This window comes from Eulemur rufifrons, chromosome 1, assembly GCF_041146395.1.
Source record: "Eulemur rufifrons isolate Redbay chromosome 1, OSU_ERuf_1, whole genome shotgun sequence".
Classification (NCBI taxonomy): domain Eukaryota; kingdom Metazoa; phylum Chordata; class Mammalia; order Primates; family Lemuridae; genus Eulemur; species Eulemur rufifrons.
Window position 1 is genome coordinate 590,856 of NC_090983.1, and position 237,982 is coordinate 828,837.

A 237,982-nucleotide genomic window follows, 5' to 3' on the forward strand; every position below is an offset into this window, starting at 1 on the left:
GCGCCTCCCACTCCTCCGTGCTGTGGGAAGCTCAGGCAGCCTGTGGAGAGGAACTGAGGCCCCTGGATGTGCCCCCAGCCTTCAGCCAGGTCGGAGTGACAGTCCCATGAGTGAGCTACCTTGACAGTGGATCCTCCAGCCCCCAGATGAGCTGCCCCAGCTGACACCAGGTGGAAGAGTGAGCCGTCCCCATCAAGATCTGTCCAAACTGCAGATTCATGAGCAAAATAATTTATTGTTATTTTTGGCCACTGAGCTTTGGAGTCATTTGTTATGCAGCAATAGATCACTGGTATTTTTGCCTGTGAACTTTCTGTTTTCCCAGGCACTGCAAATCTGAAAATGTATTCACTGTATCCTTCCACTCGGTACCCATTCTGTGTTGCTTTCCCTCCAGACTTTGCATGTATTTCTCCACTCTCTTCTGGCACCCGGTGCTGCTGCAGAGAAGTGACATCCTCTCGTGCTCAGTCCCTGGAGGAGAGTTTTGTATTTTCCTCTTGGGAAGCCGTTAGGGTCTTCCACTGATCTCTGCTCTCCTGGTATATCGTAACCATGTGTCCTGCTCTGGGTCCTTCGCTTTTCACTCTGTAGGGAGCTCGGGGCACCCTTTTACCCAGAGACCAAGATTCTTCAATTCTGGGAAATACAGGTTTCTTTAGTGCTTTCTGCCCCTCTGGAATTCTCATTAGTTTGATACTGGACTTGAACTAAGCTTTTTTATCTTTTCTTGCTTATTTCTTGAGTTCCTTAACTTTATCTTCCAACTAAACTTTTCTTAAAACAAGTGGTTTTCATCTTCCCTGGTTCTGCGGGTTGACCGGGCTCTCATGGCTGCAGTGACGCAGCAGCTGGGCCGGAGCCACCCAACGCCCCGCTGGCCTCTGCTGCCGCCCGCGCCTGGTGCTGGGGAGGCTTGTGCGTCTTCACGGTCTCTCTCTGAGGCTGGCCTCTGCAAAAGTGAGCATTCCAAAGCATTTAACTTAAAATAATTTTAATCTATCATAATTTTATCTCCTGAAAGCTTTTTCTTGGGCTGTTTCTTGAATCATCTTTACTGCTTTACGAGTGGAGGCTATTAAGTCCCTCTGAACCTTCTAAGACAGTGCTGGATGCTCTTTGTTTCTATTTCCTGTGTCTTCTCAGGTCATCTTTTAAATTGTTGTTCCCGTTGGAAGTCTTCCCAAATACCTCACGATCCTTAGCAGTCTATTTAAATCTAAGAAAGAGGTGACGGGAAGCTAATATGGAGTTTGCATTCAAGAGTGGGACTTGTCAAATGCTTTGGGCTTTGCTGTAGGAAACCTGGGTAGGGAGCTCATTGTTAGGCCAGCCTAATCTGACCCTACAGAGGGGTCTTTTTCTGGAACATTCAGTACTCCAAGGTGACTCTCCCATGACTTATGCTGGGGGACCCTGGCTGCTGTGGCATCCATGTGTGTTGGGGGGATGTAGGGATGGGAGACTCTGTCTCCTTGGTGTCACCAGCGCCCGCCCAGGCCCTTCACCTTTCCGGGGCTCTGTACCCAACAGAGGGGGCTCAAGGCTAAGGCTTCCTCCCCATGCTTCATTGTCACCAAGCTTTGCCTCAGGACATCGATGGCACTCGCTCACCTGCTGCGAGTCTACCCCTTCCTCACCCCCTCCCTACAAGTTGCCAGGAGGGAGAGGGGAACAAGCCCCGGTGCCCAATCTATCGTTTTAGACCAGAATGGAACCCAGTTCTAATCCAGATGGTGCCATGTTGTCCCCTTTCTGGGCTTCATTTCCTCTTCTGCCAAACAGGCAGGTGGCTTCGGTGAGCTACGGTGCCCCAGGCTCGGCTGACTCATTCCTGACCCAGGCTGATGCGGAGTCCAACCCGGCCTCTCTCGACTGCAGAGAGCCTCACCTTTGCACATGTGACTCACCTGGGTCCTCCGTGGCATAGTGCAAACTGGGTGCAGGAGGCCTGGCTTTGCCATTTTCTAATGACTGTGGCCTTTGGCATGTCCCTCCACCTCTCCGAACCTGTTTCCCCACCAGTAAAATGCAGCTGATTACCCCACCTGCCTTGGAGGGCTTTTGCAGTCGCTAAGTGACTGGATGTGAGGGTGACCTGCCCAGGGCAGCCCAAAGTCAGGGCTTGATCATGAGAACGCCTGTTCCCAGCCAAGGTCGGCCTGTGCCAATAATAAAAACAGCAACTTTCTGAGTGCCTTCCAGGGGACAGGCTCTGCACATACTTCGTCCTTTTCGCAACCCACAAGGAAAGTACTATTATCTCTATATTCCCAAGGAAGAAACTGAGGAACCAGAGAAAAACTAAAATTTTGTGGAAATTAAAAACAGAATTGAGGCCAGACACAAAGGCTTATGCCTATCATCCTAGCACTTTGGGAGGCTGAGATGGGAGGATCGCTTGAGGCTAGGAGTTCATGACCAGCCTGACTGAGACCCCATCTCTACAAAAAATAGAAAAATTAGCTGCATGTCATGGTGAGTCCCTGTGGTCCCAGCTACTTGGGAGGCTGAGACAGGAGGATCACTTGAGCTCAGGAGTTTGAGGTTGTGGTGAGCTATGATCAATGATGCCACGGCATCCCAGCCCTGGATGACAGAGTGAGACCCTGTCTCAAACAAACAAAACAAAACAAAAACATCCCCCCCAAACCAAAAGCAAAGCAGAATTGAAAAAAATTTTATATAAAAGTTGAAAGATAAAACTGAAGAATAATAGAAGTATAGAACCAACAAGGATACGGAAAATATGAGAAACAGGATGGGAAGCCTGGAAGGTCAGCGCAGGAAAGGATGTGAAGTTCAAGTCAAGACAGCAGCTGGGAGCAAAGCAATTGGTGTCGAACAGATAAAGGCTGCAGAATTCTTCCAGGTACTTTTAAAACGTATATAGATTCCTGATCACATGAAGACCAGAGATGCAGTAATTATTTATTAATATTTACGTACACTAAGTGCCTGTATTACGTTCATGCATTCACATGTTCAGGCAGCAAACATTACTGAGTGGCTGCCACGTGCCTGCACCGTCCAGGGCACAGCCCTGCCTGCAGGAAGCGCGCTTTCTCCTGGGGAAACAGACACACAAAACCAAGTCATGCGGAGTGTCAGGGGCGATGAGATGGGGACACGGGGTGCGAGGGGCCGTCCTGGTGCACGGCCCGGGAAGCCTAGCTACTTGGAGGAGGACTCAGGGCAGTGCACGAGAAAATACCCACCAGCGAGCAGAAAGGCCAGAGTCCTCTCGAGGGGCAGGCAGCGGGGAAGTCGTGCTGGGCCATCAGGGACACTGAGGGCCTTAGGGTGCACACAGAGTGGAGGAGGGACAGCCGTCCTCCCCGGACAGGCGGGGTGCCCGCGGGGACACACCGTGTCCCTCCCTGACCTCCCTGCGGCCAGTGACACGAGCGTCAGTGACGGGAGCGTCCCTCCACCGTGAGCCCGGGAGGTCTCATTATTACCCCCTAACGGAGAAGGAAACCGAGGCAGGAGAGGCCAACGGGCCGTGCCGGCGGCGTCTCCAAGGCCTGACGGCCCGTACGTGTGACCGGGGCGGGCCCAGTGCGGACAGGGGGTCGCGGCGTGGCCAGAGTGGGGACACCTCGCACCCGAGAGGACAAGGCGGGGAGGACGTTGCCGGGTGGGGCAGCGAGTCGCGGGCCGAGGCCGCCCCGCCGCGCCGGGCAGACGCAGGAGACGCCGTCCCAGCTTCGGTGGGAACCGGGCTCGGCGTCCCAGCGAGCCCCGCGATGCGCATGTGCACCATGACTCCGCCCGCCTGCCGCGCGGCCTGCCGGGACTTGTAGTCCAGCGCCGGCGGCGTCCGGCGCGGGGTGGGGCGGGACTCGGTGTCCCAGAGAGCCGTGCGCCGGGCCACGGAGCCACGCCCGCCGTCGCCGCCGCCGCCGCTGCTCCGTGGGCTGAGAGGCCCGGGCGTCTCCGGGCGAACGGAGGCTGCGGGTGGGAGCCTTCGCGGGCGCTGCGGAGCGGGCCGGGGGAGGCCGGGATGGAGCCCCGCGGAGGTGGGCGCGCTGCCGGGCGGGCCGCGCCGGGGCGGTTGGGGCGGGCCCGGGAGGAAGCGGGCCCGAGGGGCCCGGGCGGCGGGCGCAGGCGGGGGGCGGCGGGCGCGGGGGTCGCCCGGGGCCTCCCGCCCCCAGCCCGCCGCCTCGGAGCTCGGCCCCCGGTGGCCGAACGGGCGGCGAGCGGGCCTGCCGTCCCTCACAGTGGACTGACGCGAGCGGGCCGGTTCCGAGCCTCCCGCGGGACCTCGGCGCCTCCCGGGCTGCGGACGGATGGTGCGAGGGCGGCGCGGCCATGGCTCACCTCCGGGGATTCGCCACCCAGGTGAGGCTCGGCGTCCGCCCGCGCGTGCGCGCCCCGAGCCGGCCCGACCCGGAGCCAGGGCGGCGCGGGAAGGTCCGTTTCGCTCCCGGCCGTCGCGGCGCAGGGCCGCGCTCCCGCGGGAAGGGGCGTGGGGCGAGGGAGGGAGCAGCGGGGCAGGGTGAGGGGCTCGTGCTCGTGGCGTTTCGTGTGGCAGAAGCTCACGGGCCTCTGAAAACCGCTAGGTGGCTTTCTTTGTGCGGGGTCAGAGAAGGGACACCTTACTGGGGGCAGGGTCGGCGGGGCGGGGCCCCTCGCGGGCATCCTGCGGGAACCTGGATCTGGCATCGAAGGGACCGGGAGGTCGGGTGCACGGAGGCCCGGGCCGGGCTGGGCAGGTGCAGAGGCCGGAGAGGGACCCCGGAGAAGCGGGGAAATCAGAGAGAATGTGTGTGTTTGCTTTGCGCGAGGGGAGGTGGAGAAGGCTGCTCTGCGGGACCTGTTTAAGCCCGGCTAGGAGCTGCACCTGGAAGATTCGAGTTATTAACGTCTGTGCTCTTCGGTTAACTGGGTCTTGTAACGGCCAACATAGAGCCACCTTGAAGTTCTGGCCTTGTGTGGTAACCGGCCAGCTCGGAGGGGCCCACTACCGCGAACCCTGTCGGTGTTTCCCGGTACCCAACTGGCCGCCAGCCTCGGGGCTGAGCCGGTGGCTTTTGTGTTTCAGAGCTGACGTGATCCGAAGGTGGCCCAGCAAGCACCATGGCCGCTAGGTTTTCCTGCATCCTGACCATGGGTTTCGCTCTCCTCGGTGCCTTGGCTGGGGTCAGGCCTTGGGCCAGCTGCTGCCAGGTGTTGAACTCACCTCTGGGGACGAGTAGCCCTCCCTGCTCACGGCTGTGGCCTGAGTTTTGAGCGCTGGGAGTGCCGAGGGCAGGAAGCGCCCTTCGCGCGGGGGCAGGAACTGCAGTCAGGGCTCCTTGGGGGAAGCCAGGCCAGCCTGGAAACCCGGAACAGCAGAGCAGCTGCTGGGCAGGGCATCCTGGACCGGCTGCGGTCGCCGATGGGAACCGGGGCCTGCTGGCCGACGCTGAATCAAGCTAACAGATTTTTTTTTATTTGTTTTTAACATTTTGTGTCTGGTGAATTATATGACTAAGGTCCTGGGAGGAAAACTTGCCTCCAGCTTGTAAGAACTGCAGGAATAGCTCCTGTGAGTCACAGGATGAGAAATTAGAGCCGTGAGCTGCCCTGTCACTGTGTTGATGGTTCTTGGCCTGGTCAGACCCAGGGGAGGGAACGCAGGGACACTGGAAGGGACCCGGAAGGTAAGGTGTGCCCTCTTCCTTTCAGGGGCCCCTCTGTCCAGCCTGCACCGTGAGAGACTCGACTGTGGACAGTATCAGGAAACCTAGTAGGGCTGTGTTCACTGCTGAGACGGTTGCCGCGGTGACCTGTGGCCCCGCGGGGCAGTCCCTTTGTGGGATAATGGGGTACAGCCCTGCAGCCTGTGCTCGGGCCGGAGACTCCCCCCACCGGTTGCGGGTGCTGCGGCAGCGTGTGGCTCTCAGCTGCTCCCTGTGGGCTGGAGGCCGGGGGCGGCCTGGCCGTGTGCACTGGGTGCCCCCTGTTGCGTGGGGTGACACTGACGGCAGACGCGTTGGCGTGTGGAGGCCCCAGACCTGGCAGCCCAGGGGCAGCTTTGGAGAACAGGGGTCTTGAGGGTCAGAGGCAGTCAAGTGGCATGATCAGACTACCCTGCCGTCCGAAGGAGGAGCCTGAGGCCCCCCAGCCTAGAAAGCCACTTACGTTAACTTCACCAAGGTGGGGGTGGGGGTGGGGTTGTCCTTGCGAGGTCATTGCAGGGTCAGGATGGCAGCAGGAAGGGTTCCTGTCATACCGTTTCTGCTCAGGCTGACCCAAGGTGGTGGGCACCCGAAGAGCATGGGATTTGGGGTCCCACCCTCCCTGCCGAGCCCCGGCTCTGGCTTAGGGGTCTGCGGGGTTCTCTTGCTGTGAGGCAGTGGAAGTCGGAGTGCCTGCCCGGGGGTTTCCCTTGGGCTGCCGTGGGGGACCCGGCCTGGCTCCGGGGCCTGCGTGGAGAGCCGTGGGTGGGAGGACATGTCATCAATGTCATCAGCAGAGGCTTGAGGCTGGGAAGGGGACCCCTGAGAGTCCGAGGGACAGAGGTGCTGGGTGATGCTGCCGGGCCGTGGCCCCGCCTCCCCCAGGTCCTCTCTGAGGTACCCTAGGAGGCAGAGGACTTTGTCCTCAGAGTGACAGGAAGACATATGTTCAGGGCACCAGGCCTGGAGTCACCAAGATGGCCCCTTGGAGGTGTCTCCCGGGGCTGTACTGGGGTGGGGTTGGGGCTGGGGCTGGGGCCAGACGGGTGGAGTGCCATCGCAGGGTGCCAGGTAAGTGCTGGCGGGCTGAGCCCACGGCAGGGGGATTGGGTACGACTGCTGGGCCTGATGGGGGAGGGGCAGGCAGAAGGAGGCTGCTGCTGAGCCCTCGCCCTGGACGGGGCAGGGGACGGCGATTCCCCCCCCCCCCAGCTGGTCCCCCACTGGGAGGTGGAGAAGGTGCCCCAGCCAGGGCAGGAGGTGATGTTTTAACGCAGTCCCCTTGCCGGTCTCGGCCTGTGGGCTGGTGCGCTGGTGACGAGCGTGCGCGTCGCGGGCTGGCTTTCCCTTCAGCCGGGGCTGGCTCTGATGTGTCTGTGCCGCCGGTCCCCAGCCTGCAGACAGCGGAGCGGCTGTGACTCTCGTTAGGACGCGGAGTCCGCAGGAGTGGGGAGGCTGGGCAGCTGCAGCTCACCTTGGCTAGCGAGGCCTGAGGGACCCCAGGCAGTGGCCGTCCTCTCTGTCTGGCCAAGTCCCTCTACCTTGGCCTTGGGGGGCCCTAAGCACCCCTGCTGTCTCCTCCACAAGCTTTAGGGCTGGGCCCCCAGTTCAGGTGAGGGAGTGAGGAAGGTCACTTTTGGCTGAACTGGCTGATGTGTCCTTAAGCGGCCGAACCTCGGCTCAGCCCGGGTGTGTGTGGCTGCGGCAGCCGACCTGCCCTGGCTGCTGCGCGGGGCCGCGCCCCAGGCCTTGCCAGGCCAGCCTGCGTGGAAGGATTGCGTGGCCTCCGTTGAGATGCTGCCCTTGTGCCCGGGCCCTTCCCCTGCCAGGGCAGGCTCTTCTCCAGAGCTCCTGTCACCTCGAGGCCTGGCGCTCGGAAGGCGGTTGGGCAGCTGCCCGTGAGCCGTCCTCCCTCCTGGTCAGAAACCCTGGAAAGCAGCTAATTGGCAGTTTCAGACGGAAGCGTAGCCTCTGGCTGGGACGGCGTCCAGTTGGCCCCAGCCTCTGTGCTGGCCACGTTATGTTGGCATCAGGACGCTGTCATGGGGCAGCCCCTTGTCGGGAAGCACTTCCTGGTGGAGGTGAGACCCAGCAGGGCTTGGGAACTGCCCGTGTCTGGACGAGACGCGAGGCTCCTGCCCCGGCCCTCGCACAGGCCCTGCTCAGGGTGGGCCTAGCATGTGCTGGCTCCCTCCGCCCTCTTGTCACCCTGGGCCTGTGCGGGCCACCCCTGGCACTTCTGAGAACATGATTGGTCGTTGCTTGGTGTGGGGAGCATGGTGGTCTTGGGGGCAGGGGATGCCCAGGGGGCCTCTGTCTTGATGAGCTCTGGGGTTGCCCGAAGCCTGGGACCATCTCAGCCCCCGGTACCGAGGCAGCCGTGCCGAGGGGGCGGGTGTCGCCCAGAGTCAAGAGTGTGGGTCGAGGCCTGAGGACACACCTCCTGCCGCTGGGGCCACTGTGCCATGGACGTGGCACCTTCCACAGCAGTGGCTCAGCCGCCTGCAGGCCTGGTTTGTTTAAAACAGGCCCCGTGCGGCAGCTTTCTGCGTCCGAGAAGCGCCAGTCTCAACTCAGTGCTGATGGGAGGGTGCGGCCGTCAGGAGAACCGATTTGGGGGTGAGGGGCCCTTCTGAGGGCTGTGGCTTTCAGGAGTGCAGGAAAACTTGGTTAGCAGATGCTGGGTTTTGTTTTGTAGTAGAGTTTATTAGAGCAGTTTCAGGTGTATGGCGAAATAAGTTCGTAAACACGCCCCCCCCCGGGGGGCATTAGCCCTTTATTAATGTCTTGCATTGGGGGGTGCATCGTTAACAGCTGACGAGACCGTGTCAACACTTTGTCATTCCCCAAGGCGCGACCTGCTGTGTCAGCCAGAACCCTGGTGCTTTGGCCCGTGTGGGGGCGTCTCCCTTGCACGGAGCGTTCAGTGTAGGTATTCAGAGCAAACAGGGACACAGAAACCAGAAGGGGTCGAGGTGCCCTCCCCGGCCCCCCCTCGCTTGTGGGTCCCCCGTCCCAGCAGGGCGGCCTGTGCCGTCGGGCCCCAGAGCTGACCGGCGCCGCCTGCCTCTGCCCCGCCGGCCCGCAGCACCCGCGAGTGGACCCTGAGGAGCTCTTCACCAAGCTCGACCGCATCGGCAAGGGCTCCTTCGGGGAGGTGTACAAGGGCATCGACAACCACACAAAGGAGGTGGTGGCCATCAAGATCATTGACCTGGAGGAGGCCGAGGATGAGATCGAGGACATCCAGCAGGAGATCACCGTGCTCAGCCAGTGCGACAGCCCCTACATCACCCGCTACTTTGGCTCCTACCTGAAGGTGCTGGGGGAGGTGGGGGCTGCCCGCCCTGCGCCAGGCCCGCTCCTCCGTCTCCAGGGGCAGCGATGGGCCTGCGGACCCCCGGCGGGGCAGGGTGGCAGGGAGGGACAGGGAGCCACGGGGTGCGAGGGGTCCCGGTCGGGAAGGGCAGGGAGGTCCTGGCGGTTCCCACGGACTCAGCTTCGAGGTAGAGCAGACCCTGCAGGGGACGGCAGCCCTGGGGCGGGCGGGGCCTGGGCAGGGTCTGTAAGGGTCGCTCGGCCCTGCGCTGGCCAGAGGGACCCGTTGGCCTGCCTGCAATGGCTCCCGTGGCCAGGGCAGTCCCGTGGGATGGCCGCAAGGGCCCTGCTCACAGCACTCGGGGGACCCCTGCAGGTGGAGCCCCAACCCCTGCTGGCCGTGGTCACACAGGGGGCCTGCCCAGGGCCCCGTGGGGCTGGGTCGCCAGCCTGGGCTTTGATGGGGTGTTTACTGGTGAGGTGGACTCGGCCCCCGCTGCGAGCACTGGATCCGTCACCAGGTGCCGACAGCAGGGGTGTGGCGGGAGGGGAGCCGGGCAGGGCTGCCGGAGCCCTTTGCTGTCGGGTCCCTGCCAGGGACAGGCCTGCTGGGCCCATGTGGCCTGAGCCCTGGCTGACTCTGCCCTGCTGGGGAGTTGGGAGGGGCTGGCCCGTGGTCCCCACACGAGGGCACGGCCCCGCGCTCCCTGCTGACGGGATCTCTCTGGTCCCAGAGCACCAAGCTGTGGATCATCATGGAGTATCTGGGTGGCGGCTCCGCGCTGGACCTGGTGAGTTGTGGCCGCAGCAGTGGGCAGCTTGCGGGGGATCGTGTGACATCCCAGGGCTCACCAGCCTCGGGCTCGGGGCTCCCTCAGGCCACCTCTCCTTTGGTGCCCCGCAGCCTGGGTGTCAGTTAGGAATCACCTGCCAAATGCAAGCTGCTCCTCACAGCTCTGCCTGGTGCCGACGGCCGGTCTGTGCCGCCCTGGGGGCGGGCGGGTCTGTGCCCACCGACCTGGCGTCTGCAGCTTAGTTCTGTTCCCAGAGTGGTTACGGCCCCCGGGGCCCCTCCCCTGTTGGAGAGGCAGCGTGCGCCTGGGCTGGGCTGGAGCTGAGCCCCCTCGTCCCACCCTCCCGTCCAGCTTAAACCGGGCCCCCTGGAGGAGACCTACATCGCCACCATCCTGCGGGAGATTCTGAAAGGCCTGGATTATCTGCACTCGGAGCGCAAGATCCACCGGGACATCAAAGGTCCTGCCGAGGGTGGCACGGCCCGTCCTGGTCCCACGGAGCCTGGACCGGCCAGGCCTGTCAGGGCTGAGTGGCTGGTGGGGTCCGAGGTCTGGGGGTGGGAGCGCTGCGGCTCCCCGGAGGCAGTGGAGCTGTCCTGCCCCGGTTCCCAAGATGCTGCTCCTGACGGAATTTGCCCACGGGCCGCGGAACCGACTGTGCACCTAGAGCGGCTCAGACTGAGGTCGCAGTTGCCGGCTCTCACCTGCGGTGCCGGCCGTGGGCTGGGCGGCCCTGCGGGTGGCAGCCGTGGGCTGGGCGACCCTGCGGTGTCGGCTGCGGGCTGGGCGGCCCTGCGGGTGGCAGCCGTGGGCTGGGCAGCCCTGCGGGTGGCAGCCGTGGGCTGGGCGGCCCTGCCGTGTGCACAGGGGCTGGGCAGCCCTGCGGGTGGCGGCCGTGGGCTGGGCGGCCCTGCGGGTGGCGGCCGTGGGCTGGGCGGCCCTGCGGGTGGCGGCCGTGGGCTGGGCGGCCCTGCGGTGTCGGCTGCGGGCTGGGCGGCCCTGCGGGTGGCAGCCGTGGGCTGGGCGACCCTGCCGTGTACACAGGGGCTGGGTGTCGGCCACTGTAGGTGGGGGGTGAGTCTGGCCGAGCAAGGGATTTCGTGGCCCGTGTCGGCCATGCCCTTGGTCAGGGTCACTTCTCAGGAGCCCGTTAGGGAAGTTGCTCTGCGGTTGGGATTCGTGGTGACAAAGGCAGGGAGAGCGTTCCTGGCACTCAGGCCGGGGGAACTCAGGTGGCCCTGGGTTTGAGAGTGGCGAGGAAAGCTGAGGTCCCAAAGATAGCCCTGCTGGTGTCCCCAGGAGGCCAGGTGGACACCACCAGGCCACCTCTCAGGTAGCGGCACCCAGGGCTGCACAGCGTGGGGCCCGCATGGCGCTGAGGGTGATGCCTGCCTGTCCTGTGTCAAGCAGCTGCCAATGTGCTGCTCTCGGAGCAGGGCGACGTGAAGCTGGCAGACTTCGGGGTGGCCGGGCAGCTCACGGACACGCAGATCAAGAGGAACACTTTCGTGGGCACCCCCTTCTGGATGGCGCCTGAGGTCATCAAGCAGTCGGCCTATGACTTCAAGGTGGGTGTGGCGGGCGGGGCGGGTGTGGCGGTGGCTGCGGCTGGCTCAGGTGCTGCTGGGCAGCGACAGTCTCCGCGTCCTGTCCAGGCTGACATCTGGTCCCTGGGGATCACCGCCATCGAGCTGGCCAAGGGTGAGCCTCCGAACTCCGACCTCCACCCCATGCGCGTGCTGTTCCTGATCCCCAAGAACAGCCCGCCCACGCTGGAGGGCCACCACAGCAAGCCCTTCAAGGAGTTCGTGGAGGCCTGCCTCAACAAGGACCCCCGCTTCGTAAGGCCTGGGGGCCGGGGGAGCTTGGGGCGGGCAGCTGGGTCCAGGGGCACGGCCCACCGGCCACCCCAGCCCCCGCAGCCCCCGTTCCAGCCTGTGTCTGCTCTCCTGAGGGCGGGCCGGGCTGTGCCTGGTGACTGGTGTCTGTCCCCTGCCAGCGGCCCACGGCCAAGGAGCTCCTGAAGCACAAGTTCATCACGCGCTACACCAAGAAGACGTCCTTCCTCACCGAGCTCATAGACCGCTACAAGCGCTGGAAGTCCGAGGGCCACGGCGAGGAGTCCAGCTCCGAGGACTCGGACATGTAGGGCCCTGCCCGTCCTCGTGACAGCCCTGGGCGTGACAAGGGTGTGGTCCCCACCCCAGAGGCAGGGGTTTGGGCGCCAGGTGTGACGTCGGGCAGGATCCCCGCGTGCCCCTGGGCTCTGCAGCCTGGCGGAGCCCACCCAGCACTTGGGTCTCGCTCTGGGCCTTGAGGGGCCCCGGAAGGGAATGAGGGTGGGGGGTTCCCAAGGCGCTTGTGACGGCTCGTCCTCCTGCAGTGACGGCGAGGCCGAGGACGGGGAGCAGGGCCCCATCTGGACGTTCCCGCCCACCATCCGGCCGAGTCCCCACAGCAAGCTGCACAAGGGGACGGCCCTGCACGGCTCCCAGAAGGTCTGTCCCTGGCCCAGTCCCAGAGAGGACCGGCCCCGGATCGGCTCGCCCGGGGGGCAGGGTGGGCCGGGCCCTTTGCCTGCAGCCGGTGTTGTCCACCCGGTGTGTGAAGCCCAGCGTGGCGCTGAGCGTGGGCCCGGGGTGGACGTCCGAAACCCCACGTGTACGGGGAGGCTGGGCCTGTTCAGAGCTGACTCTGTGAGGAGAAGGGACCGGGTGGGGGCGGGGGGAGGGGGGAGTCATAGGCCCTCAGGCCTGGCCGCCTGGTGGCTTCGGAGCTGCCCCTGGGCTGTGCCTCATCCTTTCAAGGACACCAGAAAGCGGCCCTCACCCCGCCTTGGCTTCCCCTTCGCAGCCCGTGGAGCCCGTCAAGAGGCAGCCGCGGTCGCAGTGCCTGTCCACGCTGGTCCGGCCCGTCTTCGGAGAGGTGAGGGGTTGGGCCTGGGGCGGGGACATGTGCCTCCCTCCGTGCGTGGCACAGGCCTCCGTCCAGCCGGCTGACTGGTTTAGACTCGGGAGCAGCTTTCTGGGGGAAAGGACCAGACCTTGGGGGGTGGACTGTCCTAGTGCCACCCGTTTATGTTCCCAGACCTGCTGGGGTCCTCTGGTGGCCAGGCTGGCTTTGCACAGGAACTACCCTCCTGTGAGTCTTTCCTGAAAGCGCAGACGCGCTAGATGACACCAATGAGAGAAGGTTTAGTTCTTGATGTTGGGTCAGTGCCAGGGCAGGGCGGCCGTGTGCCTGTGTCAGCGTCACCTGATGGGCATCTCGCGTCATCCCCAGAAAGGCCCTGCAGACAGGAGCCCCGCGCTGGCCCTGGGGCCTGGGCAGGGGTCGGGCCAGGTCTGCCCTCCAGGGGCCTCAGCCCCCTCGGGCCAGGCAGCACCTGCAGCCCAGGAAGGGGGTGCGGAGGCTGCTGGGGAGACGGTGGGGCAGCCCCAGCCCCGCCCCCCAGGCCCAGGCAGGAAGTGGCTGCCTGGGGCCAGATCCTGGGCAGCCCCCTCTGGGTGCGAGGGGACAGGGCGTGCAGGGCACTCGGGCATGTCTGGGTGGACCCTGTTCTGGGCTTCTGTGACCCTCAGCGGGGCGGAAGCCATCGGGTCTCCTGAGCACGGAGGCCCAGAGTGCAGTGGGGCGGGCTCCGTGGTGGCAGGGCCACTGAGGCCTGTGGGCCGGCGGCTGTGCCAGGTTCAGGTCCCAGGCACGGGGCCCCGAAGCCCGCGGCGCGACTCCGACTGGGCGTGCGCCGGCAGAGGCGGCTGTCGGCCCATCAGGCACACGGTCTCCCTGCAGCTCAGAGACAAGTACAAGCAGAGCGGCGGCAGCGTGGGCGCGCTGGAGGAGCTGGAGAACGCCTTCAGCCTGGCGGAGGAGGCCTGCCCCGGCATCTCGGACACGCTGATGGTGCACCTGGTGGAGCGCGTGCAGAGGTGCGGCAGCGCGGGGTCTGGGAGTGCGAGGGAGGTCTGGCCTTGGGGCGTCCTGCAGTCCCTGGCCCGGTCGTGCAGCTGACCTCTGACCTCTGCCTGGTGGCGTCCAGGAGCTGCACCGAGGGTTGGCCGGCGTCCCGCCCCACCCTCCGGGTGCCGGCCCGGGGCCTGCACACACAGACCACCCCCAGCCAGCTCGTGGGGTGGGGCTCTGGCCGCGCTGCTCCTGAGACCGATGTGTCGGGGACACCTGTGGCCCCCCACGGTGCTGCTTGCCACAGCCGCCACCCGGGAGGCCGGGCTGCGGCAGGGCAGAGCAGCGGCGGGCTCTTGCCTCTGCAGGTTCTCACACAGCCGGAACCACCTGACGTCGACCCGCTGAGCCTGCTGGTCAGAGTGGGAACCAGGCCTGTCTGTCCCCAGCTCCGTGACGACTGTGCTGACTCGGAAGGCCTGTGTGCCCTCTCCTGCCTGCAGGACACGCCAGAGCCTGTGGGCCTCACACGCCAGGTCACGGTCCCCTTCCCTGCAGTGTGTGGTCCCACACGCCCGCCCCCACCTCCCCCTGCTGGCCCGTCGGGAGCTGTGCCTGGCAGCGGAGCCCCCAGAGGACCACGCAGCCCCGTGGCCGCTGGCGTGGCCCAGTCTCCTCAGCACCCTTGGGAGCTGGGCCCGGCCCCTCTGTGGACTCACCGGCGCCCAGCCCAGGGGCAGAGCGACTGTGGGGCAGCCCCCAGAGGAGCAGCCTGGTCCTCCTCACCCGCCCGGGACGTGTCCTGCTGGGCCCATGGTGGCCCAAGATGGTCCTAGGTTTGCCTTGTGGTGTCAGATCAGGTACTGTGTCTGCTCCTAAGTATTCGTGTCATCCAGACTGTTGTGTTTCTAAGACAAGTGAGCTTGTTTCCCCGTGTTCTGAGGTTAAGGTGTTAGATTTCGTAGCACACCGAGAGGCCCTGCCACTTTCAATAAAGACCTGAACTGGAGACGTGGAGTGTGGCGCCCGGGCAGGCGTGTCCCTGTGTCCTTGCTCTCCTGGTGGCAGCGCCTGGCCCGAGTCCGCGTCCCAGGGAGGCAGAGAAGAGCACGCAGGCGGTTGGGGTGATGCGGTTTATTTTTAACAAGACACGCGTGAACAGAGGGATCGTACATCTGCTCCCCACCGGGAGGAACGTGGGGGCCTAATAAATACGAGGACCTCACCCCCCAGACTTGCCCAGTGGCGACCGGACCACGCCCATGTGGTCACCCAGACGACGGGCCCTCAGCCCTCCCAGGGACAGAAGAGGGGTGGGTGTGGCTGCCGGCCCCGAGCTTTGTTCCAGGCCTGTCCCCGGCAGGGCCCTGCGCTGGGGCGAGGGCAGGACAGGGCGAGCCTGGGTCGGCGCCCTGCCCGCGGCTTTCGAGCCAGGAGCCCGCGGCGCCACGCGTGGGACCTGCACGTCCTTCCCAGTGCCCTGAGGGCTGTGGGCCGGCACTGGCTCTTGGGAGGGGACACAGCCCCCGATGTCACTGTGAGGCCCACCTGCACTGTCACAGAGCTGACAGGGTGAGGCCGCAGCTGCCTCTGTCCTCCGCTCACACCCCGAGGCTCTGCGGCGAGTCCTCCCTTCCCCCCGATGGCCCCTGCGGGCTGGACAAGTGCTCCCCGCACTCCTGCGCGAGGCTCGGGGGCCTCCCCGGCGAGCTGCTGGCCTTCGCGATCACCTCCACCCACCTGGGGGAGAGCCGGGCGTCAGGAAGCCCCAGGGTGCTGGGCTGGCGCGAGGGCACCGTCTGGCCACCAGCCGTGGGTCGCGCCCAAGACTGGACCCCAGACGAGGGGCGACTGGGCTGGAGCAGGATTCAGCTACAAACCCTGGGAGCACCGGCCGCTCCCAGGACCCGGGAGGTTTGTCTCCAGCTCCAGGAGTGGGAGGAGGAGACACTGCGGCTCCTCGGGGCACCGAGTGCTTGGACCAGGAAAGGGACCAGGGCTGCCACCCAGAATCACCTCTCGAACGTGTACTTGCTCTCGGCCCGGAAGAAGTAGACGTGGGACTTGAACTGGAGCTTGAAGACGTGGTCCTTGTGGATGCCGTCGGCCTCGCGCGGGACGCTCACGCTGTAGCCCAGCAGCGGGAGGCTGGCCAGGGGGTGGTCGTCCTGGAGGGGCAGGGGCTCAGGCCACCCTGACCAGGGCCGGGGAGGGCCCCGCGCTGTCCCCAGGGCCCCCGGCTCTCCCTGCACGTGGCACAGACCCACGGGCCGCGGGTGCCCCCTGCCCTCTCACACGGGTGGCGCCAGGTGAGTTCTTGGGGGGGGGCGGGGCTGGGGTCCCCCCGTACCTGGTGAGTTTTGTAGAAGAACAAACAGAAGTTGGTGAAGACCACCCAGAGCTTCTGCCAGCCGTTGCTGTTCTTGAACTTCCTCAGCAGATACCCTGAAAGCTGGTTCTGTCGAGAGCAGGAGGACGGGGGCGTGAACTGCGCCGGGACGGCCTCGTCCTCCTGGGGCCACAGGAGGGTGGGTTTGCCCCCAGGGGCCCCCAGAGACTTCCCCGGACGGAAGTTTTCTCCGTGGCCACTGTCGACACTTAAAATCTAGAGTAAGGTCTCAGGCACTAAGTAAAACGACACTGAATTTATTTAAAAAGTGTCCTGAGTACAGTAACCTCAGCCTCCCAGCAAGAGACAGTATGTTGAGCCAAGTCTGGAAGGTTCTTTCAAGGGATGGGTGGGGGAGAGGCCCCCCCAGGCCATCCCTGAGCGTGTGGCGCCCGCTCTGGCAGGGTCAGCAGGGGTCAGCCCCCCCCACAGGGTGTGCTCTGGGGTTACCAGGGGGGCTCCTGGCTGCCACCCAGACAGAGGGGGTTCTGGGGGGGGGCGGAGCGGGCCCAGGCTGAGGGGACGGGGTCCTGCGAGCTGGGCCAGGGCAGGAGCCTGGGGCGAAAGGCTGCAGCTGTGGGGAGGTGGTGACAGGGACGTGCCCAGGGGCTTTTCTCAGAACCTTCCACAGGACACCAGACTTAGACGGGGGGGACACGTCTGTCAAAGAGGGTTTGAGTGGACGAGAGGGACTTTCCGAGAGGACTTGTACCGAGTGTCCCCCACACCCGCACCTGTGGGGTTTTGTAGAAAAACAGGTCGGTGACGACCACCCAGAGCCTCTGCCAGCCGTTGTTCTTGAACTTTCTCAGCAGAACTGAGAAGGTTCGAGAACTTCGCTGGGGCCCAGCCCTGCCAGTTGGGACCCATCTCAACCCCTCTGCGCGGCCACCTGTACCTCGACAGCCGCGCTGTGGTCGGCTCTGGACACGCTGGTGTTGCGGTACCAGCACACCTGCATGGTGGTGTTGGCCCGGTGCGGGCCCTGCCCCTCCAGGGAGCCGCGGGTGCCCCGGGCGTCTTCCTCCAACTCCTGCTCCGGAGCAGCCTCGTCGGGGTGTCCTGGGGGCGAGGACGGCACAGTTTAACGGGGCAGCAGCCTGGAGCCGCCCTGCCTGCGGGAGAGGGCAGCACGGGTAGACACCGTACCCCACAGTGCCCAGGCGGCAGCCAGGGCAGCTCGAGGACCCTTCCGCCTGCCCGGGCGTGGCCTGGAACATTCCTCGAGGAAGGGAGCACACGGCAGCTTGGCAGGCTGACCACGACCAAGGAAAACACTCCCAGGAAAGCTTCCTGCGACGCAGTAGGGCTCTCTGGGGGCCCTTGGCCACAACTCACCGGGGGCGTGGGCACACACGGTGCCACCCGGCAGCACGGGGCACATGTCGCCACCGCCCTGGGCTGCTTGGATCGCGGCGTTCAGGTCCAGCATCCACTTCTCCTTCTCCAGCCGGGTGCTGCGGGGGAGGCCGAGGCTCAGGGCGAGGGAAGTGGGGGCTCAGCCGTCCTGATCTCTCAGTCTCTGGCGCTGACCCGCGGGTTCCGGGGTGGGGGTGAGTGGGCAGCGTTTCCTGGTGGGTGCCGAGTGCCCTGTGCCGTCTGACATCGGCAGTGCCCTGCGGGCCGGGCACAGCGTGGTGCTGGCACCGCGGCGGGGCCGCCACCTGGGGAGCTGGTGCGTTTGCTTTGGGGAGAAGGAGGAAGGCTCCGTTTCCTTCTGGGTGGCGCCTGCTCTGCCTCACGGGAGCCCGTACGGCTGCCAGGGCAGCAGCGGCGCCTCCCTGGGCCTGGTGCAGCCGCCTGCCGGGGCTTCCCCACCAGCCCCTCGCGGTTCTCCTTGACGGGAGGGTTTGGAAGTGCTTGTACCCTGGGAGACTGACCGCAGGGACCCTGGCCACTCCCTGCCCCATCCCTGGGAGCCCTGGACAGCGTGGCATCCTTGTCAAGCACGGAACCCCAGGGTGCAGGGAGCAGCTCTTCTGGAACCTTCTCACGGGTCGGCAAGCACCCTCCCCGACAAGGCTGAGGCTGCAGCTTTGGCTGCGTCACTTGGAGCAGAGCTCAGCGTCAAGGGGGGCACCTGCCCGGGGGCTCCGGGGAAGGCCCCCGTGCAACTCAGGACTCGTGACAGCGAAGTCCCCACCCCTGCGCCCTGGCCTGCGTGGGATGGAGACGGGAGGCCCTACCTGGCCGCGACCACAATTGTTTTCTGAGCCGCGTAGATGGTGAAACAGTGTGGAACGGACCACTCGCTCTCGCTCTCCTCCACCTGCGGGCGGGAGACGAGGGTCTCACGGAGCGGGACAGAGCAGGCTGACCCCCCGCTGGAGGCACGAGGTGGGGACCGCCAGTGACGCGGGCGCCCAGCCTGAAGCCCCGTGTCCCAGTCTACGCGGACTCTACGAGGGCGGCTACGGGGGGCAGGCCGCTGTCCCCACGCCACCGCAGCCGCCACCAGGCGCTGAGCTGTGGGCCAAGGGGCACCAACTACTCACCGGGGGGTCCAGCACTATTAGCTGAAAATCAAGCAAAGGAGAAAATGTTGAGCATTTTCATTATTAAAAAGAGAGTTCTAGACAGTTCATCTCTAAACCCGGTTAGAGTCTATAAACCTCACAGTGAAAGAAAACCTATCAGAGACCAATCCTAGCCATGAGTGGTTGATGAAATAGCTTCAGTGTGTTCCCACAGCCACCCCAAAAGCGCACACAGGCAGCTGCCCCACGATCAAGTCGGCTGTTCTAGGGACGCAAGGACGGGTTGGCGTCAGCTGACTGGTAACTTCATCCTGTCAGAATCAGAGAGGAAAGCGATCATTTCCCACATGCTGAAAACACCTTCACTAAAATCCAACACGTATTCCTGACAATACCTATTAGAAACAGAAGGAAATGTTACCGTGATAAAGGTCACCTTTCTCACGCCAAGAGCCACCTCCTTCCCTCTACAGTCAGGAATGAGGGCCAGCTCCGTGTCCCCAGGACCAGCCAGTCACCAATGACCCCACAGAACCCAGAGCTTCCCTGTGCAGGGCCTGTGGGGTCCCGACCGCCGAGCCTCACCCTCAAGATTAAAGGTCTGAATCAGTAATCCCAGTGCTTCGGGAGGCCGAGGCGGGAGGATCACTTGAGGCCAGGAGTTTGAGGTTACAGTGAGCTATGATGACACCACTGCACTCCAGCCTGGGAGACAAAGGGAAAGGTCTGCAGTAACACAAGCAATGGCCGGGCACGTGGCTCACACCTGTCATCCCAGCACTCCGGGAGGCCGGGGCGGGAGGATCGCTTGAAGTCAGGAGTTCGAGACCAGCCTGAGCAAGAGTGAGACCCCGTCTCTACTAAAAATAGAAAAATTAGCTGGGCATGGTGGTGGCACCTATAGTCCCAGCTACTCTGGAGGCTGAGGCAGGAGGATCACTCGAGCCCAGGAGTTTGAGGTTGCTGTGAGCTATGATGACACCACTGCACTCTAGCCAGGGTGACAGAGTGAGACTCTGTCTCAAAACAAAAAAAGCAATGGTTGGTAAAACCTTGAGAAGTTAGTCTTCCCCTGAGTTAATACATAAATGTAATGCAATTTCAATTAAGATCTCGATGATGTTTTGAGAGGAATTTGTCCAATGATGTCAAAATTTACGTGGAAGAATTAAATGCTTGAGAATAGCAAAGAACATTCTCAGGAGGAAGAATAAGGGATGGATGTCTTCACCCCCACGAAGACCACCTCACAGACACCACTAAGGAGAGCGTGGCCTGAGGACGGGACAGAGCCCAGAGGTCTTACGTGACAAAGGCAGCCTTTGAGATCAGTGAGCAAATGAAGGATTCAACCAATAATGGGCACAAGTGACTAATGGGGAGAAAGTGTCACATCTAACCCTATTAACATTTATCAAAACCAATTCCAGGCAGACTAATTAAATGAGGAAAATGAAACCACAAAAAGGTGCCAACAGGCCAGGCGAGGTGGCAGCGCTTGTAACCCAGCACTTGGGAGGCTGAGGTGGCAGGATCACGTGAGCCCAGGGGTCTGAGGCTGCTGTGAGCTGCGATGACGCCACTGCTCTCCACTGAACTCTGTCTCAAAAAAAAAGTGCCAGTGTAAAATTGGCAGGAGGAAGAACTTCGCGAGCCCACACGAAGGACAGAAACCCTCAAGGAAAGGAACGGCAGAGCTGATCCCAGACGGTCCCTGACTCTCAGCTCTACGCTGGGGTGAGGGGACACGTTCAGGGCAACTCTGAGTGCCCGACGGCCACCCTGTCTCACCGCCAGTGCAGCAGTCAACGAATGACACGGGAGGTTCCACACTTCAGTGTACAGCCGGCTTTGTCGGGTGGCCGTGTGGGGTCGGCCTGGCGACGCTGCCGTACGGAAAGCTGAAGTGTATTCAACGCATGTTTGATGTACGTTATTTCCACCTTACAAGGGTTGTTTATCAGGATGTAGCCCTGTCCCAAGTCAGGGAGCATCTGTGACAGCAAATGTCTAACTTCACTCCTCTAACAAGCACTTGCCGGGTGCCCGCTCTGTGCCACAGCCACTCCGCAATGAGGCACACGCGGGCCCGTCGGGGTGGAGCTCGAATGCTGCGGGGTGAAGCCAGGTGGCGGGCGAAGAGAGGGGCCGGCACCGGCTGAGGAAGGTACTTCTGACCTGTCAGGGTTCGCTACTATTTTACATAAAGGCTTCACGGACGTGTACAAGCGGCTCACGTGGAGACCAGAGAGGAAAACGGTGCCAGGAAGTAGGAGCCAGGTCGCCCGACGGCCCGACAGATGCCAAGGGAAGCAGTGGCCGCTCAACTCACCAGCCGGAGACCAGGGCCAGACGGCACCCGGCACCCACACCCCGCAGCTGCGGAGGCCACGTCCACACCCGACACCCCGCAGCTGCGGAGGCCACGTCCACACCCGACACCCCGCAGCTGCGGAGGCCACGTCCACACCCGGCACCCCGCAGCTGCGGAGGCCACGTCCACACCCGACACCCCGCAGCTGCGGAGGCCACGTCCACACCCGGCACCCACACCCCGCAGCTGCGGAGGCCACGTCCACACCCGACACCCCGCAGCTGCGGAGGCCACGTCCACACCCGACACCCCGCAGCTGCGGAGGCCACGTCCACACCCGACACCCCGCAGCTGCGGAGGCCACGTCCACACCCGGCACCCACGCCCCGAAGCTGCGGAGGCCACGTCCACACCCGGCACCCAGCCGTGCCTTCGCGGGAGCACTCAGAGCCGTAAATGCACGCGGGCCCTTTGCTCAAACGCATCTGTGTTTTGGGATCAATCTTCAAGACACGACCGAGGGTGTGCGGATGGACAAGGCCTGCCAGGGCCACTCGCGAGCCTCCACAGCTAGACGCAGCCCCAAGCCCAGTGACGGGCAACGGGTGACTGGGCTCAGCCACCCAGGCCAGCAGGCATCTCTGCTGCGAGGACGGCGCAGGGGACACGAGAAGATGCTCGTGACAAAGTGCTGAGTGAAAACAGTGCGGGTTACAAGAGAGCCTGTGGAAGGTGACTCCCCCCGTGGGGACAAGGACACTCAGCACGTGTGACCCCAGGGACGCGCTGCAGAATGCTCTCGCGGTCCTGCTGGGTGGTGCAACTGTGAACTGTTTTTATTTTACATTTTCAGGTGTTTTTTCTATAATGAAAGTGTGATTTTAAAACAGATGGGGTCTGGTTCCAGGGTCGGCAGATGAGGCCGTTCAGCCTGACCTCCCCAGCCGAGGGCTCGAGGAGCACAGTGAGCGTCACGGACACCCGCGGGCACAGGACAGAGCTGGTGTCAGACCCCAGCCAGGGCCCCCGCGTGGGAGGCCCGGGGGGGCCTGTCCGCCGCAGCAGCTGTCCTGGGCCAGCGGCACGTCCTGTGGCCAGGCCTGGACGTGGCTCCCGGCGTCCCTGTCGGGCCCAGGGGAGGGACGGCGAGAGGCGGACGGGCAGGGAGCTCAGGTCTGGACGGGAGCCGCCCACGACTGAGGACAGTTTCATCGACCACGAAAAGCGGGGACCACAAAGGACAAGGCTGACAAGCGGCACCACATTAAATGAAGCACTTTGCCCCCTCAGAAGACAGAATGAAAGTGTCCCTGGTCCAGCCACTGTCCCACCCCAGGAGCTCAAGGCAAACAGCCTGTGTCCAGCCCCAGAGGACGCTGAGCGTGGGGCTGTTCAAGTGACAGATCCCAGCTAGGTCAAAGGGCAAACCAGAGCCGCACGTGACCCTGTGGGTGGGTGTCACGGACAGGGGGTGGCTGTGGAGGACGCCCCACAGAGGCTCCCTCTGAGCTGGCGGCGCAGGCCTTGTGCTGCCGAGACCTCGGCCGAGCCCCGCGGGTCCCAGCCCGCTGGAGGCAGCCGCGTGGGCGGCGGCAGGAGCGGTGACCGCGCTGGCCTGAGACGGGACAGCCAGGGAGGCCCAGCGGGTGGGGTCCGCCTCTGCCCGAGGGGGGCAGTGCCCGCCCCGCACACGGGTGACGCCACTCACCAGCATTCCCCGGAGCGGCAGGAGGCCCCGGATCCGGAAGTGGCTGGTCCCCGAGACGCCCTTGCTCGTGTACAGCAGCATGTCTGAGAACTGAGAGGCGGCAGCTTTAGCGACCAACTAGCCACGGCGGCACAGGCACCGCCGTCCTGACAGCCTCCAGGTGCCAGCACGTGGCTCTCAGCTCTCTTCAGCTTGCTGGAGATTTCTGGCAAAAAGGGACTTTTACTTCATTCATTTGATCATTTTGACCAGAAATAAGAAGTACCACATGGGCCAGCCCCAGGGCCACCAGGCGAGTCACTGGCTGGAAGGAGGAGGGACTCTGGCTGGAGGGGACTCAGCCTCCTCATCCACAGGGTCCGGGTTGGAACCCACTGGGGCCCGAGGAAGGACCTGGTGGGGAGGACGGGCTGGGGGTCCCCGGCCCCTGGAGCTGGAACCGGGGCTCTGGGCCAGCAGCAGGACCCGTGGCCGCGGGGCTCTTTGCAGAAGCTTCCTGGGGCCACAGCGTGGGGACCTCTCCACGCCTGGCTTCTGCGTGTCCCGCAACACGTGCCCAGGGCAGGGGAGGCAGGGGGCGGCCCTGGCGGGCAGAGTGGCATCCGCACCCTCCGACACGGTGACCCTCCCACACGGTGACCCCTCCCACACGGTGACCCTCCCACACGGTGACCCTCCCACACGGTGACCCCGCCACACAGTGACCCCGCCACACGGTGACCCTCCCACATGGTGACCCTCCCACACCGTGACCCTGCCACACAGTGACCCCGCCACACGGTGACCCTCCCACATGGTGACCCTCCCACACCGTGACCCTGCCACACAGTGACCCCGCCACACGGTGACCCTCCCACACGGTGACCCTCCCACACGGTGACCCTGCCTGGCTCCTGATGGATGCGGCCCCCCTGAGCCAAGGCCGCCAGGTGCCGCCTGCACAGACGGCCACCTGCTCCTCGGGGACGGCAGCTCACGCAGGGGAGAGAACCCACCAGAAAGAACATCCTCTGCTGCAGGCCCTTCTTGGTGAGCTTGTGAAGGCAGCCCTCCCGGATGAACTCCTGGAAGACACAGACGAGGTCCCGTGAGGCGGGGACAGCCCTGCGCAGGGATGGCTGTGTGGCCCCCCGGCGGCCCCCCTGCTTTCAGCAGCGCCCTCGGCCACCACGTCCTGTCCTGGTGGCAACTGACTCAGTCCCCACAGGTGCCTACTGAGCACCCGCCCTGGGCCAGGAGCTCTGGAGCCTGAGCTGACCAAGAGGTAAAGCGAAGGGTGTTCTTGGTGAGGAGAGACTTCTGGAAGGTTCCGCCACAAAGATGCCATCTGAGTTCTGCTGTGAGAAAAACTGGGCAGAGCAGGTCTGAGGAACGGGGGGAGCAGGGGAGGGTCCCCACAATGTTACCGAGCAACCTGAGTGAGCTGCCGCAGGGCATTAAATAAGAAAAAAGAATCCCTAACGTCACACCGGCTTTAGCTTCCGGAGGAGCGAGGGGCGGAGGCTCCGGGAGGAGCTGTCCTCGCCGCGTCCTCTCTGGGAGCGAGGGGGTGCCCTCAGCCTCCTCCTGGCCAGCATTCCCCCTCGCCTTTCCCGCCCGCACCGGGAGCACGCAGCGCCGCACACGTGTGCCCCGCGAGGTCCCCGACATGCTGATGGCATGGGGGGGGCCCGGGAGGCCCAAAGCATCGCTAGCTCGGACTGTTCCGGAGCCCTTTCTACAGAGGCAGCTCGTGTGTCCTGAGGACGCGTGGGCAGCCCAGTGTTCTGTGTAAAGGCACAGAAAGGGACACTGTGCAGGTGACCCTCACGGACAACACGAGGTCACCAGCCCACAGGAGGGTCTCCCCGCGTCTCCCCCGCCCGCTCGGAGAGGCCCGGGCGAGACAGGGACCCAGGGGCTGCAGGGGAAGGCGGGGCAGGTCACAGGGGTGGCTCCACCCCAGCAGCCGGTCCTGCCTGTAGGGTTTCCGCCAGGGCCGTCGCCGTGGAGACCCCAGAACTCCCCGGGCAGCAGTCCCTTCTCCAGAGCCCCCCCAGGGTGCGCCCCAGGCCCGGGGGTGCCCTCTTCCCCGAGCCTCAGCTCCACGGACCCCTCGCCAAGCCCTTGAGTCTGAAGACCCCGGCTGAGCCCCTGGGCCCCAGCCCTGGGGAGGCCCCTGCGGCCCCCACGTGGTCCTCCCGCCACCTGGCCCCTCCCCGGCTGTCTGCCCGCCCGCCGGCACCTGGCAGCCACCCCCAGACCCGGTTATCAGGCCTCTGCTCGGAAAACTGGTGCAGCTTCTGTCTCTGGACTGATACACACGTTCGACTTAGGGAGACAGGAGACCCTCGGTTCTAAAGACTTTGGAGATTTTGTCTAATATCTGCAGTCACAGTGGCCAAATTTGCACGGCACCTACTGCGCGCGGGGCCCTGAGCTGGCAGCTGATCCCGTTGGTCCCCACAGCCCTGCAGCTCAGAGGGTGGGCAGCCTGCAGCCCCCACTGCCCTGTGCGGCCTGTTTCTCTCTCCCGTGACAGCCCCCCCCACCCCGGGGCCATTAGGAGAAATGCCAATGTGTAACCAAGCCCCCGTCTGCAGTTTCCAGCCGGCAGCACTAGCCAAGGAGAAAAAGAGACAGAACGATCTTAGTATCCGTCAAAGCCCAAACTCCATAAGCGCAAACTCCCATAACCCTCCTGTATATCCCAGTCTAATTCATTTTCTGAGCTCATAATTCCATGTTCTCAAAACTTTCTTCTAATAAGGCTAACACAGGAACTCGACTTACACACACTCTAATGCACAAATATTTGTGTTTAGACTGGAAACATATCCATGCAATTTTTTTTTTTGAGACAGAGTTTCACTCTGTTGCCCAGGCTAGAGTGAGTGCCGTGGCGTCAGCCTAGCTCACAGCAACCTCAAACTCCTGAGCTCAAGCGATCCTCCTGTCTCAGCCTCCTGAGTAGCTGGGACTACAGGCATGCACCACCATGCCCGGCTAATTTTTTCTATATATTTTTAGCTGTCCATATAATTTCTTTCTATTTTTAGTAGAGATGGGGTCTCGCTCTTGCTCAGGCTGGTCTCGAACTCCTGAGCTCAAACGATCCGCCCACCTCGGCCTCCCAGAGTGCTAGGATTACAGGCGTGAGCCACCGCGCCCGGCCACAATTTTTAACTTTTATTTATTTTTAGAGACAGGGTCTTGCTCTGTTGCCTGGGCTAGAGTGCAGTGCTGTCACCATAGCTCACTGCAACCCTTGAAATGGGCTCGAGCCATCCTCCCGCCTCGGACTCACAAAGTGCTGGGATTACAGGCGTGAGCCACCACGGCTGGCCTTTCGTGAAATTCTTAAAACGATTTTCAGGGCCGGGCATGGTGGCGCATGCCTGTAGTCCCAGCTACTCGGGAGGCTGAGGCAGGAGGATTGCTTGAGCCCAGGAGTCTGAGGTTGCTGTGAGCTAGGCTGATGCCACGGCACTCACTCTAGCCCGGGCAACAGAGCGAGACTCTGTCTCAAAAAAAAAACAAAAAAACAAAAAACGATTTTCTTACATTGATCGTATTGAGTTCAAAGCAAAAAGCTCTGGTGACAGAGAGTAAGCAGCCCGACAGACACAAAGACCATGGAACGGAGAGTCTAGAAATAAATCCAGACCGTGGTCCACTGATCTCTTACGAGGGTGCCAAGCCAGGGCAACAGACGGTGCTGGACAGCTGGATGGCCACACGCAGAGGAGCGGAGTCGGACCCCTGCCTCATGAAGAGAATTGAAAACACATGTCCACACAAAACCTGTGCATGAATGCTCATAGCAGCACTATTCACAGTAGCCAAAAACTGGAGACTCAAGTGTCCATCGACAGGTGAATGGAGGGACATGTACACACAGGATGGAATATAATTCAGCCACAGAAAGGAATGAAGTACTCAGCCGGGCGCAGTGGTTCACGCCTGTAATCCCAGCACTTTGGGAGCCTGAGGCAGGAGCATTGCTTGAGGCCAGGAGTTCAGGACCAGCCTGGGCAACATAGTGAGACCTCATCTCCACCAAAAAAAAAAAAAGAAAAAGAAAAAGGAATGAAGTAGTGACCTAGGCTGCGACACGCACGAACCTTGAAAACATTGAGTGACAGAAGCCAGTCACAAAAGGCCACATAACGTATAATTCAATTTCCACGAAATGCCCAGAACAGGCAACTCCTCAGAGACAGAAAGGGGATCAGTGGTTGCCAGGGTGAGGGGGGCAGTGGGGAGTGGCTGCTGACGGGCGTGAGGGTTTCAGTTTGTGGTGATGGGAATGTTCTGGATTGTGGCCGCACAGGGGTCAGTGTCCTGCTCCGGCCCCTCTGACGCGGGATCCTGGGAACGGCTACGGGGGCTCTGGTGCTGCGGGGGCGCGGCCAGCGTGCCAGCCGGCGTTGCCGGGATCCCTACGTCTGTGTCTGTCAAATCGATCCATCTTCCTTGGGTAAGAAAAGCCGGTTTAGCGTTGCTGAATGTTGTATTAATTCTGCTGTTTGCTTACAGTTGAATAAAAATAAGAACATGTTCTGAATTAGACAGTGATGGTTGCATAACCTTGTGAATATACTAAAAACTACTAAATAATACACTTTAAAAGGGTGAATTTTGTTGTGTGTGAATCAGATCTCAACATAACTTACTGAGATATATTTTACTGGTTGTATCTCAACACAGACAGACAGAGGGGCTCACAAGCTGCCCCAGAGCGAGGCCACTCACCCGGCCGGGGGCGACGAGACTCTCCACGCCCACCAGGTCCCTCTGCAGCTCCGTCAGCTTCTGGAGGTTCTCCAGCCGGACCAGGCTGCTCTGGAGCGTGGCGGTCACTTCCGTGATGGCCTCCAGGGCGTCTGCGCAGAGAGACCCCTCAGTGCAGGCACTCGGGCAGCAGTGTGGACAGACTCTCCACCCGCCACCTGGTGACAGCAACCGGCCTGGGAAAGGTGGTTTCAGTTCCAGGCTGGTTCTGCCTGGGGGCCTGCAGGGCCACTGCCACGGCCTTTAGCCACCAGGCCCCCTCGGCAAGCCAGGCTCCCGCGGGTGGCGCCGAGACTCTGACTTTGTTCCACCCAAACCGTTGACGAGCCAGTACTCCGGCTTGGTAAAGAGAAAGACGAAGGAAAAGAACTCTACCATCCTGGGCAAGGCAGTATTTGTTCTTTGAGGAAAATGATTTACTGAATGTTAACAGCTAAATGATTTGCACCTTCAAAACGATTGTAATTTTCTCTTCGAATGGAGGAACAGATACTAATCTTATAGTTTGAGCAAAGATGTGAGGTTTATAATCAAGAAGGGAAACTGGCCGGGTGCGGTGGCTCACGCCTGTAATCCTAGCACTCTGGGAGGCCGAGGCGGGTGGATCGCTCAAGGTCAGGAGTTCGAGACCAGCCTGAGCAAGAGCGAGACCCCGTCTCTACTAAAAAAAATAGAAGGAAATTATCTGGCCAACTAAAATATATATAGAAAAAATTAGCTGGGCATGGTGGCACATGCCTGTAGTCCCAGCTACTCGGGAGGCTGAGGCAGAAGGATTGCTTGAGCCCAGGAGTTTGAGGTTGCTGTGAGCTAGGCTGACGCCACGGCACTCACTCTAGCCCGGGCAACAAAGCGAGACTCTGCCTCAAAAAAAAAAAGAAAGAAGGGAAACTTACTAAGACAAACACAAAATCAGACGCTAAGATGGGTCTTCCCAGCCCCGAGCGGGCCGTGGGGGAAGGGCTGCTTGGCCGGACCTGGCGCTGCGCTGCCGGCGACACTGCCCGGAGCGCGGTGGCCGATCTTCCTTGCCGGAACCGCCGGGGGCCTCTCTCTCCCTCCTTTCTGTCGACCCCCCCGCTGCCTGGCCACAGCGATTCGTGGCTCCCGTGGCGACAGCTGGGCGAGGTCCAGCCCTCCCCCGCACTGCCCTGCACTCGGCCTTGCGCTGGGCACGTCTGTCAGCCTGAAGTCCTGTGACAGCTCCAGCTCTATCCCCTTCGGTGGAGGTGACAACACCCCCTTCACAGCTTGCAGAGAACAGTCAGAAAAGAATGAAGCACATGGAGACCGTCATGACAAATGGCAGAATCGCTCTTTCACGGCTCACGTGCATGTGACACGGAAAACATCAGGGAACGCTTCCGTGACGCCTGCGCAGGTCTAGGTGGCTGCCAGCCCCGCCAGCTGCCGCCTGCTCTGTGAGATGCCGGAGCTTCTGCCCTCCCCCCACCCCTGCTCGCCCCTCTCCCAGCCTGGGCCGAGCCGTCCTCCTGGACAGCCGCTGGGCAGCGCTCGCCGCGCCAGGCTCATCCTGGATAGCACCGGCCGCCGACGCCGCGCCCACGCCGTGCAGGGCAGAAGCCTGGACTGCGGCCCGGGCTCCGCATGGCACTGGGGGTGGCACTGGGCACCGTTTAGACCTAATGGCAGCCGAGGTGCCTGTGTGTCCCCTGTGCCTCCTCAGCGTCGGCCACAGAATCCACCGCGGCAGCAGAGCAGGTGGGGGCGTTAACGGACCAACATACATGTAGTACCAGCCGACGCCACGTAGCACCTAGCAAGGCCACGTGCTCTTGGGAAGCCCTCACGGAAATGAAGGACAAATGAAAATTCAAGGCCGCCTTCCCTAAGCCCCAACCTAAAGGCACCCCCTTCTGTCCAGAGAGTCCAGCCCAAGTTCCAGGAAGACCAAGATGGCTGGCGGCACCTGCACACCCAGGGGCGTCTCCCAACAAGGCCCCTGGCGACAGGCGTGCCCGTGCCCGCAGGGGCTCATGGTGGGAAAGGGTCAGCTGGGAAGGCGTGTGAGCCACCGGGCTTCCCGCGCTCTCCAGGGACGGCTCATGTCTGAAGCAGACGCATCGAGGCTGACGGTTATCAGCGCTGCGCTGCGTGAACAGCTTACAAAGCACCGTCACACGCGCAGCTTCACGGAGCTTTTGTTCCAGCCTGTGAGGTGAGTTTTACGGACGAGGAACCTGCCAGGTCACGGGGTGCAGGGGGCCCCCAGGTCTCCCGAGCATGTGGTGCGCAGGGACCCGGCCCGGCCTCCCCGAGCACCGTGGCCCGCCGCCCTCTGCCCTGGCACTGTGCCGACCTCGTAGCACTGTGGGACGCGCCCGACAACGAGAAGCGTTTAAATACACTGTAATTATTTCGTATTTCCCGTAAAATGCTTGCAAGTGTTTTTTAAAATACAATTTTGTCCTCTTCCTTTTTGGCATACATGAAACATTGTTTTCAGAACGAAGAGGAAGAGAATTCAACATCGTATGGCCCATCTGGTTTCTTGCGAATCAGAAAGCACCTTATTGACATCCATTCAAGGTTACGGGAAACCTGCCACAAGGAAATGCTAACTAGTTTTTCATCTGACACTTTTAATGACAATGGTAAATCTACTTGTAAAAATCTGATAGCAATTTCTTGCACAAAATTTCCACTACAAATAGAAGTCATATTTGTAGGTTAAAAACGTCAGAGTTTATTCTTTCGTCCCTTTAACACTAATCAAAACGACAAAGTCCATCTATGTCAGAAATTTCTAACAGGCCACCTTGGCCAACATGTGTAAGTTTCAGAGCCAGAACCCCAGGACAGAAGGACTCACCAGCAACAGGTCACTCTGGAAGTTGCACCTCCTCCCTGGTGCATTTGTGGGAGCCCTGGGGGACCCTGGCAGGAGACTGCCCTGTCACAGCACCCCACTCCCTGCGACTCACGCAGGGCCATCAGAGGTCTTCCCCTGATGCTCAGGTTTGGGATCAAGAGGGACCTGCCCGAGGCGGGTGGAGCAGAACAGGCACAGGCCCGGTGTTGCCGGGACGAGCTCCCGCCAGCAGCTCCCTCCCCCGCTGGAGGGAAGGGCGGCCAGCAGCCACAGCCAACGGTCCCTGGCCCTCAGGGACAGAGCACCCTGCGCTTCCCAGTTAAGGACGCAGCCCGCGGGTTTACTGAGGCCATTCCTGCCTCCCGGCCACAGCAGCCCTCGAGCTGCGAGGGCCTGGCGCCCACACTCACCGCGGCAGTCGGCATAGTCGTGGTGCCCGGGCGCGTGGTGCCGACACAGCCGGCCCAGCAGCAGGCGGTAGTGCACCAGCCGCTGGATGGGCTTCAGCAGGAATGTGTTGAGCGGCAAGTAGCAAACCTTCTGGAGCTCGAACTCTTTGTACACCGCCTCCAGCTTCTTAAAGCGTTTGGTGGCCTTTTCCAGTTCTGTCAGGACCTCGTCGTGTCTTTGGAAGTAGCCGGTGAACTCCTGTTGAGGCACAAAAGGAGAGTGTGCGGGTCAGGAGACACACAGGAGGGCCCGGGGGGAGAGCAGCCTGCTCGCCTGCACAGAGCCCCCACCGTGCACGTCACACGCCACCTGGAAGTCCCAGCGGGGCACACGGGGACCAGCGGCCCAGCCTGTGTGAGCCGGAGCTTGGCTCGCCCACCGCAACGCCACTGCGACCCGAACCCACTGCGGCCAGACGCCAGGCCCGCCGCCGGCTGTCCCCACTCCTCATGCCATGAACGGACCAGGGGCCTCCTCCTCCCCTGACAGGGGAAGGGCTGGGGCTGGGAGGGCCACAGCTCGCGGTGTGGGCCGCAGCGAGCGAGCACCGCGCAGAGCGAACAAAGCCTGCTGGAGCTCTGCCCGCCCTCGGTGCTGGCTCTGGAAGCTTCACTGGAGAGCAGAGCAAGTGGTCACGCTGAGCCAGCTGTCGGGATAAGCACGCCTGACGCTCCTGCAGCACGTGTCCAGTGTGCACACGTACAGACTCTGAGTGCTACACGGGCTGTTAAACTAGCCTGTACCCCCTAGAAGGTTTTATTACTAAATCAATTTACTGTAATGGACATTAAAGATGACCTGTGTGGTATGACAAACTTGAGCAAACAGACTTGTACGTATTTCAATTTTAAATTAGTGCATAGATAGAACTTTCTAATTAACAACTTGGCTCAGAAACCCAAAAAAGCAGCAGGGTAGGAAAGGGGGCTCTGAGCAGAATAGAACTCTTCAAGCGGGGGCTACCCGAAGACAGAACAGAGTAAACTCTAGGTGCCGGGGCAGCCAGAGTCCAGCAGGACTGGGGGACGGGGACAGGAGAGGGACGGAGGAGGCGGCAGCCTAGGAGTGGTCACAGCGGCAAGTGGCTCAGGAGTGGCCACACCGGAGGGCTGCCTCGGGGCGCGTGTGTGCGGCATGAGGGGACGTCCCACGTCTGTTTAACAAGGGGAGACCCCTGAACAGTGCCTGCGCACCTGCTCTGTGGGCGTGGACACCGTGGCAGCTGGTCCCGATGGAGGGACATCTGACTGTCTCCATGGCACTGACCCTGTCTTCCTAGGCACACTCCCTCACAGAGCCGCACCACGCAGAGGAGACCCTGCACAACGAGCCCAGCAGCCCTGTCCTCCCCACACCAGCTATGGGCACTGTCCCCAGGGAACCCTGTACTGGTGGAGACCCTGTCCTAGGAGAACCCTGTTCTGGGGGAGTCTGTCCTGAGGGGGAGTCTGTCCTGGGGGGACCCTGTCCTGGCAGATATCCTATTCTGGGGGACGCTGTCCTGAGGGAGATCCTGGTCTGAGGCAATCTCCATCCTGAGGGGACTTGGTCTGAGGTGATCGCTTGGCCTCAGGGGACCCTGGTCTACCACTGATCACTCTCCTGAGGGGATGCTGGTCTGAGGTGGTTGCTGACCTGAGGGGCCTCTGGTATGAGGTGGTATCTGTCCTGAGGTAACGCCGGTCTGAGGTGATTGTTGGCTTGAGGAGACCTTGTTCCAAGGGGACCCTGATCTGAGGTGATGGCTGTTCTGAGGGACCTTTGTCTGAGGTGACTCTGTTGTGGGGTGATCACTGTCCTGAGGTCATCTGGTCTGAGGGGGTCCCTGGTCTGAGGTGACTGCTGTTCTGAGGTGATCACTGTCTGAAGGGAATGGTGGCCTGAGGGGACCCTGCTCTGAGGGGACCCTGGTCGGAGGAGATCCTTGTCGGAGGTTATCTTGGTCCTGAGGGGATCCGGGTCTGAGGTGACTGCTGTTCTGAGAGGACGCTATTCCGAGGTGATCACGGTTCTGAGGTGACTGCTAGCCTGAGGAGAACACTGGCCTGATGGGAGCCTGTTCTGAGGGGAAGGACGGATGCACTTTCATCCACAGTACTTGTGCTAGGCCTGGAGCCACCAGGCAAACTCGTCCTACCTTTAACTGTCGCATGTTCCTGAGCAGGATGTCCCCAATTCGTTGATGGCCACCTTTGGCATGGGCATTGGAGGGCCCTTCCCTGAAGTAAAGAGGAACAAAGAAGTGCAAACCCCGTGAACGCTTGTGGAAGGTGCCATAATTCAATGCTAGTGTGACTGGCTGCCTGATCAGTCAGACCAATGTCAAGGAGCTGCTCTGAGGTAGAAGGCCCCGAGTCAGGGCCTACACTTGACAGAAGTAATTAGTACACGTCTGGCCATTCTCTAAAAACGATAACGAGCCTACAAAGGGGTCACCCACTATTAACTTGCTCCTTTCATTCTCTTTCCTAGAATAGAATGAATAAAGGTTATTATTGCATTTCTACCTCTTCCCACAGGATTTTAAAATGTAATTCATTCAAACAGTGGTTCTTCTGAATTAGTTTCTGAGGAAAGGAAGTCCTGGGAGCAGTGACGGTGATGAGGGCGGGGGCTGCTCACATCAGGGTCCAAGACTCAGGGGCTATGCTTGTGGGGGTCCCGGGTGAGGGGCCACCAGTGTGTGCTGTGGGGGGCCTAGGACACGGGGGCTGTCAAGGTGGGGTCTCCTGGGTGTGGGGTCAGGACACGGGGGCCGCCCAGTGTGCGGTGGTGTTACCAGAGTGCCAGCCTCTGCTCCACCTCACGCAGGAAGCCTCTGTGGAACTCATAGATGGGATCGATGTTGGAGAAGAGCAGGGTCATCAATGCTGCAGGCATGGCGTCCTCCTTGACCACCGCGCTGCGGAACCACTGTGGGAGGAGCTCGGTGTGACAGGAGGCTTGGCCCTTGCTGGGGACTGAGAAGCTGGTCCCCCGAGAGCTCGTGACCACAGCACACCCAGCAACAACCCTCCAGCCACCACCGACCAAGACGGCTCAAATCAGCACTACAGCCACCCTCCGCTGACCGTCCAATTTCCAAACACAAGAAAACAACTCCAGGTCAGGAGTTTCTAATGGCACATGCCCATCTTTACTGCTTCACAAAAACCTGGACCTCAGTGTTCTGACTTGCCTCAGAATAAATGTTTTAAGGCAGACATATTTAATAAAATATACACATCTAAGTCTCGTGATTACCAAAAGCTATTTCTCAGGATGGAGCCTCCATCTGTGCTTAGATTTAAGATGCACTAAGAAAAAAACCAGAGTAATCAAGGACTTTCATACCACGGTAATGACTTCTAAATCTTTCAGGTATGTTCGCTCTGTAGCCAGAATCTCCTTTGCTATGAAATAGGCCTCGTCTGCGGGCAGGCGCTGAAAGAAGCAGAGACGAGCCGTGAGCAAGGGCCTGTCGGACGGCCCCTCTCTGCCTGGGCAGGGCTGAAGTTCCCAACACTTGCTTTCTTCTGCGCAAGTTAACACCTTTCACGGGGTTTTCATCCCCAGTTCCTGCAGGGATTTATTTCTGAGTAAAATCATAGTCACAATTAAGCCCAGGTGTAGCTCCCTCAAATGTTTTTCTCATTTTATGTTAATTCTTTTGGAGACGAGAATTGCTGTTCAGATAATATATGTAAACAGGGTTGAAGCTTATTTTTGGTTTTGTGATAAAATTATTGCTCAGAGATCACTGCCAGTGGCATAGCTCGTTAGCACAGACCCACGAGTGTGAGTGTGACTGTAACTAACCCTACGCAGGAAGACAGTCGTTAAGATGACCAAACAGTGTGCGTTCTAGATGTGCCAGTACCAGAGACGTCCTCGATGCAGAGGTGGGCCTGACCCCAAGCTCAGCGTTCGGCAGGACTAGGGATGGCCCAGCCCCGGAGCTCCTGTATCTGCCAGGGCTGTCTCTGCCCAGCGTGCTGGTGCCACACAGGCAGGGCGGCGGTGGGGACCCTGTGCACTCGCCCAGCTCCGCGTTCCTGGCACGGCACAGTCCTCACAACGGCCTCGGCAGGTGCTGTGCTGTCCCCGGAGGGGCCTCCCCCGCCCCGGGGCCCCTCCCCGCCCTGAGCCCCTCCAGGAGCTGCCCTCTGCCAAGGCCCAGCTCGACAGCCCCTTCTCCATCCGCTCCCACCTCCCAGCGACCACGTCCCGCTCCAGCCCCGGGCAGCTTGCCTGCCCCACGGCCACACTGGGCACTTCCTCAGGGCAGACGGTCCCTGCATTCACTGTGCAGACGTCAACGGGGCAAGCGCCAGCTCCGAACAGGCACCTGGCACGTGCCCATGCGCAAAGGCCCCTGCTCCCCTCGAGCTGGCATCCTCCCAAGGGGAGACGGGCAAGAAGGGACACAAAAGTAACAAGGAAGTCCCGTATCGCGGCAGAAAAAGGCTGCGGAAAGCACAGAGCAGAGCAGGGGAGGGGGTGGAGGAAGGGGGAAGGGGACAGGCCACGGCCTCACTCAGAGGGGACAGGGTAGCCGGCAGACAGGTCAGAGGTCAAGGGGTGGGAGCAGGGGGGCAGTGGGGGTGGTAGGAGGGGGTGAGACAGGTTCCTGGAGGGGAAGGCAGGCCCGTGGGCCAGAAGGGCCCGTGGGGGTCTGTGTGAGCGCACCGTGACGTGCTGGAGCCCGGCGCTGGCGGCGCGGAGGGGAGCGGGGTGGGATCCTGAACACCGTCTGGGTTGAGCCAACTTCAGTTCCGGTGTGGATGTGACGTGTGAGGGACGGAGGTGGCCACAGCTACAGCCGTTTTTGGCCTAAGCCAAGGGAAAGCCCAGGGGTCATGACCCCGGGCAGGGGGGGCTACGGGGCAGGTCCTGGGGGGAGACGGGCTGGGTCTACACCACGGAAGTCTGAGTGGTCTGAGTGTGCTGCCCAGGCCGGGCGGGGGGCACCAGGCACCCACGGAGGCCGGGCAGGGGGCACTGGGCGGGGGGCCCCGGGCACCCACGGAGGCCGGGCAGGGGGCACCGGGCACCCACGGAGGCTGGGCGGGGGGCCCCGGGCACCCACGGAGGCCGGGCAGGGGGCGCTGGGCGGGGGGCCCCGGGCACCCACGGAGGCCGGGCAGGGGGCACCGGGCACCCACGGAGGCTGGGTGGGGGGCGCCGGGCACCCACGGAGGCCGGGCAGGGGGCACCGGGCACCCACGGAGGCTGGGTGGGGGGCGCCGGGCACCCACGGAGGCCGGGCGGGGGGGAGGGGGCCGGTGCTCGGGGCCCACGTCGCCTTCCCTGTGGCCCGGTTAGCTCAGGACAGGCTGGGGCACCCTGGCAGGGCGGCCTGCCCCTGGTGGATGAAAGGGTGACAGAGGTGCCCTGGGACCCCCGACACAGCCGGCCGCAAGGGAAGCCTGTGAGCAAGATGCTCCGCCCGAACCCTACCCCGGGCACCGAGCCTTCCCCCCACGGAGCAGCTGCGTCACCTTTCCGACCCTCACACTTTCCCCATGTTTCTGTTTGGGCTTCTTGATGTTAAAAATGACTTTTTCAAATCCAAATTCAGTATAATCTTTTAAAAAGTCTTTTCTCCACCTAAGCTTGATATGCCCAGTGAACTCCCCGGGGTCAGACTGGCCCAACAGGCCCATGTTTATGGTCCGGGAGGGCCCACCTCCCCTACACGACTAAGGGACAGGGGTTTAGGACACTAACGCCCCCAAATGGTCAGCCTGGGGCCCTGGGGGAGGGTCCAGTGCAGCTCCCTGACTGCAGCCGCCTTCCCGGGGTCCTCAGAGCCCCCAGCCTCTCCCGCGGTCAAGGCAGACGCACGCCCAGGACAGCAGCACGGGCTCTGCCGGTGGGTGACGGGGGACCAGAGGGGCCGTGTGGTCAGGAGCAGCTGCCGGGGCGGCCACGTGGCCCACCCTGCGCCCCTGTAGCCCACGGAAAACCCTGAAGGAAACTCTTGGGGGACAGAAAGTGCAGGAGCCGCTGTTCTGTCCCCCACGTCTCTGGAGTGGTGTCCAACCTGAACGTCAGGCAAGCCAGGCTGCAGCTCAGGGACACGTGGGTGGCAAGGGACAGTCCTGGATGAGAGGACGCTTCCTGCAAGCTTTGCCGCTGGTCGCACAGGAAGTGCCCGAAGCAGGGGAGCCACTACGGCTCTCAGCCCCACGCGCACACGGAAAGACGCGCCTGCCTTCTTCGGCTTCCCCACCTTTCGGATACTGTCGGTCCCCCTCATCTCTGTGCAAAAGGGGAGTGTCCCCCTGTCTGCGTCAGTGGCAGACGCTGGGGAGGAGGGGACGAGATGGCACCCCTGGGGGCTCAGAGGGTCAGGTAGCTCCTTGCTCCTCCACCCACAGCTGAGCAGCCGGAAGCAAGCCAGAGCCTGACAAGCTCCAGCCCCCGGCGGGACACGGGGAGCCTCCCTGCAGCCTTGCTGGGGTCACTGGCGCCTCCAGGCCAGCCCGCAGCCGGCGAGTCTGCTCCGCAACCCCTTCGTGCCCAGGGAATGGGCTCGCCTTGGGGCAGTGGGGAAAGGCCGTCCTGCCCCTCTGGAGCCCACCCGAGCCGGACGCCAGACCTGCTACGTGCGCCTAGATATGCAGAATTGAGTCACAGTTGTTCCCCAAGGAGAGGTGGCAGGAGACATGGGACCAGAGCCCAGGGTCCCCAGGCACAGGGGCTGGAGCCCAAGGCCTGCCTGAGAGAACCTCCTTCTGCAGTGACCCGGCCACCAACCCCTGGAGAGCACAGCTCTGTGAAGGCCCCAAGGGGCCCCCACCTCAGGGGGCCTTCCCAGGTGGCATCAGATTAACAAGCTCCCCCTCAGGGCCACACACCATCAGCCCCGTCACCCCCTAGAACCACCCAAAGAATCAACTATGTTTTGTGATATAAAAAGTAACAGATGAGAATTTAGTTTTAAAAACAGATCGCCTCCCAGCCACTTGTGTTTTTGTACCAAAGAAACAGTGAGCTAAACAGTTTGCTGTTAGGCTTCCAAAATATATACATAAGAAGATGTCCCTCAGCCACCGTCTCACTGACAAACAGGACTGTCCAAGGGGCCACCAGTGGCCTCTGCAGGCCTGGCGGACAAGGTCGAAGCTGACAAGGACAGAGCGGTGGCCCCGGGACTAGGACCTGCCCTCGCCACGGGCCGCCCAGAGCAGCGAGCCTCGTGTCCGCCTCGCTGCCTTCCGGGTCTGGGGGCTGCTCTCACCCAGGGTGGCGGCCGGGGCCGGGGAAGGCGGCACCCGCCCCACCCCACGCGGACACGAGTTAGCGCAGGGGCGCCATGCCACCTGCCGAGAGATCTGACGCGCTCCAGGGGTGGCTCTGCCACTTGGAAGACACAGTCTTGGACAGAACAGACTTTCTCTGGCCAAGTCAGGATGCGACACAAACAGGAGTGCAGAGGTGCCACAGCAACAGCACCCGAGGTGGCGCCCCTCCCGCGCAGGGCCCACCACCTTCTCCCTCCCGCTGCCGCTCGGGGACCCCCTCGTCTTTCCTCTCTGCGGCCCCTGGGCCCAACACCGTCCACAGCCCTTTCTCTTCCCCAACCTCCAACTCCTGGATCCTGTGCCCATAGTGCCCACTGCAAAGCCACAGCCACGGGAGGACCCCCACGGACCCCCTTCCCCATGACATCACCCAGGATGCAGGTGAAGGCCTCCTTGATGCCACGGTGCCACCGCCACCAGCTGCTCTGCCAACGAGCAGCCTTCTCTGCTCAGTCACTGTCTACCTGAGGACTCTTGGCGTGACCCCACTCCTGTCACCTCTGGCAAGGGATCCGCTGGGGGCACTGCCCCAACTTCCCACCACGAACCCCCAGCTGCCCGCGGCCCACACCCACGCACCCTCCCGCCTTCACCGCCCACGCACGGGCTCCTCCGCTCCCTCCCAATTCTGCCAGGTCGCCCACCCAAGGGCCCCCTTGGCCCCCAGACACGGCAGGGCCCCCAGATCTGCACTCCGACTTACCCCATCGTGGAAGTGGAAGCCTGGCCAAGCAAGGAGGGAAGGAAGGAGGAGGGCAGGGAGGGCGAGGAGGCGGCTGGGCCCTTCCTGTTCCCACCCATCCCTAGGACCCAGCCTGACACGGAAACCCACAGGTGCCAGGAAGTATTTGCGAAAGGAACAAGGAAACTTGTCTTTGCACAGAGGAAGCTGAAGGGCCCCGGAAGGCAACCGGAGGATCTCAGGAAGAGCTTTCGCTTGGGGTGCTGGCCCAGCATCTCCCTTCTGCCCAGGAGGCTCCCGGAGCGGGGGGCACAGGCTCCCCAGGGGGCTCCATCCCAGCCGCGGCCCCTCTGCCTCGGGTCGGGCCCACCTTGGGTTTCGGCTCGTCCTCGCTGTCCATCCTGGCTCCGCCAGCGTCGCTGAGGACAGGGCTCAGGAGGGGGGACGGGCCCTGCTCGGCCGGGCCCAGAGTCACCTGCAGCGCAGGGCGCAGGGGGCTCTTCTGGCTGGAGGGAGAAGGCTGAGGACTATCCACGGAAAGGCCTGGAAATGAACGGGGCGGGGGTGGAGTGAGAAATGAGAACAGCGAGACTCGGGCTGAGAACCGCCACCGCGCAGCTCACCACCTGCCAGGCCCCACAGGAGCTCGGCCCGGCTGCCGGGCACTTTCTGGAAAACGCATGTAGAGCCTCCATCACACACCACTGCAAACATGATGACAATGAACATGGGTTGATGTGTCCAGTTTCAGAGACCAACACAGGTATGGACGCCCCACCCACAACTCGGGGGGTCCTTGTGTTTCTGGGGGCTTCTTTTTGCTTTAGAGAAGATGTAACGGGCACAAAAATAAGCATCACAAAGTCTGCAATGCGAGGGCATTGTCAGGGAGGGGATGTTTTCTGTCGGTGGAGGTTAGAGATACAAGATGTGAAATCAACTGTACCTCATCTGGAAAAGCAATGTCTATTTTAAGGCCAAACTTATCAACATTCCTCAAAAAATGGAATCTCATAAAATTGCTCAATTCATGCTATTGTTTTCTAGTTCCTTGAGTTTTTCATTAGTGAGAATTTTAGTTTTCTAGAGTTATATAACAATAAGTAATAATTTTTTCCTTCTTAAAACAATGTTTGCTTTGAACACACAGGTGCCAAAGCTGCAGCCCAGTTCTAAGGTGGCTAACGAGGAGTATTTCATCGCACGATTTATAATAAAGAAATTTCCTTATCTGTTTTTAAAAAATTTTCAAAGGTTAATTTCTATTGTTTTTCTATGGAAAACCAGTAATTAATAAGTGCCAAATTTTAACCGTATCATTAGAGTTTTATAAGGAAAATTTACTGTTTAAAAACTACTGATGATGGAAATTTACGTTTCCAAGTGTATAGTGTTTTAACACTGAAACTACCATTATTTCTAACCATGATTATTATTAATAAACTGGCTCACCCAATGCTGGAATAGCAGTAACTGGCTTTGAGCCCCTGGTTACGTAAGTGCCACCACCCCGAGGGCTCCTTACTCCACCCACAACTGCTGCTCAGCGAGATTCCCTTACAGAACTGCTGGAGTCTTCAACTGCACTTGCCCACAGTGAGCAGATTATAAAACCCGAACTTGCTTCCTTTAACCGAAAACACGCGAGTGTGAAGGCAGATCGGTGTCGGGTAGCTTCTGGGAGAACAGCCGTGATCCCTGCCCATGGGCTGGGCAGGAGCGACTGTCAACCCTTCAGTGGGACACGGGTGATGGAGGGACCAAGCCCTTTTTTCACATTGACAAATTCCGAGGCCTGGAAAGACCTCGCCTGCGCCAGCCGGGGATCCCACTTCCCGGCGCTCACGACGGCAGAGTGTCCTTCGGAATTTCTCACAAGACACATTTAAAACATGAGAAAACATTCACTGCTGTAGGAAACCTAGGCAACATCACTATGTGCAATTATTAACCGATTTATTAGAACTTGCTTTTTTTATTACACATTTGGTTGAAATATGCTAAGCAACCTTAAAATAATATAAAACTCCTACTTCCCCCTCTCCCACTCCAGGCCAGCGTGGTCCTTGTCACTTTCAAAGGGACCAAAGCAGGGCTAGTCCCTGAAGCATGGATCACGTCCTACACGGAGAGGAGGCACGTTTCCAAATACGCACGATTTAGGGTTTGGGATCCAGAATCCTTTGTCCCCAATAAGCTGGAATTACATGAGACAATTCTACATAATGAAAACCCAGAGAAAAGTCCAGAAGCTACTAATAACTTATCTATTTATTCTTCACAACTAACAGCTAAAACATTTACATTCATTGGTCATGAGGGTAGCAGGCTCACTATTCCACCCTCTGTCTTCCGGGGGTCCCCACGGCACCTCCCCTGACAACGGACAGTCCCACAGCCAGTCACCGGCCCACAGTCCACCGGAAAGTTGCCTCGAAATCTGACTTTACGGCTAAGCAGCGGGTGAAACGCGCATTCGCAACAGGAACTCGGTGACGTGTGCCGAGGTGGCCTTGCCGGGCTGACAGGGCAGCAGCCCAGGGCGCCGCTCCCGACAGACGGCCCTGAACAAACTCACCCGGGAGGGACCCTCCACAGCTGGACAAACCACTTTCGGTCTGTGGAGGTTAAAAGTCGCCACTTGATATCATTATAAATACTATTTCACAAATAATTGTTAACTAAGTTAACCTATTAACTAAACAGATTAAAAAGTGCCACAGACTGCCATTAAACATTTCTCTTTTTCTTTTCTTTTCTTTTTTTAAGACACGGGGTCTTCCCACGGTGCCCAGGCTGGACTTGTGCTCCTGGGCTCAAGCGACCCTGCCCCGCAGCTGGGACTACAGGCGTGTGCCCCGGCGCCTGGCGTCACCACGGCCTGCAGTTAAGCCTGTCGGCTCTAGCAGACCACCCTACCTACACATCACACAAACAGATCCTGCGTGATACAGTAAATACATCTGTGGTGAGATATTTTTTCAAGCAAGTGGCCGTCAATGTGTAAAACTTCTCTTTTTAAATAGCCCAGTCTTTTAAAAAAAAAAGTTTTATAATGAATTTTTCTTTTTTTTTTTTATAGAGACAGTCTCACTCTGTTGGCCACGCTGGTCTTGAACTCCTGGCTTCAAATGATCCTCCCACCTCGGCCTCCCAGAGTGCTGGGATTACAGGTGTGGCCACCACTCAGCCAATGTGTGAAGTTCCTAAACATGAGGGTGTTGCCTCCATACCCTGTTTTGTATGAGTCACTGTCTTTGTACCTAGAAAACATTTTTAGCTGAAGTCACATGTACTCCACAAATGGGGTCTGTGGCCCCCAGGGGTGCTTTCCAGAAGTGACACATGGCAGAATAAAGCCCGTGTAATTTAGACTCTGCTCTTTTGGACTCTGTGATAATGTAAAAGGCACCTGGCCTGGGGCTCCCCTGCCTTAGAAAATCGTTTTGACATTAACAATACGTATCAGAATGCATGACTTAAAAGGCAGATGTCTTAAGAATCTTTTCTTTTAAGAGACGGTGTCTTGCTATGTTGCCCAGGCTGGAGTGCAGTGGTGAGATCACAGCTCACTGCAGCCTTGAACTCCTGAGCTCCAACAATCCTCCCGCCTCAGCCTCCCTGGCAGCTAAGACTACAGATGTGCACCATCATGCCCAGCTAATTTTTTTGTGTAGAAACAGGATCTCACTATGTTGCCCAGGCTGGCCTTGGACTCCCAGCCTCAAGTGATCCTCCTGCCTCAGCCTCTCAAAGTGCTGGGATCACAGCCATGAGCCACTGCGCCCAGCCCTCTTAAGAATTTTTGAAATGCTAAATTACCAAGCTTTAGATGCCACAGAATGTGTTTACCCGTAACTGACGTGGTAAAGAATTAACCTTCAGTACTTGTGAAAACGGATCCCTACAACCAATGTTCTCCACTAAAGAGCCAGAAAGAATCAGGACTGTTCTGAGTTACAAGAGTCACTACTGTAAAATTCATTCAAACACAACACACCTACTATACGCGAACATGATGCCCAACTATCCCGCTATGTTACCAAGAATGACCAATTTCTTTACCTGCAGATAGGAAATTCTTCAATTTCCAAAAGTCAACTATTTGAAGCTGAGAGATACAAGCAGCAGTTATGTTTTACTGAGTTCTGCATTTCTGCTGGGGCGGATCACAAGCTGTCCACTGGGTGTTCACCAACTGGCCTCACCGCACAAACTGCACTTTGGGAAGAAAGACATTCGATACAGTCTCACGGCTGCAAATTACAAGGTTTGATCATCTTCAAAAGATACTTAAAATTTAAAACTTGTTTCAAACTGTTAACAGCGAGCATCTCTGGCCGGTGATTTTCTTTGTGGCATTCTTCATTTCTAAGATTTTCTCAATATTCACCTTGTAACTTGAAATATCATTTAAAAACACAGCATTATACTTGTGTGCTTACCTTCACTTTTCCCTGCAAGACACTGTTTTCATTCATCTAACTAGGTGATGAAATAGACATACCACACTTAGAGGAAAAGGTAAATTTATTTCATGTTTAAATTCTCTTTAAAATAAATGATTCTCGAAAATATTTGCCCAATAGTGGAGGAAAAATCAGCTCCTATTTGGCAAAATGCAAGGTCAGGCTGAAGGTTAATTTGAGAAAAGGAGGTGAAGAAAATAGAAAGTTCGACTTGAACAATGGACTGTGAATCCCAGAAGAAAAGGAAGATGCTGAACCGTCCGAAGGCTCCAGGTAAGTGTGACCTTGACGAGTCAGCAGAGACTATCGCTGGCTTCACTACGGAACTAGGGCATCACCGGTCACTTTCACACAAACTCTGGCTCAAAAACAAAAGCGGGAGGCAGGAAACCGGTTAGTGACGAGGGGTGCAAGTACAGATCATCTCTGTGTGTTGGCGCCATCATGTCTACGGCGGGGGCGTGAGGGTCTGACGCGCGGTGCCCTCTGCTCAGGGCATCTGCAGCCTCAGGGAGGTGGCAGGCAAAGCTCCGGCCAGTGCCTGGCAGGGCGCTCAGGGCAGCGGCCGCGGCTGCCGTCTCGGAGATCGGAGCGACTCCAGCACACACAGTGCTCCCACGCACCCGCTGTGGTTCTCCCCTTTGCTCTGTTCCAAATAAACAAGACCCCTTCTTTGTTAGGGGAAATGGGTGCACTGACCGACACCACGAAGTCGTGCTGTGGCCGTCTGTCCAGATCTGCCGCCTGCCAGGTGTGTGTCCTCCCCGTCCACTGACAGGAGGTCCAGAGCCTGCTTTTGTTCTAACAGAACTGACACGTTTTGTCTAAAGCACCGAGAAGCACATCGCGGCTCGCGAGTCTTCTTCCTGGAGCAATGGAGGCAAGGTCCGAAACAGACTATTCCGATAAACTAAGTAGGTCTATAGGGTGGTGTTCATTAGGGAAGAAATGTGAACGCAACTGGCATATTCTGAAAACATAAAGGCCATCCAGTTTGTGTCATCTAAATTAGTCAACCTATGGATCTAGCAGAGAAATGCTTTTGAGCATAAATCTGGATTTATGCACCTAGGCGCCTCCTACCTCAGTGCTGAGCGGTGGGTGCTGTGCGGTGGTGGCCCTGGGACCAGGAGGGCGTGGCCCAGGGACAGGACCAGTGTGACGTGGAGGGTAAGCAACTCTCTCCTCTAAGTGGGGACGTGACTGAAGGGCCGTGAGTTTGTTCCGACAGGGCCCTTCTGGGACGTGCCGCCACGTGTCACCACACAGAGCACAGGGAGGGGCCGGCTGCCAGGTGCCTCCCGCCTCGGTTCCGGGGACCCCCCTTGACCCACCGGGCGCCAGGTGCCTCCGACCCCAGGGAAGCAGCACCGCCCTCCCGGCGTCGGTGGCTGTGGCTCTGCATCTCTGCATGCTCGGCGCACCCCACGGCCAAGGTGAGGAGCTCGCCCTCAAAGGGCTCAAAGACACCCCAAAGCACGAGTGGGGCTGGCGAGGTGTGGGCAGATCCGCGGGGCGGCAGGAACTCCTACGGGCCACGCGGGAAATCCGGGCTCAGAGCCGGAGAAGAGACCTGCCCAGAATCTGAACTGCCACACTCGGGTCGGGGCTTTACAGGGTGGGTTCCAGCTGACCGGGCAAAGAACAGGCAATGACATTCCTACTGTCACAGTTCAGAAGCCAACAGCACCTGCTGGCGCACAGCGAGCACACGAAGGACGTGAGGTCGCACCTTGGGGGCCTGGGGCAGGGCCCGGGCAGCAGACATCTCCGGCCCCGGCCCCTGCCACAGGCCCTGCCGGGCGAGAGCAGCAGCGCTGAGAGAGTCGAGCCTGAGAAGCAGCAAGGCCCCGGCCCCCGCTGGCCTTCCCAGAGACGCCACCCACAGCTAAAGCAAGATCACCCGTACAAACGTCACCGCGTCTGTTGCTCGGAAGCCTAAGGAGTGAAGGAGACATCAGTGAAGATGTAAAAGTATGTTGCTGTTTTGGAGACTAATTTAATATGCAAAATAATCTTTAACTTATGTTAATCAAAACTATAAGTAAGAATAAGGAAAGAAAGCTGAAAAGCCAATTTAAAAATTCACAGTAAATATTTCCTTATTTTATTGAACAATTAAAAAACTCTAAATTAGTACATATCTGCAAATTTATAAATGGCAATTTCAATGGAAACAAATTTTGTAAGTACCACAAACCAGACAAAGAATGTCTCTTTAAAGAATGAACAAGTCCAAATGCATAAGGAAATTCCAGCTCATTTCTCTTCATTTCCTACGGGAATGCACACGTTTTCACACAGAAGATAGCACCTGCTGAGCTAGGGGACACTCGCCAAGGCTGCTGTGTGGAGAGAGGACAGCAGCATCTGCCTGCATCCGTCACCTGTGACGGCGTCTTTCTTACACGTGGCCCAGAGACAAGCACCAAAGGGAGGCAACGGCAGATACTACTCCACGGTCTTACGAATAAATACACACATTTTCAGCTCTAAGGCTCCAGGCGGACGCTGACGTTTCATCTATGGAGTAACGGTTCTAGGAGGGGATTTCTCTTTTGATGTTCCATGAGCCAGGTGGGGGTAAGTACCTTGAAGACATACGTATTGGTATCAAATGTCACAAAACACGTAACAGCTATGGACACATATGCTATGCATGTCATCACGTGATCATGACCACAGCACATGTGATGTGCTACAATTACTCCTTAGAGCAGTGGAACAGAGAGGACCTTGAATTAAAAATCAGAATATACCTGTACACCAAAGTAATTAAAAAGGACTGGATCACCCCCAGCAAATGACAATAATGGGAATGACTTAACCAACAGGTTTAAAAGTTTTTCATATTAAATTCTTTTTTTTTTGGTGTGTTAGTGCCCATCCCTCTCTCAGTACTGATTTAGAAATACGTGTTAACTGGAACCGGGAATCCTAATCTAATCCTATACTTAGAGAATCCCTTTGTAATATAAAAAAGGCACATATCAATACCTTAATGACTTCAACAATTATAATACATAGCATAACACATTTCTTAGTGTGGTCAATCATATTAACATGTAACTGTATTGCTGTTAGACTTAGAATATCCATATATTGGCTTACATAAACTACCTTGCTTTGGAAACTTAAATATAAAAATAGACTTGATAACTAATAAAAATAAATATTCTGCCCAGGCAGAGTGTGTTATTAGTGGCGGACTTCATGGGCACACAGGCCCCCGGTGGCCTTGACTCTAGGGACTGCTGCAGGACCGTCACCTGTCTGTGTGGACACACCTGGCTGCTGTCACCTGTCTGTGTGGACACACCTGGCTGCTGTCACCTGTCTGTGTGGACACACCTGGCTGTGACTGCACTCCACGGGTGAGCCCTCCCGAGAGTCACCAAAGCAGCTCCTGTCCGAGACCACGGGCTGTCACCTCAGGCTGCAGGAGGAGCCTGGCGCCTGAGCAACTTCAAGGTTCTGGGTGTAACTAAGGAGATCAATAGATTAAGGGAGGAAACTGTCAACATGTTACAGGCACTTTCGCCTACACGCTCTGACCCTGCTGTCCGCAGGTGTGAGATGTGCTGACTGGAGTCCACGCACGGCCTCCAGGCTGCACCCTGCGCCCCGCAGCCGGGGCCTCCCTGGCCAGGCCTCCTGGCTGCGGACCACCCAGCACTCCTGCAAACAAGCCGACTCAGGGTTCGGTGGCTTCAGGCCAGACTGCTCTGGACGCCTTAATGTTTAACCACTACAAACCATTTCATCAAGGTGAAAAAGAACCGTGTCACTGCCTAACAGCTGTTCATGTAGAAAGACATAGTTGGTAGGAGGAAGCGTTGTTCTTTGGCTTCTGCAGACCCGTGCCCTGCACTCTCCGGCTTTCCCTTCCGCTTCTGAGTCCTGCTGGGCAGCCACTGCAACCCGCTGAGAAGGGAGAGGAAGGGGAGCTGTGAGCAGTAACTCAGGAGAAAGCCACAGCTGGTTTTTACTTTTTTTTTTTTTGAGACAGAGTCTTGCTCTGTTGCCCGGGCTACAGTGAGTGCCATGGCGTCAGCCTTGCTCACAGCAACCTCAAATTCCTGACCTCAAGCGATCCTCCCGCCTCGGCCTCCCAGAGTGCTAAAATTACAGGTGTGAGCCACCTTACCTGGCCTTGTTTTTAAATAAACTGTTTCATTACAAAGAAAAAGCTGTAACACTTAGAAGTTATTATGAACACTCTGGAAAAGGAAAGCTGTTCAAAATTTCTCCAGATCATGCCAAAAAGTTAAACCTGAACCTGAAAATCACACCTTCCCTGGCACTGTCCACAGAGCATCTGGCCGCTGGGCCCGTCCTAGAGCTGTGACCACAGGGGCCTGTGGAAATCGGGGCAAGTGAGGGACCGGCACTTGGCGGTGACGCGTGCCTGGTGGCCCGGTCCTGGTCAGGGCGGTGGTGCGGTGGCAGGCCCAGCCTCCAGGGGGGCAGAGGCTTGAGGGGCTGGTGCAGACGGTGTGACACACAGCAGGCCCACCGCCCAGCTTCTGGCCCAAGTCACTGGCATGACAAGGTGTGGTGGGGTGGGGGGGGAGGCTCTTCTAAATGAAACGTGGAGGTCGGATGCAGGAGCAGATCGTGTTCGGATCCTTATTTGAACTAAATGTTTCTAGGCATTTTAAATACAACTAGGGGATTTAAGTATGTTCTCTATACTAGATAATGCCAAGAAATTACTAATTTTGTACAAGAATGTATGTGTGGGTAGCTAAGAAGGTGTCCTTGTTTCTGAGAGACGTGCAGAAATTCTGAGGAAACTCACTGCCATGACTGGGGTCTTCTCGAAAATGTTACGGCAGCAAAATACAGAAGAGAAGAAAAAAGGCACAGATGGAGCAAGAGTGGCAAAGGTCGGTAACACTGAACCTGGGGTGACAGGGGTTCCTTATGCTCCTCTTTCCGCTTTTGTATATTCTGCAAACCTTTTTTTTTTGAGACAGAGTCTGGCTCTGTTGCCCGGGCTAGAGTGAGTGTCGTGGCATCAGCCTCGCTCACAGCAACCTCCAACTCCTGGGCTCAAGCGATCCTCCTGCCTCAGCCTCCCGAGTAGCTGGGACTACAGGCATGCGCCACCATGCCCGGCTAATTTTTCCTATATATATTTTTAGCTGTCCATATAATTTCTTTCTGTTTTTAGTAGAGACGGGGTCTTGCTCTTGCTCAGGCTGGTCTTGAACTCCTGACCTCGAGCGATCCTCCCACCTCGGCCTCCCAGAGTGCTAGGATTACAGGCGTGAGCCACCACACCAGGCCTATTTTGCAAACTTGTTAAATAAAAAGTTATCTTCAGAAGTGAAGTTCCCTTACCAAAAACCAAAACAACAAAACCCATTTTCTAGGAGGCACAGATGGCTAAGAAGAAAGTTTATGCAGAATCTCCGACACGGAGAGTGATGAGACACCTGCCTGGAGGAGGGGATGCCGCACCTTCCCACGGCACCGGACGCACCAGGGAGCGGCTGCCCACCCAGCAGCGGTGTTGACTCGAAGCCACCCAAACCTGACCTGCTGGGCAGACACTAGCAGGGGTTCCCTTAAGGAAAAAAAAGAAGAAAGAAAAAAGGACAACTCTGTTAGCTCACAGCATCAGCAAGCACATTCGTTAGGCAGCGCTGACGATGGGGGGAGGCAGCCGTCACGTCAGGGTCGCCATCTGCTCTTCCACTGCAAGTCACCTCATCTTCTCACAGACACTAGTCAGCCACGGGCAATGCTGCGTCCAAGTGGCCTCGGGAGTACTGAGATGCAGGTCTGACCAAGGGACGGAATAAAGGACAGCTACACACGCTGCGAATGCCGGCTGCGGAGAGCAGTCAAATGAAGAGGCTGGGGTTTAGGTGTAACACAGCTGCAGAGACGGGAAATTCCTCAGTGCGTCTGGCCACAACCCACTGCTGGAATCCAACTAACACTAGCGAGAGGAGAAACACTGACACTCGCCAGACGCCCCTGGCGGCTCTAAAAGCCTCCCGAGCCAGGCGGCCTCTGGGCCACAGTAAATCCCTCCAGAACAAGACTCAGAGGTCTCACACATGATTGGAATCCACAGGACATTTGGAAAGAAAATTAAACTTTAAATATGGTACTGCACTACCAGATGAGAAAAGATAAACAGCAACAACAGCTCAAGACCCAGTGTGTGGGCGTGACAAACCCCACAGTGCTGTCTGGGCTGGCTGAGCCCGGCGCGCGTGCTGTGCTGGGCTGCACGGCAGTGACTGCTGCCTTGCCGTCCCTACACTCCGCGCACGCATGTCGGCCCGACGTTCACGGTGGTTTAGACCAGGGAGCCCCCACACGCTGCCCAGCAGGGCCCCTAACACTCACGCACCGCAGGGCGCACCGGACAGGTGTGCAGGGCCACCTCGGCCCATCTGCTCACATGACCCTTCCCACCGCCTTGGGACAGAATGATGCCCAGGTGGCATCTGCAGGACCAGCTAGTGATTTCATATTACAGACAAGCTGGCATAAAAGAAATGTCATCCCGAAGAAAGGCTGAGTTCCAGCCCCTTATACATCCTGGGGGATTCCTACTGTGCTCATTATCTGAATTACGACTTACTCTGCCAGCCAGAAGATGACGACTCTCCCGCACCGGCTACACCTGGACTCCCAGGCCCGTCTGTGCGTCTGGTTCTACTTCTGCAACCATGTATCTTTTATACCTCCAGTTAAGCTGAACCCGAGAGAACGGTTCAAATGTACATTAAGTGCACTTTACACCAATGCTTCTCCAAGACTATCTAAACACAGCGCTATTTCCTAGGTTTCAAGTCAATAATGAGACGATGCCTTTGGCACTGGGACAGTTCTGGGGACACCCCCTCCCCTCTGCAGTGCAGCCGAAGACCACAGCACCTGCCTCCCCGGGGTCAGGGCTCTGCAGAGGACACTTGAGATTTTGTGCAGTGCAGTGACGAGACACGTCACACAAACCTCCACCCTAATCGGTTGCGGGCAGCACGGCTCATCTTAAAAAGCAGCATTAATAGGTGTAATACACATATTCTATTACAGATCAGCGTGAATCAGAACTGTGTAACATTCAAAATGTATAGCACCGGTTTTTCCTTGAATCAAAGCACATGCCAAAAAAAAAAAAAAAAGGTACAAAGACTAATTTATCAGCCCTCTAGGAGGACTAGCTGGAAATATTCGTCTATTTTAAACTGGATGCATAGCTTTTAACATCATTCCAAGTGAAAATTTCAATTCTTTGACATTCGAAAAAGGATAATAAATCAGGGAATTAAAAACAATTGAATACCTAGCCATGAACTCAAAATCACTTTCTATGTCTAAACCAAAGAATTCTGAGCTCTAAACTATAGAGTGGGTGGGTGGGTGGGTGGGTGACCCTGCAAAGGAACCCAGAGAGATCAAGATGGATTTTTATCTCCCCGCTCTCCTGGAGTTAAGTTCTTTAAATTGTTCTGCAAATCAAAAGGGATTCTCTCTCTAGCTGTGTGTGCAAAAGGGGTGCTGAAGAACAGGCTCACATCTAGGGGGGCCTCGGCCTCAGAGTCCCAGGAATCTGTGTCTGTGCTGCTGGAGTCCTCGGCTGTCGTGGGCGGGTAGCTGAGCTGCTCTAACTGGTCGATGATGTCAGAGAACTGGAAGGCCGAGCTGGACTCGGAGCGGACCGAGCAGGCTGGGAAGTTGACCATGGAGCTGGCCTCAGACTGATTGGCGGAGCTGGACGTGTGCAGAGACAGCCCGCCATGCAGCGGCACGTGATTGAGGGAGCTGTTTTCAGACTGGTTGTTCCTGAGCGAGCTCGTCTCAGAAGGACTCAACAGGCTCTGCATCAGGCTGGCTTGTGCCTTCACCTCGAACAGCTCCGAGGTGTCTGCGGGGTGCACATTGCCATTGAAGTCACTTTCTTCCTCAAATTCAAAATCATCTTCCATGTTCATGTCTACTGCCTCAGTGGAGTACCTGTCTGGGCTGGACGGGGCAGACGCTGGATGCTGGAAGTCACCCGGACCACACAAAGGAGGGGACGCCGTGGGCTGGGCAGGCACCTGCGGCTCCTGCAGCACTAAAGAGCTAAACCGGAATGAAAACGCCTCAGAGCCTCCAGCAAAGAAAGAAATTTCTGCTGGGTCATCATCTATGAACTCCTCAGACACCTGCAGCTGGGCATTTGTCAATGTGAAAACAGGGGGCCCCCCCTGGCACTGCCGGTCACACCGGAACTCCCCACTGGAAGGGAATGAGCCTGTGGTAAAGTCATCCTCACCACTGTCATTTTTACAAGCAGCTCTGCGTGCCTTGCTGGCCCTCCCTGCGTCTAGGTCTAAGGCAGCGAGACTCTGCCCCTGGGGACAGGTGGAACCACAACTGCTCACGACATGACAAAACTCAACACCTGAACCAGGCTGGAGTGCGGGGGGCCCAGGGGACTGGGCTGGCTGCATGTTGGGGCCTCTGGCCGCTGCTCCACTGCTCCTCTCTGCAGCTGGACTCTTGATGCAGGAGACCTGGGGGTCTGCGAGGGAGCTGCTGCTGTCCTTGAAGTCGGGCAGGCTGGTGGGGGTCAGCGGGGAGCTAGGCAGCGGGTAAAAGGAGGCATTTGCTGAAGATGGGGAGGCAGAAGTCCGCAATCCTTCCATGAATGAGATGCTCTGGGGGTGAAAATTAAGAAAAGGGAAAAAAAAGAGAGGAACATATAAAATCACAAATTATCACTAGAAGTTGCAAAGCCAACTGGGCCCAATTTAGGGCATCCACACATTTCTATCACAGCTTTTACAAAAAGGGGCAATTGGGCTGGGTGTGGTGGCTCATGCCTGTAATCCCAGCACTTTGGGAGGCTAAGCCGGGAGGATGACTTGAAGCCTAGAAGTTTGAGACCAGCCTGGGCAATAGGGAGACCCTGTCTCTACAAAAAATAAAACAAGTTAGCTGGGCATGGCATGTGCCTGTAGTCCCAGCTACTGAGGAGGCTGAGGCAGGAGGATTGCTTGAGCCCAGGAGTTGGAGGCTGCAGTGCGCTATGATGATGCCACTGCACTCTAGCCCAGGAAAAAGAACAAGACCCTGTCTCAAAAAATGAAATAAAATAAAAATGAGTAATTAAAAAAGGGCAATTGATCAGACTTTCCCTTTTAGAACTGAAGATCTGTAAATGTAGACGCAGGATCATCTGTTTACAAACATTGACTTACGATTCCATTTTTTTCTCTTAGGGCATGAGATGTGCACAATGAAGAAAACCTCCATCAGGTAGAACCAGTCTCGGTGGCAGTCCTGCCCCCTGCAGCTGCAAGGGAACTGCCTGTGGGCATCTGCCATTGTGCCGAGGGGTGAGACACAGCTGGAGGGGAGTGAACGCTTAAACCACCTGCTGACCCTGAGGAGCAAGTCTGAGCACCACAGTAATGGGTACTGGCCCCCGTCAGGCTTACAGCCCCCAGGGAGTGGGAACACGTAGCAGTTCCTTCACATATGCAACGGAAGGTCCAGGGTCACTGCCTGGACGCTCCCTGCCGGAAGGGCCCTGAGTGTGCGTGAGCAGAGGCTGTGAGCAGAAGCTGTGAGCGGACGAGGACGCACGGGACGGGCTGCGGCCAGAGGCATCCGGAGGCCACACTGCACCGCCTGCCACTGCACGGGGGCCCCAACCACATCCTCACTCACGGCTCCACACGCAAGATGAGGCCTCTCTGCTTGCCAAGGGTCGCTCCTCGTGAGTGCCATCACTGAGCACGGCCATGCCTGAGAAAACCCCTTGTTATACAGACACACCCAACATCATTAAGAGGGCAGTCAGGCCAAAATATAACCAAACAGAATTGAGGAACTTTACTTTTTTTTTGACAGATGGGGTCTTGCTCTGCCACCCAGGCTGGAGTGCAGTGGTGCAACACAGCTCACTGCAGCCTTGAACCCCTGGGCTCAGCGATCCTCCTGCCACAGCCTCCCGAGTAGCTGGGACCACAGGCGCCCACCACCATGCCTTGCGCCCAGGCTGGTCCCAGACTGCTGGCCTCAAGCGATGCTCTTGCCTCGACCTCCTGAGTTGCTGGGATTACAGGCACGAACCACCACCCCTGTCAGGTGAACACTTCTCTGAGCAGCACGTGTCAGGCCATGTGTGTAAGTCCACATTACAGCAGGTGATACAAGCCAATGCAACCGCAGCAGGCCCAGCAGCCGGCCTTGCAGAGACAAAACAGGAGGTCCCTGAGATGAGTCTATTTTCAAATGTTTATCATATCACTTTTTCTTAACCATTCAACCATATTCAACACTCTCCTGTGGCTTTTATTTTTTTATTTTTTTTGAGACAGAGTCTCACTCTGTTGCCCGGGCTAGAGTGAGTGCCGTGGCGTCAGTCTAGCTCACAGCAACCTCAAACTCCTGGGCTTAAGCGATCCTACTGCCTCAGCCTCCCGAGTAGCTAGGACTACAGGCATGCGCCACCATGCCCGGCTAATTTTTTGTATATATATGTTAGTTGTCCATATAATTTCTTTCTATTTTTAGTAGAGACGGGGTCTCACTCTTGTTCAGGCTGGTCTTGAACTCCTGACCTCGAGCGATCCACCCGCCTCGGCCTCCCAGAGTGCTAGGATTACAGGCGTGAGCCACCACGCCCGGCCTCCTGTGGCTTTTAAAACGCAACAGAAGAGAAATGAAAGCTTAAAGGTGACTTTTAGATGATTCATATTTTGACATTAAATTTGAACTTTGTAAAGAAACAATTAAAAATACATTTTCTTTTAATTTCAATTGATTTAATAAGAAATTTCTAATGAGGAAGTATACCTAAAAGAGTTAAAGAGGGTTTTGATTTAAAACACCCATTAAAAAAAAGCTTAGCACATATGAGCTTTAATACATGAGGTGCAAGTATAGCTCCTGGAGATTCTATGACAGCATAAATGATAAACCATCACCAAAAACGAACACTGTGCAGAAATAAAAATTATAAATACGAAACTGTAGCAACACGAGGAAAAAGTTACGACATACTATATGAAAATAGCAAGATTCTGTGTAAGAATATGCTTGCTGGGAAACACGCATTCTATGGCATAGAATGACGTGTTGCCTGATCAAAAAAAAATTTAAAACATGCTTGTGTGTGGAAGTTAACACGCAAATGTGAAAACGGGAAGGGGCTGTGAAGTAGATCTGAGACATGAAAAGGTCACCAACGGTCTGTCACAGAGGCACAGAGCAGCTACTATCGCGTTTTGGGACACTCTTGCCAAATGTTTTCCTACGAAGTGTTTGGGTAAGCCCACGTGTGTGGTCTTTCTTCTGATACAGTTGCAATTATGCCAAACACATAGATATAAATTTGTTTCCAGCTTTTCACCCTTAACAGCAAGGATTTCCCCATGCTACTACACATTCTTTATAAGCAGTGCTTTTAGGGGTTACAAAAAATCCCACCAAGTGAATGCAGCTAAAAGTGCTGCCAGCATTGTTTAGGATTTTGAAGTGTATTACAGGTAACATTATGATGCACATCTCAATGCACAAGGCGTTTTATTTAGGACTTCTTTCTGAAAACAGAGCCCCAGAATTGGAATTGCTATATTAAATTCCATGACTAATTTTAAGACTCCTGTTACAACACTGCCAGATTATTTTCCAAAAGAGCAGAGGAATAATATTGCCTATGTTTTTAAGCAGAAAAGACTAACCTGTTTTGGCACATCCGCAGTCAGTGCACGGACAGACATCTGAGTCCTGCTGTGCCGTCTACAAAGCAGAGAACAGGCTGTGAGCAACCAAGCCCTCCTTTTCTCAGTACCCGTTTTTAAAGCAGCAACATGTACTGTGCCCAAGAGGAGCACCTCACATAAAAACACGGCTAGGACAGGGGCCTCTAACTAGAAAGGGGCAGGATAACCGAAAACGAGAATTAAAAAGATACCTCAAAGGAGGTATAATTATACACCCACACTAAAGGAAAAATTCCACATGCAGAGAAACAACATGAATTTTCAGATTAAAAGTTTACTGTACCATGTAAAAACATTATATGGAAGCCAAGCCATACAGACTGGAAACTAAACAGTAGTATCTGTATACATACACAATGTCTGTATAAGACATTACAAATCCATTTTCTTTAAAAAACTGTAACTGAACTCAAGTGTCAAAATATACATTTATGTATATGAAATGAATTTTATTCAAGTAAAGATCAAAAATATTTAAAATACTAACTTTAGAAGCACACACTTCACATCACAAAGGGCAGAACGTACCTCTCATACGGAATTCTCTTCATTCCGCCATCTTTGAAATAATCGACTAGCTGTTTCTGAGTTCTTCCACTGTGAATAAAGGTTCCAATTTTTAAAAAAGAATCAACACTAACTCATAGCATTAATTTTTCAAAGTAGAAGACAAAGAAAAAGTAAGATTTGCCCAGCCTCTCTCACAAATACACACACATATATTTTAAAGTTATACTTTGGGGCCAGGCACAGTGGCTCACGCATGTAATCCCAACATTTTGGGAGGCCGAGGCAGGAGGATCGCTTGAGCCCAGGAGTTCGAGGCCAGCATGGGAAACGTGGCAAGACTTGTCTCTACAAACAATTAAAAAATTAGCCAGATGTGGTGGCATGTGCCATTAGACTCAACTACTTTAGGCTGAGCTGGGGGGTCACTTGAGCCCAGGGTTTCAAGGCTGCCAGTGAGCTATGATTGCGTCACTGAGCTCCAGCCTGGGTGACAGAGACTGACTCTATTTAAAAAAAAAAAAAAAAAAAAGTTTTATCAATACTTTGTAATTAGCATAACTGACTTTCTAATAAAATTGTTATTGGCTATTTTTTCACATTTTGTATGCTTTCTCTAGTTACTATCTTTTACAGTAGCTACACTTTGCACAAATTCTCTGAAATATTTTATAACACTTCTGTCTTCACTAGGTATTATCTGTTTTCCCAGCTTTACAACCTGGCGAGAGGCCTGAGCAACCTGTGGCAGGGCCCGTACCTGTATCTGAAGGAGGAGCCCCGGCTGAAGAAGACGGCTTTCGCTTTTGGCTTAGGTTGATCAAAAAGTCTAAAAAAGGTGTGATACTCCACACAAATCTTCCAGAAGTTTTTACATTCATCTCTACTGCCCAACAGAAATTCTAATGTGTCCTGGTAAGGCCCCTAGAAACAACATGCAAAGGTCAAGTAATTAATTCAAGAATCAAGTACTGGACAAGAGAAAGTGAATTTAGGAAGCAGATCACACAGCAGGCACTTCCAAAATTAAAAATTAGGAACCTTTTTCTAAAAATTGTATACAAAGACTCCTGGTTCCATTTACTTAATTAAGAGAAAAGAAACATTGTATATATTCATGGTAGAAATAGCAGAAAAATGAAGTCCTCCACAATCACACATTGCCAAAAGTCTGAAGTGTTTCTTGGAACCACTCTTTCTCCAAACTGTGGCATCTTTCCATGCCAGCTGACATATTTATATGCTATTACTGAATTGTTTATCCGTAGTTTTTAAAAAAAATCTAGGATGGTTTGTATGTCCAGGACACGTGGTTTTCAGGCTCAAAAATACTACGAAGAAACCACTGCACTCTCTCTCTCAGTTATTCTTTTGGATAAATTCCTAGAAACAGAATTCTAAGCTCAAAGACAATGTACATTTTGTTTTTCTTTTTGCCAGGAACACTCTACCACAGAAAGTGCACATTTCTGAACCTTCTGATAGACCTTACCAAATTATTAATTCCTTCCAGAAAGACTATAGTACTTTGATCTCTACATTTAGTCTTCAAAACCTAAGTGCTTGGGGATGTAAAATGTAATGTTGCCAAGTGCAGATACAAACACAATTCTGAGCTTTGAAGTATCGCACCATTCAATGCACAGGAGCTCTCTTCCGCCCCCACTGAGGGAAAGCACATTCCTCAGCACACGGGAGGAGCACTGCGGCACGGGGTGCCCGCGCGGTCATGGGAGAGACCAGGCCACACCAAGACAACCACCAGGCGCACGCCATGTGCCTCAGCATTTCCGTGAGGCAAATGGCTCCAACCAGCCCTCACTGCTTGACCTGTTCTGTGACACCAACTCCCCTGCCCGACAGAACGAGGCTGCCATGAACACAACGTGGGCCGCGTGGAGCCACGTGACTGCACCGCACGCGCCCAGTCTGCTTCGTGTGGGCACAGGAGAGATGCAGTGAGAGCTCCGTGCACCTCTCTCCGCAGAGGGACGGAGGGTGACAGGCGAGGAGAGCTCCTGTGCTGCCAGGAGTGAGCGTCTGTGCCAGGAACCTCTGACAAACTCATTTAACTCACCAGGCTGCGCCTCAGTCATTCTTTGGTCCCTCGTCTCCATCTCATTTTGGAGGGTGGTTTTTCTATACCGTCATGGCATTTTCCCAAACACCCAGCTTCTCAGAATAACCGCAAGAAACATTTTTTACTCACAGAGAAAAAAGCAGCCTTTTACTTGCATTTTGTGTGTTACCTGAACAAGAAGCCATCCCCTGAAGCCGCCCACCAGAGGTCACACACGCTGCACATGAACCCGGCACGTGAGAAAGGCTGCAAGGCACGCCACGGGCCTCGGCAAAGCTCAGGCAAAGCCTTTCCTCCACTGTCCAAGGGCTGTGACTCTCCCGCCACCCGAGTGTGTCTGCAGCGACACAGGCACTGCCGGCTCTCACGCTTCACCCCACGGTGGCTCGGCTCGCCCACCTGCTATTTCCTACCTCTCCCCATACAACGGAAATGTGACGATTCGCACATCTTTGAATAATTGCACGTACTGGATTTTTCCCAAATATCAGACTATACAGGCATTTACTTTCCCCATTTTTACTCATTTCAGTAAATTCATATGTAATTATTACTTTATTGACTGGCAACCTCTAAAGAAAGGAATATTTATTCTCTGATAATCAAGGCCTTTTCAATTAGAGCTACTCAGAGGTCAACTTCTGAATCAAAGACACATGAGAACACTGGGGACACCCCTCCGTTCCCTCTGAGCAGAAGCTGACATGACTTTGCTGTGGGCTTCAGATGACTTTGAACACTTTATTAGACACCTTGTACTTTAGCCTCATCATCTAGAAAACAAAGAGGCCATAGTAACCAGCAGTTCTCAGCAGCTCCTGGGAGCTGGTCAGACATTCACCTGCCTGGGCCCACCCCAAACCCGCTGAATCTGACAGCCTGGGGGTGGTGCTCAGGGATGTACAGGTGACAAGGTTCTCGTGGGGGGCATCGTGAGACCAGCAGGGCAGATTGTCCTTAAGCCCTTCCAGACCCCAATCCCAAATCCTGCCCTTAGACTCCTGTGTGTGGTACGTCGAAATGATTTACAAAGTAGCTTTAAAAAAAAAAATCCCTCAATAGACTAGCAGAATACATTCTCTTATAATTTAAAAAGTGCTCAAAATAATACTTACATGAACCTCTGGATGGAGTTTGATAAGAAACCGTTTCCTCTTGAAGCTTAGTTTACGGACCTTAGACCAGTTGAAAGTGTTGATTTTGGTGGTGCCCTGAAATTCAAGAGATACTCATTTGTGGCACATTTGTACCCTAACACATACTCCCCTTTCTCATGAAAGAATGTTTAAATAACACCCTTGATGTGTGAGTACCAACACACCAATCTATTTTAGAAAGACAACTTGATTTCCTTGACAAGTTTTTATCACAATTTTTTTTTTTTTTTTTTTTTTTTTTTTTTTTTTTTTGAGACACAGTCTTGCTCAGTTGCCCTGGCTAGAGTACAGTGGTGTCATCACAGCTGACAGCAACCTCAGCCTCCTGGACGCAAGCAACCCCCCTGCCTCAGCCTCCCCAGTAGCTGGAACTACAGGTGTGCACCATCACGCCTGGCTAATTTTTCTATTTTTAGTAGAGACGGGGTCTTGCTCTTACTCAGGCTGGTCTTGAACTCCTGGCCTCAAGTGATCCTCCTGCCCCAGCTTCCCAGAGTGCTGGGATTATAGGCAGGAGCCACCATGTCCGGCCACAAATTATTTTTACCAGCGTTAATGTTACACATTTTTTGAAGCCTACCCCTGCAAGGGCAGTGGCCTGGAAAGGGCAGTCTGGTGTGAGAAAGTAAACAGTGCTCGAAAAATGAGGGACATGTCAAAAGGACACAAGAGCCAGCTTGAAGGGGCTCCCTGGGACCAAATCTGGGACAATTTAAATATGGAAATAAATAATGATAGCCACAGACAAGTGACCCATTTGAATTCAGGAATCCAAAGTGACATGAACTAAATAAATGGGGAGAAAATTCTTCCTTCCAGTAGCAGGAAGAACGGAACTTAAGGAGTTGTCACTGGGCACCATCACAGTGATCTCACCAGGAGGGGAGCTGGATGAGGTACAAGACAGTCGCTTAGTCTCGGACCCCATATGCCACAGGAACCAGGACACACTGTCACTTGGCGAGTCCAGGGTCTCATCAGCAGCAAGTGCTGCCCAAGCACGTGTTGCAGGCGTTATAAAGACCACCCTGTAATCTTCTAAAATGTCAAGGTCACGAGAACCAAGGAAAGAAGGAAGAATGTTCCAGACTGCAGAGACTAGAGAGACACAAGGCAAGGCGCAGCGTTTGATCCTAGGTTGGACCTTCTGTGGTAGCAACATGGGGACAACAGTGAGAGGTGGACAGCGTCTTGAGGGAGGGGCAGCAGTAGCTTTTTGTGCTGTTCTTGCAGCTTCTGTGTAAACTTCAAATGGTTTCAAAATAAGATTTAAAAGATGCAGGAAGACACTGCTTTGGCATTTTAGCTTCTACTCCTTCCATCACCAGCATTTACCCTTTTCTGCAAACTCAACATGGGAGCAGGCGAGGGCTGTGGTCCCTGCAGAGACAGCTCAAAACCCAAACAAACCCGTAAACCCCTCAACCGTAACAAAGAACAAAACACTACAACATGGAAGGACTTTGAAAACAAGGGAACATCAGATACAAAAGGCCACATGTTGTAGGATCCCGTTTCTGTGAAACATCCAGAATAGATGGAGACAGAAACACCTTGGTCTTTGCCTGTTCTGGGCACCAGTGGTTGCTGGGGAGTTACTGCTAATAGGTGCCGGGGTTTCTTTCTGGGGTGATGAAAATATTCTGGAATTAGATAGTAGTGATAATTTCACAACTCTGCAAATATCCTAAAAAAATTCCTGAGTTAAAAGATGTTCTCGAAGCCAAGTTATAAATACGGGGGTCTAAATGAGGACTGAAGCATCCTAGCTCCCAAAATGTTGCCCAAACATGAAGTTACTCTAATTTCTACTCAAAATATTGGAGGACTTTCAACCATGTTCTCAAAGTTCCTCTCCTAAATTATGTTCTAAAAAACAAAGCAAAACAAAACATCAACAAAAGGAAACAAAGCAAAATCCCCACAGTCCCAGCTCTGGACATTGTTTATGTACCCAGGGCAAAGCCTTAAAAAGCCCATGGCCGGATGGGCAGGAAGAAACGCGCCCTCCCAGGCCAGACGGGGAACCTGCCCGGGAGACACTCGCAACAGTTTCCAGCTGCCGGCTCGGGCTTCCATTCCCCCTTCTGGTCAAAGTGAGCAATCACCACGGATCTCTCAGTATCTTCAGGGAGTTGGTTCCAGGACCCCCCCAAACCAAAATCTGCAAATGCTCAAGTCCCTGATAAAAACGACATAGCATTTGCACATAACCCACCCACATCCTCCTGTGTACTTTACATCAGGGGTCCCCAACCTGTGGTGAGTTGTATAATTGTTTCATTCTATGTCACAATGTAATAATGATCGAAATAAAGTGCACAGCAAATGTGATGCGCTTGAATCATCCCGAAACCATCCCCCCTCCCTGGGTGTGGGAAAATTGTCTTCCATGAAAACGGTACCTGCTGCCAAAAAGGCTGGGGACGGCTGCTTTGTATCATCTCTAGATACTGTTCACATCTAATACATGTGAACAGTTGTTATACTGTATTACGTTAAATTTGTATTATTTTTGATTACATTCTTTTTTCTGCTGATATGCAGGGACGACTGTATATACCCCGGTCTGAACCACTGTCACAAAACAAAAGGAGCAATTAATAGAAGATTCAAGGACAATAAGCCTTCATCTACTGCACCCTGACTCGACAGGCTAAGACAATACTTCTAAAGCTGAGCAGTTAGCTGTGGAACACTGAGAACTACTGCTTTCTTTTTTTTTTTTTTTTGAGACAGGATCTCCCCTTTGTCACCTCAGCTAGAGTGCAGTGGTGTCATGATTGCTCACAGCAACCTCAAACTCCTGGGCTCCAGTGATCCTCCTGCCTCAGCCTCCCGAGTAGCTGGTAGCTGGGACTATACACATGCACCACCATGTCCTGCTAATTTTTTTAAGTTTTGTAGAGACAGGGTCTGGCTCTTGCTCAGGCTGGTCTCAAACTGCCGACCTCAGATGATCCTCCCGCCTCAGCCTCCCAGAGTCCTAGGATTACAGGCGTGAGCCACCGCGCCTGGCATCGTTCTCACTTTTATCCAATAATCCATGGTCTGTCTGTAAATGCCCAACAGACTGCAAAGCTGGAAAGAAGCCCAGGCAGCTCAGAGGTTGCCTGCTGCCCCTGCTGCCCCTGCTGTCCTCTTCCCAGCAGACCCACCGCCAGCTCTCTGGGCTGCCTTCCCTGGCATTTGCGTTCAGGCACTTGCTCACTCACCCGCATTCCCAGGCAGCACGTTTGAGACCACTGGCACGCTTCCCACTGTGAGACCTTGCCTCTTGAACTTTTGTCACCACCACTACCTCAAACTGACAGTCCCCACACTCCAATTTTGGTAAGTTATACATTTGCTATTTATCATGTAAGTATTACAAGTTAATCCATGATGAATTATAACTATACTTTGCTTCCTTCTTTACTTTAAATTTTCCTTGAGTTACTAATTGCCCCTTGTTATTTGAGTGATTTTGTATGTACCCATTGCTAGTTAGAACTCTTCCCCACAGTCCAGCACAAGACATGGCCTGCTGGTCTACCCGCCTTGGCAGCCCCCTCTCGGAGCCCTGTCCTTGCTCCGACGCTGGTGGGTGGCCCTGCTCCCAGGGTGCGGCCTGAGCCTTCCTTTACCTCTTAAAGGGGGCACCCTGTTTCCACAATTCTGGGCTTATTCTCTCCTCTAGTGGCAAGTGTAGGAGTTAAATTTTTGAAAATTTGCACATCTGAAAAATGCTTTATTTCCTCCGTACAGAAGCTGTGTGGGACAGGCCACAGACTTCTAGGTTGGAAATGATTTTCTTTTAGTTTTTGAGCCACTTCTTGTCCCACTGCCTTTCAGCTTCCAGTGTCGCTACTAACAAGTCCAACATCATTTAATTCATATTTCTTTCTCCTTCCTGGAAGCTCTTAGATCTTCTCTTGTATCTCATGGAAATGTTTGTTCATCTGTTTAATGAGAACGTGTAGGCACTTTCCATCTGGAGATCTCTGCCTTAGTACTGAACTTTTTCCTCACATAATTTCTTTTTTTTTTTTTTTGAGACAGAGTCTCACTCTGTTGCCCGGGCTAGAGTGCCGTGGCATCAGCCTAGCTCACAGCAACCTCAAACTCCTGGGCCCAAGCGATCCTACTGCCTCAGCCTCCCAAGTAGCTGGGACTACAGACATGCCCAGCTAATTTTCTCTCTATATATTAGTTGTCCATATAATTTCTTTCTATTTTTAGTAGAGACGGGGGTCTCGCTCTTGCTCAGGCTGGTCTTGAACTCCTGACCTCGAGTGATCCACCGCCTTGGCCTCCCAGAGTGCTAGGATTACAGGCGTGAGCCACCGCGCCCGGCCCCCTCACATAATTTCTTTATCAATTTCCTCCCCTGCTTTCTTTGTTCTGCCTCTGGAATTCCTGTATGCTGGATGTTGGACCTCCTGGGTTGCTCCTTTTCTTTACTTTTCTCTATATTTCTTCCTTTTATCTTTTATGCTGCCTTGTAGAGATTTCCTCAGCTTTATCTTTCAACCATTCTCATTCTGTCAACAATGTTACTTCTGCTATCCTATTTTTAAATTTGCAAACATTTCTTTGTTCTCTCTTGGTTCCTATCATAGCATCCTGCTCTTGTTTCAGAGACGCAAAGTTTTCTCTTATTTCTACTAGGGTTTTCTGAAAATGTAACACAGTGATACATTAACAAGGTTGAAATTCTGAAGGCATAAAAATGAGTCCACAGTGAAAAGTCTCTCTCCCGTCACTGCCCCAAAACCTGCCAGCTGCAGTCACCCTTCCTGGGGGCCATTGATGTCACCAGATTATTTTGTACAGAATATATACAGTGTGTAATTCTCCTGTTTCCCACAAGCAGTAGGGTAGGAATCTTTTTGCCAGATGATGATATATTTCAGTATTTCACGTATGAGGACACAACGAGCGTCTTTGCTCCTCATACAACTGCCCAGTGCTCCACAGGTGGCTGCACCGCCGTGTATTTCACTGGCCTTCTAATGGCCGATTCCCAATCAACTTTCACACCACAGACAAGGCTGGAATAAAAAATTACAAGATAAAAGTTTTATGCTTCTGGTAAAAGGTATTCCTACTTCTCATGCACATGACACTGCATAGAGCAATTTTTCTATTTTGCCAAAATCTGACAGATAAAAAAATAATGCCCCCCTCATGATATGGCAGGTTTTGGTTTTCCATCTCTTCCATTCCTGACACTGGGTCAGTTTCCTCTGAGTCCCCTCTTCCCCACAAATCTTGCACCTGCCCCTCACGACAGAGACGATCCTCAGCTGCCGGGCGCTGCTCGGGTATCCGCATGTGCTCAGAAGTGAGGCTCCGGGAGTGCTGGAGTCTGTAACCGCCACAGTAAAGACCAGCTCAGGCGAGAGTCATCAGTGGACGCTAAATCTAGGGAACCTGAGGAGGGACAGGATGTCTGCACGGCCTTGAAATGTCTCTCCCTGGACTGTGATTGGCCCAAAGAGGAAGACTAGCAACTCTGTGGTGGACGAACGAGAAAACACAGGGTCAAGATTCACAGCACCAGTGAGGACAGATGGCCATCGAGTGCCTCCAGGTGTGACACCCCGAGGGCCGTAACGTCACTTGGTGGTGTTCCCCCTGGGAATGCACCACCTGAATCTAATCATAGGGAAACATCTGACCAGCTACAAATGAGGAGTTTTCTATTAAAAATGAAAAGGGACAGTTCTTCAATACTGTCCACATCATAAAAGATAAAAGCTGGGTGTGGTGGCTCATGCCTGTAATCCCAACACTTTGGGAGGCTGAGGCTGGAGGATCACTTGAGGCCAGGAGTTCAAGACCAGCCTGCGCAATAATGAGACCCCATCTCTACAAAAATAATAAAAAGTCAGTAGGGGTGGCGTGCACCTGTAGTCCCAGCCACTTGGGAGGCCAGGTCAGGAGGATTGCTTGAGCCCAGAAGTTTGAGGCTGCAGTGAGCTGTGACTGCACCTTTGCATTCCAGCTTGGGTGACAGAGCAAGACCCTGTCTTGGAAAAAAAAAGAAAGAGAGAGAAGCCATGGAAATGTTCCAGATCCAAGCAGACTGGAGACATGACAGCTAAACGCTTTGTCTTGCCCTAGACTGGGTCCTGTCCTGGAGGGGAACAAAAGCTATAAAGGACATCCCAGGACTTGCTGACAAAACTGGATATTAAACAGTAGATTAAAGAACCGTGTCAACGGTGTCAGGGACAACTGCACTGTGGTTACGTAAGGGCGTCTCTTAGGAAATACGCGGTGAAGTATGCAGGGGTGAAAGGCCACTGATGAGCGCAATGTGCTCCCAAATGCTCCAGAAAAAACCGTGTGTGGGGGGCGGACAGGGAGCGGGAATTTAGGCAATCGAGCACACGCAACAGAACAAAAGAGGCAGATGCTGGTCGAGGGGAGCCTGGGTCAGGGGTGCAGGGGCTCTCAGGGCTATTCCAACTCTTACAGCTTTTCTAAGTCCGAAAGTGTTTCCAAATGAAAGTCATATAAAGGGGCAGCTCTGAGATGTGGGCAGGCTGCTCTGTGTGGGCCCATCAGCTGGTGGGACTCAGGCCTGCCATGGGGGTGTGTCAGTGTCAGCATCCGCAGGGTCCCTGCCCACCAGCCCACCCTGGAGCAGACTGTGGTCCTTGGTTTCCAAGCACTGACCCAGCCAATGTCCCTCAGGGGCTGACACACGGACGGCCTGCCTTGCTGTCCTGATCACGGGCTTCCCTTCCTTTCCAGGGAGGGGCCTCAGCCCTACCTTGTGTTCTGCACTCCGGGGAGGGGAGGAGACAGCACAGGCAGTGGCCACCCTGGTTGCCGTCTGGCCTGGGAGTGCTCCTCACACAGATGGAACCAGGCTGTCCCCAGCCTCAGCCTGGCCCTGGCCGCCCGAGGTAACCCAGTGTGGCCGACGCGGAGCCCTCCCCAGCTTCCTGGGGACACACGGCCTGCTCCGTGGCTTCCCGGCTGCAGGCTGGAGATTCCAGCCTCTTCCACTCCACAGAGTCAGTGCCCACTCAGCTCTTCACTTCCCAGCGTCCAGGGCATTGCCGATATCCTCCATCTTCTCCTGTCTGCTTTTCTACTCTTTGTTCTTATGGATTTAAATGTTAAAAAAAATTCCTTCACTGTCATTCTGATAGGAGTTTTGAGGGAGTAAAAATAAATGCATGTATTCGATCTCCCATCTTTAATCTGAAGTCTCTTCCCTTGCCTTTCCAACTTCTTCAGGCTGTAAGTTATTTGTCCTTTTGGGGAAATGTGCCAAGGGCTCAGTTTGGATGTGTGGATTAAACCCTGCCCCAGGTGGGGGGACTGCTATCGGCAGGTGCAGGCCTGGTTTGGGTGTTTACTGTTCTCTGATCATACTGAGTATGGCAGATAACACAATTAACATTCTAGGTTCAAGATTTAATTTTCTTCTGACAGGAAATTGAAATTTGATGGCTAGCTTAGCAAAAATAAAGGAAAAGAAAAGGGAAACAAGCATGGCTTGATCAGGGAGTCCTGAATCAGACCAGGTGTTTCAGGTGATCACAGGTGAAAAGGAGCCCACAGAAGGAAAGAGCCACAGGTGCAGGCACCTGGTTCCCGACCCCACACACGGAAACTCCACGACACTGAGCACGGGGCAGACCTCCTCAAGGTGCCAATCAGGGGCACAGAATTTCACAAGGGCCAGTGACGAGAGTGCTCCCCCAGGGCGGGGATCACAGGGGCCCGACACACTCAGTGTGCTGAGAGGGGCTCCGGGAGCCTCTCCCCAGTCTTCACAGAGGTGGGGGCCCGAGAAAGGAGAGAAGCTCCTCCACGGTTGTGCTAGCCTGGGAGATGCTTCCAAACCTCTCTGCCATCACCAGCGCCAGGACACACACAACCACAGAGAGAAGTACGTCCCTTCACATCACAGCCAACACAAACACTCTGTAAGACAACACTGACTCTTCGCATACAGAGCCCTCCGGTACTTTCTAGTCTATTCTGTTTTGCTTAAATGATGACTGCAACCCGTCACAAAGCTCTCATAGTCCCACAGTTTACACCCACAGCACAGAGACTGCTCCACAGGGAAGAGCCAGACTCGAGGAGAATTCTAAGGGGGAAGGGAACAGTGGGTGCCCCGAGAGGGAGTGGACAGTGCCAGGGGACAGTGGGCAGCCCTGGAGGGCAGTGGAAGGCAGTGGGGGGTCCAGGGGGCAGTGGGCAGTGGGCAGGACAGGGTGCAGGGGTCAGTCAGGAAGCAGTGGGCTCCACGACAGAGAGGATCACACTTGTTTTCCTGCTGAGCAAGAAGTCAGATGAGGCGACACACAAAGCTCCTCTTCCCAACCCAAGACCTCATTCATCCGAACAAACATTTCCCAGATCTGTAAAAACCAGCCCTACCAGCTTGCAGGACCCCACCACCCTCTGGCCCCGGCTTACCTGGAACACGAGGACGCCCATGTGGGAAACTGCCAGGTTAATCTTGGTTCCTTCTCTGTCAGAAGCCGTGTGAAATCTGACGCCGTACATTTCCAGCTTTCGAGCAATTTCAAGCACCTGGAAATCTGACTCGGCCGGCGTCTGGCCCCTGTAATGAAGGATAGTGTGATGACATCACTGAAAACACTCAATTTCTCAAAGAGCCGAAATGTATTGTAGAAGCGATCAGGAAAACAAACAAGACAAACAAACAAGGAAGGCTCTGTGTTTTCACCACCTGCACATTCACTCACTACAAAAGCAACACACCAAACACGCAGGCCAAAGAAACCAGCAATTTCCTTCTCTTCTGTAATTCACTTCATTCTAGGTGGAAAGTTTGCTTTGCATTCATTAGTCAGCCTTACGATTTGTCCTTGAAAGTGATGAGGTAATATGCAAACATTATATGCAGAGACAAATATTAAATCATAAGAAATACCACAGATAACAGTATCTTATTAAACCTATTTTAATGCTTTAAAAAAGTCTTTCCATAATGTGCAATTTTAACTATTAGAATACACTTTTGGGGCCAGGCGCAGTGGCTCACGCCTGTTATCCTAGCACTCTGGGAGGCCGAGGTGTGAGGATCTCTCAAGGTCAGGAGTTCCAGACCAGCCTGAGCAAGAGCGAGACCCCCGTCTCTACTAAAAATAGAAAGAAATTATATGGACAGCTAAAAATATACATAGAAAAAATTAGCCGGGCATGGTGGCTCATGCCTATAGTGCCAGCTCCTTGGGAGGCTGAGGCAGAAGGATCGCTTGAGCCTAGGAGTTTGAGGTTGCTGTGAACTAGGCTGATGCCATGGCACTCACTCTAGCCTGGGCAACAGAGTGACACTCTGTCTCAAAAAAAAAAAAAAAAAAAAAAAAAGAGAGAGAGAGAGAGAGAATACACTTTTGGGCTAGGTGCGGTAGCTCAAACCTGTAATCCTAGCCCTTCGGGAGGCCAAGGTGGGAGGATCGCTTGAGGCCAGGAGTTTGAGGTTACAGGGAGCTATGACGATGCCACTGCACTCTAGCCCTGGCGACAGAGCAAGACCCTGTCTCACGAGAAAAACAAAAAACAAAACCACTTTTATAAGAATTACACAGTCAAATGAACAACTGGTTTTATCCACATAGAGGTCTTCCAACACGCAGTATGCTGAGTCCCTGCCTGATGGTCACATCACGGACAGGAAAGTGCGCACAGTCTGCACGCCACCCAACGGCCTCCAGAAAAGCGATGCTCGAGCGAAGTCGCAGCTGGTGCGAAGAGACGACGCTCCCGTTAGGGCACCACGTTCAACGCCTGAATCCTACACATGGGGTCTTCCATTAACAATTTTTTTCCTTCTTCTTACTTCCAAATGCCAAAGCTTTTGAATCTTTGAGGAATAACGCAAGGACTTGGGTTATGCAGTTCCTGTGATTTCTATTCTTTGCCTAAAATTTACATTCTTTGAATATGATACAGACACCTGACTATTAGCTCTTATTTTAATAAATCATTGTCAACAAGAAGTAACATCTAGTGTGTGGCATAACCACTTTCCAAGAAGTCCTAATTCTGGAAGTTGCATTTAATTTGTAAGGCTACTAGTGAAGCTTTTTTCTTTCCTTTTTTTTTTTAAATGTCCAGGGCTGACTTTCCACAGATCGCAGTGAGGGAGCCGCCCTGCCACCTGCGCAACCCTGACCCACAGGAGGTCACCCTGCATGGCTTAGCACCGGGTTCTCCACGACACGCACCGCACCACGGGCAAGGGGGTGCTGCCCTTCTCCCAGGCGGGGGCGCTCTGCGCCGGATGGCAGGGGATTGGCCTTCTGCGGCCACGGCAGGCTCTGCGGTGCTGCCGCCTCGGCTGCCTGGGCGGGACGCTGACTTGCAGGTGTCTAGTCACAATCCCACGGACGACAGCTTCGCCCTGTTGGCTCCTCAGCCGAGCAGGTACACTAAGCGTGGGAACCCGTGGTTTCTCTCAGACCAAGCAGGATTACCATGGCAACAACACATCAACAGGATAAACTAACCTGTCTCACGACGGTCTAGACCCAGCTCACGTTCCCTGTCAGTGGTGAACAATCCAACGCTTGGCGAACTCTGCTTCCCAGTGACAGGAAGAGCCGACACCCAAGGACTGAGAAGAGACATCACCATGAACGCTTGGCCGCCACAAGCCAGCGATCCCTGCGGTGACTTTTTGACACCTCCTGCTTAAAACCCACAAGGTCACAGGCCTACCCACAGGACTCACTCTAGCCCGGGCAACAAAGCGAGACTCTGTCTCAAACAAACAAACAAACAAACAAAAAACCCCCCACGAGATCAGAAGGGTTGTGAGGCCTCACGTTCACAGTCTGCTTTTTTTTTTTTTTTGAGACAGAGTCTCGCTCTGTTGCCCGGGCTAGAGTGCCGTGGCTTCATCATAGCTCACAGCAACCTCAAACTCCTGGGCTCAAGCGATCCTCCTGCCTCAGCCTCCCGAGGAGCTGGGACTACAGGCATGAGCCACCATGCCTGGCTAATTTTTTCTATATATATATTTTAGCTGTCCATATAATTTCTTTCTATTTTTAGTAGAGACAGGGTCTCGCTCTTGCTCAGGCTGGTCTTGAACTCCTGAGCTCAAACGATCCGCCGGCCTCGGCCTCCCAGAGTGCTAGGATTATAGGTGTGAGCCACTGCGCCCGGCCATGGTCTGTTTTAAATATAACTTTCTACCTCTCAATATGTAGGCCAATAATCCACTTATGGAGAGGAATCACAAATTTGGTGTCTGAAGAAAACTTGTACCTTCAGAAACCTAGGACATACTTTAGAAATCTTCAGAAGTTAGAAAACCTCCATTTGAAAGACGATACAGATAATATTTAGCTATTTATTTCAGTATTAACTTTGTACATCTACACAGACACCAGCGACCATTATGCACCTCTAACTTTGGCCAACTTTCAAATCTTTTTCTTCAATCTCAAAGGTTCAAAATACATATGGCAAAGTCAAGAAAAACACTTTAATATCCTATTCAGTGATTACAACGGTGTTCCCAGCGGGTCATGGAAGAATCACTAGAATCATAAGACAAGGTGAGAAATTTATAATGATTAAAATAAGGTACAACATTGTGTTAGTCCGTTGGTGTGTTGGTATAAAAGAAATACCTGAAACCAGTTAACTTCTAAAGACAAGAGGTTCATGGGGCTCGCAGTTCTGCAGACTATACAAACATGGCGCCAGCAGGTGCTTCTGGGGAGGGCTCAGGGAGCGTCCACTCAGCGTGGAAGGAGAAGGGGAGCAGGCGCGCCACATGGGGAGAGCAGGAGCGAGCGAGACTCGAGGGGGTGCCCACACACTCGTAAACAACAGCCCTCACAGGAACTCACACGGCGAGAACTCACTACCACGGGAGGCACCAAGCCATGCATGATGGGATCTGCCCCCATGACCAAGCGCTTCCCACCAGGGCCCAATCCAACCTTGGGGATCAAATTTCAACGTGAGGTTCTGAGGGGCCATGTATCCAAACTATACAAAGAACGAATAAAAGAAAAGCATGTGTGGTAAGTTTTGATGACTGTGGTGGACCAGTTAGTGTATTAACACAGGGGGTGCCCAGAGACAGAGCCGAGCTCACTGCTTCCGGCTCCCTCAGCAGAGTCCAGCCGTGTTCCTGTCCGAGGCAGAGCACTGGACTTTCTAGAGTTTTTAAAGCATGTACCTAAGGTACACACACACTCTAAAGCAATGTATACCATGCAAACTGAGGCACACACATGCACAGACACAAGTGTGTATGCACATGACCACAGTACACAACACACACATGAACACACACATGCACACCCAAACACATGCACAATGCATGCTTGGGGACACACAGGAACATTTATGCACACACAGGCACACATGTACATACAGGAACATACCCACACACACAGCTACCTTGAGGTCTAATTCTTGGCTCCCTTCCATAGGTGGGCCTCTCAGTGTGACACTTCTCACCGCACTTTCAGTGCACGTGAACCAAGAACCCACCCTCAACACTCAGCACAGCTGCCAAAGGCCACAGGCACCCCCATGCTGCCAAGCTCACAGGCACGCTCCCGTCCTCGCCTCCCAGGCCGGGTGGTAAGCGTCAACCCAAGGGGCTGCGGCCACTTTGCTAAGACACTCTACCAGCGCCTGTGCCCCCCACGCTCCTGGCTGCTCAGAGCCCCTGGGGGGGCCTCTTAGCCTCTCAAGGCCAGCTCTGCGGGGCTTCCTCCTGGGCTCACCCCTCTTCCTACTCTGTCTCTACCCATTCCCTAGTTGTCCCCACCACTGCACAGGTTCCTATGGCCTGCCTGCTGACAACGTTCTCCCCAGCATCCCCAAGCCATCTGTCCCCTGGGGCTGTCACCTCAGCTGGACTCTTCCCAGTACAGTGCCCAATCTGCTCTTCCTCATGTCCAGCCCGCTCTGTGCGTCTCAGCAGGGAGCAACCGCTCCCCAGCTCCAGGAACAAATCCCGACCCAGGGACCGTTTCCTGGTGGGAAGGGCCCGTGACTCAGGCTGACACTCGGAGAGGACTCTTGCTCCACAGGTGTCAGGGTCTGGATGTGACACTCAGAACAGGTGCACCTTCCCTGCTACCAACCAGAGCAAAGGCAACGCACGAAAGAGGCAAAGCCAAGCACATCCAGGAAAATGGAGCCGGAGCTCGAACACGCACTGAGACAGCAGCTTCCTCGAGGCCGGACCGGGCGTGTGGCCACGCAGCCAAAGCTCTGACACACAGAGGTACCCCCACTGTGGCATCTGAGGCAGCACAGTCTTATTCTGCATGTGCCACGTGGGGGTGTAAAGGTCACACACAAATGCCCATGGCGCTGTCTGCTCTGCCAGCCGGCACGTGTACTTGCTCCACCCCAAACTAAACTGTCAGCGTCAGGCTGGAGCCCACCCCCACCCCGCCCCTTCCCAGGCTGGTGCTTTGCCTGGAATCCGCCCCCCTTCCCTGCTTGGCTCCGCAGAAGTCTCCCTGAGCATCTTCTCAATCCCTCCTTGCCCTCCCTGCACCACCTTCTGTCCCCCGGGTGGTGCCGTCTGTCATTTGGCTCTTTCTCTACACTCCACACATGCCACCTGCAGGGCTGTGTCTCCAGCGTCCGCCATGGTGCCGGGCACACGAAGGCCCCCCCCGCACTGTGGGCAGTGGGCCATGAGGGCAGGAACCTTGGTCGTGCCATTCAAACCAGCCCCCAAGTGCTGGCAGTCACAGTGACCGACATGTAGTTGGCACCCACAAGTTGGCTGATGGAGTGGAAGGGCAGCTGGCAGGAGCTTCCAGCACAGCTTGAACTACTTAACACGTGGCATCATCGGACACAACAAACTCGCATCGCGACAGGCTCCCTCACAGCCAGGGCTAAGGCTTCCAGAGTGGCTTCTCCTGGCGAGCTCTCCCTGTGGGGGAAAAGGCTCCAGCCACCTGCCAGAGCCTGCAGCCCTTCCCAGTCCCTCCTCCCCTCACTCTCGGGCTCCAGGTCTCCTTCACTTCAACCAAGGAAAGGCGCAGTGTCAGGTCTCGGAGAGATGGAGGCAGCACGTCAGAGCACAGCCACCAGCGCCCAGCACAGGCAGACGTCACGAGCCCCACACCATCCTGTCCCCCTCCCACAGCACGGCTTCCTCGTCGAGGACCCTCCTGCCACGCTGCAGGGACACACGCAGATCCTGCCCGGGCCGCAGGGGACCACCACGACAGCCATCCAGTCCTGCTCGCTAGCATCCTCCTTTCCGGGCCCCGCGTCTTTGCCGGCCGCTCCTAACACAGCACACCTGGCAGGCGTGGGGCAGCACCAGGCCAGGACGCCACCTGTGTGGCCCCGTCAGCCCCAGGGAGCCACAGTCCTCGCTCCAGTCAGAACCGTGCAGAGGCCTTAACAACAGCTCCCTTTCGGTTACACGGTATTTAGTCACTATTGTGTAACAACGTGTCAGGAGCCGATTCTGACCGACTTACATGTGCTTCCGATGAAATTCCAGTATCTTCTCGAGACAGCGCTCCTGGCTGGGCAAGTACTCATTGGCTTTGAGGTGCTCTCGATCCAGGGTTTCATCATAATCTCCTATTTCCGCTGAGATGAGATAATAAAAATCACTAATTCTAATTTTTAAATAAAGTAAACCACAAGCATTTGTATATGTCAACGCATAAACTAAAAGTAAAAACAATTATCCTATACCTGTAGTAAAATAATATATTCCTAAAAAAGCAAGAGTTTCTATTTTATTTTTCCAAAGGAAAATATAAAGGCAGGTGAAGAGAATTTTGCCTGACTCAAAGAACAAAGACTCTGATGAATGACTCTGGGAGGCAAACACGGAGCTGTGAATTTAATGTGTTTATTTAGTTTTTATAAAATTTTTATTTAATATGAAGAGGAGAATGAGGAGGGAGGTTAAGTTTCCTTTTTTTTGAGACAGTCTCACCTGTCGCCCTGGGTAGCAGTGGCATTGTCACAGCACACTGCAACCTCAAACTCCTGGGCTCAAGTGCTCAGCCTCCCGAGTCACTGGGACTACAGGCACGTGCCACCACACCCAGCTAATTTTTCTATTAATATTCTTAGTAGAGACGGGGTCTCGCTCTTGCTCAGGCTGGTCTCAAACTCTTGAGCTCAAGCCATCCTCCCACCTTGGCCTCCCAGAGTGCTGGGATTATAAGTGTGAGCCATTGTGCCTGGCCTGTTTATTATTTTTTTTAAACCACATTTTATATATAAGTTGTCTCAAGACTATTATGACCAGGATAATGTATTTTATTTGTTTCAGAATAATGTATTTTAAATTATTTTTTCCTTCAGGGCTTTTCAAATTTCTTGAGGAATAATGTCGCTTTCTAATCTCATATATTTTAAGGCTATAAATGTTTTAAAAACAGTAGTAAAGTCCAATAATTTAAAGCAACATACTTTGTTTTGAAACAACCTCAAATTCACAGAAAAGTTACAAGTACAGTACAAGAGGTTTTCCTCCTCCAAACCATTTGAGAGTGAATTGCCAACACGATGCCTGACTCACTTTAGTCTGGATGTGACACTCTTACCCACAACCACGGTGAAACCGCTCGGATCGGGAAAGGGGCCACGATCTGCTGCTCTACCCCAGACTCAGACCTTATTCACATTTTACCACCTGCCCAAATTTTTTTTTATGCCTAAAGGCCCAGTTCAGAATCATATACTGCATTCAGTTGTCGTGTGTCTTTAGGGCCCTTCAATCTAAGCAGCATGGGTCTAAAGGTAAAAGTTACAGTTGGACAAGTTACTACAATTTAACAGTCCCACTGACCCATGCAGAACCCTTACGCAAGGGGCACTACTAAACAGCAGTTCCAAAGAATGCACCGAAAAGCCATCCATTTACAGTCCTCAGGCCAAATGAAAAAAAAAAAACCCAATTCACTTTGAAAACTTTTATTAATGATAGTCAACAAGTCCCTCGGTGCAGGACGGCAAACCTATGATAAAATTTGCATTTGAAGAAGGTGTGTCTGGGGAAGAACCAAGGAAATTACAAATAACCCATATACTTATTAATTCCTAAAATTTCTGAAACTTTCTACATCATATTTCTTACATTCAAATTTCAGAAACATTAGTTCTGTGCTAGGAAGTTGTGGTTCAGCCCTTAGTCCAGACGCAATGTATTTCCTTCTTCCTGTTCCTACAGCTGGAGGCTTCGTAAGCCCACAGGGAGGCACACAATCATTTCTCCAGACCTCTTAACACTCCTCATGGTTTAGTTTTGAAGTAACTATAATTCTGCACATGCTTCTGAACCACCTCTTGATCCATGTGAGATACTGAAGCAGTGTTTTCCTTTTCCTTCATGGTTAACGCTTAACTAATCACAAAGGATCGTAACTTTTCTCCTAACGAGGCCCTTTTCAGGGTGTGCTGCAAGTGTGGTGGACATGACTGAAGATGTATTAGAGTTAAAATGCATAAAGGCGCAAATGAGAGACAGTCGGAAAGAGTGAGCGAGGCCAGACTGTGGCCTTGAGTGTCTGCTTGCCGGGTGGAGACTGGTCCTCAAGAGCTCCCTTTGCAGAAGTTAATCTTCCGCTCACAGAGAAGTACGGGGACTGAAACACCTCACTGCGGATCGCGCTGGCCGACTGTGCAGGTGCACCAGCCCTGACGAAGTGCAGTCCCTATGCTGGTGCCCCTGTGACATCATCGGCAGACGCCCCGCCCACCCCGGGGGCAGACGCTAGACACCAACACTGCAGAAGATGGGCCGTGAGGAGGGCCGCGGTGGTGCTGGCGCAGGTCAGACGCTCCTCCAGCAGGTCTCTCTTGAGTTGCAACGCAAACAAGTATCTGGAAGGGGGTTAAGAACAAGACAGGGCTCAACTCAAAGGTCCTGTGAGCATAACACAGACAGGTCTCTGCAGCAAGACAGCAAACAGGCCCCAAGCAGCAGCAGCAGCAGCAGCAGCCCAACAGTGAGCAAAATGCAGGGCCACCACAAAACAGGCAGAGTCACAAAAGGCCTGTCACGCAACAAGTGGTCACCAAGTAAAGGTCAGATGACAAACCAGTTCAGCAGACGGTGTCACACATCAGAGAGCACACAGGAGTGCTGAGCACGCGGAGGCACTCCAACACCGACAGCAGGAAAGTGGAACGAGCCTTTTCAGGCGCACCACACAGCACGCAACTACACTATCTGCAGCAGGACCTTCAAGGAGGAAGTTCACAAATTCATACTACTCCTGTTACACACACAAAACTGCACACATAATTTTGGATGAAACAGCAAGGACACATGATTAAGACACAACATAAAATGTGGTTGTCACATTTTTTAACAGATTGGTAAGATCTGGTCTTGGCTGGGATCTGAGAAACAGGCACTCTCTGGAATATCATTAGTGAAAATGTTAACAGGAGAAGGTAAATTCAAAAACATTTATGTATTCATTTACTCCATCAACAAATAATGACTGAGCATGTATTATGTTCTAGGTACTGTTCCTGGAGCTGGAAATACAATGGTGAGCAGGACCAACTCCTTGACGCTGTTGGAATTTACACTCTAAGCAACCCATTAAAAATTCTCTTAAATTAAGGTATGCACACCCTTTAACTCAGCACTTCATTTCTACGAATCTTCCCTACAGTAATATTCCAATATGAAGGCATGTGGATAATGAGGTTCCTTTGCAGCATAACAGAGAAAAATTGGAAACTCTATAAATACGCACAAACATGAGAATGGTTAAATAAATTAGGTTACAGCCATATATACTAATATGGAAAAGTGTCCATGGTATGCTATCAAGTGGGGAAAAAAAAATCAACCTACAGTTCAGTATGTATCATTTGGTACTACTTTGTAACACAATTTCTTTAAGGCCTTAATATTTACATGTTTCTTGTGCAATTGTGCATTTATCTAGAAGATACACACTCAAGTGTTAGTACTTGCAGAAAGTGGGTGGGTGGGTAGTGATAGAGAACTTTTACTTTTTACATGGCTTTATTTAAAATTTTTTTCTCTTACCAAAACATGTACTTTTTTATAAATAAAAAATAGGACCTTCTGCATAAAAATAGGGGAAAAGGCAGTAACTATAAAACTGACTTCCTGTTGTGAGTCTTAAGACTTAGACCCAGGATCCTGAATTAGGGAACACTCTGCTACCCATAATTTTCAGTTACATATATTTGAAAGTGATTTTCTCAAAAGGGACTTTTTTTTGGTAAATGTCAGGCATTTAATATACTATTAGGATAAAATCTGTGTTCACTCACAAAAATACTTTTGCCACCCTTGAAGTTTAGTTTCCTCAACCTATAAAACGAGAGGCAGAACTAATGTGACCTCTCCATTTCCTTGCAGCTGACATCCAGTGATTTCGTGACGTTAAAATGACCTGCAAAAACCTTTACAAGGGAGTTCACCTGCCTCCTGCTCTGACCTCAGTGCTGCAGCACGGGCAGGCGGGGGTGGGGGTGGGGGGGCTTAAAAGAAAAGAGAGTTCATGAGACACCCATGATTCATTTAAGAATCCACTTTTAGCCAGGAAGGCTAAAAAGTCATTTCTGGTACAACATCATGGTTCTCTTTTATCTTATATCTGCCTCTGGGTTTTTTTTTTTTTTTTTTTTTTGTTGAGACAGAGTCTCACTTTGTTGCCCAGGCTAGAGTGAGTGCTGTGGCATCAGCCTAGCTCACAGCAACCTCAGACTCCTCGGCTTAAGCGATCCTACTGCCTCAGCCTCCCGAGTAGCTGGGACTACAGGCATGCGCCACTATGCCCGGCTAATTTTTTCTATATAGATTTTTAGTTGTCCATATAATTTCTTTCTATTTTTAGTAGAGACGGGGTCTCGCTCTTGCTCAGGCTGGTCTCGAACTCCTGACCTCGAGCGATCCACCCGCCTCGGCCTCCCAGAGTGCTAGGATTACAGGCGTGAGCCACCGCGCCCGGCCTACCCCTGGGTTTTGAGTTGGTTTTTAGGTTACTGCTTTATTCTTCATTATAAAATTGATACACGTGTCAAAAAATACAAGGAAAATACTTCTGTAATCCTATTGCCCAGATGAAACAACTGTTAACATTTTTTTCCAATCATTTCTGCAAAGAATCAGCTTGAATTCAAGAGTAGCACAACAGATATCACCTAAAATATTGCTTCTCCATATATTCACAAGGACAATCACACTGGGTACTTCTGCCAGTTAAGTGCATTTTGTTGACAAATAAGTACATACATAGGAAGATTCCTAAGGACTTTATGAACATGCATAAAGCTATGCTCATTTGGAGAATACTGTGTTCAAAATTACCCTAACATCCATTCCATTTTGTACCAAAAACTTTTCTCCTATGTCCTAGTCACATCTGTGTTTGTCCAAGAGTCAACGGCCAAAAAGGTCCTCTTAACTACTTCACATTTATTACAATTTTCTTGTGTATACTCAGCTCATTCATTCTTCCAAGGAGCCATGTGCTGTGGGGACAACAGGTGAATATAAGCCCCCTGCTGTCAACAGTTCCAGACCCCTGTGAGCTCTTTACCTTGTATATTCTTCCTGCAACTGACCAGGATCCGGTGGGAAAAATTTTACAGCTAGGCGAAGCATTGCATTCTTTGGCCCTATAGAAAGAAAAAATTTAAACTTCACAAATAAAGTCAGTCTCTGTATTTACTCTCTTTCTACATATTACTGTATAATTGAGCTAGTGCTTTCAAATGAACTGTCAAAGCAAATCTTTTAAAATAAGATGTTATTAAGAAATTTCCTATACATGAACTTATCAAAGATCACATATATCAAAGAGAAATTTATTGCATTAAGCAGAGATCACCCAAGGAAACCTTAAAAACAAGTAGGAAACTATACATTTAAAAATTTAAATATATTCCTTTTTATGTTTTAGGAAAAAAATGATAAAAAAAAAGTTAAGATGTTTACACTATTAGTAGTAGTAATTAAAAAACACATTTTTGAAATCCATATACATTTCAACGAAAAAAAATGTTATCACCACTTACTATACTGAACTAGAACAATCTGATTACTATAAAGAAAAGGCATTTTTAGTAGCCAAAGAGTTCCACAAAATTCTCTAATATTTAAAGGTGCCTGGTTATATTTTTTGATAAAAAAATGTGGTTATTCAAAGGTTAAAAAAACAAAAGGCATAAGATATTCGCTGATATTATCTTCATGTCACTGAAATTTAATAACAGTCAGGCAACTTTCACCAAAAAGAAAAGAGGAGCTATTTTGCTGAAATGCTATGGCAACCTAAATGGCATTTAGTACAAAACAAAGTTACTTCTATACATACTTTTCTCCTCAGTTCTGCACTAAAAAAAAATTATGGGTGATTCAGACAACTAGAGACTTTATCCTACACAATTACATAAAAACTAGGAAGTGGTACTATATGCTTTAATTTATTAAATTTAATAAAGAGACTAACAAAGACAACCATGCTTACAATTATGTTTATAATTATACAACACTATAACTATTTTGTTAAAATGCTAAAGGAGGACTCTCGATGTCTTTTCATAAACTGGAGTGAAACTGCATACTTATTTTTGCATACTGTCCAAGAATTAAGATGATATCAACAGCATATATCGTTACTTCTAAATTTGAAGAAAGTCATCTAGAACCATCTGATTTAGTTTACTGTTGCCACCCCTCCCAAACTGGTCTACTGAGTTTAAAACTAAGCAGCAAAGTGACTTCCAAGTTTATCTGATGTCAGTGATGACTTTACTGCTATTCATACACAGCGGAGACAATGAACAGCTGAATGTGCCTTGAATTTGAACATCCTAAGACAAAGCATCTTAAATGAGCAGAAGTTTAAGGAGTTAATAAGTAAAGGACTTACTTCGTATTTGCCTGATGACAGGTTTCATAGGTTCAAGCCAAATCTAAAGAGGATTTAACAAAAGATCAAGGCTATTAAATAATTTCTCCATTTAATAAGTATGCTATAAAATACAAAAAGGTTTATAACGAAGAGAAATTTTTATGACAGGAACACTGACTCTAATCCCCCTCAACATAAGTAGAATCTTCAAGAAATAAACTGCAGGAAGCGTGGTACGGGGTTGAGGCTGCTGTTACGCTGGACACTCCACTCAGCCAGACAGAGTGTAGCTGTTGATACGCATAGAATGGGCACCAGTAATTATTTTGGGGGATATCTGTTAACACCAAACAAATATCTGGCATATACTGCATTTGTAAACAATAAATCCATAAGAAGGCTACTGTGTGAGAGGCAAGCTGTGCCGTCAGAGCAGAGAAACTTGGGTAGATACGTTGTCCTGCTGAGGGTATTTGAAAGGCCAAACAGAGCTTGTAACACTGATGTGCTTTTTGAACTAATGGGTTGATACAGGCTTCTTTAAAACAGTTCCATCTATAAATATTAAAACTCCACATTTTTTAAAGTTACATCTGTTAAGTAAAATGAAGCATAACCAGTTAAGTTTGCTCAAAACCCACTTTCAAAATGATTTTCATGCAGGATGTATTAGAGGTTGCTTTTATAATTTATGAAGGAATTTAGCTGGCACTTGTGCTAATGGACAAAATGAATGTGGGGAGGATGAAAATTTAGGCTTAGATTAGAGGCAAATGTATTCCCTACAGCTAACAATAAACTATTTTAACAGCATGGCTTTGGTAATCACGATGTGCCAACTGTATCTTGCTTGTATCATTACAGTAGGTCCCGAGAGGCTCTCTGTGCACCTTGCACATCATAAACATTCTACAACACACCTCCGCCTGTTCCCCGAAACAAATCAAAAGCACATACCCAGTAGGACTGGATGCTTTGAAACTCCAGTCCGAAGTAGTCACATTCTAACAGATTCAAACGCGTCCAAACTTGTGTCAGTAACACCTGGCCATCCCATTTAGGCTGTGAGGAGGGAGATGGAAAACATCATGAGGACTGAACGACTAACCAGGATTTATGGAAACTGTGCATAAAGCTACTTCCACGTACAAGATCTTATTTGATTTCTTGCTTCACTTTGCCTTCTAGCGTACAAGAGTTACAAATTGTCACAAAGCAAATAAGGGAGTCTGTGCTCAGAAACTGATACCAAAATAAAGCAAAAAAAAAAAAATTCCTTCAATTTTACACTCTTAGTATGTTTTCAGTCATATTTCTTTGTAGCTTAATGCTAAAGAAACCATTTCTAGTTTTGATAAGCATTTCATCAAATAATTTTGATATTTACTAAAAAGCTGATTCCCGTAGTCTCTGTTTAAGATCTCAGTGAGTAATTTATTATTTGGTAGCATTTCATATTAGTGAGAAGAGAGAGTGGACTGTTCAAAAATTAGGCGGGGCAATCAGCTCGACATTTAGAAGAAAAATGAAGTTGGATCCCTATGATACCTACTCACAAAAATGAATTCCAGTGGACTAAAGACTATAACAGAGAAGAAATCTGTACCATCTCAGGAAAGGTAAAGTCTTCCTAAGCATAGCACAAAGGAAAGACAGATTTGACTAAATAAAAATGAAAAACTTCTGAATAGAAAGATACTTAACAAAGTTACAATCTAGAATCACACTGAAAAAATTTACAATTTATCTTTTATTTTGCTCTTATGAATTAAGAAGTACAAATAGCTGTTAGGCATTTAAAAAGGTGCCAAACCTCTCTAATAATGAGAAAAATGAAAACAGTGAGGTATTATTTTTCTCCCATCAAAGAGGGCTGGGATGATGAAGCCAACACTGGCGTGTCTGTGAGGAGAGAGCCGCTCCCACAGGGCGCCGGGGACAGTGGAAGTTACTGTGTATGACCTTCGGGGGAATAACACGGAAATATTTCAAAAGTTAAAGCGTGCATTACCTTTGCTCCAGCAATTCCAAATGATATGATTATTTGCTTTGAAAAATTCAAGATCAACTAAAAACTATTATGGAAAAGTGGAATTCAGTTAGGTGGCTGAGGAAAAACTGTTATACAAAAATCAACAGTTTTTGCATATACAATTAAATACCATTTTGAGGAAAAAATAAAGGAAAACAACCACATTGGCAACAGCAACAAAATACTTGAAATATTTTGGAATAAGCCCATTTGGTCTATAGTGTTGTTCATATCTGATGTTCCTTTGTTGATTTTCTGTCTGGATGTTCACCCTATTATTGAAAGTCGGGTACTGAAGACTCTATCACTGTATTGCTCTCAATTTTCTCCTTTCAGATCTCTCAATATTTGCTTCATATACTTAGGTGCTCTCATGTAGGGTGTATATATATTTATAATTGTTATACCTATATTTATAATTGTTGAATTGACCCTTTTATCACTATGTAATGACCTTCCTTTTCTCTAAAGATAGTTTCTGACTTAAAGTATACTTTGTCTGATGTAAGTATAGCCACTCCTGCTTTCTTTTGGGTACTGTTTGCACGGAATATCTTTTTCCATCCCTCACTTTCAGCCTATGTGCATCCTTGAATCTAAAGTGTGTTTCTTATTGACAGCATATAATTGGATCTTACATATTCAATGCAATTCCTATAAAAATTCCAATGGCATTTTCCACAGAAACAGAAAAAAACGATTCTAAAGTTTGTATGGAACTACAAAAGACCCCAAATAGCCAAAACAACCTTTAGAAAGAAAAACAAAGCTGGAGGCGTCAAACTTCCCAATTTCAAATTATATTATAAAGCTATAGTAATCAAAACACTATTGGGCCGGGTGTGGTGGCTCATGCCTGTAATCCTAGCACTCTGGGAGGCCGAGCTGGGAGGAGTGTTGCAGGTCAGGAGTTTGAGAGCAGCCTGAGAGAGACCCCCTCTCTACTAAAAATAGGAAAAAATTAGCCAGGTGACTAAAAATAGAAAAAATTAGCCAGGCATGGTGGCACATGCCTGTAGTCCCAGCTCCTCGGGAGGCTGAGACAGGAGGATTGCTTGAGCCCAGGAGTTTGAGGTTGCTGTGAGCTAGGCTGACGCCACGGCACTCTAGCCTGGGTGACAGAGCGAGACTCTCTCCAAAAACAAAAACAGACAACGCCCCCCCAAACCCTACTATGGTACTGGCATGAAATCAGACACACAGACCAACGGAACAGAGTAGAGGGCCCAGAAATAAACCCAAGCATATGCGGTCACTAGTTTCGACAAGGAGACAATGGGGAAGGACAGTCTTCAATAAATGGTTCTGAGAGAACTGGATATCCATATGCGAAAGAATGAAACCGGACCCTTATCTAACACCATACCCCAAAATCTACTCAAAACAGATTAAGAGCCAGGCACAGTGGCTCATTCCTGTAATCCCAACACTTTGGGAGGCTGAGATGAGAGGACTCTTTGAGGCCAGAAAATAAATTTTAAAATTAGCTACTAGGTGTGGTGGTGCAGGCCAGTAGACCTAATTGCTCAGGAGGCTTGGGCGGGCGACAGGGCGAGATCTTGTGTCTTAAAAAAAAGAAAAAACCCCCGAAAACTATATATATGACCTGAAACCATACAACTCCTAGAAATAAACATAAAGGCAAAGCTCCTTGATATTGGCCTTGGTAATGACTTTTTGGATATGACACCAAAAGCTCAGGCAACAAAAACAAAAATAGACATGTGGGACTACATCAAACTAAAAAGCTTCTGCACAGCAAAGGAAACAATCGACAAAATGAAAAGGCAGCCTATGGACTGGGAGAAATATCTGTAAACCACATGTCTGATAAAGGGTTAATATCCAAAACATATAAGGAACTCACACAACTTAACAGTGGGGAAGGGGAAGCCCCAAAACCAAAAAGCAAAAAACAAATAACTAGATTAAAAAATAAGCAAAGGACCTGAACAGACACTTCTCCAAAGAAGACATACACATGACTAAGAGGTATATAAAAGGGTGCCCAATATCACTAATCATCAGGGAAATGCAAATTAAAACCATAATGAGAACACCTTACATTTGTTAGGATGGCTATCATATAAAGGCAATGGATAGTAAGTACTGGCAAGGATGTGGGGAAAAAAAAGAAACCTTGTATGTTGCTGGTGAGAATGTAAATTGGTACAGTCATTATGGAAAACAGTATGGAGGTTCCTCAGAAAGTTAAAAACACAGCTACAATACAACGCAGCAACCCCACTTCTGGGTATGTACTCAAAGGAGACGCCGTCAGCGCCTCACAGATCGTCCGCACCCCATGGCAACTGCAACGCTGTTCACCACAGCCGAGATACAACATTCGTGCCCACTGATGAGGGAATGGATAAATACACTGTACACACAGTATGTAAAATGGAATGTTGTTCAGTCTTATAAAAGGAAATACGACCATTTGTGACGAAATGGATGCATCTGCAAACAAGCCAGACACAGAAAGAAAAATAGTGCATGATCTCAGTTACGTGTGAAATCTAAGAAAAGTTTGAATATACAGAAGCAGAGAGTAAGTTACCGGGGGCAAGGGAGCAGGAGACGGAGAGATGCAGTCACAGCGTACAAAGCTGTAGCTATGCAGAATGAAGAGTCTAGAGAGCTAATGTTCAGCGTGAGGACTACAGTTAATATTGTACTGTATGCTGAAAATTTGCTAAGAGAGTTTTTAGGTGCTTTTACCACAAAACAAAAGAAGAGCACTATGGAAGGTGATGGATATATTAATTAGTTTGTACTAATCACTTCATTATGTATATGTATATCAAAACGGCATGCTATTCACTTTAAATATACTCAGTAAAAAATATCTAGGAATAAACCTAACAGTGAAAGAAAGCTTCATGGAGAAAACTTTTACAACATTATTATGAGAGGAAAAGGGGGCCGAGAAGAGGTGTGGGGGTGGACAGGTGCGCCGTGTCCCTGGGTGAAAGCACCTTCACAGAGACAGTCCGTCGAGCATTCACCTATGGATTCCAAGCCATCCTGGCGAAAGTGTCAAAAAGATCCTTGGAGGAACTTACCAGGTGGATTCCAAAGTTGTTATTGCAAAAAAAAAAAAAAATAAAAAAAAAAAAATGCAAGAATGGCCAAGAAAGTTCTGAGAAAGAGAAATAGGGGAGGATTAGCCTTATCAATTAAAATTATTGAAAAAGACCACAGTAAGTAAAAAGTTTGGTAGTAGTGCATGTCTACACATACACATCAATGGAACAGAATAGGAGGCAAAGGAAGATACTCAAATATATAAAAGGCTGACATATCTGATAAAAGTGATGTTTCAAATCAGTGGGGGGAAAACAGATTATTCAACAAATACTTTGGGTACATCCATTTGGAAAATAATTAGGTTGTATCCTACCTCATGCTTTACAGAATAATAAATTCAAGATGAGTAAAATGTTTAAACATAAAAACATCTACTTATCCAAGCACTGCAAAGAGAACGTTTTGTGATTTGTGCTGTATACTGCAGGTGGGAGGAAGGCCATTTTCAGTGCACTTCAGAAGTTAAAAACCGCAAGAGGAGACTCGAGAAACTGGACAACACAAGAATAAAGAAAAACTCTGTACAGGAAGAAACACTGTAAAGTCAAAAGACTTCAAAGACAAACGGGAAAAACATCTATAACTCATCTCACAAATGGCTATTTCTTTAAAACTTACCAAATTGCAAAAATCAGTAAAAGTAAAAGAGATTAGAAATTTAATAGAAAAATGGGGCACTTCCAAGTTGCGGAACATGGGGGGTGGTGCTGGGAGGGTGGCGTGCACCCCGGGCCTGGCAGCTCCTGCCTTATGCATCTGTTCACCTGCACCCCTGAAAATATCCTTTACAATAAACTGGCAGATGTCAAAAAAAAAAAAAAAAAAAGAAAAGAAAAGAAAAAAAAAGAGGAAAATGGGCACAAGGATAGGCTGCTCACAAAAACAGAAACATTTAATGATGTCTGAGCACACAGAAAGAGGCTTGCTGCTCTAACTAGTGATAGGCAAATGAAAATTACACCGAGATACCATTTTTTTATCCACCACATTGGCAAAACTCAGAGTCCGAAATCACACTGCGATAGAGAGTGTGAGAAACAGCGTCTTCATGCGGCCGGTGGGCGCAAAACTATAGTCTCGGCAGGGCCAGGCTGGTACCTTCTACTATAATCTGAATGTCCACATTATTATATGAAAAATTCCACTCCTAAGCAGTATTTCACAAATGTAAAATCAGGCAAAGAAAAGAATATTTGTTATAATAATGCTTCTAATAGCAAAATTTTAAGCATACCCTAAATTTCCCAGTGTAGGACTGCCTACTAAATCATAGCACATCCAGACAGTGAGACTCTGGGCAGAGTTAGTGAGACTACGATGGCTCTCTGTGGACTAAAGTGGAAAGATCTCTGGGATATGCTGTTAAGAGAAAAAAGCAAGGTGTAATATGAACAGTACATATGCCCCCACCTGTATGATGGGGAAATACATATGTGTGTGCAGGTAAATGCATGACTCTCTGGAAGGACCCTGCTAAACTAGGAATGGTAGTGGGTTCCAGGCAATAGAACAACGTGACTACTTATCCTTCCATACTCTTCGAAATTTGTATCATGAACATGCACTAAACCATTTTTTGGAGAGTCTACGCATTCTTTTTAAAAACTAAAAAAATAAGGGCAGGTGCTATGGTTCATGCCTGTAAACCCAGCACTTTGTGGCCTTCCTAGAATCATAGAGCCACACAGGAGGACAGGATTTAAGGGGCCCTCTGAAGGCCTGCCTATCCCAAAACACCCTACCACCCCGCTACAGCTGCCTGAAAAACCTCACTACTAGTGAGTCATATCCTTGGGTGAAGACAGTATTTCCCCAAGTGGGATATGTGGCATGGTTTTGGGGAACATGGACAAACAACTTTAATAGTAGTAGTTATTACTTTTTATATTTACCTCCTTTTTTTGGAGATAGGGTTTTGGCTCTGTTGCCAGGGCTAGAGTGCAGTGGTTTCATTAGAGGTTACTATAACCTCAAACTCCTGGGCTCAGGTGATCCTCCTGCCTCAGCCTCCAGAGTAGCTGGTACTACAGGCACATGCCACCATGCCCTGCTAAGTTTTTTAGTTTTCGCAAAGATGAGGGTCTCTCTATTGCCCAGCTTGTTCTCAAACTCCCGGCCTCAAGCGATCCTGCACCTCGGCCTTCCAAATATATTTATTTTCTATTTGTGACAAGTAATATAGTTTTCAATTTAAGGCAATGATACACTTTCCCTTTTAAATAAAGTCTCTACAAAAATTAAAAAAAAAAAAAAATTAGCCAGCCATGGTGGTATGCACCTATAGTCCCAGCTACTTGAGAGGCTGAGGTGGGAGGATCACCTGAGCCCAGGATTTGGAGGTTACAGTGAGCTCTGATCACAAAACAGCACTCCAGCCTAGGTGACAGAGTGAGACCCTGTCTCTCTCTCTAAAAAAAAAAAAAAAAAAAAAAAAAAAAAAAAAAAAAAAAAAAAAACAACAAGAAAAAGCTAAAGCTTGCCGGGTGCGGTGGCTCACGCCTGTAATCCTAGCACTCTGGGAGGCCGAGGTGGGTGGATCGCTCGAGGTCAGGAGTTCGAGACCAGCCTGAGCAAGAGCGAGACCCCGTCTCTACTAAAAATAGAAAGAAATTATCTGGACAACTAAAATGTATATAGAAAAAATTAGCCGAGCATGGTGGCACATGCCTGTAGTCCCAGCTCCTCGGGAGGCTGAGGCAGGAGGATCGCTTGAGCCCAGGAGTTTGAGGTTGCTGTGAGCTAGGCTGACACCAGGGCACTCTAGCCTGGGCAACAGAGCGAGACTCTGTCTCAAAAAACAAAACAAACAAACAAAAAAACCAAGCAAAAGCTAAAGCTAAGTATGGGTGGGGGAGGGGGCTGTGCACACACAAGGGCCATGCACAGGATGTCTGTGCCAGGCAGGGTGAGGGGTGCAGAATGAGGGGGCAGGAGTGCCGGCACAGTGACAGGCAGGGTGTTGGGGGGGGCATGGACACAGAGGGCTAGAGCTCCTAGCTCTGGCCACGGAGAGGTCCCGGGAACAGCAAGACTGCAGAAGCAAGGAACACACCACACACAGATCTTCCTTGGAGAAAGAGGCTGGTGCTAGGTCTGGGGCAGGGAGGGAACAAGATGAACCCAGGACATCCTGTGCCACAAGGCAAACCAGCACTTGCAAGAGTGACGGAGACTTGTCCAAGGACATAGGAACGGTCCTCACGTGCCGAATCTGGGACTTAGCGTCAAAGCAGGCAGGCTAGGCTGGATGAAAACCCTTGAGCAGAGCAGTAATCCACAAGTCCACAAATGAATAAGCCGACAGTCTGGCGAGCAGCGAGACATGCACGTGGTTTCACGTCCTCACTTTACGGGAGCCTGTCGGATACCACCTTAATCAAACGGTCGAGGTGACCACTGCCAGCAGTGAGTGCATTGAAATCCTGGGCCACGCACCAGGACGCAACGAGAACCCGGCATCTCTTCTGCGCTATCCCTGCCAGAGAGGCGCAGCCCCGTCCAGTCACACGGAAACAGCGAAGCCAAACTGAGACTCACCTAACAATGCAAGTGCTGTGACCTTCAACAGTGTCAAGGTCGTGAAAGGCAAAGTCCCAGGCTGAGGGAGACCTGAGGTGTGACTGTGGGCTGTTGTAAAGGGTGCCACTGGGATGAACGGGGAACTGGAACGGGGCATGAGGACCAGACAACAGAAATGGATCTGTGTCATCGTCCTGAATGACACTGATGAAGAACCTCCCTGTCTGTAGGAAATACCCTCAAGGCCATGACAGTACTGGGGCACAGTGTTGGCAACTCACTTTCAAATGGTTCATGGAAAAAAAAAAAGATTCTGACTATTTTTGCATCTTTTCTGTAAGTTTGAAATTGCTTCAAAATAAAAAGCTAAAAAAATAAAAAATACAGAATTTTAGCAATTGAAAACAAAAGAATCTATACATTAACTATTAGAATTAATAAGTTAATTTAGCAAGGTCACAGGATACAAAATCAGTAGACAAACAGCAATTCTAGTTCTATAAACTAACCATAAACTATAGTTTGTAAATTTTAGATTTATGAAGTAAATCTAAAAATGCTATTTATACTGGCAAAGAAAATCAATTATCTAGGAATAAGTCTAAATATACGGATGCCTGCTGTACTGAGTACTATAAAACACTGTGAGGAAAGTCTCCAATCTATGATCATGGTACACCCTCCACATAAGATGTCAGCTCTCCCCAAGTGACCTACAGATTCAATGTGGTTCCGATTAAAATCCCAGCAGCTTGTGTTTGTGGAAACTGACAAGCAGATTAAAAAATTATATGAATATCAAAGGCCTCACATAGCAAAGATAATATCAAAGGAGAACAAACTGGAGGCCTTACACTACCAGGTGTCAAGACTTACTCTGCAGCCACAGTGTAAGACAGTGTGGCACTGATGCAAAGACGGGGAAAGAGACCAGGGGACACAACAGAGTCCAGAAACAGACCCCCACGTCCACAGTCACCTGACTGACAGCAATGGCACCCTGTGATTCCGTGCAGGAGGGACGATCCTTCCAACAAACAGTTGAAGGCAGAAGGGCAGAATATCCGCATGGGAGAAAACGAACACTGGCCCCAGCCTCACAATATGCACAAGGTCATTTCAATACCAGTCACGGAAAGGTAAAACAATAAAGCTTGAGGTAGACAAATATTTCTCAAACAGGACACAAAAACCACAAAATATCGATAAATTAGATGAATTGACACTGTTAACACAGGAAAAAAGCAAGCCACAAACTAGAAGATATTGGCAATACAAAAACCCAACAAAGGTCTTGTAGCCAATATATATCAAGATCTACAAGTCATAAGAGAGAGACAGACAACCCAATTAAAGACAAAGGGCAAAAAGACTTGAATAGGCATTTCTCAAAAGCGGATATTCAGATGGCCAATGAACAATAATACAAGTTGGGCAACAGGACATCAGGGAAACGCATATTAAAACCATAATGAGAAACCACTAAACTCCCTCTAGAATGGATAAAAATGTAAGAATGGATAATACCAATGTTGGCAAGAATCTGGAGCAACTGCAAGTCTCATATATTGTAATCTGTACAATCTCTTTGGAAAACTGATTGACAGAATCTACTAAAGCTACACATAAAGTCTATAACTCAACAGTTTCAGTCCTGGGTGTATACTCAACAGAAAAATTTGTTTATAGACACCAAAATACATGTTCAAGAATGTTCACTGCAGCTTTATTAATAGTAGCCAAAAACTGAAAACGACTGAAATGTCAATTAAATAGCAGAATGGATAAACAGGGATTTGATTTTATAACACAATGCTCCCAAGTATTGAAGAAAACCAACCAGCCACTACTATATGGAACAACACTGATAAATTTCACAGAGTAAACACTTTATGATTATACTTATATGAAATTCAAGATCTGGAAAAACTAATTTTTGGTGCTAAAGATCAAAATAGTAGCTACTTTTTTTGGGAGGGGGCTCGTAATTGACTGGGAGGAGCACAAGAAAGCCTGCTGTACACCTTCACCTGGTGGTGGTGCCCAGATGTACATATATGTAAAACTCACTAGGCTGCACAGGTAAGATGTGTGTGCTTTCCTATGTAAGTTATACCTCAGTAAGAATGTGATTAAAAGGAAAAAAGAGGTATAATAAAAAGGCCTTTAGAGTTCATGAAAATTGATCTTTCACCTTTTATAGTAATCCTCTCTACAAAATCTCTGATCTGTCAACTCAACCCCTGCTTGATCAGCCCAGAGCTCACAATTTAATGAGGCAGCTGGTTCTATTGCGGGACAGTCTGCTCGGAAGGAATTCTCAGCCTTTGGCCAAAATGTCTCTCCAGCCTCCACCTCCCTAAATCCTCATCTAATCAATCTTCTCTGGACACAATCCAGTTTACCAAGGTCCCTTTTAAAAATGGTCACCCAAAACAGAACACATATTATAGATATCACCCAAAAAAATACAGTTCATTACAATATCTACACAATACAGTTTTTGCAAATTAAGTTATCTAGAGAATAAAATTGTGCACTCCATGAAAGCAAATTTTCCAAGGGCACTATACCCAAACACACATCAATCTAGTTTGTTTGTTTGCTAGATTTTGTTTATTTATGAATGAATGAATGAGACAGGGTCTCGGCAGGGCATAATGGCTCATGCCTATAATCCCAGCACTTTGGGAGATTGAGGAGAACAGCTGAGGCCAGGAGTTCCAGATCAATCTGGGCAACATAGTGAGACCATGTCTCCATAAAAAATAAAAATTTAAAAAAAACTAGCTGGGTGTGGTGGTATGTGCCTGCAGTCCCAGCCACTTGGGAGGCTGAGGCAGGAGGAGCCCAGAAACTTGAGGCTGTGGGGAAGCTATGATCGTGCCATGGCATTCCAGCCTGGGTGACAGAGCGAGAGTCTGTCTTTAAAGTACTGAACCTAAAACGGGAAATAATTTCTTAGACTATAAGTTTTCAGAAGCGTGGGAACTCTCTGCCCTCTGAATTTTGTTCATTAATTAACAAATCACCACACTGTTAAAGACTTGCAACAGAAAGAGCTCTCCCTGAGGGCGGGATCCTAGGTAGCTCCTAGTATTTCACTTCAGATTATTAAAAAATGGTCAGGAGAGTCTTTGATCCACAGTGGTTTTTTTTTTTTTTTTTTTTACATAATAGGCACTCAGATGTCTCCTAATGAATAAATAAATCCCTTAACAACTGGAAGAAACGCTTCCCTTATGACCATAAACACTGAGGTCCAACCTGACAGAAATCATGAAAAGATGGCGCAATTCTTCACGGCCAGAAGCCACGGGCGTTGTGTGAGGTCCAACGAAACACAGGCCTTGAAGAGAAGCTCTGCAAACAGGGAAAGCTAAGGCCCGGCCAGGGCAGCCGCAGGCCTCTGGCTCACTCTGGGGCTGCCCTGCAGTGGCCTAAGTGCATGCTTTCCAAGGATGTCATAAATTTTAGGAAGACGTCAACCCATCATTTCCCAAACCTAAAGAAGACCAAACTAGACGAAAGTTTAATTTTAACAGTTTAGACTTTATGGCTAAATGTAAGGAAGCATTGATAGTCGAGATGATGAAATATAAAATAAGGTACAGAAATAGACGTTTTTAGTCCTGTTACCTTTTTGGTGTGTTGTCTACTTACTTCCAAAACATCACCAGCGACCATGCACCCCAAGGCTCAGTCATTCTCTGCTCAGAGTGCAGGCGCAGCTATTATCAGGCACTTTTTGGCTCCTGGCTCCTGAGTTATCACAAGGAACAAGCGTTGTCATACAGTCAGAAGAGCACAGGCTCTGGAGCGAGAATCCTGGTTTCTACCTGGTGCGTATGCTGAGCCTCAGTTTTCCTCATTTGAAGAATACAATTATTGCTCTGAAAGGGTTTTAGGGGGAGGTTCTAAAACAGCCGTAGGAAAACTGCCCTGCACCTGCCTGACACGTGATGGTGTCCTGGTCCAAGGCAGCCCTTACTGGTGTGCGCACACACAACAGCGTCACCAGAAACCTCTCCTAGCCATGCACACAGGGGGCTGGCGCAGCTCCTTCAGGACAGGTCCTCACATGTGCAAAGCAGCTTCTCAATGAGGGCTACAAAGACGGCAAGACGACCCAGAGGATGGAGAGCCCTTAGGCTCTGTGATGGGGGCGTGTTACTCAAAATGGCATCTAGTGATTGCTTTCTCATGCCAACACGTTAGTAAAACACACAAAAAATACCATCTTTTCCATGATGTATGTTAAAGATATCGACCTTTCAGAACACTTTCCAAGATTTCTTGCCAAAATAATTTTTCACAGGTTCACGGTCTTTAATTTTTAATAGGTGCCTCATGACCGAGATAGTAGCTCATTAAGTGCTGGAATCAGCTCTGTTCTCGGTGTTACCTGTATCTGCCTCAATCCACTTTTACCCTTTCACATCTTCTGTCCTTAAAATTTACCTTCTGGTTCTAAAAATGCAGAAATTCACCATCAGTTAGACTGTAATAATGCCCACTGCACATGCTCAAAGTAGCAAATGATCAGAATATAAAATGTAGCCAGGCGCAGTGGCTCACGCCTGCAATCCTAGCACTTTGGGAGGCTGAAGCAGGAGGACTGCTTGAGGCCAGGAGTTGCAGACCCGCCTGAACAAGAGCCAGACTGTGTCTCTACAAAAAAAATAGAAAAATCAGCAGGGCGTGGTGGCGGGCGCCTGTAGTGCCAGCTAGTCGGGAGGCTGATGCAGGAGGATCACTTGAGCCCAGGAGTTTGAGGTTGCTGTGAGCTGTGATGATGCCACCACAGCATTCTAACGGGGTGACAGAGTGAGATCCTGCCTCAAAGGAAAAAAAGAAATACAAAATATGAGTTAGAAAGCAAAACTTTTTGTTCAATGTTTCCATTTTTCCAGTTAGTCATGGAGTCCAAGTCTTTCTCCAAGCATAGACATAAAGCATATTGTTAACAATTTGCATTTACAAAAGTGCCATTAAAGATTTTGTCTAGATGAAAATGGACTACAAAAGCTTGCCTAACAAAGTACTTCTTTATTCTTTGTCTCAAGCACTGTGGGAAAATTCTTGAAACAGCCTGATTTTGTCCTTTAAATTGTTTGCTTCATGTGCCCATTTACAGTTCATTTGCCAAATTATAACTCTTCCATGTATCTAGATGCCGACTCCCAATACAGGTTCAAATCTGTAGTTAGTTTCATTACTTAAGATTTTTCTTGTCTGGTAATTAGATTAACCCCAAATTTCCTTTTATAACATTATGCTGTACAAGAAAAATAATCTTGAAAGCTCACAGGCAACTGTAGCTACATTCATCCAAGATCCTCTGAAAGGTCACCGGCATCTTTGACAGGCATTTCACTCTCATCCTGGTGCACTTTCAAATCTTGGGTTTGGGTTCTCACAACATGTTCCCAAAATACTGTTCCCCAAACTGCCCCAACCTGCACTGAGAGCCATTAAGACCCACGTTAAATTTGAAAGCATAAAGATGTTAACTGGGATTTCTGCTCTGCTTCTCAGGGAAGGGTTCTTTTTTTTTTTTTTTTTTTTTTTTTGTTGAGACAGAGTCTCACTTTGTTGCCCAGGCTAGAGTGAGTGCCGTGGCGTCTGCCTAGCTCACAGCAACCTCAGACTCCTGGGCTTAAGCGATCCTACTGCCTCAGCCTCCCAAGTAGCTGGGACTACAGGCATGCGCCACTATGCCCGGCTAATTTTTTCTATATAGATTTTTAGTTGTCCATATAATGTCTTTCTATTTTTAGTAGAGACGGGGTCTCGCTCAGGCTGGTCTCGAACTCCTGACCTTGAGCAATCCACCCGCCTCGGCCTCCCAGAGTGCTAGGATTACAGGCGTGAGCCACCGCGCCCGGCCTCAGGGAAGGGTTCTGTATCACAGAGGGACAAGTGACCCCCATGAATTCTGTGTTCCTACACCAAAGAGACCAACTGGCACAAAAATCATCTCTACTGTAAGACGTGGGCAAAAAATGAACGTACGCATCAACAGCTCCACTGACACCCCAGCTCTTTTTAAAAGTTTCTCTTAACCTACTCAAGGAAACAGTACAACTTACAATCACCAAATGTGAACCTGTTAATATTGGTGAGTCGGTTATTTATTTACTGCTTTTCTATTTCCAAATCCACCCTTCTTTGCCCTGATTGTGGCACCACAGCAGGACCCTGTAGACACTCCTCCTTCACCACCAGGCCTTGCCAGTAGAGGGCGCTGGGGAGACGGGACAAGGAGAGGGGCTTCTCTTCCAGCGTCGGGGGCTTCTAGCTTTCTTGCTCGCTGGGTGCAGGAGAGCCGGGGGCCCCCACTATCTGGTGGGTTTTGCTAGCACCCCAGTCCCACCAGTGGGCAGTTTCCCGCCTGCCAGCCTGTTTCTGCGACATCTGAGTGAACGTCTCCACCATCCAAGGGGTCTGGACTTGGCCTGGGCGGAGGAGCCTCTGCCAAGTCGCTGCTTTCTCGGGGTTCTTCTCCTCAGCCCCAGGGAGGCAGCTGCTCACGCCGCCTCCCATGCCTGTGTCCCTTAGTACCTGCCCGTCCCTCAGTACTTAATCCTCTCTTACTAGTGGTAATTATTTCCATTAAATTTTCCAGTTCAAATTACTGGAGTAGTTTCTGTCTCCTGACTGGACCGTGAATGAGGCCACAGTATACTCTGGAAAATGCCCGTGGACTAAAGAGCTTGCAGAGGAGGCTCCAAAGTGGGGAGAAAGGCCAGAGCACAGTGGTCCTCCTGCCGTTCTCCAAGCCCTCGCTGTTGGCACAGCCGCTGCGATGTAACGGCAGCAGAAGCTCCGCACGGCCAGATGGGGCTTCACGGGGAAGAAAAATAACGAAACAGAGCTTCACGTGGGCGTCTGTTCTTCTGGTTCCCCACTTGAGTCCCCGAATTCATCAGCAGAAGAAAAACTGCCTTCCAGCAGCTCTCACAGGTGGGGGAAGGTGGGCTTGAGAACACAGAGCCTGTCATGAGCTTCCTGACCGAGAAACCGCCGGGAGGCGGAGGGGACTGAGATGTGGGCACAAAAGGAGATGGATGGGAAAGGCTCTCCCACGTGGGACAGGACTGTCCAAGTCCCCGCCCCACCCGAGCAGGGCACGTCACACAGGACGCGTCCCAGCGTGAGCGGCGTCTCACCACACACCCTGCTGCCCTGTGCACGTCCCGGGAGGACCACACTCCCGCAGTCAGAGGAGCGGCCTGCTACTCGCTGATGTGCTCCAGGAGCTGGGCGACGTGTGATCTTTGTTTCTGCCTTGTCTTTTACTTTGGCGTCAGGAGCAAAGGAAAACAGAAGGGGGCTTAGGTCAGCAGTAAAATCTCTTGAAGCAGTCAGACTCGTAGGCAATTCCTTTCTTCCTTCCTGATCCACAGAAGTGGTTCCGGTCAGCCGGCCTGTCCTTACCTGTGTGCACTTGTGAAAACGCGCACAGGTAGGAAACCTGTCTGTCGGCTGCCCCACCCGCTCGCCACACCAGGGCACGGCTCACTCCCACGGCACTGCAGCCAGGGGGCTGTCATTTCTACCCGGGAAAATCCAACAGCGGCCTTGAAAACAATGGTCAAAAAGACCAGTACTGATCAGCCTGGAACTTCATCTGCAAAGCACACGGACAGCTAGAATAACCAGACACTTAAGTCAAACCCTGAACTACAGATACCCATCTGAAAAGCAGAGAAATTGGACTCTAATGAACAAAGCCAATGTGGTGCACCAAAGAAAACTTAATTAAAAAAATAAGATCCTCAAAAAGGTCAGTGTAATCTTGCCTCTGTATTGAAGACAAGAGCAAAAGAGGGCATTTGTAGTGATTGTTTATTTTCATGTTGTTACACTACACGGTCTACAAAACCAGAGTGCCAGATGCTAAATTTTATCAACAGAATGCATCTTTAATTAAATATTATATTTGCAATACAAAAAAAAATAAATAAATAAAAAATCAAAAAGGTCAGTGTAAAAGGTCGCAGTATTCATAAAATCAGAGGATACTCTGGGGAAAAAATCCAACTAAAGAATAAAAGAGAAAATTAAGACAACTCTAGAAACCAAACCTCAACAGGAGGACTGAACAATAGAGGGGAAGACTTGAATCTGAATCAGTGGTGTGGAAAAATAACAGAAGCATTTTTCTAGAGATAAAAATAATGAAAGAAAATTCAAATTCGGGAATCATAAATGTGTATATACAAGGAACCAGAAGCGGGGGCTGCAGCGGCTACTGGGGGGCGGGGAGGTGACAATCCAGAAGACACCTGGTGGCTCCTGTCCTGAAGATGGTACTGTAAGTTGTCATCTCCTCAGCCTTTTGCTGGAATCATTCAAAATCAAAAAGGAAAATAAGAAACAAAAGTACGTGAACTCCATCTTCAGCAAAACTAGGAATCTCCTAAATCTCACACCACAAAACTGGCGTGAGGAGAGCCATCAGCAGTGGGGAGGGAGCAAGCAGGAGGCTACAGGGCCAGTTTCAGTGGGAGCCTCCAAGAATATCTGCCACAGGTGAGGGGCATGCGGAGGTGCAAACCCCAAGTCCCTTGCTTGCAGAAGCAAGGGTGGGAAGAGACGTGGCTAGCAGAGGCCAAGTCTGGGCCCCATTTGGCCTGGAGAAGCACAGGCAGGAGCACGAGGGGGAAGCCACAGGCAAGCCACACGCACAGGTACACATCGACCTCGAGTCACAGGAGGCAGCATTCTAATTTCCACCAAGCTATAGCCAGTCACCCCCGCCAGAACCTCCTTGAAATAGCCAACCCATGAGCAGCTTTTCTGCTTTAAAGATGGATGATCAAAATAGAATAAGTACTGTAAATACTCAAAGGTATTCAAGATAAAAGGAGGAAAGAAACACAAATATCAGATGAACACTCAGCAGAAAAATGTTGCCTCACAGAGATGAAAACTCTGGCCAAAATTTGAGCACAAAATTAAGAAATAGCTAATAAGGCAATTGCCTCTGCAATACAAGAACACAAAGCTGTGATATCAGAGCTCTAGAAAGAGAAGAAAGCAGCTATTCAAAGAAAAAAGATCACCAGGGTGAACCCTGTGCTCCTGTGTAACCTGGGTGAGATTTTAAATCGAGTTGTCTTTGTATTATCGAGTCGTAAGATGTCTTCGCCGCGCTCAGGCTGCCAGAACACACACAGCGTAGACGGGGTGGCTGTAACAGCAGACACTAATCCTCGCAGTCTGGAGGCTGGAGGTCTGGGGCGAAGGTGGCAGTGGACACGCGGTCTGGTGAGGCAAGCCGCTGGCTTACATGGCCGTGTTCTCGCACCACACGGGGACACAGCACAGAGGGGCCCCAAGCGCTCTCCCGTCTCTTCCCAGAGGAGCCCTGCTCCCCTTCACGGGGCTCCAACCTCATGACCTCATCACCCCCCAGAGGTCCCATCTCCAAATACCAGCACATTGGGGTTAGGCTTTAACATAAGAATTTGGGGGGAGGCCATAAACATTCAGTCCATAGCATAAAAGTCATAAGACTTATTTTTAACTATATATTCTATGAAACCATGGACAGTAGCAGAGGAGAAAAAAACCCCAAAAATATAGATAGAAATTTTCATCAGATATATCATTTAGAACATTTTCTCTCATTATTTTCACTTTCTTGATAGCATGATTTGTAGTACTAATGTTTATTTCAGTGAAGACCAATTTATCTGTTTTTTCTTTTGTCACTTGCGCTTTTGGGGTCATATGTAAGAAACCACAATCTACAACAAGGTCACAAAGATTTACTCCTAGGTTTTCTTCCAAGAGTTCTACAGTTTTAACTCTGAAATTTAGGTCATTGATCCGTTTTGAATTAGCGTGTGCGTATGGTGTGAAGTAGGGGTTTAAGTTCATTCTCTGCACGTGGACACAAACTTGTCTCAGCACCACCTGGTGAAGACCGTCGGTTCCCCGCTGAAGTGTCTTGACACTCTTTTTGAAAATATTAACTGACCATAAATGTAAGGGTTTATATGTCTCTCCTTATCTGGTGCCACACTGCCTGGATCACTAGAGTTTTACAGTAAGTTCTGATATGGGAAAGTGTGACTCCTCTAACTTTCTTCTTTTTTTGAGATTGTTTTTGGTTATTCTAAGTTTTTGGCCATCCCTTGCATTTCCATATACGTTTAGGATCAGTCTGTTAATTTCTGAAGAACACATAGCTGGGATTTTGATGGGTGTCATGCTGAATCTGTAGATCAGTTTGGAATATTGACATTTTAATATTAATCTTTTTGACCCATGAACATTGATAGATTGTCTTTCAATCTGTTTACATCATCTTTGATTTCTTTAGATAGTTTTATGGTTTTCAGTTTTGAAGTTCTTTTGTTAAATTTTTTTTTTTTTTTTTTGTTGAGACAGAGTCTCACTTTGTTGCCCAGGCTAGAGTGAGTGCCGTGGCGTCAGCTTAGCTCACAGCAACCTCAGACTCCTCGGCTTAAGCGATCCTACTGCCTCAGCCTCCCGAGTAGCTGGGACTACAGGCATGCGCCACCATGCCCGGCTAATTTTTTCTATATAGATTTTTCGTTGTCCATATAATGTCTTTCTATTTTTTTTTTAGTAGAGACGGGGTCTCGCTCTTGCTCAGGCTGGTCTCGAACTCCTGACCTCGAGCGATCCACCCGCCTCGGCCTCCCAGAGTGCTAGGATTACAGGCGTGAGCCACCGCGCCCGGCCTCTTTTGTTAAATTTATTCCCAAGTATTTTACTCTTTTTTGAGGCTATTGTAAACAGAATTGTTTTAATTTTATCTTGTGATTGTTCATTGCTAGTGTATAGAAATATAATTGATCCTTGTATATTGATCTTGTATCCTGCAAATTCCTGAAATTGTTATTAGTTCTAATAGCTTTTTATTTTTTAGATTTCTTAGGGTTTCCTTTATACAAGGTACTGGCATCTGTAAATAGAGTTTCACTCCCTTTCCAGTGTGGATGCCCTCCCCTTTGTCCCTCCCTCCTTTTTCCCCAATTGGCCTGGCTAGAACCTCCAGTTCTACGTAAGTTTTAACAACTCTCTGTATATCAGTTTTCCCAAGCATAAAACAGAACTAATAGCAGCTCTGACAGTGAGGGTTAAGTAAAATAACACATGCGGAGGGTTTCAGAACAGCATCTGGAATGTGGTAAACAGTGTCAGCCATTAGGCTGTAAATGAGAAACACAATTAAAACAAATCATTCACAAAGGTTGAAAATGAAAGAATGGCATGGGTGTCCCAGGCTCATGTACTGCAAACAAACAAAAAAGCAAGGAAACCTGAATTTGATAGAATACATGATTGAATTTAGGCAAAAAAGGCACTGAGACAGAAAAAATGACATTTTATAAGAGGAAAAATAATGTTGTGCCCATCAAGATATAACAGTCATGAATACCTCTGCACCAATTAACATCGTGTCCACATTCATAAAATTACAGGAGATAAACAGAGAAACAGCCATAATTGTAATTCTACTCTTAGCTTTCTGGAGCTTGGTTACTTTCTATATCTAAAAGGGATTAATAGCATAGAATTAGCTTTCCTAATGCTGAACATGAGCTTTAAGTGGTACTGGTAGGACCTAGAATTTTTGCTCCATAGAAGAAGAGAAGTTATAACAGAGCCTTGAAGAGACCGGCACCTTATGGGGATGGAGAAGAGAAAACCTTTGTCTGCTTTATTCCAGGACTGAATGTCATACTGAATGGGGCAAAATTGAAAGCACTCCCACTTAGAACTGGAACCAGACAAGGCTGCCCACTGTCCCCATTGCTATTCAACATAGTACTGGAAGTCCTTACAAGAGCAATCAGGCAAGAGAGCAGAATCAAGGGTGTCCAAATGGGGACAGAAGAGATCAAACTCTCACTCTTTGCTGATGATATGATATTGTATCTAGAAAACCCCAAGGATTCAACCAAAAGACTCCTCCTGGATTTTTTTTTTTGGAGACAGAGTCTCGCTCTGTTACCCGGCCTAGAGTGAGTGCCGTGGCATCACCCTAGCTCACAGCAACCTCAAACTCCTAGGCTTAAGCAATCCTACTGCCTGAGCCTCTCGAGTAGCTGGGACTACAGGCATGCACCACCATGCCCGGTTAATTTTTTCTATATATATTTTTAGTTGGCCAGATAATTTCTTTCTATTTTTAGAGACGAGGTCTCACTCTTGCTCAGGCTGGTCTCGAACTCCTGACCTCGAGCGATCCACCCGCCTCGGCCTCCCAGAGTGCTAGGATTATAGGCGTGAGCCACGGCGCCTGGCTGAGGACTCCTGGAATTGATAAATAATTCAGTAAAGTCTCAGGATACAAAATCAATACACGCAAATTAGAGGCATTCATCTATGCCAATAACAGTCAAACTGAGAACCAAATTAAAGACTCAATACCCTTCACAATAGCAACAAAGAAAATAAAGTACCTAGGAATATATTTAACTAAGGAGGTAAAAGACCTCTACAGGGAGAACTATGAAACACTGAGGAAGGAAACTGCAGAGCACATAAACAGGTGGAAAACCATACCATGCTCGTGGATCGGAAGAATCAACATTGTTAAAATGTCTATACTACCCAAAGTGATCTACAGATTCAATGCAATCCCTATTAAATTACCAACATCATTTTTCACAGATATAGAAAAAATAATTTTACGCTTTGTATGGAACCAGAGAAGACCCCGTTTAGCAAAAAGCAATTTTAGGCAATAAGAACAAAATGGGAGGTATTAATTTACCAGACTTCAAACTATACCACAGGCTGTAGTTATTAAATCAGCTTGGTATTGGCACAAGAACAGGGACACAGACCAGTGGAACAGAACTGAGAATCCAGATATAAAACCATCCTCATATAGCCGTCTAATCTTCGACAAAGCAGACAAGAACATACACTGGGGAAAAGATTCCTTATTCAATAAATGGTGCTGGGAAAACTGGATAGCCACATGTAGAAGACTGAAACAAGACCCGCACCTTTTACCTCTCACAAAAATCAAATCATGGTGGATAACAGATTTAAACCTAAGGTGTGAAACTATTAGAATTCTAGAAGAAAATGTGGGAAAAACTCTTATAGACATTGGCCTAGGCAAAGAATTTATGAAGAAGACCCCAAAGGCAATCACAGCAATGATAAAAACAAATAAATGGGACCTGATTAAATTAAAAAGCTTCTGCACAGCCAAAGAAACTGTCACGAGAGCAAACAGACAACCTACAGAATGGGAAAAAATTTTCACATGCTACACATCCGATAAAGGACTGATAACTAGAATCTGTTTAGAACTCAGGAAAATCAGCAAGAAAACATCAAACAACCCTATCAAAAAGTGGGCAAAGGACATGAATAGAAATTTTTCAAAAGAAGACAGAAGTATGGCCAACAAACATATGAAAAAATGCTCAACATCTCTAATCATCAGGGAAATGCAAATCAAAACCACAATGAGATATCACTTAACTCCAGTGAGAATGGCCTTTATCAAAAAGTTCCAAAACAGGCCGGGCGCAAAAGGTGGCTCACGCTCGTAATCCTAGCACTCTGGGAGGCCGAGGCGGGTGGATCGCTCAAGGTCAGGAGTTCGAGACCAGCCTGAGCAATGAGCGAGACCTTGTCTCTACTAAAAATAGAAAGAAATTATCTGGCCAACTAAAATATATATAGAAAAAAAAAAATTAGCCGGGCATGGTGGCGCATGCCTGTAGTCCCAGCTACTCGGGAGGCTGAGGCAGTAGGATTGCTTATGCCCAGGCGTTTGAGGTTGCTGTGAGCTAGGCTGACGCCACGGCACTCACTCTAGCCTGGGCAACAAAGTGACACTCTGTCTCAAAAAAAAAAAAAAAAAAAAAAAAAGTTCCAAAACAATAAATGTTGGCATGGATGCGGAGAGATAGGAACACTCATACACTGCTGGTGGGACTGCAAACTAGTGCAACCTCTGTGGAAAGCAATGTGGAGATACCTTAAACAGATACACGTAGACCTACCATTTGATCCAGCAATCCCCTTATTGGGCATCTACCCAAAAGAACAAAAGACATTCTATAAAAAAAAAAAAAAAAGACATCTGCACTCGAATGTTTATAACAGCACAGTTCACAATTGCAAAGATGTGGAAACAACCCAAGTGCCCATCAATACAGGAGTGGATTAATAAAATGTGGTGTGTGTATACCATGGAGTTCCACTCAGCTATAAGAAACAGTGGTGATATAGCATCTCTTGTATTTTCCTCGATAGAGCTGGAGCCCATTCTACCAAGTGAAGTCTCCCAAGAATGGAAAAATAAGCACCAGATGTACTCACCATCAAATTGGTTTCACTGATCACCTAAGAGCACATTTAGGAACATTAATTGGGTGTCGGGCAGATGTGGGGGGTGGGGAGGGAATGGGTATATACACACATAATGAGTGCGATATGCACCGTCTAGGGCATGGACATGCTTGAAGCTCTGATTCAGGGTGGGGGAGGGAGGGCAAGGGCAATATACATAACCTAAACTTTTGTACCCCCATAATATGCTGAAATAAAAAAAAAAAAAGAATTTAAAAAAAAAAAAAGGACAAACAAACAAAAAACAAAACAAAACAAAAAGGACTGAATGAACACAGGGGAAGGCACGCGGGGAGGAAGAAATGGCATCAGCAAAAGGCACGCACAGATGGTGGCATGCCAATGGGAGCTCAGGTGGGAGGTATGTATTCCAGAACCTGTGAACTCTTCTCAAAGCCCTTGGTCCTCAGCCCCACCTAGAGCCACGTGAGGAGCTTCTCGGCAACACAACGCCCCACCTGGGCGTCCAGTTTGCAGCGGGGTCTACAAGGTGCACCAGAGGCTGAGGGCACTAGAGGGGAGCAGCACTTGAGGACCTCTAGGCTGGCGGCAGCAATCACGACAGGTGAGCTGGGCAGAGCGGCAGAAGCCTGCAGAAGAGCGAAGTTCCCAGAGCAGGGGAAGGCGCACAGAGAACGAGGGGCCTGGCAGAGCATGGGGGGAGCAGGCAACACAATTGGAAGTGCTCCCACGTGGGGGAAAGAAAAGCAAACAGCATAACCACTTCCCAGAGCAATCCCTTAGCACCTAGGGAGGGCTAAGGATGGGCCCACCCACAGCCCAGGAACTCAGACGTGTGCACACGATGACACAAGAACGCGCGCAGCAACACTGCTGGTCATACCCAAACACTGGGAACAACCTCACTGTTCACCAACAGGAACAAGGCCAACTGTAGGATATTCGGGAAGCAGCAGAATGAGCTGGAGCTACACCTATCAATATGGGTCAGTAGAACAGTCCAGTGATGTCAGGCGTTTTTGAAAGTGCTATGTGACCACCAGGGTGTATGTGGTGGGCAGCTGAGGGAAGGTCTGCAGAGAACTATGGGTCCTTCTGTCCCCCGGGGACTTCCCTGGCCTGCAATCTGCACTGCCCCGGCAGGAGCAGACAGGTGCCGATGGCACCCACCCTCTGGCTATATGTCCAAGTGGGACACCTGACCAACGCTGTTCCAAAGAATCCCTCTCTCAGATCTCCAGACCCGGAAGAGATGCATGCCCATACTCCACCAGGTGGCTAAGGGCTGACATTTAAAACCTGGTCCTGACCTGCCTCAGGTGGAAGCCAACTGCAGAATGGGGACAACATGCTCAGTGAGGGCAGGAGCATGTCCAGCAAGTGCGACCCACCCTTCTCCTCCTGTGGACGACCTCTTTGTGGAACGCTGGGCCAAGAACACAGGCATTTAAAATTTCATGGACGGGATGAAAAGAACTGATGGGTAAAGGAAATTTAGAAGCATCATCAAGCATTAGGTCATTAAATGTGAAATGTCTGATTTCGAATCAAAAGTGTACTTTATTATATCTCAAACAAGAAGCAATACAACTAATCTAAGCATGCACCTAAACTATCCACACAGTTTTGCCGTCTTAACAGTAGCTTGTTGATGCCAGCGGCAAAGAAGCCTGGAGAACCAGTGGTGATGAAATCGTAAAAGGCGTTTTCCACAGCTTGTTGAGAATTGAATATTGTTTCTTGCAAGAAGTGGTCCAAAGCCTGGAAGAAGTGGTAGTCAGTTGGTGCGAGGTCTGGTGAATACAGTGGATGACAGAGTGTCCAAGTCCAGTTTCTGTGGTTTGAGCAGCACTGTTTGCATGACACGTGGTCGAGCCTTGTCTTGCAAGAGGATTGGTTGGTATCGATCGACCAATCTCGGCTGCTTCATCGCAAGCATCCTCATCATTTCATCCAGCTGGTTGCAGCAGACGTCAGCTGTAATCGACTGACCAGCTTTCACGAAGCTGTAGTGGGTAATACCAGCACTGGGTCACCAGACACTATTGGCTTTTTGTGATGAATATTTGGTTTTGGACTGTGTTTTGGCACTTCATCTTTATCCAACCATTGTGCCGAATGCTTGCAATTGTCAAAAAGAATCCATTTTTCATCAGATGTAACAATACAATGTAGAAATGGCCTGCCTTTAGGTTGTGATGGCAAAGAAAGGCAAGCTTCGAGATGACTTCTCTTCTGACACTCATTGAATTCATGCGGAACCCATCTATTCAGCTTCCTTACCTTGCTAATTTGTTTCAAATGGTCCAATATTGTTGGAATAGTAACGTCAAACCTTGCTGCTAGTTCACACGTAGGTTGAGATGGATTCGCTTCCACTACAGCTTCCAGCTCATCATCATCCACCTTGGTCTCAGGTCACCCATGTGGCTCATTTTCAAGATTAAAATCACCAGAATGGAACTTCCCAACATTTCGTTAATATTTCGAGCTGTCTGCGCTGCACTGGTTCCACGACGGAACTTATATTAAAAAATAACATGAATTTTTGCCTTATCCAGGGTTTCACAAAAATTGCTCTAAAAAAGTTTGAAAGATAATCAAAAGCCAAAACATGCATTTGAAAGACTGAGGATGTACCTTCACAATAAAAATAAAACAAGTGCCAAAGTGAAATGTCAGAGATATCAACTGACAGACTTAGTACTTATCATAAAGAGATTGGATATTTCATACTTAATAACCTAATAAAATAAGGTATAGGTTTAGCATTCCTAATCTGAAAATCCTAAATCTGAAATGCTCCGAAGTACAAAACTTTTTGAGTGTTGACATGATGCTCAAAGGAAATGTTCATTGGAACATTTTACATTTCCACGTTACGGATGCTCAACTGGTAAGTATAATGTAAATTTTCCAAATCCAAAAAAAAATCTGAAACACTTCTGGTCCCAAGCATTTCAGATGATGGATACTCGACTGTAGAGGCTCAGCTTTTCTGGCCTCCCATGAAATCAAGTGGCAACAGAATCAAATTCTTTCGTAACCGAAAGTGGGAGCTATTACATGAGCACGAATGGAGCACAGGGTCCCCAGCGGAGGCCCACAGCGCAGACGGGCCAGCTGCTACCTACGTCTCCTGCTGGGATTGCCAGTGATGCGAGATAAACCACACTAAGTGCCAGAACTTTTAGGTGCTCAAGAAACAGCATTACAAGTCAAGGTAATCCAACTGGCAGATTTCATCTCTGTGACCCTCTGATGAGATCATGAAATAACTTTGTTATTCTGTTAAACCACCGTGGTCATGGGATTTTCAAGCATACATGGATCAACAGAATGACATTTCCCTACTCTTTTCCATTTGCTAGCCTAACGTTTTCATCAGTCATTATTAGTCCATAATTTAATACACACCATAATACTCCAATCTTGCCTGTGCATGTGTGTCAGGGTCTGGCGGAGCTGGCACCGGGAGCACCAACATCATAACTGGGTAGTTAGGAACAAAAACGTCCACGTCTCTGCCATGCACCACCCTATACTCCTGGGCACCAGGGTCAAGAAGCAGATCAACTTTCTGAGACAAAATAACAGGTTTTAAAAGCTAGGGCAGAGTCACATAATAGCTGTGTATCCTAGAAACACATAAAAGCTTTTGTATAAAACCTATATTAACTCCAAATTTCAGATGTTAAATTGCTAACTTTTTCTTCTGAGGTCAGACCAAAATAAGTTCCAAGGCAGTTTACGTGCCATATTTAGGGTGTTCATGTGGGAGCAATGACAAACATCTGGCTACAATACTTTCTGGAATTTTGACTATTTCTTCCCGCCAGAATGAAAACATTAAGTTTTTACTGGAATAACAAGTTACAGTCTTCTAGCGTGGAACTTCATGACTCAGAATTTGTCCTCCTACTTGTCACATATTAAAGCTAAAGCTTCTGCAACTCTTAAAAGAAAGCAAGCAAGAAAGAAAAGAAAAAGAAAGGCCACGCTAAAAATTCTGAGTATGTTAAAGGAAAGGGGAAGATGAGAAAACAGAGTAATAAAGAACAGCCTCATGCTCCTCAGACTCGACCCCTCACCAGCGAAGGCCCAGGACACTCAGCGCTCACACACCCTGGCTGTTCTTTCAGTCGCTAAATGTCACTTTCTCCGTAATGCTTTCAGATAATAGAAAAGATACAAATCACATTAGCCCCTAACCCTGATAGTGCATTATGAATTAACGAAAGCAAAACTGTTCTAAACATCTTGGCCTCCAAAAAGTCTGGAGAAGACCCTTCTAGGGCAGCGTCCGAGTTACTGTCCTGGCTTCACCCGCTGCACCCAGCAACAGAGGGACACTTTTCACACGGCCACGGCTCGGCTGAGACTGTCTCTGCTCCGAGACTCAGCACACAGGACGAGGCGAGCTGATACGCAACTTCCAAATGGTTTGAAAACAAATTTAGGGCTCAAAAACACTCTGTAGAGCTGAGGTCAGATTTCTATGTTCAAACCCCAGAATTCATTTAATCATCTGAAAACAAACCAAGACTTTACCAGATCAAAAAACTAGTCACTGACTGGCCTTTGGTTAGCCAAATATCCCATCAGTAAATGCCAAAAATAGCTTAAAATAAGACATAATTGAAACCTATATCCACAAAAGAAGTATTTCAATCTAATTATTATTCAGTATAAAGAATCATAAAGTGTATACTTCATTATCTTACAAAATCCTAATCAGCATAAGTTTGTTTCAGCAAATGATTTGCATGGGTAAGGGCAATCACAGATCCTGGTGGCTATTGCTTACAGATGAGATAAATATTGATTTAAAAATGGAGTGTCAATAAAAGTTCCTACTTCTAAAAACCTGCATGACAACTCTGAGTGAAACTTTAAAAAATTTTTTTTTTTTTTGAGACAGAGTCTCACTTTGTTGCCCAGGCTAGAGTGAGTGCCGTGGCGTCAGCTTAGCTCACAGCAACCTCAGACTCCTGGGCTCAAGCGATCCTCCTGCCTCAGCCTCCCGAGTAGCTGGGACTACAGGCATGCGCCACTATGCCCGGCTAATTTTTCTATATATATATTTTTAGTTGTCCATATAATTTCTTTCTATTTTTAGTAGAGACGGGGTCTCGCTCTTGCTCAGGCTGGTCTCGAACTCCTGACCTTGAGCAATCCACCCGCCTCGGCCTCCCAGAGTGCTAGGATTACAGGCGTGAGCCACCGCGCCCGGCCGAAACTTTAAAATTAAAAAAAAAAAAAAAAAAAGTTGGGACAGGCATGGTGGCTCATGCCTGTAATCCTAGCACTCTGTGAGGCCGAGGCGGGTGGATTGCTCAAGGTCAGGAGTTCGAGACCAGCCTGAGCAAGAGCGAGACCCCGTCTCTACTAAAAATAGAAAGAAATTATCTTTCTAAATTATCAACTAAAAATATATATAGAAAAAAATTAGCCGGACGTGGTGGCACATGCCTGTAGTCCCAGCTACTCAGGAGGCTGAGGCAGGAGGATCGCTTGAGCCCAGGAGTTCGAGGCTGTCCTGCGATATGATTGTGCCTGTGAACAGCCCCATATTCAAGCCTGGGCAACATACACGGTGAGACCCTGTCTCTTCCAAAAAAAAAAAAAAAAAAGCAAAGCTAGGAGTTAGCGCCTGCCCTGGCCAGCTCTGTCTCCTTAGGCTCGCAGGGACAGGCCCACACCCTGGGAAATGCTCTTTGTGTAGCTGGTAACTGAGCTCTGCAACAGGGTCCACTTCATAATTACTCACAATCAGTCTAAGGAACTCCCTTAAAGATAACTTTTTCATGATACAATTCTCACATTTTTTGGCTCAAAACTGTCCCTGCTGGCCATTAAAAATAACCTTTAAAACATCATCCCACCACAGTGAGACACTTCATATCTACCAGGATGGCTGGAATAAAAGTCGGGAAATAATAAATGTTGGCAAAAACGTGGAGAAACTGGCACATGCAGCACTGCTGGTGGGAATGTACAATGGTACAGCCAGTGTGGAAAACAGCCTGGCAGTTCCTCTAACAATCACACCCAGAGTTACCACAGGACCCAGCCACTCCACTCGGCACTCAGTCAGCCCTCGGAGTCCACGGAGTCTACATCTGCAGATTCAACCAACCGCAGATCAAATATATTAAAAAATAATAATAAAAAAATAACAGTACAATAAAAAAATAATACAAAAAACCTCAACACAGTGTAACAGCTATTTACATAGCTTTTCCATTGTATCCGGTAATATAAATAATCTAGAGATGATTAAAAGTAGGTTATATGCAAATGCTACACGATTTTATGTAAGGGATTTGAGCATCTGTGGATTCTGGTATCCTTAGAGGTCCTAGACCCAATTCCCCTAGGATACAGAGGGATGACTGACTGTATAGTGTATACCCAAAAGAAACAAAAACATACATTCACACAAAAACGTGTACGTTAATCTGTATAGCAGTATGATTCACAACAGCCAAAAGGTGGAAACAATCCAAATGTCCGTCAACTGAGGAATGGATAAACAAAATGTGGTACATCCAAGTAATGAAATATTTAGCCACGCAAAAGAATGAAGTCATGAAATACGCTACAACAAGGAGGAACCTTTAAAACACACACTAAGTGAAAGAAGCCAGTCACATAAGACCATATGTTATACGATCCCGTTCATACAAATGTCCAGAACGGGGAAATCTACAGGGAGAGAGAGTAGATTACTATTTGCCTAGAGCTGAGGGGAAGGGAGACAGAGGATGGGAGGTGACAACTATAAGATGTGGGGTTGATTTCTGAGGTGATCAAATGGCCTAAGATTGCCTGGTGACAGCTGCACATTTCTGTGAATATTAAATACCACTGACTTGCATACTCTGACTGGGTGACCTGAATGGTCTGTGACTTATATCTATATAAAGCTGCTAAAAAGTTTCAGCTCAGCTTTACTTTCCAATACTGTTACGTACTGAACAGGAAAGCGCAGGTCCTAGCTGCTGGCTTCAAACCATGCTGGCGTACGGGCAGGAAGGATAAACACGCATGCGCTACCTGGAAGGCCTAGGAAGGAGGAGCTGGGACAAAAGTCTCCCCTGTCCCCAATCAGCTCCACCAGCTGCCATGTCGGCAGTCTTTGCTTTAGAATCACTTGCCATAATACCAGAACAGTTTTAGTGAAAAAATAAGTAATAAAATAAAAAATAAATAGAATCAATTCACCATTCCTGTGGCAGTCTGCCTTGATAGAAAACAAATTTTCTTTTGTACACTCTGGGAGATGGGAGATATAAGTAAAACTGGGGATGTGCACAGCTTACTTTTCTGAAGAAAATATAACGAGGACAGCCAGGGCTTGCCTGTTGCAGGCATACGTGAAACAGTTAACCACAGACTCTGCAAGGACAGACAGACATAAGCACCAACATGGAGGACTCCAGCCACGCTGTCTGTATTTTCACCAAAGCAAAAAAATAAGCATTTTAAAAACAACTAAATGTCAAATTTTTTCCCTATGTTGAAAAGGTTCCTTAAATATAAACTTTCAGTAACAACTAGAGGGTTCTGCACAATGCCAGGTTTCGTAACCATGTGAACACACAACTGGTGTTTTCCAAGTATAACATTAGCATATCTCCCTGGAAATACACTGCTGCTTAAGAATTAAGGAAAAAAAAAAAAAAATCAAGGAGCAGACAATAAGATAGGTGTATATGGCAAAAAAACCCCAAAACAAAACAAAATTGAATCCCTGAGGTTAGAAAATACTGCTATAGGGAGGGGGAGGGGGGTAGGTGTATACATACATAATGAGTACCATGCTCACCGTCTGGGGGATGGACAGGCTTGAAGCTCTGACTGGGGGGGGGGCGGGCAAGGGCAACATACGTAACCTAAACATTTGTACCCCCATAATATGCAGAAATAAAAAAAAAATAAGAAAATACTGCTATAGAGGAAAAAATTCAAAATGCTTTTAAAGAAAGCATGCTAACCAAATCTAACTTTTGACTGAATTCATCCCACACACATTCGTTGAGCAAGGCACTGTTCCACACACTAGAGACACAGAAGTAGATACAAGGAAGCCCCTGCCCTCCCAGAACTTGCATTCCAGACGGGCAGCCAGAGGCAGGCACTGGGACCCAGTGTCTTCACTGGGACAAACCCGCCCAGGCTGGGCTCTGGATGCCCCTACATCCACTGCCGCTACATTCTCCTGCAGCCACCAGTCTGCCCCAGCTCACAGGTGCAACAGCAAAAACCACCTGACCACAGTCCACATATAAAAAGGGGCAGGAAGAGAGAATGTGAATGAGGCCAGGGGATGAGTGACCACAGGACAGTGACGGGGACCCAAGTCAGCACCAGCCCGAGCCACAGCGCCCCGGCAGACAGTGAGGACGAAGGAGCAGGGCACACCTGCCTCTGCAAGGGCAGGGGAGCCACTGTCCCGAGGGCAGGCCCCAAACACCAGCCCAGCCCGACGACACCTGAACCCAGAGCGCCACAGACAGTCTTATTTCCAGAGGCTGCGCCCTGCTCCACTGGCAACAGCTGTCAGGGTAGACTACAGAAAGTGGCCACCAGTTCCTTGCCACTCCCCCATCAAGGTGATTCTACTTCTCCACTCCTTGAGTCAGGGCCAGCCTGGTAGCTTGCTTTGATCAATAAAACAGGGAGAACATTTCCAGGACCACCGGAATGAGGCCAGGTGGGCTCAAGGGAGGATGAGAGTCTGCACAGAGAGAGGATCCACCTGGGTCCCCAGACGTGGGGGTAAGGTCACCCCCGACCCCCAAGCCCCTCCTAGCCAGCCCAGCAGAGCCTCCAAACAAATACACACATCTGTGGGAATTATTAAATGTTTGTTTTTTTTAAGCAACTAAATGTCGGGTGGGTGATTTGTTACCTAGCAAAACTAACTGATACACATGTGGAGGATAGGATACTTGGAAGTAGAATACAATTAACTTACAATACAATGTATTGAATTTTAACTCCCCCTAAAAGGTGTGTATCCGTGGGTAACACAACATAAAAAGTACCTCATCCAACTCAGGATACACAACAGCATATTTTTTTTCAAATGAAATTCTTTAACTTCTGGTAATTCTGACAGAGTTACCAAACATGATAATTATATTTGATTAATAGAAACAATAATCTCACTTACTAAAATTCTGATAAGCTTTAAAAATTTTGAAACTTTCACAAACTAGTATCTCCAGTTTCCTTAGTTACAAAATGACCCATATACTCAGTAAAAGTGAATTTTTAAAAGAAAGATTATATCGTATTTATGACTCAACAATAAATGTGTGCTGTTTTTCTTCTGGGTTCTAGTTTTAATTGATAAAGACCATTAAGCTGGACAGAAAAAGAACTCCAAAAGTAAACCCTGAAGAGTGTAATTCTTTTATATTTCTTTTCCTTTTTAAATTTTGAGCCTGTTACATGCCTAGAGTACAGCAAATACGTTTATCGTAGGGTGGCTATGTGGCGGAAATTCTTCCAAACGTTTCACCGGGACAGAGTCATGAGCCCCCTCACGTTTCCAGACCTTCACCTTGTTTCCCGCAGTGGAGTCACCAAGGGCTGGAGAGGGGACAATGGCTAGTTCTCCAGGGCTCAAAGGTGGCTCAGCTTCAGACCTTCCTGCCACAGGAACCACTAGGGAAGCTGGACAGACAGGTCCTACTAGTTTCGGTCACCCTTGCCCCATGAAAAATTTCACTTCCTCCTCAGGTAAGACCTTAAGAAAAGCATTCAGGGTCCCCTTAAGTCCTAACGTCACTCACACTTGCCACCAAATAGCACTCACGCACAGAGATCACTCTGTCCAGAACGCTGCTCCCTCCAGCCCACCAACCTCCCCCCCCCTCCTGTGCAGCGCACTTTGCAATGAGGGGGCCAGAGCCTAATTAGGTTCCTTCACAGCCGGGCCCACTTCTCAACAGTCTTTTCATCTTCTGTGTAGCATCTTGACTCCTCAACAGAAATCCCTAAGCACAAATAAACCTCCTTCTAGAGTTTAAGTTTATTCTCTCGTCCTTCCTTTTTGACATTAAGAGCAAGAAAATTTTCTAAAGATGTAACTTTAAACCAATAAAAAAAAATTAGAAAAAAGAAAATTTACGAAAGTATTACATATGAGAATAAATAATTTTTAAAAAGAACATTCATGCCTTTCTTGTAGAAATAAGCCAGGAAAACGAAAGAAAGAAAGAAAAACAACATTCATTCCAATACCATTTAGAAAAACAGAAAAAATGTTTTCTAATGTATTACATGGGTGTAAAAAGTAAACATTATTACTTCAGTATTGATATACACACACATATTTTTATTTTTGCCAACACCAGTGCAATCTATTAGGAAATGTGCAAAACAGAAACTGTGTTACTGTTGACCTAGAGAAGCAAGTCACATGAGGTCACTGTACAGCGCCTGCTGCGTGCCAGGCTCTCTGCGTGGCGTCTCTGAGCCCTCACCTCAGCTCCCCCCTCCCCAGGAGGACTGTGATCACCCCGCACTGCAGACGAGGAGGCTGACACACACAGAGGCCAGGCGGTGCCCCTCACCCAGGCACCCAGGTGGCCACGCTGGGAAGGCCCGTGAGCAGCAAGCCACCGGCTCGGTCTGCGCTCTAGCAGTCCTCTTATTCAGCCTCTCGTAAGAGTGGAAAGACTGAATTCTATCAGAATTTTAAATGAAAGACAGGAACTACCACTTTTCAAACCAAAAGGAGGAACTCAGATTCTCTGTTTCCAAGGATTTTGTTATTACCAAAACCACTCTCGGTCAACTTGATAAATAGGCAAAGTCTAACCAGAAAAATGGAATTTGGTACCTAATACTTCACCTTTAGAAAATATAAGGAAATATGCCTCCAAAAACCATGCTTCTTACCTCAATGTCAAACACTTCCACGGTGTTGTCCAGCAGCTTCACTCTGACGGGCAAGTGCCTCTCCTGTGCTCTGGGGGGCAGGGCCTGCCCAGGCTCCAGAGTGCTGACGCCCGCAGAGGTCTGGGCACCCAGGCGTGTCCCCGTGGTCTGCAGGACTCGGTATGTCCCTTCTATTTCCCCCATGCTTCGCCAGCCAAGAGCAAAACACTAAAACGAGAAAAAAAACATGGACGAATTAGCACACAATGTAGATGTTAAAACCATGTAAGAGAATTATCGGGTACGCAAGAACTCTCTGTACTATTTTTCCAACTTCTGCGAGTCTTAAATTACCTCCAAATAAAGAGTTCAAAAGGATCACCTTCCACTCAGACACACTTTAGTAGAACATAAAACAACAAGCACCACAGTATTTCTGGGTGCTCTGTGAACCCCTCATTTAACGCGCAAGACCTCACAGCCAAGTGACAGTATCGCCACCCACCTGGCAGTCGCGAGAGGGCCCAGGGCTGCTGCCCCGTCCGGGCACAGCTCCCTCCCAACCCCAGAGGCGCTGAGGACCCTTTGGAAGCTCCAGCCGCACAGCTGCAGCGCGTGCCAGGGAACGCAGGGCCAGGTCCGAAGCATTCACGCGCTCTCGTGGCCTGGCTTTGCCGGCTTGACAAGCCCTGGTTTTTCTAATTTGTGTCTCACCAGGTGGAGTGGATGCTCCTGGTAGTTCAGAAGGTGATTTCAGGTGTGGTCCTGAATGGCGGCCCAGACGGGGGAAGGAGGCACCTGCCTGCCCCCATCCTCACAATAGCTCCCATCACCGCCCACAGCCCACCCAACAGACAACACTATGAGGGTCTGAGAGGGTCAAACACCTTGCCCAGGGGGGAACCCACATCCTTTTCAATCCTCCTTGTCGTGCCAAGGGAAAGGTCTTTGTTTGCGAGCTATTAAGTCTAACAGGACTAATCTCTTCATTTTTTTAATGCACTGTGAATTTTATTTCTTTAACATTCAAGTTGGGGCCGGGCGCGGTGGCTCACGCCTGTAATCCTAGCACTCTGGGAGGCCGAGGCGGGTGGATCGCTCAAGGTCAGGAGTTCCAGACCAGCCTGAGCAATGAACGAGACCTCGTCTCTACTAAAAATAGAAAGAAATTATCTGGCCAACTAAAATATATATAGAAAAAAAAAAAATTAGCCGGGCATGGTGGCACATGCCTGTAGTCCCAGCTACTTGGGAGGCTGAGGCAGTAGGATTGCTTAAGCCCAGGCGTTTGAGGTTGCTGTGAGCTAGGCTGACGCCACGGCACTCACTCTAGCCTGGGCAACAAAGCGACACTCTGTCTCAAAAAAAAAAAAAAAAAAAAAAAAAAAAAAAAAAATTCAAGTTGGGTTTTTTCTTAAATAAATTTTCTTTTGTATATTTGAGGTTTGCAACAAGATCTTATGGGATACATACAGACGGTAAAGTGTCTCTTCATTGTTTTTAATAAAGAAAGAGCAGGCTAAATATCAGCTAGAATCTAATAATACTGGCTTGTTTTTAATTGTATTTATAATATAATTACCTATTATTTATGGCAGGTTTCCTTCTTAAATGTCTTATTTATGTTTGAAAGTCAATTAAAAAACATTTAACAGTGAAAGAGTATGGCAAAAGACGTTACAAAACTGGTGGAGGTGAGACCCAGCCGCCGATGTTTAGCAAAGAACTCGGCTGCCGCCAACATTCTGTCTCACAGAATCACCCTCAGGGGCTTCCACTACTGTGTGATAAACTTTTCGAGAATTAACCAGGTTGGGCCCGATGGTTCATGCCTAGAACCTCAGCACTTTGGGAAGCCTAGGCTGGAGGGTTGCTTGAGCCCAGGAGTTGGGGACCCTGTCTCAAAAACAAACAAACAAACAAACAAAAAACTTAGCCAGGTGTGGTGGTGTGCACCTGTAGTCCTACAGGTCTACAGAGTCCTACTCAGGAGGCTGAGGCAGGAGGATTACTTGAGCTCAGAAGTTAAGATCATGCTACTACACTGCAGCCTAGGCAACATGCAAGACCCTGTCTCTAGAGAAAAATAAAAAAAAGAGTCTCTACATTAATCTCTAAATTCCTAGACCATTCTCTTCCACGTCAACTTAGCTGCTCTAAGTCTCCTGGCCCTTTCCTCTTCTTCATGCTTATTTTGTTACCAAGATAAATCAAGAAAAGAAGCTTTTATCTCTTGAATTAGTTTCAAGTATCTTCTCAGTGACTTACTGCCAAGCACCTGCTACTATACTCTTAAACCCTACCCCACAAAGGCAAATCCAAGCCTTGGGTGAGGATTTCCACACAGGTCCAATCTATCAAATGAGAAAGTAGAAAACAAGAAAGATAAAATCCCTGGAAAAGCGCAGTGTGAGAAGCACGAGAGACAGGATGAGGCGGGCACCACTCTCTCCCTGCATCTCCCGTCCACCTCCGGACGAAGCCAGTTCAAACGCCAAGGAACAGGCAGCTCCTCTCACCGAGCATTTGCTACCCCGAGGCTCAGGTCAGCAGCTACCCATCATCTTCTCCCCTGCCGTATGCTCTCCCCTGCCGGACGCTCCTTGAGGGCAGGAACTGAATCCTGACTGCAAATGTTTGCTCCGTTTACTTGAAGTCAGTGCACCAACACCACTGTCTCATCACGCAACGTATTATACAGGGGACAGTAACAAAAGACCGTGAGCACAAACAACATCACCTTATAAAAGTACGGTTTTCACAACACTAACATTAAACACGAGATATATGACGTTTTCAGAACTATAAATATGAGCGTTTTCAATTCCACACATTTTAATTTTTATGAATAGATCACAGTTGTGTGTATTTGTGGGGTGCATCTGATATTTTGATACAAGCATACAATGTGTAAGATCAAATCAGAGTCCTTGGGACATCCATGACCTCAAACATTGATCATTTCTTCGCACTGGAAACATTCCAAATCCACTCCTTTAGTTATTTTGAAATACAGAATAAATTGCTGTTAACTGCAGTCGCCCTATTGTGCTACTTGAACACCAGGTCTTATTCCTTCTGCCTAACCATATCTTTGTGCCCATTAACCAGCCCTCTCTATCCCCCACCCCAGCTGCCCTTCCCAGCTGCTGACAACCATCATTTTACCCTCTACCTCCATGAGAACATGCGGTATTTGTCTTTCTACAAACTTTCATTTATTGAGCAGTTAATGCTGAAGTTAGGGCACGTGAGTGAAGACGACTTCCATCCTTAAGGTACCTCCAGTGGGAAAACAGGTGAGAATACAAATAAATGACCTATGAGTTCTCAGTCAGTTCACAACATTTACCAAATATTGAGCCACCAAGAGTGGGTTCTCCCCAAACAAGGCAGAGGGTGTTTTATCTTGGTTGCCAAAGTGATTCTTTTCTTTGAGTAAGGCTACAATTCTGAAAACATATATATAACCAAAATATATTTTTAGAAGTCATTTCTCTTATTTATTCTGCTGTGTAATTCTCATTTTTTTCCTTGATAATTTTATATAGAAAAATTTCTTCAGGTTCTTTCTCTTCTACTCATTACAAGAAAGTCATGCGTAAGCACATACCTCTAAAAAAATAAACAAGGTTAACCTGTAGTGCCCAGAGGTACACATTCAGGTGGCAAAACTATAAAAAGAAAATGCAAGGAAGTTATTACTAGGAGAGTCAGGATAATGGTCCCTCCTGGTGGGACAGAGGGGCTGTCACTGGGATGGGGACCGGGAAGGGACTCCTGGGGTTGCCAGCGCAGCTCTATTTCTTGACCTGGACAGTGTCCACTTCATAATCCATGAAGCCATACATTTTATTGTGCAGTTTATATCTGTGTTTACTTTATAATAAAAATATATTTGAAACAGCACATTTATTTAACATTGCTTCATCCCTCCTGAGAACAAAAGACATATTAGGCAAATGAAAAACATTTTTCTTGGCTCAAGGAATACCAAGACTCTCTTCTAAAACACGTGGCTGAGAGGAAGTCTTTGCAGGTCTGCACACCTTCAGAGCAGCGCTTACATCCTCATTTCCACCTAGTCCAAAGTAAGGCGTCAGCGTGGCTAAAGCGAGACGCAGGGCCACCACACACACTTGTGCCTGAAGCTGGTCTGAAGACAAATTCACTGGAGGAATCCCTGCAGTGCCCTGCTGCTATTAAAAAAAAAATCTGTTTGCTGTTATACAACAGCAATGTGGCAGAAACCATGCATTTAATAATTACTTAGCTTTAAGAGAAAACTGATAGGTGAGCCCAAGGCTGTGAATGTCGTTTAACCTCGGTCTTGGTCTATCAGTTTATTTCAGAATCAGCAGCGTAACTGGACACTTCCTGTGGAAATAGTAGGCTGCTCATTCAACACCATTTGCCACAGCCTGACTGCTTCTTCCAGCCTGACGATGGGAAAAAAATGAAAGGAAAAATTTATGCCCTGAATCTGTTTTACATAAATTATGACTAACAAAAATTACCTTTGTTTTGCTTTGTGTGCTTATAAGTAAATATTAAAGAGGCAAGAATACCCAAGCTAGACCAGAAACACAGCAGAGCTACCAGCCCGGCCCAGCGCACCAGCGTTCTGCAGTCCCGGGAGGCTGACGTCAGTCCCGCCCACGTCTCCACTCCTGCCAGAGACACTGCACGGAACCCAGCGGAAAGCGGCCGCGTAAAGACCCAGGATCTGTGGGAACTCAGGTTTATTTTTCCATCTCCTTTCCACGTGAATGAAATGCTTTGCAGTCTTCATTCGTAAAAATATTTCTGGAGGCTGGATACAATTTCCACTGCTGACATTTTACTGCAAACTCAGCTCCTATGGATATATTCTCATTTAATAGCAATAAAAAACCCTGTGACATATCATTTCCATTTTAAAGTTGGAAAATTCAGCTCAAAAGTCTGCCAAGGATTTGGGTGAGAATGACATGGGATGCTGTGCTTATGTGGGGCAGAGGATAGACCAGAAATCTCTTTACCTTCTGCTCAATTTTGCTGTGAACCTAAAACTGCCCTTAAAAAATAAAATTTACTAGAAGACAAACAAAAAAAGGCCTGCCAAAGAACACATAACTCAGAAGTGACAGAGATTAGACCTGGGCCCGAAACTGGCCACCAGGACGCTTCCCTTCTGCTGGAGGACCGCACGGCTCCTGGGACCACTGCGCCTGCCCGCCTGCTGCCGGCCACCGTCAACGGTAAAGGGAATTTGCCACGATTTCTAATGTCTATTATGCAATAAAAAATTACCTGCCTTAAGATCTCTTCGGTTGTCTTTTTTAGGAGAATCAATAAAATAACAAAAACCCTCCTGTACTGAGCAACTGAAGAAAGCGGAACAGGACACTTCTCACTGTCACTGCACTTGTCCAAAGTCCTGAAATCCCCTCGGCGGTCGGATGTGCTTCCCTGCGGGACGCTGGGCTGCACTCCCCCTTCACTGGCAAGAGACGGGTCCTTTGCTAGCTCCTTTCTAACCAGGACTGATTTTTTTTTTTTTTTTTTTAAATAAGCAACTGAGCAGCTTAGTCAATGTGGGAAAGCCGAAGCCTCATCAAGGAGCTGATGAGAAACCCCTGGCTGGGGAGGCAGCAGGCAGGGGCGGGGGCTGGCCTCCGTGTCCCTGCCCAGAATGTGGCTGCAGAAACACACACCTGCCTCGAAGGCCACTTCACTGTTGCACGGCAATGACGAGCATCCCAACAATCACGTCTGGCACCATAATCTTGGGCAGAAGTGGCTGCGGAGCCCACCTGCACGCGCTTCTCCAGCAGGTGCTGCAGGGTGGCTGTTTTACCTGCATGAAGCTGAATGGCTGAGGCGGGACCACAGGCAACGCTGTCCCTCAAACACCAGGGAGAACGTCTGGTGTTGGAAGGGCAGCTTACCAACACAGAAAGGTGCCACCAAGCTGGGACTTACAAAAGGCCACATAAAAAGGCAGGCACTCCTGGGGAACAAGGACGGAAGCAGCAGCAACCTGGGAGGGCAGAGAGCCAGCGCCAGCACACCTGGTTCCAATGCCAACTCCACCATTAACAAACTGTCACTTCACCACTCCCAGCCCCGGTTTTTTCACCTGGAAAACGGCAGCGGGAAGGGGGGGTTAATCAGATCTTTTTCAACTCTGAGAATCCACGATTCTGTGATAAGGAAGCTGACTGTGAAAATTGAAAAGAGATGTGTTCTTGATTCCAGCTATTTATAGTATTCAGTAGCCAAAAATTAAATATACCTCAAAAAATCATGGAATCAGAGCCTTCCTACCTTAGTATACGCAATAGTGGCTAAATGTCCGCAAGAAAAGGAAGATCACTTTCAGACAAATTCGACACCACGCATACACATGGACTATTGTTCCAAAGAGATTTCTTTGTATATAACCAATATTTGCAAACCTTACAATTTTACTCCCTAGGGTTTTTTTTTTTTTAATTGCCTGAAAACTAATCAGATGTATTTCCTTTAGAATGTATTTTAGAGCCTCTACAACCAGGTATTCTGGTTTTATGTTAAACAAAATTCTATAAACTGAAAAATGAGTTTTAAGAGCTGAAATGAATCTGGATAACTGACAGATTCTCAACACTTTTTGGGGGGATGGTATGAAGCTGCCCAATATAACATCAAATCTGCACAGAAAAGGCAAGAAGATCTCTGTATGCTGCTTTGGTACGACAGTGAATAAAAGCAAGGTACAAAACCAGGTGTGTGGCACACTAACTTCTATTATAAGAGGAGGAATATAAATATATGCATTTGTTTATATTCACAAAACAACAGCAACAGAAGGATAAACCACAAACTAATGAAAATAGTTACCTATGGGGGAGTAGGGGAAAGGGGTGGAAAAGACAATGCTGGAAACCGTACTTTCAACTGTGCTTAACTGTTATTTGGGAACTTTATAAATGTTTTTACAGAGTTAGAAAGCAAAATTAAATCAGTATTTTAAAGAAGTCCTAAAAACCCAAACAAAATGAAACAAATGGTCCTAAATCTGTATCAAGAGAGCAGCTAAACTTCACAGAGAATGACTTCCAGTGGCTTTAAATCCCAGTGACTGCATTCTACACCACCAGTAACATATATCCTAAGGAATAAAAGGGCTAAAAGGAAATTCAGAGAACAGCACGTTCTATAGGATGATCTCCTCTCTTCAATGAATGGAAAAAAAAGAGTGTGTGTGAGAGATGTTACCTGCCAAATGCTTTGTGGACCTTATTTGAATACTGAATTAAATATTTACAGAACAATCAGGGAAATCTAAATAGTAACTAGGTATATCAGATATTTAAAAAGTTAATGTTATTTTCTTGGTGTTTAGGGTATTGTGGGTATATGAAGGGGAAAAAGTCCCTATCTCTTAGAGATAAATGGTAAGGTATTTATGGATAAAATGGAATAATGTCTAGGATTTGCTTTAAGATAACCCAACGAGCTGGGGATCAGTGGAGGGGGATATAAGAAAAAAAAAAAAAAGATTGCTCAAGTGTTGATTATTAAAGCTGGATACATGGCTTTCATATATTATTTTCTCTACTTTTGTGGATGTTTGGAATTTCTAGAGTTAAAGAAAAAACAACAGGCCGGGCGTGGTGGCTCACGCCTATAATCCTAGCACTCTGGGAGGCCAAGGAGGGCAGATTGTTTGAGCTCAGGAGTTCAAGACCAGCCTGAGCAAGAGTGAGGCCCCATCTCTACTAAAAATAGAAAGAAATTTTATGGACAACTAAAAAAATATATATAGAAATAATTAGCCGGGCGTGGTGGCTTACACCTGTAGTCCCAGCTACTCGGGAGGCTGAGGCAAGAGGATCGCTTGAGCCCAGGAGTTTGGGGTTGCCATGAGCTAGGCTGACGCCACGGCACTCTAGCCCTGGCAATAGAGCAAGACTCTGTCTCAAAAAAACAAACAAAAAACAACAAATCTAGCAACAATTTTTGATGCACATGAGGATTCAAGGAATCCTTGGATGAGTTCACAGCTGGGAGAGAGGAAGAGGGAGGCTCCTGCTTCTACTTTATGAAAAGCTGGCCCAGTCCCGCAGCCACTCTGCACAAAGCCAGATGAGCAGCCAGCATCTTGGCTCCCAGGCCAATAGATTATAACACAAATTCTTCAGGATTCAAAAACAAAAAAATTTGATTTAAAGAATTGTACATCCACGCACTATGAATTCACCCTTTCCTTTAGCACCTCCATTTTATTTAACTTATTGTATTTTCACTATAATTTTCGCTTCTTTATATCATCTATTTTCTATTACTTCTTTTTTATATCTTCTATTTTCTTGCCCAGAGTTTCGATATATCCATCTATTTCATGAGTAGCTTTACTTCTTGGGATATACTAATAGTAGGTGTTTTAAAGTTTTCGTTTTTTTTTTTTTTATTGTAGCCTTAACAGATTACCACAAATTTAGCAGCTGAAAATAACAGCCTGTCGTTATCTCACAGTGTCTGTGGTTTATGAGGCTGGGTGCAGTGTAGCTCACCAAGGTTCTCTGCTCAGGGACTCACAAGGCCTAAGTCAAGGTGCCAGCTGGCCTGGGGTCCTACCTGGATTCTCAGCGGGGTCGGGAGAGATGCACTTCCCAGATCGCTTGGTTCTATGTGGGTGTAGGACTGAGGTCCCTATTCCTTGCTGGCTGTCAGTCATTCTTGGTTTGTAGAGGCACCTGCATTCCTTGGCTCAAGGCCGTCCATTTCTGGAGTCTGTAATGGTATGCCAAAAACTTCTCATGCCTCCAGTCTCTCTGCCTTCCTCTTCTGCTCCTAGACAAAGATTTCTTCATCTAAGGGCTCATGAGGCCCATCTGGATAATCTAGGCCAACCTCGGTATTTCAAGGCCAGCTGATTAGTAGTTTATTACATCTGCGAAGTGTGTTGGCCATGTATGCCCCACATTCCCAGGGTAAACACTAGGAGGTCAAGGTCACGGAGGCCACAATTCTGCAGATAATGACAGGTAAGTGTCAGATAATTCCAATATCTGCACTATCTTGGCTTTAGCCTGTCTTTTCTCATATAAGTTGATGCTTTCCTGAGTAATTCTCCATTATATCCTGCACATTTTTAATACTGTGCTGTTAGAGACTCTGGGCCTTGTTTAAATCCTTTGGGGAATGTTGACATTTTTGTTGAGCAGGCACTGGCCTGGCTGGGCAGCCTTCTGCGGAATGTGGTCTCAGCGTCACCTCTATCTCCAGTGCCTCTGTGGTGCTCCTCAGCAATGTCCTGCATGTGCCCTACGCACCCAGCGTCAGCCTGGCTCCCAGACGATGGTCTACCCCTTAACCACGGTCTCAAAGTCTTTCGCAGGATGTTCGGGGTCAGAGCCAAGCACGCACGGCTCAGTGCTGGGCCCGTACGTTGATTAGCATGGTATGGGGTCACGTCCCTGACCTCCTCCCTCTCTATATTTCCTGGTATAACTTCCAATTGCCTCAGGCTCCCATTTTCAGTCTCCAGCCAGAAACCTGGGGCTTTAATTACCCTGCTCTGTCAGGCACTTGTTGTGACTGTGTCTCACCTGTGACCAAGCTGCAGGAGAGAAGAGGTAAAAAAGCAATAGGGGTTTCCCCCGCTCCCTAAGCGTTTTAGGCGTCCACAGGCTCCTACTGCCATAGGATTGACTGGAGAGAGGGGAGAAAATATGGTGGCTTTCTCTTACTCTCTCCTGGAGCCCAAACTGGGAGGTTTCTTGGAAGCTCTCCCTGTTCACACCTGGTACCCACTGCCACCCCCTAAGTGCAGGCTAGGGGGTGCTGGAGGAAAACAGGAAACTTACTGCCAGCACAGTGGTACTTCAAACTCTGGCCTTCACCCCATCTGCCTGTTCCTGGTTAGCTGCCAGCACCCAACAGCACGCCCTGCACATGTCCAGGTGTGACGACCACAGTTAGTCGGAGAGGCAGGTGGTATGAGCTTCCTCCACCTCCCGGAACCAGAGCTCCACATCCATGCATTTCACAATGTTTACAGTGGTTATCACCGGGAGAGGCAGGAGAGGTGATTTTTATTTTCTTCCTGATTTTCTGTATCTGAAATGGCCTACAGTAATGAGTATACATTACCTTTGAAGTCAGATGTTTGTTCTGCAGAATCCTGGTACACTGTGCCATGGCTCAGCTTCCAAGAGAAAGCAAAAATAACTATTCTGTCTCTTCTCTAAGAGTTGTATTTTCTCTTTTTTCTAAAATAGTTCAATTAAAACAAAAATTAATATCTTTAAACACTCTCTGAGATCTATTTCTTGCTCAGACATTGGACTTATTTCCCAACATACATCTTATTAACTACTGTACTACTAAAACAATAGGGATTTTAATCATAAAGGGGCCAAAAGATTTAATAAATCCTAATAATTTATACACATTTCTAAAACTACTTTCTCCTTCCGAACACATTCCTACTGGCCACTGGAAGACACACTGAGCACCCTCACCCGACAAGCCTCTGTTGGGTTGCCTGGCTTCAAGCACAGGGCCAGGAAAACTGTCCCTACAAACGCAGCTTGACTACAGAGCTCGTCTGGCTCAGGCTTCTGGGCCCCTCACTTCCACAAGCTCCTTCCAAGGTCCCAGGAAAGGCCTTAAGCAAAGTGTCCCTAAGGTTAGCCATCCCCAGCCTTTTTGGCACCAGGGGCCGGTTTCATGGAAGACAATTTTTCCACAGACTGGTGGGCAGGGGGGCCAGAGCTCTGCAGCCTGGTCTACAGCCCAGAGGTTGGAGACCACAGCCTATGACCATATGCTGTTGTAAAATTTACCAAAAAGATTTCTAATTTCAATCAATTAAGACTGCTGCCTTTTTCCCAGTGCAACTATGCCTCTGTTCCTCTTCCCCTTCAAGTCAGGAGGGGCTGTTGGCATTTTTGGGATCCAGCTAAAGGCACACTGAGTTGGAGACAAATTGAGTTTGGGTTTAATGGGACACATTCATGCTGTTTGCGGTTATTTCTGTGTACACTCAGGTGATTACCAGCCATCTCAATGCAAGTACAGCATCTGCTGTCACCCACTGTGCCGGGTCACCAGGGTTTTATGAAACAAAGGTGCAGGGCGAGGAGTCCTGCAGCAATGTGAGCAAGGCCACTCTGAGTAAGTCCCATGGGGCCCAGCACAGGACACAGAAAAGAAACAAGGTTTGAAATGCAGGGAGCCAGATGTTCACTAGTGGGAAATGTATCATCACATGTATTTGAAAGTGTAAGTGGAGAGTTCAGTTCTAAGCAGTCAAAACAGAAGTCCTCACCTGCCAGAAAAAGTCAATAATGCAGCAGTGCAATTATAAGTGTGCCTTAGATGTGTTTTTTTCCTTTTGTAAATTCTGCAAAGTAAAATTTACCACAATGCCGGCTTTTCTGGGACACAAATCTATAACAGTGCTAGAAACAGCAAAGATGTCTCTATGTGGGAAATCACGTTTTATGCATTTTATCAATAATATGAATTATGCTAGAAGAATCACTGCATCTATCCTCTCACTGTCATAGGAAAATAAAATAAAAAAGTACATAGCCAGAGAAATATTAACCAATTCCATTTTTCTCTATTTAGTTGTATTATTGATCAGCTTTTTCAAATCTGTAACTTATTTTTTCTCATTTAAATATTCACTTTCTAAATTAGTTTTTATTTGTAACTTTGTATTCTTAAAGAGTTCTCCCTTCCCCCAAGACTGTATATGTTTCAGGCCCCATAAAACCTGGCATCTGCCTCTGCCCCAGATGAAATTTGATTAATTCACTAAAACATTTATTGAGCACCTATTCTGTATTAGGCAAGTCTAAATGCTTAGGGATACAGGAGTTTTTAAGAGAAAAATCTCTCCCAATATAATGGGCAAAAGCAAAGAAAACAGTGCAGTATTTTTTTTTTTTTTTTGAGACAGAGTCTTGCTTTGTTCCCCAGGCGTAGTGAGTGCCATGGCGTCAGCCTCACCCACAGCAACCTCAAATTCCTGGGCTCAAGCGATCCTCCTGCCTCTGCCTCCCGAGTAGCTGGGACTACAGGTGTGTGCCACCACACCTGGCTAATTTTTTGTTTCTATTTTTAGTTGCCCTGCTAATTTTTTCTATTAATATTTTTAGTAGAGTCGGGGTCTTGCTCTTGCTCAGGCTGCTCTCAAACTCCTGACCTCAAGCAATCCTCCCGCCTCAGCTTCCCAGAGTGCTGGGATTACAGGTGTGAGCCACCATGCTGAGCTGTACAGTATGTTAAATGGTGGTAAGTGCCTTGGAGAAAGTGAGATGGCAGAGAGGAATCTGTCAGGTGGAGGCAGGAAGACAAGAAGACAATACCTGAGTCAAGGCCTCAAGAACACCCTGGCACACGTTACAACAGCTATCATGCCCCAGGTGACCATGGCTGGGAGGCTCATGCCAAGCCCCTCGCTTACATCATCTCAATCCTCAAAACAACCGTGTACAGCTGGCACCCCACTTTACAGACCAGGGAACTTAGGCCTGGAAAGGTGAGTGACTTGCTGGCAGTCACTCAGCTCCACAAGTGGCTTCAACCCCACCCTGCTTCCATGGTGTACACAAGGCACACAGAGATAGAGGAGTTTAATCCAGAAAGGGAGACAAGTGACCAGCTGCCCACTGCAGTCACAGAGAGAACAGAAAGAAAGAGGCAGCGCCACGGAAGGTGCCGGCCTGACCCAGCACAGCTTCCCAGGCATAATGTTGGAGCTGGGCCTTGCAGGAGAGCAGGAGACCAGGTGGACAGAGGGCACAGTGTGCGCACGGGGAAGGGGAACTGTACAGAAACTGCAGGAGCAGCTGGGAAAGGGTGAGAGGTTGAGTGTGGCTGGGCCAAGACATCAGGGGAGGCGGCCTCAAGCTGGGCTGTGAGGGCGCCCGTGGGCCAAATGGATGGAATCCCAAACCTAAGCAGGTTTTGTAGCTGGGATGTGATGTGATCAAATGTTTATTTTCAGATGCAATCAGGAGGATGGGCTGGGAGGGAGAGCCGGGACAAAGCAAGATGCATCACTGCATCGTTACACCCTACCACATTATCTGTAGCTTCTGAATTTCAAAATGGCTATAAAGTAAAACACCAGTTTGGGGAAAACAATCCCATGACTCTACAATAAAACCACTTACATCACTGTAACCTCCCTCCTGGTCCTGTCCACATCCTCACCTATTTTTGCAACACTCTAATTGCTGTGTACACGCCATTTTGCCTTTTCAGTTAAGGCATATTTTAAAGCATATTTCCATGGATCAAAATGGTTCAAATTTTGCTTGGAGGGGAGGATGGCAAAGGGCCTGCTGTTGCGTGTTTTCTGGCTGCAGCGCTCGACCATGCTGGCATAGCAAGGTTTGCTTAACAGATTATTTGTTTTCAAAAGTGGGATTCCAAAATCAAAATCTTTATCACTATACCGTTAGTTGTTCCCCAAAAAGATTAGGCTAATTTACAGAATCACCAACAACATAAACACTCCCCAGAAAACCACCAAACACCAGGCTTTACCATATTGTTTTGTGGGACCCTCAAATTTCAAGTCCCAGCTGCCACGGTAAAACCCTAGTACAGACAAATACACTACAGACAACCCTCCACGTCCCCATCTCAGAGAACATGACTGGAGTCACTTCGACTCAGCATCTAACGTCACAATGCGGTTTTACCTGGCACTACGCTGCGTGTATGAAGCTCACGACGCGCTGAGTAAGGTGGTAAGCTGGCAAGCCGGTATGTAAGTGGGTGAAGGAAAAACAAGAACAGAGCTGAAAAGGGTTAGCAGCAGTGAGAAAAATCTGATGCAGTCTGAATACAGAAGAGGAACTGATGTGACTGGAAGCAGGAGCGTTTGCAAAGAAATGAGGGAACAGAATTCCTCGGGGCCAAGGATTTAAACCGACTCACACGGAATTGCTCGTGTGCTGACCTTTTGGCTTGGCAATCCAGCTCACATCCTTCCCAAGCAGGATAACCTTGCTTAACACATAACTGCCACGAGCCCGGGGCCTTGTGTAGCACATGTAACTCACACATTTCTTCACTTTGGGAGCGAGAACTATTTTTCAAGTTGCATATAACTCACACACAGAAAACAATAAAAAATAACAAATTTTTCATTAATTTAGAAAGGATCATTTTGTTTTTTTTTTTTTTTTTTTTTTTTATTTGAGACAGAGTCTCACTCTGTTGCCCAGGCTAGAGTGAGTGCCGTGGCTTCAGCCTAGCTCACAGCAACCTCAAACTCCTGAGCTCAAGCGATCCTCCTGTCTCAGCCTCCCGAGTAGCTGGGACTACAGGCATGCACCACCATGCCCAGCTAATTTTTTCTATATATATTTTTAGCTGTCCATATAATTTCTTTCTATTTTTAGTAGAGATGGGGTCTCGCTCTTGCTCAGGCTGGTCTCGAACTCCTGAGCTCAAACGATCCGCCCACCTCGGCCTCCCAGAGTGCTAGGATTACAGGCGTGAGCCACCGCGCCCGGCCAGAAAGGATCATTTTGTTTTCGAAGTTTTTATTCTATTTTCATAATAAAACACCGTGGCCCCAAGGACAAAATTTTTTTTCTAAAGTGTGGCAGTCAATGTGTTAATTATTGCCTAATTCTCTATTTATTTTTATAAATATCCAGGGTTGACTAGTTCTACTGTCCTCTCAGATTATTCTTCTACCTGGTAATAATAATAATTGCTAACATTTACTAAGTACTTACTGTGTGCCAGGCATCTTACAGCTTTTTAATTGACTTTTAGTCCTCACAGCAACCCTATGAGGTAGGTAAATTTTAAACCTGTTTTATAGATAGGGAAACTGAGGCAGAGATAAACAAACATATCTTATATCAACTTCCTCTTTGGGAAAGAAATTAGAACAAAAGGAACCTAGAAGTCTACTAACAACTGACAGTCCCGCATATAAATGAGCCAGCAAACTTCTGCAGTTCAGGAAACTGCACTGTCAGCATCTAATTTGCTAATAGTGAGCCACATAATGAAAATACCCAATGCGGCAATGGCACAGAAGGATGGGCGGATGACTGGCTTTGCAAATACCCCAGGGTGTGATACTAAACCAGCCCTTCCACTTCCCTGAACCTCCTTTTCCTCTATTTTAAAATGGGTCTGTGCAACCTGGTCACGTCTCTGAAGATTTTGGGAGAAGTGAATAAATAACAGGCATGAAGTGCTTCCCAAATGCCCTTTGCTGGCCAGGAACTCACAAAAGCTTTCAAAAAACAGCAGATACAGAAAATTTAAATTATATTTGGCCTACTAGCAAAGGTTTCTCCCTGCCTCCTCCTTATCTGAAACGTCCTCTCCCATGTCTCTGGTGCTGAGAAAATCTGTGTGGCCTGTTACAATGCCGTCTACACAAGACCAACACTCTCCCCCAAGGCCACCTGATGGTATCAAACATTTTCACAGTGGTCCGGCCAAAAATACCTCATGGAAAAAAAAAAAAACAAACCTAGAGAGAAAATCCACCCTGTTAAAGATTTAGGCCTGGGTTTTAAATCTTTCTATCCTTTCTCAACACTATGTATTGACATTATTTCCATCAGTGATGCCTTGTTTTAATTTGTTTTTCACAGCCATCAGTGCCACATGAAAGGCCATCAGTGGTTCCCGGCACTAGTAAAAATGGAAAAGGTGCTTATAATCCAGGTTCTGTAATGCACTGGGCCATTTCTGGTCCCCAATTTTCATGGCTTTCTCTTATCAGGCTTCCCACTGGCTTAGGATTATTTCTAGACTCACAGCAGAGTAAAAACATTAACACTAAACACTTGATTCACACCTTTAAGATACAACTTAAGGAAAGACTCAAACTGCCTTCTGAGCTTCTACTTGTGGCTCCTGGTGGGCCTCCACTGGGCACCCCCATGCCCACGCCCCGCCGGCCGCCACGGCCCACCCCGGGTGCCCACGCGGGACACTCCCCGGCCCACCCCGGGTGCCCACGCGGGACACTCCCCGGCCCGCCCCGGGTGTCCAAGCGGGACACTCCCCGGCCCGCCCGCCCCGCCGGCCGCCACGGCCCACCCCGGGCGCCCACGCGGGACACTCCCCGGCCCGCCCGCCCCGCCGGCCGCCACGGCCCACCCCGGGCGCCCACGCGGGACACTCCCCGGCCCGCCCGCCCCGCCGGCCGCCACGGCCCACCCCGGGCGCCCACGCGGGACACTCTCCGGCCCGCCCGCCCCGCCGGCCTCCACCCGGCCAGCTCCCCGCAGACGGGCGCTTCTCTAACGGGGACCAGTCTAGGAGCGGCCGCCGCCTCACGAAGGCCTTCAGAGGCCGGACGCGGACTTTCTCGGTGGACCGCGGCCTTCGCGCCCGCCCGGCCCTGGCCTCCGGCCTCCGGCTTCACCGCCCACCTGGCGAGGCCCAGCCCAGCCCCGCGCTCCCCGGCCGCCGCCCGCCGCGTCCTCACCGGCCTCGCCCGACCCGCTTCGCAGCCAGCAGCCGCGTCCGCCTCGCGCCGGCGCCGCCCGCTCCCGACTGCCCCTGGCGCTCCCGGCGCCGCGCGCCCTGCCCGGGACCCGCCCCCACCCCGCGGACGCGCCGCCGATTGGCCTGGGGCTGCTGGGGCGGGGCTTCCCGCCCCAGGGAGCGCGACACCGAGTTCTGATTGGACGGACGGAGAAGGGGCGGGGCGAAGGGGACCAAGGAAGGCGAAAGCAAATCTGTGCAGAGCGACGGCGCGCGGGGCGGGGCCCGGTCCTGCGTGAGCCCGGCTCGCGGGGCGGGGCCGCGCACGCCGAGCGCGCTGGCAGCCCTGCTCCTCCTCCTCCCCCGCCCCCTCGCGCCCGTCCGGGGGTGATCCCGACCGCGGCTGTGGGCCCCGGGAGCACCGAAAGATCGCACGGTGGTGTGCAGCGTCAGACGCAGGCCGCCCCGGGGGAAGGCCCGCACCCCGGAACGGAAACGACACCAGAAGTCCTGGGCCTCCCACGCCCGCGACTCGCAGAAGCACGCTCCTTTTCTCCCTAAAGGGGTTCATTGAACTCTTATGCGTCCTTCAGGGCCCCGCCCAGCATGCCCTCTGAGCCAGGCCCTGGTACCCGCCGTCCCCGAGCAGCTGTCGAGGGGATAAACCCAGGAGCGACCCGGGCATGTCCTCGAAGGGACTTCCCCTGGGTGCTCGGGTCTCCGGAGCGAAGCCCGACCCTTCCAAGTTCCCCAAAGCCAAGGCGGGAGGAACGATGGCCCAGAGGAACCTCCGTTTCCCGCGAGGCATGCTAGGGGTACGAGCTCCTGGCGGGCACACCAAGACCAGGCTTAGCCCTGCGGGGCGGCCCTCCCCAGACTTGTCCTCTAACCTGCCCCGAGTGACAAGCCCGCCAGCCCCAGGGCAGCGCACACGCCCCAGGACAAGACCCCCGGTAGGTGCGCAGCGACGGGGGTGCCGTGCAAGGGAGAACCTGGCCAGAGCGGCGGGCACTGACCCCGTGAAGGCTGCAGGTGTACACTGGTGACCCGAGGAGGCGGGCAGTTTGGCAGGCAGGTATAGGCGGGGAGTGCAGGCCAGGGCGGAGGCCTGGGGGTGGAGGTGTCCAGGCAGATCGGGCTTCACGTCCAGGTTTTCAGTTTCCCTTAATAAAGCTGTAGAGCTTCCCTAACCTCTCTTCTTAGGAATATTTTAGAATAGTTTTAGAAATTTCTACTTAGATATGAATAACTGAAATATCTCTATTTGCAAGTTTTTCGCAGTTGTACTGTAAGTGCGACCTTTACCCACTACATTTTCTAACTAGTCAGTAGATGTCACTGACCTCTCTCATTAGTGCTATTTTTACCAGATGGTCTTCTACTAAGTAAATGATCTGATCACCTGTAAATAATTCCTTTCTAATCTTTCTCTCATTCATTTGGGCTGGGATCTCCAATATGTACTAAGTTGTTCAGTATTGATGCTATTGATGAAAATAATTCTGATCTTACATTTTATTTTTTGAAACAGGGTCTTGCTCTGTCACCCAGGCTGGAGTGCTGTGTCGGGATCATGGCTCAAGCGATCCTCCTGCCTCAGCCTCCCAAGTAGCTGGGACTATGGGTGTGGGCCACCATGCCTGGCTAATTTTTAAATTTTTTGTAGAGACAGGGTCTTGCTATGTTGCCAGGCTGGTCTAGAACTCCTGGCCTCAAGCCTCCCAAAGTAATGGGATTACAGGTGTGAGCCACTGCACCCGGCCTCTTCCATGATTTTATACACAGATATTGTCAGGGTTTTGAATCTTCCCCAGAAAACCTCACACTTTTCCCTTGTAAAGAACCAATAAGAGAACTACTCATTTAATATCTAAACAATAGTGCTTTATTGATAAAAGGTTAGTTTAAATGGATACAAAATTGCTGTGTAAAATAAGTGTTTTCAAAATACATTTGTATAGGTAGAGATTATCTCTTCGTAAAAGCAATTCTCTGTTAGCAAAAGCATGTATTTAATTTGAGTAGCAAAACAAAAGGGGACTTAGAAGTGTAACTGTGTGCCCTCCCACCCTGCGTAACCATCATTAGGTGGCACCTTGCCCTCAACAGTACTTTTACTCAAACATATACAGGACATCACTTGCAGATGTTTTTTGTTTTTACAGCTTTTTCTAGCAAAGTCATTAAATGTCAAAAACTCAAATAATTGACTGTGCATGGATGAACTATAAAATCATGCAATACTTTTTCTTGGGAAAAACCTCAACAGGGTTTTGATCATTCACAATTATGCAACAGTGAGGAGGCAAAGTAAGCAAGACCACCAGATTATTTTCTGTAGTACACCTTCATAACTAAGATTATTTGACCGTTTCATTTTATCTTTTTTCTGGCCAAAACAAAAAACCCTGTCTCATCCTCAGATTAAGCTTTTTTATCCATCTCAATTCCTCCTATTGTAGTAAAATGAAAATACTGACCCGGTTACGCTCCCTCCATAACCGTTGTGTCCTTTCACACGTCACTTCTGGGCTTCGAACGGCCCCATGTGAGTAGAAGTGGTAAAAGTGGACCACAGGAGACACACGAAGAAAAGGCAGGAAGGCCGAGGGAGGGCCAAGGCCACCCACAGTGCACAGAAAACAGACCAGGTGGGGCTTGAACTGTGCACCTGCTGACCAGCCTACACTACAGATTTGAAACGCCTTTCACTTTCACATGGCACATGGAGAAATCTGGATTACACAAAATAGAGGAAGTGACAATGGTTGAAAAATAAATGAGACAGTCTGCACATAAAAAAGTGATCACCGCTATTTTTCCTCCCATCAGAAAAACACTCAAAAAGTGAACAGTTAAAAGAAACCCAAATCAAGAAAACCTGCTAGGCCTCTGGGCTTCATGGAGCTGAGTTAGGGCAGAAACCCTGCTCAATGACGAGCTGGGGGTTCACGGGCCCGTCGGCCAAAGGACCCAATCTCCACAGCTGAGGCAGATCTACGCCCACAGTTACCGAAAATACACTAAAGTACAGTATAAAATATAAAAAAGTTGGTTTCAGAACAGGTCAATTGCTAATTTTCCTTAAAAAAAAAGTTTTTAAAATTTAGTTGAGTAAAAATAGTTTACTGACATTGTGCAGGTAAGAATTTTAGTTGCAATATGAAAACTAGAGCTCATAGCTCCTTTGATTTTTCTCTGTAGCACAGTCTAACCAGTATTAGTGGAGACACTACAAAAAGTGGCTTGTGGTGTGAGTTCTCTGCACAGTGGTCTCAAAAATGACCTAGCATCAGAATCCAGAAATTCACCTCTAAAAGCCTGTTTTAAAGAAGCTATTTAAGTATTAACATGTATCCCATTAGGTAATTCTGTTCTGTTTTACTTGGTTAACGGATAAATGTTATCAACAGTATTGAGTGACAGCAGCGGAACTGGTTTTAGGTGTTGTGCACAAGCAGAAGCAAGGGAGCCAAGTCTCCACAGTGCGTGACTTGGTAGCAGGCAGCCTTGCACCTCGTCAGCACATCTTTCTCCAGCCCTAGGCACACGTCTCCACCACTCAGGAACATTCTGGGTAAATCTGAATGTTCTCGATGTAAATCAAGAGTGCTCACCAATGATTAGTCAGTTAGATCAGCTAAATAAAGAAATTCAGTATTAACTATACATGCTGACTGATTCTTAAAAATCAGTTCTAACATCAGGGTTAAGGAAAAAGAAAATAAAAATCAAAGTTCACCCCATGAAATATAAAGTGTAACAGCAATGAAATACAAATGCTAAAAGCACTTCATACAAAAAAAAAAAAAAAACCAAAACAACATCAAAAGTTTAAAAAAAAATTAAGTTCTCAGGCACAGGTTCTGCAAAATGTAGATGGGTAGCCTTCCAACGATCTCATGAAAACACGCAGCTATATTACCATCTGGAATGTTTTCTTTTTATCCAGGAAAGTGTTTTCTAGAAAAACAAATGGAAATACATTTAAATGAGTAACACAATGTTTGCTGCTCTGAGCATCAACAGTATCACTTTTCTCCTTAACAGAGCGCATAAGCTGAACAAAAGGTTGGGTTTATATGATCACAACATTAAATCAAAACACCATTTATGAGGCTCTTGGAAATTGGAAATACTACAAAACTAAGTATACAGAAATAAAAATTAATTGTATGTATCTAGAGTAAAATTTTCATAATTCACAATTTTAAAAGCAAACAAGACCAGAGAAAATGGGCAAACAGCACTCCCTCCTGCCTCAGCAAGCCCCGCCTGAGAGTCCCTGACTGTTCCCACCGTGCTGTCATTTCTCCACCCAGGTGCCAACACCTGGTCATGCAGAAACAGCGCTGCAGGTAGGAGGCTGCCACTTAGCTAGTGACATGAGCGCGGGCAAACCGGGTTCAACTCTCGAGCAGCATCAGCTTCCTCCCCCGTCAGTCTGAACTCGGCACACCCCCTCAGGACTATTCTGAAGGTTCAGCGTGAGGACGAAAGTGAAGCAACCAACGTGGGCCCAGGTGGGGCGATGCGGAGGTTGCCTTACAAGAACCTACTGAACCGCGCGTATGTGTTTGTGTGTCTTTCCGGACCCACACTCTATTTTACAGCGAACACCCTTCCCACACAGCTGCACAAGGGTTTGGTGACCAATGCCCCAGCGTGTCACTCTAGGTCTTGCATTAACCATCTGTCCTGGAGGCCTCTGGACTCCTTGCCTTCTGTCTCATCTGCCCTGTCACGTGTGTCAGCTACCTCAAGTCTCCTCCCCGTGTTCGTGGACACTGTCATTCTCCCAGAATGAGGTCCCTAAATCGCAGTGGAGACCATCTACCTAGTACCCACTTTTCCTCCCCAGCTCTCTTCACGTCTGCTGCGTGAGGTGTGTTTGCCTTCGCCCCAGCTCCATGTGGCTGCTCTGTCCTTCGGACTCTCAGGTCTCTGTCTGACCTTCACCTTTCACTCTTTTCCTCTGGGAGGTGACGGGAGTGGCCACCTGGACAGCTCTGAACACCTCCCCTTCCACAGGATGCAGGACAGCGGACAAGTGCCGCGAGTCCCTGGTGTCTGCAGACTCCTTTCCTGCAGGGCGGCCAGTGCACGCCGGCCCCGAGAGCAGCACTGTCGCAAGGGCTGGAAGTGGACAGCCTCCCTGGAAGGAACCCTTGCCTACCCAGGGCATCACTCTTCCCCTTCAGGGCGTCTTTAGTTTATCTGCATAAGCTATTTTAATAACACTTTATTCTCTTTGAAGAGACGTTCTCAGCATTAGCAAATTTCCAATTGTAAAACTAACAAAAGTATTTTAACATATAATTTTCCTTCTAATGTCAATCATGTTTGTAAGCTTAGGAAGCACGAAGAATCTTTATGAGAAAAAAGGTGGCAAAGTGGTGGCTCCTGTGTTTTTGGAGTGACCCCTTCTCCTCTGAGGCCAGTGACGTCAGCTAACGAGAGAGGTTCAGCATGCAGAACATGAGTAAGACTTGAGGAAGAGCCTGTCATTAAACTCCAGTCGACACCGTAACAACAGACGTTAGTGACAGCGGCGTGGTGTCCAGGCTGACGTCTCCCTGGCTCACCAGCACGTGCACACACCTCACACGTGGTGCCCCAGCGCCCCGCCGTCCCCGTCGCCGCCCTGCATCTGCATCTGCATCTGCGCCTGCATCCTCGCAATCATCTCCTGCATGCGGCGGAGCTGCGGACACAGGACACGGTGGACACGTCACTGGTTTGCACGGTTTGCTATCTTTGAACATTACTTATGGGTGTGCTGTAATCCCTAAAATCTTAACGTTTATGCTTTCCCAAAACATGACAAAGAGTTAATATACAAGGACTTTTTACAAATCAATAAAAGAACCAACAACTCCATAGAAAACCAAGTAAACAATAAGAATATGCAATTCAAATAAGAAAAAAACTCTCAGAAAATAGAAGCAATAGTCAAGGAGGAGAAAATGGGACACCTTTTTTTTTTTTTTTTTTGAGACAGAGTGTCACTTTGTTGCCCTGGCTAGAGTGAGTGCCGTGGCGTCAGCCTAGCTCACAGCAACCTCAAACTCCTGGGCTTAAGCGGTCCTCCTGCCTCAGCCTCCCGAGTAGCTGGGACTACAGGCATGCGCCACCATGCCCGGCTAATTTTTTCTACATATATTTTAGTTGGCCAGATAATTTCTTTCTAATTTTAGTAGAGATGGGGTCTCGCTCTTGCTCAGGCTGGTCTTGAACTCCTGACCTTGAGCGATCCACCCGCCTCGGCCTCCCAGAGTGCTAGGATTACAGGCGTGAGCCACCGCGCCCGGCCGGGACACCTTTTAACAGAGAGTGTGGGAGGGCGACTGAGGGTGCTCGTGGGGAGCGCGAAGGAGAGGCGACGCCGCCGAGGCCCCTGGAGGCAGCGGTTCTGACCGCGGAGACAGCGAGCCCTCCTCCGTCTCCACCCGCACCAACTGTTAGCACTGCGGTTTGTTCAGAAAGGCCTCCAACCTTTCTTCAGTTAATCTGTGGTTATGTTTTTAACATTTACATATTTGATCTGTGTTCAATTAATCTGACCAAAGAAGTGGGCTTTCTGTTTCCAGAAGGCTGGCCCATGATGCTCACGTGACTGACCGAGTAATGTGTCTGCACCCTCAGCTGCAGCAGGTCTGAGCGCCGCCTTTGACAGCCGCTTCCCTGCCTCTGACCTACGTCTAGACGCCCACCTGAGCAGCCCGTCAGGCCGCACGCACAGTGCGGACGGCCACTGTTCTCTGGCCTCTTCTCAGTAATTCCTGTTGCTCACGCCTACTCTTCAAAATAAGCATTATTTTATTAGGCTCTCCCCTAAAAGACAAAACTCAGCAAACACATACAACTCTGCTGTGATTTCTAGATTGCACTCAATTTAGAAAACTGTGATCCTTGTACTGAGTCTTCCTACACAAAAAGTTCTGTGTCTATTATAATCTTTAAAAAATGTTTTTACAAGTTTTCTAATTTCTTCCCCCATATAAATGCTATATAATTCTTTTTTTTTTTTTTTTTTTTTGAGACAGAGTCTCACTCTGTTGCCCAGGCTAGAGTGAGTGCCGTGGCGTCAGCCTAGCTCACAGCAACCTCAAACTCCTGAGCTCAAGGGATCCTCCTGCCTCAGCCTCCCGAGTAGCTGGGACTATAGGCATGCGCCACCATGCCCGGCTAATTTTTTTCTATATATATTGTTAGCTGTCCATATAATTTCTTTCTATTTTTAGTAGAGATGGGGTCTCGCTCTTGCTCAGGCTGGTCTCGAACTCCTGAGCTCAAACGATCTGCCCACCTCGGCCTCCCAGAGTGCTAGGATTACAGGTGTGAGCCACCGCGCCCAGCCTATATATTTCTTTTTAAACGGTTGTGAATGGCAGTTTCATTGTATTTTCCACTTTGTTATTGTCTATGTATGGGGAAACTGATTTTTGAACATTTTACAAAGACAAGTCACGTTACTAAGCTAGCTCTGTTTCCAAGTTTAGCTAAACATGTAAAGCACTATGTATACATATATATTACTATGTATAGGTGCATATATAGTAATGAAATAGATTAGTTATATGTAATATAGTCCCCCTCAAAAAATTAAGGAAGGAAAACTATAATCAGCTAATTACAATTCACATATGGGATAACACTTCCGTCCTAGGAACAGTACTGCTCGACTCACCTCAGCTTCCTTTTCCAGCAAGATCTGGTCCTTATTCATGTCCTCACTCTCCACTTTCCTAAGAGTTGAAAGAAATCACAATCATGATACTGTGACAAATACAGTAGTTATTTCTGATTACAGACACCCAAAAGAAAAGTCTGCTTTAGAATTCTGAGAAACATATCTATTTAAAATTATAAATAGCTGTTATTTTTCTGATTAAAGACATAAATAAAAAGGGAAGAGAATGATGAAAAAAGGACTAAACATGAAATGGAAAAACGAAGAGACTTCTTACTCTAAGCTGAGGTGACAAAAGCTTTCATCTTTACCAACTTAAAAACCTTTCTTCATGTCTGGTTCCCAAATTGATAACACAGTAAGTTAGACTTCCACGTGTACCTCATAGGTATACACGAATCCACCAAATTATTAAAGTGTGAATATTTTAAGATCTCTGATAAAGAAAATTTTTAATAAATGATGTTTACATGTTCGTTAAGCTCTAGTCTAAGCAGGGATGTGGTTTTATTAGGCACAAATCACCAATCAGGTCACATACGTGTTTCATAGGGAAACACGTCAGGATGGGAAAGGACTGGTGAGCGAGGGTGGCTGCAGGCGTCTGCAGGGAGGAGAGCTGCTCTGACGGCGGCGCTGCTCGGAAGCCACGCCCTGGGCTCACCCTCACTCGGGCATTGCAGTTCCCAGTGGCAAACGAGTCTGACCTCATTACAGAGTGCCGCTTCTGAGGAAGTGCCCAGCACAAATCCCTGGCCTTACCATCTAAAGCTGTTTTTACGTGCACATTATTTAATCTATCTTCTCTTTATAAGGCAAAAACGGCATACTTTGATTACATTAGCAGCAACTCTTTTGTGATAACTTTTGAGTAGAGAACCAAACCATGTTGCTTAGTGGTCAAGAAGGCTCAGCTGGTCACAGAGGAGAGTGGAGAACAACGTGACTTGGGGTGACACAATACAGAGGGGGACAATAGGACAACCTGCCGCCTCTCTTGAGCCTCTCGGAACGGAAGTTTTCATAGTGAAGGTCCTGGGTCACCTCCTGGAGATCCTGCATGTGGGTGCTGAAAGAGAAGAGAAATGTATCAAAATGGCCACAAGCTTTCCATTTTCACGGGAAAAAACTGACCGAGTACAATAACTGACAGATAAACACAACTAAAAATTACTTAGTAAATTGTACAAGTTACTGGGATTTCAGGATGAGGAGTGTGGCCTTGGAAACACCTAGTGAGGTGTAGCTCTCCCTCGCTACACGCAACCCCCCGCAGGTCTGCGCTGAGCGGGTCCTTCCCACTGGTCCTGCCACAGGGACCACCAGTCCCCACAGGGGCCGTCACCACTGCAGGGAAGCTAACAGACCACGTCTGAAACAAACACACTTCTCTAAAAACTTACGGAAATACGCTACTCAAATATTCATGACTTCTTCAGCTTAAAATTCATGTATTAGTCCCACCTCAGAAACAGCTGACGAGCTCCTGCTACGGAGAAGACTGTAAAGACACAGACTGATACTCTGGATCCAAGAGAAACAGAACCGTGACCCTTCTGTTCACCTTATGAAACATTCATGTTTTTCAAAGTTGCCCAGCTCGTTCAAACACTTAAGCAACCAAGAACGGGTGAACATTATAATATTAAAACACTCCTGCTTACCCAGGATGCAGGCAACACGCTGGGAGACGGCAAAGGGGTGGTTCACACTCCCTCATTCTGAGAAACGCTAAAGTGCAAGTTCCCAGACCCTGTCTTCAGCCTCCACACCCCTCCCGACAACAGGGATTGAACAGCCACTGGGGTTCAGTCCTCGAAGGGCTGAGCGCACTTTAATTTCTTACACAACCATTGTTATGTTTGCTACAGCGTGGATGGTAACATCTTACAGATTTTATAATTTTTTTTTTTTTTTTTTTTGAGACAGAGTCTCACTCTCTTGCCTGGGCTACAGTGCCCACCATGCCTGGCTAATTTTTTCTATTTTTAGTTGTTTGGCTAACTTCTTTCTATTTTTAGTAGAGACGGGGGTCTCGCTCTTGCTCAGGCTGGTCTTGAACTCCTGAGCTCAAACAATTCTCCCACCTCGGCCTCCCAGAGTGCTGGGATTACAGGTGTGAGCCACCGCGCCCGGCCCATCTTACGGATTTTAATTCACTAAAAATTGCTAAACTAAGTGAGATATGGCATGTATAGCAACTTTCAGCTAATCAAAATATACATCAGTCACTCTTTGAACTCTGATTAAAGAGGTATTTATTTTAAGCAACACTCTTTCAGCCTCCTCATTCAAGAGTGACAGCAGTGCATGTATGTTTCTATATGTAAAATTTATTTTGTAACGAAAAAAGGTCTACTTTTGTAGTCAGGTCTGCTTATAGCTGCTAAAAATAGAAGCCTTTCGAGGCTGACCAGGGTCGTCCCGGGAGGCGCAGGCTGGTGAGTCTGCGCACTGGCCGTGGGCAGGGCTGGGGCGGCTGCTCGGTGCCTGCGGGGCCCTGGCCGTCTCCTCACAGAGCGGGGCTCTCCCAGACCACACTGTGGGTCTAGACTCCTGCTAGCTCCAAAGACATGAGATCTCAGAGAGCAGGAAGCAGAGGGCTAAGCTACAGGCCACAGGAGGAAGAGGCTAGTTCGGTAACGCTACAGAGACCCCCGAGGTGAGGGGCCTCAGCACCGAGCGCTGGATCCCCCGGCCACTCAGCACCACGAGAAAGCCCTGCAGACGCACCGCCACGGAGGACAGGCGCACACTCTCCACGCCAGCCCCGCAGTGCGTGCACCGCACAACTCACATGAGCATCGTCCTCAGCTTCAGGAAGTCGTTGTGCTCGGGGTTCTCCACCTCTACAACACCCCAGGGGTACAGGCGACCTCTGACCTTCTTCCCTTTGGCTTCAATCAACTGATTGGATCCAACCACAGAGAATGGGATGCTGGCCTAGCAAGAGACACACACAGTGGGCTTCACGCAGAGAACCCGGACGCTCACTGCAAGCACAAGTCAATTCGCACAGACTCGGCACACTGCTGTTCACTACAAAATAGGATCGGAAAGGTGGGGCATGCAACATTTTCCTGGGATGTGTGGGATGTTTCCCACATCGGACAAATTGTATGGAAACAAATTAAACCTGCAATAAAATTTCTGAGGCTTAGAAAATAGCTATGTCAAAATATAGCTTGAGCAAAAATACCATTGTAATCGAATCTACCCAGATGACTTTCAGAGGCCTCGCCTGCCAGGATATTCAGTCCTTTGCCTACGCTTTCATTTTAAATGCACAGACGACAAGAAACAGGAGCTATTTACACTGTGTATGTGAAGCCAACTTTTACCTTGAGGAGTCTAGTCTGCTCTTTAAAATCTTCATCTTCGTCTGATTCTGCATCAGGTAAGTGATAGATTTTGATGTTATGTTCTTCAATTTCATCCAGAATCTAAAAGAATGACAAAACCAAGATCAACTTTAGCAAGGTGCATATTATTCTAGCCAAGTCTAACTCCGCATATTAGAAACATATCAGAATCTGATACAGGGAATTTGAAGAGGTTAAAATAAAAGGGAATATATCAGAATCACACAAATGTCAATAAAATAAACAGCTTACTAAAGTTATTTTCAAATGATTTTATAAACTGCTGAAAAGGTATTTATAAGCCTAGGGAAAATAGTGAGACTCTGTCTCTAAAAAAATTTTAAAATATTAGCCAGGTGTGGTGGTGTGAGCTTGTAGTCCCAGCAACTTGGGAGGCTGGGGCAGGAGGATCACTTGAGGCCAGGAAGTCAAGGCTGCAGTGAGCTACGATCGTGCCATTTCACTGCAGCCTGAGTGACACAGAAAAGAGAGACCCCTTCCTTTCTTTTTTAAAGGCATTTCTGCTTGAATTTTGAGGGGTCTTCTATCCCGAATAAACAATAACATGAGCAGTGATACCCCACCACCTTCAGTGTACAAAGGAGAAGGAAGACAAATGACAGCCCCAGCACAACAGCTACACAACTCACACCACAGTCAGCTCTGAGAAGGGCAGATGCCACAGGAGGAACTACGGCACGAGAAGTCCTAGAGAACAGAAGTGGGGAGAGGCACCCCAGATGGAAACAATAAATTGCCAAAGGCACAGGAGATGACACATGACATGTATTTTGGAAATAACAAGAAATTCAAAAGGTCGGAATCTAAGACATCTAGTTGGATAAGGGAACAAAAACTAGGGTGAGAGTTCCCTGACCACCAGGGTAGGGAGCTGGGGTCTGGATTTTATTGCAAAGGCAGCAAGCAGCCAGCAGTGAAATCGCACAATCTGATCTGTCACCCAGGCAGCAGAATGCTGGGGGAGTGGGGGTGGCAGAGAAGAGGAAAAACTGGGCTGGCGTTGAAATACGCAGTCGTAAGTAAGCCAAGCAATTAAAAACCCAGTCCCCAAATGCCCACTACGCCAGACACTCTATGAGGCGCCAGGCGGGCCGGGGCTCCGCTTGCTCTCACTGCAGAACTTAGGCCATTAAGGGAAGAGAACAAGAGCAAAGTGAGTGGGAAACACTCCCAACCTCAAACTCTGTACTAGATTTGTCTTTTGGTTCTGAGAACGAAAATCTCTAATGTGACCTCTTGGGCCTTGCATGGTCAAAGACCTTGGTCTCCATACGATGTCTGCACTAATTCAGGACTTCAGAAGAGACCCTCCTCTTTACATCCTTTACTTTAACCTGACAAATGGGAGGAACCGGCTCACTCTCGAGAGGACTGAGCAGGAGGCACGAACTTGCTCTCCGGCCTGCATCCCACGGCCCCTTTCCTGGTCTATTGTCCATCCCTTCTGACCCTGTATTTTGTCCTATGCTGGCTTCATAAAGACAGAGCCTCGACTATGGAGAGGAGATTTGAGAAACATTTAGTAAGCAGACTATTCATAATTGGAAAAGAGGAGTAAGAAAGGGATGAATCGGCTGGGCACCGTGGCTCACGCCTGTAATCCTAGCACCCTGGGAGGCCGAGGTGGGAGAATTGCTCGAGGTCAGGAGTTCGAGACCAGCCTGAGCAAGAGCGAGACCTTGCCTCTACTAAAAATAGAAAGAAATTATCTGGACAACTAAAAATATATATAGAAGAAATTAGCCAGGCATGGTGGCGCATGCCTGTAGTCCCAGCTACTCGGGAGGCTGAGGCAGGAGGACCGCTTAAGCCCAGGAGTTTGAGGTTGCTGTGAGCTAGGCTGACGCCACGGCACTCACTCTAGCCTGGGCAACAGAGCGAGACTCTGTCTCCAAAAAAAAAAAAAAGAAAAGGATGAATCAAAAAAACTTACACGTTTCTCAGTCTGGGTGATTGCAAGAATTATGGGACCAATTAAAGGGACAGGGAACTTAGAAGGACGAGAGTTCATCAGAGGAGAAAAGAGGACTCCTGTTTGCGTATGTAGTTTACATGAAGAAGTAAGATACTTGGAAGGGAAAAGCAAAAGACAGAGATGATGTGACCAAGGCATACTGACTGTTAGGGATCAGGAAGGCGGAAAAACAGGCATAGAGCAAAACACACAGGACCCCGAGGCAAGGAGGGGAAGCTTCAGGAGCAGAACTGCCACCGAGGCTCTCTCCACAGGGAGGGCCCAGGCATGAGGACGAACTGTCGGCCGAGCCCAGGATGGGACACCCGCAAGCCGGGTGGCAGGAAACCAGAGTGAAAGGATCACGGAGAAGGTATTTAACAACCAGGACCTGTCTGACTAAAACAAAGGAGAGGCTGGTAGGAGGCAAGAGGTTCTTCTCGATGAGGCAGAATGAAAAAACCGATGAGCATACAGGAAGAAATCATGAAGAGTGATAAAAGAGGCCACGGAGGCAGGAATAAATGCTAGAAGTATTTTAATTCATCTCAGACTTTATAATCAAGCACTGAAAGTTTTGGATATAGGATTAGGGATTAAAATTAGAATATTCTAACCCTGACATCCCCCCTTCCTGTACCTTAATGAAATTTAATGTAAGCATATAAAAGATAAAGTTTCCTTAACTAGGAACTGCAAAAATACTGTCAAGCATAAAGAGGCCTAAGCTTTCAGGGACTCTACCAAGGCCCTGAATACTTCCTAAAAAACTGGCAGAACCTGAGCTAATAAAGGAAAAGGCTGACAAATTAGATTAAAAATCCTGCCATAGCAAAAGACACAAGAAAAATGTGAAAACACAGAAGTCAAACTAGGAGAAATCATTTTAGAATCTAAAAAATTAAAGAATATCTGTTAAATCAATTAAAGAAGCAATAAAAAGCGATAAAAAAATAGCCAAGGCCCTACAACCTGAGAAAACGCACCAAGCAGCATTAGACACCAGGACAGACACCCACCAGCCAGGAAGGAACTGCAAATTAAAAAATGGGACACAATTTCTCACAGGACAAAACACTTTGCAAGAACTGGCAACATGTCCAGGATAGTTACAGGGGGTGGAGAGAAGAGTATGTTTTGGGAATGTAAGCTATTACAAACTGATTTTGGGGGAAATTTAGCCATCTTTCAAAAATTTAAACATGCATTTATTTCCTAAGAATCCATCTGACTCACACAATCGTGAGAAGACAGATGTGTACCAATGTTCATAACAACAATTACTCCACACACCTTACTGAGGGTCTTCTACATGCCAGGGACTATTCTGAACTCCTGCAATACACAAGTGAACAAGGCCAGGATTCCCGACCTCGGAACCCGGGGGCAGGCGATGAGGGTGTTACCCACCCAGACATCTGGGAGAACTGTCCAGGCAGAGGGTGTCATAGCAAAAAGGTCTGAAGGTAGGAATGTACCTGGTCTGAGGAACAGCAAGGTGACAGGAAATGTGGTCAGAGATCAAAGGGAGCCAGAACAAACAAGACAAAAAACCATCAATAGGGAACTGGCCAAACTGTACTGGAATGCACAGTAGAATTATTTTCAGAGTTTAGCATATGTAAACTGTTTGGACTGTCTTTAAGGAGCAATCAGAAAAATGAAAATAATTAAAAAAATCCACAGCAGAAAGTGAACAAAGGCTTTATAGAGACCCAAGGAAGACAGGCCAGTGCAGGAGCTGCTGGGGGGGGGGGGGGGGCCCAGCCGGCCGACAGCTGCAGTGCGGCACGGCCATAAACACGACACAGGATGTGTTGTTCAGCGGATCTTTTCCAGTGAAGTATTTCGGTAAAATAATAAAACTTCATGGAGAGCTCATACTTGCATATTTGTGTCATTTACCTAGCATATTATGGAATCACTTTGTACTTAGCTACTTACTCATTGAGAGCATTTTTATCTAAGAATTTAAAGAACAGAAATTTGGTTATCTTCATGAAAGCAAAATTTTAAAAAATAACTAAGTATTAGGTGATCCTTAAAAACCACCACCAAAATGCAGGACCAATTCCCAATGCTGCCTCCCTGTGCCTGAGCGGACTGATGGCATCTGTGGCCCCTGCCCTCCTCTGCCCTGCCCTGCCCTCCCCTCCCGGGTGGCTCCCGGTGGGCCCAGGGAGAACAGGAGGCCGGTCTTGGTCTCTCTTGGTCTTGGTCTCTCTTGGTCTTGGTCTCGCACTCACCCTCTTCTTCAGTCGCTCCCGCTCCTTCAGCGTGAGAGTGTCGGCTTTTGCGATGACAGGCACAATGTTCACCTTATTGTGTATCGCCTTCATAAACGCAACATCTAAGGGCTTAAGTCTAAAAATAATTTTAGAAGTGTTACATATTTAGGGAAAAAATGAGATCACTCAAAGCTTCTTTCTCTTGCAAAACTATCTTACTCTTCCATGGAAGCACAGTCTGGGGGACCTGCAAACCCAGGCAGTGCCGCAGGCGTCCCCGGTAAGGACTCACCCGTGCCCAAAAGGGGACAGGAAGTAGAAGCAGCAGTGCACCCTGTTGTCCACGATGTGCCGCCTGTTCAGGCCACTCTCGTCATGCAGGTAGCGCTCAAACTGCTCGTCAATGTAGGAGATAATCGTCTTAAAGCTGAGAGAAACATCAGCATTAATTACGGGACACAAAAAGCAGGCAGTCCCTAACTGCAAAGGAAAACAAGTTTTCTCCCTCCTCCCCACCTCCCACCAAACATAATTTAATGATCCTTTTTTTTTTTTGAGACAGAGTCTCACTTTGTTGCCCCGGCTAGAGTGAGTGCTGTGGCGTCAGCCTAGCTCACAGCAACCTCAAACTCCTGGGCTTAAGCAATCCTACTGCCTCAGCCTCCCGAGTAGCTGGGACTACAGGCATGCGCCACCATGCCCGGCTAATTTTTTCTATATATATCTTTAGTTGGCCAGATAATTTCTTTCTAGTTTTAGTACAGACGAGATCTCGCTCTTGCTCAGGCTGGTCTCGAACTCCTGACCTCGAGCAATCCGCCCGCCTCGGCCTCCCAGAGTGCTAGGATTACAGGCGTGAGCCACTGAGCCCGGCCTTAATGATCCATTTTTAAGATGAGACTCCTAGATTTGGCAACATGGAGGCTTCTGGAAACCGTGCCAAGCGTAACTTTCCCTCAGTGCTAGGAGTCAAACGCCTGAGTGGAACAGGTTACGAAGCACCTGAAGGCCAGTGGTGACAGGGGCTGCCAATGCTCTCAAGGAGTGTGGCCAGGAAGGGGCAGAGGGGCAGGGTGGTGGCAGAGGACACGGGTCAGGAGCAGGGTCACCCGAGATGTGAAACATGATGGTAAGAAGAGAAATTCCCGATGCAGGACGAAGACAGAAGGACCTTTCCTCTCGCTTCCCTTTTCTCACCCAGGGCTAAAACATCGGTGCTCTATGCTGAGGGGACTGGAAGCAGGACAGTCTGTACAACAAACGGGATTTTCTGCACAGCACAGGTCACAGACTGCTCCACCTTCCACTTGTTCGTTCCTTGTTTGTGAAAAGGATCCCAAGGAGCAGTCACTGACAGGCACTGTGTCTTGAGTGACTCTAACGAGTTCCACTTCCTCCCGTAAGGATACATTACAATATTCTGTCCACTGGCCACAGCTCAAATCAAGGTGTTTCAATTCTCCTAGCAATCTACGCATGGTAGGCTTTGCGATCTCAGATCTCGTTAGATTGCTCTTAGAGAAAAAATACTTTACTCATTTTCTATAAAATTCTTTATTTAAAAAGTCCATATTTAATGTGCTTTAAACTGTATCACTGTTTTACTATATATAGTACCCCAAACCTAATACTCATATACACTATGTATAAATTTATATACATTAGAATAAGTGAACGTAAACCACTGTCTGTGCACCCACCAGTCCCTGCAGTTAATGGCGTCACCATAGCCGGGGGTGTCCACCACCGTCAGGCGCAGCTTGACCCCCCGCTCTTCAATCTCAACAGTTGAAGCTTCAATTTGGACAGTTCTTTCTATTTTCTCTAGAAAAGAAACGATTGAGAATATTGCAAAGAGGAAAAATTACCTATTGTTTACATTCTTACAACAAATGACTTCGAAGTTTACGACATCTCTGTGGAGGCAGCTTCTCAGAAGGTGACACAAGGATTGTGTAAGAAATGATCCCAGAGTCAGAAAGGGAAATGTCAAAGCTAAGATTAACATGCTGCTTGGGGAAGTAAAAAATGCCAGTATTAAAAATTATAATTTCTGTTCTTAGAATAAAGAAAACAGTTTATGAATTCATTTAAAAATTGAATTCAAAAATATCTGTGAAAGGGATACCTGTCTTCTTGTGGCAGCCCATGTGCGAGGCTCTGACTGTGTGTCTTTAATTCACTCAGCAAGCATTTACAGATGCTGGTAGCCTGCACTGGACCACTCAGACGGGAGACGAACCAGTCAGACACCATCTACCCATACAGCAATCTTCTATGTACACGGCATTTCTAATGATACACAACATTCTCGTTTGATCCTGCCATCAAATGTGCAATACAGCCAGAGAGTATTATTACATTTTACAGGCAAAGAAGAACACTGAGAGAGGATGGATCCATGAATATGTGTCACAGAGAATCTGCAACCAAGCTCCAAGGACCTCAGGTGCAGCACACTTCCCCACCTAAGGGTTATTTTCCTTGCAGTCAAAGCTGAACAAGAACAAACAGAACACAGAGCTAAGGCACAGAACATTAACCATGCACCCTTAAGCAACTTCGTGTAGAATCACACTTACTTAGAATTTTTTTTTTTTTTTTTTACCTGCAGCTCCAGGTATGATTCTTTCTGGGTAGAGATCAGTCAGGAAGAGGCTATTTATGAGAGTCGATTTTCCCAGACCTGATTCACCTTTAAAAGAAAATGAAAACCCTGTCATGACCTTCTCCGTGTGACAGTTAAATGTGTTGCGTGTTCACGAAACGCCCGGCATCAGGTTAAGCAGCTCCCAAACACCATTCTCTGCCCTCCATCCCATGACTGTGCATTGGGCACCGCCCTGCTGCCCGTCTCACGGGGGAGGAATGGCTGCTCAAAGGCCCCTAAGCTGCCCGAGATCACGGAGCAGCCAGAGCAGGGTCACGGTTTGAACGCGGGCGTGCGGGACTCCAGAACTGCACATCGTACGATCAGAAACACCATTTTATCTCTTCACAAATGTGTGGAATGAATTTTAAAGGTTGGTCTTTATTTTATGACAAACAGGATGCAAAGCAGGTGTTCAGCTGTAAGCTCTGCTCATCATTAAGCTCATCACATCTCCACAAGACCGAACATACCTGCCCAACCACGTCAACACCACGTGTGCTCTCGGAGCTGTGGCAACGGGTGAAGGGCAGAGCCTGCCGTCGGGCGGACTCACCTGCGCACATTCACGCAGCAACCACCCCCCAACACGCGCCGCCCTGTCTTTCCCTGTCACACACGTCCCCGTTCCCCACCACTGGCAACTGCCATATGTCAGGCAACTTCCCCGCTCACATCACTGAGTATAAATGACCAATTCAGGCAACACGTATCCATCCAAACACTTAATGAGTTAAGAATCCCTGTTCATTTCCAGTGGAAGATTCTAAAATAATAAAAAAAAAAGAAAAAGAAAAAAAGAATCCCTGTTCAACTATTGTAACTACATATTCTGCATATCTGAAATTTAACTTCAAAGAAGATGCAAAATACCAAAATAAAATTTACATTTGAAGGAAGCATAAACAAATTCTATTGCTTCATTGTAGCTTATCATCTAAGGGTTAATTTTGCATGGAGAGGTATTTCTGACCTTGGTACTATGTAGTACTTGGCGCTGGACTGTCCCCTGGACACCTTAGTTTGAGCCACCCTCTGCTAAGTCCTGTAGAGCGTAAGTACACATTTGTTTTAAAAATCAATGTTTCTGGGAACGGCGGTGCAATAACTCCAGCCACTCAGGAGGTTTGAGGTGGGAGTTTGAGACCACCCCGGGAAACATAGTGAGATCCGGTTTCTTAAAAAACAATGCAAAACAAAACAAAAATCCACAACTGGTTTTGCATCTTTACAGGGTATAACAAAAAGTCAGCAATTCTGGGAAAACCAAGAACAAAAAGTGAATATGAAACACGTAGACACACAAAATTAGGGCTGCACTTTATTATATTGCAATTTTCATAGATGAAAAGGACAAAACTAGAATTATGTGTTGATTGCGTCCAAATATGAATGTGAAAACAGAGAAAATTCCTACTATCCCATCAAGTTATCCTTTTAATAAACTGTCCAGCAATGCTCCTTTACATTTTTACTCCATTTAAAGGGGATTTTACCCATATTTGCTAAGTCCTTTCTGTGTGCCTGGCACAGGGCTTGGCACTGGGGTACGACAAGGAACAAAAAGTCCCTGCTCCCATGGCGCCTGGCAGCCAGCAGGGAGATGACAGGCAAACCCGCGCACTCCCTCTCATGGCCCAGGGCAGCGACAGCTGCAGGCAACAGCTGAGAAGGACTCCGTGCACAGAAGACAGGTGAGCAAAGGCATCTGAGACAGCTTCTTTCACAAAAGCAGTTGCAACATCCCACTGGCTGCTTCCAAGTCATAAATCTTAATTTTAAGGGTATACATGATTTGCTTATGAACTTAGAACGCGATGCTACTCTTGGGCTGAATTCCTCAGAGTGCCCAGCTCTGCTCCACCTTCACTAATGACTCCGTCCTGGCCAAGAATCTTGTCAACAGGTGTCAGTAAATGGGAGAACGAGACGTAGGAGGAGAGATTTGGGTCAGTGTAAATCCAGCACCGTCCAAAACACAATGGAGCCAGTGTGTTTTAGTCTATAATCGTAACAAAAAAAAATTTTTAAGTGCCAGAATTAATGTAGTTATCCTTTAGAAATAGCAATAGCAAAGATGGGAAGTATTCAGAGTTTACAGAATGGCCCATGTTTCCCTGATTAGAAAGAAATACAACAGTATTAGGCACAGTGGCACCACAATGAAAAACATACACAGGGTAAGAAAAAGTTAAATGCCATCAGGTAAATTGTCATATTAAGTTTTCGATTTTAATCTAAAGTTTAAAGTTTTTTAAAACCTAGGCTAAAAAATAAAACAGCAAAATTTAGGCTAAGCCAGCAATGTTAAGAAAAAGAAAAAGCTTTCAGAGATTTGGGGGAATCTCTCTTCACGTTAGTTTTTTCGATTTTCATGCAACAAGAGATCATGAAACTGCTTTCTCAAACATGCAACGAGGGCCTTTTTCAGGAGGCCCCGGAGCAAGAGTCGTCTAAGCGGTCAGCTTTTTTACCCATCCAAACAATTCCTCTCAGAGCTGGACACAACGACCGGGAGGCGCTGAGAGCGAGTGAGGTCATGCAGGCCCGACCAAGGTCCGAACTGCCCACCCCAGGCTTGGGTGCCCTTAGGAAGGAACACCCACATCACCCACATCACACACACACACACACACACGCTCACAACCACAGCTACACTAGCACATCTTAGCTTTGAGGCCACTTTTCATTTTCTTAGCTTAGTTCTCAGGTGCTTGTTCTGTAATCCTCTTGTGAATTTGACCATACTAACAACCTACTAACTTTCTATCAGGTAATATATTTGACAATAAGCTGCATATTTTTATTCTTACTTTTCTTGTATTAATAAATTAAGCCATCATCCAACATAAATGTGACTGGGACAACAATTTAATACAAATGACCACCATTTGACAAGAATCTTCAGCAACACGGTCACCCAGTTGTCTCTGGGAGAATCTCCCACTCGGCCTCCTCCACCAAGTCTCTGAGCCAGTTATCTGTGGGTACAGAACCCCTTGCAGACTGTCGCCCAAGCATCTGCAGCTCATCTGCACTGGCTCGGACACTCCGGGAACGTGCCTGCTTGTTTGGAAGCCTGTCACAACGTGAAAAGCTACGCCTCTCCTCTTCCATAATTGCTCACTTATCAGTTATGTATATTGGGGTTTTCCTGATACACCACTTTGCTTGAGCTAATCGTACAATTCAAAAGTTGTGGGTTCTTGTGGTTAATGTTCTAGTTCTGTTTTTCACAACCTATCTCACCCTCAACTCCCTACTTGCTTTCTTTTAAATCAACTTTGAGATATAATTTACATGTATTAAAATACACCCAATTAAACTGTAGAGTTCGATTAGTTTTGACAAAAGTACATGCCCAGATAACCCAACTCCACTCACGGTAAGAGTATTTCCATGACCCTAAAGAATTCCAATGTCTAACTTGGTCAACTCCACTATGCCAGCCCCACTGCAGACAAACACCAATCTGCTTTCCTTCACTGCAGATTGGCTTTGCTTATTCTGAACCTTCACATAAATGGTGTCACACGCACGGTCTGTTTTGTGCCTGGCTGCCTTTGCTCTGCATATCTCTGAGATTAATCCATGTCGTCGTATCTGCGGCTTCTTTGTACTGCAGAGCAGTATTCCACTGTGTGGACACCCCACAATTTGTTAGCCCTCTCGTCTGCTGTTACACACCTGTGCTGTTCCCAGTTTGGGGCTACTTTGAGAAAAGTGGCCATGAACCTTCATATTCAGGTCTCTGTGGACATTTTCCTTTTGATGGTTTTTGTTGTTGTTTTAGAGACAGGGTCTCTGTCATTTGGGCTAGAGTGCAGTGGCGTCATCACAGCTCACTGCAACCTCCAACTCCTGGACTCAAGTGATCCTCCTGTCTCAGCCTCTCACGTAGCTGGGACTACAGGTACGTACCACCATGTCTGGCTAACTTTTAAATTTTTTGTAGAATGGGGTCTTGCTATGTTGGTCAGGCTGGCCTCTACAACCTCAACTTCCTGGTCTCAGGCAATTCTCCTGCCTTGGCCTCCCAAAGTGCTAGGATCACAAGTGTGAGCCACTGCACCCAGCCTTCGGTGAATTTTTTTGTTTGTTTGTTTTTAATTTTCTGGTCTAACATGGAGTAGAATCTGTGGACATTTTCATTTCTCCTGGGTAAAGACCTACGAGTGGGAGTGCTGGGTCATAACTGTTCAGAAGGTAAATTTAAAATTTAGCTGGGTGTGGCTAGTTAGCCTAGCACTTTGGGAGGCTGAGGCAGGAGGATCATTTGAGCCCAGGAATTGAGCTTATAGTGAGCTATGACGACACAACTGCACCTAGCCTGGGGAACAGAATGAGACCATGTCTCAAAAGAAAAAAATTCTATAACCTCACTGATTTTCTGTTTTATATACTACTAAGATGGGCATGTTTGTAACTCCTGTGATTACAGATTTCTCTTTCTTGTATCAGATTTTGCATCATGTGTTGGAGCTCTGTGTGTTTTGCTGAACTGATTGACCTCTTTACCACGACAATGTCTCCTCCTTTATCTCCGGTAACATTTCAACAGCAGATTGGAAGCCTGTTTTGCCTGTTATTAACATAGTCACTTCAGCTTTCTCATGATTGGGGTTTGCATAACTTTCCACTCTTTTATTTTTTAACGTATTTGTGTTTCTACATTGAAAGTGGTTTTTTTGTAGACAATATAAGGTCATTTCCCATTCTGATAATCTCTGCCTTTTACTTGCGGTGTTTTAGTCTATTTACATATAACTATTGACATGGCTGTGTCAGGTCTACGAATTTCTCATCTTTTTTCTGTTTGTCTCATTTCTTCTTTTTCCTTTTCCTGCCTTCTTTTGGACTGCGTACTTAATTATTGTATTCTAGTTTATCAATGCTATTGGCTATTAGCCCAATCCTTGGTTTTTTTAGTGGTTGCTCTGGAGTTTACAACATGCACCATTAACACAGCAGTCTTCATTTAAATGACATTCTATCACTTCATATAAAACATGTGATGTTTACGACAATACACTTCTTTCTATTCTTCTTCCTGTCCTTTGTGCTATCCTTATTAATTTTACTTCCAGATGTTATTTTTGTTCTAAACAGTCAACTATCTTTGAAAGAAATTAAAACGCAAGAAAAATCTTTTGTGTTTACCAACATAGTTACCATTTACGGTGCTCTCCATTCCTTAACACAGATAGAGTTTCCATCTGGAATCTTTTCACCGGAAGAACTTCCTTTCAGGCCAGGCGCGGTGGGTCCTACCTGTAATCCTAGCACTCTGGGAGGCCGAAGCGGGAGGATCGCTCGAGGTCAGGAGTTCAAGACCAGCCTGAGCAAGAGCGAGACCCCGTTCTACTGAAAAATAGAAAGAAATTAACCGGACAACTAAAAATATATAGAAAAAAATTAGCCGGGCATGGTGGCTCATGCCTGTAATCCTAGCACTCTGGGAGGCAGAGGTGGGCAGATCATTTGAGCTCAGGAGTTCGAGATCAGCCTGAGCAAGAGTGAGACCCGTCTCTACTAAAAATAGAAATAAATTATATGGACAGCTAAAAATATATATAGAAAAAATTAGCCGGGCATGGTGGCGTGTGCCTGTAGTCCCAGCTACTCGGGAGGCAGAGGCAGAAGCATTGCTTGAGCCCAGGAGTTTGAGGTTGCTGTGAGCTAGGTTGATGCCATGGCACTCTAGTCCGGGAAACAGAGTGAGACTCTGTCTCAAAAACAAACAAACTTCATCTTTCTTACAGTGTAGGTCTGACGGTGACAGATCCTCTCAGTTTATCTGTCTGAAAATGTCTTTATTTCATCTTCATTTTTTTAACCTTCATTTTTAAAGGATATTTGTGATGAACACAGAATTCTAGGCTGATGGTTTTATTCCTTTAGTACTTTGAAAATGTCATTCCCTTACAGATTGCATTGTTTCTAATGAGAAGTCAGTGGTCATTCTAACCTTGATTCTCTGTAAACAATGTTCTCCTTCTTTTTCTAGCTACTTCTAAGACTTTTCTCTTCACCTGCTTAGCTTTTCTTTAGGTTTAGTCTACTTAGCGTTTCACTAGTAGTTTCTGGCAACTTGTTACAATGTGTCTTGGTGCAGTTTTCTTTATATTCATATTTATTTGGCCTGGTATTTGTTGAGCTTTTTGTATTTGAGCATTTACTATCTTCACCAGTTTTGGACACTTTCCAGGCCTCATTTTTTGGTAAATTTTTTTGCCTTCCTTTCTTCTCCATGAATGTAATATCCGTATATTAGACTGCTTATAGTGTACTACAGGTCACTGAAGGTTTATTCAATTTCTTGTTTTTTTCAGCTTTTCCTTTTTTGTGCTTTAGTCTGTTTACTTATTTTTTTCCAGACAGGGTGTCACTCTGTCGCCCAGGATGGAGCGCAGTGGTACGATCACATCTCACTGTAACGTCCAGTTTCTAGGCTCTAGTGATTGTCTGCCTTGGCCTCCCAATTAGCTAGGACTACAGGTTATGTGCTACCGCACCCAGCTAATTTTTTTTTTATTTTTTGTAGAGACAGGTCTGACTATGTTGTCCAGGCTAGCCTCAAACTCCTGGCGTCAAGTGATCTTCCTGCATCAGTTTCCGAAGTGCTGGTATTACAAGCATGAGCCACCGTACCTGGCTTCTCTGCTTTAGTTCAGACACCATCTTTTGTCCTTTTTCATCTGCACTGCATAATCTGCTGTTAGGCCTATCCTAAAAAATTTTCATTTCAGATATTATATTTTAATCTTTAGAAGCTCAACTTGGGTGGCCGGGTGCGGTGGCTCATGCCTGTAATCCTAGCACTCTGGGAGGCCGAGGTGGGTGGATTGCTCAAGGTCAGGAGTTCGAGACCAGCCTGAGCAAGAGCGAGACCCCGTCTCTACTAAAAATAGAAAGAAATTATATGGACAACTAAAATATATATAGAAAAAAAATTAGCCGGGCATGGTGGCACATGCCTGTAGTCCCAGCTACTCGGGAGGCTGAGGCAGTAGGATCCCTTAAGCTCAGGAGTTTGAGGTTGCTGTGAGCGAGGCTAACGCCACGGCACTTACTCTAGCCTGGGCAACAAAGCAAGACTCTGTCTCAAAAAAAAAAAAAAAAAAGCAGCTCAACTTGATTTTTTTTGTATTTTCCATTTATTTCATTACATTCATGTTTTCCTTTAAGTATGGGAGCACACTTAAAATAGTAAGTTCTTGTTTGCCAATTCTGTCACCTCTGGATCTGTTTCTATCACCTGACATTTCTCCTAATTATGTACATTTTTTTGCTTCTTAGACACCACATAATTTATTAGATATTATAAATGTTACACTGTAAATGCTTGGATTTTGATGTCTATCTTTAATGAGTTATCACTTTGCCCTAGCAAGTAGTTAACTTATTTGCAAATGAACTCGATCCTTTCGAGGCTTGTTAATAAGCTCTGTCTGGGAGGCTTTAGAACAGCCTTTATTTCTAGTTGAGCCCTACTCCCAGGTAAAAATTTTCTGGAATTTCTACTGAATGCCCTGGGTATTCACTAAGATTTCTCTCATTTGCATGGCTGAAACACGCACATCTCCTGACCACATGAGCTCTCTGATCCTGAGCAGTCTTCAGTTTAGCCTACAGTCTCCCGCTGGTTACGTGTCATCCAGCTTCATGGAATCTTACCCACCTGTATGTTGTTTGTTCAGCCAAGGTTTCAACGGGATCTCTAGTGCGTATTTCTGGAGTTCTTTCTCTTTTACGGAACTCAGCCCCACTATTACAGGTCCCAGTCATGTCAGCGTCCCTGAACTGTGATCTGTCACCCCAGCCCTGTGAGACTGCTGTGCTCCTGATTTACCTTCCCCCATGGCAGGGCAGGTCAATGGCAGAAAGCCAGAGTGACTTTATAGTCATAGAATTTGCTTTCTTTCACTTAAGGATCAAAATCCTGCATTGCCTGTTGTCCAATGTCTTAAAGGAGCTGTTTCACATATTTTGTCCAATCTTCTAGTTATTCACATTAGCAGGGCTTGTCTTAGTCTGTTTTGTGTTGCTATAACAGAATACCACAGACTAGTTAATTAAGGAAAATTAAATTTATTTCATACAGTTCTGGAGGCTGGGAAGTCCACCACTGAAATTCTAGCAGTTAGTAATTTTTTAAATGGTAATTAAATACGACTGTATTAGTTATCTGCTAATATGTAACAATTACTGCAAAACTTAGAGGCCTATAACATCCATAAACATTATCTGGCAGACTTTTTGGGCGAGGAATTTAGGAGTGTCTAAAAGTAGGTGGTTCTGGCTTGGGGTCTGTTAAGAGGTCACAGTCAGCACGTCAGCTGGAATGGTAGTTATTCATCAGAAGGCGTAACTGGGGCTGGAGGATGTTCCTGAAATGGGTCACTTACATAGTCATTGGTAGGCTTTGGGCCTGGCCTGGGGGACTTCCCTATAAAGCTGCGTGAGTGTCCTCTCAACATGGCAGCTGGCTTCCCCCAGAGTGACTCATTCAGGAGAATACAAGGTGGGAGCCACAATGTCTTTTATGACCTAGTCTTAGGAGTCTCACACCTTCCTCTCCGCAAGCCCTGCTGGTTACAGAGGTGAACTCTATTCAGTGTGGGAGGGTCTAGGAGGGTTGTGAGTACCAGGAGGCAAGGGTCACTGGAGGCCAGCAGCCACAGAAACAGTAAAACCTCTTCATACATATAAATAAGGAAGTAAGAGAAAAATTATAATTCTACTTCTGAGTAAAATTTTCTAAAAAATACATATATTTTCAAATTCCCAAGTTATTTGATTCTGCCAACAAAGGAATTTTCCTTACTTTATAGGTCATGCTAATATACCCCACAGGTTGGGAAAAGGAGATATCTGTTTAATAAGTTTGAGAATGTATATTAATTTCTTACCGACCACCATCAGTGTGAACTCAAAACCTTTTTTTACTGATTTTCGGTGTACTTGATTGGGAAGATTTGCAAATCCGACATAGCCAGGAGTTTCTGGATTTACAAACTGGGTTGGTTGTTGCTAAAACAGGATTAAAATAAAAAAAAAAAAGACTTAATAGTAGTTGCTTTTAAGACACAATAAGTTAGACATGTGACAAAAAGCATCACTCTCATAAATTAAAAAATATATACAGATAAATCAACAGTTCCAAAAAGTCTTACTTCTATCAGAAAACTGACAGCGCAAGTATAAAAATGATTTACATGAAACGTTAACAGTGGCTGTTTCTGGCTGGGAGAGTAACGGCTAATTTTTATTTTCTTTATTGCTTATCTGTGTTCCACACTAGTAGTTATATATAAAGCAAAAATCAATATGATTACACTGGGTACTAAAGAACACCCACAGACTCAACAATAAAAGGCAAATAGAAATAATAATCTTGCAATTTTAACCATAAGTTCCACTTTTCTCAGTGTATGCCCTTTAGACGAATTTATCTCAGGGTCTGGGTAACTGGCAAGGGCTGTTCCAAACCAATCTATCAAATCTGAGAGCCCCATCAATTCCATCCTAATAAATTAATAGAATTTTAAATTATTATTTGCTCTGCTGGGAATGATCTAAGGTGGATAAATGGACTGTTATTGATGTATTTAGAAAAAAGAGGCTGGGCATGGTGGTTCATGCCGGTAATCCTAGCACTCTGGGAGGCCGAGGGGGGAGGATCGCTCGAGGTCAGGAGTTCGAGACCAGCCTGAGCAAGAGTGAGATCTTGTGTCTACTAAAAGTAGAAAGAAATTAGCTGGACAACTAAAAACATATAGAAAAATTAGCTGGGCATGGTGGCACATGCCTGAAGTCCCAGCTACTAGGGAGGCCGAGGCAGGAGGGTGGCTTGAGCCCAGGAGTTTGAGGTTGCTGTGAGGTGGGCTGATGCCACGGCACTCCAGCCCGGGCAACAGAGTGAGACTTTGTCTCAAAAAAAAGAAAAAAGAGAATAGAAGCCTGAAAAAACAGAAAGCTCAAAGCTTTTAGGATGACAATTAGACCTCTTTGTCTTAATGAATCAGATACATTAGTTGTATTCAAAATAATGAATCATATAAATCTTGACTGTAAACGGTCTGAAAACATAAAGCAGTTTCTCTTTATACTATATATGATGAAGTGTGATCTTACCTTAGACATCTTTTGTGAAGTTTCGTTTATCTGTTAAGAAAAAAAAACCACACACATATTTAACAGTATGACTTGACCTGTAAAAAGACTTACATATAGGAATCAACAGCTTCTGTTTCACTTAGCTTCTCAATTACCTCAAATAATTCCTCAGGAATGATGAAACAATCCTCTCTCATTATAAAGACACATTAGACTTTAAAAATTAGAAGTTGATGAAAGCAACTGATACACATACGTACACATATACACATGTGAACATTCCATATTTTCACCAATACTCAAACATTTGTTTTTCAGTACTGATTACATGCCAGGCACTAGGGACACAAGGGATGAAAAAGACAAACTTCCCTGACCTCTGCAATTACAGTAATTTCCCTTCGCTCTCTCAAACTTTTCAAGGAGGAAGGAACGCCCTTACCCAGGACACTATAACCTGAACACGTTCACCATCTGTTGGAGATTCCTGGAGCTACATGAGAACCAGAGTTTGACACTGGGCCACAGGGAGCAATGTGAACTACATTTATACATTTATAAGTAAAGGAAAAAGGACCAAAGGCATCTGAGTGTTTGAGAAGTATGTGACAATGGTTTTAAAGATATGTAGGATTTTTACACAAATTTTATAAACCCTGAACCTTTGGGAAACATGGAGTCTATTGGCCAACCTTCAGTAACAACATCAAGAGGGATGACTATAGTCAAACTTTATTCCCTCTGGAGGTTAGAAACTTATTAGAAATCTTCTTACACTATCTTGTCTCTCTATTTTTCTCTCCAAACCTTAACATATGTGAATACCGCATACCGTTCACTGCTGAATGTTTCCAACTACCTTGAAAGAAACGAGGTCCTCCCACTCCCAAAGTGAGGGCCTCCCCAATCCCTCCCTTGACTAAGGAAGGTAAGACAGCAATGGGATTCGTGAACCTTTAACTCTGCAGTATTGAATCTCATCGAACATTAAGGTTATAGTCCTGATTCTCCTCTTACTGGCCTTACCTACCTCGTTAACAGCACGAGTTCCCCCAGGAGAAAAAGTGACATATAGAGGAAAATAAAAAAATATTAAAGAAGACAGTGTTCCTGAGAAGAACAGACCAGAGTCTATACATTAACCAACTCTCTGGGATTGTGTAAGACAGTAGTAAATTACGGTCACTTGACTAGAATGAAAACCCTAGTCATAGTCTAGAACTAAAAATATTAAACTACCTGAGCAAAACCTAAGACTTGGGGGCAAGAGTGAAAGAAGAGAATTAAACCACCTAAAGGGAAAGGGTCTGATACAGTACAGATAGTTTTGGCAGCAGAAAGAGTTTGGCATCTTGTCTTCAAATAAAGAGATAAGTATCTGATTATGAAAGGTAATCATTAAAGAAAAATTACAGTTGAACTTCCAAATTAGGAAAAAAACATGGAACAAACAGTAACTTGATAAAACCAGCAAAAATATGGAAAAGGAACAAGAGGAAACAAAATCAATAGTAACCCCAAAATCAAGGCACAAGGGATAAAATTTAAGAATATCAGTCATCAGAATGTGAAAGAAACAAACTCTCCCCTTAAAAGAGGAGACAGGGCCCAGCCTGTTGGCTCACGCCTGTAATCCCAGCACGTTGGAAGGCCGGGCGGGAGAATCCCTGGAGCCCAGGAGTCAGAGAACAGGCTGGGGGACACAATGAGACCCTGTCTCTACAAACACTTTAAAACTTAGCTGGGTACTGTGGTACACGCCTGTAGTCCCAGCTACTTGGGAAGCCGAGGCAGGAGGATCACTTGAGCCCAGAGTTGGAGGTTTCAGTGAGCTAGGATCACGCCACTGACCCCAGCCTGGGCAACAGAACGAGACCTTGTCTCTAAGGGGGGGGGGGGGGGGGGGGGAAGAGACAGATTAGGTTAACAACAAAACCACAACAAAAAAACCCAGCCCAGCTCCTAGCTATGTAGAACAATATGCTTAACACAAAGTAGCAAAGAAAGGCTGGGGAAAAAAAGGGACAGGATGAAAATACCACCTTGTGCAAACAGAGTAGGAGAGATATTACTAAATCCAAGGCAGGATTTAAAGTAAAAAGAACTAATCAGAAGAGCAAGGACATTAAGTGACAATGATAAAAGGAACAACTTATAATGAAGATATAACACTCATAAGCCTGTATATTCAAATAATTACTGCAGATAAATACATAAGGCAGATAAATACCCAGGAAAAATACAAGCTCAACTTAATAAAAATACAATTCAAGTGTGAAACTTTAAATACCTCTCTTAGAACTGGACTGCATACACATAATATGAGCAAGGGCAGAGAAGAACTGAGTATTGCAACCAATAAATTTAGCAGAGAACGCTGAATCAATAAAGAGAAGAAATTTTTTTAAATTTTTAAAGTCATATATTTACAATAAAAAGTCTAAACAAATTTTCAAAGAGACTTTTTTCTGTCAATTTTCTCAAATCACAATCTGTTTAAACTAGGAGGGAAAAAGATAAAAAATAACCCGAATTTGTCACATTCTTGGGTAAATCCTTAGATCAAGGAGAGTAACAAAAGGAAAACCACGAGCTAGCTCTAGAAAGCAATGGAAAGGAAAGCAAAATTGATCGGACCCAGTAAAAGCTTATAAACTCAGACGAGAATTTGGGTTTTACATCTTTTAACTTTTTATTTAGAGAGGAGATCGTGCTCTGTTGCCCAGGATGGAGTATGGAGTATGCTACATATAGTCTTCTGTGGCTGTGATGATACCTTCTTTTATACATTTGCTCTTTTTTCCTTAATTGGGCTTGTGAGGAATTTGTTTCAGAAAACCAGCTTTTGGCTTTACCCTCTTATTTTCTCATAATTTCAGTTTTTCTTTATTTCTTCTTCCTGTTTTGAGTCATTTTGTTCATTTCCTAATATTGTTGAGTACCAATATTTTTTTTTTGGCATCCTTTAATAAAAAATGCTTTAGGAGGCTGGGCAACATAGCGAGCCCCTGTTTCTACCAAAAATATTTTTAAAAAACTAGCCGGGTACAGTGGTGCGTATCTGTAGTCCCGGCTACTCAGGAGGCTGAGGCAGGAGGATCGCTTGAGCCCAGGAGTTCAGCTGCAGTGAGCTAGGATCACACCACTGCACTCCAGCCTGGGCAACAGAGTGAGACCCCTCTATAAATGAAAAAAATAGTAAAATTAATTTTTTTTTAAATCCCCCAAACTGGAAAACCTTCTTAGAACACCGCCACTAGGCAGTTGATTAAAGACACACCAATAAAAATGGACCAAGACCTGACGGAATTAGAGATGAATCCCATCTAATCCTGAACAGAAAATGCCAGTGTCACCGTATGGGGGATAGACATGCTTGACGCTCTGACGGGGTGGGGGGGGGCCCCACAATATATGTAGCCTAAACATTTGTACCCCCATAACATGCAGGAAAAAAAAAAAAAAAAGAAAGAAAAGAAAATGCCAGTGTCATCTATCTATTCCATGCCTCTACAGAAAAATGGAAACACTCCGATTTATTTTATCATGACAGCAGTTTTAATAAAAAACCCAAATGGAGATGCAAAAAGAAAGAACTAATGAATACCATAGGTCAATCTCACTTATAAATATAAACACAAAAATTCTCAATATTTGCTAGCAATTAGATACCAGAAATGTACCGAAAGCATCTATCAGTATCAGCCATTCAACAACGGATTAAAGGGAAAGGCCAGGCGTGCAGACGCTGATGAGGTGCACAGCACAATCTGGCAACTAACCCTGAAGAAACACTAAGCGAGGAAACCGCTTAAACATAATTCAGAGTATTTCTGAAAACCAATGGCAAATTCCATTCTTTAAACAATGGAATGCTCAATCTATTTATTTTTTTATTTTTTTGAGACAGAGTCTCACTCTGTTTCCAGGGCTAGAGTGCTGTGGCGTCAGCCTAGCTCACAGCAACCTCAAACTCCTGGGCTCGAGCAATCCTCCTGCCTCAGCCTCCCAGGTAGCTGGGACTACAGGCATCCGTCATCATGCCCGGCTAATTTTTTCTATATATTTTAGTTGTCCATATAATTTCTTTCTATTTTTAGTAGAGACGGGGTCTCCCTCTTGCTCAGGCTGGTCTCGAACTCCTGAGCTCAAACAATCCACCAGCCTCGGCCTCCCAAAATGCTAGGATTACAGGTGTGAGCCACCATACCCAGCCTAAACTACAATCAATAATTTTGCAAGAATATCCATTACCATAATTATTTTAAAACATTTACATGAAAAATTTCAAAAATACAAAAGCAACTACAAAACCCCCATGAGACTTCCAGTATCCAGCAATTCAAGGCCAATGCCATTTCATCTATCCCCACACCCTCCACCACTGCCCCTGGATTATTATGAAGGAAATAGGAGACGTAACATTTCATTTATATATCAGTATGCATATCTAAAAATAAGGGCTCCTAAATAAAACAAATCATTATCCATACCCAGTTCTTTAATGTAATCAAATATCCAATCAGTATTCACATTTTTCAACTTTCTCATTTTTTTCACTTGAATCAGGATCCAAATAAGATCTAGATATCCAAATTTCACCATGATTATTTTCTATTACCTTGGTGAGTTTAGTCAACACAGTGAAACAAGTAAATGAAAACGACAAACAAAAACTTTTCTGCCGGTAGGAATACAAAGAAAACAAACACTTTGGTTAAACAATTCTAGAATAAGATAATTTAGTAAGGTGATCGAATATAAGATAGATGTCAAATAAGTCAAACATTCCTTTCTGTACTAGCAATGACTATCAAGGAATGGCAAGTGAGGGTGAAAATGCCATTCACGATAGTTAAAAAAAAAACAAACCTCCAATCATGTAGGAACAAATTTAGGAGCGAGAGAACAGGTCCTACGTCAATCAAATCATTCTTATTTTCTCCAAATTAGTACATTGTTTGGTCCAATTCTAGCTGAAATTCCTAATGGTGTAGCTTTTTTCTTAAAGTGTTGGATAAAATGACATTCAAGTTCACACAGAAGGATAAATGCCTGATGGAAAGGAGTGGGCAGTTGCCTTATCAGCTACATGTGTCTGATGCCAAACCAACAGTGTGACACAGGACTGTCATGGAGCACCTCGCCTGCACTGCCACAGACCCTCAGCCCCAGTGACCCTTGGGCCACTCTGGCCACCGAAAGGACCCTGTGCCTGCTCTGACCACCCTCGAGTGCGCACTTTGCCCCCGCCCACGGCCCCTCCCTCTGCTGAGTGTGGCTGAGGGGGCTCCACCGTCCCCTGTCCCCTGCTGAGTGTGGCTGAGGGGGCTCCACTGCAGAGAAAGGTGACTTTCATTCTTCCCCATCAGTCTCTTCCCATCAAGACTTTATTTTGATGCGCAAATATAGGAAAATGAAGAAATCATTTGTATTAAATTGACATTTCAACTTTTCTTTAATTTTACCAAGGTCCTCTTGCCATCTACTTAGTACCTGACATATTCAGTTTTTCTCTGAAACATGATTTGGATCCACAGTGATTTTCTCTTGCTGTTAACTAATGCAAAATGACTGAACCACTGGCCTTCATCGAGAATGCCTTGCTGCAGCAGCAGACTGACAAGCACTGTGGTACAGACCAGTTAGATCCCCCAAATCTCAAAAATGTGGTCAAATAAAACTTTTATTCCTTCAGATTATACTTATTCCAGATGTCAGAAGTTGTTTGAAAGTTCTTTATTCTTGATCCACAGCTTCCTTCTTCCACAGAGCAATATTCCCATCCCAATTCACCAATTTTCCCAAAACAAAAGATGGGAGATGAAGAACAGATGGATAAAACTGGATTTTTGGTAACATAAACTTATTCTGTTAGTGGCACTTGTATTAGTGGAATACTTATAAACAGGAATTATCGCTTACTGGCATATGTTATTCTTAAGTTTATATACATTATCCCAAATCCACAAAATGACCCTGCAGTGTAGGACCCTGAAGGTCCGCGATCTCTTCCCCAAAGCGTTTGGGAGGTTTTGGCATTCAGAGTCTTTGGATGTGAGGAGGGCACAGACACTCCACAGCACTTTCAGCAGGGTCTCGGGCAGTGCCGCCACAATCAAATGAACTTTCTGCAGTGACACACAGGACTATCAGCGCAAGAGCGGCATAAATGCAGACTATATACATGGCCTCACCTGGATTCTGCTGCCAAATGAGTTTTGGTGTCTCCTTTCCACCAGGAAAAAAACCCACAACTTTTTCTTTTACAGCAGTTTCTCTATTTTGGAATTGGGACTAAAAAGGGACCTGAACCACACTTAAGAATGGTGACAGAGGGAAGCCCCACTCCCTTTCCCTAGGTTACCCTGCCAGTTCAATAGCCAGTCAGAAAGCAAATGTGATCTGATCAAAAAGCTCTGGTTCTTTACTGTTGGCTATGGCACTGGTGAGAGAGATCAAGGTGGAAAACGGAAAAAAATCAGGACAACTTTTACAGCCAAGAAGGACATCAATGCCAAGATTACATGTAACGATACACATTTCAAGTTAGGCTGCTGGGTGGTGCAAAGAATCCCTTATTGAGAGCTAACAAAAATAATCAGTGAAAACAATGAGTCTCAAGTTAGAAGCAACAGGAGACACCTTTCATAACCCCTACACCGTATTTTTCCTTATGACGGCAAGGCTACTTTGAAACATTAAACATATCTAGAGCTATTAGAATGATTTGAGTCATTCAAGAAATATTTTTTTTGATGCAGTGTCTCCCTGTCTCCCAGGCTGGAGTGCAACAGCTCCACCACGGACCATCACTTGAACTCCTGGGCTCAAGCGAGCCTCCCTCTTTAGCATCCCAAGTAGCTAGGACTACAGGCGTGTGCCACCACGCCCAGCTCATTTTTCTATGTTTTGTGTAGACGGGTCCTGCTATGTTACCCAGGCTGGTCTTCAATGCCTGGCCTCAAGCAATCCTCCTGCTTGGGCCTCTGAAAGTGCTGGGATTACAGGTGAGCCACCACATCTGGCCAAAAAATACCTGAGAGCCTACTACGTGCCGGTCACTAACCTAGGTAATAGGTAAAGGGTGACACGATTGACACATGCCCTGCCCTTTAGAGCACCAGTGGTTTAGTGGACAACCATTATCTAGAACATCAGGGGAACACACGGCTGAATCCCTAAGCAGGGAGCAGGGACTGGACAAGCAGAAAGCAGAGGGTGGGAGGTAACCATGTTCCGGACAGAAGGAAAGTTTGTGTGAAGGCCAAACGTGTAAAAGACCACAGCAGTCTGAACTAAAAGCAGCTCAGCGTGGTTGGGTCATGTGTTCGTGTGTGTACGGACAGCCAGCGTTGGGTGGTGTGGACGAGAAATGACGCCAGAAAGACAAAAGGAGGTTTAAAAAAAAAGCAGTTGTCCGGGCCTGCGGGCTACCCCGGAGTTAGGACTTTACTGAGACCACGGCGGCCACAGGTTTGCTTCTCCTCCGCGGCCCTGCTCAGAGGCCTCCCCACCGGCCCCCACCCCGGTTTCCGCCTCTCTCCCTGCCGGTGCAGCCCTCTGTCCCCGCTCCCGCAGCAGGCTCGCCGCAGACAGCGCCTCGTCGCTCTGCCCCCTTGTCCGCCGCGGCCAGCGCAGGAGCTCGGGCAGGCCCGGGAGGCGGCGCGTCCTCCACACCCCCGGGACGAAATGGCACCGTTACAGAGACAAGATGGCCACACGCCCACCAGTGCGCGACGGACCCGAACCCGCACGGGCCCTTCACGCCCACCAAGACTTCCCCGACCTCGACGGCACTCTACGTCCCCAGGCCCGGTACTCCGGCTGTGTGGTGCGGTTCCCACAGGGTCAGCACGGGGTCACCGGAGCCCGGTCCCGCGTCCGCGCCCGGCCCCACCCGCTCCCCCGGAGGCGTCCGCGGTGGCGGGAGCCCGGGGCGGGGGCTGCGGAGCCCAGGCCTGGCCACCCCTCCCCCACCCCACCCGCGCGCCCCCTGGAGCTGGCCGACCACCGCCCGAGGGGACATGGCGAGCTGGGCGTCCCCCGCACCTCCTTGGGACGGTCAGCCCATAGCTCGCGCCTCCGCGCCGGCGGAAAACGCCGGCCGGAACCACCGGGGAGACACTCACCCGCCGACCAGCCCAAGAACTGGCGCCGACTGACCCCGCCGCGGACCCGCCCAGCGCCGGCGGTCGCCTCGCGCCCCGCCCCGCGCGCACACGGATTGCGTCATCGAGCCGCCCCGCCCCTTTGCCAACTCCTTCCTGGCCCTGGGTGGCCCGGCCTTTCTCCCCTCCCCCATGCGGCCGGCCTCCGAGTGCGCAGGCCCAGACTTGGCCGCGTTGTTCGCCTCTGCGCAGGCGCCGTGCCCCTCCCACGGCGGTTGGCCATATAGAGGCTGGGGGTGGGGGGGAGGTTAAGCGTAGCCTCTTCTCCTTTACCAAGATGGCGGCTTGTCCCTGTTTCGCCACAGTTCCTACCTTATAAGCCTGGTTTTCTTACGCTAATAAGAGTGGAACAGGTAATGAGAATCTCAGCCTTGTGGTGGATAACTAGAGTGGGGGGGAGGCGCTTCTTTAGAAGCAGTTAGGTGAGCACTGAGGCCAAGAGGCGGTCGGGGGAGGGCTGGCGGTAGCATGAGTGAGGAGCGATCCCGGGGAGGGGTAGCCTTCGCCTCCGCTCCTCTCCTCCAGGAAGATGGCGGCAGCACCGAGCCGGGGGCGCCGGAGCGGGGCCGGGCGAGGGGCGGCCCGTCGTCGCGCGGAGCTGGTCTACCCTCCGGCCGCCGTCGTCTCGATGGTACGGAGCTTACCTGGGATTGGCTGCGCGCGGGTCACGTGGGGCGCGGGCCCCTGCGCAGACCATCGAGTTGGGCGTCCCGCTCGGGGACGTGGCCCTCCTGCGCGCGAGCTGGGGCCCGCCGCCCCGCGGGGGAGGGCGGAGCCGGCGCGGCCCCTAGCTTCCTCCGGGTGCGTGTCCCGAGGTGAGACCTGGGGAGCGCTCCGCGGGCCCGCTCGCAGCGACGTGGCTCGGGGACGGGAGGGGGCTGCGGCCGGCCCGGGACGGGTGCGCGCGGCTCCGGCCCGCGGTATGTGCCCCCGGCCTGGGGCGCCCCTTTATCCCTCCCGCGTGGCCTGGAAGCCCAGCACCTGTCCGAGACTCACGTCCAGGCCCGGCGCAAATACCCCTCGTACAGGAAGCTTTCCAAGATTACCCCGGCTGAAAGGAAACACTTCTTGAGTCCCAAAGGGGTGACCAGCATGGTGTTGGGAACCTGAGCTGTTTTGACACCATGGCATGTTGCGAGGGCGTTTTCGTGGGTAGCTCCCCAGCACAGTGGTTGGGTGCTCCGGGCTCGCTTGGAAAATGAGGGGTCAGACTTCACATGGCGTTTGGATACCATGTAAAACCAGAGCAGAAATCAACTTGAGTGTCGCTTATTAAACGGGTTTATGGTCAAATGAAACGTCTGGAGGGATGTGATGAGTCGTAATGTTTAGTAACAATGGTACTCTGCCCTTCAGTTTTGAGTTTTATATTCAGAGCTACCCCAAGCCATCGGGCAATGACTTCACATTTTTCTGGTGTCTGCTTAGGGATAATCAGTCACTTTCTTAGCAGGTAACTTTCTTAAAACCTTATTACGATTGGGTAAATCACAAGCTTTTTTTATGAGGCTGCTGGTAGTGCCACACTACATAACAAGCTTAACGTTCATTTGTGGAAGCAAACCTGGGACACTAAAACATTGGATGAAACCTAGTGCTTTGGTTTATATTTTGGTCATTTCGAATGCTCTAAGTACCTTCAGGCTACACTCACTAAGTGCGTTCGATACTAAGATACTTGGAAGCAGTGTTTTAAAGTAGTTGAAAAGGTATTTGGTTAAGAATGGCTTCCATTATTTGAATTCCCGTGTCTCTCTGTCTGAGACATCCCCCATCAGTCAACCTATATTGAGAGATTTAGACTTGGAGAAAATGGAGTGTCCTTTCTCTAGTCTCAGGGACAGCATTTGAAAGCCAGTTGAGTAATTCACAATGAGGATTAAACTGTCCTGTTACTGTTAGTTCTACTATGTGCTAACCACTGTTTAAGGGCTTACCTCATCTTACCTTGAGTCAAATTAACGTCACTCAGGTGAAAGGGCAGTGATGTAAGGAGAGCACCTGTAGGATGCCTCCTTGTTGAGGTGGATACCTGGGCCAGTGCCCTCTCCAGTGGGCAAGCTGACTTCTCAGAGGACTTATGGGAGAATTTCTTCTTGAATCATTATTTTTCCTTTGGCTTTCTTGTTTTGGTCTTCCAGTTGTCTGACTTTCAGGCTCACTTCTTCAGCAATTCAATTCAAAACTTATTTACTGGAAATTGTTGTGTACCAGCTACTGTTAAGGGTTCTGTGTGTGCAAAGGTAAAGCAGCTTGTGGTCTAGTATGGGAGACGCACTTGTGAAAGAGCAATTACACTGTGGTATGGTAAGTGCCATAACAGAAATACGGATAAGGTGTGGGGATAGGAAATGGGAGGCAGTGATTATTTGTTGGAAAGCCTTCATAAAGAATGTGGTCCTTGGCTGGCACAGTGGCTCAGGGCTGTAATCCCAGCACTTTGGGAGGTCCAGTAGGGAGGATCACTTGAGCTCAGGAGTTCAAGACCAGCCTGAGCAAGAGGGAGACCTCGTCTCTACTAAAAATAGAAAAAATTAGCTGGATGTGGTGGTGCGTGCCTGTAGTCCCAGCTACTCGGGAGGCTGAGGCAGGAGGATCACTTGAGCCCAGGAGTTTAAGGTTGCTGAGGCCATGGCACTCTAGCCCAGGTGACAGAGCAGGACTCTGTCTCAAAAAGAATGTGGTGCTTGAACTGGGGTTTAGAGGTGAATAAGAGTTTTTCCAGGTGGAGTTGACAGGATAGGGTGTTCTAGACAGAAAGACTAGGAAAGAGGAGGAATGACATTTACACTTGGTGGCATGTATGGGCAACCGTTGCACATTTGGTATATTGCTGACATCGCGAATGTCAGAGGGCTTAGCTGAGACCGTGCGGTGAAAGGCTTCATGCCCTTCAGTCAGTTCTAAGACGCTCTGGCTTGGACGGGATTTTGGATGATACACTGTGTCCACTGGGATGACTTGTGATGTTTCACAGCTCAGATAGATTCTCCGTTTACTGAAAGGGCTTGAGTGGAGAGGATGCTTTTTGGAGTAACAAGTGCTGTTTCTCTTTGGCCTGGCCCTTCAGTGTGCATCCATCCCACGGGCAAGTGGTCCTAGGAAAGCTTTTCCCTTTTCTGTTAAGCGATAACCAAGCTCTGGAGGAAGGATAGCACACAACTGAGCTTTCAGTTGCCAAGTTATGGTGGCACAAAGTCACAGATGCATCTAAAGGCTTTTGACCAAGTAGAAAAGCAGCCAGAGAACCCCAGCCAGTATAGTGCATCAGAATGCTTTTCCCTTAAATTGTAAAAACCACAACATTCAGCATTTCGAAAACAAGAAAATAATGAAAAGAAATTCTTGTCACGTGTGTAACATTTTAAAAATTGATCACATTATTTTGGGTTAAAGCAAGGTTTCTTGTCTATTTTTATTTTTTGAATTTTTGTATTTCTAGAATCAGAGACATTTTAGAAGTGAAATTCCTGGTAGGCTGTGGTCTTACCAGGCACGCTGAAGTTCCTCGAATACCTTTAAAGGTGAACCAGACTTGTGTTGTGTTCTGAGACATATCTGGGCATGGTGTCATTGTGTGAGTCATCTCGCCGATGCTTGCTGTCAACTTGGGGCAATGCACTGGCCATGCATATTCTCCCTGACTGCTTTTTATTGGCATTCATATGAATTTTAAAATTAAAATTAATTTTATTTCAAATCGAGGTTAGAACTTCATGTAATTTGAAGGGTCTAATTCTGGAAAGGCTTGTAAGGAAAAAGCGCTGGTGTCCTTTCCCTGGCCATGTTTCTTCCCTGCGGAGGGTCGGCTTTAGCCTCAGTTGATTCCCTTGGTCTTTACTTCCAGCCCTGAAGAGCACGTTGGCACGGCTTGCTTGTGCGTGTCCCCGCACCCTGTTTCGTGTATTCTCTTCACTGGACGCTGAGAGTCAATAGGAAGGTTCTAGCTTTCACCCTCTGCCTTCTCTGTGCATACGCATGGCTGCTCAAAGTAGGTATATCCGTAATTTGGTTAGTTCAGTATTTATTGTTTATATTATGACTACACAGTGCCATTCACGGCTGAGCTAAATGGTGTACTAGGATTACTTTTCTGGATAACTTTTTGTTTTCTCTGAGATTAATACGTGTCTTGTTTTTATTTCCTTGCTGTTTGCTTAGTTTTCTATATATTTGTCACGAAAATTTAACCCCAAATTCTGTACCAATTGTCTAAATCTCTTATCAAGAAATTCAGTCCTTTCTCTCTGGTGAAATCTGGCACTGTCTTCATTTCATCTTGAGTAAATCTCTTCCAGAGCGCCGGCCCGCTGCAGCCTTGACTGTGCCCGCAGTCCCGCAGATCCCACCAGTCCCCCTTGTGTTGGGCCCTCCGTTTTCTGGAACCCATGTCCTCCTCTTTCTGGTTTTACTATGATTGTGATGGAGCACATCCTTCACTACTAGTTGCCTGAGAAAAAGTGCCTGGGAGATAGAGAACCTGTATGTCTGCACATGCTTTATTCTGCCCTCACACGTGAGTAAAAGTTTGGGTGTCATTTTGCTCCTCTGCCTTCCAGCTTCCAATGCTGAAGGCTGAAGCCTTTCTGGTTCTTCTTTTTATTTATTGATACATAATATTTGTACATGACTGTGTTTTCCTCGGTGAAAGCTTGAGGGCTCGTCTTTCTGTGAAATTCAAAGCACGCAGAACAGACCTTTGGAGTCTGTTTTCACCCAATGCCCTGCCTACTCTTTTGTCCCCTTTTCTTGGAAACTCGTTTTCGTCAATGCTGGGCATTTTTCACTTTGATTTCTTCCCATTTATTTTCTCTTCTCTTTCTAGATCTCTACTGTTGCACATTCTGGATTGGCCCTCTTAATTTTCTTAGGTCTTCCATTTTTTTTTTCCCCAAAGGTTTTTTTAACTTTAATTTTTTAATTGCAAATTGGCAAATTATAGTTGTATATATTTATGGGATGATGGTACGATTTGTGAAAACAGTGTGGTATAGTAAAATCAAGCTAAGTAATGTATCCATCACCTCAAATGGTTATTTTTTGTGGTGAGCAAGCGTATTTGAGATTTACTTTCTTAGTGGTTTTGAAATGTACGATACCTTATTTAGTACATTCACCACGCTGTGCTGTATATCTCAAAAAGCTGTGTTTCTCTTATCAAACTGAAGCTTTGTACCCTTCTTCTGGCCCCTCTCTTGAGTTTTTCTCTATTTCAGACAGCTTTCTCTTGTTCTCTCTATTCTTGTTTTATGACCTCCTATTTTTTGTTTCGTGGATGTAATAACTCCTCTTATCTTTCCATAGAAAAAACTCCAGCCTTCGGCCAGGGCAGGCAAGGGACAGCTGCTTGGCCGTGCAGAGTTGTGGGGTGAACCTGGGGGTCTTCCTGCTGCTTACCTTTTGCACCATTTCTGTTTCTAACCCATTTCTCCAGTCCGTTCCGAGTGCTGGTCGCCTCTCCTGTCCCTGATGTAGGACTCGGCCCATTCAGGTCTGCTTCCAGTTTCTGGCCTCTCATCTCCGTTCCTGTTCTTTGTTTATGTGGTTTGCGTCTTTAAAAAATAATTATTTACTATCATTTTAGTGTTGCTTTAGGAAGGTATGAAACTAAAGGTATTAATTTGACAACTGCCACGTGCTAAACATTGTTCTAGGAGGTGGGGTACAATGAGGAATAAAACAGTTCTGTTGTGCTTGTACTGCTAGTTGGGGAGGCCTTGCTGTGGCCTTGGGGTGACAGCTGGTTCAGACCTGCCGTGAGTGAGCAAGCCATGCACAGCTCTCTGGGAAAGAGCAGTCTGAAGGTAATGAACAGGCAGTGCGAGAGTGTGCGGCAGGGGTGTGTTTAGCACGTTTGAGGGATGGGGCGCCAGCTTCTAGAAGACCAACGAGGAGCAGAGTGAGGGGGGTGCCAAAGAGGAGGCGGGGCTCCTAGCAGTCGGCTCTCCAGGCCCTCAGTGCTGCCTTGGGATAGTTGGAGCAGGGGGACTCAGCACCGATGGGGCAGATCACAAGTGAGGTGACCACGGGCCAGACCATCCAAGGCGTTCTCCTTTCCCCCGTCTACTGGAGAAGGCAGCTACTGAGGCCAAGACTGGAGTTCGAGCAGAGCCAGAGTTTTGGCCTTGTGGTTGGCTCCAGAGTTTGTGCCTTCACTTTCTGCCTCATTGCCCTGCCTGACCCTGCCAGCCTCAGTCTACCCTCTACCCAGAAGTCTGTGCATCCCCCAAAACTTAGTGTGTACTTTGTTACTCTTCTGCAACCAAAATTACCTTCTGGGGAGCCCTTTCCTTAAAGTGGGGTAGTTAATATGTGTGACTAAAGTAGAATTTGGTGGGCATAGGTATCTTAGATCATCAGCCTACATGTCGTCTACTGTGTCAATGGTGGAGGCAAAAGATGTCCTTTTTCATTGTATTTTCTCATCAGTTTTGCTTGGGTGCCCTTTAGCAGTTATCTTTAGCGTACAACTTGAGTTTCACTTAAATTCATAGTTCCTTCTGTTCTTTCCTACTAGATTCTATTGCCCAGCTGTGGATTTTGTTTTGTCTTGAAAATTTGTGCTGAGGCCGGGCACGGTGGCTCATCCCTGTAATCCTAGCACTCTGGGAGGCTGAGGCAGAAGGATCACCTGAGATCTGGAGTTCAAGGCCAGCATGAGCAAGAGTGAGACCCCGTCTCTACAAAAAAATAGAAAAATTAGCTGGGCTTGGTGGTGCTCACCGGTAGTCCCAGCTGCTTGGGAGGCTGAGGCAGGAGGATCCTTTGAGCCCAGGAGCTGTGTTTATGCCACTGCACTCTAGCTGGGGTGACAGAGTGAGACTCTGTCTCCAAAAAAAAAAAAAAAAGGTGCTCAAACACTCTGATAGAAAGGTGAACAGAGGTTGTCAATAGTTCAGTCTTCACAATCGAGAGAGTCAAACGGCCATGAGCTAAACAAGATTTCATTCTCACCTATGATCAGGGAATTGCCATTGAAGTCGTATTCCCCCACATCAGACTGGAAAGAAACAAACACGACCGTTCTAGTTGTTGTCAGGGGTAAGGACGGGTACACTGTAACCAGACGTTGTGAGTGTAAATAGTTAAGTTGTTGGAAGGATACTGTTACCTTGACAATACCTATCGGTGCATTCCCTGTAATATAATTCTGTTCCTAGGAATTCACCCTGTGGAGGTGGCCCATGTGAGCAGAGGATATTGTTTTCAGCATTGTTTATAATTGCAAAATTTAAAAAAAGCAGTTAATTCAAGGACTCATCAGTGGAGGATTTATTATGTTCACTCCATTCAACATGCAGTAAATTTCATGTAAAACTTAGAAGGGTGGCCATGATGTCTTTTTAAATGGAAATAGGTATAGCAAGTGGTGATAGAGTGCGTATAATGAGATCCTATTTTTATCTGAACCATGTATTAATATATGCACAAAAAGGATCTGGCAAAGATAAAATTACACTTTTGGAGATATTTCTTGGGGAAGAGTCATGGGGGATTGCCAATTTTTACTTTTTTTGTTGAAGTGTATTTTACAATATTTTGGAGCTGAAAATTGCATTCATTGGTAGACCATCATTACAGCAAGCTTGCTGTGGTATTAATTAAACCAGTATTAATTTAGCCCCCATCCATCCCGTTCTAGACTCTGCCGTGGGTGAAGGGTCCTCTCAGGAGGCTTAGCTGTATCCCAAAAGGCCCGGTGCTGTGGCAGCAGGCCTCTTCTGGGACAAGGAGTGGTAGAGACTGGTGCAGAAGCCAAAAGTTAGCAGGCAGCAGTGAACAATCACTATGAATTTTTTTCCAAATAAGTATTTTCGTAATACCCTCTCGGGTTTGCCTTTTATTTCAATGTCTTGATATTGATATTCTCAGATGTTCCTGGAGGTAGACCTTGCAGCAGTGTTTGCTGTCTTAGGTACCGACTGCTGGGCATTGGTTCTGTCTCCCACACTTGACAAAAATTTGGGATGTTTATGCAGGTGAGGATGGTAGCCTTTGATTGGACGCAGGTCAGGAGACCAGCACTTCAGCTTTGACCTATTTGTAATCAGCCTTGTGACTTTGGGTGCTTCTTGGCCTGTATCACTTTAGCTCTTTTTTTTTTTTTTTTTTTAAGTTAAAGAAGCCGAATCTTTGAGTGGTTTTGAAGTTTTTGTTTTGTTTTTAAACAGCTCTGATAGCCCAGAACCCTTGGTCAACTCAGTTTATCAGAAATTTAGCTTTCAAATTCGGAAGGATAACACCTGGAGCTGACAGTCACTCACGTGGCATCTGATTTGTGATCCATTTCAAGAATGCACAAGTGATACAAAAGACTCACCTATTAAATTTTATTCATTGCTTCCTGTATACCAGTGATCATGCCCTTTATTTCCAGCAGTGGTTCTCAGCTGGGAGGACTTGCAGACGTCTGGCAGTGTCTGGGGGTGTTCTGAGTTGCGTGGCTCACGGTGCCGTGGCATCTAGTGATTGAGGCCAGCGAGGCTCGGCACCCTGCGGTGTGCAGCGCAGCCCCCACAACACGGAGTTTTCTCATTCACGATGTCGGCAGTGCTGAGGTTAAAAAGCCCTTTTTTAGAGGGTCAGTCCTTAAGGGCTCTAGGGTGTAGCTGTCACAGGCCCCATTTTTTCGTTGGGGAGAGAGAGCCTGGTGGGTGAAGCCGCTTGCAGGAGTGGCCGAGTTGGGGCTGTGCTGGCGTCTGCGTGGGTGATAATAGTGATAGAAAATCCACACTCTTGTTTGCTCTGTGCCAGGCTTGGGTTGAGTACTCTGCAGGTAAGCTCAGTCCTCACAAGTAACATGAGGTGTGGGTACTGATACCAGCTCCTTTCTGAGGAAAGGAGGCAGGCCCAGAGAAGTCAAGGTTTGTAATTAGTTTTTCTTTATCTTGGACCTCGCTTTTAGAAGTTAACACGTTTGAACATTCAGCCTTGGTGGATTTACCTAGTGTTTGAGTATCTGTGAGCTTCTCTAAAGCTCGGCATCAAAAAGGTGGTATCGTGTCCACACAACTCTTTTTAGTCCAGGAGTGAGGCCAGCTAGGCCTTTGCAGCAAGAAAGATATTCTACCCTAAATACACACTGTACAATTGTTCAGTGACCTTAGAATTTTTTTTTTTTTTTTTTTTTTTGAGACAGAGTGTCGCTTTGTTGCCCAGGCTAGAGTGAGTGCCGTGGCGTCAGCCTAGCTCACAGCAACCTCAAACGCCTGGGCTTAAGCAATCCTACTGCCTCAGCCTCCCGAGTAGCTGGGACTACAGGCATGCGCCACCATGCCCGGCTAATTTTTTTTTTTCTATATATATTTTAGTTGGCCAGATAATTTCTTTCTATTTTTTTTTTTAGTAGAGACGAGGTCTCGCTCATTGCTCAGGCTGGTCTCGAACTCCTGACCTTGAGCGATCCACCCGCCTCGGCCTCCCAGAGTGCTAGGATTACAGGCGTGAGCCACCGCGCCCGGCCTGACCTTAGAATTTTGAATATCTGATTGACTCAGTCGGCATTTATTTTTCACCAAATATTAAATACACATCCACAAGTAGGTTTTGAGTAAGAAGTGAGAACAAATTGAAGTCCCAGTCCTAAAGCCATTCGTGCATTTAGGGCCCATTTCCGCAGTAACCTGCCTGTTAGCACTGGGACCAAGTCCATCTGCAGCTGCCTTTGGGGGATGGGTTTCCAGTCTAGACTCGTGCTGGGTTAGTGTGTCCATCATCCTGTCGGCAATGCAGCTCCAAAGCCTGCAGCCACCTCCCTGGCTTCATCTGGTGAATACACAAGTCTCGTCGAGTAGCTCCCCTCTTCGTTTTGCTGCTTTCGCCCCAGTCTGGGTTGCAGGATAAGCCACTGACAGGGTATTGCTGCACTGATGACGTGGACCCCGGGGCTTAGCAGAGTAGCCTGATGTGGCAGGTGCCCCGTACGTGTTTTGGGGAGATGAACGGATTGGGGGATAGTGTTGATGGCTCAAAATTTTCTGGACTCTTGTCCTTTACTGACTTTTTGGTGAATAATACACTACCAGAATCCAGACTAGCTTTTTAGGCTCTAAGGGACGTGCTCCATGTAGAAATAATTCCTTCTGGAGGCTGGTTCTGTACATGTTGTTCTTGTGTTCTTGGGCCACTGTTGAGTTTGTGGCCTCTGTGTGTGGCTTTGGGGAACAACTTTGTCCAGAGGTTTGGGCACACCGTCTTCCCGCCCATGACGCTGGCCTCTGCACACAGTGCAGGCTGACTTTTCTGTCACAGCTAGTTTGGCTGCACCAGGTGCTGCTTGTGGTTTCTTTCTCGAGGGGAGAATGATTTCAACCAGGTGCAGCCAGTGTGCATCATTAGCTGCAGAAACTGTTCTAAACCCCCTTCTAGGGAAATTCTGTGGCGTGAACTTGGCGGTTTTGCAGCGTGAGGCCTGCCCCACACTTGGCCCGGCAGCTGCAGTTGAGTTGATGGGAACGGGCAGGGCACTGTCAGCAGAGACTCTCACCCAGGATCAGGCACACAAGGCCGAGGTGGCTGGGCCCGCCTGCTCTGTGGGCCCCTTCAGACCTCTGGGCGTGTGTGTTCCCGGGGGAGGGAGAGCAGGCTTCCCGTGGGTCCCCTGCGAGCAGCTCCCTGCATAGCAACTGCCTCCAGCTTATTAGACTTACAGGTGGAGGCTCTGGAGAGAGCTGCACTTCTGAAGACGTTGCCACAGCCGACAGCCTCAGGGGAAATGGGGAGATGAGAGGAAAAGGCTCTTATCTCGAAAGGACTAGACCTGTGGAACAAACAGAGGCAAGGAGGGAAAGAGAAAGCAACAAGTACAGAACTTGGAGAAATAATTTTTGAAAGGGGGTCATTTGGCACTCTTCCCACTTTGGACTTTGAGGTAGAGGTGAGTGTCTTGCTAAGAAGTGGTTCTGCCCCTCAGGGCTCCCTTTTCAGTGTAAAATTTATGATTTCTGACTCCTTGTTATCTAGAATGGGGAACTTTTTCTTTAAAAATTAAAAATAAAAAAAAGGGAAGCATGGCCCTGTGTGATCTTTCTCCCTGTCTTCTGCGACTAGTTGACAGTTGGGAACCTTGTTACTTGATAGTGCCTTGTAGCTTATAAATAGAAGACCCTGACGTGCGTGTGAGTAGAACTTTTAAACTTGTTTTTCCTTCATTTTGTGTCCTCTGTGTTGGAGCGCGTGTGCCGACTCCTGAGTGCGTCTGCCCAGGTGCCTGCAGATGCGGGCTGTGCGTCTGCCCAGGTGCCGGCAGATGCGGGCTGTTCCTCCCAGCCTTGCCGAACTGTGGCAGTGAAGTCAAACGTATTGTGTTATCCTCATGTGTTTTATTTTGCAGCATGTATATGTTGCTCTTAATTTCACTCTTACATCATATGCTTTCTAATTTTATTAATACTTAGCTCACTTATAAGTGCTTCAAATGATATCATTGAATTATGTTTATTTTTTTTTTTTTACCTTTTCTGATAAGTATAAAATTAGGTGGTCTTTGTAGCATTGGCTTAAATTGGTGTGTGTGAGAGATCAATTTGAGGACTACAATTTTTTTCTTTTGAAATGAGGCTTCTATTTTGATACATTTGCTCCTGCCTGGAGCAACTCACCGGCCCCTGAGACCAAAGCTCTGAGGTGCCTTTGCGGCCCAAACGGCGAGCTCAGCCGGGCTGGCCTCAGCTCTGCAGTCTCCGGGGCGTCCCGTCCCGATGAGAGCCAGCCACATCCAGGGGGCCCTGTCACGCCTCTGCTTAGTTGACACAGGTGTCCAAGATGATCATCATCATGTCCCTTTGAGAGTGGTAAGTGCAGTTCTTTTCTGAAAGTTTGGGCAAACACAGACAAAGGCTGTCTTACTAGGGGAGAGTCAACAGTTAAGTTTTTAAATTGTGGTTTGGTTTTCCTTTGACCTTGGAAAGATGCTTTTGCTTTTGGAGCGACATGTGCGGTGTGTGGACTCTATCGTGGCTGGTGTCACCTTCTTGTACTTGGTTAGCCGGGGCTGAGGGTCCCCTTCACTGCGCAGGGTGCTGCTGAGCGGAGAGGGACCGAGCACACGCCCATGCAGAGCACGTGTGTGAGCCTCCAGACCCCGCTTTCCCCGGGTGAAGACCTTCGGGTTCCAGGCTTTGCTGTTACTTCGGGGGCTGAGTCTTTACGGAGGACCTGGCATGTGAGAGACGGGAGCGGTGATGTCAGGGTCTCTTCTCCGGAGAATGTTTTATTTCCGTAGGTACTTCGCTTGTCTTACTGTTTAGCTCCCCCGGTCCCGGAGCGGCAGGGAAGTGTGCATGTGCGTGCCCGTGTGTCTTCCTCTCACTCGCGCCGTTGCTGCTGGTGGATGTGGGCATTCCCGTGTCAGCCTGCCTAAACGGTGCTGCCCCGCGTGTGTCCTGGGCTGCTCCCTCTGCGAGTGTGTCTGCGTTTTGCCTCTTGCTGGTCTTTTAGGGCAGGCTGTGATGAGGGCTCCGCAACTCGAGTGGCTGCGATATGGAGCCGGTATCCTGTGCCGTTCCCCCCTGGAGCTTTTCGTGCAGCACCCAGGACTCCAGCAGGACTCCTGCCTCCTGCTGGCTGGGGGTGGGGGGGAGCGGGCGGGGTCAGCGTGGGCAGGGGCTCCCCATGGGGACCCCGACACAGTTTGGAACGTGCTGCTGTGCACGTCTAGGCTGCGCTGTCAGTAGCTTCCTGGACATTTTCTGATAGTTCAAAAATCTGCTTTCATGAACTTTGAAGACATGATTGAGTGACAGACTTTAGTATCATAACAATATCTTTAGTATAACAATAGCTTTATGCTATGCCACCTAAAATGTGGGTGAAATGTGTATTGATCTTAGTAGTTGAACACGTGATTAAACATAATCAAAATTTGGATTTTGACTTTGAACTTGAATGATCAATGCTGTTTGCCACTCCTTTCCCACATTACCATGTTTATTTCCAAGTCAAGGCATTTCGTTTTTGTAAGCACAAAAGTAGCACGTATCCACCATTGATTTTTTTATGACTGCCTTGAACTCGCAGAGCAGTTGCGAGTAAGTGCCGCACTTTCTGCGCTGCCCGAGAGCACTGGGACCGGGACCTCCCGTCTTGGCTGCGCTGGTGTTTCCCACAGACAAGACACGCTCCTCCTCCAGCACAACGCCACGTCCCAGTCGGAAGGTCACCCTCAGTGTGTTGCCACCTCCTCGAAGGATCCATTTCGGAATCACAGTTAACAGTTCACTGTTGGGTCTCTTTGGTCTCCTTCAAACTGGAGTGGCTCCTCTGCCTCACTTGGACCTTCCTGACCTTGACACCTGCAGTGATTACAGGCAGTTATTTTGCACAGTGCCCCTTGGCGTGGGCATATCTGGCATTGCCTTGTGCTTAGATTTAGGTTTTGCTCTGGCTGGAATAGAGTGAAGGGGTGTTGGGTTCTTCTTTGTCCTGTCAGATGGCACAGGTTTCCGTTTGTCCCAGTACCAGTGATGCTCACTTTAGTCACTTGATTAAGGTGGTGCCTTCCCGGCGATCTCTGTGAAGTCTTTGTACTTAAGTATATTGCGGGGACCTACGTTCGAGACTAAGTCAAACTCCAACTGTCAAACTTTCAGTCCACTTATTCATATCAATATTAGCTCCTAGTTTCCCATGTAATTTAGCAGAATAATCACCTTATTGTCATTATATTATTTTGGTTCTCGTGTCGTCCCAGACTTGGCCTGTGGGAGCCCTTCAGACCAGCTCCTGTGTCCTTTTTTCCCACCTCGTGCCCTTCTGGCATGTGCCCGTGATTCTTGTCCTTGCTTTCTGGTACCGCAGGACATTCTGGGCTCTTCCTGTGCTTTCCCTGCCCCAGACCTGGGTCCGGCCTTTTCTGCAAGCAGCCCGGTTCCCCTCCGTGTGGCGACTGGCGCTCAGAGCAGCGGGGTCTGGGCACCAGGGAGGTGGTGGTTGGAGTGTACTGTGCTCAGCCCTTCACTCAGCAGAGCTGCGGAGCGTGTGTGTGCTTGCGTACACGTGCGAAGACATTTACACGTAACGCAGACAGGTGCACTTGCACATGTATTCTTAACACACTGTCTCGTTTGTTTTATATCTCTGTGTTGAAAAACACAACACCACAGGGTTCATTCCAGTCTCCCCCCTTCCAAATGGGCAGCTTTCTTCCAGTAGTGATGTTCCTAGTTCCCAGTGTCCCTAATATGTTTACTTCCTTGATTAGTCCCCCTGTACGTAACCAGTCTCCTGTTGCTGCCCCTTCTGTGCAACTTGCCGTCTGCCCTCCCATCCATCTTGCTTGGCCTCTGACATCCTCACTACTCCCCCGCCCCCGTCCTCCCATGAGCGTCTTCCTTACTCCGCCTGGGCTCTGATACCCCAGCTGGGGATATGGACACTCTCCACAGGGAAGTCCATGGCGCCAGTTTTTAAAAATAAGTCCTGTACACTGTCTTTTTGCAACTTGATAATTTTCACTTAATCCATAGTAGTCTGTACCCTTTCCAGACTGTTCCATGAGCTGTTGCATTGTGGTTGGTGACGGCACAGTCACACCCTATGGTGTCGAGGTCCCACCGGGTAGTCGCCACCTTCTTACTGATGCACGCTTTGCCTGTGACAGTGCTGCTGTCGGCCGTGCTGTGACACCTGTGCTTCTGCAGGCATGTCTGGAGAGTAGCTTTTTTGAAGTGTGATTGCTGAATTAGGTTGTGTATTATGTTTCTATTTTTTGTCACGTGTTTTTGAATTGCCTTCTAATTTTATGCATCCTCCTCTGTTGAGTAGTCTTTTTTCCCTTACCATGATAAAAACTGCATGATCACTGTTGTTCATCTTTGCTGATTTCATACAGTAAGGGATGCATGAGGGTGAACATGTATTCATGTGTTTATGAGCAGTTCGTATTAATTTTCTGTGACCGTGTGTTCATATATCCTAACCTATTCAGATGGTTTCCAAACAGGAAAACTGAATCCTGACTTCTATATTAGCTGTCTTTGCTATATGAAATTCTTACACTCTGATAGGGTCAAATGAATTAATATCTTTGTTAATGGTTTCTGCAGTGTGTATTATTGTAGGATTTTTGCACCCCCAGTCACAGGTTTTGCTCCTTAATCTTCTAGCTCATCAAGGCTTGATTGTTTACATCCAAATCTCTAACTCAGCTGAAATTTATTTTGGAATATGTTGTGAGGTAGGGATCAAACTTTATATTTTTTTCAAAGTGGATAGCAAATTGGCCCAATTCTTATAGTGGCATCCTTCCTTGCTGGTTTGAAATGGCAATTGTATCAGATGATGAACTCATAGATACTGTAACGAGTCTGTTTCATTCATCAGTTGCCTCTTTCTTAGCCAGTAACACCAAGTACTAATTACCATTGCTTTGTAGTATGCTTTGCTAATTGTAGATCAATCCCAGTCATTTTTTTTTTTTTTTTTTTTGCAGAATTTCTTAGGCTGATTTTATTTTTAGGTGAATTCGAGAATCCTTTCACAATTAAAAAAAAAAATCTTACTGGTATATTGCATTAGTTTCGTAGCACAAACTTGGTAGCTCACAACAGCATAGATTTATGCTCCCACAGCTCTGCAGGATGGAAAGCCATGGTCTGGCAGGGCCACTGTTTGCTACCATTTTCCAGTGACCGTCCCTGCGTTCCCTGGATTGCAGCCACGTCACACCCACCTCTGCCCCCATCTTCATGTGGCTTTGTCCCTGTGTGTCTGTTACTGCTCTTTGCCCCTCTGTTGTGGGGACGCGTGTGATGGCAGTTAGAACCCACCCAGGTAATCCAGGGTCATCTCCTGCATCTCACTGCCTTTCACTTAATCACATCTGAAAAGATCCTTTTTTGAAATAAAGTAACATTTTCAAGTTTCAGGGATCAGGACTTGGTATCTTTGGGTGGCCATTATTCAGCCTGTTGCAGATGTTTTTTGGGATTTCATTGAGGATGTGGATGAACCTGGAGGAGAACAAACACCTTTTGTGACTAGTCTCCTGGCTGAGATTGGTGTCATCTCCATGAGTCATGCTTCTCACGCATGTGTGTGAAGTCCCGGTTTTGCCCACTTACGGAGCTCTCCTTCAGTGTCACTAGGGCTTCATGTTAATAGGGGGGTTTTTAGAAAGAAGACTATCTGCAAAGAGTGGTGTTTGTCTCCTTGCTGAATTACGTCTCCTTAGATTGCATGTTTGACAATCTTTGACAATAGTAACATCTTTATAATTTATTAGTTACATGACAATTTTAGCTTTTCAGGAAAATGACGTATGATAATTTTAGCTTTAATTTTAATATTGATAATTGTAGCTTTTAATGTGATAATTTTAGCTTTTCAGTAAATATGTTACTCCTGGGAAATATTGTTCACATAGCCATTTGCTGACGTTAAATTCCATAGGAAGCAAGGAATAGATGCTGAATCTCAACAGTCTGTTGGGCATCTTTGAAATGGTCATCTGTCTGTTATGTACGCATGTTTATTTGTCCTCCTTTGAGCTGTGAGTACACATTTCCTAATATTAATCATTACTGCATCCCTAGAACAGACCCTACTTAGTCGTGGTGTCTTGTTCTCTAAATTTAGTGATGGATTTATTGGGCTAGTGTTTTGTTTAAAATTTTACGTGTTTGTAAAATGATTTGTAATTGATCATCTCTTCTGTGCAGCGTCCACTCGTCGTTTGGGGAGCAAAGTGGTGCCCTGGTTGTCCTGGGGGAACCAGCCTTTCTGCCGTGCACAAGCCAGGCGCTCTGGGCAGGGTGGCTCAGCTGCCCGCTGGACCCTCGTGGCTGTGGCTGATAGCACATGGCACGTCCCCTTGGCCCCTTGACTGTAGTTACTGGTCCCTTAATGGGCTCAGAACCCAACTGATGTCAGAGAGATACAAAAATACCACGTGGGTTCCCCACGGGACAAAGAAGCTCTAATTTCCTTGGGAGCTTTGGGAAGACGTAATTGCTACCATTTGTAACACTTCTTATTTCAAAACCAGGCAAAGATAATACCGTATCATTGTGATCTTGTGTGTGTGTGTGTGTCCTTTTTTTTCTCCTGAAAACTCTGTAAAGTTTTATTTATGAAGAGTAAAGATAGTAAAATCAAATCCATATCTACAATTTCCATAAACAGTATGGTTAATTGGGAAAGAAATCCTATACTATTGATATAACAATTAAGTACCTTTCAAAGATGTGGAGATACATGAAGTACACTTAAAATTCATGTAAAATATCCCGATATATGATTTAATATTTTTAAAGTGACTCATAAGGTATTTTAAGAAATAAAAACTCTGTAACTTGACCCTGGAGTTTTCCCCTAGAATAGACCAGAGAGTTAATTGCCCTTTAATTGCTATTTTCAGAGAAACTGATTTTGATTTTGATTGACCCAAGGTAGCTGGGTTTTTTGTTTTTATTTTTTATTTCTCCGATTTTTCTTTTATTAGTTCCTTTTACTTTCTTTGGTTTTCTCTTCCAATCTTGACTTGAATGCTTAGTTTATTTATCTTCCTTCTTCCTTATAATAAAATTTACAAGTTTGATTCACCCTCTGAGTGCAGCTTTGGCAGCATCCCCGTAGACTTTGATAAGTAGTGCTCTTTGCTCTTTTTCTTTTTTAAAGGTTTTTGTTAGGAAGGTTTTTAAACTTACCACAAAACAGAAGACAATAATGATATCTCATATACCTATCACATAGCTTTAACAGTTGTCAGCATTTTACCATTTTTGTTTTACCTATTTCTGCTCACCCCTCATATTTTTTATTTTTCATTTGAGTATTTTAAAGCAAATGTCAGACTTTATGTCACCTCTAATTACTTTGTCATGCACTTTTAGATGTGGGCTTTAAAAAATTATAACCACAATACCGTTATCATACCTAACAAAATTAACTATACTTTGTTAATATCATCGAACATCTGTTGTGTGTTCAGTTTTCTCCAAATGTCATAAAAATTATTTTTACACTTTGTTTGAATCAAAATACAAAGAAGGTCTCCACATTGCATTTGGTTTTAGCCTCTTAAGTTTCAGAAAATCTGTAGCAGCCCTTTTCCTCTTTTGGTTTTGTTTTTAATGCTGTATATTCGTGACGGTGCTGGGGCTGTTTGCTGTAGAAAGTCCCACTGCTGGGTTTGGTTGGTTATGTTGTTTGTGGCTCTATTTAATGTGTTTCCCTAATCCTCACATTTCCTGTCACCTGGCAGGTAGGTCTGGGTGATTAATCAATCAGATTTCTGTGTTTATTTTTTGGCAGGGGTGGTTTGGGGGAGGGTGTCAAGAACATTGCATGGGCAGCACCGGGTTCATGCTGTGTTGCCCCAAGAGGCCTGAGGTCTGGGGTCGGGTTGATCGGTGGGTGCAGTGTGGACAGTCTGGTTCCATTCTGTTTAAAGTTCTTTATGAGCCAGTTATCTGATGGGTTTAACAGCCACGTTGCTTGTATCTGTTCTTCCACTGGGGTATTAGTTTCTTGTCGCTGCTGTGACAAATTGCCACAGTGTGGCTGAGATCAGTGACACTGGGCGGGAGTCTGGCGTCAGCAGGACTGGTTCCTGGAGGCTGGAGGGGAGTGTCTGCCTCTGTCCAGCTCACAGAGGCCACATTTTGGTTGGTGGCCCCTTCGTCCATCTTGGAAGCACATGATCTAAAGGACATGTGTGATTATAGTTAGGTCCCACCCATATAATCCAAGATAATCTCCATACCTCGAAATTCTTAATTTAACATGCCCAAGTCCAGAAATTAGGATTTGAATTTCTTTGGGGGCCATTGTTCAGTCTACAATTGGCAATTACTAAGTGGAGATTTTTCTAATTCTGTTTCTACATTTGTTAGTTGGCATTTTAACATGCCCAAGTCCAGAAATTAGGATTTGAATTTCTTTGGGGGCCATTGTTCAGTCTACAATTGGCAATTACTAAGTGGAGATTTTTCTAATTCTGTTTCTACATTTGTTAGTTGGCATTTTATTATTTCATTTTTTTTTATTGAGACAGAGTCTCACTCTGTTGCCCGGGCTAGAGTGAGTGCCGTGGCGTCAGCCTAGCTCACAGCAACCTCAAACTCCTGGGCTCAAGCTATCCTCCTGCCTCAGCCTCCGAGTAGCTGGGACTACAGGCATGCACCACCATGCCTGGCTAATTTTTTGTGTATATATTTTTAGCTGTCCATATAATTTCTTTCTATTTTTAGTAGAGACGGGGTCTTGCTCTTGCTCAGGCTGGTCTTGAACTCCTGAGCTCAAACGATCTGCCCGCCTCGGCCTCCCAGAGTGCTGGGATGATAGGCGTGAGCCACCACGCCCGGCCAGCATTTTTTTGTTTTAAAGAAGGTTTCTCTTATCGGTTTTGGTTGTCCTGAAATGCAGTTCCTACTGGGAAGACAGGAGAAATGAATGATTTCTTTGTCAGTGTTTAGAATGCATTGGGACTAGCAGCTTCCAAAGGCAAAATACATTTTTGTAGCTTTTTCCCCCCTAGCATCATAAACTTGTGAATATTTATATATTGATAATTGTGTTTCAACCCATTGGCACCATTTTTGGTGCCCTTGTTACTGCACCCGAGTTGGCTCCTGTGCTCTTCGTCTGCGCAGCTTCCGAGCTCTCTCCCCGCAGGACGTCCCATCCCATCACGTTCTGCGCAGACTTGCTCAGCCGCGAACGTTCCCAAGGAGCCCCAGTTCCTTGCGGCAGGAGTGGTGTTGGGACACCGCGGTCTGCGTGTCAGGGCCACTCACTGCCACTGCATCACTTTCCATGGCAAACAGTCCCAGGGAGTGCCTTCTTTTTTTTTTTTTGGGGAGGGGGAATAAAAAGAAACATGAGTTTAGATATTTCCAATTGAAATGATAAATTACATACAGGGTTTCTACTCCAATGAGTATGTTTTTCTTATGCTGAAAATCGTGCTTCCTAATGACATTAACTTAATTACCTACTCTCTTTATCCTATAACATATAATATTTTTAGAGTAACAATGCTAACATTATTAGGATATATCCCACTTGGAATATACTGTCTAATTATTGTGTTTTAAAGTATTCTCTGAGGCCGGGCGCGGTGGCTCACGCCTGTAATCCTAGCACTCTGGGAGGCCGAGGCGGGTGGATCGCTCGAGGTCAGGAGTTCGAGACCAGCCTGAGCAAGAGCGAGACCTCGTCTCTACTAAAAATAGAAAGAAATTATATGGACAGCTAAAAATATATATAGAAAAATTAGCCGGACATGGTGGCGCATGCCTGTAGTCCCAGCTACTCGGGAGGCTGAGGCAGAAGGATTGCTTGAGCCCAGGAGTTTGAGGTTGCTGTGAGCTGGGCTGACGCCACGGCACTCACTCTAGCGCGGGCGACAGAGCGAAACTCTGTCTCAATAAATAAATAAATAAATAAAGTATTCTCTGATCATGCCACCAATGTGACATTGTTAGATTCATTTCTTTCCTTTTTTTTTAGTAAACATTTTATTGACGTATAATATTCAGAGAACTGTGCAAATCCTTAGTGTATATGGCTCAATGAATTTTCACTAACTGAACCCACTCTTGTAACCAGCATTAAGAAGCAACACATTTTTAAATTTATTTTTGTAGTTCTGTTCTGACCTATATGCTTCGAAAAGGAAAGCGATGAATTGTGTTCAGATGGGCTTAGGCTTCCTCTCTCCATCCTTTCATCCCACCGTTGTCTCCTGTTGTTCCATTTTGAAAATGTAAACCGTCATATGTATGTCTGTATCTCCAACTCTTTCTTGCAGAAAGGCAGCCCACCCTGTCCTGCTCTCTCCCACTGATCTTCCCATTAACCACGTGGACCCTAAAGACTGCGTAACAGCGTGTGGAGGGCTCCTCCTGTGTCTTACGCTGTTCACTGCCTCGCTGTTGGGATGTAGCGTGGTTTATTCAGCCTGTCTGCTTATTAAAGTTGTGCTTGTTTCCACATTATTTTAGCTTTTGATTCTCACTGTCCCTGCTCTTGCCCGTCTAAAGTCCATTCTTCACACAGTAGTTAGGGTCCCTTTGTCTAATGCTTGCGTTCCTGCCACCACGCTCATCCCAAGTGGATGCTCGGTGTGTGGTTGAAGTTTGCTCTAGAGGGCACCCCCACCTCTGGACCCAGCCGCTCAGATCCTGTCCCCTCTCGGCTGGTCTTCACTCCGCGCCGCCCGCCTCTGCCGTGGCCCCTTTTATCTCCCTCCCTCCTCAGTGTGATGAATAGTCTGTTCTTGCTCTGCACAGTTTGTTCTCTTGGCAGATGAAACACCTAAGTTCCTGCTGCCCAGACGTGTGTCAGTCTTTCTGTCCCACTGTGGTGTCCTGGTCTGAGTGCAGCATCTCAGTTGTCTGACTCCGGGTGGAGGAAATACCTCTGCTCTGGTCTGGATATTTTCCTTGGATTAGCGCAGTTGAATGTTGAAGTAGCTCTTTGCAGAGACAGCTGTGTTGTGAAGAGTTTCCGCGAAGTCCCTAAATCCAAAAGTGAGCTTTACTCTCTTACTAGTGGACTCACAGGAGGACAGTGCTGGAGGATACAGTGCAGTCCCGCCTCATCTGACGGATGTGGCCAGTGACGAGGGCGGCGTGCTCAGTGTCACCAGGCAGATGAGTGAGCACCTTTGAGTGCCCATGCTCTCTACAACCTGGAGGGGAACCTGAAGACTTGGCTTTTTTGATGTTTTTTCCTCCTTTGCAGAAAAGCGTTACATTCCTATTTGGATAAAGACTGGTCCCAAGATTAATCTTTCAAATTCTTAAGTATTTCCACCCTTTAGCTAGCTTTGTATCCATAAGAAAGTTTTTTTTATAAACATGAGCTAAGTTAATTCTAGCTCATGAAACTTTTCTATGTAAATTGCAGGAAGAAAAAAATCTTCTCAAGTTTAAATTGTTGCCCTTGGTCAAATTTCAAATTATTTTGTTTATTGAAGTTTAATTGGATTTATAGTAGGGAAATTAAAAGTATTTTTTAAATTGTAGGACTGAGGAGGAAAGCCCTCCCCTATAGCCATTCCATTCCCTTCTTGCCCTTGCTGTCCTCTTCCCAGAAACACCATCACCGTTGGGGCAGGGACCTGCGGTGGGGCCTCCAAGCCTGTGGGGAGGGTGTGTATGCACCAGTTGCTGCGAAACACCTTCTGACAGTGCAAGGTGGCGGGCTCGTGTTACCATGGCATTCGTAGACATTGGCAACCCAAGGGTCACACGGATGCATTTTCACCGGGAAACATTGGTTAGTTTCTTTAATGAGCCCACCAAAGAGTTTTGAGGTGGAGGAGACCCTGCGGAGTCCTGTGAGCTGATTAGCCCCCAGTGGAGGAAGCTGCACGGTGGGGAACAGGCTCTGCCATTTGTCCCCAGGAGGCACGTCCAGGGCGCGTGCCCACTCTCAGGCACCCTGTTGTTCATGTGCAGGTGAAAGGCGTCTTGGCAGATTGCTCCCAGCTGCTCTTGGCTGTGCGTTGGTGGCTGGACGGAACCCCCCGGCACTGCTCTTCAGGTGCTCACTGACAGCTCCTACCTGCCTTTCTCCCCGTTCCCAAAGGTTTTGGTCGGTTAATATGAAGTCTCATTCTTTTAGTAATCACCAGTCCCTCCCAAAGAAATTAACAACTAAAAAGTCTTACTTCAGACTTCTGCTGATAATACGCTTCAATAAAACATCAAAGAAAATAATTTTTGTGACTCTGCTTTTCACTGCTTTGCAGTAGCCGATGCTCCTCCCCCCCCAGATGAAAATATCTTTGTTGAAAAAGTGAAGAGTAGCACATAACACAGTGCCCCCCCCCCCCCGGCACAGAGCTCTCATGAACACTCAGCACCTGGTAAACACACTGTTAGGAGGTAGGTGGTCTGCGAATGTGCTATTTTTTCATGCGTTCCCCTCCCAACTGCACATTCTACAGTTTAACAGTAGAATTGCTGTCTTTTTCTTTTTCTTTTCTTTTTTTTTTTTTTTTTCAAGGGACTGGGTCTCACTCTGTTGCCCAGGCTGGAGTGCAGTGGCGTGCTCATAGCTCACTGCAGCCTTGACCTCCTAGGCTCAAGCGATCCTCCTGCCTCAGTCTCCCAAGTAGCTGGAGCTCCAGGCACGTGCTACCAGGCCCGGCTAATTCTTCTTACATTTTTGTAGAGACGGGGTCTCAACTATGTTGCCCAGACTGGTCTAGAACTCCTGGCCTCAAGTGATCCTCTTACCTTGGCCTCCCGAAGTGCTGGGGTTACAGGCGTGAGCCACCACCCCAGCTGTATTGCTGTCTTTTAGGGCCACCATCTGCCCCTCGAGTGGTTCTTGTTGGTATTGTTTGGGTTCTGGGCCCCCGTCCTCCTCTTGCTATTCTCAGTGACATTCTAGCGTCCTTGTAGAGAGATCTTGTGCACATACAAGCACGTATCCCTCTTCTTCAGCACCGCTGGTCACATATCAGTACAACACAGAGCTACCCCTTGTTTGGTGACACTCCGGCCATGGTTGAAGCACAGGGTTTGTTCATTCACTGATCTGTCGATGCAGGGTGAAGACCTCCTACCTGAGCTGGGTCTGCTGATTAAATTCTGCGTGTTCTCTTCCTACAGAAGCCAAATTCGTAATACTTCAAAGATTTTCAGCATGTTTCTTTTAAGTGGTTCAAGAATTTAAGAAACTTATAAAGCAATTAGAATGTAGGATTATTTGATATTTTTAAGATTCCCCCCCCCATTGACATAATTTTTTTTAAAGCAGCTAATTTTCTTGGGAGTTTCGATGTGGTAAACTTAATATTCATAGAAACATTTTTCTTTACTCATGTTTCATTATTTTGTGTTATTCTTAAATGTAGTTACATTAACAAGTAAAACTGGCATAAACAAGTTTGAGAGCAAGTCAGGCTGAGTCTTACTGAGCATTAGCATCAGCCGTGGGTGCTGGTGCTCGGCCTGCCCACGGCATCACTGGCTACTGCGGGGGCGGGGGGGGGGTGGCTGTTCTGCGGGTCACTTTTGGAGGTCAGTTATGGCACTTTGTGCACTGACATCACTTGTTTACCCTGTCCCCTACTGTTAGAACCCACACATGTTTAGTTTTTCGATTCCACAGAAATGCTGCAGTACGTGTACAGGCATATCTCAGATATTGTGGGTTTACCATACCACTGCATTAAAGTGAATAAACCAAATATTTTTTGTTTTGCCACTGCATATAAAAGTTACGGCTACACTATACTGTGGTCTATTAAATGTGCAGTAGCATTTTGTCTAAAGAAGTACAATGTATGTATCTTAATTAAAAAATACTTTAGCAAAAAATGCTAACAATCATCCGAACCTTCAGCCAGTTGTAATCTCTTGGCTGGTGAACAGTCTTGCTTGGTGTTGGCGGCTGCTGAAGGTTGGGGCGGCTGTGGCGATTTCGGAAAATAAGACAACAGTGAAGTTCGCTGCATTGATTGACTTTTCCTTGAATGAAAGATTTCTCTGTAAACAGCATGCGGTGCTGTTTAGTAGAGTTTTGCCCACTGGAGAACTTCTTTCACAGTTGGAGTCAGTCCTCCCAGACCCTGCCACTGCTTCGTCAGCTAAGGTGATGTAACATTCCGAATCCTCTCTTGTCCTTTCAGCACAGTGTTCACAGGAGTAATTTGTATCTCGAGAAACCACCCTCTTTGCTCACCCATAAAGCTTGATCATTGATTGCAGCAATTCAGTCACATCTTTAGGATCCACTTTTTAATTTTTTTTAATTAAAAAAGAACTTTTTACAGTACTGTGAGTTGCTGTCTTAAGGGTCCACTTCTAATCCTAGTTCTCTTGGTATTTCCACCGCATCTGCAGTTACTAATAATTCCTCCCCTGAAGTGTTGCACCCTGAAAGTCATCCATGAGGCTTGGAGTCACCTTCCAAACTCCTGTTAGTGTTGCTGGTGTGACCTCCTCCCATGAATCATGTTCTTAATGGTACCTAGAATGGTGACTCCTTTTTAGAAGTTTTTTAATTTACTTTGCCCAGATGCATCAGAGGAATCCCTATGTATGGCAGCTATAGCTTTACAAAGTGTGTTTCTTAAATAAGACTTGAAAGTCAGGATTATTCCTTGATCCTTGTGTTAGCATGAAAACAAGCATTAATCTCCTTATACATTTCCATCAGAGCTCTTGGGTGACCTGATGCATTGTTAATGAGCAGCAGTATTTTGAAAGGAATCTTTTTTCCAGAGCAATAGGTCTCAACAGTGGGCTTAAAATATTCAGTAAGCCATGCTGTCATCCAGGCTTTCTTCCACGTATAGAGCACAGGCACAGTCGACTTGGCATCATTCACACGGGCCCTCGGATTTTCAGAATGGTAAATGGGCATTGCCTTTAACCTCACGTCCCCCAGCTGCATTGGCCTCTAGCAAGAGTCAGCCTGTCCTGTGGAGCTTTAAGGCCACTGACTTCTCTGTAGCTGTGAAAGTCCTAGATGGCATCTTCTTCCAATAGAAGGCTGTTATGTCTACATCAAAACTATGTTTTTATGGTAGCCACCTTCATCAGTGATCTCAGCTAGACCTTCCGGATAACCTGCCACAGCTTCTCCATCAGCACCTGCTGCTGCACCTTGTACTTTCATGTTACGGAGACGCCTCTTTCCTTAACCCTCATGAACCAACCTGTGCTGGCTTCCGACTTTTCTTCTGCAGCTTCCTTATGTCTCTCAGCCTTCATAAAATCGAACAGTTAGAGCCTGGCTCTGGATTAAGCTTAGGCTTAAGGGAGTATTGTGACTAGTTTGATCTTTTATCCTGACCACTAAAACTTTCCCCATGACAGCAAAAAGGCTATTTTGCTTTCTTATCATTTGTATGTTCACTGGAGTAGCACTTGTAATTTCCTTCAAGAACTTTTCCTTTGCATTCACAACTTGGCTGACGGTTTGGCACAAGAAGCCCAGCTTTCCTCCTGGCTCAGCTTTTATAATAATGTGCTTTCCTCACTAAGTTTAATCATTTCTAGCTTTTGATTTAAAGTGAGAGGCGTGGGACTCTTCCTTTCACTTGAACTCTTAGAGGCCGTTGTAGGGTTATTAATTGGCCTGATTTGGATATTGTGTCTCAAGGAGTGGGGAGGCCCAGGGAGGAGGAGAGCGATGGGGGCGACCCGGCGGGTGGAGGAGTCGGAACACACGGTCTCTGCAGGTCAAGCTCTCTGACCTACGTGGCCCCAGCCTTGGCGCCCCCACAGCAGTGAGCCACGGTCACATCAGAGATCACTGAGCTCAGGTCACCATAACAGGTGTAATGACGAAAAGTTGAAATGTCACAGAAATTACCAAATTTGGCACCATTTTTGTGACACAGAGACACAAAGTAAATACGTACTGTTGGAAAAATGGTGCCAATAGACTTGCTTGATACATGGTTGTCAAAAACCTTAAACATGTACCCAAAAACCCCACATCTGTGGCGTGCAATAAAGCCAAGCACAATAAAATGAAGTGTGCTTGTATCTCTGGGCACATATGCGAGGACTTCTTAGCAGTAGGAAGTGCAGGGTCAAAGAATATACTTTAAATTTCAAATACAGATGTTCTCCAAAGAGATCACGCCAGTCCCTCTCGCCACACCAGTCTGCCCACACCTTTTCTGCCAGTCATCAAACTTTATTTTTGCCAAACTGACAGAAATGTGAACTCTCATCTTACTTTTCTTTTGCATTTTTTATATAAATTAAATAAATGTTTCCTGCATTGCTATGAAAGGTCTGTTTGTATCTTTGGCCCATGTTTTTTGATGGGTTGGCGTCCAGGAGAAATAGTGTAAACTCAGCCTGCTCCTTCTCCCCAGGAGCTGTGGGCGGCCACACTTCTGTTTGCGGTGGAGGAGGAGCTTTCGAGACAGAGATGAATACCCATGTTGTATTTCTCCCTAATCTGAATTTATTCGTTGTACATAAAAGATTTGTAATAAAGCTTTTGAGATGCTTTTTCCCTTTAAGACTATCATATAAAGTTTACTAATAAGAAGAAAAGTCCTTTGTCAGGTTATAGTTCAGTTTTGGTTTGAAAATATGGTCACTCTGGAGAACTGCTATTCAAATTAAAAGTATAAACCACATATATGATTTAAAATTTTCAAATGTCTACCTTAAAAATATAAAAAAAGAAAAGCAAAATTAATTTTAATATGTTTTGTTTCACCCAATCTATCCAAAATATTATCATCTTACTCATGTAATCAATATAAAAATTACTGATAAGGTATTTTACATTGTGTTTCTTTGTACGCATTCTTTTTTTTTTTTTTTTGGAGACAGAGTCTCGCTTTGTTGCCCGGACTAGAGTGAGTGCCGTGGCGTCAGCCTAGCTCACAGCAACCTCAAACTCCTGGGCTTAAGCAATCCTACTGCCTCAGCCTCCCGAGTAGCTGGGACTACAGGCATGCGCCACCATGCCCGGCTAATTTTTTTTTTCTATATATATTTTAGTTGGCCAGATAATTTCTTTCTATTTTTTTTTAGTAGAGACAGGGTCTCGCTCTTGCTCAGGCTGGTCTCGAACTCCTGACCTCGAGCGATCCACCTGCCTCGGCCTCCCAGAGTGCTAGGATTACAGGCGTGAGCCACCACGCCCGGCCTCTTTGTACTCATTCTTCAAAATCTGGTGTGTATTTCAGACGCACTGCACATATCAGTGCAGACTAGCTGCATGTGGCCAGCACAGTTTGAGAGAGAGTGGTCTGTGTCATCTCTGTGGAAATGAACCTAAAAACATTTGTCCCATCTTTTTTTTTCTTTTTTAAGAGAGAGGGTCTCACTCACTCTGTCACCCAGACTGGAGTGCAGTGTCGTGATCATAGCTCACTGCAGCCTTGAACTCCCGGGCTCACATGATCCTCCCTGCCTTGCCTTGGCCTCCCAAAGTGCTGGGATTACGGGGGTGCCTGGCTGCTCATCCTCTTTTTTTAAAAAAAGTTTTATGGGATATTAATCTGATACATGTTCTTGAACTAGACTCTAAGTAAATATTATTCCTTACTCAGCTGTATAAATATGAGTTGATTATTTCAGTATTTGTCAATTTAATGTAATAGAGCACTCCATTAAATGTGTTCACTTAGTGGAATTACGTGCCCAGCGAGATACCTACTATGGGACAGGTTCTTTTTAGGTGTTTTCTTCCTTATCTTTTTGACAACTTGAAGAAAAGGCCCCCGAAGTTTATAAATGTGAAATGTAAAAGTTGAGAGCTGAAACAACTAACCAAGGTGACTCAAATCGTATCAAGTGATCCTTTTTTTAATTTAATTTTTATTTTTTTTCAAGCAATATTCTGATCACAGATTTCCTGGCAACAGGTTTTGTGTTCTTTATACAGTTTGTTCTCATTACAGGTGTCTGTAATGACTTAGCTAAAACATAAGTTACGTATTTTCACATTACCTAGAAATACATGAATCTAAGGAAGAGTAACAGTGTCATTGAAGAAAATACTAAGTTGCCCTTCCTGTTACTTCCTGAAAAGAAGTGAAACTGACAGAAATAGTTAGTGGGGAAAGAACAAGGCGGTGGGCGGGAGGCCCTGGACTGCAGCTGTTTGTTTCTCTCTCAATCTCAATTTGTGCCACTTTATTTTAGGCCTCTGAGTTGAGTATACATACAGTAATAAATATTATATCTGAGCCAAAGAAAAGAACCTAGTTGTGCTACATTTGTTATTAGAATATGCTACAAGGCCAAGTATAAATAAGCTTAATCTTAAAAAGGGGTTATACTTAGAAAAATATAACACGAGCCACATATATTATGTAATTTAAGATTTTCGGCCATCAAGAGGGATAAAAACATTTCTTTGGCCCGACCTGACCACCACACTCAGTATGGGAGCCCAGCTGCTCAGTCTGCCCGCCCTCAGTGCTCCTTCCCGCAGGACTGCCTTGCTGCGGAGCAGGCGGGGCCGAGTGCCTCCCAGTCGCCGTCCCACAGCCCTGGGGGTGACCGCCGTCCCCGGCTGCTCCTGCCCGGTCAGCACGGCCTCACACCAGCGAGTTCCTGTGGCGTAGTCTGCTAACACGAGGGGAGGATAGGCGGCGTCAACCGTGCACCTCGGTGACCCGCGTTTGTCCATTGGCAGTTAGGTGGTTGGCTGCTACTAGCAACACTGTGATGCCTGAAGCATTCTTGTACATGTGTCCTTTTGCTCACGCGGGAGAGATGTTTCCTGAAGTGTATATCTAGAATTGAGATTGTTCTCTCATGGAATATTTGCATCTTAGGGTTAGCAGGCCTTGTGCTATGGTCGTGGGGAGGAGCGGATGGATAAATTCACACCTAATGGATACAGTATCTTATTGATAGGCACATAGATAACTTGGACTCAGACTGCACAAAGGCAAATCATGTAACCAAAACGTTTGTACCGCCCTAATATTCTGAAATAATAACAATAATAAATTAGGCCTTACGAGTGGTATGAAGTAAGGACGTTGTTTTTCTCTCCTGTAGACAACCACTGTTCCCAAAGCCCTCGATTGCATCGTCTGTCTCTCCCTGCTGGCCCACCAGGCCCTGTCTGCCGCAGGTGATGTGTGTACCTTCATGTCCATATGGGACCCTCTTTTCTGTCCCCTTGTTTTCTGTGTCTGTCCCTGCACCAGCACCACACTGTCTGAATTACTGGGGCTGTAAAATCTTGATAGTGGGGAGGGCAAGTCCTCCTCCACCTTGGTTTTTGTATTTGTTTATTTTTTGGGTTTTTTTTTTTAGATATTTGAATTTATTATATAGATTTTTTTATTTCAAAATATTACGGGGGTACAAATGTTTCTGGTTACATGAATCACTTTTGTTATGCTTGAGTCAGGGTTATAAGCGTGCCCATCACCTGGATAATGTTCATTGTACCTGCTAGGTAGGTTTTTGCCCATCCTCTCCTCCCTCCCCGCTACTTGATTTCCACTGAGTTTTACTTCCCTCTGTGCACATGTGTGCTCGTGGTTAGTTCCAATTTCATAGCAAGTACATCTCGTGTTTTTCCATTCCTAAGATACTTTCACTTAGGATAATGGTCTCCAGTTCCATCCAGATTGTTGCAAAAGGCCTTAATTCATCCTTCTTCGTGGCTGAGTAGTGCTCCACGGTATACACACACCACATTTTGTTGACGCCCTCACGAATTGATGGGCACTTGGGTTGATTCCATGTCTTTGCAGCTGCACCTTGTCGTCCTTAGTGTTGTCTGGGCTGTTCTTCATCCTTGATCTTGTGTATAAATTTTGTTGTATAAATATAATTATATATGGAAATATTTTAAAAATTGTATATATAAGTATTGTTTTACAAGTCAATGTTTTACAATCCATAGAAATCTTGTATAAATAAAAATTGCATAAAATCTGGTTGTCAAATTAACATGCACACACCTTTTGGGATTTAAGTTGCATTTACCTTGATTTCTAGCGTGGGGGAGGATCAGTATTTTTTTTTTTTTTTTTTTTTTGAGACAGAGTCTCACTTTGTTGCCCAGGCTAGAGTGAGTGCCGTGGCGTCAGCCTAGCTCACAGCAACCTCAAACTCCTGGGCTCAAGCGATCCTACTGCCTCAGCCTCCCGAGTAGCTGGGACTACAGGCATGCGCCACCATGCCCAGCTAATTTTTTCTATATATATTTTTAGTTGTCCATATAATTTCTTTCTATTTTTTAGTAGAGACGGGGTCTCGCTCTTGCTCAGGCTGGTCTCGAACTCCTGACCTTAAGCGATCCACCCGCCTCGGCCTCCCAGAGTGCTAGGATTACAGGCGTGAGCCACCGCGCCCGGCCAGGATCAGTCTTTATGGTTGTCTTCCTTTAGATGAACATGGCCTGTCTCCATTTATTTAGGTCATTTCTGCATTTTGACAGGGGTTTTTGCAATATTCTCTATAAATCATATTCTTTTCCTTTTGGATTTCTCACTTTGTTGCTGGTGTTTTGAACATGATTATTTTTGTGTGTTGATCTTGTTTCCAGGAAACTTACTGAACTTCGTAATGAGTTTTAACAGTGTGTCCACAGATTCTCCTGGGCTTTCTACCTGCACGGTCGTGTTGGCTGTGAAGCTGGCAGTTTTGATTCATTTCTAGTCCTTGGACCTCCTTCCGCTGTGCTGTCCTGGCGAGGATCTCGTGGGAGCGGGGACAGATGCAGCGCGGGTGCACCCCGTCTCGGGGACTCCAGTGTGAATGTCCCACCGCGGGGTTCTGGCAGGCACCCCACCATCTAGGTTGGGAACCGTGCTTGTATTCCTAGCTGTTATCAGGAATAGGTTAATTATATCAGATTCTTCATTGGCATCTTTTGAGATGAGTAAATTATTTTTGCCTTTGGTGGTGATGATGTGGTAAGTTACTTTTATTTATTTTTCCAATATTATACCACCTCATAGGGCTGACATAAACTTGACTTTATCATGATATTTATTTTTATCATGATATTATTTTTATCATGATATTTATTTTTATAAATATTTTTATTTTCTGAATCGGTTTGCTTTTATGTACCTAGGTAGGAGTCACACATTCCTTTATCTTGTTAGCCTTGTCTGGAATATATCAAAGTTTCCTGGCTTTGTGTATCGGAGATAGTCTCTTGACTTCCTTACAAAAGCATTTGGGCCTTCCTTTTGCCTTTTTGTTGTGATTTTTATATATATATGTAAACATACACACACATACATGGTTTTTTGTTTTGTTTTTAAGATTGCAGAGGATCGGTTATTTGAACTTTCCATTTCTAACTCAGTTTGGGTAACATTTTTCTAGAAATTGCGCATTTCATCTGTTTTCAAGTTTTCAACAATACTTTCCTTAATAGAAGTTTTATTTTTCCAAGTGTCTTATGGATGTAGTTTTTGACCCCCCCCCCTTTAATTCTTAATATTGCCTTTTTATGCCCTTTCCCTTTTTTCATTGATCATGGTTGCCAGAGATCTACCTGGTCTTTTTAAAGACTTGGCTATAGGTTTTGTTTATCCTTTCTAGTACATGTCTTTTATGTCATTAGTTTCCTTTATTTCCTTCTAGTTTTTTGAAGGTATATTCTGTTGTTTTTCTAGTTTCAGCAGTAGATAATTGGCTTACTAACTTTTACTTTTTCCTCTTTACAAATACACTCTGGCTTCATTCCATGTTTGAATATATAACTGCTTTATTGCTCAGTTCTAAATATTTTCACATTTCTTCTTTGTCTCTTGAGTTATTTAGGAGCAAATTTTAAAATTGAGTTGTGGTCAGAGAATGTTGTTATGATTTTATTCTTTACTATTTACTGAGGTGTGTTTTTGGGTTTCTTTTTTTTTTTTTTTTTTTTTTACTTACCTCCTGGCCAGTTTTTTGAATGTATGGTTGGGGAAAAGAGTGTCAATCAATAAAGTGGGTTTATTAATTATGTTGTTTGAATCTTCTGTCCTTTTGGTTTTTAAATGCCGTCTTACTATCTTGCCCAGGCTGGTCTCGAGTGATCCTCCGAGTAGCTGGGTCACAGGTGTGCACCGCTGTGCCCAGCCGGGTCTCAGCCTGTGTTACCAAGGGTCAGTCGCCCCCGTTATTTTTTATTTGTGTTTTTTATTTTTACCTCTGAGACACAATCCTGCAAAAGTCTCTCCCTTTAGTCTTGATATATATTTATCAACTTCTCCTAATACCCTTTGGTTTTTACTTTACATGTTTTTAGCTGTGTTATTAGATATGTGTAATCAGAGTTGATGGAATTTTTTATTCTTGACCTTCTTTGTTCTCACGATTCTTCTCATACAGGCTGTGGTACCTGAAGGTAACACCGCCAGCCGGCTTACACGTGGTTAGCGTTGCCCGGGGTACTTCTCCATCCCTTTATTTTCAACCTGTATGTCCTTGTGGTTTAGGACTGTTAAGTAGCTTGTAGCTGATTTCATAATTGGCCAGTTCAGCCTCTTAACACTTAGATTACTGAGACATTTGAATTTATTTCTCTTACTGTATTTTGTGTTTTATTTACCTTTTCATTGCTTCTCTTTTATTTCTCATGTCTTCTATTCTGTTTTCTTATTTCCTCTCTTTTCTTTGGTAATTAGTAATACAATATAATGTAACTGGTAAGTAATAATATATAATGTAATGAATACCTCTGAATATATCACTTAATCCAGGATCTAGAACATTGCCAACAATTTCCATTTGAATGAGAGTTTGGCTTGAAAGTTAAAAACTTTAAATTTTTAGCATTCATTGTCAACAAGGGCTGAAGTTAATTACCTGTAGCCACTCCCCACATAATGAGGATCCTGGAATGTTGTAACTTTAATCTCCCTCCCGCCTTACATTATTGCCGCCTAGCGTTTTAATTCTTACGTTTTCATTCCCTCCAAATTTTATTGTTGTTATTAGTATAGGGTCAATGCTTGCTTCACTGTATCTAGATTAGTGGTTTCTTTATCAATATTCCTCCTTTCAGCAGTGACCTATTGATTGTAGTTGCTTGAGCTCTGTCTGGGTGCATCTGTTTTATTCTCATTGGTCAATGAGATAAAGAATTCTAGGCTGACAGTTACTTCCTTCAGCATAATTTATAGGTGTTAATGCTTTATCCTCTGGTATGTTGTTGATCGGAAGCAGTCTGCCCTCAGTCCCGTGGCTCTTCATGGGTAACCTTTCTTTTTTCTCTAGTTGCTTTTATGGTCTACTTTTGTCTTTGGTGCGCTGAGATTTCACTGAAGTGTGTTTTGGTGTGGATGAATTTAAATTATCCTGCTAGCCACTTGTTCTGTCTTTTTGTGGAGAGGAGGGAATGTTGTATCTTTAAATCCTAGAATTTTCTCAGCTATTTTTCCAGTATTTCTTTTGTGCTTTATATTTTCTTCTTTTAGAACTCCCGTGAGACATATGTTGGAATTTCTCATCCTCTAATCCGTGGTTCTTAACCCTCTTTCATTTGTTCCATCTCTTGATTTTTTTATATCTTATATCTTTATAAATTATGCTTTTTAGTCTCAGTCTTACAGTTGTGTTATCTGAGGTTCTTGAGTCTGCTCCTATTTCAGTCTTTTTGAACTTTAGACTTTTAGCCTCTCTGCAGTACGGGTTGATCCGTGGGTATCCTTGTTAGCCCGGTATGAGATTTATTCTTTCCTGAATGGGTTTGGTTTCTGTTTTGTTAATTTCTCAGTTTCAGGTATGGGTTCCTGCACCAATGGCATTGTAGAGATTTGAGCCCAACCCCTTGCAGAGTATCCATTGTCAAGAGATGCTCCTACCTCCTACCTCCCAGCTCAGGGCAGTCAGGGAAAGCATCCTGTAGTCTCGCCATGCTAGTGGGCTTTTCTTTGTTGGGGTTCTTGTGTTGTGGCGGGGGATACCTACCTTCTATTGGGGGTATAGCCCTTTTGGGGATCATGACTTTGTAGGGTGGGAGAGTGTCTCTATTCTAACCTTTAGCGTTGAGCAGGCCTGAACTACTACTCTCTGTCCCCTCAAGGGCTGAAAACCTAAATGTCACAGACTGATGTTCCGCTTTGGAGGCAGGCAGCCATCGAGCTCACACACTGTCTGGTCATGGAAGTCCTAAAGTTTGCTGGAAAGAACAGCTGGTCATGACTGTCAGCACAGAAACATTGTGGGATGGTTTGTAGCACAAATTTAACATTCGATTTTATAATTATTTTTTGCTAATTGTATGTTTTTTAACCAGCTCTGTAAGGTCTCCAGTGCACCAGGTACTGTGCCAACTTCTTAACTGTGTTGACTTCCTAGTGTCACCGGGAGGTCCTTGACAATGGGCCTGTTGGGGTACTGAATCCCCAGCCCTCCCCTCATCCTCCTCTCAGTGCTGAGCCCTGGCAAACCAAACAGCAGAAACCAGGGTTCTAGCTGCGGGTTGGCTGGTTCCCATGGGAAGACTTACCTGCCAACTGCAGGGAGACACGGTGGGTTCTGAAGAGTTTCCCTTGTGCCTAAAGAGGCTCTTCCTCGTCTCGGGGGGGTCCCACCTGCCCACTTACCGTCCTGGTGACCGAGCGCTGCTTTGACGGCAAGGGCCTTGGCTCTCTGCTTCAGGCAGACTTTCTCCGCCTTCTGTGGGATGTCCCGAGGGCCGGGGCCTCCCCGACCTTGCGCGTACCGTGCCCGCTCGCCGTCCCGCCTGCCTGTCCAGACGTCGCACTGCCCTGTCCGCGAGTCTTCCCTGAATCCCCTCGCCGGTGAGGGGCAGGCAGGAGCGGCTGTGCCCTTCAGGCCTGTCACCCCTCCTCCAGTTGGGAAGGAGCTTCTGGCTGCTGCCTCCAGACAACCACCTAGTCTGGCCGCTTCTGTCCAGTGCCCGACCCTAACGCACGTCCTCGCGCTGAGCGGCCACGGTGGGCCCCCGCCTCTCGGCTCGGTGTCGCCTCTCCGCTCGGTGTCGCTGGGGGAGCGCACCCCGTCCCCGTCCCGCCGGCCGCTGCCCCCTCTCCGAGCGGACACCAGCCAGTCGCCTCCTGCCTGGCCTGCGTGGGCCCGGGACGCCTCCAGCCGCGCAGTGCGGGCCCTTCGGGTTTCGTTGTGCTCTGCCTTGCGGGCGACACCTGGGCCGCTGACACCTGGGCGGGCGACACCTGCGCTGGCCGGGCTGTCACCGCCGGCTCGTGCCGTCGGGGCGGGGCGGGGGTGGGCGACTTCCCGCCGCGGGCGCCCCACGGAGCCCGCCCCACGCGAGCGGAGCCCGAGTTGGCGGCGCCGCGGGCCGGGGCGGGGCGGCTGACGTGTCCCCGCGGGATTGGAGCCGCCGCCCTATATAGGCCGGGCGGCCGCGCGGCGTCTCCTCCCTCCGCGCCGCCGCTCCGTCTCCTCCCGCGCGGCGGCCACGAGTGAGCGCGGGGCCGGGACCCGCACGGGACGCGGGGCGGGCGCGGGCGCGGGGCGGGCGGGCGGGCTGCGGGCGGGGGCGGCCCTCGTCCCCGGCGCCGGCTGGTGGCCCGGCCGTCCGGCCCCGAGGGGGAGGGGACGGCTACGTGTCACCACTGCGCATGGGCCGCGCCGGCCCCAGAAGTGGAGAAACTTTCTCGAGTCGCGAGTCCGAGCGCCGCTTCCAGCCGGGCGGGGCGGGGGCGCCCGGGTCTCCGGGTCCGCGGCTGTCGCGGTGGGGGAGGGGCGGCCGACCCGGGCCAGGTCGGTGGCGTTGGCGGGCCTGCCCCTCCCCCAGGGGCGCCCCTCCCCCAGCTCGGACGTGCCGACCGCGGGGTGGGGGCTGGGGGCTGCGTCCGGGGCCGGCGGGCCGGGGTCTTTGCCCCACGCGGCGCGGGCCGGGCGGGGCGCCACGCAGCACCGCCACCTCCACCTGCCCCGGGTCGGCGGGGACGCGGGAGGGACGGCGCCGGAGCGCGGCTGGGTCGGGCCGGCCGGGCCGCGGGAACCCGCATTACGGAAAATACCGGCTTCGGCTTCGGTGCACGGCCAGGCCGAGCGGCCCTGTCCCTTTAAGCCGGTCCCGCCCGCGGCCGTGCGGGGGAGGGGAGGCCTGCTGAGGTGGCATCTGGCCGTGCGGGACGTCCGGCTCCGGGCTGGGCGCAGGCCGCGGGCACGTCGGGGTCCGGTTTATGTTCGCAAGTTTGGTTTGTGATCTTGAGCAACTTGGAAAAAATCCCTTGCAAGGCTTCCCTGGGGACAAAAGTAAGCGATTTTAGTTTTGGGGAGGCGAAGCCCTGATTCCAGCTGGAGCCTTTGACACCCTCGCCCGGCCCTGCCCAGCAGGGGAAGCACCGGGGTCCCAGGAGCTGGGGCTGAAGTTTACCGACGCGTCTGCTCGGGCACTGTGGCCCTCTGCACGGGCAGTTGGCAGACTCACCACGAGGGAATCCACTTAAATGCTGCCTTGCTTAGAAGCAGGAAAGTAGAATCTTTTATTTAAAGCCTTTTGTGTTGCTGCCTGTTTGTGAGCGCGTTTCAGACGCAGGGCACAGCTGTCATGACTTCCATCTCCTGCGGGGTCCGGGGTGCTCCAGCCTCTTGGGGTGGAAGGGGGTCTGGGCTTCTACCTTGTGCCTTTACTTTTAGTTCTAGTTCAGTTTCCTGCAGAATTGTATTTTGAGATGTGACTTTTTTGCTGTGGACATTTACACTCTGGGAAACAAAATTTAAAGTTCAGGTTTAGAATAGCTTGAGGTTTGCATTGGGTGGACCTGAATGGTGATTGATCCGAGTTTCCCGTGGGGAACGTGGTTGTGGGCAACCAAAAATGTTGAAGGGACTGGGGGCTGTATGGGGGGAGCCGAGGGAGCCAGGAGGAAGGACTGCACCTGCCCCTAGGAGTGTTGTAGGAGAGGAGTCATGTTCTCTGTGGCCAGAAGGGGAGAAGGAGTTGGAGATTTCGTCATAGCTGAAGGCAGAAGGTTCATAGCCGTGCAGAGGTGGACCTGGGCTCCCTCAGAAGGCCATGAATTTCCTGTCCCTGCTGGTATCCAAAAGCTGAATTAGAGTAATGTCTGAGGTCCCTTTCAGTCCTGACTTGAGCAATATTATTGGAGCCAGATTCCGAGAAACCACATGTGTGGCCTCTGTTCTTTGATAACTGGGCCTGCTTACAGTCCCCAGGGAACTTCGGACAGCGTCTGGAGCTGCCGGGTGGGGAGCACACAGCCCTGACCACTGCTGCGTGGCTGTTGAAGGAGCCAGAAGGAGCAGGATTAGACCTTGTGGGTGTCATCTGTGAAGGCAGCGCTAGGGGCTTGGGTAGGAGCTTTTGGGGACAGCTTCATAGGTGCTGCCTTGGTAAGCCAGAGGCAGGTGGGTAGCTGGGCTGGGCATCACGGGATTGGGGGCACAGAAAGAGGGGTGAGTCTGGCCTTTTTAATGCCCACCCTAGAGTCTCAGGTGGGAGTTAGGTCTGCGTTTACATGTGGGTCATCAAGTATGTGTTTACAATAGATTTCTTCAAAAACAGGTTTTGAGTTGTTTAGAGGAAAAGCAGACTTGTTTGATACACCCAAACCCGGGGTGTTAAATGTGTCTGGTTGGATCCATGTGCAGTCTGGAGGCCAGGGGCCCAGTGTATCCTGTCAGACCAGTCTGGAGCTTTCTGGAGGTCCACTGTGCGCGTGTGGGGCGCTGGGGGGCTGCTCCCTGGGAGCAGGTGCATTTTTGCTGAGGCTTCTTTCAGCATGAGGGCTGGTTGGACTTGACTTCTGAAAGGTTAGTGGGTGTCCCAGGAGAGACTGACGCTCAGCGCAGAGTGGGGATCGGCACGTCACGGCTCTGCGCTGCAGTCAGTGGGAGCTGCCGTGGGCAGTAACTGTGTTTCTCAGGCCAGTGGCGTGGCTGTCACTGGGCACTGCAGGTTTGCCCCGCGCTGGCAAGCAGGGTGACTGGTCAGTGGGAGGGCAGGACAGAGGCCTCGGTGTGGTTGAGCTCGCGTGCGTGGGCGTGGCTTGATGCTGGAGTGTGTGTCTGGGTTTCAGAAATGACACTGGAGCTGGGACCACCTCAGGTGGGAGGCGGAGCCAAGCCAGGAGGGCAGAGGGCAGAGGGTGGGCAGCCCAGAGTGGGGGTGCCTAGGGGGGAGCCTGGGGCACCCCATCTTGCTCCCAGACTGGCCAGATACTTGGAATCTCAAGGAGCATTTGCCAACTTGTGATTGTACTACTGTGACACTTTGATTTAAAAGACACGTTTTCTTAAATAGAATATTTTGGACCAGTTTGTCCCACCTTGCCCCGTTCAGTTTTGGGGTACATCTGTGTGTCTGGGGCCCCAGAGTGGCTCTGGCCTCTGGCTTGGAGCAGGTTTCCTATGTGACTCAGCTCCGTATTTAGAGTTTTTAAAACATCTTGATCAGGTTTGTAATCCTGAACTGCCACTGGTGCACGTTCTCTGCTGGGAGGATGAGACCCTTGTCATGTGCTGCACCCCCCACTGCCGTGAGCTACCCTCGCAACTCCTGACCCCGTGTCTTACGGGCAAGGTTGCTGGGCGTGATTCTCCAGTGAGTAGGATGTTGCTGTTGCTGTTACTGCTTCTCCCACGTTAGACTCCAGCCTCACCGCTATCAGAAAGTCCATCTTTTCGTAGTCTAAGAGCACTTGGGGTTGTACAGTGGCAGGTAGCCTGCCTGGTGGCCTCACCTCTCTAGAAGTCCCCCAAGGCAGAAATGACTCACACCCACTTACTCTGCAGAGTAACTCTTGGTCCTCCCCAGCCAGCCTTTGAAGGTTCCTTCCAATCCTGCGATTTTATGACCTGGTTTCTAAATCCTCAGTGGATTAGAAGGAACTGAAGGACTTTCACAGGATGACAGCAAGACGAACAGCGCAACCTTAAAATTACAGAGCGCTCTTAAAGACAGCAGCTCCTGGTCGCCCTGGGAAGCTCAAGAACCCCAGAGCCCAGCTTCACAGCCCATCCTCTGGCCCAGCAGTCCGGAGGGCACATGGGGTACAGGGGAGGTGTACCCCATGTACTCTCAGCCATGCAAGAGAACACCATCAATTTGGGGAGGATTTTCCATCAAATGATTAAATTTAAAGGGTTTGGCACTCAAGGGATCGCTCCCTCAGGTCTCTGAAAAAGTTGTCCTCTGAAAGTTGTAGCTGGTTTGGGCTTATTGTGATATGTTTTAAGAGCAGAGATTCCTCCTCCCCTCCCCAAGAAACTTTCCCAAGTATTTGTGGTGTTGGGAGTAAAAAGACCTGGGTTGTGAAATGTAGATGAGTAACTTGCTCTGGTTTCCCTCCCCCGTCCCTTCCTTTCCCACCGCAGCAAAAGCTGGCGGCTGACAGGCGGCCCCAGGACCAGGACGGACTTTCCGGCTACTGACCGTTTTGCTGGTGAGTGTCCCTGCCGTCCCTGGGCTGTGTGGGGCCTGGGAGCGCGAGGGTGTGTCCCCTGGTCTCCATGTTGCGTCCCCACGTTCCTCGTGGTTCTCAGGGACGTACCTGTGGCCTCCAGTGAGCAGTTGTAGACCTGCGCCCCTCGGTCGTCATCCGTGTCCCCTCTGTTGTCATCTTTTTTCTTAAATGTGAGTTATGTTTATTCAGGACTATCTGAATTTGGGTCTTGCTTCTCTTTAAGAATTTTCTCGAACTTGGGAAGAGGCCTTGTTATGCTGTAAAATTACATAAAAACCCACTCTTTATTACATTACTTGGTCCTCTCCCATTCTTTGTCCAGGCAGTGCCAGTAGGACACTCGGTGCGTGGCTGTGTGGGAGCTGGCAGTGTGGACTGTGTGTGGGAGCTGGCAGGGTGGACTGTGTGGGGGAGCAGGCAGTGTGGACTGTGTGTGGGAGCTGGCAGTGTGGACTGTGACTGTGTGTGGGAGCAGGCAGTGTGGACTGTGTGTGGGAGCAGGCAGTGTGGACTGTGGACTGTGTGTGGGAGCTGGCAGTGTGGACTGTGACTGTGTGTGGGAGCTGGCAGTGTGGACTGTGGCTGTGTGTGGGAGCAGGCAGTGTGGACTGTGTGTGGGAGCAGGCAGTATGGACTGTGACTGTGTGTGGGAGCAGGCAGTGTGGACTGTGTGTGGGAGCAGGCAGTGTGGACTGTGTGTGGGAGCTGGCAGTGTGGACTGTGACTGTGTGTGGGAGCAGGCAGTGTGGACTGTGTGTGGGAGCAGGCAGTGTGGACTGTGGCTGTGTGTGGGAGCTGGCAGTGTGGACTGTGTGTGGGAGCAGGCAGTGTGGACTGTGACTGTGTGTGGGAGCAGGCAGTGTGGACTGTGTGTGGGAGCAGGCAGTGTGGACTGTGACTGTGTGTGGGAGCTGGCAGTGTGGACTGTGTGTGGGAGCAGGCAGTGTGGACTGTGACTGTGTGTGGGAGCTGGCAGTGTGGACTGTGTGTGGGAGCAGGCAGTGTGGACTGTGACTGTGTGTGGGAGCTGGCAGTGTGGACTGTGTGTGGGAGCTGGCAGTGTGGACTGTGACTGTGTGTGGGAGCTGGCAGTGTGGACTGTGTGTGGGAGCAGGCAGTGTGGACTGTGACTGTGTGTGGGAGCAGGCAGTGTGGACTGTGTGTGGGTGCTGGCAGTGTGGACTGTGACTGTGTGTGGGAGCTGGCAGTGTGGACTGTGTGTGGGAGCTGGCAGTGTGGACTGTGACTGTGTGGGGGAGCAGGCAGTGTGGACTGTGTGTGGGAGCTGGCAGTGTGGACTGTGACTGTGTGTGGGAGCTGGCAGTGTGGACTGTGTGTGGGAGCAGGCAGTGTGGACTGTGACTGTGTGTGGGAGCAGGCAGTGTGGACTGTGTGTGGGAGCTGGCAGTGTGGACTGTGACTGTGTGTGGGAGCTGGCAGTGTGGACTGTGTGTGGGAGCAGGCAGGATGGACTGTGTGTGGGAGCTGGCAGTGTGGACTGTGTGTGGGAGCTGGCAGTGTGGACTGTGTGTGGGAGCAGGCAGTGTGGACTGTGTGTGGGAGCTGGCAGTGTGGACTGTGTGGGAGCTGGCAGTGTGGACTGTGGCTGTGTGTGGGAGCTGGCAGTGTGGACTGTGTGGGAGCAGGCAGTGTGGACTGTGGACTGTGTGTGGGAGCTGGCAGTGTGGACTGTGACTGTGTGTGGGAGCTGGCAGTGTGGACTGTGACTGTGTGTGGGAGCTGGCAGTGTGGACTGTGGCTGTGTGTGGGAGCTGGCAGTGTGGACTGTGACTGTGTGTGGGAGCAGGCAGTGTGGACTGTGACTGTGTGTGGGAGCTGGCAGTGTAGACTGTGGACTGTATGTGGGAGCAGGCAGTGTGGACTGTGACTGTGTGTGGGAGCTGGCAGTGTGGACGGTGGCTGTGTGTCGGAGCTGGCAGTGTGGACTGTGTGTGGTAGCAGGCAGTGTGGACTGTGGCTGTGTGTCGGAGCTGGTAGTGTGGACTGCCTGCTGGAGCTGGGGCGCGAGAGGCACAGGAGGCCGACACTGCTACCCCAGAGTGCTGAGTGCGTCCGTTTCCCACACCGTGGGACTCCGTGTCCCTGGGTCGGTCCCCTGCTGTGAGTCCCTCCCACACGGGAAGACGGTGGGGAGAGGACGGCCGGTCAGCCCGTGTCCAGGGCAGGGAGCAGGTCGCGTGGCCTGCCGGGTCGCCACAGCCGAGCGCTGTGAGGCTGCTTCTCCCTCGCACCCACACCTGCCTCCTGGTCACGTCGGGGTTGGGAGGTGGCTCCGTTTGGATCCCGGGTGAGCACCGTGTGGAGGCGGGTTGGCTTTGGTCGCAGCTGTCACGCTGCGTGTTGTAGGCATCGAGGGGCATGTGGTGGTCGCGTGAACAAGGCTGAGACAGCTGCTAGGAGGGGTCCTGGTGCTCACCTGTGCCTGGGCTGGCTCTGGGGTTGCCCACCCTGGGTGGGGCTGCATCAGTGCCACCGGGGGACACCGGGGTGCAGAGCGTGTCCCCTGAGCATCCTGGCTGCCGTCATGTAGCCGCAGGTGAGCTCGAGGAGGCGCTTCCCTGCCTGCGTGACCACAGGCAGCTTCCCGGGGACCGTTAGCCCTTCTGGGACCGTCCTGCACTGGCATTTGGTTTTCCTTTTCATCACGTGGTGACAGTCTGGGTGTCAGCCTACATCAGAGGTTGAGAGGAGAGTAAAAATGTATAGTTTGCTGGTAAAGCTTAATCTGTAGATAATTAAGAGTTGTCCTTTGACGATGCTTTGACCTTTTGTTGTCTCGACTCGTTCTCTTGCTCCAGTGGCTAACCCGGTCGTGTGTGGGCGTGAGACCAACCATGAGCTCCGTTGCAGTTTTGACCCAGGAGAGTTTTGCTGAACATCGAAGTGGGCTGGTTCCGCAACAAATCAAAGGTGACGGTTCCCTTCTGTGCTCCTCTCGTTAACTTCTGCGCACCGCTCCCCCCGCCCCCCGCGCCTGCCCCGTCTCACGCCTTTTCTAGAAGCACCTTTCGGCCCTGTAGTCGGGGGCGGGGCCGGGGCCTGCACTGCTGCGTGTGTGGGTGGGATCGGCCGGGCACGGAGCGTGAAATCGGGCACAGTGACGGGCACGGTGTGGACAGGTGTAGGAAAGGTGGTGAGTTTGACCACTGGTGGTTAATGGGATCCTTTTCAAAACTGCTGCTTCCCAATTGTGGTGAAGGAAAGTGTGGCCGGGCCGTGGTCCCACGGCACCCTCGCCCTCCCTGGGGGGGGGCTGCGGCCGGGGCTGCGCGGTAGGGACAGCACCAGCCACCTGTGGGCTTCAGTGTTCTGGTCCCTGCGTTACGTAAAAGGGAACAGGTGAAATTAACTTTGATGTATTTTACTTAATACCAATATAAAACATTGTCCTTTTAACATCTCTTTAATGTAAAAAAAAAAATCAAAATAGTGATTTCATGGTCTTTTCTTTCTTCGAAATCTGGTGTGTATTTACAACTACAGATAATTTCCATTTGAATGCTAATCCTTGATCTGTATTTAGATTTCATAAAAATTTCACTTGAAAGAGTAGATTGTTCTATTTCAGGTTGTTCCAGACATACTTAAAAGTTTTCCAGCAACTGAATTGAATATCCGTTGTTAGATTAAAATTAAGTAAAATTTAAAGTTCACGTCCTCAGTCACACCAGCCGCGCTTCACAGCCGCGTTTCTGGCGGCTGCTTGTTTGGCTGTGGAGCCCTCAGCGCCGCTGCGGCCGAGTTGTCCTGGGTGCGGGGCCGGACTCGTGCGGCTGACCCAGCAGGCCGTGCAGCTGTGCTGCTGCTTTCTCAGAGGGGGCGGCTGGCGCGGGCGGGGTCCAGCCAGCTGGCAGGGCGGCGTGGCCAGGGGGCCAGGACGCGGTGAGGCTGGGGTGAGGCTGGGCCGTCGGACCCCAAGGGCCGTCCCCCTTCTCCGCGCGCGTCCTCCACGGCCTTCTCCACTGGGCATGGCTGTCGCCAGACGCCGCACAGCCCCGGGGACTGGTGGCTGTCTAGCAGTCACGTCCTTGCTTTCACGGAGATCGCGGTTCTGGGGCAGAAACATGCCCAGTTGGGGCACTGTGGAAGATGGAAATGGTCAATAATCAGGGAGCCTGATCCCCACAAGAGTTGCTGCTCCCTGCCTCGGGCCGGGGGAGAGCGAAGCCCGCAGTCTCCGCGGGAGCCGTGCGCGGCGGCTGAGGCCCAGCCGGAGTTGCCTGCACGGTGGTTCTCGCGGGCTCGGCAGCACCGCTGTCTTGTTTCACAAATGGAAGGGCCTGCTCTGTGCCTGTCACTGTCGTAGTTGTGACTTTTTACCATGACATTAGAAGACTCCTGAGGACTTAGGAATTGCTCCGGCAGGCACCTTCGCAGGAGGGTGGGAGGGGTCAGAGCTGACTGCACAGAGGAGGTTGTGCAGAAGGGGAGAGGTGGTCAGAGATGGGGCGTCCCTGACCGCCTGCAGTCACACCTTCAGAGGGTGCCGGGCCTGCTCCCCAGGCCCTCCCCGTTGCTGTGAGGAGAGTTGGGCTGAGGGGCCTCGGGTGGGGGTCCATGGAGCAGTTGGTATCCTGCAAGTGTTTTTTCAGACAATACTGAAAGTAGTGTGTGTCCTCTTCTGTATGTTGGCTGGCCCAGTTGCTACTTTAAATTCAGAAGAGGAGAGCGACCCTCCAACCTACAAAGATGCCTTCCCCCCACTTCCCGAGAAAGCGGCGTGCTTGGAAGGTGCCCAGGAACCTGCCGGAGCCTGGAGCAGCAAGATCCGGCCCATCAAGGCCTCTGTCATCACTCAGGTAGAAACGCCACCCTTTTCAGCCTGTCCCTCCAGGTGGGATCTGATGGGAGGGTTTTGGCACATGCAGAATGAGAATTCTTCGGGTTGGTGAAGGGAGGAGGCCTTCAGATTTGGTCTCCCCCCAGGCTTTTGTTGGGCAGAGCTTCAGCCGTGCGCACCCTGCGTCCCGTGCACCCGAGGGCTGGCCGCGGCCGGTTCTGGGCGGCCTTTGCCAGAGCCGTGGGTCCGTGTGTTCCCCTCACTGCAGTCCAGTCCCTGTTCCTACTGCTGAGGTTGCTCCTTGCGCGTCAGCAAATCCGTTAAGAACTGGTGTGTCTCTGCCCTTCATCCCACTTGCTTAAAGCAGTTAACCAGCTTCTTGTTTTTCTTTGACTTCGTTCGTCCTTCTCTCTCCTGCCTGAATTTGTGAGGTCGGCAGACTTCAGAGCCTCTCTGTGATTGCCGCCGTGTGCCCGCAGGTCTCCCACCAGCTCTAGACTCATAACCAGTCGCACCCTGTCCTTCCATTCTAACCTGTTACCGTTGTTGACGGTTTTGTTAGATGTGCCACTGTCTGCTTGGTGGCTCAGGCCCCAGACCAGGGTAGCGGATCCTCCTTCCACCCTGCCCATCCTCCATGCGTTCTCCACAAAGCAGCTGGAGGACCCTGAGCCACGGGCAGAAAGTGTCCTGCTTAAAACCCGTCACTGACTTCCACCACGGGGGGGTCCCCTGGGGTGCTGGGCGGACCCCACTCCCACCTGCGGCCTCCTTGCCTTTCCTGCCTGCAAACCCGGGCTCTTCCCCTCCACCTGCTGGCATCTGCCCGCACTCCCTGGTCACAGGGTCTCTCCTGCTTCTCTCCAGCCCTGCTTTGCGTCGTAGGTGTGGCTCGTCCCACCCGAATGGCAGCCACCTGCCGAAGGCGCTTTCTCATGCCCTTTACCTGCCTTGTCCCAGGGCTTGGCTCCGTGCACGGGTGAGGTGGGGGCTGCTTAGTGAGGGCAGGGTCCCGTTGACCTTCCTTCTGTTCTTTGATCTCTTAACTGTGTCTGTTTGGATCTCCGAGCAGGTGTTCCACGTGCCCCTGGAGGAGAGAAGATACAAGGACATGAACCAGTTTGGAGAAGGTGAACAAGCAAAGATTTGCCTTGAGATCATGCAGAGAACCGGTGCTCACCTGGAGCTGTCGCTGGCCAAAGACCAGGGCCTTTCCATCATGGTCTCGGGGAAGCTGGACGCCGTCATGAAGGCCCGGAAGGACATTGTCGCCAGACTGCAGACACAGGTGGGCGTCCCCAGGCCTCCCTCTCCTGAGTGACGGCCCTGGTGCCGTGTCCCCAGTTCTTGACGTGGGGTAGAACTTCACGGGACTCTTCCTATCAGTGGGACAGCAACATGCAGACCCACCTGGCATTTTTAGGGGGAAAACCACTAAATTAGTAATAGAACTGGGACACCTACTGTTTTTGCTATTTGAGTGAATGAACTGAAAATTGTGTTTTGTTTTGGAGACGGTCTCGCCATGTTGCCCAGGCTGGTCCCACACTCCTGGCCTCAGGCGGCCCTCCCGCCTCAGTCTCGCGAGCAGCTGGGACCGGAGGCCAGGCTGCACTGGACGTGAGTCTTGTCCCAGAGATTGAGACGCTCGGCAGAGCTGGGCTTGTTGGGCGGCGTTCCTAACGCTTTGCTGGGGCATTTGTGAAATACACGTTTCTAGGCCTCAAACTTAGGGTGAGATAAATTAAAGTTTTGTTTTAAACGAGTTCCCTAGTCCTTGGCAGTCTGATGCCAGTACGTGGACGTTGCGAGCCATCGTAGTGAATAAGGGAGTCTGTGACGGATTTCTCCCTAAGTGGCAGCACTTAAAGACCAAGAAAAACAGAGAATTTTGTTAAATTGTGGTGTGACACTGTCATGCTAGGTGGGTCTGTTTAGAAACGGGGCTTCCTCCCCTGCGGCCGCGTCTCCGCAGGCTGCAGTGGGGGCTCGCCCTGGTGGCCGGTGGGTGGGAACCTGCCTGGAGGGGCTCCTGGTGCAGCACCCCGGGGCGCAGTGGCGGGTGGGGAGCACTGCGGGTGCTGGTGCGGCCCAACAGCGACTCAGCCACGTGGCTCGTCGGGATGGCGGTCCCAAGCCCCTGCTGGTTTCATGGAGTTAAATCATTGTTATGAAAGTTAAAATGGTGCTTGTAACTGTTTCCTGTTGTGGCTGGTATCTGCTCGCCAGGGGACATTGGGGCGCCATCTGTGCGTGGATTTGAAGGCAGGGACGCAGCACGGGCTGTGCGGGCCACTGGAAGGCCTTTGTCCCTGGCCCACGTGCTGATTTTAAAGCAAATCTCACGCACGTTATTTACCTATAAATACTGCAGTGTGGCCTCTCTTTATGTAGCTGTGTCTGTAACCATGGTGCCATTAGCTCCCTGCAAGTGGTGATGGTTTGTTAGTATCATACAGAGTTTCGACCCAGTCTGTGTTTAGACTTTCCCTGTTTTCTCCAACTTGTCGTTTCCAGTTGTCCGTTCAGATCAGTGTCCAGACAGGGTCTCCAGGCTGCGTTCGATTGTACAGTCACAAGTCTGTCTTCTCTGACGGGGCTCTGCCCCCTTTTTAATGCCATTGATTTGTTGGGGGAAGTGGGTGTTTGATTTCTGGTGAACTGGTGTTAGGTCTCGAGGGGCTCGGTCACGTCCAGGTTCGGCCTGTTGGCAAGAACTTGGAAGGTGGCGCTGTGTGTGTGGCGCAGCTGCTCCTGCGTGTGCTGGTCTGAGGTCGGTCAGCAGTAAAGTGTCTTCAGCTCACCTGTCGTCTAAGTTCCCATCAGTGTTTTGCTTAATAGCTTTGTCATCCATTGGGGATCCCGGCCTGCATTCCTGAAGGGCTGCAAACATGGTTTTCTCCTTCTGTCCCTGCTCATACGTGAGTTGATATTTCTGTAAAGAACTTTGTTCATCCACAGTCGCGTGGGAAGTGCCAGCTGAACAATTGATCCTTTCCCACTTACCAATTTTTAGACTAAATCGGCAGTCTGGCATCGTCCGTGCCAATCAGTGAGTCTTTGTGGTGTCATCATGAACTCGGGAATTGACGTGTCTGTCACAGTCGTCCTTGATGCTGAAATGGCCGCATCCTCGGCCAGAGGGGCCTGCGGGTTTGTTCCCTGCGGCCCAGCGTCACAGCCCATGAGGCGCCATCACCCCGTGGTTTCCCACGTGGAAAGATGACTGGGCTAATGTTACGGGTTTCCTTCCACAGACCTTGGCTCAGCTGTATCTCCGCGAGCTCTGGACCTCTTGAGTAGGAAGCTGCAGCCAGAGACTCCACTGTAGACACGAGGTGCCCTTACGACTGGGCTGGCAGAGCTCCTGGTCCTCCTCGGAGGACAGAGCTAGGGAAGTGGAGCTTGCTTTTAGCAAAGGAAAATCATGAGTTTAATATTTTTCTAACTAAGATAAGATATGGTAGAGTTTTACCATCACTCGAACTAATTTTTGTTTCTGGGTTATCGTGTTCTCTTGCTACATAGTTCGGTGCATTTGTTTCCCTTTATTTTCACTTTTTAGAAGTTATTTCAACATTTACATGTTTGCAAGTCAAAGCTCTATAATAAGGTCCGTTCAGAGACATCTCCCCAGCCTGTCATCTTCACCCTGTTCCTCCCTCCTCTCGCGGGTGGCCATTCCTGGCCCCTGGCTTGTACCTCGTTGCTTGTGTTTGAGAAGAGAAGCAAAACACAGCTTGCCAAACCCCGTTCCACACCTTGCATTTCTCCTTACTGTTTTTGGAGCTGTCGACGTATCAGTAAATAGCGATTTTCCTCATTGCTTTTGCAGCCCCGTGGTGCTCTGTGGGGGTACTGTGATTTACGCGGCGCTCACGGACGGGCATCTGGGTGCTTTCCAGACTCTGGGTGTCACGCGTTGTGTCACGGTAAAAGCCATGTGCCTGTGCCGTTCCTGTTGGGCCCAGTGCATCTTGGGGTAGATTCCTGGAAGTGAGACGCTGGGTCCGAAGGTGACTGCAGGTGTGACTCGGCCATCGGCAGCTGACTCCCCTTCCTCGGAGCTGTGTGTTTTGCTCTTTCGTGGCAGCGTTAGGGAGCCAGGCTCGTCAAATGCTTGGGTTTTTGCCAGTCTACGAGGTAGCTGAGTATGCTTTTAATTTGCATTTTTTTCTGTGAAATGTCTGTTGTTTTGCCCATTTTTCCATCCAGTTGTTCATCTTGCTCAGTTTTCAGTAGCTCAACGTACTAGGGCTTTCTAAACCCCTTCATCAGTAATCAAAGTTAAAAGTAATGTTCTCCAGTTTGTCATTTCTTTTTTATCTTGATGTGTTTTGCTGTGTGAAAGTTTTATTCTTATATAGTAAGATTTATTAGTCTTTTATTATTTTGAGTCATTGTTAAGGAGGTTTTTTTTACTTCTCAGTCATAAGAAAGGTTACCCCTGTTTCTGCTGGTGCCTGTGAGGGTGGTCTTGGTTTCAGTTCCTGCTGTTTGGACTGCGTCGCGAGTGGGGCGAGGCCTGAGCCAGTTCCACCGTCTTCCATGTGGCTCTCGGGTTGTCGGCACCGTTTTCAAGAGACCCTCTGCCCCGGCGGCCTGAGTGCAGCCTTCAGCACGTCCTGCATGTTCCTGCTGACTTAGGTCTGTTTCTGGGTTTCCAGTTCCGACCTGTCGGCCGGGCTCTGCGGGAGACTTCCCTGTTTTAACCGTGGTGGCTTGTGTGTTGTGTGTGGTACTGCTTTCTTCACGGGCGTCTTATCTGTTCTTGTTTGCTCTGTCGTGCTACTTTTATAATTAACTTTTTATTCAAAATTGCATTAATATTTTCAAATTAATCTTGATCATTGACATCTTTATAATTTAAACGTTTTAGATCTTTTAAGGTGTGTCTTCTGATTTTTTTTTTTTTATTTTTGAGACAGAGGCTTGTGAACTCCTGGGCTCAAGTGATCCTCCTGCCTCAGCCCGCTGAGTAGCTGGGACTACAGGTGCCACCACTGTGCCCAGCGTGAAATGCTGTGTTTTTCCTTACATTTTCTAACTGGTGGTTGTTGGCACAAGTTAAGGCTGTTGACTTCTGGATTCTAATCCTCCTGTTATAAGGAGAATTTAATGAAGTGGTACTTTTTTCAGGGTTTCTGGGTCCTATGCTTCTTGCTGGCCATTTGTGGCTGTTTCATTTTCTCTTACCTCCTTTTGTGGGGTGTGTCCAGCGGGTGTTGGGCAGTGGTGCAGGGACACTGGGCCTGACGTCTGCCCGGCGTCGAGGGCAGGCGGCCGCCCGCACGCAGCGTCTGGGCTCTCGCTGCTCTGGTGGACGGGTCGGGGCTGGTGGGCGACAACAGGCAAGGGTTGCGTTCCAGCCAGAGAGGATGTCACGGAAAAGCGTGTTCTTTGAGAACCTATAAATATTTTGGGGGGGTGTTTTTGGTTCTCTTCCTGCTGTAGGCCTCAGCAACTGTTGCCATTCCCAAAGAACACCATCGCTTTGTTATCGGCAAAAACGGAGAGAAACTTCAAGACTTAGAGCTAAAAACTGCAACCAAAATCCAGATCCCGCGCCCAGATGACCCCAGCAATCAGATCAAGATCACCGGCACCAAAGAGGGCATCGAGAAAGCTCGCCACGAAGTCCTGCTCATCTCCGCCGAGCAGGTGAGAACGCGGGAGCACCCTGTGTCCTGCCCGCCTGCGGCCGGGGCTCACCTGTGGCCCTGGAAGGCCGTGTGCCCCCAGGTGTCTGCAGAGGCCTGGGTCAGCCGTCCGTCCTTTCCTTTCCAGGACAAACGTGCTGTGGAGAGGCTGGAAGTGGAGAAGGCTTTCCACCCGTTCATCGCGGGGCCCTATAACAGGCTTGTTGGCGAGATCATGCAGGAGACCGGGACACGCATCAACATCCCCCCGCCGAGCGTGAACCGGACCGAGATCGTCTTCACGGGCGAGAAGGAGCAGCTGGCCCAGGCTGTGGCTCGCATCAAGAAGATTTACGAGGAAAAGGTGTGCAGGTCCTCACGGCGGGAACAGGGACTAGGATTCGGGTCTGGAGACTCGGCGAAGGCCCAGCTTTGCCCGTCGCCTTTTATCCTGGGACAGGAGCTTATCGTCTCTGCACTCGGGCGTCCAGCGGAGACAGGGGCCCAGGCTTCCCTCTGCGGGTGGCGTCCTCCTCCCCCGTCCGCGCGGCGGCCTCCCCCTCCCCCGTCCGCGTGGCGGCCTCCTCCTCCCCCGGGTCCGCGCGGCGTCCCTGCCCGCGGCCCCAGGCGGTGTTGGCAGGTTGCCGCGGGGCTGCCCCAGGGCGGGGCGTACAGCTCAGAGTTGTCCACTTCCTTGATGGAACTGTTAGCTCAACTTGGTGAACGTTGTGGTCTGAAACTTATTCCTTAATTTGGGGTAAAGACGTGGTGTTTTCAAGCGTTCCAGGGTGGAGTTAGCAGTTTCGGGTGCCCACGCTCGGGAAAATCAGGATTGCATGGCTGTGGTCTTCGCTTGTCGGGGACCAGCATGTGCAGTCTGGGCCCCTCTGGCCGCTTCCTGCCCTCTCTGCAGTGATGTTCCCACCTGCCCACCTCCACTCCTGTCCCTCTGTCCGCCCCCACGCTTCTCTCACTTAGAAAAAGAAGACCACGACTATCGCAGTGGAGGTGAAGAAGTCGCAGCACAAGTACGTCATCGGGCCCAAGGGCAACTCGCTGCAGGAGATCCTGGAGAGAACGGGAGTTTCTGTTGAGATCCCGCCCTCGGACAGCGTCTCCGAGACCGTGATACTTCGGGGCGAGCCTGAGAAGCTGGGGCAGGCGCTGACGGAAGTCTATGCCAAGGTACCTGCCTCTCGGCCCGGCGTGCCTCCTCGGGGAGCTCCGGGGCCCTCCGTGGACAGGCCCTCGAGTCGCAGATGCCGAGGCCTGGACAGGGGCTGTGCGGCTCGGGGAGCGGCGGCCCTGGGAGCCACGTGAGCGGCCTGGCTTTTGTTTTGACACAACGAGCTCTGCATGTCCGCGGCTGTTTTCCCGTTTTTCCTAGGCCAACAGCTTCACGGTCTCCTCCGTCACTGCTCCATCCTGGCTGCACCGTTTCATCATTGGCAAGAAGGGGCAGAACTTGGCCAAGATCACTCAGCAGATGCCCAAGGTCAGGGAACGTCGTGATCTGTTACACGGGATTTATCTTGTTTTCCGCCGTCCATTTCCAGCACTGTTCACGGCGCTGTGTCCCGTGGGCATCTTTGGGACGGCAGCGCGTTTTCCAGACTCGGTCATCCTGCCTGACACGGCGGCCTCCGCGCTGAGCTGAGGGAGGGTATCACTAGGCTGAGGGGATATTGTAAGAAACACGTCTCGCTCAGTGACTGTGGTATAATAACCTGCTAGTGTGAAGAGCAAAACCTGTGTCCGCATCGTCCAGGTGTGAACTTAGTCTTTCCAGTTCAGCGGGGGAGACGGCGGCGCCGGGCGCCACTCGTGCCAGGCCAGGGAGCCCCGTCGTCCGTCGTGTCCTTATGCTCACACTTAGTTTCCAACTTGCTTTTTAGTTTCGCTTTTTCCAGCTTCACACTCCTGGTCCACACAGACACAGTGACTCCGTGGGGCCCGTCTCCCTTCCCGAAATCCTCGCCCTGAGGGTGGCAAACCGGGGTGGGCCTCGTCCACCTAGAGCGAGGAGCACTGTCTTAAAATGTCACCTCTGCGTTTGTGTTCCGTGTGCAGCGGAGGAGTAGCAGGCCTCCCAAACGCTGGGCACGGTGCGCGGCCCTGAGGGGCAGCACTGTGCTGTCGCTAAGGGGAGGTCGTGGGACCACAGCGCTGAGTCCCGTGTGGTGGGCCTCCCTGCCAGCCTCGCGTGGTGTCTGGATCTGGCCTCTCCTCGTCGTTTTGCGAGCAGTTTGGGATCAGCCGCTGCCCCCAGGAGAGCAGCCGTGGGCTCCCTGAGGGTCAGCGATTGTGCGCTGGGAGCCGAGGGGCACAGCCGCGCCGTTTAGTCTCAGCCCTCTCTCTCCTCGTTGCGCGGCAGGTCCACATTGAGTTCACAGAAGGCGAGGACAAGATCACCCTGGAAGGCCCCACCGAGGACGTAAACGTGGCCCAGGAACAGATCGAAGTCATGGTCAAAGATCTGGTAGGTGGTCCTGTGTGCTGTGTGCTGGTGGCCAGGCAGGCTCTGGTGCGGTGGGTGGACGGTGATCTCGCCAGATCCATGTGGCCGGGCACAGAGACACCAGAGGCTGCCGCAGTGGGCGAGTCACGGGTCCTGGGGCAGCTAGGGGCTGGCCACAGTCCCAGAAGAGACGGGGGTAGAGGAAACCTTACTTTGAGGAAGGGGCCTTCCGTGAGGGCCAGAGGAGCAATCCTGCAGCAATTCCTGCCCGCCAAGCGTAAGAACAGGAAACAGTTGACGGCTCTGGATTGGGTGCTGACGCCTGGTCTGAACGGCCAGGCACGTCCCGGGACCGAAGCGCTTGTCTCTGTTGACCTGCCTCCCCCCACAGATTAACCGGATGGACTACGTGGAGATCAACATTGACCACAAGTTCCATAGACACCTCATTGGGAAGAGTGGCGCCAACAGTGAGTGGGGCTGGCGGGTGGCAGTGGTGCCAGCTGTGAGGACGAGGACCGCAGTGCCGGCAGCCCTGGCCGAGCTCTCCTCCCCACGCCCTCCTCTCCCTGCCGGAAGAGGCCACTCTCCTTCCCCCTGGGGCTGTGTGTGGTTTCGAGCTCTTGGGCTGCAGGTGAACATTCTGGCTTTCCGAAACGGCACTGGTCGGCCTCCAGGGCAACGCCCGGGGCAGGTGTTTGCCAGCAGCCCTGGGACTGTGCGCCTCGTGTTCCGGCCAGACTGCCGGTTTCTGGGACTCCTGTGTTCACTCCCGAACATGCCTCTGACCTGGAGCTCACTGAGGAGCAGGAAATTTCTAGATTCATGCCCAAGTAAAACAGCCTGGCAGGGGTGTCTTATGTCAGCCAGGTTCGGGTTGTAGGTGTGGCAGAGTGTGTGGTGACATCAGAAGCGTGCTAAGCGCGCACTCAGCTGCGAGTCCGCCTGTGTGACCGTCCCCACATGGCAGTGCTGACCTGTTCTGAAAGCAAGGCCACCCCTGTGTTCCACTCTCGGGTGGCAGGTGCGAGGGCTCACCCCGCTCCTGCGTGGTTCAGTGGACAGAGGGCCCCGTCCTGCGTTGTGGGAACCCGACCTGTGGAAACACGGCTGGGCCCCTGCCGCCGTCTGTGTGAGTGGTGAACATAAGCTTGTCGGCTCTGCCGTGGCCTGTGTGTGCTCTGGTGCCAGCCCGTGTTCTGTGGGTGTTTCATGTGACAGGGCCAGGAATCTGCAGCACAGGGTGACCGCAGCCACTGCTGGCCTTCTGCACATGGCTTGAAGCACGTGCAGGTCATCAGCTTGCTTCTGTGGCTTTGCTTTTTGTTTTGGTTAACTGCGGTGTTTGCTTAGACAAAAAATACAAGGAGGTCCAGTGGTGTAATTCTGACATTAATTTCTGGTTTCTGCTCCCTAAAAATTATAGAACCACTTAGCTTAGTGTAGTCGAAGAATTGTCTCTGCCCTGTTTTCTTTTTGATCCACTTCCTAACACTCATTTTCTTTTTCATACTCTGAAGTCTGCAGTCCAGCGCCTGTGTCCGTTGCTCTTCTTGTGCTGTGCCACCGCGAGTGGCTGCACCTCCGTGGCAGCCGGGCAGAGGCGGCCTCCTTCTGCCTCTGCCTGGGCACCCGGTGGGGACGGTGGCCCGTCCAGTGAGCTTGGCTTGGCTTTGCACACGATGGGCAGAACGCCTGCCTCATTTCCTGGTGATGTGGCTTCTCCAGAGTTGGGGGCCTGGTCTGGAGCTGAGGGCACAGGGTTCTCTCTCGAGGAGGCGGCAGGAGGACCTGCAGCCGCGCTTGTTTCACAGAGACCGCGAAGCGCTAGGTTTGGGTCTGAGCTGGAGACGGGTCTCGCTGGGCAGCCGCTTGGCCGCTGTGTGGTCTTAGAGGCTGGCGGGAGCTTTTGTCTCCCATGAACGTGTGTGGTTTTGAATGCGCTGAAGCCGAGCAGTGCCCCAGACCAGCTGAGTCTCAGGTGGCAGCCACCGTCATTGGAAGAGCTCAGGGCAGTGTCAGCGTGGGGCCCACACCCCAGAAGCCTTGCGATCGGGTGAAGATCGGAACTGGTTCTGACTTCAGTCGATGGGAATTCTCGTTTTGGAGGCTGATCGTGGTCTGTGGTGGATGGGAATTGCCTGTCCTGCCTGGTTGTTAGTCCCTGGTGGAACATTGTAGGTTCTGTGTCCAAGACGTGTTTCATTGTGTCCCCAGTAAACAGAATCAAAGACCAGTACAAGGTGTCTGTGCGCATCCCTCCCGACAGCGAGAAGAGCAACCTGATCCGCATCGAGGGGGACCCGCAGGGCGTGCAGCAGGCGAAGCGGGAGCTGCTGGAGCTGGCGTCCCGCATGGTGAGCCGGGGGGCGTGGCCTGCTGGGGGCGGGGCCTGCCAGGGGTGTGGCCTCGTGCGCCTCACGTGGTAATCCGTGGGTGGGGCCTGCTGGGGGTGGGGCCTCGTGCGCCCCGCTTGGTGAGCCGGAGGGCGTGTCCTGCCAGGGGGCGTGGCCTCACACCTGTCCTCTCCTTGTCAGGAGTGGCCTGCGAGGTGTGGGGGCCTGGAGGACGGAAGCCAACAAATCTCACCTTGGGTTGGGTGTGGATCTGACCCCCGGGGCCAAATCTGTTTCATCCCGCCCTAGGGAACTCGCACGTCTTGTCCCCAGGGGCTGTGTCCCCAGGGGCTGCGTGCAGTGCCGGAGAAACACCACGACTGTGGGGTGGGGTCTCGGCCTTGGTGGGCTCCTGGGCCCCCACTCCAGAGAGTGTGACAGACGTGGTCACAATCCAATTCCTAAGGCAGCCCAGGTGGTTCCCAGGGGCAGCCGACTTGAGCATCGCTGCTGTGTCTTGTGTGCTGTCCGGGGGTTTCGGGAGGTTCGACGCTCGCTGCCTCTAGGCAGAAGGGCTGCTCTGCTCTGCGCCTCTCAGCCTTCGCACGTGCTCACATGAGGGCAGGTGCCCCGGCTGCAGGGAGTCCCGTGCGCACAGCCGCACACGGTGCTTCTCAGCCTTGGCTGCCCGCAGAGTGCAGGACAGTCGGGCTCTGCGAGTGCCGGTGGCCGGCCAGGCCCCAGGGCTTTCCGTCATCCACGCGTCCCAGGCATTCCCTGGTCACCGTGTCCCCCGAGTGCCCAACCAGGGGTCTCCAGTTGGACGGCTTCTTCCGTGTCCCTCAGCTGTTGTCCAGGGTGTCACGTGGCTTCCCCTGAGCTCGTCCCCAGCCTCGTGCCCTGTGTTCTCTTCCTCATCCTTCCAGGGCCACTTGCTCTGGTGTGTCTGATGCCCAGACTAAGTTACTGATTGTTGAACCCTGTTTCTCTGTCAACCTGACACCCGTCTGACCCAGAATCTCCCAGAAATCTTCAAACTGTTGCGTGCGACACACGGAGGAGGCTGAGAAGCACCTGTGTTTGGTGGCCTGTGTGGAGCCGTCTCAGTCACCCATGCAGGGAAGGGCTCCGAGCCCGTGTTCAGCAGGGACGGCTTCCTGCTGTGCGGAGCACTGACCTCCAGGAAGAGCCGGCTCGTGTCTAGTCCTTGTCAGAACACAAGTGCTGACTGAGTTGCTTTGGTGATTGTCACCGCCATAATGGCACTTTCGGTTGAAGGGTCCTACGATCCGTTCTTGAATTGTACCTTGTTCAGGAGAGTGACGCGCCGGCAACAGCGCGGAGTCCCTGGCAGAGCGCACGGCGCCAGTGAGCACCCCGGTGGCTGCTGCTCCGGGGCTGCGTCACCTCACCTGCTGCTCGGCAACAGCCGGGCTGTCCCCAGGGCTCCCCGGTGCCGCTCAGCGCGAGGGGCTTTTGCTCACCTTGCTGGTGGTAAAGCACATCGTCAACTCTGATTGTGTTTTTAGGAAAATGAGCGTACCAAGGATCTAATCATTGAACAGAGATTTCATCGCACAATCATTGGACAGAAGGGTGAACGGATCCGTGAAATTCGTGACAAATTTCCAGAGGTAAAGGTTTCGCAGAGACGTTGTTTCTCTGTCTAGGAGTGATCTGATTCACTCCTTGGGAATATGCGGTAGTTTGGGATCCGGTGCCTCCTAATAATCGTACTCAGCCTCCTGACGACTTGTTCCAGGTTATCATCAACTTTCCAGACCCAGCACAAAAAAGTGATATCGTCCAACTCCGAGGGCCCAAGAATGAGGTGGAAAAATGCACAAAATACATGCAGAAGATGGTGGCAGATCTGGTGGGGGAATATTTTAATTCTTGTTGTGGGACTGGTCAGGGGTGGTGTGGGGGTCTGGGGGCCTCAGAGGTGACCCTGGTCCCCAGAAGCCCTGATCTGGGGCGAGCATGTAAGCGCTGGGCTGGCCGCCATCCCTGGGACTTGGGACGGTGGTGACGGCATCTCTCTAGACGGGCAGTTAGTTGTCGAGACTTGGGTGTTGTGGGAATCAAGGGACGAGGTTCCCTTTTCTCGGGCCTGGTTACCTGGGTGCCCTGAGATGTCGTCAGACACCTGGATGGAGAAACTCCCGTCCAGTAGGAAGAGAGATGTGCGACAAGGGAGACGAGGAGTCAGACGTTGAGTTCTTTTCCTCAAAAGCTGCAGTGGGAGGAGGTTTGGAAGGTGACCGAGTGGGGACCGGGCGGGCCTGTGCTCGCGGACAATGGGGGGAGCCACAGCTGACTCCAGGGCCGCCCTGAGAGGTGGCGTCAGACCCCACACCGAGTGCCGACGCGCGTCGTCCCAAGCGCCGGATTCCCAGGAACACTGGGTCTGCGCTGCCTTGTTGTGCCTTCTGAGCCCGGTCCCCAGCCAGCTCTGGTGCCGGCGTGTGACTTGGATCCCCTCTTAGCCTCGGGGCCCGCGTCAGATGATGTGACACGCCTGGTGGGTTGTCAGACACGGCATCTCCCTTTTCCTCGTGGCCCGAAGGCCAGAGGCCGGGAGAAGGGTCGGGTCTGGGTGGATCCCCATGTTCCTGGCCTGGTGCCGTGCTGCCCCCGCGCCGCCTTTGGGGAGAGGGACGCGAGGCTTCCCTCCTGCCGCGGGTGTGAGTTGTGTCGTGTCTTTTGTCTTTAAGGTGGAAAATAGCTATTCGATTTCGGTTCCGATCTTCAAGCAGTTTCACAAGAACATCATCGGGAAAGGCGGCGCCAACATCAAGAAGGTGACCCGGCTGCCCGAGCCTCGCGCCTGGCGCCCGTGGTGCAGCGCCCTGCGCCGCTCCCGCTGGGGGTCCGGGGTCTCTTCCCGCTTCCCAGCCCTGTGCTCGCGCGGCTCAGCTGCGGGAAGATCAGTCAGCCCCTCGTGTTGGTCTCTCCCGTAGATTCGCGAAGAGAGCAACACCAAAATCGACCTCCCCGCGGAGAACAGCAACTCGGAGACCATCGTCATCACCGGCAAGCGCGCCAACTGCGAAGCCGCCCGCAGCCGGATCCTGTCCATTCAGAAAGACCTGGTAATGGCAGGTGTTTTGTCACGGAGTAGAGTCACCAGCAGCCGCTGAGGCTCTGGCCCGGGGTTGAGCTGTGCGGTCCCTGGCCTTTGCTTTGTTCCCGTGCATGAATTGTCTTCCCTCCAGCTGCTGATGAGACTTCACCGCCATTTTTTTCATGTCTCTTTGGTGTTTAGTGAGCCTCTTGGATGTGTGGGTTTAGAGTTTTCATCAAATTTGGAGAAGTTTTGGTCACTATTTCTTTTTTTTTTTTTTTTCTTTGAGACAGAGTCTCGCTCTATTGCCCGGGCTAGGGTGCCCTGGCGTCAGCCTAGCTCACAGCAACCTCAAACTCCTGGGCTCAAGTGATCCTCCTGCTTCAGCCTCCTGAGTAACTGGGACTACAGGCATGCGCCACCATGCCCGGTTAACTTTTTCTTATATATTTTTAGTTGGCCAGAGCATTTCTTTCTATTTTTAGTAGAGACGGGGTCTCGCTCGTGCTCAGGCTGGTCTTGAACTCCTGAGCTCAAACAGTCCTCCTGCCTCGGCCTCCCAGAGTGCGGGGATTACAGGCCTGAGCCACCGCGCCCGGCCAGTCACTTTCTTAATATTTTCTTCTGTTCAACCCTTGCTCTCCTCCCTCCAGGGACTCCAGTCACCTGGGCACTAATGGTCCTAACGATGCTTTGTTTATTTGGCTTTGGGGAAGGGACAACATTGTTTTTCTTCATGTGTTTTTAAAAATTTGTTAGTTCGCGGCAGCGTCTGATCTGCCTGTAGTGTCTCTCATTGTAGACGTTGTTGTCGTGTTCAGTTTGCAGCTTTTGTTGATCCCGTCCGTGTTGTAAGTGGCTGACACGCTCAGTCTCCTTTGGCTTCTAATCATAGACAGTGTAATGTTTCAGTGTCCTCGGCCAGCTGATTCTGACATCTGTGTCATTTGTGGGTGGTTTTCTATTTTCTTTCCTCATTATGGGTTGATTTTTTGGTTTTTTTTTTTTTTTTTTTTTGCTGTTTCTTTGCGTGTCTGTTTTTTTTGGGTGTTTTTTGTTTTGTTTATTTTGTTTAAGAGACAGGGTTGCCCAGGCTGAAGCACAGTGGTGTCGTCAGAGCTCTGCAGCCTCGAGCTCTGGGCTCAAGCGATCCTCCTGCCTCAGCCTCCGAGTAGCTGGGACTACAGGCGTGGCCACCACGCCCGGCTCACCTGGTATTTTTTAATTGGGTGTTTTTTATTCCTCTGAATAGTTTTTGGCTCTGTGAAGTGGCTCTGAAACTGTTTGCTCCTTTTAGGACTTGCTTTTAAGATTTGTTAGGTGGAATCAGAGGAGTGTCCAGTGTGTCCCAATATTTCCCACTCCCGAGGTGAGATCCTTGTGAGTGTCACACCCAGTGTGCCAGAAGGTTGCGGCTCTCCCATCTGGCTCCTGAGGACAGTACCAGGCCCAGGCTGTGAGCTGCAGGCGCTGTCTCCCGTAGTCCTGCAGCAGTTTTCCTACCTGTCACCGTATGCGTGGTCTCCAGTTCTCGGGCTCTTCCTCTCTGCTGCTGTCTCGGGGCTCTGACCTCAGACTGCAGCTGTCCCGGCCCCTGGGCTGCGGCTGTGCCTTCTGTCCTGAGCCGCAGGAGCAGCTGGGGCGGTCGGAGGGCTCACCTGCTTCCTGTCTGCGGGGCAGGGAATTCAGGCCCCGCTGTTCCGGCTTGGCCAGAAGCAGACTCTGCGTTACCAGGAAGAGTTTATCCACAGGGTATCGGCCCCATCTCTGCCTGCGGAGCCAGGCCGTTGGCTGAAGCAGCCAATCGCTGTGTTTGATCTGGAATCGTGGCTTTCGTTCTGCGCCGTGGGTGCCGCCACCCTGCTGGGCCCAGCACCTCCCAGACCACGGCTTAGCTCTGTCCCCGGCCTTCGTCTGCCACGCAGAAACGTGACGTCTCCATCCTGCCGTGTTTGGTTTCAGGCCAACATTGCCGAGGTGGAGGTGTCCATCCCCGCCAAGCTGCACAACTCCCTCATCGGCACGAAGGGCCGTCTGATCCGCTCCATCATGGAGGAGTGTGGCGGGGTCCACATCCACTTCCCCGTGGAGGGTTCGGGAAGCGACACCGTTGTCATCAGGGGCCCCTCCTCCGACGTGGAGAAGGCCAAGAAGCAGCTGCTGCACCTGGCAGAGGAGAAGGTGAGCCCCTCCCGGGCAGGGTCGCCGCGTGGGTCCCACAGGGGGCTTGGGCCTCGCTCACTGGGGACAACCCCGAATGCCCTTTCTTTGTGGTGCGGCGGGTCAGAAAACGTCTTTATAGTCTTACGCCTTTTTGATTTTGCTCTTACTGAAGGGCCTTTCGAGGTCCACATGCCCGTGTGTATAACATACACAGTTTGCTCTTTGGCTTATTAGTGTCTTGGGTGGCTTTCTCTGCAAGTGAGATTTACAGTAAAATTCACAATTGTTGGCGTGGAATTCTGAGTTTTTACAAATTTAGTCATGTGACCACCACAGCAGTGAGAAGTTAGTTTCCGTCACCTGCAGACAACTCACCGCGTGCGGGTGTGTCTGGGTTCTTGCGCTCCAGGGACTGCGCGGCGCTGCGGGAAGTCTGGGAGGCGGGTGCTGCGGGTGCTGCGGGTGCTGCGGGTGCTGCGGGTGCTGTGGGTGCTGCGTTGGGCTTTGCCCTTTTTACAGTGGCTGTTGGATCCTGCGCCTTGCTCTGCGCGTTGTGCGTTCTGGGGTCAGCCCGAGAGGAGGCACGCCAGCCGTGGGCCAGCCGTGGGCGGGGCCCGGGCAGGGTGAGGTCGCTGCACCTGTGACTCCCCCGTCAGTCCGCTCCGGTGTCGGGTCTTGATTCTTCACTGGGGTTGTGTAGTTTTTAGCCGACAGAACTTGCGTACGTTTTGCTTTAGTGCTATTGTAAATGATACTTTTTCAGTTAGCGTGTGGAAATACGTTTTATTTTTGTGTGTTGACCTTGCTTCATGAGACTGCTAAATAAAACCCACGGATCAGTTGTAACTTTTCTGTAGGTTCTTGTTTCATACGTGAAAGTCAAGTCATCTGTGAGTGGGCGGTTGCGTTTCTTTCTGCTCCGCACGCCTTGTGTTTCGATCTCCGTGTGCCCAGACTGTGCGGTGCTGCGGCGCGTGGCGGTCACACGGAGGACAGGCTCGCGCAGGACGGAGGGCGTCCACTGGGTCAGCCGCAGGTCCCTGCAGACAGGCCACCAGATTCCCTTCTGTTCTCAGCTGGTGAAAATTTTGAGGGGAAATGGGTGTTGGATTTTGTCAGATGTTTTTTCTGTGTCTACTGACATGATCCTGTTTTTATTAGATTGTATTAAATTTTTTTTAACGTTTGACCACCTTGCGTTCCTTGGGTAAACACCACGTGGTTTTCACAGGCCGTCTTTTACTGTATTGCCGGATTGGACTTGCCTTGTTCATTGGTTTCTCCGCCGTGCTCCTGTCCGTGAATCTCTGTGTCTGAAGAGCAGCAGGTTGTCTTGGGCACAGTGGTGGCAGCTGTGGTCTCAGCTACCCGGGAAGCTGAGGTGGGAGGATCCCTTGAACCCAGGAGTTCAAGTCCAGCCTCAGGGAACATCGCAAGACCCTATCTCAAAAAAAAAAAAAAAAAGTAGCAAAGGTCGGTTACTTAGTATGTTGCGTGCTAGCAGGTCTTCTCCTCTGTGTTCTTCATGCGTGTGCGCCGGGTCTCGGGTCCAGGGGAAGGCAGGAGACACACGTGTGCGTCGGAGTCACGCAGGGGACGTGTTCTCCCCGCGAGGCTGCTGACCGCACTGGTGTCCTGATGAGGCCGTCGTGTCGGGCTCTGTCCTGGGCCCTGGTTTCCTGGTGTCACGCGAGGGCCTTGTGCTGCCCCGGGAGCTCCGAGGGCCCTTCTGTCACTGTCTGTGTCAGCTCGTGTCTCTCCCAGCTGGAGCGAAGCGGCGGCAGGTCTGTGTGGGCCAATCTCTGGTGCGTGTGTAGGGGAGGAGCCGGGCGGCTCTCGGTGTGTGGGTGCCCCGCCGGGTGCCCCCACTCCTCAGCGCGTGGGCCCTGCCAGCACCTCAGCCTGCGTTGTCACGGCCCCGGGCAGGTCAAGAGTGGCTTGGAGCAGTCTGGTCTTTGCTTGTATCTGGCAGGACCTGGGTTCTCAGTCTGCCTGCTCTTCCCCATTGGCATCTTCTGGATGGTTGTGGAGAAAAGGTTCAAGTATGGTCTGCGGGGGGTTGTCTGTCGGACAACAGATGAGCCCCATTCTGGGGGTGCAGGCAAAATTTAAGGACACAGGTGACGCAGTAAGGGGGGGGTGACCCACACAGACAGCGCCGTCCTCCAGGCTCTCGTCTGCCTGCGCGGTGGTCCAGGCGGGTGACATCGGGCTGACGTACTTGGGGTTGGTCTCCGCAGCAAACCAAGAGCTTCACCGTGGACATGCGTGCCAAGCCCGAATACCACAAATTCCTCATTGGCAAAGGGGGTGGCAAAATTCGCAAGGTGCGAGACAGCACCGGAGCCCGAATCATCTTCCCGGCGGCCGAGGACAAGGACCAGGATCTGATCACCATCGTGGGGAAGGAGGACGCCGTGCGGGAGGCGCAGAGGGAGCTGGAGGCGCTGATCCAGAACCTGGTAGGGCCTGATCCAGAGCCTGGTGGGGGGCCTGACCCAAAGCCTGGCGGGGGGTGGGCCGGATCCAGAGCCTGGTAGGGGGGCCTGATCCAGACCCTGGCGGTGGGGGGGGGGGGCGGATCCAGAGCCTGGTAGGGGGGCCTGACCCAAAGCCTGGCGAGGGGGCCGGATCCAGAGCCTGGTGGGGGGGCCTGACCCAGAACCTAGCAGAGCCGGATCCAGAGCCTGGGGGAGCGGCCTGGTAGGGCCGTGCCTGGGCTGCTGCTCTGGGAGGTGCCGCGGGGGGGCGCGTCACCGTCACTCCTCCTCTGGACCCCACAGGACAACGTGGTTGAAGACCACATGCTGGTGGACCCCAGGCACCACCGCCACTTCGTCATCCGGAGAGGCCAGGTCCTGCGGGAGATTGCCGAGGAGTACGGCGGGGTGATGGTCAGCTTCCCGCGCTCCGGCACACAGAGTGACAAAGTCACCCTCAAGGGTGCCAAGGACTGTGTAGAGGCGGCCAAGAAACGCATTCAGGAGATCATCGAGGACCTGGTGGGCGCCTGGGGTGCTCGGGGTGGGGTTGTCCCCGGGGTCCTTCGCAGCCCCGTCGGCCGGGAAGCGGCTCGTGGACTTGGTCCTCCCGCGGGCCTGCCCGGCCGCGTCCCGGGCATCTGCGAGGACGCTGCCTGTGAGAGCACCTTCCTCTGGACGGCAGCACAGCCCGTGCAAGGGGTCAGCTTCCTCCTCTCTGTGAGGAGGAGAAAACAGGGTTGGGGGAACCAGGCGCCAGCGTGAATCGTGGAGAAGCAGCGTGAGAGTGAAGCCCCTGTAGAGAGCGGCCCCGTCCCTCCGGCACGCCCTGCCGTGTGTCTGGACACTCCCCGCTCGTGGCTAACGTGGCCGTCCTCCAGGGACAGCCCCTCATGTCCTGGGACACCTTTATGGAAAAAGCCTCCCCTGTGGCCTGCCCCTCCCCCGCCCCCAGTTGCGCCTGGAGCTCGGGTCGGCTCTGGGAAGGGGCGTCGGCGCCGACCAGAGCCGTAGAGCCCTGGGAGATGGTGTGAAAAGTTAGTTGACACTGACGAATTTATCTTTGCTTATTTCTTTTTTCTTTGTGTTTCTTCCTCCAGGAAGCTCAGGTGGTAATAGAATGTGCTATACCCCAGAAGTTCCATCGATCTGTCATGGGCCCCAAAGGTTCCAGAATCCAGCAGATTACCCGGGATTTCAACGTTCAGATTAAATTCCCAGACAGAGAAGAGAACCCAGGTGGGTCCCCTTGGCCTGTGCTCACCGTGGGTGGCGGTCCCTCCCCTCGTGAGGGGCTGCCGTGCACCCGGGTGAGGCTCTGGCCTCGGCTTGAGCACCATCCGCGTATCCGGGGGGCTCCCAGAACTTCAGGGTCACCTCCCTGGTCTCTGAAGGATGGGCTGTGTCAGTTACTCACAAGGTGACAAGGTGCCCTTGGTGTGTCCTAGAGACACACGGTGACAAGACGGGGCAAAAAGGCACGCAGCGTCTTACTCGGGAAGTCCCCGACGATCGGTCCCAGTCGTTGTCGTGGCCTCACTCACGCTGAGTGTGTGACGAGGTCTTGCCGGCCCCCCAGAGCAGCGTCCCCCCTCCCGCTGCTCCATGCCGGGGTGCGTCCCCTGTGGGGGCGGTCAGCTGTGACCTTTGGCCGCAGGGCACCATCTAGGTGGCTGGCAGCTCTTCTAGACCTGCCTGTTAGAGCAGGTACCCTCCTTGTGGCCCAGTGTGCGTGTGACAGAGCAGACAGACGGGAGCCAGGAGAGAGGGTGGCGGTGGGGTGCTGGGTGACCTGACGTGGGGTGCAAGGCCGGTCCCCGCCCCTCCTGCGGCCTTGCGCCTGGAGTGAAGGTGTGTCCCTCTCTCTGCGTCAGTCCTGGGCCATCTGCCTGGTCTAGCAGGTGACCCTGAGGCCTGCCGAGGTCACTGGATGTCCCCCATCTTGGCATCGGCGAGCACGTCACGCACTGCCTGTCAAGCCTCTGTTTCCCTAAGAACACGGGCGCTTTTAAGAAGGAAACTACTGATAAAATCACACTGCACACTATTTACGTTTCACACTGGAATAGTTATTGTAAACTGTCATTTTTACATAATCTCACAGTGGAGAAAAGCGGCGTGGAGTAGCGTCCTGTGAGCCCGTATCCAGAGCCAACTTCCGCATGTACACGCACGCTTTCTGCGAGTCCTTGGAATGTGGTTTTTAGACATGTGCCTTTATCGATAGCGGTTTCTAAGAGCAAGGACTATTACGTTACGGTGCCTGCGTCAGGATCAGATCTAACATTACATAACACGGTCACCTAATCTGTAGTCGCTGTTCAAACTGCTGGTTTTTAAAGCATCCTTCATGGCCCCACCCCCGCCTGGGGCCGCGGTTGCTCTGGGCAGATGTGTCTGTCCGTCCCCGCCACCCCCCACCCGTTCGTGGACTCGTGGACTGTCCCGCTCCGTGGACGGATGTGGCTTGGCGTGTACTCTGGTGCACGTGGTCTCCTGGCGTGGGATCACACTGACATACGGCGCTGGCGCGGGTGTGTCGTGGCGTCTCTGCCGCTGCCCCTCGTAGAGCTCCGAAGCCCCTCACGCCTCACCCGCCCCGGCTCAGCTGCGCGCCCTGCCCCACCGTCAGGCCCCACAGACGCACGCAGTGGGCCTGCTTTGTGTTTCTCTGCAAACTGGCGTGTTCAGTCGCACTGGAGCCTCTGCCATAGTTGCTGTGAGCTCCGTTTCCAGAGTGGGGCAGTGAGGTGCCGGGCGCAGCCTCCCTGCACAGCCGGCAGGCCCTCCCCCCCCCGCCGGGAGCCCCTGCCCAGACGGGAAGTCCCGCAGCACAGGCGGGGTCCTCCCGCCCCTGCCCCGCCCAGCGTGCGGCGGGTGCTTCCCAAATGCTCGCTGCGCACAGCGCGGGGTGCCTGGGCCCTCGTCAGCCGTGCCTCTGCCCTTCCCCCTAGTGCACAGCGTGGAGCCGGTGGTCCAGGAGAACGGGGACGACGTCGGCGAGGGGAGGGAGGCCAAGGAGGCCGACCCTGGCTCTCCAAGGAGGTGCGACATCATCGTCATCTCTGGCCGGAAGGAGAAGTGTGAGGCTGCCAAGGACGCCCTGGAGGTGTGTTTGCCCCCCCACCCCCACCCCAGGGCCTCGGGGGCCAGTCAGCAGCGGGGTGGGGGTGGCCTGGGGCGGGGAGGCTGCCGGGTCTCAGTCGTGTCACGTGAACTTGCGTGAACACCACTGGCTGGCTGTGCTCGGCCGGCCGGGGCCTGTGGAGGCCCCTTCCCCGGGCAGCTGCGTGGGGGGCAGCCCTCTGGCCCACGGCTGTGGGGGCCGGGGAAGGGGCGCGTTTGCAGTGGTCTGAATGGGGCCTCCATGCTCAGTTTGCCGCCCTGTGAAATGGGGCCGTAGCCAGGCCCGGCTCAGGCCTGCAGAGACGAGCCGTAGGCGCAGCGAGTGCCGGGCGCTGCTACCCTGGGTGCTGCTCCTCGTGCCACAGCACCGAGCTGTGCCGAGCCGCGCGCCACGGGGCAGAGACGGGCCACACACAGGCCCGTTCTGCGTCAGGGAGGCCGAACGCTGCGGATGTTCGGATGTTCGTGGAGGTGAAGTGGGGGACCCTTGAGTTGAAGGTCCGGGTGCCACACTGCCGGTGTCACTCTGTCCTCCACCCTCACAGCCTAGCCGTGACCGTCTTCCCTGCAGGCATTGGTTCCTGTCACCATCGAAGTGGAAGTGCCCTTTGACCTCCACCGATACGTCATCGGGCAGAAGGGAAGTGGGATCCGCAAGATGATGGACGAGTTCGAGGTAGACCCTCCCCTGGGCGCCGCCGAAATCTGTCGTCACGTGGGTGGGCGTCCCTCCCCCGTCCCCCCTCCCCCGCCCCGTGGGCCTGGCCGTCAGGGCTGCCCTGTGTCCTCGCAGGTGAACATCCACGTCCCCGCGCCCGAGCTGCAGTCTGACGTCATCGCCATCACGGGCCTGGCTGCGAATTTGGACCGGGCCAAGGCCGGGCTGCTGGAGCGCGTGAAGGAGCTGCAGGCGGAGCAGGAGGACCGGGTGAGTGAGCGTGGCACGCGGGGCAGGGGCGGGACGTGGGTCTCGGCCCCGGGCTCACTTAGGATCCAGTGTCGCAGTTACAGGGGGCGGCCGGAGGGAGACCCGGGCAGTGCCGGGAGCAGTCAGCGCCCAGGGGCCTGCTGGGGCCTGGGCTAGGGCTCGGCACCGCGCTCAGTGGAAAGTGACAAGTTGGGCTTCCTGGAAAGGTAGAGGCTGGGGTGGCCCACTGACCTCTGCAGCACAGGTGGTCTCGGGCTGAGGTGCCGGGAAGTAGGGGTGAGGCCCCGCCTCGCCCCGGCAGGGCTGGCGCGGGAAGGCCTGTGGGTGCTGTGCTGCTGGGGCGGCCGCTGCTGCTCTGCAGAGGCAACGCGGAGCGACGGTGCCGGGCCTGGCCGTTCAGCGCGGGCCGCAGCTTCCCGTTTCCCAGCAGCGTGTGGTCGGGGGCAGGGCTGGAGCTCGGAAATCGGCTCACAGGCTGAACAGCCCGTGGCCTTGGGGTTCTGTCCTCTGCCCAGGCCCCTCCTGTCCACAGACCCCTTGGCACCTGGTTGCCGAACTCTGTGGCCCAGCCCGAGAAGACCCAGGATGCTCCGTTTTTGAAGGGTTTCTGTGCCTGGTGTGGAGTGGCCGCGTCCCGGGTTGTCATTGTTAGCGGGGACGAGGGTGGTGGGTCACACGAGGGGACGGTAACTGTTCTGGAGCACAGAGCGTCACAGAAAACCTGGGCGTCGCCCTTTGGTTTCCCAGGTGACAGCAGGTGTCTGGCTGGCACCAGCGCTCTGCTCTCTGCCTCATTCTCACGTGTTTCCTGTAGGCTTTGAGGAGTTTTAAGCTAAGTGTCATTGTGGACCCCAAATACCATCCCAAAATCATTGGCAGAAAGGGGGCAGTGATCACCCAAATCCGCCTGGAACATGACGTGAACATCCAGTTTCCTGATAAGGACGATGGCAGCCAGGTGAGAGTGACGTCCCGGGGGAGGCGCCGGGGCAGGTGGCCCTCATTGGCCTGCCTGGGGGCCGGTGACCGAGCAGACTCTGCTGCTGCTCCCAGGTGGGGGGCCACGGCAGGTCCCCGAGGAGCTGATTTCAGCCCAGGCCAGTCTGAGCATGTGCGGGCGGGAGGGGCGTCCTCAGCTCCACGAGCAGTCGGGGCGCAGGGTGACTCCTGCCAGGGGGCGGGGGCTCCCGTCCGAGCCGACAGGTGCGGTGCGTCCCCCGTCACCGGGGCCTCTGGGGCCCGAGGCAGGCAGTGGACAGAGACATCCGCCCCGCCCCCGCCCCCGCCGCACTCAGGAAGGCGAGAGGCAGCCGCGTCCTCCGTGCGGGGCCTCCCTGGCGCCACAGCCCCGGCTCTCGGGCCCTCAAGCCTGCGCTGCGCCCCCTGCCGCGGGTGTGGCCTCTCCAAGGTGGCCCCTGTGTCGGTGGACCCTGCGCCCCCCTGGGCCACCTCCCCCTGCTCTGGCTGCCCTGCTGGGGCTCTGCTCACTGCGTGGGTGCCACCGCCTCACGCGTGGCGGGAGCCCAGCCCGCCCTGGTGGCCACGGTCTCTGGCCACGTGGAGACAGTGCCCTGGCCCCTCTGCGTCTCCTGCTCACGCCGGGGTGGTCTCCTGCCCACCTGCCCCGTCTCCCGGCCCCTCGCGGCCTCTCAGGCTTTGGAACTCAGGCCCGGAGGGGCTGCCTGCAGCCGTCCTGCGTCTCCCGGTGCGTTCGTTAGCGCCGTTGGCTCAGCCTGGGGAGTTCGGCTCCCTGAACCCTTCGCCCTCTCCTGTATTTCCTCCTCCTTTCCCAAGTAATCGTCAGTTTCTGAAGTCGCTGCTCAGTGTTAGACGAGTTCAGCCAGCGTCCCGTGAGTCGCGCAGGGCAGGGCAGTCAGACCTTCATCATGCGCAGCTTTCTCTGGGGCGAGTCACACTGCCGTCGGTGACGCTCCACGCCTGGCCGTGCCGTGACCCGGGGGCCCCGCTGTGCACTTTGCTTGTTGGCTCCGCAGGCGCCCAGGCTGCCGCCCCCCGCCCGCCCCCCGTCCCCGTCCCCGTCCCCTGGGTCTTCTCCGTCGCCCGGGGCGGGTCTTTCTGCTCGTTGTTTCCTTTCTGGGCACCTGTCCTTGTTCTCGGGCCCCTTCCTGGTTTCTGCCTTTGCGTTGTGGGTGCCCTGTCCTCTCCCACCTGGAAGTCGTGAGTCACGGTTGTCTTGTCACGTTTCCCGCCGTCTGCCCCGAGTTGGGTTTGCTCCCGCCGAGTCTGGTGCGGGAGCCTGTCTGTCCATCCGTCCGTCCGTCCGGGCTGAGGCAGGACGGAGCAGGTGGGGGCTTGGAGTCGGGGGGCTTGCGTGGGCCGTGGGCTGCCGGCCGGTCAGTCTGCAACACCGAGTTGCCCCCAGACCACGGCCGAATGGTCACAGAAGCCGGAGGCCAAGGGGCAGAGGGGCCTTTGCTGTGTCCTGGAGTCCGGAGTGCTCACCTGCCAGTGTCTCCTCGGTCTCGCCGGGCAGGTGTCCTTTCTGGTCCTGTAATGACTCTTGGCTGGGGCGTAGGAAGGGGTGGGAGCTGAATGGACGTTGTTGACCTGTCTTTCTAAATCAGCCACCGCTGCGGTCTCCTCCTTTCTGTCCCGTGCCGACGAGGGGACGCTGGTGTGCCCTGCCGTGTGCCCACCTTGGCTTCCTGCTGGGCCGGCACCTCCTGCCGTGAAGCCCCAGGAGATGCCCCGGTTTCTGACTGCGCCCTCCTTTTTAGCCCCAGGACCAAATTACCATCACGGGGTACGAGAAGAACACGGAAGCTGCCCGGGACGCCATCCTGAGAATCGTGGGTGAACTTGAGCAGATGGTTTCGGAGGACGTTTCGCTGGACCACCGTGTCCACGCCCGCATCATCGGTGCCCGCGGCAAAGCCATTCGCAAAATCATGGATGAGTTCAAGGTGAGCCCCCGTTCCGGGGACGGCCTGGTGTCCTGCTGGCCGCAGGCCGCACGGGGCTGGAAGGCGGGGTGAGGGCGCGCTGGCCCCGCGGGGGTGAGGCCAGGCCCCCCGGCCGCCCAGACACAGCCACACCCCGGGCGGCGGCTGCGGAAGGCAGCACCCTGCAGGGGCCTCGGGAGGGCAGAGCCGGCCCGTGACCTCGGCCGTCACCCGACAGGTTCCTCCGTGAGTCGAGCTTCACGTGAGATGCACAGCAGGGTGCTGCCGAAATCACTAGTCTAACTTGAGGGCGAAGGGGACAACTCCGAACCCTGATCTCTAAGCTGTTGTTAAGTCCGAGGAAAACAGCTCGCTAGGAACAGACGCCTGGTGGGACTGTTCGGCCCAGCCTTCGCCTCCGCCCCTCAGCTGATGTTGCGCCTTCCAGGTGGACATCCGCTTCCCGCAGAGCGGAGCCCCGGACCCCAACTGCGTCACTGTGACCGGGCTCCCGGAGAACGTGGAGGAGGCCATCGACCACGTCCTCAACCTGGAGGAGGAATATGTGAGTGGGGGCGGGGGCGGCCCAGGCTGCTCAGAGGCACCTGGCTCCGGGTGACGGGGCGGTGGCCTGTGTGTCCCCGGGGCAGGCAGGGGCGGGCGAGGAGGTGGGCGCCGCCCATGCCCCGCAGGCCGTGCTGAGCGAAGCCCGGCTCCGCAGCTGGCCGACGTGGTGGACACCGAGGCGCTGCAGGTTTACATGAAGCCCCCAGCACACGAGGAGTCCAAGGCGCCGTCCAAAGGCTTCGTGGTGCGCGACGCTCCCTGGGCCGCCAGCAGCAGCGACAAGGTCGGCGGTGTCCGGGGGTGGCGGGCGGGGGGCTCCGGCGCAAGGCGGCAGCGGCTCCGGAAGCTGCTCCGCGTCGGGAGCGCGAGCCCTGCTGAAGCTGTGTCCTCCCCGCACAGGCTCCGGACATGAGCAGCTCCGAGGAGTTTCCCAGCTTTGGGGCTCAGGTGGCCCCCAAGACCCTCCCTTGGGGCCCCAAGCGATAATGATGAGCAGCAGCGCCTCTCCAGCCTCTGACCCGAACAGCCCCGAGCCCCACCCAGCGGCTGGAGCCTCCGCAGAGTGTCGACAGCTCCCTCCCGAGGTCCCGCAGCGAGGGCTCCGCTCAGGGCCTGTCCCCGACGCGGGGCTCCTCGTGTTAACACTAAGCAGAGGCAATCGAGCGTCTCGTGCGGAGATGGCAGACTCCAGCTTCTGGTCACCCGGCATGTCAGTCACACTCTGACCTTCGTTGCGAGAGCTCCGCAGCCGTGGCTAGGGGTCGACTTCCTGTGTCATGACCTCAGGAAATAAATTCCCTTGACTTTATAAAAGCCAAAACGTTTGCCCTCTTCCTTTCCCACCGGCCGCCACGCCCGCCCGGCAGACCCCTGGGGGGAGGAAGGCCGGCTCTGGCGGGGGAGGTCGGTGCCCTGGGCCGGGGCCCGGGAGGCAGCGGTGACAGGGGTTCTCAGACGGTCCTGATGTCAGCTGCTTCGGGGTCTGAAAGCGCCGTGTCTTCACCCCCAGCCCCACCGCCACACCTCAGCCCGGGTCTGGCGAGTGAAGCCCGGAGGTGAGGTTGTGCGGGTTGTCTGTGCCATCCGGGTCCCCTGTGAATGTCACAGTGCCTGCTGCCACCACCTGAGACGCGCAGGGCGGGCAGGGCAGGTGGGGCCAACGGCCTCAGGTAGCAGCTGGGCTTGTGTCCCACCCACAGCTCCCTGCGCCTGCCCTGGGCCCCGTGTCAGCCGCCTTCTTCCTACCTCAGCCCGCCTGGCCGTGGCCTCGTGCGCAGTTAGTGCCACCCAACGCCTGTCTCTCGATCCAGACGTTTCTGGTGGTTGTGGGTTTGCCGTGGAGCTGGGGGTGCCCCGTGCCGGGCTCCAGGCTGCTGCCCGCCCTTGACCGCAGTGGGGTCTGTGGCCCCTCGGCCAGCCCAGAATGGGGGTGCACACTCCCACCCCCGGCCACGGGGGTCTGCACCCAGGCCCTGAGGGGCAGCTTCTCAGTCCTGGGGTGGACAGAGGCTGTGACCTGCCTGGACCCAGAGGTGAAGCCGACTGAGGCCTCGACAGCTGGGTGCCAGGGCCGCTGCGTCCCAGCCGAGGGTCCCGTCTTCCTCACGCTCGCGGCGGGGAACCCTGCGTGTCAGACGCTGGCCTTGGCGTGAGGGCTGTCCCCCAGCTGGCGTGGCCGAAGGTGTACGGCGAGAGGAAAGGTGGTCCCAGGTGGTCCACACAGAGGCATCTGTGCCCTGCTGTGAGGACCAAGGATGGGGCCCTAGTGAGTCCTCTGGTCTTCCTCCCTGCCTGTGTCCCCCAGGGGTGACAG

The 237,982-nt window shown here is 50.3% G+C and overlaps 4 protein-coding genes across 16 annotated transcripts; 2 read left to right on the forward strand and 2 right to left on the reverse strand.

Annotated features, from left to right (window-relative positions):
- The first annotated feature begins 3,896 nt into the window (after positions 1-3,896).
- On the forward strand, positions 3,897-14,427 carry STK25 (serine/threonine kinase 25). 4 transcript variants are annotated; one of them, XM_069480929.1, is made up of 12 exons: positions 3,897-4,022; positions 4,225-4,344; positions 8,755-8,985; positions 9,719-9,775; positions 10,130-10,238; positions 11,189-11,346; positions 11,434-11,619; positions 11,778-11,923; positions 12,162-12,276; positions 12,632-12,703; positions 13,571-13,707; positions 14,050-14,427. In XM_069480929.1, exons 2-12 carry the CDS (start codon positions 4,315-4,317, stop codon positions 14,087-14,089), a joined length of 1,281 nt encoding a protein of 426 aa, XP_069337030.1. In that variant the 5' UTR covers positions 3,897-4,022; positions 4,225-4,314; the 3' UTR covers positions 14,090-14,427. The 4 variants fall into 4 exon arrangements, with proteins under 4 accessions (XP_069337030.1, XP_069335318.1, XP_069336210.1 ...); XM_069479217.1 differs by lacking the exon at positions 14,050-14,427 and having other exon boundaries at positions 13,571-13,848; XM_069480109.1 differs by lacking the exon at positions 14,050-14,427 and having other exon boundaries at positions 3,898-3,960; positions 13,571-13,848.
- A 785-nt stretch (positions 14,428-15,212) lies between these two features.
- On the reverse strand, positions 15,213-129,778 carry FARP2 (FERM, ARH/RhoGEF and pleckstrin domain protein 2). 3 transcript variants are annotated; one of them, XM_069475327.1, is made up of 28 exons: positions 129,733-129,778; positions 113,292-113,498; positions 80,366-80,470; positions 79,427-79,469; positions 78,092-78,170; positions 75,286-75,383; positions 73,019-73,133; positions 66,984-67,131; positions 58,512-58,607; positions 56,077-56,240; positions 55,338-55,406; positions 54,768-54,825; positions 51,479-51,734; positions 38,967-39,139; positions 33,959-34,048; positions 33,405-33,538; positions 32,763-32,844; positions 30,586-30,823; positions 27,304-27,434; positions 23,565-23,633; positions 22,570-22,659; positions 18,566-18,586; positions 18,257-18,339; positions 17,409-17,527; positions 16,969-17,132; positions 16,032-16,139; positions 15,698-15,849; positions 15,213-15,421 (listed from the first exon to the last, which is right to left on the reverse strand). In XM_069475327.1, the coding sequence occupies exons 2-28, from the start codon at positions 113,472-113,474 to the stop codon at positions 15,283-15,285; spliced, it is 3,207 nt and encodes a 1,068-aa protein (XP_069331428.1). In that variant the 5' UTR covers positions 113,475-113,498; positions 129,733-129,778; the 3' UTR covers positions 15,213-15,282. The 3 variants fall into 3 exon arrangements, with proteins under 3 accessions (XP_069331428.1, XP_069332334.1, XP_069330716.1); XM_069476233.1 differs by lacking the exon at positions 18,566-18,586; XM_069474615.1 differs by lacking the exons at positions 18,566-18,586; positions 38,967-39,139 and having other exon boundaries at positions 50,607-51,734.
- Positions 129,779-131,631: 1,853 nt separating this feature from the next.
- On the reverse strand, positions 131,632-166,276 carry SEPTIN2 (septin 2). 3 transcript variants are annotated; one of them, XM_069489198.1, is made up of 13 exons: positions 166,242-166,276; positions 157,777-157,806; positions 156,552-156,672; positions 147,598-147,684; positions 146,690-146,813; positions 145,282-145,416; positions 145,008-145,125; positions 140,766-140,867; positions 140,222-140,367; positions 138,410-138,493; positions 137,422-137,479; positions 135,333-135,435; positions 131,632-133,694 (listed from the first exon to the last, which is right to left on the reverse strand). In XM_069489198.1, exons 2-12 carry the CDS (start codon positions 157,783-157,785, stop codon positions 135,334-135,336), a joined length of 1,086 nt encoding a protein of 361 aa, XP_069345299.1. In that variant the 5' UTR covers positions 157,786-157,806; positions 166,242-166,276; the 3' UTR covers positions 131,632-133,694; position 135,333. The 3 variants fall into 3 exon arrangements, with proteins under 3 accessions (XP_069345299.1, XP_069346895.1, XP_069346075.1); XM_069490794.1 differs by lacking the exon at positions 166,242-166,276 and adding an exon at positions 165,891-165,923; XM_069489974.1 differs by lacking the exon at positions 166,242-166,276 and adding an exon at positions 165,811-165,827.
- Positions 166,226-237,007, forward strand: HDLBP (high density lipoprotein binding protein). Of its 6 annotated transcripts, none has more exons than XM_069487251.1 (28): positions 166,226-166,282; positions 205,613-205,680; positions 208,521-208,632; positions 210,364-210,521; positions 211,575-211,790; positions 215,957-216,163; positions 216,290-216,505; positions 217,120-217,326; positions 217,529-217,636; positions 218,516-218,620; positions 218,991-219,069; positions 220,817-220,956; positions 222,465-222,569; positions 222,698-222,811; positions 223,653-223,739; positions 223,899-224,030; positions 225,965-226,183; positions 228,406-228,627; positions 228,949-229,167; positions 229,746-229,884; positions 231,600-231,754; positions 232,343-232,447; positions 232,565-232,699; positions 233,514-233,657; positions 235,438-235,623; positions 236,051-236,167; positions 236,324-236,452; positions 236,569-237,007. In XM_069487251.1, the coding sequence occupies exons 3-28, from the start codon at positions 208,557-208,559 to the stop codon at positions 236,653-236,655; spliced, it is 3,807 nt and encodes a 1,268-aa protein (XP_069343352.1). In that variant the 5' UTR covers positions 166,226-166,282; positions 205,613-205,680; positions 208,521-208,556; the 3' UTR covers positions 236,656-237,007. The 6 variants fall into 6 exon arrangements, with proteins under 6 accessions (XP_069343352.1, XP_069340867.1, XP_069340126.1 ...); XM_069484766.1 differs by lacking the exon at positions 166,226-166,282 and adding an exon at positions 166,647-166,744; XM_069484025.1 differs by lacking the exon at positions 166,226-166,282 and adding an exon at positions 201,683-201,729.
- The last annotated feature ends 975 nt before the right edge of the window (positions 237,008-237,982 follow it).

What these genes read in the sequence shown, in the direction of transcription:
- STK25 (XM_069479217.1), top strand. Translation starts at nt 4,315, where the DNA reads ATGGCTCACCTCCGGGGATTCGCCACCCAG. An exon ending in AGTCGGCCTATGACTTCAAG is followed by an intron (nt 11,347 to 11,433) that starts GTGGGTGTGGCG and finishes CGTCCTGTCCAG; the next exon opens with GCTGACATCTGGTCCCTGGG. An exon ending in TCAACAAGGACCCCCGCTTC is followed by an intron (nt 11,620 to 11,777) that starts GTAAGGCCTGGG and finishes GTCCCCTGCCAG; the next exon opens with CGGCCCACGGCCAAGGAGCT.
- SEPTIN2 (XM_069489198.1), bottom strand. An exon ending in AATCATACCTGGAGCTGCAG is followed by an intron (nt 146,814 to 147,597) that starts GTAAAAAAAAAA and finishes TTTCTTTTCTAG; the next exon opens with AGAAAATAGAAAGAACTGTC. An exon ending in AAGCTGAGGACGATGCTCAT is followed by an intron (nt 138,494 to 140,221) that starts GTGAGTTGTGCG and finishes CTTCTCTTTCAG; the next exon opens with CACCCACATGCAGGATCTCC.
- FARP2 (XM_069474615.1), bottom strand. Translation starts at nt 113,474, where the DNA reads ATGGGGGAAATAGAAGGGACATACCGAGTCCTGCAGACCACGGGGACA. An exon ending in CTGCGGATGTGCCAAAACAG is followed by an intron (nt 51,735 to 54,767) that starts GTTAGTCTTTTC and finishes TTTCACCCCCAG; the next exon opens with AGCATCTCATTCATGGAAGG. An exon ending in AGCAAGTACACGTTCGAGAG is followed by an intron (nt 15,422 to 15,697) that starts GTGATTCTGGGT and finishes GCTCTCCCCCAG; the next exon opens with GTGGGTGGAGGTGATCGCGA.
- HDLBP (XM_069487251.1), top strand. Translation starts at nt 208,557, where the DNA reads ATGAGCTCCGTTGCAGTTTTGACCCAGGAGAGTTTTGCTGAACATCGA. An exon ending in TCACTCAGCAGATGCCCAAG is followed by an intron (nt 217,637 to 218,515) that starts GTCAGGGAACGT and finishes GTTGCGCGGCAG; the next exon opens with GTCCACATTGAGTTCACAGA. An exon ending in AGGCGCTGATCCAGAACCTG is followed by an intron (nt 228,628 to 228,948) that starts GTAGGGCCTGAT and finishes TGGACCCCACAG; the next exon opens with GACAACGTGGTTGAAGACCA.